Below are 288358 nucleotides of genomic sequence, written 5' to 3'. Positions count from 1 at the left end.
TCAGTAGTTGATCCGATGAAGCAAATTAGGTAATAGCCTTAGTTTAAAAGAAATATTTACATGCGTTAAATATTAAGGTTGGCAAATCAAAAATTACTCAAAAAGTAGATATCAGAATATCTACTTTTTGAGTAATTTTTGATAACGCGTATTTACTTGACTACTTTTTGGTGACCCTACGTTGTACCTATTACTTGGCGATGTAACTGAAGTCGGTTTCTTTTAGTTCGCGAGCAAACAAATTTTTTTTTTGTATTTTTTTTGAGAATATAGATAATTTTGAGACATTTGTTAAGTGTGCATGTCACCTTATGGCAAAATAAATATTTTCATTACATTTCATAAATAGACATTTTTAGATATAGCTCACAAAGTGCTTGTCAAATCTCAATTTAATATTAACGGAAAAACATGACAAGTATCACATTTCACATACAACTCAGATTCTTTGAAATCGGTCCACCCAGTAAAAAGTATGAGGTATCGCACATACGTCAAATTGAGATCGTACTTTTTTGAAATCGGTTAAAAATAAATTCAACTGGCGGTAGATCTTTTTTAGTATAAGACTACAAATTGATACTTTTTCAGATATTGTATCAAATGGAACGTAATGAATTCCTCATTTTTATCTATCTATTAATAGACGTCGAGTTGCGGAAAATAGCCCGTGTACAACAACAACAACAACATATATTATATACGATCTACGTAAGATTGCCGGTATAGGCTGGACGAGGACTGCGGAAAACCGGGATATCTGGCACGAACTTAATAAAGCCTATGTCCAGCAATGGACTACGATATAGGCTCAAGTAGTAATGCTTTGCCCACTAACTACTGAAGTTTAAATTAATATTAGCTATATTTGTTTTTCGTCTAGTGGTTAAGTGACGACATAACCTATAAAAAATATCACGATAGAACAAAATGCTTGCTCAAACAACAATAGGAAGTAGTGGGAAAACAAATATATATAAGAGGAATGCTAACTTCAGACTTTTAGTCACCGTCTGAAATAAGCTACTTTACATAGATCTTATGAGTGATTATTATATTGTATCTCTGAACTGGCATTCTTAAACGAAAGACGCAATTATATACTACAAAAATATAAGGAAAAACTGTTCGAAGCTTGTCATAAAACGGTGCACGTAAGTGGCTCATTATTTATACTACGAGAATTTTATATACCTATAAGATTTTTCTTTGAATTTTTTTTAATCAATCACAATAAAATATAGCTTATGTCACTCCTGAATAGTGTAGCTTTCTGTTAGTGAAAATATTTTCATGATCGGATCAGTATTTGCGAATATTACCCCCTACAAACAAACAAAGTTAGAAACTGTACCTCTTTATAATATTAGTATTAGTATTAGTATAGATTGTATCAATAACATGAAATAATTATTAACCTTGCACTCCTTGAGCTATTTAAAAAATAAATGGTTATGTAAAATGTGCATGATAAATTTACCACGTTACGCTTGTAACATAATTTGGTAACAATGTTTTCTTCTTCTTTTAAATAACAAAATAACTAAAATTGGGTGTTTGAGTACGCGCGCGCCTGATGATCGCGTGGGGCGCGCGCGACGCAAGGGGCGGGGAGTAACGGCGACGATGCGAGCGCAGCGCCGACGAATTAAATTGTCATCCGCGACGCCGAGCCGTCAACACAATATTTTCTTTATCCGCGACGCCAAGCCGTCCATAGTTTTATATATTTTTATATTTTAAACTACAATATACGATACGAAAAAATACAGTCCACTTTCATTAACCAGCATCGGGTACCAGTTTTCCCTAACCATTACGGCACAGGGCACTGGCCCCAACATTGGGCTAAATTTGAATATATGACCCAGCAAAATTCCACGAATCCCACTGACAATAAAATACTTTATACTAAATAAATACTCGTTATCAAAGATTACTCAAAAAAAAAAAAACTCATCAAATCTAGATCAAATTTAAATGGGACCGCGTACATGGCAGTATTCAGCTTTCGATAAAAACAAAAAATATCAAAATCGGTACACTCAGTAAGAAGTTATGCGGTATACTCCTAATACAACGTAGGTCGACGAAAAAATAGCCAAGTACTCAAAAAATACTTATTAGATCTCAATTAAATTTAAATGGGACCACATGACACGCACCATGTTTCGATTAAAGAAAAACCATCATAATCGGTCCACTCAGTCAAAATTTCAGTGTTAACATTAAAAAAAGCATATTCGAATTGAGAAGCTCCCCCTTTTAGAAAGTCGGCTGAAAAGTTATTTTAAGTCACGCTACTCTTTATGGCGCGGCGGTGGAGGAGCGTCATCACCGCGATGCTTGGCGACGACGAGTCCTGAAAGGCGATGGTCTCCTTCTGCGAGACAGTGATGTCAAAAAAGGAGGAGGTGAGAGAGGAGGCCGCCAACGAGGCCTCCTTCCGGAAGTGATGAACGGGGGTACGTAGGAGGCGCTATTTAAAGCGCATCCTGTAACGCCCCTGTACCCGTGTCGGGCCGGGATGGGAACCCGGTCCTGCTAGACACGACGTCGTCGGGATTGTTCAGAGGTGAGCCGGACAGTCCCCATGGAGGAGAAGTCTAGCCTTTTCGCCGAGGCCAGCCTGTCGCTGGAGGGATCCTGTTGCTGGAGGGATCCTGTTGTCTGTAGATCCGGGACCCTTCAATTAAAGCGGCTGAAGTTTCCGCAGGGGTCTGGTCGGTATTGTACCCCCAAGTGCTGAGGCCGACATACCGTCTAGGACTGCCTACCCGGGCGTCCTTGATATAACTCGTAAACGGTACACGTAACTTACGAAGAACCCACCCTGCACGGATAATTACATCGTTTGTTTGTTTTCCTGTTAACATTTTAAATTTATTTGTCACGTTGTCATAAATACGATAATGCGTATGTATGTAAGCGTATAGGTATTTATTGTTGACCATATTTGCCACCTTCGAAATGTTTAGTATTCAATGTCATCTATCGAAAGGTTGTCTGGAAGAGATCGTTCGTTTAGCGATAAGCAACTTTGTGTTTTTTTTCCTTATTTTTATGTTTTTTTTTTTCATTCTACGAACTATTTTATTTGCAAAATAACCATTATTCAGGACTTTTTAGCAATTATGTAAGTTTGTGTGTACCTAGTCCTATGGTCATATCTACGTATGTTTTTGTTTTAATATAAGTTATTTAAAATATAATTAGGCTATAGGCAGTGGCGTAGCATACCCTGTATCAAAATTAGTTCGGAGGCCCAAATGAAGATTAAAGATTTCTCACAAAAGAAACAAAAATGCTTGCATTCAATTAAAATAAATATTTATTGATTACTAACTGCCCGGATAGACTTTGTTCTTTCAAAAGTTAATACATTTTTATTTATATAGATTTTTTTTTTTAATTTTTTTTAGTATTAAGACCTTCCGTAGGCCTTAAGAAACATACAAAAAAAAAAAAATAGCCGAATTGGTCGAGTCGTTCTCGGGTTATGCGCTTAGCAACATTCATTTTTATTTATATAGATAAGTTATTACTTCCTCCTAGAATAGAAAATAGTGAAAAGTCTGCTGTAGCTGTTCCTGTTCCATCGAAGTTCTTAGGTAATTTTTTATCAGTTTTAGTTTTGAAAAATTTCTTTCAGCGGTTGCGGTTGTAACTGAAAGGGTCAAGAAAAGAATGCGAGCTCTTATTATCTCTGAAAATGATGCTCTCCGGAAGGATGCAAGGCTAGTGACTTTTATGAGCAATAGTTCCATGAGTTTCCTTATGGAATGAATTTTTTGGATTTCGGATTTTAAGCTAATTTAAAGAGCTTTTAGCTCCAAGCTGGAGAGTTATCATACTTGAGCTGCAGCAATAAATGCGGGGGATCCTTCGCTTCAGCCTTTAAGGCTAATAATAGAAGCGGGAGACTCACAGGCGCATAACCTGAAAAAGAGGTTCAACGCTGCCTCCAGGTCTAAGAGGAAGCAAATTGCTAGGGCAAATTTCAAAAACTTTACCAGAATTGGCGAAAGACTATTGGGCTTTCCAAATGGAACCCGTACCTTTTGGTTTCTTGCCAAATCTGTCGAAGGTGATTTCTTTCAGTCTTCACTTCCATCATTGCGCGAACCTGAAGGCTCTCTGGCACTTTCTGGGAAAGATAAAGCGAACATTCTTTGCACTCTTTTTGCGTCGAATTCAACTGTTGACGATGAGGGGACAGCACCATCGAGCATTCCATGGTGCGAGCATGCGATGCGTATTATGCGCTTTTAGCAAAATGCCATCGTCGTGTTCTGCATTCCCTCGACGTCAAGAAGTCTAGTGGTCCTGATGGTATCCACACCACTTGGATACATAGTTTGCAACAGAGGAATGACCTTCCTCAATGAAGTTTTCCCTGAGCGCTATAATTTAGGGGGTTTTCAAGCGTCAAGTGTATACATCTTTTCTCTAAAGGCAATGGGCGACGATAGCCGTTAAACATCAAACGGCTTCGTCTGCTCGTTTGCCTCGATAGTTATAAAAAAAGATTAATTAATAGTTTATAATGATTAACAGAATTCCGCAATAAACGATGCAGGATGTCATCAACTTTTGGGCGCATACTTAACTCGGAAAAAAGGGGACTGCTTTTTTGGTTTTTTTCATTTCTGAAGTGAAAACTCTTTATACGCACGTATGACAGTTTTTTTTTAATATTTTTCCCCAGGAAGTACGAGATTAAGTGACATCGTGGATAACATTTTACTAATTTTTGGTTACACACGTTAGCCCATGTAAATAGGGTCCCCCGCATCATTGGTACTACTGATACGGCGGTAGCTGCACCCCTGACTGCAGGATTAGAACTTTGTACTCAATTGTCGAATGATTTAAAAATGCACTAAATTAAATAAAAAATACTATTTAATAATAACAACAAAAATAAATTTCAAATGTTACTACGCAATATTGCTTGGATTTATATTCTGCATTATTATTTTGGATGCATTATTTTTTATGTATTCCGCATGTATAATTAAATTAGCTGACCCGGCGAACTTCGTACCGCCATTTTTTCGTGGTTGTATTGATTTATTTAAATTTTGTTTTATATAAACCTTGTCTTGTCAATAACGGGCACAAAAACAAAATTTTTATGCAATTTGATGCAGTCGTTCGCAAGTTTCACACAAAGGTACATATATACATTTGGTGTTCAGTTTTATTTATAGGATTATTTTAATAGCAATATTTATGTACATGCAACAACCGCTCTGACGCAGTGGGGCGGGTAGTCGCCTAAAACACCGACGGTTTGCGGGTTCAATTCCCGCTCGGGATGAATTTTTGTATTTTTACAAGTATCCTTCCGGTTTGGATTTCTTTCCTTGTGGATCGCCCTACCGAGCCTCATAGAGTAAGTTATGGCGTTTGTCCCGGCTGTTATCATAAATAACTGATAGCGATCGTTACTCGTAGTAGGGAAAATTCTCAGGTGCTCTAATCCTTCTAATTATAATCGCTAATCCTTCTAATTATAATCGCTAATCCTTCTCCTATATGAAAAAGAGGCCATATGCCAGCGGGATGTTACAGGCTAAGCCGTACATCTATAAACTGATCGATTGAGTGTTATAGTTTTTGTTTGAAGGCTCTATCCACAGGAGCTGCTTAGTCCGATTTGATTTCTCTGTGAGACTTTTTTTTTGGGTAAGCTTAAAACAATACTAAGAAGAACACAAAGAGTGCATTATGGTATGCAATTCGAGTGTCGATGTAGAGTTTCGATCGATGTATCGGATTAAAAATAAATTATTAATTAGTACGTAGCAAAAAACGGCGGGAAATTTCAAGGCGCGCGGTTGTCTTTTTTTTGTGTTCTTCATTTATTAATTTTTTTTTCTATTTTATTCATTCAGAACAGTTTTATATAGTATTTTTTTATTAATTTAGTTTGTATATATTACAATTAGTTAGCAGTCTTTGTTGGTAAGTTTTTTTTTATTATCTTAAAATGAATGATCCACCCGATCCCGGGGGAACATACAAAGTTCCCGAAGTAGGTAGTTATATCACCGTAGAATACGATGATTCTAGCATGGACACTGACCAGTCATCGAAAAAACAGTGTTTAAAACGTGGTCGCTTACATAAAATATGCAAAAATTGCAATAAAAAGAAAAGAAAAAATGTAGGTAACCAAAAAGATATTGGATGTCGCTGTATAGAGTCCGATAAATCTGATGAGGGTAAAGACATAACAAATACTTCAATGACAAAGCAGCCTATTTTACAATCTAATAATCCAGTAGTTGTTGATTCGCACAGTAAAACAAATTCTACTGTTAGTCGAAATCTTTATAATGAATTAGATGCGCCTCCCTACATTATACATATTCAGAAAATTCAATCCTCCGATAATGATGGAACTATATTGCACCCAATTACCTTTGGAAATTTTCTTTTAAAAAATAAAATCTATAATGTAGTTAATGGTAGTGTTAAAAGAATTGGTCGAAACCGTATGTCTGTCTCTTTTACAAATTACCTTGATGCCAACTCCTTTATAAACAATAGTATTATAACAGAAAATAATTATAAAGCATATGTCCCTTCATTTAACGTTTTAAGAATAGGTGTTATTAGAGGAGTTCCAACAGATTGGTCTCCTGAGGAAATAATGTCTAATATCTCAACCCCTGTTGGCTGTGGCAAAATTGTTAAAATTAGACGATTAAATTATAAAACTATTGTTAATGGGTCTCCAACGTGGAAACCCACCCAGTCGGTAGTAGTGTATTTTGATGGTCAGGTACTACCAAAAAGAATATTTATCTGTTATAACTCCCTGCCCGTGGACCTATATGTTTTTCCCACTATTCAATGTTATCATTGTTGTCGTTATGGACATACGAAGTTGCAATGTCGTTCCAAACCTAGATGTCTAAAGTGTGGTCAAGATCATGTTAGCGACTCATGTAATATTGTAGATGATTATTACTGTTGTCAATGTTCTGGCCAGCACATGGCAAACAGTAAATCTTGTCCAGAACTTAAGAGACAGAAAGAAATTAAGCTTTATATGTCCCAAAATTGCGTTTCTTATCAAGAAGCAAGTAAAATTTTCCCTACACTTCATAAATCATTTGCTGAAGTCTTGTCCAGTCCTCAAAGAAAATTATCGTTCCAAAACGTTAATACTACAACTTCATATTCGCCACAAAAATCTTACAAGAAAACAGTAATATCTAAATCTTCCCGTCCTATAAAAGTTGGAAAAGGTTATGACAAAACTGCACATGACAACATCATAAAAGAATTTTGCTTTAATCAAATAGATAGAAATTATAGTCCAATTACAAATGATACTCCCTCAACACAAGAACCAACAAAAATATCAGATATTATATCTTTATTACAAACCTTTGCCCAGACCAATAATAATATACCGTCCATCGTTGCCCCCTTAATGGAGTTACTTGTAAATTTACTTAAAATAAATAATGGCCAACAAAATCATACAATGGAACGCTAGAAGTATAGTTAATAAGAAAAGTGATCTAATTTACTTATTAAATAAATATAAACCATTCTTGTTTTCATTATGTGAAACTTGGCTTAGACCAGGTTTTACATTAAATATTAAAAATTATAATACTGTCAGAGAAGACAGATTAGATGGATATGGTGGTGTAGCTCTTCTCATTAAGAAAGACTATCCTTTTAATATAGTATCCATTCCTGTACATAGTCCAGAAATTTCTATTTTAGCTGTTACTGTAAATAAAATTTGTTTTGTTTCTGTATATATTTCACATACTTCTATTAATATATTAAATGAAGTTGGGGATATATTTTTATCTCTTCCTAAACCATTAATCATAACTGGTGACTTTAATTGTCATCACCAGTCTTGGGGCTGCTCCGTGACAACCTGTTATGGTAATAAACTTTTAGACATATTAGACAGAAACAACTTATGTGTTATTAACAATGGAAATCCCACTAGACGTACAAACCTATCCGAAGGTAATAGTGTAGTTGATCTAACTATTTGCACACCCCAATTTACATCTCAGCTGTCAAGTACTGTTTTATCATCAACATTCGGAAGTGACCACTATCCCATTGTAACCTCATTTCCTCTTGGTAAACTAATTAAAAACTGTAAAAAACTACCTCCTAGATTCAATATATCTAAAGCCAGTTCTGATACTTGGATTCAATTCAGTAATAATGTGGACTTAAAACTTAATCAGAAAATATCAGAAAATATTAGTGATTCTTGTTATGCACAAATTTTTTTGGATGCATTAACTGAGAGTGCTAATGAAGTATTTAATAAAAATCATGGGGGCTCATATATTCCAAGTCCTCCATGGTGGGATGTCGAATGTAAAGAATTTTTAAATAAAAGAAAAAATGCCGAAAAAATATTTAATAATAATATGACCATAGAGAACCTCTTATCACTAAAGGAGATTACTAACAAAACAAAATTACTTTTTAAAAGAAAAAAAAGAGACAGTTGGCAAAAATTTTGTGCATCTCTATCTCCCAATACTCCCCCATCCGCTGTTTGGAATAACATTAGAAGATTTAGATCAGCTTATAATACCTCCTCATCTCCAACTTTTCCATCTTTTCTAATAGACGATTTTCTTGATAGAATTTCTCCCCCAACTGTTAATTTCTGTGAAGATAACTTAAACGATTATGGTGCCTTTTATAACGAATCATCTGAATTAAACTCTCCCTTTTCAATGTCAGAATTAAAGAACGTTTTAGAACATACATCAGATTCTGCACCTGGACTAGATGGAATTTATTATTCATTCATTACTCATTTAAATGACATAAGCTTGACATTTTATTTAAATTTGATAAATTCTATTTTTCAATCTGGTCACATTCCTTCAAACTGGAAATCACAAATCATAATTCCAATATTAAAACCTGATAAAGACCCCTCTTCTGCTTTGTCCTATCGTCCTATTGCCCTTTCATCTGTTCTCCTAAAAATCTGCGAACAATTAATTAAGAATCGTCTCGAATGGTACGTCGAAAGCAACGGTTTGCTCTCAGCATCTCAATTTGGTTTTCGACGAAACAGAAGCACCATAGATAATATTAGTTTACTTACAACTGATATCAGGCTAGCATTTTCTGTTAATAATTTTGTCATTGCAGCATTTTTGGATTTATCTAATGCATATGACAATGTGGTGATCCCAATTCTCAAACAAAAACTTATACACCTACAGATCCCCAAAAAAATTATTTGTTTTATTATAAATATGCTTAATGATAGATCGATTTTTCTTATTGACGGCGATCAAAAATATTCTAGAGTTCTTTCTAAAGGTCTTCCACAAGGATCCGTTTTGAGCCCCATATTGTATAATTTATACACATATGATCTAGACTTAAATATCGATAGAAAGATTGAGGTTTTGCAATATGCTGATGATTTATTATTATATGTAAAAAGTAAAAACATTGAATTAGCATGTACAGAGTTAACGACATCTCTTCAATATTTAAAAAAATGGCTTGATGATCATGGTCTAATTTTGTCCCCATCTAAAAGTTCAGTAGTTTTATTCTCCCGTATGCGATCAACCACTCCAGTTCACGTTTTTTACGATGAGACCATTATACCACAAAAACAAGATTTTAAATTTTTAGGCGTTATTTTAGACAATAAGCTTACAGGCATCTCTCATTGCAATTTTATCGCAAGTAAGTGTGAAAAAATAATTAACATCATAAGGTGTTTAGCAGGAATTTGGTGGGGTGCCCATCCTTTTTATTTGAAAATTGTGTATAATGCTCTCATACGGAGTGTCATGGAATATGGTTCATTCTTATTAGAACCGGGTCTTCTTTCTGGATTTAAAATGTTGAACAAAATTCAAAATAAATGCTTAAGAATAATTTGTGGAGCAATGAAGTCTAGCCCAATTAACGCTTTACAAATCGAGTGCTGCGATCCCCCGTTACAATTACGACGTCAGTATTTGTCTGATAAATTTCTTTTTCGCCGTCTACAACTTACCAATCATCCCCTTATTGAAAAACTTCATCTTTTAGCTTCCTTTGTGTCGAATTCACCGTACTGGACTCATAAATCCAATCCATATTTAGTCAACAGCTATTATAAGTTCAAATCTCTTTCTGCACCTTTACATCAATCTAACATGCTACCTTTGTTTTCTTGTCCTTACGAATCTCTCATTCTATCGCCACAAATATTGAATATGGGTATATCTAAGTCGGACTTTTTAATAGCTAACGAAAAATTTAATACAATTATTAACAAAAAATTTAAAAACTTCCACCTGATATTTACTGATGCTTCAAAACATGATGCTAACGGTACTGTAGGTGTAGGAATCATTCACTGTCAGTATAATATTGTACAGAAGGTAAAATTCCCACCAGAATCTTCTGTTTTTTCTGGAGAGTGCTTTGGTATCTTCAAAGCCTTAGAATATATATTATTAGCTAAGCTCAATAACTCAATAATTTTTAGTGATTCACTTAGTTCTTTACAAGCATTAGAAAAGAACCCGTTTAAAATTAAGCAGCACAATCCTATAGTATTCGATATAAGAAAACTTCTATCTATATGCTTATCAAAAAATTATAATATTAAATTTTCTTGGATTCCTGGTCATTCTGGAATCCAAGGAAATGTTATTGCAGACGCTCTTGCTAATGAAGCGATTTCTTGTGGTGACCTTGTTCCGTATAAGATTTACTGCTCAGATTTGTTATCAATACCTAAACTCGATCTTGACACATCTTGGAAAACGTTATGGGAAAAAAGTAGTAAAGAAAAGGGTAATTATTATTACTCTCTTCAGCCTGATATTCCATCAAAACCATGGTTCTTCTCAATGAATTTTAATAGGAGGTGCTCTAGTATCATTTCAAGATTGAGACTTGGCCATACTTGTACACCTGCTCATCTTGCTAAGCTTAAAATTACTAACGACTCTTCTTGTTTGTGTGGTTGTGAAACAGGCGATGCTAATCATTTTTTCTTTTCTTGTCCTCTTTATAATCGTATCGATTTCCTGAAATCCTTACTAGCATATCATATCCCTTTTCCAACCTCAATTTCTTGTCTTTTATTTATAAAAAAATATTACATATATAAAATAATTTCAGATTATATAATTATTAATAATATAGAAATTTAAATATTTATCACATTAAATATGTATCTGGAATTATCTGGTTTAGTTTTTATATTATGTATGTCATACATACATAATATAGGTAATATATTTGAATGTATATTTTATTATTTTATATATTTATTATCTATATGTCACAAATATCCTATATCTATTCCTGTCCTGAATGATTCCTAAATTTAGCTCCTCCCGTTCATGTCCCGTTCCTTTAAAATACATGTAAAAATTTCTCCCGTTTGATAATGGCAAATATACTATGTACGAAAATTGCCAATTGAAAAAAAAAAAAAAAAAAAAAAAAAAAAATTAGTACGTAGGTATATAACTGAGGTAGGGCACAGCATGAAATTTCCTGCACAAAATATGGAGCAGCCCGGCTGTGGTAGTACCTCGACCTTACAGAAGATCACAGCTAAATAATACTGTTTTCAAACAGTGTTTTGTTCCTGTTGGTGAATAAGGTGACCAGAGCTCCCGAATCTGCTGAATCGCAAACATAATTGTTCTTCTGAAGGTGTTAAAGATTGGAATTTGAATAGTTGGCGCCGTTTCCGCGCTTCCGTGCTGTAGTGACCAGTGTTAAACCAATCAATCAACAAAAAGTATCGATACTTTGTGGTATCGAGTACATTGCTATTCGATACCGATACACTTTTTATTCGATACCGTGTCCCTACCCGGGTGACCGGGGGTAATTATTTATGACAATGTTACCTATTGAAGGGTTGACACATTGTGTATTAAATAAATCTAGAATAAATAGAGGCAGGTATTACTCAGATTGATCTATAAGACTTAGTTTAATTTTAGTTTTGAATAAAATCAATAGCAAACATGGAGCAAAGATTTAAATCTTTGCCATGGAGTACAAAATAATAGCTATTCATCAACCTAATAAGTAACAAACTGACAAATATCGGAAACCGACGTTAGATTTGCCTTTGCAATTTTTATTTGTCAAGGTTTATCATATTTATCGCGTCAATAATTCAATATGCGCCAGACATCTGACGCCATTGTGTAAGGTGTATCTACAATAATGTGTTATGCAGCTCAAAGTCACCTTAAACTGAATAAGTCCATAGTAACTAAAAATCCAAGGAGGTACATAATTCATAAGTCCTTTATAAATATTTAATAGTAATAAATTTATAAGTAACAAAGGGTCGCTTTTAGTAATTTCACAAATACTTTTCATCAAATTATTAATCTAATCAACATATTATTTCAAATTTCTTCAAATAACTTAATTTTTTTTTTCATTTTGATGTCATTTTTACCGAATCTGTTTACAATAGTTTCCGTTTGGCAACACTGATATTTTATGTGTGACGTTTTCACGCGAATTTATTTATCTAATATCTACCGGAGGCCGAAGAGAATTTATTTTAAAACATTGATTTTTTATTCTGTATTAGTGCTACATTTATATCGACCTAGTTGAATTAGGACACAAAATAAATAATAATCTTTCTCATTCTAATAAAAAATGTCATATGTTCCTTTTAGAACTGCCCAATGGTCGTATCGCGCGAGTGTCAATAGTCAGTGTTTGGCCGTGTGGGATTAAATCGAAATGTTTCTGTTCAGGAGTGTGATTATGGACAGTTTGCATTGGAGGAAGTTACTTCATCTGTTGATATTGTTCGTCTTCTTGAGATCTAACATTGTCAACGGTGAGTTTCATGTTATACATTGTGCGAGCACTAATCTAACACATTATTTATAAGTTTCCTCTTGTTATTCCATACATAGATTTTTGTTGATCGTAATCTCGTAGCAAGCGACGTTTGATAGAGAGCAGTCGGTCTATTACGTTTACCTGATATGAAGTTATTGTTAAATGTTAATCAAGAACAAAATTTCGTTTTCCATAATACTATGGTATGATATATTTGAAAATAACAATACGATATATTAACTAATTATGTTGTTTACATCATGTTTTGCTTAATAAACAAGTTCTGATATATAATGAGGTGTTTGTAGACATAACAGATAAAATTACTGCGCCTTGCAAATAATGTAGTATTGATGAATAGGGAATTCTATATTTTTTTTTTTATATAGGGCTGAAGTGTTACTGCAACAGTGACAGTCCTAGTTGCCCCAACTCAACTTGTGAAACAGACGGGTATTGCTATGCATCAACTGCACTAGACAATGGAGAAATGAAACACACTTACCAGTAAGTAAAATGAATTATTGCACTATACATAATTTATTAAATCATTTAATAACGATCATATATTGTTATCAAAATTGTCAGGGGTTTCATTTCATCAAAATTACCGACTGTACCGTCTACCAACTTCTCTAGAGCTGGGTTAAACGTTAATTTAATTAATTCTTGTATTAAATGTCTTATAATATTGTTAAAGTATTGGTAAAATTGTCAATAATGTTTGTATAAAGCACAGTGCAGTTGTGAAAATCGAGCACAGTTGAGAGGTACATGTTTGTACATATTCGAGGTACATTATTTGGTTAAATGTTTTAAGTATCTGAATTGGCAAGACATCAACACAAATCTCCATTAGCTGTAATGGCACTGAGGTACAATTTTTTAATCAATTTATATCAAACCGTTGACTTGTGTAGAGAGGTGGCCTTAAGCTGTATGCAAAGAAATGTAGCCTTCCCACCAGACTATCCAATCAAATGCAGAAAGCTGAGAGCCTATTGCTGTAGTACAGATTTCTGCAATTCTGATGAGGTTTACCGAGAGAAATTCTTAAAAGTGCTGCATGCCTCATCTACGGGTAAGATTTCTGCGCACTTGTGGGCGTGTGATACCAACTTGACAATGCAAATTATGAGTTTGTTTGATGTACTCCTAAAATATGCCATTTATGTTTGCCTTGCCATCTATGACTATAAGTTTTGTGTTGAAATGCCAATACTCTAACCATTACGCTTCTGAGTTGATTTGAAAACGTACGTACTAAGCGAGGGCATTTCTCTCCAGCCGGCCTCGTACCCAGTATGTTGAATGATGTGCCTTTATCTTAACAAATACTATTTTCCGAGTGTGCATTGGTTTTGCTTTAACAAACTAAACGTGATGTATGGTGGTTCCACTTGCGGCGCAGCTGTATCGAGCTGAAAGCACTGATACCCATCGAGCACCCCTTCAGTTGCTCCACGACGAGAACTAGAAATGAGTCGGTGGTGATACAATGTTGTAACTCTCGTGACATGTGCAATCGAGACCTGCGCTTGGAGTTGCACACGAAGCCGCCAGGTAGGAGCCGACCCCCGCTCGCGTCGGCTTGCTATGGCTCACGCTGCATGGCTACTTGACTTTTTTTGTTCTAATCGTACTAAATTTTCTTTTCCTATCTAGTAGTACACCGGCATCGATCACGAAGTAGGGCGCGTTAGATTTTACCTCGAACTAATACGACGATTTATGGTGTAGATGTTGGGACCGAGAAACAATATTTCCCCCCGGGGACAGACCGATTTGGTGCCGTGAAGCGGAGGTCCCCGGTATTTTTTGCTGCGCCACGGACTTCTGTAACCGTGACTTCCTTTCAGGTACGGAAAATGTGAGGAATGTGTCGTCCGGGCGTCATATGGGTAGCTTTGTATTGTGATGTCCGACCCTGATGAGCGACTTATTGCATTATATACGTTCATCTTCGAATTAAATTGTTACGATTGTAATGATGTAAATGCATGGATGTCTTAAATAAATAATAATAATGGGTACCTTTGCACTAAGTAATTGATATCGTACAAATTGTGATGCGTCCATAGCATTAATACACGATTATCATTGATCTGTCATCATGTTGGATGTGTATTTTTAAATTTATAGAGAATGTGATCGAAGTTTCGGAGGAGACAATCATTACGGGGCACGTTCTTATGTATTAAACCGGTATAATTTTAAATTATAATAAGCCCAGACAGCGGCGCTAACGACGGCAGTGATCTACGCCGGTATTTTCTTGATTTCAGCATGACCTTATTTTGTACTAATCGCATGTTAATAACCGTCGACACGCTCCAGTACTTTGCAGTTAAACTTTTGGTTGTCGGGATAAAATTTTCTATTTTCTTACAAACAAGTTGAATGTTTTATAACATCCGCTGGGGATGATACGATATTTATTAATTTTCTCACAAGTAATTCACGCACAATAGAGCTAAAGCGACACGGGAATGATTACTAAAATTTTGAGTCATTTTCTGGTGTGGTCTGAGCTACAAAAGCTACTAATGTTTGTTGTTTTTTTTTTGTTCGCTTTTTGCACAATTGCTCAGTGGCGATTTGAGTGTTATTTTTGTTTTAATTGCTTTTTGTATTTTAAATTTATGTTTTTAATTATATTGTCTTTAAATGTTTAAGTTTAAAAAGTATCCTACCAATTAAGTAATCGTTCAATCGAGCGTTTCGCTAATCTCGAAGCAACATTCCGAGTAAGCGGAAACGTTCGTCTTGCGCGACCATTTAATTTGAAAATAGCTCGCCCCGAGTCGGACGATTACCATTCGCGGCTCACAATGTATGCAACCGTATCAAGGGCGCCGGTAGCGGGCGGGATATAGAATGATCTTGAATATAGAACCTCGGCTCGGCCGCCGGTATATATGTATACGAAATGTTTACTAATTCGCACAAGCTCACGGCCTCACGCTCACGTCGCACTCCGCACGACTCGAGGGCGAGATATATTTTAAAATCACAATAAAAAACATGACTCCTCAAGTCGAAAAGCGGGAATGATGTGTGTGTTAAGATAAAGAGACGAGTTCAGAGACGGCGGCGGCATGGCAGTTTTTGCCGTGGGTTATGGGGTTGATGCTGTTGAGCGCGTGCGCCGCTATAAGTTTCTGGTGGGCCCATCGCTATCCCAAGACGATAAAGCGCGAGTCGAGATCTCTTTTCGCGCCCGAAGATTCACTCTGCGAGACCCGACACCCCATGATGACGGCCACCATACGAGATATGATCGAGCTCACCACCTCCGGCTCGGGATCAGGTGAGGCTACGTTTCATGGCTTTCTGTTAAAATAATTTTGTTCTCTAAAAATATATTTGTTATAATTTGTCTGGTCGTTGGCTATAAAACATCGTTCTCATCGTAGCAGCAGAGGGCAAACAAAATTGTACAAGCCCTCAAGTACTATGCTTGTCATAGGTAAAACAGCATGGATCCTCCACTCAACCGATAAACTTTTTCCATAAAACTCAGACCAGATATAAGAATGATACAGTAACGCTCTTTTATTATTCGTTGTAACAGGTCTACCACTACTGGTCCAGCGTTCGATCGCTCGCCAGATCCAGTTAGTGGACATCATCGGTAAGGGGCGTTTCGGTGAGGTGTGGCGGGGTCGGTGGCGCGGTGAGAATGTCGCGGTCAAGATATTCTCGTCTCGCGAGGAGTGCTCCTGGTTCCGGGAGGCGGAGATCTACCAGACCGTGATGCTGCGGCACGAGAACATACTTGGTTTCATCGCTGCTGATAATAAAGGTAGGTTAGTAGTAAGTAGGTAGGACCATCTAGGTGTCTCTAAGCATAGAGACTACAGTTAAATAAATAAATAAAACAACATTTATTTGTATCAGTAGATTTAGTCGATAAAACTTATGTTAATAATAACTTAGTGTATGAAAATTACAAGAAATTATTTGTTAATATTTATTGACCATTTAAAAAATAAATCAATATAAAAACCTTAAAATTTAATCGCAAACTTTAATTCCAAAAATTACTCAAGAAGCTAATTTTTATAATTATTTAATATTGTCTTACAAATGGGGGGGCCTCATTTGCCCCTCGGTCCATTACAAAGGCTGAACTGTCGGGACATGAGACATTGTAGCGGTTCGTAAATATGTATGATCTCTCTGACGGTCGGTATAATGGGTGCCTTTGTCACTGAAGTTGTAATATTTTGTACTGTTTACTTAACTTTCAAATTTTTATTCGCTCACGTTGCATTCGACTGTGTAGGGTAATTTGTAAGTTAATATGACTGTATCTACCGCTCGACTGACGGTATTTGTGATTCAGTATAAATTTTGAAGATAAACAATAAATATTTGAACGAAGTTTCTTACGGCAGGCTTGCCATTTGGCTGGGAGACCGAACTGAAAAAAACGTGATACTAAAACCGCAAGAAAAATATATAACGGAAGTGACGTAATATCAGTCACACGACTGTATGATATGACGTTTGTAAAACTAAAATATTACTAGTAAACTTTTTTTTTAAATTATTTATGTAATTTTAGTGTCGACAAAAATAAATAAAGAACCGGTTTTTTTTTACTTAATAGTCCGAATTATTATTATTATTTTGTTTGATTTATTTTATTTTACGGTATTTGTTATTTTCTAAAATACTAAATTTCCTAAATACTTTTATGTACTTAATTAAAAACCAATCAACAAAATAAAAAAAAATCAAGAACTAGAAAATATATGAAAAATTTAACTTTTTTTTCAAATTGTGTTGCTTCTATACTATCCGAAGGACCTTCGTTCCTACCTGGTGTCTCATGACACCACATAATTTTTTTTTAATATTGTTTGATGCCAGGATATAATTTAAAAAAAAAATTTGGAGTTTAAATTTAAAATATTAATTTTTTAAATTTTTTAATTAATTATTAATAGCAATATAATTTTAATTTTGTTCATATTTTATTAAGTATTCTATAACAATCGATACTATTTTCAAATATCTTAGGTGATAATTAGGTTTAAAAATAATCCCCCGATATCAGTTTTAAAATTTATTTACTTGTTAACATTATCTTTTACTGTAACTTTTCTACCTTCGTACTAATAGACCTTCATCAAAAGCTATCTAAATAATACTGGTAAATTTTTAATTACAAAAACGAGTGTACTTTAGTTCACACGACTGAAGTAAAACTTACAAAACGTAACTCTCTCTCTTTCTATCTTCACTAACTTATATCTCCCTCTCAACTTCCGTTCGCCTCGCCCAATCACACTTTTCGCAACGCTCTCGTCACGCATTCACCAGCTTACTCCCCAAGTCAAGTGGGCGTAGAGAAGTTTTACTTAAAAATTTTGACGATAATGCATCTGTTAGGCGTTGTTAAGGAAAACACTGTAAAAACTTAATTTCACGTTTATGACATGTATCATGTGGAAGTTGTAAATTTAGCGCCAATCCTTTTTGTTAATAAAAGATTTCCATCTATTGAACTTTGTTACCTTTAGTCGTACCTTCTTTATCCAACTACTGGGATAGTTAATGAGGATAAAGTAATTACAGTACTGTTACGCACAAGACATTTCGTATGTACAATTGTACATACATATATTATGTCAGTTGTAAATTATTATTACATTTTGGGTTACTTTTTACTTCGAAATTCAGACGGTTTGGGATCTAGAGGGTAAAACAAGACAGCTAATGTGCTATTCTTGTAATTTGGAATAAAAATATTCGTATTAAATCATGAATTGCTTTATACGCAAAAATTCCGTCTGTATGAAACATAAAACGGGCGAAACATCGAGGTATAGCTAGAATTTTCCACTGATTACCTCTTACCCCAAAAATTCCGTCAGTGTGATATTTAAAGCGTCGAAAACGGGAAGATTTAGCTATCATATGTTCCACAGACAACGGTACATGGACGCAGTTGTGGCTGATAACGGACTACCACGAGAACGGGTCTCTATTCGATTTTCTGACAGCGAAGACCATAGATGCGAACACTCTGATCAAGATGGCGCTCTCCATTGCAACCGGCCTCGCCCACCTTCACATGGACATCGTGGGCACGAAGGGTGAATATTACCTTATTTTCTTAATTACTTTTGATTGGCCCGATAGCGCACTGTGCAATGACTCTGCTTTCTGCTTGCCTTGAGTCTGGGTGTATTATATGTGTTTATAAGTAAGATTATCGCAGATATAAATAAATACAGCTGTTACTTACAACACAAGCATTAAGTTGCTTACCACAGCAACAGACGACCGCGTTTGTACGTCAAATATGAAAATGGTTCTGATACAATTTCAGAGTAACCTACGGAGGTCAGTCTCCCTAAGATAGTGTATATAAAAAAATGAAAAAGAAAAAGATTGTAAATAAAAACATCATGCCCAAAACCCACTCATTTTCCCAGGTGTTCATAAAATAAGCAATAGTATTATTATAGTAGGTTAGATGGAAACCGACCCAGTGTGTGAATGTGGAAAGTAAGAAAGAAATTAGTATGCAGAATGAAAGTGCGAGAAAAATAAATGCGAGAACTGGTATGGATGAGCAGTTTAAGCACAGACTCCGACCCCATGTCGGAGGTATAAAAAAAAAGTCTCCCTAAGAGTCGGTTGTCGGTTCTGCTGACAGTGATAAATCGATCGGATTTATCTGTAATTTCAGACTACCCTCAAATATAACTTATACCAAATATTCCATACTTATTAATGCATAATTTGTGTTGTTAGCAATAAATATTTGATTATCACTGCGTTTTTATATAAATGTATATTAAAAAATAAATAAATAAAATTACTAATACCTAACTCACTAGCGTCCTCACCAAAACGTACTGTTTGCAAAGTGTGATTCTGATTCTCATGTAAATAATCAGAATATTTCTGGTATTGGTTATATATTCAATTTTTTTTTAATATTATTTAGTTACATATATAGGGAAAATTTTACTTTCTACTTTTAAGTACAACGAGTACTACGATTCCTGATAGTATAAGATCCTGTGTCACCGGTTGTGGATGAAGTTTATCCTGCAAATAAGTTACGATTGGACTTTAACAGCAGAAGCATAGGCCATTACGATCTGTTTCACCTCAATAAATAAAATATAGCCTCTAGATTCCTTTTTGCGAATGGAAATATCTCAAATACAGTGGAATTCGATGGTGAAAAAAAATAATACACCAAATATTTAATCTGTTGGATATCGTCATCCGTCAAATAGCGCTATCCACAACTGATGAAACAGGGCCTTAGCGTATTAAATATTTATTTATTTATTTAATATTTGGGAAACAAACAGATATACATAATAAAAACTATTAATACAAATTAATTTTACAAAATCCAGCAAAGTTTCCACCAATTATATTATTGATATAATAGCTCTTACTCCGGTCATTTTGATTCTGTTCATGGAAATACATGCAAACAAAAATATAAAACGAATTTTTTTGAAATTGTCATTCGCATAAGTCATGTTTTCACATTACCATTAATTACCTTAACTTCACAAGCCTTTTTATAATGCAAACATTGTCCAAAAGACATACATAACTAAAAATATATAGTACATAACAAAAGTCTCCTTTGATTGTTGTGCTGGATTTTATACCAGTCTGGTTTCTAAGCGCTGATCTAGGTGACGTTAAGTTCTTTTTTATAAATCTCTAGATTTTTCCTTCTAAATTATGATTCTGTTCTATTGTCTGACTTCCATGGTTTCTAAGCAGACCGATTACCATCTAACCTCTACGACACATGGAAATTAGCTTATGATTTTTACACTTTAATATTTGTACAAGAGCCATACCTATTGATGATATAATCGGATGAATATCAATTGACTTGTCTAGACTTTGTTCAAAAGTCCTTTGAAAAAAAATTTTTTCATTGTTTGTTTGTTGTAACTTTTTACAATGCTCGATAAATAGTTTCAAATCTATGCACTAAATTGTATAATTGAATTTTTATGTAAACTTTTTGAAATATCCAAACATATGTATGGATATCTCAAAAACTAATAACTACTAAATATTTTTTTTATACAGATAAAAAGAATTTTTTATTATGATTCTAAATTAAAAATGATTAAATGTTTTATTACTGATAGAGATCGTATCTTAAATATAATACTTTTTATGTAAGTATATGTATAAATATGTATATATTTTTAAGTATGACTGTAATTTTGTTTTTTTTTTGTTTACATTTTTAAGAAGCTTTACTTAGCGAATTGCAACTTTTAGGTTTTTTTTTTTTAAATAGTCTGGCGTCGAATTAAATAATACCTTTTCAAATTTTAATGCGAATTGTATACATTGTCTGATAACTAAGCAATCGATTTTAATTTTGAGACAATTAAAATCGACTAACGTTGTATAGACCGAACAGATGTTTGTCGCGTTCTGGGCGTTTGTGCTTGTGTTTTGTGTGTTTTCCTAACCCCCTACACAAAATTTTCATCTTACTTGGGGCCGTTCATTATCAGACATTTTTAAAATTTATTTATTACAAATCATACCTTTATATTTTGACAATCTGAATATAAAAAAGGAATAATTTTGTTTTTACATTAAAAAAATATATTTTTTAAAGTAAATTGTCAAATTGTCAAAATATAATCAAGCGTAGTCGACTGTATAAACTACTTTTAAAACTAAGACACTTAAATATTTAAATGTAACAAATTAGTTACTAAGCTCTGCGCTTACAACTGCGCGATACCACGCGCTTATCAATGTTATTAGTTACAGGAAACATTTATTAAATAATCCTTAATTTTTTATGTAACTTCCTGTTTTTTTTTAAATAAATTTATATATTCTTTTTATTATTAATCACGTAGTTGGTTATTTTGAGATCTTAAAATATATTTTATTACGTAATTTATTTTATAACTGTTTTATCATAGAAATCTATTTCAAAAAATGTGCTTCAGCGAACTGATATTAAGATTTTATTTTCTCATGTAAACACTTAATGCGCAAAAATAATCTTTACTTACGCAAGACGTGAATCGATAACATGTTATTTAGTTGAATACTTTCATCATATGGATTTAAATGTTTTTTCTAAAAATAACTTTGTTTTTTAAAAGCGGGGTAATATGTTATGTGTCTCTCAAAGTTTGTGCCCTAAAAGAATATTTTTCTCCAAAAAGTTGTGTTTATTAAATATTTCCTTCAATATTGTATAATTTAAAAGAATAGAATTGCTTGTATGAATAATTTTACTCACAGGCCAAGTTACGGGTAACAGTTAGTAATAATTTGGTTTTTATTATACAAGTCTATGTTTTCACTGGAACGTCATCGATCAATCATTTTGAAATACAAACTTTATGAGTGGTATGAACATTTATCAACGCTGCGATAACTACACAAAATAATTAATGATATATCGAACCTTACCTAAATTATTATAAAGGTTATGTGTTTGTTTGATAGATCACTACGTCACTTTCAATATTGTTTTTTTTTGGGTATACTTGAATATTTTTGGGTAACCAGTAGATAAGTTTGAGAAGCACCAGTTTTGTTTTTAAAATATAAGGTATATAGAAATACAAAACGATATGTTATCGATGAAATAATTTTCAATATACAATCAGCGATCGCATTTATGTCTATACAACATTCGGTGACGTCTGATAAACATCTCTTTGATAAGTAAGAGAGATTGGAGTGTTACTTTATTATTTATTATTACTTTTTTATTTAGTTTTTTAGTTAATTATAAGCTTCGTTATATTAGTTTATTTTGGGTTTACCTGTAGTTGAGTACGATAGCTATGTACATAAACACATGTGCGCAAAACGATTTTTTACCGACTTAAAAAAAGAATAAGGTTAACAATTCGGTTGTACTTTTTATGTGTGTTACCGTATAACTTGTTACTAGGTGTACCGTTTTTGATGATTCGTTTTTAACCGACAGCTAATGCTTGTCGTGTACTTTTTGAGTAATCTCTAATACTACTATCTACCTATATTGTATTACTAGTCTATGTAAATGAATTTGGTTTTTTTTTTTCGTTAACAATCAAACGCAACATAGTACACATTCAGAAGTTCTTGATATCTTACTCACAACAGGAACACAACACCACTTGTCAGCTGCCTTATTTAGCTGTGGTCTGTCAGGATAAGATTTGCATAGTTGCGATTAAAAGCTAGGCTTACAAATACTTAGATTTAAAGATGGCTAAGCGAATTTTATCATACAAGCTTATCATTATCGGTATTACAAGTAATGCATTGCTAATGTTATCCAATGTTTGGCTATTTTTAACGCAGCGGCGAATTCTTGTAATCTTAAAATCTCAATAGTTCTCAGAATGATAAACGCTAACATTTTGATGGCTATGTATATTATTATTATATGTACTTATATTCGCTTTGCTGAAGCCGAAGTCAAAACTATTTGCGTCAAAATGAATTAATAAATCAATTAATAATATAAAACACAGAGAAAAATTATATGTATGACCAAAATGGCTTGAAATTAAATTAATAACCTTACCGTGGCCCAATAGGTATAGTAACAATGGCTTACATGCAGGAAATGTGACTGAATTTATAATTATTACATTTTAACCGTAAATAATTAATAAATAATTATAATTGAAAAGATGAAAATTCAGGAGTGCCAACTTGAATCAAGAATTTTAAATTTTTACTTCTTTAACAGCCAATTTGTGACTGCTATATAATATTACGTTTGTGACGTAAACAAGCTAATACAGAATAATTTAATGATTATAATTATTTTTTTACCCAGCCAGCCAGTACTGCAGTCACCAACCTGCCTGCCCAGCGTGGTGACTATGGGCAAAGCACATGAGCTCACGTTATTTTTGGCGTAAACTTATGGAGGCCTATGTCCAGTAGTGGACTGTATAGGCTGTAATGATGATGATGATGATGATGAATTCTTTATTTTATCTAAATAAGAATTACAATTGTGTTTATTCGTTGTAGATACAGATCAATTTCATTGTTATTTTATCTAGATGCCTCTGTTCACGTACCTAGGAATATATATATATATATATATATATATACAGCACACCTGTGCTACGGTATACAGCGCCAAGAATAAAAAGTTGAAATTACTCTGTAAAGTGACAATTCAGAAGTGATTTTAAATCCACTTCTTCCTTTTTTAACAACCTATTTTTTATTTATACAATATGTCTTAGATAAATTAATATATAATGTGAATCTTATATTTTTCATTGTGATTTCCAGGCAAGCCGGCTATCGCTCACAGGGACCTCAAATCGAAGAACATCCTGGTGAAACTGAACCTGACCTGCGTTATCGGAGACCTGGGACTTGCAGTGAGACACAACGTGGCCAGTGACTCTGTGGACGTGCCCTCAACCAACCGCGTCGGTACCAAGAGATACATGGCCCCAGAGGTATACCTTTATATATACATTAGATAGGGTACAGGAAATACCCTGCTCTGGAGCAGTTCGACTGGGGTTAGTACCTCGACCTTATAGAAGATCACAGCTATATAATACTGCTTTCAAGGACTGTTGTGTTCTTGTGGTGATTAAGGTGACCAGAACTCCTGGGGGGATTGGGAGTAGGATCGGCGAGGCGCTTACAATGTTTCTGGTATTGCAGGCATCTGTTGGCTACGGTAATCGCTTACCATCTCAGGTAAGCCGTACGTCTGTATACCGAAGTAGTGACATTTATTTAATTACTATCATTATAAAGACGGTTTTAGATGGAGGCGTACTATTTATACTACCATCTAGATGATGCCTGACTTCGCTGACCATTGTTCGAACTGTATCAGTTGAATAGAATAGTGTTTGTTTGAATCTTGTGACCGATGGAAGATTATTCAAAAGAAACGGAATAAAATTCCTATTGACTTGTAAAATATAATAATATCAAAGAATGATACTTATTGATCTTATATACATGACCTAATAAACCTGTTACATAATTATAAAAATATTATGATTAGAGTTATGGATATGGTGACCGATGTAATTATTTTTAAAAAACAACTTTTTTTTAAATTTTATATACTTATTAATTCAAAATATAAAATGTAATTACAGTATTAATTTTTCGACAAGAAGATTGATACAACACTGATTTAAAAATATAATAATTTAATTGAAAAACAATCAAATTGATGAATCAATGATTCAATAATTTTCGCATTCTTCCATTGTAAGCTGAACTCTTGCGCTATGCCGTGGTAACTCTAGCAATTTGTTTATTGAAGTATTACTTCTTGGGGCATGTTTGACTTCGGAGTGAGTTTGTGAATGCGTGACGAGAGTTACGAAAAGTGTGATCGGGCGAGGCGAACGGGAGTTAAGAGGGAGATATAAGTTAAATGAAGCTAAAGAGGTTTAACTTCAGTCATGTAGCCTGAAGCACACTCGTTTTTTTTATTTTTGACAAGTTACTACTTGTCAAGTTATTCAAGACATAGATCTCCTTATATACTTTGTATAAACAGAGCGCAAAATAAAACAAATCACATGGAAAAATATAATGTACAAATAAATAAATAAACATTCAGGGTTCAATAGAGCCTAATAATATGAAATCTATTTGATACAAATAACGTCTATAGAATGTAATCATTATTTGTATATAGAAATGTTTATCATTGGCGAAGCTCTTATCCATGATGCTAAGCTACAGTTAGCTACAATATTCCCGGGGGTGGTCATAGCAACCGCCATCCAGATATTTTAATTCATTAGTCAAATAAGCTTATTTTTCGCAAATGTTTATTGCTTTATGATATAAGAGGTTTATAAATAAAAAATAAAATAGAAAGCTAAAAGATGGTAACATATTATGTAGGTGGGCCGACGTGTGGCTAAATTAGCCATTTCTTTCAGACAACCTAAAAAATGTCGTTTGTCAGTCTTATCAGTCTTTGTCACGAAACTGCCTGATTTTCATGAAATTTTTTGGTATATTTGGTAGTTCAGTTCTACTACTTGGAACTTAAAAAGCCGACCGATGGCGGGATAACCATCCAACTGCTGGCTTTGAAATACACAGGCCGAAGACGGGCAGCGTCTTCGGTGCGACAAAGCCAGCACTGCGGTCACCAACCCGCCTGCCCAGCGTGGTGATTATGGGCGACATGAGTTCACGCCGTTTGTGGCGCGAACTAGTGGAGGCTTATGTCCAGCAGGGGCAGTCCCCTGCTGGACATAAGGCTGAAGTGATATTCAGTAGATCTGAGAATAGGTAATAATGGTGACCTCACACGTCGAAACGTTTGCCAGGTTAGTTTGTATACCTGTAAAATATTTAAGACGTAGACGCTTTCTTCAATCAAAACATTATTAGTGTTATTTTCCAAGTCCTAATATTGGTTATATAATATTGTAAATGTGACTCCCGCGCTCAGTTGGACTACGCGTGGGATTATATTTATTGGAATATTTCCTATCGAGATCTTTCTTATTGACGACACCTAATTGACGTGTTTACATCTAAAGTAAATAATTTATTTACAGTTACTTTTTTTTGAGGTAGTGTCTTGAAATGATTTACATCTGGTAGTTATATTATTTCTATTTTTATATATTGTTTAGAGCTTACATTTGAAAGACGAAACGTGTCGTTTCCATTTTCCTTTGTTTAAAATGTTCTTCTGTTGTATGTTGAATTTATTTTCCTTTTTTCACGTCACTGTCATTATCAAGTCTTCGAATATGGTGATAATGGGTTACGTATGCTTTTGTGATGTATTATTTATCCTAAATTTTCTCACTGTTCAATATCCTATGATACACCAGGTCGTTAAGTGCTTCCAATGGAGTATATTTGTTAGTTTGAGTTCATTTATACTATTAGGTCAGCAAACAAGCTTACAGCTCACAGCTCACCTGATGGTAAACTGTTACCGTAGGTTATAGACGCCTGTTGCCAGAAGCATTGCAAAAGCGTTGCCAACCCTATCCCCCAATCTCCACAGCTCTGGTCACCTTATTCACCACAGGAACATATCACTGATCCAGATTGTGCGCAGGACATATCTTGCTGTACCTCAGTTAAAGTTAACTCAAATAAATTTTCAGTCGTTTTATGTTAATCCTAAAGAATATGATATGCCGTATTATGACGTATCTCATTAAACTCGCTAACTATCATGTACTCGTGCCAATGCAGGTGCTGGACGAGAGCATGGACTCGCGCCAGTTCGACCCGTACAAGCGTTCGGACGTGTACTCCCTCGGGCTGGTGCTGTGGGAGATGGCGCGCCGGTGCGGAACCGCCTGCGATGACTACCAGCCGCCCTACTACGACTGCGTGCCGCCCGACCCCGCCCTCGACGACATGCGCCGCGCCGTGTGCATCGAGCGCCGCCGCCCCGTGCTGCCCAACCGCTGGCACTCCGACCCGGTGAGTTACACCCACTACGACATCTACACCACCTGCGACATCTACACCACCTAAGACATCTACACCACCTACGACATCTACACTACCTACGACATCTACACCACCTACGACATCTACACCCACTACGACATCTACACCACCTACGACATCTACACCCACTACGACATCTACACCACCTACGACATCTACACCGCCTACAACATCTACACCACCTGCGATATCTACACCACCTACGACATCTACACCACCTACGACATCTACACCACCTACGACATCTACACCACCTGCGACATCTACACCACCTGCGACATCTACAGCATCTACAACACTTAAATAAGCTATATCACTTATATAAGCTACGACTCTTACATTACCTAAAATATTTGCACCACCCGAGTCACTCACATTAGCTGCAACTTTCACCGCTCACAATCCTCACAACAGCCACAACTGAGACACCATCTCAACACTTGTCTCGATGAAGAACCTGTACGCTCAATAACTTAATTGATCTAATTGGTTTGATCGCTTTGTTAGCTACAAAGCAACACCAAAATGGATTTAGCACACCCATTGGTTCAGCGTTAAGTTATAATCGTCAACACAAAATTACGAATCATTAAAATTTAAATATTTTTTCATTATATGACAGACGGCTATTAAATTAGTGGCAGTTTCTTTTGATTGGTGATGATAGTGAATTATAAATCATATTAATACGTGAAGCAAAAACTTTGTACCCCTTTTTACGAAAATTGAGGGGTAGTGTGAGTTTCAGTGTTTTTTTTGAAATAGAGGAGGAGTATAAAATTTGGCATACTTATAGTTTATACAGAAGAGTGCAGAATACTCATATTTTTTAAAACTTATGCATTAAAAATACAAAAAAATCAATAAAAGAACATTACACATATCACCATGTATTTTACACACACACGCATATATACTCTTTTATATAATTAGGGTCGAATTTTGAGCAATGGGTGACCACTAATATGTCATTAATATATCAGTCAGACAACGTATAACATAAATTGCTTACACATACACAACAATAATAACGCAAGTATCTGCAAAAAATCATTTCTTTTTAACAATTTTCTTGCCAATCATACGACTCATTATATCGTTTAGTCTAGACGTAGTTTTTCGACGACGCTACCGTCCTCAAAGCACGTGTATTTCTTGTTGGCCTATTTATAACCACCAACATATGTAATAGATACAGCAGATATTGTCAGTGATTGAAGGTGCTACGGTCATTTTAAATATCGCAAATATTCATATATATATAGTCTGTATAAATTTTTGGTCTTAATTTATTTTGTAGAATTAAAAATGGCAGTCTATAATTTTTTACTTTATATATTAAAGAAATTATGTTTGAATTTTTCGTAAGAGCTAATCGGATCATTCCTCAATTTTTTAATTATATAAATAAGCGTAACCAGCTAATTATGTTGTACTAAAAATGTAGATAGGTTTTATTTAACAATATTTTATATAAATAAGTACATAATAATATACGTATTAAAGGTATTATGTATTATTATATAATCTCCTGCATGGAGAAAGAAGCCTATGCCCATTAGTGGGATATGATATTAAGGGCTAAAACAATTCGAAAATCAATCATTATTTTATAAGTGCCGTCTATCATTATTTATATTTGGATCTATTTGCTCTTAATTACCTATTCTATTTCTTCAAGTTAATTCATTGTGTCAAACTTTTTTTTTTATGTCACTAGGTAGGCAAACAAGCGTACGGCTCACCTGATGGTAAGCGATTACCGTAGCTTATAGACGCCTGCAACACCAGAAGCATCGCAAGCGCGTTGCCGACCCAATCCCCCCCCCCCCCAGGAGCTCTGGTCACCTTACTCACCAACAGGAACACAATACTGCTTGAAAACAGTATTATTTATCTGTGATCTTCTGTAAGGTCGAGGTACTACCCCGGTCGGGCTGCTCCATATTTTGAGCGGGATATTCCTGCTGTGCCCTAACTCAGTTATACTACAATACCTTCACAAATAATAAACAAATATCAATGAAATTTTGAAATTATAGCCTAGTAGTTTATTCCTAATTTGGGCTATGAGACATCACGCTATGTTCATAAACTAGAGCAATGCTGTGGGTCAGTTGATATAATCAGAATAATTATTACACGCCTCCAAAGAGGCGAGATGTATTTTATTCTCCATTTATTCCTCTATATTTTTATGACAATGCATTTGTATGCTATAAAGTACACACTTTTATACAGACTACACGTCAAACTATAGAATAAATCATATGAATCCTTTTTAATACTATTGTAGTTAAAAGCACCAATTAAATAAATATTATGTTGGATGTTAACTTTTTGAATGTGCGGATGATTACAAAATAATGCAAGATCAACTTAACAAAATAAGCTGTTTTTTTTTCATTTTGTCTGAAAACTATAAAATCAAAATCCTATTGAATAAACGCTCAAAACACAATCAACAGGAAATTTTTCATTATCTGTTTTACGAAATTGTATTTTTGTGAGTAGTAAACTCAATAATTAATTAACGTGGGTGTACTTTTGGATTTTCTAAATTTTATTTAAAGAGATTATAACGCGGCTGTATTTCTTCAGGTGCTGTCAGCGATATCGAAGGTGATGAAGGAGTGTTGGTACCAGAATCCGGCAGCGAGACTGACAGCTTTACGTATCAAGAAAACACTCGCCAACATCGCGACCACCGATAACTACAAGCTGTAGAACCAGTTGAGTCACTCGAGCTTTTGAGTCGAGCCGAACGATTGTTGACTCATTGGATCGCCTCATTAGTGTTGTTGAGTCTAATTGAATATACCGTCTCATGTGATGAGTCGATCTAATTTTTGAGTTGATTTTAACTGAATCGACTCATTTGTTACCAATTGAGTTGTTGAGTCGGATCGAATTTAACCATAGGTTGTTGTATATTACAACGATTTCAAATATACACAAGAAGAGTATAAAGTTGATTGGATTTAAAAGTTATGTTTAGCTAGTGACTTTGATTAAAAAGCTCGAGTTACTTGATATATTCTTGAGTGTGACCATCACACGACACTATCGTCTTCGACTGTTCTACTTAGTCGTTAAATATAAATATATATATATTTTTATCATAGTTTTTAGTTGTGTGAAAGTGATTATTTTATATACTGTTGTGTTTGAATAGACTACGGTGCATATTAATTTGGTGGGGTCTATTATTGATGAGTTTGTGAGCATGTTTTTATTGTATATATAAACCGATTTTAAATATATTCATACATAATTAAAATATATAAGTACATAAAAAATATCACATTCCGATGAATGTTCGCATATAATTAGTTTTAATTATCTCTGCTTACCATGTGTTTTAGATGTATTGTAATCAATTTGTTTGTCAGATTTTATTTAATTTTTATTTGTCACGTGTTTGTTTCGCGAGTACAGTCGAAGGCGGTTTTCGAACCTCGGACCGAGCGCGGACGTTACTTCCCACAACTCGACCGAAACGACCTCGAACATCGGTTGGTCACAGGGTGTTACTTGTTATGAAAAAAAAAATTGTAATTGTTGTATATGTAAAGAAGGTATCCATCTTAAAATTTAGATATATAAAAGAAATTTTATTAAAAATGTCTCTATATGTTTGAACGAGTCCCGGCTGGATTTTTTTTTCAATTTGAAATTGTACATAGGTGACGGTCGGGATTGGTTTAAAAAAAATGAAATTTATGTCGGGTTTTAGGTTTGAGGCGTTTCGTGTTGAACTTATGGCCGTGTTATGGATAAAAATTATAGGGGAAGAGCAGCACGTTCGTTCCGGGGAATCCCCGATCCTACCTCTTAGATTATATTCATTGAATATCAGACGAGCATTTATTATAGTAGTGTTAGAGACATGAGGTTGTAGTGATATTTTTTCGTTACCAACTACGTAGCTGTTATTGGTTTTTTTTTGTTAAGGTACGATATCGTTTATTAATATTATTTCGCATAATCTATAGTGACAAACGTGACACTTTTTTTTGTATTTTTATTGTAATTATTTTTTGATTGTTTTCTGTGATACGATCAAATCGCAGCTACTATTGTAAGTTGTGTTCGGTATACGCGCCTTGTTTGTTTTTTATTTCTTATTCGTCGTAATTTTTAGGATTCTTGCGGGAATCGTTAATTATAGTTATTAGTAATATTGCGTCGGTAAGATTTTGGTGGTTAATTTTTATATTTTATTAAATATATAACATACCGCCGCGACGCGCCCCGGGACACCCGTCCATAAAGTAAATTTAATCATTTTTTTTTATTGAATAACGTAATGTAAGGAATATTTTTTGCTATTTTTACATTTATAAAACAGTTTCTCTTCTAAGTAGTTCTAAGATTCATTTTATATGAAATTTTGTATTTTATACACCGTTGTATGAAGTTAAAGTTTTAAGTGATTTCCGCTCTGCCTCTTTTGCCCGTAAATATAACACGTTAGGAGTAAAAGATATGGAGTGTGGGTAATTTAAACAGGTTTAATGGAACTCCGACGGGACGGGGAACGCGGGTTCGATTCCCGGGCCCCGGCGCGTCGCGGACTTTTTAGGCGGAGCTGACTTAGAGTTATATTGAGAGAGTGAATTTTTTTTTACATATTAGTTGACGAGTCGACATATTTTCTTAATTGTTCAGTTTTTTCAGAAAATTTTAGGATATTTTCAATTTGTAAATATAAACGAGTTAGTCGTACGGTCTACTAAGTAAGGTTTTTTATAATCGCGTAGATTTCGTACGTTGCAATGTTCTTATTTTTACAGAGAGTAGGGATAGGGTTATATTTTATTTTTCGTATTTTTTTTTTTTTTGTAATATTAACTTTGCGAGCGATTGTCTCGATGCTAGAGTAGCTGCTTCAGATCAAAGGCGATAACAAATGCGGTCCCTCGAAAAGTCGGATGTAGTGAAAATGTATTGTAATGGGTCGTCCAATGATTACTGAAATTTCGGCAACATTTTAACCCCCTCTTGGTGATATGTAGTGTGGTTTTAAACTACCCACTCAAAAATAACACGTTTATTCTTTTTTTTTTTCGTGAAAAGAAATTTCTAGAATAATACCTTTAAATACAGGTATAATCTAATTAAATTGTGGAAAATTAGGCTCCGTGATACAAATTTCTAGACAGACATAATCGCAGGGTGCTTGTTGGCTGTTTTTTATGTCTAGAAATCGCGCGTCAAACGAAAAATAAATACACGTGGTATGTCATGACAGTTTGAGCATCTCGTTATTTTTGGACGACACTTTACCGGAGTTTTTACCTGAGAGAACGTTCTAGAACTTTCTAGGTTTTAGTTCGCACCGCGGCTTCACCCGACAACGACGTCTAAAGCCAACGACTACCTCAACCTGTATACGATTAGGTTCTGACACTCCGCAAATAATTTACCGCACTTAGATTAGAACGGAATAAACTACGGAAATAACTACCACTACATAACGGGACTACAGGAAACGGCGGGACGGTGTGCATTAGCGATCGACGATTTAGTTTTAGGGTCAAGTGCAAAGTCTACGTTTAGATGGTTCTCTGTCACGAATTTTTAATCATACTTTTTGTTAGGGTCAACGAATCTTGTTTTTAGAACCCTTTGAATTTTTCATTTTGTTTTATATTAGTTATTTTCCATATCGCGGTTGTGATGGTACATTGATACACGGTAAAAAATACATAGGCTAATTCTACCGCGTACCAAGTATTTCGGAGTTTAAGGTTTCCGTTGGCATTCATCTTTGGCAGTGGAAATCTATATCAGCCAGTCTTTAGATGCTAAAAGAGTAATCTAATATATAAAATTCTCGTGTCATGGTGTTAAACATTGAACCCCCCCGAAACGGCTCGACCGATTTTAATAAAATTTTTTGGGCATATCGGGTAGGTCTGAGAATCGGCCAACATCTATTTTTCATACCCCTAAGTTATAGGAGGGGGGGATTAAGTGGGTTAGTAAGATATATGGCAAAGCAACGTTTGCGGGGTCAGCTAGTTATTTTTACAATTTATGTCTGTGTGTTGATTTCCATCACTCGTGATCTGTTTCACAAAATTGCATTAGTTTTTCAAAGTTTGCGTTGGCGTAACGCGATTCGTCGATCGTTAATCCATCGTCCCGCTGTCGCTAGCCGTCAGTCGAGGCGACCGCGTATCGTTTGCCGACAATGTACTTACGAGAGTATACGCGTACTTTAATATCGTGTCCATCCAACTTTATATTGCTTTTTTTTTTTGTTTTTTTTTACGTTCACACATTGAACCGACCATCTCTCAGCTACTCCATTAAAAATATTTTTTACGAAAAATAAGTTAAATGTTTGATAAAACTTTGATATATTTAAAAAGAAATAGTTTTGTCTACGGAGATTTTTAAAACTAGTTTTCGATTTGATATATATAAGAAAATAATAGCAATAGTACGGTTGATCGGATACAGAGTCTTCCAGATATGAAATACGTTCGTAATCGACGGTAAATATAAATCTAAAATAAAATAAAGTAAAAATAGTACGGTAACATTTTCGCAGGCGCGATGTAGCGTGTAAGGTAGTCGGTACACTTTATTACTTGTAAAGACTTAGGCAGCTATTCATTAATTTTATTATTAATTCTGTAACGTATGTTAGAAACGGTTACCTGATGTCAACAGCTAAGCAATACACGAAGTGATAGGCCCTGGTGCGTAGTTCACTACTTCCGTTTACAGTTTGCAATCGTCTGCGTACTATATTCTTGTATAATTAATTAACATAATACTTATTTAAGTTTTTTAATACCTTAAGAATGTTTTGTTCGCTTTATGCCTTAATAATTAAGTGCTACGTAATTAGTTTTTTTAACGAGTTCATTAGCCGAACATTGACATAGGAAACTGTTATATTTTAACTGTACATGTTACTAGATACCGCTGTTTTGTTTCAGGATAAGTTAGTTAGTGGCGCCACCTCCACCGACTCGCTCGTCACGTGAAGGGACGTGACCTGACGTGAAATACTGACGTGACTTGACGTGACGTGCTGACGTGACGTGACGTGACGTGACGATCTGACGTACGTACGGGGCCGGTAGCGTGCGAGGTGGCGCCATGTTATTGATAGATGATCATTGTTAAAAAATATTATAAATATTTGAAAATGTTAAAGTACACGTAATGCATCGGGAAAATTTAAATTGAATCGTTACTTTTTATATGCTTCCGTGGGTACATAAAAAACGGACCCCGCGATAAGCGTGACGTTCATATCATGTTAGCGGTCACGCGGTGTCTCTATATATATATATATATATATTTATGTGCGCCACAGAGCGCTTCGGACTTAAGATTCGAAGATACAGTACCAAGTAATTCTCAGTGTAGCGAGGCCGGCGAGCCCTGTGTATATATAATTTCGTTGTTTACGTGTGGTTGTATGTTTGAAATCGTCACTTATAGTTTAGTTTGGGCACGCTCGTGTGAACGTGACAGTCGTTCACGTTACGTTTTAAATGGGATGGATGAATCTATTGAATTAGATTTAAGTGTGTGTAAACATTAGTATTTCGCGATTAAGATATAGATGCCCTATGTTCCAGCGTCCGATAGCTCATACAGCACGTTTTATTAGTCCGGTTAGACATAACCGTGCGACGCTAGTTCGACACGCTTAGACAAACATAAGTACTATAGATTTCATTGTAATTCATTTTTATTCGTTATTGTAATATTAAAAGCTAAATTAGTTTAGACGTAGGTGGAGTCGAGTGTCGACTGTTCACGCGTCAGATTGTTTGAAAGATTTAGTGATTACCAACAAGCAATATGATGAGTACAAGATGTTAGGGTCGTTTGACAGCAATAAGAAAGCGAGGCGCGGGCGTCTGTGCGTCGAACAAAAACTAAAATAAAATTAACGGAATATAATTTCTACATTTATAGCAGATGAAACGTTAACGTGTAAAGTAGATTTTTGATCACATATGCACGTTTTTATCTATATTGTTTTTTATTGAAATCTTATAGGATTCATTAGGATCTTTTTATATTATATTTTATATTATCTTTACGTATTTAATATTTTTAGTCATCAAGAACTTAGTCTTGCGCCTCGAAACGCGAAGGGGAATGTCATATAAAAATGTCATTTCGTGAGGGTATGATTTGAATATAACTAATTTTTATGTACCTACCTATAATTATTTAATTATCGCATTACATAAGATTTATAAATTGTTTATGGAGTGGTATAATTAATTTAATAAAATAAAACAAGTGTTTTTATATTTTGTTGTTTTAATGATTACCTTTTTAATTAATAAATATGTAATAGCTATTTAACACTTTGTAAAACTTCTAAATAATTACAAAAAAAAGTGGAATAATATAAAAGAATGCTTAGTATATTTTAATATTAATATCATATTTTTCGACCTATTGAGTCAATGCCGAATAATAGCTTTTTTCAAAAAATATAGCGGTAAAATATCAATGAACATTTGAACAGTTGATTTATATACATAAAGCACAAATCAATTTCATTAACAACTACACTGTCTAATTTTGTTTGTAATTCTGCAGAACTTTGTGAAAGTTTAGTGTCTGCAACAATTATCATGACTACAATTATTTTGTAACATTACTGCTTTCTTAGTTTTTGGGATGTGTTCAAATTTTAATTTATTAAAGTTGTTTTCTTAATTAATAGATAGAAAAAAAAAAAAACATTACTAATAATTACCCATTGTATGTGTATCTGATACATAATTTATATATTATTATATTTTAAAAGTAAGTCTTCCAATAAAATTGTTAAAATTGTGAATATTTGTGCTATTTCTACACTAAAACCAGCTAAATCTTAACATCTAGTCTAAATCTTAAACACTAAGTGTACAATCTAAAAATAAAAATCAGACAAAAATGGACGGAGCAGTTTCCAAACAGAACTAGAACTTTTTATGATGTAAATTATTAGGCGTAGGAGACTTTCTGCTCGTAAGCTTCATCCTCGTTCCAATATTCCTGGTCTGAGAATGTGTTGTGCCTCAGTTTGCACCACTGAGATCCAAACCTCAGTATTAAAATAATAACCATCAGGACGAACATGGTTAGGATAGCGATGGCAGGGTACATCATTAGGAAAGCCATTTTTATATATCACTCTCCCTCTTATGGAGTTCGAGGTATTCTTGAGAGGATGTCAGTGGTTGCCTAGACACGGACGGAGGTAGTTCTGATCCTGGTCTATGAACTTCCTGGTACTCCTCACTTTGGTACGGATGAACGTATTGCACTTGTACGTACTGGCTTTCTAGTTCTGTGAAGTCCAGTGGGGGCTGCTTATGTGGTGTGGCTGACCAAATTGATGCGATCCAGCGATTTCCTGTGTATAAAAAGGAAATAAATTAAAGTAAAATACTGTGATTTTTAACCGACTTCAAAAAAGGAGGAGATTACTCAATTTGACCATATATATATATATATATATATATATTTTTTTTTTTAATGTATGTTCGGGGATAACTTTGTCGTTTATGAACCGATTTTGATAATTTTTGTTTTGTTGGAAACGAGATATTCTGTGTGGTATCATGATAAGGAAACCGGGATCTGACGATGGAATCCCAGAGAAATCGAGGGAAACCCTCGAAAATCCGCATAACTTTTTACTTGGTGTACGATGTTGATGATTTTTAATTTGATGGAAAGCCGATGCTATCTGATGATGGAGCTTATCCTGTGGTCACATTTAAATTTTATCAAGATCTGATTACAACTTTTGGAGTGATTTTCGTATTTTCTTGACTGTTTTTTCGTCTACCTACATTGTATAACTTGTCGAGGTAATTGAATTAAGATTAAGAACTGTCATTTTGAAGTTAGATTAGGGTTATTTATTTATTATTTTGTACCGAAATTATGTTGATAAACGGTCTAATTTGGAAGTTAGCTGGGTTTAATTAATTAAATTTAGAGCTTAGATAATTCGACGGTTCTTAATCTAAAGCCTTACTGTCGTTTTTTTTTTTGTTTTGCAGCAAACACAATTAGATTTCCAAGTAAGAATAAAGAGAAGTTTCAACTATCAAAATGCAGAAATATTTTAATATTGAAACAATAATTTTCAAATAATTTTTTAATCACCTGTGTGTCGGTCTAGCCAGTAGTCAGAATATCTGGAGCAGCAGCAAACGACGTTGAGAATGATGAGGGCGCCGAGTACAACCGCTGAGATCGCTATGACAATGTAAAAGGGCGTGAAGTCACCAACTTTAGAAAGAATCAGATTTAAGGGTTTGTATGTGTCATTCCCTGTAAAGTAAGCGTGATGAGATTCATATGCCGACATTTTCGTATTACGACCTGCCGAAGAAAAAAAATGCTTCAGGGTGCTTTTACTCACATATATACTCGACAGAATAAACCTAAACCCCAGTAATTCATTTTAAAAAGAATCGGAACCACTATTGGCACTCCTATTTAGGGCGTGGTAAACAATAACGTTTGACACGAATTCAAAAATTACCACAGGCAATTGGTATAACAAAATTTAATCAACAGTTTTTATATAGACGTAATAATATCTTACCTTTTAATTAGTGAAAATAATAATCTATGTTTATGAATTTGTGATAAAGAAACGGTTGTTATTTTTATATAATTTAAATATAAATTGACAAATGACGCGAAGCCGACAGCATTTGACGCAGCTCTGTGTTCTATTCTAGCCAGTGTGACCAGATTGCATTTAACGAATCTATTGCTTGTGGAGGTTAAAAACTACTAAATTCTACCAAAAGAGAATGAGAAATTACTAAAAATCTATTACATTTTTCGCTGTTCTGTTACAACGAAGAAGCATAATTGTTCTCGTAATTATAACGATAAAACAATACAATGAACAAAGAAAATACCAAAGATTAGATAAATCAATGTTTATTACTTAAAATTAAAATCTACAGAAATATAGGTATTTTTAAATTGACTTAAATTTTGTTATAAATACATAAAACATTATAAAACATTGTCATAAAGCTGTTTTGAGTCCATTAATTTGATTTAAAAGCCCTATTTCTTAGAATCTTTAACCTATTCTACTTTTTATTAATTTTGTGTTTCACTCGTAATGGGCTATTTGACAATGTGAAAAATAAAGTGTAAATTACTGTTATCAGTATATATTATGAGTTTAAAAATGGTTATTCAATAATGTAAGTTGAAAAAATAATACATTAATTTAAAAATCAATAAATAAAAATTCATTTTTTAAGCGTATGTCACGTGACACAGAACGTTCCTGATTGGTCGGGTTTATAATGACGTCACTTGTTTGTACCCGCATTTTTCTGAATGTTGTGTTTATATGCTTTCGAATTTGTTTTAAAAGATTATCCTATATTATCCATTGTTTTTGTGTGATTTATTTGCAATATTTTACAAATTCTGTCAAATTTATCATGGACAACGATTTTGTAAAAGCAGACAGCAGATACCTGCCCAAGTCGATGCAATCATGGTCGGATTATTTTTTAAAAATAATTCCGATTTCTTTGCTTCGGAACGAAGTAATTGTGTTTGCTCGCAAACGCGCACTGCGCATCGAAAAATTGTAGAAGAAGTGCGTCGTACAACGTAAGTAGAAAAAAAGTCACTAGTCGTCACTATGATTTTCGAGGGTTTCCCTCGATTTCTCTGGGATTCCATCATCAGATCCTGTTTCCTTATCATGGTACCACACTTTGGATATCTCCTTTCCAACAAACCAACAAAAAAATAATTATCAAAAACGGTTATCGGTTATCACAACAGCAAACTAAGTTTGCATACTTTTTGTACAAGTTTCGACTGCAGTAGCAGTAGGCTCATCATTGTTTATTTTAGGTTGTTGAATATTTTCACTTTATTTAACAAGTTCCTTTCTTTGCCGTTCACAAATGCAGATATGGAAGTACCAGCATCATGCATTCTTTTAGTGCGATGTTTACAGAATATTATGCTTGCTATAGTTGCTATTGTAGATTGCAAGTTTTTAGTTCATTTAATACATAAACACAACCACATACCACATGAACATATATTAATATGCTTGAAAAAATTAAATTAAATAGTACTTTTTCTGAACATGAAGATAATTTTGGATTGTTTGTTTTAATTAATCTATATTCGCGAGTTTTAAATAAAACTATTCCGTTCGGTGAATAAACTTCGAAAAACGTTTTTTTTTGTTCCTGACAACAAAGAAAAGTCATACAAAATTGTATAAAAATATTCTATCATCATTTATAATATAATCTATAAAAGTTATTGCTAGCGGTGAAATTCATCATTATTTTACTTTTTTATGATATAATGTAAGTTACCGCTGAACTGTTATTATACTTACTTTGCTTTTTTGATAACCAATAACCGTTTTTGATAATTCTTTTATTGTGAAAGGATGTGCATATCACGGCGAAGGTGGATAGGGAGCCACTTAAGTTTAGTACAAAAGTGGGAGATACGATCATATTTGCGTAAACCAATAATAAAGCGTATAGCAAGATTCTGTAGACGCTCCAATTTACCAAGTAGCTCCTGTGTCACATCTAAATAGCACACATCTGCATAGTCGAGAATGGGTAAGAGAAGGGATTGCGCAAGCAAAATTTTGGTTTTAAATGGTAAAAAGAATTGGAGACGCTTCAGAGAGTGAAAGGTATGGTGCATTTTTCTGCTGACCTCGCTGGCATGAGCTATCCAAGATAAGTTGTTGTCTATAACCAAGCCCAAGTTCCTAACTTTGTCATAGTAAGGAATAGCTGTGCCACGGTACAAACGGGAGGAATAGCACTCCAATCGATTCAGTTTCTTAAGCGATGGCTACCGACAATTATTGCCTGTGATTTAGATGGATTAATAAGAAGACCGCACGATTTAGCCCATAGGTTAATAGCTGAAAGGTCTTCGTTTTAAGAAGAAATAAAATAATATATTTTATGATGAAACGGAAAAAAAACATATATGGGATGTAATATTTCATATCTATATTATTAAGAAATATATAATCCAATACAATTATATATATATATAAATATTATATATATATATATATATATATATATATATATATATATATATATATATATATATATATATATATATATATATATAATATTTATTTCGTTTAAAATAGTAGTATGTCGCGCGTTAAAAAAATATGTAATAAATATATGTAAATGTAATTAAATTAAAAGGAAGACCCGCGCTTATATAGTGCTGAGCCTAATCTACATCGCGAACCGTACCAACGACTGCTTACGCAGCCCTACGTCACACGAAAGACGCTAATGGCGAAACGCCTAGCAATGAAGAATAATAATTCTTCGAAACGAAACAATTGTTAAGAGAATGACCGCAGAATAAAAATATACGTTACAATACCCCCCCTCCCCTCAGAGAAGAATTTTGCGTCTCTAGCAAAATTCTAAAGAAGCTAATGCACGAAGACTGGTACAGCTCACGACAGAAATTATAAAATCCCAATTTCACACACAGTTTCAAGGCACCAAAAAGAAAATATTAAGATAAGAAAAAGATCTTGTTAACTGAATCATAGCAGATCCTAAGGTACAACGAAACTCAAAATATATATAAATTTGGATTCACTGCTATGCTGCGCGACGAGATGAGGCCAGCGTTCCCTAACATACGTCACTAACATTCGTCATCATAAAAAAAAATCTCACATACAAATTGCGTTGACTGACCCATGCAAGAAACTCCCTGACACACAGAGTGATGGTCTACTAATGGACTCCACTCAGCAGCTACATAGTAACGAAAATAAAACAAAGTTTAACATTATAATAAAGTATTCCCGATCTAGGCTTTAACATGTGCATATACCATTTAAATCGATAATAGTCGATAGAATAAAATAAATATATGGAATCGCCACCCGTTCCAGAGTTAAGTTATATTAGAGCATATAACTTATGGCGTAGGCTTGGGAAAATAAAATGTAATAGTACAAAAGAGATGTATTTAAGTTATTGCTCAGTGGAATAACTTAAAAAAGTACTATCAAAATACATAATTAGTACATCAGATATGTACCAATACACACAACAATCACTGTCATGTACTCGTATATGCACATAATAAAAAGAGATCATCACTCGTCTCAAAATGGAATACATAATATAAATTTGGAAAAATGAACTTAATATTTCTATTTTAATTGCCTACTGAAGCTACCCGTTAACTTCAGTGTTTTAATATGCCAAATTAAAATAATTTAATTTAATACCGCCTAAATTCACTAAATAAAATTCATCGAACTGACCAAATTCTCGTCTGACGGTAACATTTCTGATAACTGTACTTACTATCTGGCTGTAAAAGCTAAAACCGTTGATGGTGGTTCCTCATTCCTAATAATCACTTCATATTCTAATTCAGCCTTAGGCAAGGATACGAATTTAATGATGTGAGTCATTGTATAATAAACGAAGCAAAAAGAGAACAAAAAAATTACGATTTAAATTAATGTTAAAATATAACAAAGAATTACAAGTACTTAATAATATTTTATATGAGGGTACACAAAAACTAAGTTACTGCGAGATAAAAGTACAAGAAATATTTATCACAACAAAAGTGGGTAGACTGAAAAATTTAATAAACAATTTAAAAACCGCGACTACGCTCGTAAGATATTTAAATTTAAAATAAAAAAGAACTTTAAAATATCATGTTGTAAAGTAACCTAACTACCTAATAAATCACTATCAATTTTGATTAAATAATTGTGTTTGCAGGCAAACGAAGAAAAACCGACTTCAATTATATCGACAAATAACTCAACGTAGGTTGACGAAAAAATTGGCACGTAAATACGCATTATCAAAGATTACTCCAAAAGTTGTAATCAGATCTCGATGAAATTTAAATATGACCACACAATAAACATCGGCTTTCGTTTCGGCTTTAATTTTGGTAAAATCATTTTTAAAGTTAATACTATCTATTGGAGTTGATTTTTTTTTAAATTCATTGAATGAAAATTATTTTATTATATTTTCATGAGCTATTTTGTCCTAACATATATTAGGCTTAATAGGATCCCGAGGTCTAGATATAAATGCTTTATTGGGATTTTGGCTAATATTTACTTCTTTACTAACTTTTGAATAAGATTTATATGACGTTGGTATCTCTTTATTGGCCTCAGCATATGATACATGCTGTTCAGCCATATGTAATTTAATAGATTTTTGCCTATTGAATTGAGGGCACGCTTTACTATTTGCCACATGGTTGCCGGAACATAAACAGCAAAAATAATTATTTTTATTGGCATTTCATGATTCTGATGTGTGTTCCTGATCACACTTTAAGCACCTTGGATTAGACCTGCATTGCAATTTTGTGTGTCCATAACGACAAAATTTCCTGTCCTAATAAAGTTCCGCCAGTTTTCCTGAGTCGATGTGCTTCGGTTTTGGAACCGAACCACATCCTTTTGCAACTTATTTACAATCGGTCTATTAGTGATGGGAGGTTCCCTGTTGAGTGAAAAAGAGCTAGAATAGTCCCTGTTCATAAAATACATTCATGACGTGAAAAACTACCGCCCTATTTCCATCCTCTCGTGTACACACGAGAGTTTAGATACATCTAAACTTTTTGAACAACTAATACGTCCGGTTTTGACATCTTTGTTCGTCCATATATTTATTTCTACGTATCAGCATGGATTTATTTGGGGTCGATCGACTATGACTAATCTGGTTAAGTTTGTTGCCGATGTGATGACCGGAGTTGACAGGGGTCACCAAATAGATGCCATTTATACTGATTTCAGTAGTGATTTTGACAGGGTCAGTCATAGCTTGCTGCTAGCTAGAACGAATTGGTACAAATGGATCTCTTCTGCATTGGTTTTCTTCTTATTTGACTGATCGGTCACTACTAGTTAATATTAAAGGTTACTCATCTAAATGTTACACCGCAAGATCAGGGGTCCCACAAGGTCCAATTTTGTGTCCCATTCTTTTTACAATATTTGTCAATGATATAACAAACGAAATTAAGAATTCAAATTATTTCTTGTATGCAGATGATCTAAAATTCTATAAAACTGTAGATTCTTTTGACGATGCAGCGCTTTTACAGAGTGACTTAAATGGCATTAAACGCTGGTGTGACGCTAATGACATGGTACTAAATGTACATAAATGCGTTCATATTAAATTGACTAAAAAAGGAGTCCCCATTGCTAGCACTTATTATATTGAACATGCTTTACTGCTTGAGGTGTCACAGGTGCGAGATCTCGGCGTCGTCATTGATAGCAAGCTCACATCACATGTGGACAGTGTAACTTGTAAAGCTACTAGGATGTTGGGTTTTGTCAAGAGAAATGCTGGAGATTTTCGACTCCCATCCACAAAGATACTTTTATTCAATTGTCTGGTTCGTAGTCACCTCGAGTATGGTAGTGTTGTGTGGAGCCCGTCGTATGTTGTGCATTCGCAGAGGCTAGAGGGTATCCAGAGAGCTTTCACTAGATACCTGGCTTTCACGTCTCCAGGAATTTCTCATAGAAGTTCCTATGATCAGCGCTTGGATCACTTTGGCTTGATTACGTTAAGAGACACGTAAACTGCTCGACCTTCTGTTCCTGTATAAAATAATCAATGGATGCATGGACTCTGCTAGTATTCTATCTCGGAGGAATCTATGTGTCTTTTATAATATTTCTCGCAAGCCTCTCTCACATTTTTGACTGTTCTCGTAATAGGACCAATCTAGGACGCCATTCCCCCGTTAACAGAATTTGAGTGGAATATGGTGAGCTGTGCAGCCGGGCGCCAGATGTTGACATTTTTAGCGATTCTTTGCGTAAATTTAAATATCAAATACTGAAATCAATAGCGGGCTGTAATTAGATATATTTTTTTTCCTCTTTTTTCCTCTTTGTTCTAATGAACCCATTTAATAATCAATTTGTTTTCTTTCTTTTTTAACCGACTTCCAAAAAAGGAGGAGGTTCTCAATTCGACTGTATTTTTTTTTATTTTTATGTATGTTACATCAGAACTTTTGACTGGGTAGACAGATTTCGATAAATTTTGTTTTAATCGAAAGGTGGTGTGTGTCAATTGGTCTCATTTAAATTTATTTGAGATCAAACAACTACTTTTCGAGTTATATCTAATAATGCGTTTTTACTTGACGCTTTTTTCGTCGACCTACGTTGTATTATACCGCATAACTTTCTACTGGATGTACCAATTTTGATAATTCTTTTTTTGTTGGAAAGGGGATATCCCTAGTTTGGTACCATAATAAGGAAACCAGGATCTGATGATGGAATCCCAGAGAAATCGAGGGAAACTCTCGAAAATCCGCAATAACTTTTTACTGGGTGAACCGATTTTGATAATTTTTAATTTAATCGAAAGCTGATGTTTATCATGTAGTCATATATAAATTTTATCGAGATCTGATAACTACTTTTTGAGTAATCTTTGATAACGCGTAGTTGCATGACTATTTTTTCGTCGATCTACGTTGTATTACTTGTCGATGTAATTGAAGTCGGTTTTTTTTTCGTTTGCGAGCAAACACAATTATTTTGACATGATAGACAATTTGTGTATTTTTAATTTGACAATGATATTACAATGACATTTTATTTCCTTTTGATTTATTAAATAATTACAATAAGCAATTATTGTATTTTTACATGTTGATATAATTATTTAAATTTAGACTTTTTTTATATAAATTTGATTAATGATTTTTTAAAATGAATTTTATTGTTAATAAGTACCTACGATTTTTACTTTTACTTTTAAACATTTTATGTGATGTAATCTTAATTATACTTGCTTCATGACATGAATATATGGTGGAATGTTGTGTACTCCGTAATGGGATACATATTAGATAATAATGTAATAATGATTCATATATAATGTTTTGTATGTATTCTGTGGATGTTCCTATAAAATAAATAAATAAATAAATTAATTAATTTATAGCACTGAATTGTGGGAAAGGAATTGTAGCATATAAAATTCTTTTTGGGGCGACCTGTCAACAAAATAAATCACTACTGATTGTGTGGGTTTCCACACAGTAGCGCCTTCAACAACAGTTTTGTAATTGAAACGTCTTACCTTTACAACTTTATCACAACCAATAGGTGTAGAATTTTTTTTTAATTTATTCTGGGATCCACTCTATTGGCACACCCCTAACGATACCGATTCTAATAACGTTAAAAGATGGCATAAAAGCGTGATAGCTATTTTCAAGAAGCAGGCTATAATTTAAAAATGAGTTCGCATTTTAAAATTATTAAATGCTACAGAAATTCTGTTTCATCCTATCTTTTTCAAACTGCCATTAATAATATTATATATCTTATTTTCTATGAGGAAATCTCCAAATGTGATTGGATGTAAGATTACTCCATCGTTATCACCTTTTGTAATTTTTTGAACATGAACTAAATATGGAGACACGTCATTTTCATTATATATATTTCTGCCTATGGTATTTTTAGAGACAGTGTTATTAGGTTGCAGCTGTGATTGTGGTACCGAAATGGGGAAATCTTTATTATTTTCATTTTTATTAGTCTCATCTGATTTCTCAGACTCCGAACAAGGACTAACAACTTTTTGGTTTCCCGCGTTTTTTCTAACTTTCTTATTACAATGTTTGCAAATTTTATGAAGACGAGATCTCTTAAGTGGCTTTTTAGTCATACAGTGGTCAGTTTCCATACTCGATTCATCGTAATCTATCGTAATGAAATTGCTAGGTTGCGGAATACAATGTTAATTAAAATCATTCCCGCCCCCTCCATTCTATAAAGTAAAGATGTAAATCTTACTACACTTACCACAAATAGATGAAAACAAACTAAATACAAAACTAAAACTAAATAACTAAATACACTTTACCCCTGCTCTGAATTATATTTAAAGTAATTTTAATAGTAGCAAGAAAAAACACAACCGTGCGTGTTCAAGTTTCCCGCTCATCCCAATGGAAGGATTCGACTCTATGTTCTATTTTATGGACTAAGGTCGGGATTCAACCAGTGTTACCAACCCTACTGTTTTGACAGTAGATTTGCTGTTTTTACATTGATGAATTTTTACTGGTTTTCAATTAGTGTTCAGCGTTATCTATTACAACTATGTAATATCAGTAATATGTTTTGATGACCATTAATAATAATACACAACGATACTAGATGGAAGTATTTAATCTTGTCGGGAGTCGAGGGAATTCCCCGACCAGTCTTATGTGATTGGCAATCATAATATTTTATACACGTTGAAATCATGTACAAACTTTGTATAAAATTAACCACGTACAAAATTCTCCAAAACATATTTTTCGGATATTTTAAAACATTTCAAGCATTCACAAATGTTAAACCTATGTGTAAATTGTGTGAATTGCTGAAGAAAATTTTGTGCTTACTTGCAGCGCCACCGTGTAAAGACTATTTTCTGCTATACATATTATGAAAACTTAATTACGCATCAAAATATCGACCAAAGAAGGTCATATACATAAAATCTTCAAATGCAAACGGTAAAATCCGAAATAATTGATTGCTACTCATTTGAAGGCACAAAAAGGCACATAAAGAAATTTAACAAGATTTTAAGAAGGAAAGTGAGTCTGAAAATAATAAAAATGAGGCAATTGAGGATGAAAGGGGAAAATAATGTTTCTTTAACAATAATAAAAGTATGAAATCTGCCTTTTTTTACTTTACCTACTGTTTTCTCCTGTTTTTTTATTGGTGAGCTGATGTTTTTTAGTTTCTTGGGTTTGGCAAAACAGGATTCAACAGATAATGTAACTATCCATTCGTTCTTTCAAATAGGCTTATAGGGAAAGCTATCTATAAAACTGTTTTACATTCTTCTCAGTTAATGTATAGTTAACAAATAATATTCTTTGCATTACAATATTCAACATTATATTTGTCAAAGATTGAATATGATTCTGTATCATTATTTTGATTCCGTAATTTGAGAAAAACTATTAACTAAGCGTGCACGTTCTATTACAAGTGATCCTGTATTTGGTGGCTAAGTTTAGTAAACACGATATTTTCATAGGGATCGTGTAGAGGGTGAATGAAATAAAATAACGTATTTATCATTTATTGTTATTTACACATATATTTACATTGAAAATAAATACATATAGGAATAATTAGAACACAACATACCGATATCTTAACACAGTTGAGAGTAAGTCTTTATATTTAAATCAAATTAGCTTACATAATAACAAATACATACAAATCGAGAGCATCTGACCATTTCAAAACGCATTTCATATATTTTTTAATACAACGAGCATTACAAGCACGTTGCTCACCCTACCCCCAATCACCTTACTCACCACAGGAACACAACACTGCTTGAAAGCAGTATTATTTCGATGTGATCTTCTGTAAGGTCGATGTACTTCCCCAGTCGGGCTGCTCCAGGTTTCGATGTGACCTACTTATTTACTAAAATACATACACATTTTCAAACAGTCCATTCATAAAATACATAAGTCATTTTTTTACACATGTTTTGTCAATTTAATTTGTCATTAGTTGTAATAAAATTATATCTATTAATTATTTTATAATAATTAATTGAATTAATATTTGGACCAGCCTATATATTAATTTACACCCAGATCAGTACAGATCACTACAACAGTTAATTATGTTTTTTTTTATATATTTAAAAGTATATAACGAACCAATTATATAATTGCGAAATTAGAAAACATTTTTACGAGTAAATGAAAGTCAATCCATCGAACTTGGAAAATAGATTCTGCAAAACTATTTGATATTCTAGTTTGTTATACATATATTATACGCAGGTCGTGAAACTACAGCGATGGGGGTACGACGGCTTGACGGTTTATAGCCGCCAGAGGCGTGACGATCGATGGTCTTCACACGTGACGCATTTATATTTTAAAATATAACCAATTACAATGAAACATCACCACCGCACCACGTGAATCATTGATTTAGTTGGATTTGGCTTAGTTGGATGACCTGTATATAAGAGCGTCGTGGACGTGAGATATGGTCGACGTCAGATATGGTGGACGCCAGATATGGTGGATGTCAGACATGGAGGTTTCTATCAAATTATATTAATTATCTTAATCAGTGAATTTAAACTACAGCTTATTATTACACCAATATGGAGGGGAGGTTTTGCCCAGTAGTGAGATATTTTCAAGGTATTTTATAATTGGCTAGTATTATAGTGTTTTTTGGGGGGTCAGGTTGTACACATACAAGTATCAAATGCTAGTGATGTGTTACTCCTAGAATGTTTATATTTTTTTTAGAGTACGACCATACACGCAACATTAAATATATAAATAATTGTGTTTGCACATTAACGAAAAAATATTTAAGCAAATATGCATTAATAGAGATAACTCAAAAATACTTGCCACGTCTCAATTAAATTTAGATGACACCACATGGCTCGCATTACCTTTCGATAAAAAAAAATCATCGAAATCGATCCACCCAGTCAAAAGTTCTGAGGTAACACAAAAAAATACATTCAAAATGAGAACCTCCTCCTTTTTTTTGAAATAGGTTAGAGAAGTAAATTTTTATTAGCTGTGAATTTTTTAGAAAACAAAGTGGTCTCTTTGAGTAGTTATAAACATGTTTATAAGTTTATTTAGACGATATTAAAATTCTTTTAAAACTTGAAAATTAATTTAAGAATATTGTAAGTGAAAATAGATGGGACAGCTCTTACTGTAAAGTTATTGCGTGTATGGCATATTTGGTAAATAGGAAGTTCAGTATATTTGACTTTTACAACTCAAACAGTTACATTAAACAGAATCTCCTCGTACATTTATTCTTTTGTAACATTTTTTGTCTACAATAATCAATCTTTGTTGCCATTATGAAGATGTATATTGAAATAAAATAATTAATTACATTAGTTACATTAAAATAATAATTACATCAATTTAGTCGGGGATAGGATACGTGTTTGAGATTCGAGTTACAATTGAAAACTTTAAAATTAATATTAAATGTAAATTGACTATCTTTGTTGAATCTCTGCCGGCGACCTGGAATAAAAAAAAAATATAACATTTTTTTCTACTTCCCAAAAAGTGCTCTGACCACACGACTAAAGTAAAACTTCTTTAGCAATAGGCCTGCACTGTGTCTTAGATATACTCAACATAGCATCTCTCTCTTGCTTCGTTCGCTTCGCCTAAACACACTTTTCGTAACGCTCTAGTCACGCATTCATCAGCTTACTACCCAAGTCGAGAGTGTAAGAAGTTTTACTTAAAAAAAAAACCCTCAATTTATTTTAATATACAGATTATATATATTATTTATAATTATATTAAAAATATTACATTGAAGATAAATAATTTAAAAAACTGTTTCGTGATTAAACTAATCTTTTTCTCTCTCGGCTATTCCTGTATGTTGTTCAATATTGGCGTATTTAAGGGTTGATTAAGTAAAGCCTTAAAGCTGTCCTTGTGGGTCTCCCCACCATGCCTCGGAGAGCACGTTAAGTCGTCGATCCCGGTTGTTATCATGTATAGGTACACCTGTTGTTACTCACAGTAGGGAATATATCCACCAACCCGCATTGGAGCAGCGCGGTGGATGAAGCTCTGATCTTCTCCTACATGGGGAAATACACGGGGAAAGAGGCCTATGCCCAGCAGTAGGATATTAAAGGCTAAAGCGTAAGTGAAGCCGTCGTTTGCAGTTTTTATCATAATAATAAATAAATAATTCGCTTTACATTTAACGGCTTCGAGCATTTTCTCCTGTGTCGGTCCGAAAACACACACAATACACAAGCACAAACTTCCAAACCATGAAAAACATGTCTATGACCAATTCAAACGTATGCCATGAGCGGGGATCGAACCCGCGACCACTAGCGCAACTGTTAGTGCTTTATTCTTATATGATTTGATTGAGATCGCTAGTCTTAGTTGACCAATTACCCGCTTAGGAACAAAATGTAAGATTGAACAACAACCTACCAATATGGAGGGGAGGTTTTGCCAAATGTGAGACATTTTCAAGGTATTTTATTATTTTCAGTACTTAACTAGCTGTGCGTATATATATTATAAAAATATAGGACATTCCTCGGTAAATAGAAGATATATACAAAAAAAAAAAAAATTAAATTCGAAGCAGTAGTTTCTGAGATTAGCACGTTTAAACAAACAAACTTTTCAGGTTTTTTTATATTAGTATTACTCACCCGGTCGTCTGCTTGCCGGGCCACGACTGGTGTCCATCCAGAGTCCTGTTTACTGGAAATCGATCATTACGATTACTGACGCATGTCGCTTAGCAACTATAGGCTATATTACATCAGCATAGAAAAATTATCAAAGCGAAATTTATTTTGAACTGAGTATCTTCTTATTTTAGGGGGGGGGGGGGTTAGAGATTTAGGCTGAAACATAATGTTATGGAGGAAACAAATAAGAGTAGACATTATATCAAGCTATAGAAAATTGTAATAGTGACCTGTAAATAGGTGTCATGGCTTTAGGGGGACCGAATTTCAACATCTTTATTTTTCTAGCTTTATCTCTATTTCTTATATAAGTTTCATAAAACAAAATGCCAACACCATACATCCATCTATTTACTATTGTATTAATAATGTAATAATAATAAAAATAATATACAACCAAACGCGCAGAGCGATAACCAATATAATATATATGCAAAGGCATTCGCAAGCATTTCTAATGATTAAGTTTTTAAATATTCGTGTAATTATGAAGAGCTGTCGTTTGTAAGGAGTTCGAATTTTATTTTGGAGTCTTACTCCTTAATAATCGATTTCATACAAGGCTCCCGGTATGAAAAAATATGAAGAGTACAATCAACTGAACGAATCACCTCGAATGTTTATTTACCATTTGATATGGTAGTAATATTTTTCTTAGACTAGTGAGCCATTTTGTTACTATTTAGACAGTCGATCTGAAGGAGTAAACTCTAGTCGTACGTCACAGCTGACACACTTTTTTAAAATCTTTAATCTAAGTTGAAATCCATTCATAATTAATTTTTTTTTATAATTTAAGAAGTATAAAAAAACAAGTCTACAATACAAATTTTATGTTTAAAGGTTATAGGGCCCTTTATACCCTAAATGGATAGTGCAAAATCGATTTTTTTTTAGTTCGCTAATCGAAATTAACAATAATAAATAAATAATAAATATATTATAACATTATAGCTACATATTTTTTGTCGATAAATACAAATAACACACCAAGACTCGAGGCGGGAATCGTATCCACAACCCTCGAAGCAGAAACTCGGGTGAATACAAACTGCGCTAAGTTGTTAGTCAATCATATCAATCAATAGAGAAGAATTGAAGAAGTGTATATGAATAAAATAATAAGTACTGGTCGCCCAGTGGTCGAAATTCAACCATAATTAATTTTAATTATAAGAGAGTGTGTCAAATACATCGTAGTGTGTGTAATGTTTATTTTTATTCATTGAACTTATTTTTTATGCATATTTAAAAAAAAATAGTATTCTAGGAAGGAGTGCCTTCTCTATATAAACTATAAGTGTGCGAAATTTCATACTCCTCCGTCCGTCCGTGCAATTTTCGTAAAAAAAGGGGTACAAAGTTTTTGCTTCACGATATTCATTAATCTATAGCCGTTTTTGTCAATTATTTCCTGTGTGTTTTTCTGATCTTTTGGTGGCGGGTTAACTAGTGTAAGTGATAATAATTGTAATTGACAATAAATAAATAAGAAATATAAATAAATTGTGATCTATAAGTCTGGTTTATTTGTCTAGTTTAGGATTAATTTGGTGGAGACGGGATAGACTAAGATGGTGCGAAGGTATGGAGCAGTGTACCAGTGTCCTGTAGCGTATTTATCTAGTGTTTGAGTGAGGTGTTGGGCCATTCATTAAATAAGTAAGGGTCCCGAGGGGGGGGGGGGGGGGGAGATTTGAAAAATCTATAGATACCCTACTTTGTAGGGGGAAGGGGTACGTAATATTTCCAAGTCGATATTTTATATTAGAAATCGAATCGGAAAGGAAGACGAAGATCGAATAGACGTCGCGGACGAAATTCCATCTACCTGGCAACGGACGGATTACCAATTGTTTCTGAGTGTACAACATGGGTCACTAACCCATTCTGTCCAGACGATTGATGATCTGAATTGTTGTTTCAACTGTTTAATTTACTTTCTTTGAAATTAATAACAAACTAGTTAATCATTATTTAAAGTGTTATTTATTTATGATAAATGGTGATAAATGGTGTTCCAAAGTCTAGATCATTTTTTCTAACATTTTATTGTTTTGAAAAAACGGAATGGAATCTAACGTGGGAATAGGCGGACGGGTTTTAAGAATCGGGGGTGTGGGACATCAAAATTGCCAACCTTACGTAATTAATGAATGACCCCTCGGTACTTGAGCGATCTGGTGGTACGAGTTAGTACATGCCAGGAAAAAATGGTGACACAGTGTACACGTCTAGTGTCTTGTGGTGTGGTTGTCTGGTGTTAAGTGATCTGATGGTGTCGTAGATGAATCTTATTTGGTATTACGAAGATCTAGTGGTGCAGTCGGTGTCACCTGATGGTGCTTTTCGAAGATGTTGGTGCTTGTTTGAATTGGTGGTATGAAGATCTGGTACAATTTAACAATCTAGTGTCTTGTGTAATACTGTGTAATACTCACAGCTCTTTCGGTCCGCGAGTCGATTCTTGCGTCGGTCCCTTGCGAGAGGTCTCCTCTTAGAGGTAGCAGAGCGAACCAGGCTTTCGATGATCTCGTCCTCAGTGGACACCTCGCCGCTGAGGAGTTATTTCATTATTTTTTACGTTTATTTGAAAACATACGTTAAAAACGAATTTAAATGACACACATTGACCATTTAGGTCTTCACGTAAGTATGTTGTAACATTTTATATGTACTTTGTACTTTCCTATTTGTGGTATGGTTCCTATTAACCGACTTCATAAAAAAGACTTTCTCAACTCTAACCGGTTTTTATTGGGTGCACCGATTTTGACGAATCTACTTTTAATCGATAGCTGGCGCTTGTCACGTGGGCCCGTTTAAATTTGAACGAAATCTGACGAGTTCTTTTTGGGCTATCCCTAATGACGTGTATTTACTTATTTTTTCTTTAACTTACGTATTACTTGTCGATGCGATTGAAGTCCTTTTTTTTCGTTTGTTATAAACAAAACTATTTTTTAAAATAGATACACTCACTTGCGGGGACGCATGGCTGGTTTCCTCCTAGAATCCATCAGGTCTCTGTCAGCATCACTCTTCAACAGTTCCTTTAGCGCACTATCGGCTGTGTGTTCACCTTTACTGGCGTAGTTGCCCACCTGAGAACATAATCAATAAATAAATAAATATCTTTTTGGAAAAAATATATATAGAAATATTTTATATACTAGCCGTGCCCGCGATTTCATCCGCGTGGAATTTAACAAAATAGTTAGTAAAAAAAACTACGATAAAAGTAGCCTAAGTTACTCTCATTACATCAACTATCTGCCAATGAAAGTCCCGTCAAAATCGGTTCAGCCGTTTTAGAGATTACCCAGAACAAATAAACAGATAGACAGACAGATAAAAATTGTAAAAAATTTTATTTTGTATATGTACCGTGTATACCATCCATATGAATTTAGTAAAAAGCGGTTATATTAATATTACAGACAGACACTTCAATTTTATTTATTTGTAGAGATAAATATATAAATACCAATATCACACCCAGACTCGGACAGAATCACTACAAACTGCGCAAAGTTTGTGTATCGTTTGTGTTTAGTGTTACTTATTGTAGAGGTTACTCAAGAGGCAAAAGGTGTGCTTTAGATTAGACTACACGACTGAAGTAAGACTTCTTTTTATCTATATGTATGAATATATTAATAATTCAAATTATAAGTCACCGCGGTAGTAAATGTCTTCATTTTACAGTGTGCTATTCATGAAAATAGAATAGAAGTATGCGACAAACTTATGATATGCACCTTTGACACGGACAACTATATTTTATATGGAAACGAACATATGAACGTACGACCGCTTTATGCATTATATAACTTTTATATTTTTATAACAAATACTAGCTGACTCGGCAAACGTTGTCTTGCCGCTAAACGCATTTTAATAATAAGGGTTAGTGGTAGAAGGGTGAAAATTTAGCGTTATATGTATTTTTCAACGCCAAATCATTATAAAATAAAAAAAAATAAATATTTTTTTCTAAAAATAAAAAAAAATAGGGGTGGACTACCCTTAACATTTAGGGGGGTGAAAAATAGATGTTGATCGATCCTCAGACCTACCCGATATGCACACAAAATTTCATGAGAATCGGTCAAGCCGTTTCGGAGGAGTTTAACTACAAACACCGCGACACGAGAATTTTGTATATTAGATAGATGTATAACTAATTGGTAATATCTGCTCTTATTCTTTTTGTAATTTAACATTTTAAATTTCTACTAATGCGGTTATCATAGCGGCTCCTTAAAATACCCCCCCCACCCCATCTAAAAGAACATGATAAATTAGTTCGAGGATTGTGTGTGGTCTACTCATATAACACTCACATCAATAATCATTTTCCCTCTGGTCTTATTCCTCTCGCGATGGTTAGCTCTTTTCTCCAACTGCTGAAGAACCCTTTCTCTCGTCGTTCGGTACTCCAGCGCAAACTCCGCTATCACCTTCAGCAGTTCTGAAGGTCTGGTCTTAGGGATGTCACTCAAGGGCACCCCGAGATACAGCAGGAATTTGTTGTATCTGCAATAGCATATTGTTCTTGGTTCATAGTTATTGTCCAGGGTTTGTTGGGTTTGTTTGTGAAAATTTGGGATTTTATTGGATATGTATGAAAGTCGCAAGAGCCACGCTATGGATATTAAATCAGTTCGCAATAGCAAATGTAACAGAATTCGCTAAGAACAATATATGGATAAATATCAAATAAAAATTAGCTTAAGTCTAAAAATTAAGAAAATACAGGTCGCTTTGTGGTTTTAATATTAGCTATCGTGTTCCTTATGTTCTAAGAAAAGATAAACAGAATTATTGTGTCAAATATTGTCCCCTTGAATTCCTATCAATGCAGATCTCCTGTCATTACACATTATAAACAGAATTTTAAAGTAAAATTTAACAACACAATCATTATTAATCTTATCTCTTTTATTCTCTTTTTCTTATATCTTTTTGACCAGAACTACTTAAATCTTCTGTTGTTTGTTGCTGCCTCACAGTTTTCGCTGATGTCATGAATACTCACCATGACATTATCTACCGCTTAAACCATCACCTACCTGCTCATCACCCGCTTCTTGATGATGCTGAGAAGGATGATACGCTCCGCAGCATCAGTAAGAAACTCATTGATCTTCGTCTTGAATATCTGCGAGCCATCGTGTTTGGCGATGCGTTTCATGTGATCCCATGAAGCCTTGCAATCAGTTTCAAGTTTCTGGAGATTTGCGTTCAGTACTTCGAAGTCTACTTTGGATGCTCGGATCACGGGACCGACCTGATGAGATAAGAAATAATTGTGGTTGCTCTTCAAAAACAAAAAACGAGTGTGCTTTAGACCACATGACTGAAGTGAAACTTCTGCACAATAGGCCTGCACTGTGTCTTAGATATACGAAACGTAACTGGCTATGAGAGAAAGAGCCGCCGAGTTCGCCCCACCCGATCACACTTTTCGTAACGCTCTCGTCACGCATTCATCAGCTTACTCCCAAGTCAAGCGTGAGTAAAGAAGTTTTACTTCAAAAATACTTTAATATACATCAACAATAAAAGTATATAACCGTAGTCGCAAGTCAATTAAATACACAATTGTTAGAGATATCTGTAAGACTGCTTTTAAGATCTCGCCAAAATTTAAATGGGACCCCATGATAAGTGCCCCTTCATGACGTAACGCACATAAAAAAACAGCTGGAATGAAAACCACGTCTTTTTCAAAGTCCATTAAAATACCAACTTTGTCAAATTTGTTGAAGAATTTTAACTATATAATCATATCATATTGTAGATTTACAAAAATATCTGCGATTAAAAATAGGTTTAGCTGGGTTGTTATGTTAGTCAGCTTTTGATAAATTACCTCACTAAAGAAGTCTGTAGTGTCTGGAAACTTCTCGATGATCATCTCACAGATGTGGTACAGCAAGGGATGCTTGTGTACCGTATCTTTCACCTCCATCACCTTTGAGAGGTATTCTAACCGGAAACCCTTTACTTGATTTCCGTTTAGAAAACTACCCACCGATCGTAGTGTTGACAGAATCACTTTGAATGTTTTGTTTGCTTTCAATAGTTCTATACCCTGCTTTAGGTCCATTAGTGGTTCTGCTATTTCTTTCTGTAATAATGCATAAATAATTTGTTATTTTGGAGAACAGCATTATGTCAAATGTAACTTATCTAAAATTTATAAAGTAGTTACTTTCAACGATGGCCACTATTATTGTATTATGGTCCAATACTTACTTCCAAATTATCAAAATCAAGCTTGAAGACCCAAAGTTTAAGTCTGGACGACAACTCGTTGATGGAGGCGAGTGTGAGTAGAAATTGTTCAGCGCTACCCAGTGGTAGGTCGGGGTTTGCAAACTGGAATATTTATCAAAATATAATAAACATATCTAGTGACGGTTATTAAATATGGTTGATAGTTTTATCATCGGTAATAAGTAAATAAATCTTCAATTCAAGACAAATACTGATAGTATGACGCTTAATCCGAATAAAATCTGTTACATTTTTTAACGTTAATCTTTGACGACATTCGTTTTTAGGTTATGGTCAAATTTTAGATGTTTTAATCTTAAGGTGACCAAAATATTTTCTAATGGAGTTGGAGCCTGCATGCTCAGGCAAAAATGTTCCATTAGTTCATCTTCTTTTGAAGCTACCCAAGTTATTGGAATGCAATCTTTATTTTTCCTAGATGTAATTTATCCTACTTATTTTATAGCTACATACCTGTGCCTCCTGGATTTTGACCTTTTCCTCGTGTGTGGGTAGCATCGTCAATAACTTCTCTATACCCTCTCTACCAATAACGGTCGCATCCATCTTCATAATCGCCACTTTTATCGTCTGAGGCGTTGGCAGTTTTTTCATTGCAATGCTTATAGCATTCGAACGCTTTGTATCCAATATCAGGTTCCTCTTTGGTTCCATTAGTTTCTATTTTAATGTGTTTTTAATTAATAATAACATTTAAATCTTTTTTCTTTACGCAAATTTGGTCATTGATAACAACATAAAAAGGATTTTTTTATAGTACATCATAAAGTCTTATAAGTCCAGAGTAAACATTTGGACAATTTTTGACTTCTATACTAAATCTTTCTTGATTAAATTGAATAGAACGTTAAGAACTAAGTAACTATGTACATATGTGAATCAAAATGATTTAGCACGCTATTTACAGCGTTGTTTGAGTAATATTACTTGGAAACTTTTTACACTTAATTAAATATATTAATTTAAAAAGTATACTTACTTCCTGTGTTATTGATGCGTGAGATTACATGAAAAAAGAAAACGCGTACATTATACAAACAAATTGTAATTATAAATAATAGTAATTTTAATAATTAATATTGCAAGTCAAATATGTGTGTATTAGTTTAAGATGTGTTTTGGAAGTTAAAATATTAAGTTTACCTTGATTATGAGATCGTTGGTTCGGGATTCGAAGAGATGTTCTAACATCGCAGTATCCAAACTGACCTCTGGGAGGTCATCCCAAATAAAACCACCGATTTTAGTTCTCGATGGAGGCGGTACTGGGTTTTCTTGTATCTCTCTCCAGAACAATTTCACCGTCTTTTTATTCTTCTTCAAAGTAGAGTTACCGGAATCGTTTGAGACATCAGATTGGGGCATCGTACTGGGTAAGTTTTTTGGTAAGCTGAAGAAATTGTTTGGGGGTGGTGGGGGTAAGCCTACTGGGGGTAACATATTTGGTGGGGGTGGAGGTAAAAGATTTGGCGGAGGGGGTGGGATGGCGTTAGATGTTGGTGACTCCATCTCTTCATCTGAGTCGTATCTTAGGTCGGAGAAATCTAGATCGCACAAGTGGAATTCCTTATTGATGCAACCTTTTCTTAATTCCTCCCAGTGTAAGTCGTTCTCTGAGACTTTGATTTCGTGTAACTTTGGGGTTTTCTCAATCGTCGGACTTTTTATCATTTCTATGAAACAGAAATAGTGCTATGAATAATTTGCTTATCATGGAACATTAACTTTTTGATAAACGACTTTGCAATGTTAGGAAATCAGAAAATATAAAGAAAAGGGACTATAAATAAATAGAACACCTTGTTATTATTTTAAAATAGGTAAGTTTACCTTTAGATTTGGATTTGGCAAGTTCCTCTTTGGCTTTAGATACTATTCCTGCCATTTCGGAGACCCTTATAGGTTTTTCCTCCGTGGTAGGGCTTAAGGGACTCGTTAATCTCTGAGCCAGATCTTTGATACTGTGCTCCCGGTTCAACAGGATACCTCTATCATCTTTTGGTTCTGGACTAAAGTCTAATTGTCTAACTACGTCAGACGCATTGACACTGTGACCTAGTGTCCCATTTTGCAACCTCTGCTTTAGTCCAGTTGTATATCTTTGGTTTCCTGAATAGAAAAACATAAACGTCAGGTAAGAATTGGGAATTACAAATAAGAAAAAAAAACGAGCGAAAATAGTTAAGGAAAATCGGAAATAAATAAAGCGAAACAAAAAAAAAAAAACATGACAAGCGCAAAATTAGCGGGTTGCGAATTATGCAACAAACCATTCATGAGAACATCCGATATGTAAGGTTTGCTTCGATTCGAGTAAGTCTTGTCCTCTTCTTGTCCGTTCATTTCATTTGAATTGTATATAACGGTGCCATTGCTTCCATTCATGGGATATTTTCCAGAATTAGTGAAGCTTCCATTTGTATTTGTATAAGAACCGTTCATGTTGTAATTACGGTTGGTCCACTGGTCGGTCTTCTCGAAGAGTCCATTGTAGATTCCATTGGAGTTGTTGTATAGTTCCTGCTGTTGGATGATGTGATGGGCTTGCCTCGCGTACCTATCCCTCCGCCTCTTAAGAGCTGAACTAAGTTCCTTATTTTCCTTGGTGATAAGTGTTGGAAGATATTGTGGTCGAGGTGTGCTTATTTTGTTCTCTGTCTCCACGTGAACTGGATTTGCTGTTGGTTGTTAGTGAAATACGACGTTTAAGGCTTAGTTTAAAGCGAATGTTAAAATAAGATAACGATTAACTTAGGAAGTTAAGAGTCATGAAATGGATAAATGAAAAATCACTCAACAGATTGAGCATGCAAGGGCACACGTAAAGTAAAACGATGCTATGTATATTTAAAATCTTATACCTCTCTCTTTGACCTCTTGTTTTTTGGATTTTCTCCTCTCGGACGATTTTAGGTTTAAGTTCCTCCGCCTTACTGATGATAGAACAGATTCATCCAACTGCCTAGGAAATTATTTAACAATTTGTTAAAATGATATTTTTTATTATTGTAAGACAAAAAATTTAGATCCATTATTATATCTTTTTTTTTTGTATTTAACCTTTCGTTATATGAGTTAAAATATATTAAATACGTTTTGATTGTATTTCAAGAACTTACTTGAGCGCGGTTGTTTCGTCACCGTCTTCGTAAAGTAGAACAGCTTCAAATATTTGAAGTTGCCTCAAGAGATCCAAATCCGTTCCCTGTTTGGACATATATAACTGTATGATGTCGTCGATACCTTGGTCTTGAAGAGAGTCCACTTGATCATAGTACCTATTTCTATCTGGAACGTTGTTTAGACACCTATTGATGAGAGTAGTTGCGTATATGAGCAGTTCAGTGTCGGAAGCGTCGACGTCCTGAAGGATTTTCATCACGTTGAACCAAGGTTGCCGACCGTTGGAGCTATCCACGACATTGATGGCGTCGATTAGGATAAGACAGTTCTTCTCTGTGTATTCCACGAAGACTAGAAGAAGTTTGAGAGCTGTTTTGACGACATGCCTGAACTTGCTGGAGATGAGTGAGTAAAGCCATTGGATGCACCGCTTGTGGTTCATAACGCCGTGCATTCCATCCACATATAGCAAAATCTGTAAATGGTTACAGAATTAAGCATGCCTGATGTAAAAGTTAAAGGTGTACAAATTATTAATCTTCTATTCATTCCTCAAAACTATTTAACCGACTTTAAAAACGGAGGAGGTCCTCGATCAGATTGTATTTTTATGTGTGTTACGGTAATATCATTACTTTTTACTGAGTGTATCGATTGTGATGATCCTTTTTATAATCTAAAGGTGGTGCTAGTCATGTGGTCCCAATAAATTTAATCCACACCTCACTAGTACTTTTTGAAGCAATCTCTATTAATGCGTATTTACTTGACTATTTTTTGTCTACCTTCGTTGTATTACCTGTCGATGCAATTGAAGTCGGTTTTTTTCGTTTACAGCCAAATACAATAATGTACTCACCTGACCGAGAGCTCTGAGTATATAGTCAAGGTAGTTATGATCCGCCATATTCGCGACCTGCATCAAACAGTCGAGTCCTTTGTTGGCGACGAACTCGTGCACCAGATCCTTGTCTGACTGTAGGATCTGTTTGAGCGTGAACAACGCCATACGCAGCTCCCGACCCTGGGAGTGCAGAAGCCTCTCTACCGGAGAATTTATAAGCATAAGCATAGTACATAGTATTGATTATTTTGGGTATTTATTTTAAGTAACAATGTTACACTGGGAGTTACAATAGGACATCCTGACACAGGAACTTACTTAAAAGGATGTCCCAACAACGGTATCATGTTATGTAAACGTTTTTCTAAATAAATATTGTTATTCTTTATTTTTTTTTTGCACTTTATAGTTTGAAAGTAAAGTTGTCATAAATTTTTCCTATATATATATTTATTAGTATCAATAGAAAATCTATTGTGTTGTCTCCGGTTCCTATATTCAGCAAACGATTTGTTCTGTAAATAAAACTTTTTAAATTGCAAATTAATCGTATTGAAAGTTTCGAAATTTAAACGAATAGTTTTTTGCATATAGGAATCCGGCATTATTCATAAATAAATTTGGCTGACATATCATACAGACAATCAGGTGGCGTGAATGAAGCGTGCGCAGTATAACGAACAGCACAATTGTTTCAAATATATCATACTTCAAGACACTAGACTTTTTCTAGGCATTTGAAAGCGCGTGTAGGTGCAAAGATCAATAGATCGAAGCGATATCACAAGTAAAATGAATGTAACGTGTAACGTAGAAGAATAAAACGAAACTTAGAAGTCTTTGTCAGTTTGGTTATCTTTGATTATGACGCTGATATCGAGAATTAAGATTTAATTGATATATTTATAAAAGTATAGTATTTGCACTACTACTTACCGATAATCGCGTGAACGCGTACTGAGAGTTGTGTGCGTAGAACCAATGCATTTTTGCGACTAGAAAAAAAATATAATTGCACTTATAATCAAGGTAGTTTCATCAGAACTAAGTCGCCAGGATTAACATTAATTTAAGATAAAGGTGAAACAATTTAGGCTGTAACATCCCACATTTGAGGATTTGAGCTGAATCCACCACGCACATGACAAACATTTGTATTGGCCATACAGGTGTTTGCCGTGGTCTGGGTGTTTGTGCAGTCCTTGTGGGTCTCCCCACCGTGCCTCCGAGAGCACGTTACGCCGTCGGTCCCGGTTGTTATCATGTACACCTGATAGCGATCGTTACTCATAGTAGGGAATATATCCGCCAACCCGCATTGGAGCAGCGTGGTGGATTAAGCTCTGATCCTTCTCCTACATGGGGAAACAAGACTATGCCCAGTAGTGGGATATTACAGGCTGAAGCGAGCACCACGCTGACGCTGCTTCACTGCGTGTTGCCGGATATGTTCCCTACCTGCGAGTAGCGATCGTCATCAGGTATATAATGATAGCAACTGGGACCGATAGCTTAACGTGTTCTACGAGGGACGGTGGGGAGACACACAACGATAGATATCAAAATCGGAAAGATATATTTGTACAAATACAAATTTCCATCCGGCGGGAACGATAAACATTTTAATTACAACTATAGTATATATACTGTTGATTAACGTTCTCCGTACGTAGTTATGGCCATCTTACCTAGTACACACACACGCACACATGACGTTACATGAGATATTAGGCTGTGATCTTCTATGGGATGGACTTACTTCCCCAGTTGAATTGACCCTGAGTCAATATGTATATATATTACAATATATTATTTTAACGTGATTACCATTACGATATTTCAATAATATTCTTCTATAATATTCTTAATTCAATAATATTCTTAATTGTTTTAAATAACAATTTTATATTTCTATATTAATATTATAAAGAGGAAAGATTTGATTGTTTGTTTTCATTGAATAGGCTCAAGAACTACTGAACCGATTTGAAAAATTCTTTAATTGTTGGGAAGCTACACTGTCCGCGGATGACATAGGCTATGTTATATTAAAAAAAAAACAAATAGTTAAATATGGAAATAAATAAAAATTGAAATTTTCGTTAAATACTCGTACGAAGCCGGGGCGGAACGCTAGTTTATAATAAAGCTGAAGAGTTTGTTTGAACGCGCTAATTTCAGCAAGTACTGGCTTTGGTTTGAAAAATTATTTATGTGTCGGGTAGCTCGTTTATCAAGGAAGGCTATAAGGCTAATATTTTTGTGCGTGTATTACGTTTAGTACGTTAAAACTCATTTTTTTAAAAGTAAAAATTGCCGTATCATCAACTATAATTAATTTGTCAAAAACGGTTTCAACTCAATAATTGTCAAATTTTTCTTTGTCAAATTTGTATTTAGGTATAATACTCTTAGTTTTATTATTGTGTTGTGCTGTGTACAAAGATGACAAATCTTTGCACACAGCACAACACAATCTCCACAGATTAGTTGCATTTATGTTCCGCCAACCCACATTGGAGCAGCGTGGTGGATTAAGCTCTGATCATTCTCCTACATGGGGAAAGAGGCCTATGCCCAGTAGTGGTATATTACAGGCTGAAGCGTATGTTTTCGCTATCTGAACGCAAAGTCTGATTATGTAACAATAAACGATTTTTGGGGAAGACACTGTGGCTTGTAACATGGCTTTTTTTAAGCTAGCACGAGCCACAGGGCTTTTAGATAATTGAAACTTTGAGTAAAATAAAAACTATTTTATTATTATTAATTTATATTCGTAAAATGACGAGTCAAAAATACTTTTAAGGCCTAGACTATTTTATTGACTAGGTTATTGAATAAAGTTATTTTTGATTTTGATATTGATTTTATAAAATGATTAGAAGTTGCCCGCGGTTTCGCTCACTTAGAAATTAATAATATTTACGTATAAGGGCTGAAGTAGCGTGTAATCATTATATTACAACAATTCACGATCTCTTTATACCGCATTTATGGGTCACCTTTCGTGCGTTAGAACTACCAGACTGCTCGCAAACTTCGCTCTCAATCACGCTTCATGAAACAGTCTTCCCTTAGGTTTCTCAAGCCATTTTTAGGTAATTTCAGTAATCTATATATTAATAAGTGAAGTTAAAAACTTTGTGACCCCCTTGACGCAAGAGTTTTTACTAATGTTTTTTTAATTATGCATAAAAATACATTAAATCAATAAAAAAAAAATTACACACACTACCATATATTTGACACACGTCCGAATAAGACGTCCTTTTACACGAAACGTCAATGATAATGATATGAGTGATTAATTTTCTTTCAATTTCACTTTTCAAAAAACACCGATCAAACGTCTATAGAAAAAGTTTAAAGTTTCTTACTCAAGAAATAACGGACTTCCATACAAATTTTAATCCTTTAAGTTTACAATTTTCACTAAAATTGAAAAACTTTTAATTAGTAGTTCAGAACTAAAATTTGATGATTTTAGCTTTAAAAATTACGAATTTTTAATTAAAACTTTCAATCCCTATTTCATCCCTTTAAGTAGTAAGAGTAAATTGTCCACTAATGCTGAAATGCATATTTACTATAGTTTAAAAAAAAAATGACGGAAAAATAAAGATTTTCAAAGCCTATTTAAAGGTTTATTTTTTTAAATTGTTTTCTTATTGGACGTCTATTGCAATTAATTTGTAGTAATTGTAAACCGAAAAATAAAAGACGAATCAAACAAACTTGTTCGAGTCCTTAAGACCTTAATCCAGTCCTGTCCCTAAATCCGTTCTTAGCGAACGTTAACTAATCATTAATTTCCCTGCCAAATTTCAAGCTTGAACACAAAAAATTAAGGGCAAATATTTATCAAGCCCTTAGAGTACATTGATCCAGTCCTATCACAAAATTCATTCTTAGCTGTCTATTACTAACACCAAAGTACATCTGAGTCAATTCAAACTTGTAGTACAAAAAATTATGGCCTTTCATACATACCTGTGAGAGCTCTTAGACTCCTTAAGTCCGATCCTATCCAAAAATTCGTTCTTAGCGGCCGTGTAATAACTACAAACTATCTCCCTGCCAAATTTCATCTTTATACGTCTTGCGGTTATTGAGATTTCGTGATGAATAAATGGCATAACGATTTTATGTATACGATACATATAGATAACGATATATTTATTATACATTGCTTGCGTTTACAGTAAAATTAGTTGTTGTTTTCATTTATACGAGGTAATGTAATCATGGAATAGACTCACTCATCGTAATCGCACGCGTCCTTGAAGTCCTCCTCAGAGACATCTTCTTCGTCAGAATCAAGGATTGAAAAACACGTATCGCCCAAGTTGTCTGCGAACCCCGAGTCGACCGAGGCCTGTCTGATAATGTCAATATCACACCCCGAACAATCGAAGAAGCTCGAATCAAATAAGCTGTTTACGCACGACTCCATCCCAGATTACAGGCTCCTATGTTGGTATAATATCAAATGAGGAGATGATTTTCATAAATGGTCATTTTAAAATTTCATAAAATAATTTAGCAATACCAAAAAAAAAAAAAAAAAATTCTCAAACAAAGTCAGAGTATGAAATATTTCAAAAAAGTTTACTATCACATAATGTGGGATTCGGTAAAAATCGAGATGACTTGTTTTCTTTACCTCCCTGAGATATATTTCTCTAGCGGGCTTGCGTCCGCGGTCGTCGTGCACTGAGAACTAAGCGCTCACGCTGATCCGTCACTCGATTTCAGTTCGAAAAGGGGACATTGATTTTATTATCATGTAACCGAGCGAACAATTGATTTTTTTACTATGTTAAATTCGATATTAGAGCACACATCGCTACTATCCGAATCGATATACATTTCAAAATATCTTTATAATAGATTTTTTTACTTTATGAAACACATAACTTATGGTAATTTTAAATAATTCGGTAATTATATTGTCACAATCTCTTCAGCTAAATGATTCAACATATAAGACACAATTATGTGACCTGCTTCTTTTGTTTTATTTTATTTTTTTAATATTTTTTTGTCATTTCATGCTTTTTCATTGATTCGAAATACTCACCACTTTTATGATTGCCCTTTATACATTATAAAGATAAATCTACAAAATTGTTCGCGATTAATATTTATAACGAAACAAATATTGAGCTTGAGACGCTGTGAGCTCTGTGTGAAATAATACGGCCTGTATTGAACTCTCATAGTGCAAGTTCATTGTTATGTTGTTTTTGCCCGTTCGTGTACATCGCGCTCGATCGAAAAACTACGTATTGAAGCACTCACGATTTCGCTGCAAGTGATTTCTAAGCTTTCTACGTACAATTAAACGTTTTATTAATAAAAATTATGTATTGGTATTTTTCAATTTAATATAAATAAGCTACGATGGTCACTGACATACACACCAGATCGATAAAAAAATTTGCAGCAATTCATTAGAAGTTATTAAGTCATTAGAGTAACTGATTTATAATAATACTAGTTGTCACCCAGTGTTCGAAATTCGACCATAATTATTTGAAAATTGAACAAAATAGTATATATGTGTGTTGTGTGTCAAATACATAGGAGTGTGTGTGTGATGTTTTTTTTTTTAATGATTTAATGTAATAATTATGCATAATTAAAAAAATATTAGCATTCTGCACTCTTTCTGTATATCAATTATAAATGTGCCAAATTTCATACTCCACCGTCCGCGCAATTTTCGTAAAAAAGTGGTACAAATTTTTTTGCATCACGTATTAATGTAAGATGATTACAAAAGTTATTCAAAGTTTTAGATAACTCGATGAAAATCTGATATGCATGGTGTTACCCGGTCAGTTTGTGTCACGGTAACCTAAATAACGTACATGTGTCGAATCCGCCCGAACTATTTCTGTCTAAATAGATGGTACGATGACCTTAAAATTTTAGCTGGGATTTTGAGAAACAGTATATTCTATGGGTTTAACTGTTATTGAATGAATGGAATAACGTATTCTTTGGAAAATGGTATCGATTTACTTTTGACTTAATATTGTCACATTGCAAAGCACACAAGCGATAGGTCCTAGCAACTAGCAAGGGTATCTTTTGTAACAAAATGTATTTATTTTATAAATTCGCCTATTTTTTTAAAACTTTTTACATTTTGTAGATGATTAAAAATATTAAGAAAATCGCCGTGAAAATTGGAAAAAGTCTTAAAGCTCACGCGTTATACAGTTTGCAAGACTGGACGACGTCGGTTGGTTCGGCTAGTTGAATAATAAATCTTAGTTAGGATGTGACATAAACGAAAAAAGAAAATAACAAAACAAATGCTTTTATCCAACCTTATTAATTATACAATAATAACCATTATTTCTCTGTATTTTTCGGTGACCTTAGTTCAGCGTATTTTTTTCGAGAGACCGTTGACTTTTTTCTTCTTGCCCTGATAACAACGCATACACTAAAAACGAATTATCCAATTGGATTCAGCCGTTCAAAAGATACGTGCGTACATGTACATATCAACTATTAATATACAAAATATGAACAAAATTTAGTGATTTACAAAATAATGAAAATCTCGTTGCGACTACTTCACACCGATACGTCTAAAATTGCATCCTATCGAGTGAACAATTTGTCAATCTTCATGAGCATAACCGACCGCCTGCCCCCTGCATTTCCTCCTTTTTAACCGACATCCAAAAAATGAGGAGGTTCTTAATTCGATTGGTTTTTTTAAATGACAAGTTGATTTTTTAAATGTATAAAAAATAAATTAAATAACTTTTGACTGGGTGGATCGATTTTTTTTCAATCGAAAGGTGGTGCGTATCATGTGGTTCTATTTAAATTTAATATATGACGAGTAATTTTCAAGTTATATCTAATAATGCGTATTTACTTGATTATTTTTTCGTCGATCTACGTTGCATTACTTGTCGGTGTAATTGAAGTCGGTGTTTTCATTTGTGAGCAAACATAGATATTGTTACAAATATATGTATGTACTAGATCGTTCAATAAGTCCCGAGACTAACCTGGAAATGGCGCATATATTAAAAACTCTTTTGATTTTTAAAAAGTACTGGCTATCAATACAAGAATATGTGTCAAATTTTTAAAAATGGATCAATTAAATTACTGATTTTGAAACATTTAAGTGACGCTACGGTTGTAATTTCGATACAATGGAAAAAAAAACGAGTTTCGCGTGTTGATAAAACATTGTTTTTTAATGGGAAAAAATACCGTTGAAGCACAGCAATGGCTTATAAAATGTTATGCAGGATCAGCTCCCTCTAAAGCAACCATTTGTCGGTGGTATGCCGACTTCAAACGCGGTCGCATGGACACCAATGATGGGGAACGCTCAGGTCGTCCAAATGAAGCAGTGACTCAACAAAATATTAACCAAGTCCTCAAAATCGTATTGGAAGATCGGAAGGTAAAAGTGCGAGAGATAGCCGAGATAGTGAAGATTTCAGCTGGTAGTATTTTCACTATTTTACATAAAAATTTGGCCATGAAAAAGCTTTTTTCTAAGTGGGTGCCGCGTTTGCTTACAAGTAATCAAAAGGAACAACGTATCAATGATTCAGAGCGATGTTTGGCGCTGATGAATCATAATAAAAAGGATTTTTTACGTCGGTATGTAACAATGGATGAAACCTGGATATACCATTTCACTCCGGAATCCAATCGGCAGGCAGCGGAGTGGAGAGCGGCTGGTGAAAGCCGCCCGAAGCGTCCAAAGACTAAGAAATCGGCCGGTAAGGTTATGGCGTCTATATTTTGGGATGCGCATGGAATACTTTTCATCGACTACCTTGAAAAGGGGCAAAATATAAATAGTGACTTACATGTGCTTATTGGAGCGATTGAAGTACGAAATTGCGGATAAACGGCCTCACATGAACAAAAAGAAAGTGGTGTTTCACCAGGACAACGCGCCTTGTCACAAGTCCGTGAGAACGATGGCCAAAATTAACGAATTGGCCTTCGAATTGCTTCCTCATCCCCCTTATTCGCCAGACTTGGCCCCCAGCGATTACTGGCTGTTTGCAGACCTCAAAAAAATGCTTCAGGGTAAGAAATTTGACCCAAATAGTGAAGTTATCGCAGCAACGGAGGCTTATTTTGAAGCCAAAGACAAATCGTTCTACACACATGGGATAGAAAAGTTAGAAAAGCGTTGGAGGGACTGTATCGCTCTTGGAGGAGACTATGTTGATGAATAAAAATTAATTTTATAAAAAAGACCTTTTTTTAGTACTTAGTCTCGGGACTTATTGAACCACGTGTTATGGTAAAACGATGATGACTGTGTATTTGTCAATTAAATTTTATAGCTTTATGTTACTAGATAAATATTTGTTTTTTTTCTTAATTTTGTTTTGTACTGTAAAGCGCAACTGACAACACACTGTAACACTTATTTCTTACTTCAATTTATAGTTATTTATTCACAATACACACTTTTAACCACTTTGAATCAGTTATCACACTAATCACTTATACGCCACTTATAGAGCAGTTAGCCGGACAATAATTAAACAATAACTGCCTCTCACTAACAATTTGTCATATTTATAGGACAATACTACAAATAGATTACAAAGATATCTAATGACTAATCAGAAAATTAGTATTAACTATTAGTAAGAACACTACAATCTTATAAAATTACAAACAGTACAATCTCATAAAATTACTAGCTGTGCCCGCGACTTCGTCCGCGTGGAATTTAACAAAACAGTGATTTTTTCAGTTCGCGCTTCGCAGAGTTATAAAATAAATAAATTTTTAAAATAAAAGTAGTCTAAGTTACTACTTATTACATCAACTACCTACCAGCGAAAGTCCCGTGAAAATCGGTCGATCCATTTCAGAGATTAGCCGGAACAAACAGACAGACAGACAGAAAAAATTGTAAAAAAATGTTATTTTGCTATATGTACTATGTACATTTACACGTTTATTTTGTACATCCATATGCATAGTACATTAGTAAAAAGCGGTTATTTCAATATAACAAACAGACATTTCAATTTTATTTATTTGTATAGATTTTGTTTTTGACAAGTTACTTTATTTACTATATTTTTTATTATTATGTCGGTAAAATCGAATAATATTATTCATATTTTATCAATATTTAATTCGTATTTAAAATTGTGCTGTGTGGCTACGGCACTAAAGAATTTAGCCACCCCCTCTCTTCCTGTGGGTGTCGTAAGAGGCGACTAAGGGATAACAAGGTTCCACAACCACCTTGGAACTTAAGAAGCCGACCGATGGCGGGATAACCATCCAACTGCTGGCTTTGAAATACACAGGCCGAAGACGGGCAGCAGCGTCTTCGGTGCGACAAAGCCAGTACTGCGGTCACCAACCCGCCTGCCCAGCGTGGTGACTATGGGCAAAACACATGAGTTCACGTTATTTTTGGCGTAGACTTGTGGAGGCCTATGTCCAGCAGTGGACTGTATAGGCTGTAATAATAATAAAAAAATAAAAAAAAAAAAAATTAAAATTGATTTCCAAAAAACATGATTTATTAAAAATATCGAGCTTAGCTTGGTCACCCAGTTACTAATAATATTAATACAGATATCATATTTGACATTCGTGTACTATTTATGTATTATTTATACATATAATAAAATGGTAGGAAAGTCAAAACTGTAAATTGAATATTTTTCTAAAAGAATACATGAATACATTTTAACTGAGGTAGGGCACAGCAGGAATGTCCTGCTCAAAATATGGAGCAGCTCGACTGGGGTGGTACCTCGACCTTACAGAAGATCACAGCAAAATAATACTGTTTTCAAGCAGTATTGTGTTCCTGTTGGTGAGTAAGGTGACCAGAGCTCCTGGGGGGATTGGGGATTGGGTCGGTAACGCGCTTGCGATGCTTCTGGTGTTGCAGGCGTCTATAAGCTAAGGCAATCGCTTACCATCAGGTGAGCCGTACGCTTGTTTGCCGACCTAGTGTCATAAAAAGAAAAGAAAAGAACATGGGGTGTGATCTACACCCCAATCGATACCGATGCCAAAAATATAGTTTTTAGAATTTTCGTCTGTTTGTCTGTATGTATGTCCGGGATAAACTCAAAAAGTACTGCATGGATTTACTTCAAATTTGGCACGAATATTATTAAGAAGTCGGGTCAACATATAGGCTACAAAATATCACCTATAGGGAACGAGCAGTGAACCTTTATTTCTTCAACGCATTCTGTAACAACGTGTAATCTAACGACGCATATTTGAATGTTGTTATTATGTTAATAACCATACTATAAGCTAGTTTCACACTATAAATATAGACATTCTGTAGTATATTTAGTATCAGCATTGCACACGTGCGATGCCGGGGCGGGTCGCTAGTTTTTGATATAACTCTAAAATGTTTCCATAATAGTTTAACTAAACTAATACCCACTACATCTATTGCGGGATTACTTTAGATATGTAATTATTTCGGAGATTTTTCCACCTACCCACATAACACTACCGTGGGAGATTAATCTCCAGCTCCAACTCTTATCTCATATAAAAAAGAAGCGTTAACAAAGTTAGATATTCATAAATCGTTCATATTAGAACCTACGGGATTCGTAAAAAAATATTATCTATACAAAGTAGTTCAATTTTCATTATATAACTTAAAATTTATAGTATAGAAAATTTATCATCGGGATTACAACACGTAGCTGGGCTATATTTGTATGAAAAAATTGAGGAAGTGAATCTTCGTCACAGAGAGAGGGGACACGGGAAATGTCCGTGGGGAAGCAGTGAGGATCAATTGTATTTATTTATAAACATAATTTGTTTCGACCCTGTATTACTTGATGTACGACCATATTTAGCTAAATTGTTACGTGGACTCATACCACTTAGGGCCTGTTTTTGATATTAAAGCTATGACGTATATATGAGGGTATCCAACAGATTCCAATTTATTTATAGGATATTTCTATACGCAATTGTAAACATCGTTGTGTTACCACTTATGTATACCTATGATCTTTTTATATTATGGCAATATCAGACCTCATTTTGTATTTATATTCAATAAAAATATTTTGATAAATCAGTCGACAGTCTTCAATTAATCATCGTAGCCGCCAGCCCAAGAGCACAGATGACAGTTCGCGCAAAATATTAGCATTGTTTATACATACAAATTGGTAGTATTATTTGATATTATATCATAATTATTATAAACTAGCTGACCTGGCGAACTTCGTATCGCCTAACACAAACTTTATCGTATGGTATTAAAGTTCAAATTGACTTTTAAGTATTATCACAAATCTTTTGTGTGGGAGTATAGAAAAGTGTTGTTTTTAGACTTTTTCAGGATTTTTTTTTTTTTTAGAATTTTTCTCTCCGTAAGAACCATCCTCGTACTTCAAGGAATGTTTTAAAAAAAGAATTAGCGAAATCGGTCCAACCGTTCTCGAGTTTTGCGCTTAGCAACACATTCAGCGACTCATTTTATATTATAGATTTAATTTATCATAAAATTAATAATTTAAAACATTGTTTATAGCAGGTTATTGTTCTATTTCTGCTCCAAAATCACTATTTTTCACAATATTCTATTATCTGTTTATGTATAAAGCACTTAATATTTTTATCATTCAGTGACGCTGTGTCAGTTTTTCAGCCAGGGTTAAGAAATGTTTTACAAAACCCGTTTGTAAAGCGAATGTGGTCGAAAACGATAAGATTCTATTATTATAATTATGTTCCATTAATTGTAATGATTGTTTTCATCCGTAGCTTCGTAAAAAATAATAAAAATAAAATAAGAAAATAAATGCATACACCTCCAACACTCAAGGGCCGCCAATAAGATTAATTCCTGTTTCGGAAACACACAATACGCAAGCAAAAACACTCAGACCACAGCAAAATTCTGGCCAATACCATGTGCGGGGATCGAACCCACGACCGTCAGCGCAAAAGCCGCAGTCCAGTAAAGTAAGCAAGTACCCTACTAATCAAATAATAATAGCTTTAAGATGAGTTTCGATAAACTGCGTATCTCCGTTTTTGGTTTCTATACTTTTTGTTAGAAATCTAATAAAGATTATTGAAACTGACCCTTAATTTGCGTTAAAGAAAATTATGAAAACCGTGTACCATGTCGGTGCCTAGACAACGGCGTTTCGTTTCGGAGAGAATAAATCTACAAATATTTATTATCAGTCTGGATGTCTGTCCTTGTGGGTTTCCCTATCGTAGCTTGGAAACGTACAGCTGTCGGTCCCAGTTAATGTGATATATACCTGATAGTGATTACTCATAGTAGGGAATATATCCACCAAACCGCAATGGAGCATCGTGGTGGATTAAGCTGATTCTTCTACATGTAAAAAGAGGCCTATACCCAGCAGTGGGATGTTATAAACCTGAACCAATCAAAGAAATATATGGCCAGACTTTTTTAACTTTTTTTACTAATTTATAATTATTTAATGTTTAATTCTATCTTAAGTTCCTCGAAAAGTATTAATTGCATAATTATTATTTTGACAATTAAAGTATACTTATCCCACCGAGACTTATCCTATTTATTGATATTATGATTAAAAATATCAATGTCGCGTATGCTTCAAAAGCGTTGAAACTCCTCCAATAATATCCAGAGTTCTAACTTTTTTAGTGTTTAAAAAAATAGGTAAACGTATACCGTCAGATGGACTGCGCGGGTATAGGAAGGTTAAAGGTGACCTATAAAAAACTTTATCACTATTTTAAGCATTTAAATTTTTTAAAGTTACATCATAAATATATTTAAAAAATACACAGCTTCTGAACGATGTCAATAAATATCATTATTTTTAAATTCTTTCTCAAATAAAACTAAATTATTGTACGATTTGACAACATAGTTACTTGTTAAAGTCTCCCAAGTCCTTGTTCGAGGACACTGACCCATCGCTACCTCGAACACGAACCTTTATATCTACTCATAACTTTTGTTTTTTTGCAACTATGTATTGTTTATAGACCCACCTGTCTTGTAAACCTTCCAGTTCTTCATCCTGTTCCCCAAGAGTGGAATCCAGGTCTAAATAAGGTCCGTAGTCGCCGTCCTTGAACACCTGTAGCGTTGCATCGTCCAGCTGCAACAATTAACGTTAAAATGTAAATAAAATATTAATCATTAGTACAGCGTCATCTGTTCGTGACTCTTGAAACTATACTGTCACAAAGAGTCTATTGTGGTAGTGTGCTAAAATAATAAAATATATCATAGATGGCGCTACGTTTTAAATTATTTAATATCAAAAAAACTTGATTGACAGTTTATCATGTTAATGGGCATTAAATTTAATTTATTGACTACCAAAAAGCTACCTTGTTTTAAAAAGCTGTACAAGCTGCATTAGCATTTTTTTGTTTTAACTTATATGTATACTCGTATACTATGTTAGTTGTTTGACGTTTATCTAATTATTTCTAAAACATTCTAATTAAGGCGCCTCCCTGACCAAAACGCCGCGCTAGCCGTTTTTTGTGCACTTTTTTGGAGCTATCTACTTGTTAATGGAAAGAAGAATCAAACTAATAAAAACACAGTTAAATTCTGCATAATTTTAATTATACAATGGTAGATTTTTTTTTTTTTTTGAAGGAATAGATGTTAAATAATCTCCTTACAACGATACCACAAAAATGAGAAATAGTGATTGATAATATGCATCTCCTCGTAAAGTAAACATTATTTTATTTTGCAACCGACACCAATGGATTGACAATTTAATACTGAACAATACGTAAGAATTTTTTTTTTCAAAAGACCCAAATTTGAATTTTTATAGATTTTTTTCTAAAATCTGGGCGTATTCACTACTGTAACTCAAGCACTGGGTATCGGAATTCAGTCTGCCGCAAGGTTTGGAGGGAGAAGCTTGTGTTGTTTGTCACCGTGTCGGCTAGCGCACGCTCAATTAACAATAATAAATTTATTAGCATCTTATTAGCATCTTGAAGCTTATAAAATAAAATTTACTTTGTTATAAATAAAAAAAAAGTTGTTTGTTAAAAATAAAGTATTTTTCTACTTACACTGTCTGAACAATAAAGATAGATTGCTTTTTAACCGACTTCCAAAAAAGGAGGAGATTCCCAATTCGATTGTATTTTGTTTTAACCGACTTCCAAAAAAGGAGGAGGTTCTCAATTCGACTGTATTTTTTATGTATGTGGACATCAGAACTTTTAACTGGGTGGACCGATTTCGACAAAAAAAAATTTAGTCGAAAAGTGGTGTGTGTCATTTGGTCCCATTTAAATTTATTTGAGATCTAACAACTACTTTTCGAGTTAGATCTAATAATGCGTTTTTACTTGACGCTTTTTTCGTCGACCTACGTTATATTATAACGCATAACTTTCTACTGGATGTACTGATTTTGATTATTCTTTTTTTGTTGAAAAGGAGATATCCCTAGTTTTGTACCATGATAAGGAAACCAGGATTTGATGATGGGATCCCAGATAAATCGAGGGAAACTCTCGAAAATCCGCATAACTTTTTACTGGGTGTACCGATTTTGATAATTTTTTATTTAATCGAAAGCTGATGTTTATCATGACATTTAATATCATCATATTTAAATTTTATCGAGATCTAATAACTACTTTTTGAGTAATCTTTGATAACGCGTAGTTACTTGTCTATTTTTTCGTCGATCTACGTTGTATTACTTGTTGATGTAATTGAATTTTCGTTTGCGAGCAAATACAATTATTAGCAATAATATCGCCTGGTTGAACAATTTATTACTATAATTGCTTATTATGTAAATTTTTAACCGACTTCCAAAAAAGGAGGAGGTTCTCAATTCGACTGTATTTTTTTTTTTTTTTTTTTTATTTATGTTACATCAGAACTTTTGACCGGGTAGACCGATTTCGACAAATTTTGTTTTAATCGAAAGGTGGTGTGTGCCAATTGGTCCCATTTTAATTTATTTGAGATCTAACAACTACTTTTCGAGTTATATCTAATAATGCGTTTTTACTTGACGCTTTTTTCGTCGACCTACGTTGTATTATACCGCATAACTTTGTACTGGATATACCGATTTTGATAATTCTTTTTTTGTTGGAAAGGGGATATCCCCAGTTTAGTACCGTGATAAGGAAACCAGGATCTGATGATGGGATCTTAGAGAAATCGAGGGAAACTCTCGAAAATCCGTAATAACTTTTTACTGGGTGTACCGATTTTGATAATTTTTAATTTAATCGAAAGCTGATGTTTATCATGTGGTCACATATAAATTTTATCGAGATCTGATAACTACTTTTTGAGTAATCTTTAATAACGCGTAGTTGCTTGACTATTTTTTCGTCGATCTACGTTGTATTACTTGTCGATGTAATTGAAGTCGGTTTTTTTTTCGTTTGCGAGCAAACACAATTATGTTCTTTATTTACATGTGCAATAAAGTATATTATTATTATTATTATTATAGATAACTCGCCTTCAATCCAAAAAGTCAACACCAAACGAGTATCATGAATACTTATACTTCACTACATAGTATAAAACAAAGTCGCTTTCCGCAGTCTGTATGCTAAGATCTTTAAACCTACGCAACGGTAATATAATAATGTACTAATATATAATATATACATTATAATGTAATACAATATATTTTTTATATATTAGTATCTTTTCATCTATATATATTTTATATTTAGTATCAGCATTGCACCCGTGCGACGCCGGGGCGAGTCGCTAGTATTAGAATAAAAGTTGTAAGTATTCATTATGAACGTAAGTGTAGTGACTGAATTCATTACCAAAATTATTTATGCACCAATTAAATAAAATTAATTTACTTTTTATTGTACACAGCAAATATATTATATATTATATTAATATTAAATAAAATATATTTGTAGTACATATATATATATTTATTTATTTATATATTTATTTATTTATTTATTTATTAACGTAGGTGTTGTCACTGAATTCATTACCAAAATTAATTTACTCACCAATTAACATTTCTTTCTTTCTTTAAAAAAAAATTTTTTTAATGAATGCCATGTCTACGGACTCCATGATCTATATTTTTTACGCGTATTCGTAAGTTGTTTACCAAATAGCGCTAGTAGTGTTTTACGAAGTATTGTAGAGGTGGGGTGCGGCAAAGAGGGAACGAATGCTCAAGGTTATTTGGTCGGGGTAGCGCCTTAATTTAATCTGTAAATTTGGCGTGTGTTGCGTATACATGGCGTGTGTGTGTGTGTGTGTGTGTGTGCGTGTGTGCAAGTGTATGTATAAAAAGTATAAATATAGACGACATACCGGTCACTTGTATAGCTATTAGTTCCAGTGACTTAGGGCTGTCCCAAAAACAAAATGAGTCAACAAAATAAATTTAGATATTTGTGAAGGTGTAAACGCATCTTGTTCGCTATCTATCGCGCGGCAGCTGGCGGTTGGCCAACGTTTAGATAAAAATAATTACTCGGATTTTATTAATTTCACTTATATATTATTATGAATAAATGGTTAGTGAAAATTTCGTAATTTGTACCAGGGCTGTGTCTCTAAATAATACTTTACAATAATTTATAATAATAAATACAGAATCTAAAGGTCGGCCTAACGACTCAGATCCTTACGTCTGAAAATTATTCACTTCTCTTTTGCCTAAAAGTAAAAAAAAATCTGAACCTACCAGACGAATTGATAGCCGGTAGAAGATAGAAAACGTTCGTAAATCAATTGTGAATCTCCTATTTTTCACCGACTTTAAAAAAGGAGGAGGTTACTCAATTCGATCGTATATATATATATATATATATTATATTTAATGGGGATAACTCCGTCGTTTATGAACCGATTTTGATAATTCTTTTTTTGTTGGAAAGGAGATATCCCTAATTTGGTACCATGACCAAACCAGGTTCTCATGATGGGATCCCAGAGAAATCGAGGGAAACTCTCGAAAATCCGCATAACTTTTTACTGGGTGTACCGATTTTAATGATTTTTGATTTAATCGAAAGCCGCTGTTTATCATGTGGTCACATTTAAATTTCATCGAGATCTGATTACAACTTTTGGAGTAATCTTTGATAATGCGTATTTACTTGACTATTTTTTCGCCTACCTACGTTGTATTACTTATCGATATAATTGAAGTCGGTTTTTTTTTCGTTTGCTTGCAAACACAACTATTATAAATAGATATTATATTCAAATTTTATGTAAAAATCTGCGCATAAATACGTCGTCGATGTGAGTGGAAATACAATTTATTAGTGCTGATGTCATTCCAATGGCTTCCAAGCTCCAGTTGAGATACATCTTTATCCCTTTACAAGTTAAATCTACACGTTACCGTTTTTAGATCTCGTCTGTACGTAGTTTGTTTTCTTATCGACGAAACTAGAGTAAGGGTATCAAGGCTTGTTTGTAATTATCGGAAAAATCAGGTTTGTTTGGATTTGCGGTTCTACTTTTATTTTTTATATGTAAAAAAAAGGAGACCGCCTTACAACGTTGGCATTTTGCTAATGTAGTTTTCTCTCTCTCTAATAGAAAACCTATAGGTAGACCAAGATGGACACTTAGTACAAGATAGAGAGATAGCGAGATTAAGTGTCAAAGGACATGCACCAGTACCAAGTAACTGATGATGTTGTCGAGGATAGTAGCGTCGAAGATATAGGAGAAAAAATAAGTAAAGCTGATCCCTACAATCATTGGAAGAGGGAGATGTAGTTTACTAGTATACATATGTTAAGATGTGCTCATTTTTTAGTCAAAGTGGCCGTGAAACATTTAAATAGTTCATACAAATATCTATTTTAATATGATTTGGTTTTACGTTCATTTCAATGGAGTTCTATCTTTGGTTTTGTCTGTATGTCCTTTATAGAATCATAAACTATGACATGGTATACTATATTATTTTTCACCTCATGATTTTCAGCGAAGTGTTCTGCATGAGCCCACAAAGGTATCTGAGTTGGTACGACCAAAGAAAAGACAATAAATATTACGATACGATTGTGGAGATCAGCAATGATAATGAAGTGTTTGTGTCGATAACCGAATAAAACAGGAGCATACATTTATTGCGTAATATTTTATAATAAATATGTATATTTAACTGACTTCAAAAAAAAAAGGATGAGGTTCTCGATTCGGCTGTATTTGAGTTAATTCATAACTATTTACTCGATGTCTCGATTTGTATGATTCCTTCTTTTTTTAAAGGCTTGTGCTTGTCATGTGGTACATTTGAGCGAGTTGCGAGATGTGACGAATATTTTTTGAGTTATACCTAATAACGCGTTTTTAATTGATTATTTTCTCGACTACTCACATTGTATTTGGTACTTGTGGTTATAAATTGAAGGAAATTTTTCGTTAGCGAGCAAATACAATATCAATATCAAGTTATTTGATTTTTAAAATTAACTTAAAAATCGCGACATTATTTGCGCTTAGACATTTTGACATTCATACCCTCCTCCAAGAGACCAACGCTGAATTTATCTTAGACTAGCTGACCCGGCAAACGTTGTCTTGCCGCTAAACGCTATTAAAAAATAAAGGTTGAAAATTTAGGGTTGTACTCAACAACACGTGGTAATTATGCTGTTAAAATGTAGCTTATATGACACGTTCGTAGATTTACCATAGCAGCGCCATCTATTGATTACTTACTCAACCCAGTCGAAAGGTATCGACATCTGTTAGAATCATTTGGAGTTAACAGATAATTGTGACTGTCAAATAATAACAGACAAAAGTTAGCAATAAATTAAAATTGCGACTATAATTTGAGATTTAAACTATCCTATCTCTCAAGTTGGATCGAACTGCACATGGTGTGCGAATTTTATTATAATCGGTTAAGTGATTTAGGAGTCCATTGAGGACAAACATTGTTACACGAGATTTATATATATTAAGATTATCTTTAAAGTACACAAGTCAAAATGATTTTTACAACTGCGAACTAAGAGTACAATGGCCACAGAATATCAAAAGCATTCATAGCATTGTATGCTATACAAAAACACTACTTTTCATTCAATTACAATGTAATTGAGTTATGCGTTTATCTTGTGGCTTAGTTGGCATATTGCTTAAAACATTAACAAGTTAACAATTGCGGTGTCAATAAATATTTTAATGTCATTTGTTTTATGAAACCGAAAGTGTATTTTTTTTGACGGAAGTTATATTGTAAAAAAGATTATTCTTCGAACACTAGTTAGTTTTCATTGTACATGAAAATTTATTACATTTATGGTAAGAATAAAAAAACCGTATTTTTGTTTTTTTTTTTTTTTTATATTTTTTCATAAATCGAATAATTGTGTTTGGTCGCGAACGAAAAAAAAAAACCCGACTTCAATACTACATCGACAAGTCACACAACAGTAGACGAAAAATTTATCAAGTAAATACGGGCTATCAAAGATTACTCAAAAAGTAGTTCCCGGATCTCGATCAAATTTAAGTGGGACTACAAGACAAGCATCAGCCTTCGATTAAAGCAAGAATCATCAAAATCGGTATACTCAGTGAAAAGTTATGCGGTAGGTATATATACAAGATAGGTCGATGAAAAAATAGTCAAGCAAATATGCATTATTTTGTTAGATATTACTTGTCGACGTAATTGATGATATACAATTATAGATCTTTATTTAACAGATTAAAATTACATTTATTTTATTTTATCTAAAATTATAGTTAGAGTGAAACAAACAACTGATTCGGAATGTAGATTCTGCAGAAAAACGGGCGAGAAACTCCGCAGTTAATCTTTAAAAAAAAAGACCAACATTTTCCAATAACATCGAGTAATTCAAGGATAACCGACAAGTTGCGTCTTGTTCATGAAGTATAAAAAGTCTCGTCATAACGGTTCGGACTGGCCGGCGACAGGTTGAGACATACATAATAACTTGTCTGTGCATTGTCTCGACTTCGTTCGGACAGGTTACGCGGTCATTGTTTTAGATGTTATGTTTACAGAGATTAGGTACGTTTAACAATTAATTCACATTCTTTGTTTGAATGAGTTTTGGGAAATTTTTATTGTATTAAAAAGAAATTGATAGCTAAAGTTTATTATTTGTGCAGGATAATATTAATGACTAGCTGTGTCCACGACTTCGTCCGCGTGGAATAATGACTTTCCAGTTTGGGCAGCATTTTTGGGATATACCTATCTTTTGTTTATTTTGGATTATAAACACCGTCGTTTGGGCATTTACATGTTCAAGACGATTGTTATAATTGGCAAAACTTTTTTACTTATGAACCGTTTGATATGAAACAAACACTAGGTAAATACGGCAATATGCAAGTGAAAACAACATTTAAATCGGATAAGCCGTTTCTGATAGATTTCTGATTAGCGTGCACGAATGCACAGCCAAACAGACTAAATTCTAACAATCATTGTTTTGGTGCTATTTGCGTTGATAAAGGTCCCAATAATATTTTTCTTATTTATGTTACATCTACAGACAGCAATCGAGTAAGCTAGTGAATGCGTGACGAGAGCGTTACGAAAAGTGTTATCGGACGATGCGTACGGAGCAAGAGCACCTCTCTTCTCTTCAAGCACAATAACATAACTTCTCACACTCTTTGCCTGCAAACATAATTATTTGAAGTGTTTATTGAATTTATAAATCATAGTTATCATTATATTTTATAGTTATGTTATGTGTGAGAAGAAACAAGACGGTGAATTTGTTTGTTTGAAGTTGTTTATTGTATTCATTTCAGCAACTACTGTTTATACTGGAATGTGTTTTATATTATTTTATGTGTGCTGTGTATTCCATTTTTAAAAAAGTTATATCTATATATTATACTTAAATTGCATGAACGTAATTTCAAGGTCTTACATTAAGGCGCTACCCTGACCAAATAACCTTGAGCATTCGTTCCCTCTTTGCCGCACCCCACCTCTACAATACTTCGTAAAACACTACTAGCGCCATTTGGTAAACAACTTACGAATATGCGTAAAAAATATAGATCTTGGAATCCGTAGACATGGCATTCATTAAAAAAATTTTTTTAATATATATATATATATATATATATTTTATTTAATATTAGTATAATATATAATACATTTGCTGTGTACAATAAAAAGTAAATTAAATTCATTTTTTTGGTACGTAAATAATTTTGGTAATGAATTCAGTCACTACACTTACGTTCATAATGAATACTTTTAACTTTTTAACCGACTTCCAAAAAAGGAGGAGGTTCTCAATTCGACTGTATTATTTTTAACCGACTTCAAAAAAGGAGGAGGTTCTCAATTCGACTGTATTTTTTTTTTATGTATGTTACATCAGAACTTTTGGCCGGGTAGACCGATTTCGACAAATTTTATTTTAATCGAAAGGTAGTGTGTGCCAATTGGTCCCATTTAAATTTATTTGAGATCTAACAACTACTTTTCGAGTTATATCTAATATTGCGTTTTTACTTGACGCTTTTTTCGTTGACCTACGTTGTATTATACCGCATAACTTTCTACTGGATGTACCGATTTTGATAATTCTTTTTTTGTTGGAAAGGGGATATCCCTAGTTTGGTACCGTGATACCAGGATCCAGGGAAACTAGGATCTGATGATGGAATCACAGAGAAATCGAGGGAAACTCTCGAAAATCCGTAATAACTTTTTACTGGGTGTACCGATTTTGATAATTTTTAATTTAATCGAAAGCTGATGTTTATCATGTGGTCACATATAAATTTTATCGAGATCTGATAACTACTTTTTGAGTGATCGTTGATAACGCGTAGTTGCTTGACTATTTTGTCGTCGATCTACGTTGTATTACTTGTTGATGTACCTAATTGAATTTTCGTTTGCGAGCAAAGACAATTATTAGCAATAAGATCGCCTGGTTGAACAATTTGTTACTATAATTGCTTGTTATGTAAATTTTGTTCTTTATTTACATGTGCAATAAAGTATATTATTATTATTATTATTATTATTATTATAGATAGCTTTCGATTAAATAAAAAATTATCAAAATCGGTACACTCAGTAAAAAGTTATGCGGATTTTCGAGAGTTCCCCTTAATTAACTGGGATCCCATCATCAAATCCTGGTTTCCTTATCATGGTACAAAACAAGGGATATCTCCTTTCCAAAAAAAAGAATTATCAAAATCGGTACATCCAGTAAAAAGTTATGTGGTATAATACAACGTAGGTCAACGAAAAAAGCGTCAAGTAAAAACGCATTATTATCATCATTACAGCCTATACAGTCCACTGCTGGACATAGGCCTCCACAAGTTTATGTCAAAAATAACGTGAACTCATGTGTTTTGCCCATAGTCACCACGCTGGGCAGGCGGGTTGGTGACCGCAGTACTGGCTTTGTCGCACCGAAGACGCTGCTGCCCGTCTTCGACCTGTGTATTTTAAAGCCAGCAGTTGGATGGTTATCCCGCCATCGGTCGGCTTCTTAAGTTTCAAGGTGGTTGTGGAACCTTGTTATCCCTTAGTGCCGTAGCCACACAGCACACGCATTATTAGATATAACTCGAAAAGTAATTGTTAGATCTCAAATAAATTTAAATGGGACCAAATGACACACACCTCTTTTCGATTAAATTTTTTTTATCGAAATCGGTCCACCCAGTTAAAAGTTCTGATATCCACATACATAAAAAATACAGTCGAATTGAGAACCTCCTCCTTTTTTGGAAGTCGGTTAAAACAAAATACAGTCGAATTGTGAACCTCCTCCTTTTTTGGAAGTCGGTTAAAACAAAATACAGTCGAATTGAGAACCTCCTCCTTTTTTAGAAGTCGGTTAAAAAGCAATCTATCTTTATTATTCAGACAGTGTAAGTAGAGAAATAAAATAAAAACAAAGTAAATTTTATTATCATAGATAATCATCAAAATATCATAGATAAAAACTAATCAAAATAAACTTCAACAATAAATGCTAACAAGATGCTAATAAATTTATTATTGTTAATTGATATTGTGAATTGAGCGTGCGCTACTCGACACGGTGACAAACAACACAAGCTTCTCCCTCCAAACCTTGCGGCAGACTGAATTCCGATACCCTGTGCTTGAGTTACAGTAGTGAATACGCCCAGATTTTAGAAAAAAATCTATAAAAATTCAAATTTGGGTCTTTTGAAAAAAAAAATTCTTACGTATTGTTCAGTATTCAATTGTCAATCAATTGGTGTCGGTTGCAAAATAAAATAATGTTTACTTTACGAGGAGATGCATATTATCAATCACTATTTCTCATTTTTGTGGTATCGTTGTAAGGAGATTCTTTAACATCTATTCCTTCAAAAAAAAAAAAAAAAATCTACCATTGTATAATTAAAATTATGCAGAATTTAACTGTGTTTTTATTAGTTTGATTCTTTTTTCCATTAACAAGTAGATAGCTCCAAAAAAGTGCACAAAAAACGGCTAGCGCGGCGTTTTGGTCAGGGAGGCGCCTTAACCGTATGATCTTTACACTAAACGTAGTCTGGAAATAGGAACTCTTTCACCCGTACGATACGATATAAATTCGATTAGTACACAATTTATGTCGTGAGGTTTAAACGTGAAGAATTAAGGCAGTGGATGACGTTTCGACTTATCCGTAGAACAGAGTCCGATGTGATCATAAAGCAAAAACGAGTTAAATGGCTAGACGAGATAAGCAATTCGAACTCTACAGACGTACGTTTTTAAAATTTTCGTATTTTATTTAGTTTCGAAAATATAGAATCGAATAACGTTCTATCTGAAATTTGCTCCGCGTAATAACGCACGAAGTGATCAAGCGACGGCGCGCGGGTAGCGGGAGCGGCGCGGGCGCCCCGTCCATTCGTCACTCCGGCCGCTGTTTGTTGGAGAACGGGTGTTTTTGTGGCATGCGCTTAGCTTTATTTCGCTTTGATATAAAAGTATATTTTATGAGTGTTTTGCATGAAAAAACATATTCTTAAAGATGTCACGATCTCGGAAAATGTTAGATATGCTTAAAAATGATGCAGAAGAGCTTGATGTTAATTCAACATTTACAAAAAATGATGCTGTTTATACGAAGAACAGCGTAAATACTGGTAAGCTGACGATTTTTTATTGCATTATGTCGTGATATAACATTAAGATCTTAAATTAGTAAATATTATTTATATATATTTTTTTTATTGCAATTGCTAGTTGTGGGCGATCGATTTTTATATAAGACGTTTTTTGACGGACAGGTAGTGAAATAGCATTTTGAGTACGAAAATACGTTTGTAGTAATACATTTTCACTTAATATTCATTCTTTATGTAATAATAAACGGTAAAAAGTAGAAGTCCTATGTAATATTAGGCCAATTTTGTACAAATAAAATTGAACTTTGAAGCGTCATATGTGACTATCAGACGTTTTTCTACGGAGTCTGTGATACGCGATATTAAGATGGGACGTTGTTACAGGGAAAATCAAATCAGTTAGGACGTTGTTCGTTTTAAAATATTGTTATTTATAAATATTTTTAATTTAAAAATTGTTTAATTAATTGCTATATACACTGTCTTAATATATACATATTATATTAATAATATATTATGAATACCTACATAAAAATATTTTTTTTCTTTTAATTTTAGTTGTGTATGATAATGAAACCACCATGACAAATCAAACGTCACCATTGCCTCCTGGTGCGAAAGAAATTGGTCAGCAACTAGCTGATGTATGGGAAGAAATTCTACATGAAGATGATGGAACCAAAGAAATTACCTGCGAGAGCTCAATACCGAATTCTACACCTGATCCGTCTACCGAGAGAGTCTACAGTAATCAACCTAGTACATTTTCTTTGGAAGCCCCTTCTAGTTTCGAAAATTCACCAATAATACCGCTTGAAGACTTAGAAGTTTTTGACGATAGATCGACTCCGGTAAATTTGGAACTATCAATTCCAACTCCCATGCCGTCTCCTACTAATGTCCATAAGTTCTGTGATAACATATTCTGCACTAATCACGTAGACTCTGTGATTTCTTCGTCCTCATTCAGCGCTACAAATACGCCTGCTGTTTCGCACTCAAGCGATTACACCCCATCTATTAAAACGACTAGAAAACGGCAGAGGCACCCAAGAGAATGGACTGACTTCCAACGTAAATGTCTTAAAAACTTAGGTAAAAAATACGTCACAAAAAAGGGTAAAGCCGTAGACGAAAAAACAATGGGGCCATCATGTAAATGCCGTTACAAATGCTCTAATAAAATATCTCACCAACAGCGGCTGGACTGTTTTACAAAATTTTGGCAATTGGGTGATCGAGCTTTGCAGTGGCATTTCATTATTAAATATTCCGATAAAATAAAGAAAAAAAGATGCTTAAACAATGACACTCCTAATAATAGGAAACATACTTTTAAGTATTATCTCCCGCTGATTACAGGTTCCCATGCATCTCACTGCGAAAAAATCGAAGTATGTCAAATTATGTTCATTCATACTCTTGCAGTTTCGACTCGCATCTTAAAGACTGCGTGGAAAAAGTACGATGGAAGCGCTATATTAGAAGAGGACAGACGGGGTCGCCACGAAAAGCATAACATTGTTATAAATGATGCAATGAAACAAAGTGTCTGTGACCATGTTCGGGCCTTTGTACCCATTGAATCGCATTATATCCGTAAAAACAGCCAAAAACTTTATCTACAAGGGGACTTAAGTATTGCGAAAATGTTCAAATTATATCTTCAATGGTTCGACTCAGAGAAATACACATCTAAGGCTATAAAAGAACGCCAGTATCGTGACATTGTCAACTCAAACTTCAATCTAGCTTTCCATATTCCCAAAAAGGATCAGTGTAATGAATGTCACGTTTTCCGTTTGAAAAAGAATCCAACTGACCAAGAAAAAGAATCTTTTGAAAAACACCATACTAATAAGCAGGTTGCAAGGCATTTAAAAAGCCAAGATAAAAAAGACGCTGAGGAATCAAATGGAAACATGGTTGCTGCTGTGTTTGATTTTGAAAAAGTACTGCAGTGTCCTCATGGCAATATAAACATATTTTACTATAAAAGAAAGCTATCTTCTTATAACTTTACGGTATTTGATATGGCTAAAAGAAAGGCTGTTTGTTATATGTGGGACGAAACGGTGGCAAAACGTGGGGCAAATGAGGTTAGCAGCTGCCTCTTGGACTTTATCCAGGCTAATGTTGAGCAAGGGGCCAAAGAGTTTCGCTTTTGGTCAGATAATTGTGCTGGTCAAAATCGTAATCGCTATGTATATTCATTATACATTTATGCAGCAAAAAAGTTCAACATACGTATAACACACCGATTTTTTCAAAAGGGACACACCCAAAATGAGGGTGACAGCGTTCACTCGGTCATCGAACGAGCTTCCCAAACCAAAACTATTTATACACCTCATGAATGGCGTTTATTAGTAAGATGGGCCAAAAATGAAGGAGAGCCCTATGTTGTTCGTAACGTAACTCAGAATAACGTGTTTGACTTTAAATGTCTTGTTAATAATAAAGTTTGGTTGAAAGATATTGAGGGCAAGAAGATTAACTGGAATAACATTCGAGAAGTTTATGCAGACGGTAGTGATTCTAACAAATTGTTTTTCAAATATGACCTGACTCAATCTGATTATAATATTCTAGTCATTCGCGGTAATACGAGAAACTCAGTACAAAGTGAACTAAAACCTGCATATTCCAAACCTTTCATGATTCCTGCTGTTAAATATAAGGACTTAATGGATATGTGCCGCTCAGAGGTCATTCCCTCAGAGTATCATCTATACTTTAACTCTTTGCCACATCACATTACTGTTGATGGTTCCGAAGAATCGGATGATGACCTATCGGAATGAGATATGTTTTATAATTTTTCGTTCTTTTTTTTAATACTTATTTTTAGACCTAATTTCTTTTTACTAAAACAATGTTAATTACAACCACACAAGCACTCACCAGAATAATTTATTGTTTATCGACGTAATATTTCCTTGGTATAACGTATGTGTAACCTACCTACACACGTCTAGGTCACGATGTAAGAGTGATTGATAAATTAATGAGGCTGAATATTTTGGTGATTTATTTTGAATTCAGTCACTAGCGAAATATTTAAAAGTACTTTTTATCAGTTGTTATAATAAATACTTACGTACCTTAATAAGTTTAAGACTGCTATTTAAGTCCGTGCTGTAATTCCTGTAAGCTACCTATTTATTAGTTACCATACAATAGATAATGTGATACGATATGCCATTTAATTACTATTTTAAGTTTTAAATGTTACGCCACCAATTTATAGTATATAATTATATATAGTTTAATTGTAAAGTTATATACTACCTCGCCTAGGTGTTTCTAATTGTAAAATGATAAAGGCTGAATGTTATTTGTAAAAATATGTTACTGTTGATTTTATAATTATAGCATTTATTTTGTTTTATCAGGAGCATAGATCTCTAACTTCTAACCTAATCAAACTGTGATGTAATTGCTATTCAAAGTGATGCCTCTAATGGTTTTGTTACTAATTTTGAGATTTTTTTTTAATTAAAAAACTAGCAAAATTATATTTTCGTCTTTTATTTAGTTACATCATAGTGTATATATAATTAGGCTAAAATTATGTTTTATATTTCAATGTTATTATTCACAATGGACTCTTAAAGTTATGGGTAATTCCAACAAAAAACGAACCATTTTAATATGGGACGTCACTTATTTTAGACAGTTCCGTAAAACAATGTACAATATACACTACGGACCCAAGTTATTCCACAGTAAAACGTCATATGGTAACATAGAACTCACTATCTCGTGTAATAAAAGGTAAAAAAATATACGCTACAAAGCATTTTACTAGACAGGTGCGATGTAACAACATACCAAAAAATCAAAATTTCAAGTCTCACCGTTTAAGAGTTACATAAGTCAACAACTTCTTTAGCCTCTACTGAAAACTATCGAATCTACAGATCGGACTTTATTCTACGGATGAGTCGGTTTGATAATCTGGCTTGTTGTGTTTGGGTTGTATGTCTTTAGAAACCTGACAAAGTTATTCTTTTGTGCTATAGGTGCCATAAAAATCTGGTGTCTAAATAATTTGTAAAATCATACATTTTGAAAGGATAAGTCGTGTCATGTGATTTCCTACTTCCTTCTTACTATACTCAATACTTTTGTTTGCGACTTGGTATACTTAATTACGTAATATAAATCAAATATAATCAAGTTTCTGGAAAATTGCCTAGAGTATTATTAATAATAAAAATATAAATGTGATAATTATTTAATGTTTGTTATATCACTAATTAGTAAATAGCGATAACAATGGAAGCAATAAGAACTTCTTTGTACATCTTTGTTCCAAACAATTATTGTTTTTTTACTAATGGTTTACAATAAAAAGAATTATTATTACACATTTTGTAACAATGTATGAAGAATTAATATTTGATTGTAAATATATATATAATATCCTGTTTTGGTGAAACGTAAACAAGTGATGTATGATGATATCTTTAAGCGCAACAATCGTCAATCAATGTATAGTACAATAATTACACAATAAAATTATTTCTTTGGGCAACACTTATAAAAATTATTTTAACACATTAAAATAACTGGAATAAACAATAATAACTTTACATGTTCAACATTATTCTTTAAATTGGCAGAACTTTGATTTATAAACCGTTTGACATGAAACAAATACTAAACGTTAAGCTAATCTTGCCACAGTATATGAATTAAAAAAAAAAAAAAAACACATTTAAATCGGATAAGTCGTTTCTGAGATTATTTTGCACAAACGCACAGACAAACAGACAAAAATTCTGAAATGACGTTGATAAAGGCCTCGATAATATTATTTCTCATATGTCTTAAATGTACAGACAGCGACCCGTTACATTTTAATTATATGTATTGATTATAATCGTGTCGTGTGCGAGTAAAGAATCTTACGATCTAACATACTTAATAAAGTACCGCGTTTTATAATCGTTGGAACGTGGGATGTTTCATTAAACGGGTGATTTGCACGCCTTCTGTTCTTTATATTATAACACTTTTACATATTAAACTATCGGAGGTTATGTTAAACTAACTGTGTGTAATTAATACGGTATATTGGTCAAGGTTTTAAGCACTCAATCTTTTTAAATCGATATTGGTAATTGGTGTCAAATTTATATATTAATTGGCCGGTTGACGGTGTTGGTAGACACTTTTCTCGGGTTTCTGTTTTCTAGGGTTGCGTTATCTGGTTGTTTTTTGTATATCAGTTGGCTTTTACCGTAAATATATACGTCAAATCTTAGGAATCTATCTACTTTATGAAAAATGACGGTGTATACCTACGAACAAATATAGTTATTTATTTATTCACTTTGAAATTTTAAATTGATATTAAATAATAATGTTAATTGTAAAATCCACACGTTTTAAATACAATTCTGATTTTCTGATCGATGTACAAATATAATTATGTACACGTAGTATAATAAAAAAAAAATATTTTGCGTCTGAGCATAAACTTCGCACTTGACCGAATTTTTAAATAAAAATATAATTAAAACATTATTACTTAATTATAATGAACTTGATTGCACATAAATATGTGTAATTTTTTGATTAATAGTAAAAATGTAACAATAACGTGAGTCACAAAGGTTATTGTTGAGTCCGAGCGGGCGTGGGCGAGCGAACGTTTCGTGTCGATACTAGTCGAAACCTGTGACTTCGTTTACTTTGATTTCTCTGTAATTTCATATTGGAAAAAAATATCTCGTCATGTTTTTTTATCAAATTCCTCCGAAATTTCTTAACCGATTTTAATTGATTTTTTTTTTGTGTATATATTTGATAGGGTATCGGCATACGTCGTAGACTATTTTTAGATGATAATGGTGTCTCTATCTCTATGGCAGATAAATCGTTTGCAGTTCCCGAAATGTAGGCCTAAGCTTCCGAACACGATAATACTTTTTTTAACCGACTTCCAAAAAAGGAGGAGGTTCTCAATTCGACTGTATTTTTTTTTTATGTATGGTTACATCAGAACTTTTGACCGGGTGGACCGATTTCGACAATTTTTTTTTAATCGAAAGGTGGTGTGTGTCAATTGGTCCCGTAGATTTAACAACTACTTTTCGAGTTATATCTAATAATGCGTTTTTACTTGACGCTTTTTTCGTCAACCTACGTTGTATTATATATACCACATAACTTTTTACAAAATGTACCGATTTTGATAATTCTTTTTTTGTTGGAAAGGAGATATCCCTAGTTTTGTACCATGATAAGGAAACCAGGATTTGATGATGGGATCCCAGAGAAATCGAGGGAAACTCTTGAAAATCCGCAATAACTTTTTACTGGGTATACCGATTTTGATAATTTTTAATTTAATCAAAAGCTGATGTTTATCATGTGGTCACATTTAAATTTTATCGAGATCTGATTACTACTTTTTGAGTAATCTTTGATAACGCGTACCTAGTTACTTGATTATTTTTTCGTCGATCTACGTTGTATTACGTGTCGATGTAATTGAAGTCGGTTTTTTTTCGTTTGCCTGCAAAAACAATTATTGTTATATCAGTTATTGTCAGAACCTTTTATGTAAAAAAAAAATTAAATAAAACGATAATTTCATCAAAAATAAATAAATCTCGGTACACACTTTACCGGTAATAGTTATAACCCGCAATTAGTTTTGTTTATAGCTATAATTCCATTTCTAGATTATCAAGATTGATCCTACATCAAATTTTAAGTTAATTTTCTAGGATTACCTAAAACTATGAAGACTGCACCCGATTTCCTGCTGATAATTTTGTCTGAGCGTTTCTTTATACTTATATAAAGACAAACATTCTAAAAAAACAATTGTTTCAAGTTGTATTACTCTTGGAAACCCCCATACAATTAATCCTTTCTAAATGTCTCTTGCCAACCCGCAGTGGAGAAGCGTGGTGGATTAGGCTCCGATCCTTCTCCTATATGGAAAGAGGCCTATGCGCAGCTGTGGGATGTCATATTATGTGATCGCGCAATGTCTATTACGTATAGACATCCAATAACAATTTTAACACACGCACCTAAAGATAATCGTTGCTAAAATTACTGCAATATAATATCACTCACCTGGTCTCTTGCAAATATTCAGAACGGTTAATTTTAGACAAATACCGCGATGAACTCACAAATGTTAAGTGCGCCCGTTCATGCTCCGGTTCATATTAAAACACAACTAATTACACAAAACTACATCTCGTATACAATTTCTATTGTTATGTAATGTTTTCAAATTAGCATGGTAATAATTCGGGTGAGATATTGCTATAGACCATACCAGGCGACTCGCAGTGGAGCACAGTGGTGGATTAAGCTCTGATACTTTTTCCTACGTGGAGACAGGCCGATGTCCAGCAATGGGGTGTTACAGGCTGAATTGTGATCGTATTACAATAGATTCATGTATCATGTGTGTACTTTACTTATGTTAACGACTTATTATTACGAGTATACATTTAATACTTGTGTTTGCTCGCAAACGAATATAAAACCACTTTGATTACATCGACAAGTGGTAAAACGTAGGTATTCGGTCTATTAAATACACATCATTAGGGATTACGGGGATAACTCAAAAAGTACTAACTATAATGTAAGATCTGGATTAAATTTAAATGGGACCACATGACAAACCAGCTTTCGATTACAAGGTTCAACAAAGTCGTACTGACTCAGTAAAAAGCTATGAGGTAAGGTGTACAGCGCACAAAATAATGGTCGAATTGAGAACTTGCTCCTTTTTTTTAAATCGGTTAAAGTCACAACTATATAATATCTATGTAGGTAATTTATATGTAGATCTGTTATATTGATTGCGATAAGATGCTACTCGTATTTATAAATATTTAATAAGTACGAAAAAAATAATTGTATTTGTTATATGATTACAGTTGGATCAGTTAATTACTTACCCGATGTGGCGCTTGAAGCAACCGATGCACAGCAGCTATTTGGTACGATAAAGGGATGGTGGTGTTGAACGTGTGGTACAGGGGCCTGGGAGGCTCCCTCACATTGTACTCCATAAACGGATCCAAATCGTTCAAATACTGAACCCTGCACACGAACGAATCCTCCCCGAGCTCCCTCATTGTCCCGTTCACTCTGTTCTCATTCACTTTCACTAATTCGATCATTATTATAAAAACTATCACTGAACACAAATCACAGCATTACATCGCTTACGTTACCTACTAAAGAGATAAAAGTTATTAAAATTCTTGCATCATAAAATGGTAATATTTAAAATTCGAACGCACGACGGTAACGTGCGAAGCCGTTGTTTTTTAAATTTAAACGAATGTATTCGTCTCGTCGGCCAATGTTCGAGCGCCGACTGAAGACTCGTGTTGCGGGAAACACGTGCGTCTGCCCGCCGCTTAAGACATACTTGTGTCGCGATGTTATATGATTAGGTCAGTTTTGTTGAGAGTTCGCTCCGAGTAAATACATTTTGCTATTTGTATAGAAATTAATTACACAGATAATGATGTATACATAATTTTATCCTTTAAACCTATAACGGCAACCCCCACGTTAATATAAAATTATATAAGGTAATAAATCGTAGATAATATTGACGTATTTTATTCGTTATAACGATTAAAATGAAACATCAATTAGATGTTAACGGTTACATGTCGTCATGCTTAGATGATCTAATGTTGTTAATTCTCATATTGATATACTCAAGTAAATAATTTTACTACGGGTAACGCGTTATGTTTAGTTAACGAAACGTTAAAAATGTTATTAGACCTATATTGAGAAACGTGAGTTTTACGTAAAATAACAAATTAAAAAAGGTTGTCTGTGGTGTTTGCTTTTTTAATATCGTCTAATGTATACTGCCTTACGGTTAATTGTATAAATGTTGCATTGAAGCTTCAGTAAGTACTCTGGGTCTCAGACGATCCGGTTTCTTGACCCACAACTCTCCATCTCCCTCACACCATTCGAGTGCGAGTAAAAAAATCGAAAAGCAAATCTTTCTATTGTTGTTTAAATCCTAACGCTTCGAACAATGCAAAATATAATTTCATTAGTAATTACTGTTTATTATTTATTGTAAACACATTTGACGAGGCTAAACGGACTACGACCTTTGTCGTTTATTTTCGTGAGTAAAAATATTTATGGTTTGCTAAATGTCATCAAAAATATATTTTTTTAAATAATAAACCAGATGCTAACTAATAAATATTAATATATGGCTTATCTTAAATAATATTTATAACATTGTAAATACATAAATTAGAATTAAACTTATTTGCAGACGAATTTCGTTGGCGAATATTTAATTAGTGTTTCCATATGGAAAATACTGCACGGCTTCACGTAGTTAATCCGTCAAATCCTCGGTATTGTTATTTATAGATATAACAGATTTAGACGTTTCTAATGTTTGTAACAAATACGATAAATGGATAGGTGTTTAATAGTGGTGTTAAAATATATACTAGCGACATGACCCGACTTTTCACGACTATTTACTGTACTATAAAAAAGAATATATAATTCTACCTTTCTGTATTTATTTTCGTAGTTGTTTATATATTTGATATAATTAAATATAAAAATCTGTTGGTTCTACTAAGAAATACAAATAAAATAAATTAAAAAAAAGGATGTGGTGACGTTTCAGGTAGCCATTTTGATTTGATATAATTTGTAAGTATTTTTAAAATGTAATATTTTATGCCATATAAAGAGCAATTTTAAACTATAATAAACACAAAAAGTAAATATATTTAATGGACGAATAGTAATATGTAAATATTTCTTGTTTGCTTAAACATAATTAAGATTTACATTATTAAATGATGTTTTGATAACTATGGTTGATTTTGTAGGGTGAAGTCATTTAGCGTGTCTTATCGACGTATATTCTTGGCAGCTCCATCGCTCCATCCATTTTAATTCATTTTCGTTTTTGTCATATAAACTTCCTTGATGGAATTCAGCTGCTAGCACATTAGCCAGTTGCAGTGACCAATTTCACGTCATCTCACGTCACCTCATGTCATGTCATGTTATGTCATCAAGGCAACTGACGTCACTAATAGACCACGACAGTGGGGTTTTTATGTATTAAATGTTTAACTCTAATAATTCCTATTTATTAATTACCCAACAATTGTTTCTAGTCAATTAGGACATGTGATTGAATTCCGTGTAGAGTTTATTGGACGAATGTTTACAAGTGACGATTGTTTGTTATAAGTAAATTGATATTGAATACGACCTCGTCCGCGCCTCGCGATAGATTTAACAAAGCCTAACCCATTGCTGAATGAGTAATATTTTCTATTTATAAATAGAACGAATAAACGATTTACAGTAATTAAATTTACAGTAATTATAATTTGTATAAATATTTGCATGATTTTGTGTGGTGTACCGTGTTAATTACCACACATACTTAAACAAGCACACAAACACACACATGCGCATATAAATTTTTCTTTGATATCTCTAAATCATACAATAACTAATCTAACCAATATTTACGAACAAACAATACGTCATATATAAGTTAACATTAGGTACACACTGTAGAAATACGTAGTCGAGTTGAGAAATGATATTTCGAAATAATTTCTAGACTTTACAGTTAAATCATGATTTGCACAAATTAGACAACATATCGCGTAGATATCATTTGACCAGGGTTGTCATTGGATGATAAATTACACATAAGTTATTATAATTATAATCTTTATTAAAAAAAAAAAAAAAAACGAAATGTTACTATATATTTTTGGTTTTGGTGTTGTCAGGACAAGATTTTTGTAAAAGAAAATTAAAAAAAAAAGATACATTATAAATATGGCGGTACGAAGCAAGTTAAACTAATCATTTCGCATGTGTTATTTGTAACATAACAATACAGTTTATTGTACACCAAAACAGAAATAATACATATTATGGACTTAAACAGAGTATCATCAGGTACAAAGGGCGGCCTTATCGCTGAAAAGCGATCTCTTCCAGGCAACCTTGGGGCAGAGGAGATGGTATTGTGTCAGTAATGTAGTCAGTCAGTTTGTTGTAATCTTAATAACATAAAAATTAAACATAATATAGGTATTTACGATCTCGTGAGATCTCATATAAAACTTGTACGCGATTCTATCTCACGATTACATTCTAGTTATCATTGGGAAGAACAGTGTGCCGTTTTAGATTCGTTTTAATAGTAACGTTTTTTCCCGTTAAAAGAAGTTGATAATGAAACGCAACAGTTATAATAATTTTTACACATTCGTTTGTAGATTTTTATTACGAAAGCTATTTTTCAAAATTTATGAGATATTACAATAAATGTTAATTTGTTATTAATTGATTTTATAGACTGTCAATTGACTCCTTTTTTTGTATATAGTGCGTTATTTGACTTTTATCATAGAGTCCGCTGGCTAGCTTTATCAATTATCAGCCTTGTTGGTCTATTAGTCTCTCATGAAGTACCTACTTTTCAGTTTATTAATTTTTCTTTTGCAAAGCGAATATCCTTTTTTAATAGACTTCAAGAATAGAATGAAGGTTCTCAATTCTTCTGTATTTCTTTGTACGAGAATACCGCATAACTATTTACCGGGTGATTTTGATGATTATTAACCAACTTCAAAAAGGAGGAGGATACCTTCGTCGTTTATGACCCGATTTTGATAATTCTTTTTTTTTTATTCAAAAGGAGATATCCCAAGTGTGGTACCATGATAAAGAAACCAGGATCTGATGATGGAATCCCAGAGTAATCGAGGGAAACCCTCGAAAATCGTAGTGACGACTGGTGCGTGTGTTAATTTTGTTCGTCTACTTACTTTATATTACTTGTCGATGTAATTGAAATCGGTTTTTTCATTTGCGAGCAAACACAATAGTTTTTCTTTTACTTCAAACTTATGTCTCATTTAAATTTGATCGAGAATAAATGAGTACTTAGGAATAATCCTAATAATCAATATTTAACTTTTTTGTAACTTTTCAATGTAATTGGTTGATGTCGGTTTTTTATCGTTTTCGAGCAACAACAATCATTGTTTACCCTTAAACTTGTAATAATAAAATAAAAAATATTACGAAAATATAAAGATTATTATGATGGAAATGCGATCGTTGCATTCCCGGCGCGGTCGATGGCCTCTACGACCTCTTTCTCGATCCGTCACTTCGATTAGGGAGTACTTAAAATACGCTTTGGGACAGTTTCAATGCTTATCAAATAGCAACGGACGAGATTTTTAACATTTTAAATAAATAAAGAAAAAAAATTATGAATTTATTAATGTTTTAATTGCTAAAACGGATTAATTGCTTATATTATTGCGTAGTTAATAGCGTTGAGTTTATATTGTTTTTACAATAAATTTATTAAGTGAATATTAGCTTTATATTGAAGAATTTTACATGCCTAAGTATAAATTTATCTTAATTTTAAAATAACAACATAAATACTATATAATTAGAATCTTAAGTTTATTGGAAAAGAGGTCAATGTATATTCTACTGTTCAAAGATTTAAAAGTACAAAATTAAATTATTTTTAGGTTATATTTATAGGTCTACATACTATTTAACGAGTACGCTACAGCCAGTGATCTTTTTCATTTAAGTCAATTCATCAATATCGAAATGCGATACGTGTTAATGAAGCCAAAAAAAAAATAACAATAAAAAAAAGTATAAACATAGACAAGTCTATTATATATTTTTTTTTTATTATATAGCGTAACACTTGATTCTATGCAACAGTGTGTAACCCGTGAGCACGGCCGTCTGGGTGCCGAAATATCGGGAAATTAAATATTACAGTCGCGGTAACTCGCGTATAAAAAAAGTTTGCATGGTGATCGTAAAAGTTTAAAAACTTAAAATCAAATATTTGATGTAATAACTATTAATTTTAATGATTATAATTTTCGAGATGTAGGTAGGTCAATAAACCCAAATAAAATTATATATAAAAAAATAATTAGACTGTTTTAACAGCTGTCAAATTATAACAAAGATGTGACCAGTATATTTATTTTTATCTTTGTATAGCTAAGTATAGTTTATTGGGTTACAGTAAAATTATGAAAGTTTGATAGAAAATCGTCGACGGTAGTAATTTAGAAAAAATGTAGTACGTAAGTTAGTGGGACATGAGCTTTCTATTACTGGAAAATGAGTCGCGGGCGCCATATTTCAAATCTAGGTTCGATATGCAGCTCCGTTCGCGATCGCAGGCTTTGTAATTATTTATTTATACTTATATACAATAATATACACTGTTTGTACATCCGAAATATTTAGGGAAAATAATTTAAGACTAGTTTAACTCTATGAGGCTTAGAATTTCTGTTTGTCCGTCTTTGTTTTTTGTTACGACATCACGACACTCGAAATAACGAAATTAGGTGCGATATCGATCACGATTCGACCTGTAACATCCCACAGCTGGGCAGATGCCTCTTTCTCATGTAGGAGAAGGATTGCAGCTTAAACCACCGCGCTGCTCCACTGCGGGTTGGGGGATATTTCCCTACTATGACTAACGATCACTGTCAGGTATTTATAATAACAACCGGGACCGACCTTCAGAATTACGAGTGTGTATGCCGCACTTAAATTCTTATTGTATTAAATTTGTATTTAGAAATATTTTTTTCCTGTTTTGATGTCTGTCCATGTGAGCCTCCGCACCGTGCCTCGGAACGCACGTCGAGCAAGCTGTCGGTCCCAGTTGTTATCATAAATACCTGATATTGATCGTTACTCGTAGTTGGGTTCATATCCGAAACTTTAAAGCTTATAATATCACTATTTACTTTGTTCAACAACGCGCACTTCGCGCTTTTGTAATTACTCTGGTCAAATTTTCTTTTATCTGTATTATAATCTTCGTGGTTTTTTTTTACGTTATTATTACAATTGATATTATTTGCTTAAGTAGGCTTTTATTTATTTAAGTAGGAATTCATTATAGTTAAAAATGAAGCTAACACCGATTCGAAATATAGATTCAGCAGAGAAGAATCGACAAAGAATTGTCTTGTAACGTTTTGCATCAATCACTAACGTAGACAAACTACCAGTATAGCTTTACGATCGTTTAAATGTGGTAATGCATTTTCATTTAATAAAGTCTATGTGATTATAAAAAAAAAGATCTTAACCCCCTTTCTTAACACTTTAATCGGATAACCCAGTACGTTCTAGAAGTTTTTAATTGGCTTTTAATGATCGACACGACGGCGTTCTCGTGTTGGATTCGTGTCATTTGTAAAACAATTTATTATGTTATAGTTATTGGAAGATTGGAGGTCCTTTGTTAGGTAGCTGTTATTCCAGGGAAACATGGCAAATTTAACCAACATGTGATCCTCAATGTTTATCTATCGCGGATCACTTTTTGAAGTTATACTTCTTTTGGCGTGATAGGGAAAAATGATGACAGTAAATTTATACGATACGCACACACTGTCTCAAAAAAAAAACCGATACCCCGAAATTAGCTAGTCAACGAAGAAGTTAGCAACGTGAAGTTAGCTAGCCAATGAAATATAACTTCTTACGTGTGTGTAAACAAATTTTTTTTTTTTTAATTAGAACACATATATAGTCGAAATTTACTAAATGCGAGTCTTTTAAAAATTACGACAATTGACGAACCGTATTTCATGCAAAGACTACAACAATTACAATTAAAATTGTTAATTAGATCGCTGAAGATCCCTTTGTTCCGATATTCCCATGGAACCAGACAACGCGGATGAGACTGAGATGAAACTAGTGGATTATAAGTTGATTTTTTTTTTACTTATATAATTATTATAATAACGTTCAATCAAAAGTTATAAATGTATTGAAATGTCAAATTTGCAGTGCCCTTGCAGGGTTTCTTTTTTGATCTTAAACGTTGTAATGTTATGTATAAAGAACCTTTGTATACAACAAGATTTGAAATAAATTTTCACTATTTATTTATTAAGACTTTATTACATATACATAATAAGAACTGTACAAAAGCCAGGCTTAATGCTAAAAGCATTCTCTACCAGCCAACCTTAGAACGTACAAGAGCAGACGTTTGTAGGTGTGCAGAATTGGGTATTAGCAAAATTCACATTTAGAAAAAGAAAAGGGAGGAAATGTAAGGTAATGTTTTTGGAAATCGTTATATTATATACACGAGCAAATAATTCATATACATACATAAACAGATACACAATACTTAATAAGCTGATGACAATAATCAAAACACAATTACAGGGTGTTTATTGAGTTCACCAAATTAGGTTAAATTTTGGTAGGTTTTTGTTGGTTTGGTTTATTGGTTGGGTTTTATTATGTACGTGCTTTAAATGGTTTATGTATTGCCTTTATATCAATTTTAGATTTATTTATTTAATTAAACATCATTATTCGTTGGTTTTAAAATCGAAATTCATTAAAAAAAAATGTTTCGTAAAAATTATTTAAAAATAAATATATAAGATTTAATCACTATTATTATGAACTTACATAAACAGGAAGTAGATAAGCCAATGCTGAACAATGTCAAAGTCGTCATAAGGCGTCACGATGTCTTTCTTCGTGATCGTCGACGGGACTGAACTCCGCGACCTCCGCTCACGACCGTCCACGCGACCGATACACGCCGAGAGTTTATAATGCCGCTTTTTAATATTTTACATATTTATTTTTAACATGAGTATATTCGTTTTAATCATAGTAACATTTAGTAAATAATAGCTTTTTTACTTTATTCATTTACTTATATTAGATGTTTAATTCAGCCTGTAACATCCCGCTGCTGGGCATAGGGCCTTTTCTCAATGTAGGAGAAGTGTCGGAGAAGAGAGGATAATTTTGACAGATGGAGGTGTCTTACGAACTGTCAAATGAATGACGTTGAAATAATTGTTACGTGTATTTTTTCAAATTGATATATTTTTTTGGATTATTTTACGCAGATTCTCAATTTATCCTATTGTATGAACCTTCTATCTTGAGTTGTATTAGTTGAGTTGATCTGCCTTTCTCGAATTTTAAATTATTTATATAGATAAAATATAAAGATATAGACTTTTCCAGAAAAGAATAGTAAATATAGCATTTATGTTTCTTACTTTTATTGTGTTTTTTTTTCTCCTCACAATTAATAATACAAGCAATACAGACGAAGTTACGGTTATCAGGTTGATATTTACAAAATGGTGATCTTATGTAATGTTTGACCTATCAATTAATTATCCAATTGAACTACGAAGTCACGAGGACTTTAACTAACGAATAAATACAACAAAAATAGCATTAGTGATATCATCCTTAGTATTTATATTTAAGCGTTTGTAGCACGAAGGACAACTATTTAAAAACTACACTAATTTAATACCAAAAAAGTTGAATTGAAATGATAAAAATAAATAAAATATTAAAAATGTTTATTAAACTTTGTTTGATTACGCAAATACATAAATAAAAAAATATGTAAATGAAAAAATAAGTTTTTGTAAATATAAGCTATGATGTCGTTCTGAGAAGGTTAAAAAAAACGCGTGTCATGAGATAAAAATAGCAATAAGTATATGGCAATATGTTTAAATAAGAATTGTTTAAATGATAGTTATAGTGATAGGTTTCATATTTGTGTTTTGACACTAGCTGTGCCCTGCGGACTTATACGCGTTAAGGAATAAATTAGCCTATAGTCTTCCTCGGTAAATGGACTATCCAACACAAAAAATATTTTTAAATCGGACTAATATTTACTGAAATTAACGCGTTTAAACAAACAAACAAACTTTTCAACTTTATAATATTAGTAGTAGTAAGTATAGATAGAGTTTAAGATTATTAAATAAGGTATTAATAATTTTGATAAATTAAGTCTCAAAGTATTCTTTCCGATTCTTCTCAAGAGAGTCTTTTATTACGAAATAGCGTTAATTACATAATTATGAACACTAGCTGACCCCGCAAACGTTGTTTTGCCATATATGTTATTAACCCGCTTAAGCCCCCCCCCCTCTCCTTATAACTTAGGGGTATGAAAAATAGATGTTGGCCGATTCTCAGACCTACCCGATATGTCCACAAAATTTTATTAAAATCGGTCGAGCCGTTTAGGAGGAGTTCAATGTTTTACACCATGACACGAGAATTTTATATATTAGATTATTGTTGTTACTAGCTCGTTGGCGCGGTTTGTAGTCGCCCTGATTTCTGCTCCGCGGGTTGCGAGTTTGATTCCCGCTTGTGTCTGGGTGTAATATTTGTATTTATATATTTATATATGTAGCGTTTCTATATATATTTATATAAAAAATTGCTATATCAGTTACTCGGTTGTTATTATAACACAAGCATTAAGTTGGTTACCGGAGGAGGAGGAGGAACAGACGACCGTGTGTGTGTGATAAGAGACGATAAGATATGTGAAACTTTTCAATTTACAATATTTGTGTTAGAATAGTTTGCGCTCAGAATACATTAGAAATACCTATAGCAATTTATATCGGTTTATACTGTAGGGAAGTTACTTGTATGCAAGGAAATAACTTCTGAACGGCTTCTACATTAACTTTACAACATTTGTGTTTATTAATTTTTATACAGTGTAACTTCTAAAGCTTGTACTATAATCAGATAATTGTTGAGATTTAATTTTGTTCTTGGGGCCAAACTATTATAGAATCATGTCGTAAGATAAGGCAGCGGAGAATATTGTGTTGTGACAAGAACGGACTGGGTTCGACGGTTCAAGAATAGAAATATTCTGGTTCACGGTTGCGCAACCAGACGCTGGTTGGGCAACACGTGAGGACGTTAATAACAGCCGACTACCAGTGGCACGTGGATCTCACAGAAAGGTCGGAGTTCAAATTAGGGTTGGACTTGCTATTTTCAAGTTGGTTAAGTTTCGCCTTGGGCTCAGAGTTCACGGAAAATGTTTACAAACTGCACATTTTTTTTTTTATTAATTGGGAGGCAAACAGCGTACAATAATATAAAAATTTGATAAATACTCGTTTTACACAAGCCAAAAATGTTTCCACTTCCATAGGTATATATTAAAGCGTGGAGTTAACTTAGTAAACGATAGGAATTTATAAAAGACAAAACAAAACAGAGCAAAAAAAAAATAAAAATGAGTCATGAGAAATTTGGTGTGATATAGTTCGATACCAACAATTTATACTACGCCAACTCGAATTTTCGATAAATAAATAAATATTTAATTTTAGAATTTAATTGTGAAATTGCAATAAATAAATTAACTATTAAAGATACCAAATTAATATAAAAGCTATCATGTTTTTTCCTTTTTAAGCCTCTATTGTAAAGTTCACTTTTATGAGTTAGCTTAGTATAAATTGCCGGTGTCGAGTTGTCATTTTTAAAGGAAGAAGGTTACAGCGGTATTACAGCATCTCACGGCGACTAATAAGAACTTCGAATCAACTAAACTCTTTTTTTGTACTAATGTTTCATTCCGTGCAGTACTTACTCGATATGTAAAATAATTGTGTTTGCTTGCAAACGAAAAAAAAACCGACTTCAATTACATCGACGAGTAGTACAACGTAGATCGACGAAAAAATAGTCAAGTAACTGCGCGTTATCAAAGATTACTCAAAAAGTAGTTATCAGATCTCAATAAAATTTATATGTGACATGACAAACATCAGCTTTCGATTAAATTAAAAATTATTAAAATCGGTACACCCAGTAAAAAATTATTGCGGATTTTCAAAAGTTTCCCTCAATTTCTCTGGGATCCCATCATCAGATCCTGGTTTTCTTATCATGGTACTAAACTAGGGATATCTTCTTTCCAACAAAAAAAGAATTAGCAAAATCGGTACATCCAGTAAATAGTTATTGCGGATTTTCAAGAGTTTCCCTCGATTTCTCTGGGATCCCATCATCAGATCCTGGTTTCCTTATCATGGTACTAAACTTGGGATATCTCTTTTCCAACAAAAAAAGAATTATCAAAATCGGTACATCCAGTAGAAAGTTATGTGGTATAATACAACGTAGGTCGACGAAAAAAGCGTCAAGTAAAAACGCATTATTAGATATAGCTCGAAAAGTAGTTGTTAGATCTCAAATAAATTTAAATGGGACCAATTGGCACACACCACCTTTCGATTAAAAGAAAATTTGTCGAAATCGCTCCACCCAGTCAAAAGTTCTGATGTAACATACATAAAAAAAAAAATACAGTCGAATTGAGAACCTCCTCCTTTTTTGGAAGTCGGTTAATAAGTTTATAACTGAACGGATAATCCTTCATTCGAAAAACGCCATTTAACTGAAAGCCTACTTCTGAATCTAGATTTATTTAGATTCAGCGACTAACATTTTTTAAAAAGCATAACAGTCACTGACTATTTTTAGTTCGAATTTTTTTCCTGTACTCGTTAGTTTAGATGCAATATATATATATTAATCACTAGCCCAAGACTTCGTTCGCGTTGAATAGTTACTTGAAAAAAAACCCGATTTTGAAACATTAGTCATTAGTGCTCCGCTCCCATTGATCTTGGCGTGATGATATATATGTGTGATGGGCTATCTAACACTGAAAGAATTTTTTAAGTCGGACCAGTAGTTCCTGAGATTAGCGCGTTCAAACAAACAAACAAACTCTTCAGCTTTATAATATTAGTATAGATAAGAATACTTTTTTTGTGATACAGATAATTATTGATTATTTAAAGCTTCTGTTTCATTATTTTGTCGTAAAATAGCTTTGGTTTTAGGTATATTTTTATATTTAAAAAAAAGTATTTGCTAATATGAAAATGTAGCTTTTTATTACACTTTATTTCTAAAACTATAAAATGGACTGAAGTAATTAATTTACTTTTAGAATGTTACATCATCCAGGAGGATCGTAGGCTAAATAGCAACACGCTATGACTCATTCCCACGTGAGAGTGCTGGCAAATATTTTTAATTTCCTCGTAATAACTACGCGGGGAGTACATTTATGAATAATACTGTAAAATAAGATCTTAGTCAATTTCCACTTTGCCAGACAACCCAATTTGAGCGGGACGTTGCAATCTTGAACTGTGCTGTGGTTGTATTTCATATAAAAATAATAGTGTTTGCTCGCAAACGAAAAGAACCGACTTCAATTACTTATTCTAGGGTGCCATGTAAGAACCTTATTACACCGGCATTTACATCAGCATTTCTTCTTTAATGTTTAATATCCAACTCATCATCATTACAGCATATATTTTGCCCATAGTCACCACGCTGGGCAGGCGGGTTGGTGACCGCAGGGGTGGCTTTGTCGCACCGAAGACGCTGCTGCCCGTCATCGGCCTGTGTATTTCAAAGCCAGCAGTTGGATGATTATCCCGCCACCGGTCGGCTTTTTAAGTTCCAAGGTGGTAGCGGAACTGTGTTATCCCTTAGTCGCCTCTTACGACACCCACGGGAAGAGAGAGGGTGGCTATATTTTTTAGTAACGTAGCCACATAGTACAACTTATTCCACTACTAAAATGAAATAATAAAAAAAATAATTTAATATTAATTTGAATGTCAGTGTCTGACGATTTTCTAGCGATCTGAAGTAAAAAACGAACGCCAATAAGAATGAAATATTTTATGTAGTACGAAATGCATGGGCAACTTTATTAATAAGAAGAAGGAATGAAAATTCAGAAAAACTAGTGTGTTTTAGACTACACGACTGAAGTAAAACTTACGAAACGTAACTCTCTCTTTCTATCTTCATTAACTTATAACTCCCTCTCAGCTCCAGTTCGCCTCGACAGATCACACTTTTCGTATCGTTGCCGTCACGCATTCACCAGCTTACTCCGAGTCAAGCGTGCGTAATGAAGTGTAACATAATGCTAAGCTATTACAGTTGTAACGTTATATTGATAAATTTACAGAATTATGTATCAACGATAACGTTACAAACTGGTTTATACTAGTACCTAATAGTATAGGATTTAATGTATGTAAATCTAATTCAATGCCTATGGCTGCAATTATCTTTAACGATGAGCTAATGTTCATGGAAGTACAGAATTAGTCTTTGTAGAACAATTCGTATTGATTTTTCAGAGTACTGTCAAGGTACATGAAGTGGATTGAAACGAGATTATGACGCAGTAAAAGTTTAGACGGTAACGGTAGTAATAGATGCAAAGATGTTAGTGTGGATGTAAAAGTGGTGGTACTGACTGTAGAAGTGGTAGTAGTAATACATTTATTTTTTAATAACATTAATATTGCAATATAGACTCGAATGAAGAAGAATGTTAGTGTAATTTTGATATTTGAATGTATTTACTAATAAATGGAGCCGGTTTTTTTCTTCGATTGTACTGCTCCTGAACCTTTCGGAATAATACTTATACCACAAGATGTAGCGTGTTTCGGAGAAGGTTAAAACCTTTATATTAGTTTATGATATGTTGCTGATTACTCATCGTGTAAGAAAATGTGGACGGACAGAGGTCGATAGTATGATCTATTAGGAGTAATATCAAGATTTTGTTAATATTAAAAAATTTCATTAAGTGCATTTAAAAATTAAGTTCAATTTTTTTTTTATTTTTATAAATATGAAATTCTAAGCTAATCTTAATTCGAAGAAATTAATTTGCGTAACTCTTTTATATATGAATACGGTAAACTTAAATGTTTTGTATTATTTCACGCCTGAGAGCTTAAAAATAAACTTTTAATCTCATCTAATTATTATAAGCATTTTATTTTGAATTTCGTGATGTCTAGAAAGTTATTAAAGCTAAATATATTCTTGACTGCGATGTGACAGATGATAGATTTTTAGGCTTAATTTTAGGTACAGAAAAGGTAGGCAAATAAGGCGATAGTTCCACACTGTGTCAAGTGTATATCACTGCTATGGACATCCGAATCATCAGTACGCGTTTGTCTGCTAGTCTTTAGTTAAATACTGTAAATTCGACATTTGAAAGCTCCTATATTATGACAAAATTCAGGATTACTTTAAGAAATTAACACTTTCAAAAATGTACGAGTATTATTATTTGCTAAATCCTTTATCTGGTTACGTTTGCGTCAAGTTATCGTTTAATATATTTCTTTTTTATATTATGAATATTCAGTTCAGTCATACTATTTCGGTCTCATGTGCAAAGTGTATTTCTATGGAAAAAGTCTCATAAGCGTCATAAAATTATGGACAAATCAAACCTAAGTCTAAAGTAAGTCTAAGACCAAACTCTCATAGATATCATAGCCTTTTATAATTCTGTGTGAATATTTGGTCTGCATTTGTCCATATTAGATTTAAGGTTATGAAAACAGAAATCTTAATCAGGCGCGCCAAATATTGCTAGGTATAATTTTAACTTTATAATGTAATATAATGGATGACCCCACGTAAAAGACAGTATATCAGCTGGGAGTATTCACTTCATCTTCTTCTTCACTTCAGTCTATGGCAGTCGACTGCTGGATATAGGCCTCCCAAAGTTCGCTCAAAGCATCCCGGTTTTACGCAATCCTCATCCAGCCACCACCGGCAATCTTACGTAGATTAGTGAGAGTACTACGTAATATTAATTAGCAAAATCTTGTCAGCGGATATTGAACTTGCGTTCGTTGGTACAAGCGCCAAGCAGTGACTGCCTGATCGAATGAAAGTAAATTTTAACATAGATTTACGTGACAATTAGCGATGTCAGTAAAAGAATCGTTAAGATGCTGACACGCAACACCGCGTACATAATTAAGTGATTGTAGTGTGAGCCTTCAACGACTTGATCTGCATCACAATTGGTACGTAGAAACTTGACTTGCCTGTTTAAAATAGAATGCACGGAATTTTTCTTTCGGTTGCTAAATTTACAATGAACATATGTAGATACTAGCTGACTCCGCAAACGTTTCTTTGCCATATATGTTATTAACCCGCTTAACCCCCCCCCCCCCTTATAACTTAGGGGTATGAAAAATAGATATGCCCACAAAATTTTATTAAAATCGGTCGAGCCGTTTCGGAGGAGTTCAATGTTTAACACCATGACACGAGAATATTATATATTAGATAATGCAGAACCTATAAACATATTATTTAATGATATTTGTGATTGTTCTCATGGAATGATTATAGGAATCTAGTTTTGCTTATTAGCGATAGATTTTTGACACCATTTGGAAAGAGCTTACATCAAAATGATATCTCTAGTAAGCAAACTAAGAGATCGGCTTAATAAGTTCCAAGGATAGATAGAATATTGAATCTGACCGTAAGGATATTCAGGGTAGTTCTATATAGAAGTAAGAGAAATAAGTAAGAAAAAAGGGGGTTCTTAATATCCATCATTCATTCACCATAAAAAGCGTATACTACCAAAGGCAAGAAATTCATTTATCTACGATTAGTAATCAAGTATCCGCAGTTAATAAAACAATTTAATCAGATCTACAGACTAAAAAATTAGTCTGATGACGTAACTTATTTTCCGTATCAGAAGTTCAAGGACGGGTGTCAGGTGTCAATAACCCTGACCAGTGTCAACCCTGCTTCGGAAAATTTCAAAACACACTTGGGACGTTCAAAACACTATTATGTACATAGAATAAAGATTTACGTTCAAAACAAATGCTCGAAGCATATCTATAATAATATTATATAGGTTAAAAGATTATTATACCTAGGAGGGAGGATTATACCTAGGAACGCTATAGGTTATATACTATTTTAGTATGGTTTTTCCTATATAAGCAATCCTATGGTGTTTTAAATTTAATGCAATTTTGTTTATAATTTGTTTGTTTCGTGTGAAAAAAAAATTGGAATCTATATAGTATATAAGTGGACAATTCGTTGTCGCCTCCATCTTTCTGGGGTTTCATTGTGTCATATTTTACGACTAAATTATACTATATGAGACTTTAAAAAGAGATGTTTTAAATCGTCTAAGAAATATATTCCTCTTAAAACTACCAAAATAGCGTATAAAAAATCAACATAAATTAAAAAAAAATAGAATTTTATTGAAACGTAATTTACAAATCATGTAATTCTATTGAAAAGAGATCATTGTTAGGACCTAAAAATAAACTTTGGAATCTTTCATCATCACTTCCGGCTAATACAGTCCACTGCTAGACATAGGTCTCCACAAGTTCGAGCCCAAAATGGAATGGACTCGTGTGTTTTGCCCATAGTCACCACGCTGGGGCGGGTTGGTGACCGCAGGGCTGGCTCTGTCGCACCGAAGACGCTGCCCGTCTTCGGTCTGTGTATTCCAAATCAAAATATATTCGAATCTTTGTTTTACTTAATTCCAATTAAATTGCTAAATAGAGGTGTATTTGTATATAAATATATCAACGATGACATAGATAGTTAACTAGTTTTATTAACAAGTAGACGCTCCCATGACATAAGCGACGTTGCACAATTAAGACGTAATCAGTTGGAAAAAATCGTGCCATTGTCGGCGCACACGCATCTCGTAGGGCTGTCACTGTATACACAAGAAATTTAGTAAAAATGAAATGTTTATATTAATTGTTATTAATATCGATCACAGATTGTTTCGAATTCTATGCGTTTTTTTTTTTCACAAAAATCTTATAATTATTAGGCCACTAGGAGTCTGGGGTGTTCCAAAAACAAATTATTAAACTATATAAGAAGGAGAATTAGAAATTTAATCTGATGAGAAAGGGAAATGTGTATCTGCTATCATTTTTTGCCACAGTTCCGCTTCGACATAATTTGTTAACTAATTATCCGTGAATAACTGCCGTGATAATCCGCCTTTCACTTTTATTAATTAGAAAATAATAATTTGTTACGACGTAATTGTTTTTAATATAAAACAAATTGAAAAATTCCGATATGCGACATCCCTAGTAATTAATAAGCACGCTATCTTAAATTCGTTCTCGAAATTAAGTACTGTAATTTAGTCTTTTTAATCATCTATCTTTTTGCTAAAAAATATTGCTATAAATAAGTCTCTTTTTATGGCTTTATACCAGCACCAACACACAGTGCGTTCAACTTGACTAAAAATAACATATTTTCAAAGCCAGAACTCTGCAGTAATTTAAAATTCAAACTAAAATGCGTAGTATTCATTCATAGCATAAAAGAATTGACAGTATAATGCGAGTGTCTAGGTGGTTAGGCGGAGCTAGTGAATATTGTAGTACCTAAATCGTGCGGGCGTACTGTTTTTTATTTTGTCAACGGTCCAAGTGTCAGTGTTTAGCGATTAAATTAAAAATATTATTTTGATAATATTTCATCTTTTAATTTCCATAGTTGATTGTAGCCGTGCGTATCGTTATTTTAATTTATTTAGAAATTTACAAGAAACCAATGAACCAATAGTAAGTAGCAACCGACTCATTCATTGACTACTGAAAAACTATAGCAACCCGTCTGAGACGTACCTCAACCTTACAGACGATCATAGCTAAATAATACTCATAAGTAGTGTGGTGTTCCTGTAGGTAGCCAGAGCTTCTGGGAAGAGTCGGCGGTAACGCGCTTGCGATGCTTCTCGTGTAGCAGGCGTCTATAGGCTTCGATAATCGCTTACTATCAGGTGGGCTGTGCTCCGGTTTGCAGCCCTAATTGTAGAAAAAATTATAATGTACAAAAAAAAATAAATAAATATTAATAATATTATCAATCTACAGAATAGGACCGTGTCAATTTTATTACCAGTATAATAATTTATACTACCGTTATGATAACCTAACGTAATTGAACACGATCGTTTTATGTATGAACATTGATAATGTGACCAAATAAAATATCTCTTCGTATATGGACTGATTATATGGAAAGGCTGTAATACGCAGAAGATCACAATATAACTCTCTTTGCTAAGAGTTAATCGTATTTGATAAAGTGATATAGTATAAGCATTGCTTAGCGATAGTGGCACTTTTTGGCAACGTCGAATTCTTCTAATATTATTCCATATATCGATGGCTCCTAAGTATACTGAGTCAACTAACAACTTTTGACTATTTCATTTTTTAAAGATATTAATAACATTTACTTCATTTCCTATCTACCTATGTAACAAAAAAATAAAGTTATTAGAAGTAGAGTTGACTCAGTATACTTAGGAGCCATCGATATAATCTCAATATTAAGTACGGCAATAAAATAATGTCAAAGGTTTTTCTTAGTGTTTAGTTGAACCTTAGCATTGCCACAACGCTGTCTGTAGGTTCCGTGTAATGACAGCTTTGATAATCTTTTTAAATTGGATTGTCATTACAATCAATCATAACATACTTAGCGTCATTGCCAGTCATTGTCAATAGTTGATAACTTATAATGACACTCATTTACGTAATTGTAGTTTTTGTTTACAGACACATTAATTCAGCTTTACATTGACTTATTTTGATTACTTAAGCTTTAAGGTGGTGATAGACGTACGAACTTAAAATACGCGTTTTTAAAATCGCGAACTTACTCGGCTCGACGGCGGTGACACTCGTGAAGCTTACTCATTCTGTATTGCGATGTCATCGACAGAAGAAGCTTTGTATTACTTAGGAATTGTATCGTATTACATTTTTAAAACCAAAAAAAGACGAAGTTTTGAAATAATTCATTTTGAGTAATTTCTTAATCAAAAGTAATAAAAATTACAAATACCTACACTACAAGCGTTGGGCGTCCACAGACTAGCGAAACATAATTGTGTTTAAAAAAAACCGACTTCAATTACATCGACAAGTAACACATCGTAGTTAGACGAAAAAACAGTCAAGTAAATACGCATTATTAGATATAACCGAAAAACTTATTATATCGCAATCAAATTTAAATGAGACCACATGACACACACCACCTTTTGATTAAAATAAAAATCGGTCTACCCAGTCAAAAGTTCTAAGGTTCTGAATCGAATTGAGAACCTCCTCATTTTTTCAAAGTCGGTTAAAAATGGCGGCTCGCGGCTCGTAGTGCTGCCACGCGCACGAGCGGAGACGGGTTACGAGTAAAATTTCAAACTTGTCGGATCGCCAACGAACTTACTCGGCGGTTTTAAAGTACGCGTACTTAGGGTGACACACGGGCGAAAAAGGTCGTCGAGCCACAAGTTCGCGAACTTACTCGCACGTCTATCACCCCCTTTATTAGTTTTATTTTAATGCAAGTTTTCTGACCTTTAATCGTTGGAGAGTAATTTCTCTAGCAAGAATAACAATATTTATTAAATGCTTAGCATAATACTGAGACTGATATATGTTATTTTTGAGGCACGGTGGACGCACCAGGACTGTCACATAGGGATCTTGTATCAAACCTGCCAACGTCAGCCAATGACAACAGATCCCGGACAATAATCGGTATCGATTAAATATTAAAAAAATATCTTATGTGTATGAACTAAATATTATACACAACACAGGAATTAAAAATAATAAACGTATAAATTTATACGATCAGTATCCGCTCGTAACTTGGACACTATTAATTAATTAATTTATTTATTAAATAGACACAACATCGATACACCATAAAAACATTGCAAGTAGAAATACAAAGATTCTCAAACTCTATTTCCAGGAAGGTAGTTCGCACTCGATTCGCGACTTTACTGCTGTTGCGCGCGCTTTTAACTCAAACTTACGCTATTTGATGATCTACACGAACACTAGCTATGATATGCTGTTTTGCCCACAAAATTGAAGTATTGAAATATTTTGAAGACAAAATCAGGTTTGGTATATTTTTATACAGTAGATTATCAAGGCTATCAAGCAAGTACACAGTGTACCTGATGTTAAGTGGTTATCATAGCCTGTTGACGCGTAAATTATCAGCAGTCAACACAGCACATCCCCAGAGAATCTGGATACATTACTCATCAGAGGAACACGTTACTTCTTGATGGAAGTATTACTTTACTGTGTTTCTGTAACTTTGAGACAGTAATAGTAAGGTTCCTCTGTCACACTTATCCAGGTTTGGATCATTAACTCAGAAAGAAAATATCCTGCACAAAATCTAGAGCAGAATGACTGGGGAAGTACCTAGACCTTATAGAAATGGTGAATAATGCTTTCAAACAGTGTTATGTATCTGCGATGAGTACGGTGACCAGATCTCCTGGGAGATTGGGGGTAGGGTCGTCAACGCACTTGCGATGCTTCTGGTGTTGCAGGCGTCTATAAGCTACGGTAATCTCTTACCATCAGGTGAGCCGTACGCTTGTTTGCCTACCTAGTGATATAAAAACAAAACTTGCAATGTTTTTGGTTTTTTTTTTTAAATACATAATATAAAAATCAATGGGCTCTTAAGTGCCCAAGCCTATTTTATTTACATTTTCAAAAACCTAATTTTAGGATTTTTTATCGTGGAGCCAATGTTGTTAGTATGCGTGTTAGGTTAGGTTAGTAGTTTCTGGTGTTGCAGGCGGTTAGAAGCTATGTACGGTAATCACATACTATCATGTGAGGTGCTTGTTTGCTTACCGAGTTGTGTATATATATATGTGTGTGTGAATGAAGTTAATAAAGTCAAGTCATCATCTTTCAGGTTTCAATTATAAGTCAACCAGTTAACCTACTGTCTCGTACTAAAATAGACACAAGGTCATACCAAATATGGCCGCCTGAGTCCTGAGTCACTGTATCAGTAGGTAAACTTCACTAAATCTTATCTAAAACACGTTTCGACTGACAAAACAATTAGTTTAAAAGGTTTTTTAGGTTACAATAGGAATTTTATGTTATTTATTCTTAGAATATATTGTTATGTTCTGCATTTAAAGCGAGAACAATAAATAGATCTTAGGAATATTTAATAGCTAGCTGACTTAAACTTGTGTCCAAGTCTTGTCGAGAACTGTTGAGCGCGTAAAGTTGAAAAGGACGTCGCATGTTCTGAAATGTTACTTATTTAAACAAAAGACTGTGTGTCTACTTATGTACGCACGTAATAAGTTATAGTTTATTGGTTAGCTAACTTCACGTTGCTAACTTCGTTGACTAGCTAACTTCAGGGTGTCGGTAGTTTGTGACGGTGCGCGCGCGTCGTAAAAATTTACTCTCATCTTTTTCCTTAACGTGCCAAAAGAAGTATAACTTCAAAAGCTTCACAAATTATATTCAATCAATTATTACCCCGACGTTCCCCGGAAACGTATGTAAAGCAAATGAAACTGCGGTTCGCGGCTAGTATAGCACATACAATAAGTATCATCTGAGCAGGCGCTTTCCGTGAGAATAGATAAAAATTATGTGGTGTCATGGGACACCAGGTAGGGACGAAGTTTCTTCGGATAGTATAGAAGCAACACAATTTGAAAAAAAGGTTGAATTTTTCATATATTTTCTAGTTCTTGATTTTTTAATGTTGTTAATTGGTTTTTAATTAAGTACATAAAAGTATTTAGGAAATTTAGTATTTTAGAAAATAACAAATACCGTAAAATGATTTAAATCAAACAAAATAATAATAATAATATTTTAGTTTTACAAACCTCATGTTATACAGTCGTGTGACTGATATTACGTCACTTCCGTTATATATTTTTCTTACGGTTTTAGTCTCACATTTTTTTTTAGTTCAGTCGTCCAGCCAAATGTCAAGCCTGCCGTAAGGAACTTCGATCCAATTACGCAGTGATTAAGGATCGAAACGAATGGGTTTCGGTTTATATGACAATGTTTTAGTGTAGTGGTGCGTGTGCCGACTGCTGTGTATGCGTATGTGTGTGGATATTTGTATTTGTGTAAATATATCTTTGCAGTCTGCGTATTTGTCCTTGTGGGTTTCCCCACTTTGGCTCGGACAGCACTGTCGACCCCGGTTGCTATCTTACACACCTGAAGGCGACCGTAACTCGTAGTAAGGAATATATCCTCCAACCCGTAATGGAGCAAGCAGCGTGGTGAATTAAGCTCCGAACCTTCTCCTATAGAGAGAAGGCGGTTATGTCCAGCAGTGGGATGTTGTACAGGTTATCGAATGGGTATCAGTTACGAGTGAACAAATGGTTTGCGGTGCAGGATTGAGAAGGATCGTGTGTCTGTCACTGAGGGATATCTGTATTTGTTACATCTGCGGTCACGATGCTATGGGAAAATGAAAAGTACACCCTACCTTACCGGATTCCTTGACAATGTATGTAGGAAAAAATAACTGCAATTATTTTTTATTTGATGTAAAATGTAAATACTTTTTTTGCGCCCTACCCCACCTGCCCAAAGGATGCCTGGAAGAGATCGCTTAGCGATAAGGTCGCCTGTTGCAACTGACGTAAGTTATATTTAAACGGTTTTATTTAGCTCACCCCGTTTGTTTTATTTATTTTTTATTATTTATTCTTGGGTCAAATTTAGTAATTCAAATTTCACCCTCTTCCTGTCAACCGATTAATCTGAAATTTTGTATACACTTTGGATTTTGGTGACAATACAATTATGTTTATTCATTATCATTATAAATTCAAGATGGCCGCCGCTACAAAATGGCGGATAATTTATGTTTTATTAATCCCATCAATATGGGTATCAAATGAAAGGGCTCAACAAGCAGAATACAATATACTATAAAAAATTGAAATCCAAGATGGCGGCCGCTACAAAATGGCGGATAACGTAGGTTTTATCAATCCCATCAATATGGGTATCAAATGAAAGGGCTCAACAAGCAGAATACAATATACTATAAAAAATTGAAATACAAAATGGCGGCCGCTACAAAATAGCGGATAACGTAGGTTTTATCGATTCCATCAATATGGGTATCAAATGAAAGTGCTCAACCAGTATAATCAATGTACTATATAAAATTAAAATCCAAGATGGCGGCCTCTACAAAATGGCGGATAACTTAGGTTTTATCAATCCCATCAACATGGGTATCAAATGAAAGGTCTCAACAAGTAGAATACAATTTACTATGCAAAATTGAAATCTAAGCTGGCCGCCGCTACCAAATGTCTGATAACAATTTTTTATCAATCCCACCCATATTGATGGGTATCAAATAAAAGGGCTTGACAAGAAGAATACAGTGCACTATACAACCTCAATATTTAAGATGGGCCTTGCAATAATGAAGCACTAAATGAATTAAACAGAATACGAAATAAAAACTAAAAACTAGAAAATAAAAATAGGTAAAAAAACTTTTTAAGTTAAACGGTTTTATGTTAAACATACATTGCAATGTTTAAGATAAATGTACTAAAAACCAAAAAATAATAAAATAGATACAGTCGTGGGAATTATAAACATATGCATAGACTAGACTAAAATAAAACCGTGGGGCACGTCAATTGTCTACAAATTATCGACTTAATGTGCGATAGAAGAATCGTTTAATTCGTCGTTAAAATAGGCAGTTGGCCCGCAGACGGTGAGGAAATTACTTACTATTTTCTTGCTCATGGAAATTCCAATAGTTACATACACTCCATGTAAATAAAAGAGATGTTTCAACTAGTTTATCGTTGGACATTCACACTGCTGGCTGGCGAGGAATCGTTTCACTGCTCGTAGTTTGTCTTTAATCGACAAAACATATGATAAAAGTACTACTCGCTCACCACTATGAAACCCTAAAACTCGCTTATAATCGAGCTTGCTAGCTTGTTTCCACATTCTAACCCTACTTATCACACGTCCATCTTTGTCGGTTGAACAACTGCATAATTATAGTGTAACATTACAAAACAAACATTTTAATCAACGATTGTAGACAATTGACGTGCCCCACGGTTTTATTTTAGTCTAGTCTATGCATATGTTTATAATTCCCACCACTGTATCTATTTTATTATTTTTTGGTTTTTAGTACATTTATCTTAAACATTGCAATGTATGTTTAACATAAAACCGTTTATCTTAAAAAGTTTTTTTACCTATTTTTTTCATATATCATTTGTAATACTTTTAAAACCTCGTATTGGTGTGCGAAAGTGTAAATAAATAAATAAAATAAATAAAACTGCGTGTAATATTTACGTCAATACTCTATTGGATGAGAAGTGTATATTAAAACATTATTACGTCACGCGGCTTACAAGATGGCGTTGCTCGCTAACGAGATTGGCCGTGAACGAGTTGACTACAAGTAAACGAATTATTTAAAAAAAAAACATTGTTTTAAATCTATAAACTATGTATTATTGTCTATAATAGTGGTTCTTAACATTTTATCGTTGAGGGAACATATGTCAAAATTTATGTTTTGCCATGGACCGCCTGTTTATGTAACTGTTGTCTCGTTTACTCTGCTCGTCTCTTTAACAAGACCACTTCGGTTGCTTCCGATAATAACCACTAATGATCCGAAGATCACTTGTTAAGAAACACTGGTATATGTAAATAAAAATTAATCGTAAAAATGTACGTAAGCATAGTTTTTGAACGACTGTTATTATTTTGTTTTTATTTTCGTTATTGTCACGTACGTAAGAAGTTACACTTCGTTTGTTAGCTAGCTTCACGTTGCTAACTTGTTCTTCATTGACTAACTAACTTCATGGTGTCGGTTTTATGTGACGGTGTGCGCGCATAGTAAAAATTTACTTTCATCATTTTTCCGAAACGAAACCAAAAGTAGTATAACTTCAATAATAAAAATCGACACATTAAAAACAATATGGCGTACGTATTTCGCGAAATTCACCGGTTAACTACAAACTGTAGATCTAGTACTGTATCCAGCTAATATTTTACAAATATTTTTCCACTCATGCCAGGTTACTATTTTGAACGCACTTATCACAAAGCAATATCGAACAGAAATAAAATACATGATTTTGAGTACATATTAAAAGCTAGACCACTGGGTGATTTTTATGTCAAATTTGGAGACGGTTTTCTTAGATGAAGGAATGAGAGCCAAAATGAGTAAATTAAAAAATAAACGGTCATCGATGTAGTTCATTAATAATTGTGTTTGCTCGCAAACGTAAAAGAAACCGATTTAAATTACACCGACAGGTAAAACGGTCACTTAAAACACGCATTATTAGCGCTAACTCAAAAAGCACTCGTCAGATCTCGATTAAATTTAAAAAGGCCACATTAACCACATTACGAAAATCATCTTTCGATTAAAAAGGAATGTTCAAAGTCGGTACACACAGTAAAAAGTTATAGGTAACACACATAAAAAATACATATAGTCGAATTGATAAACTATTCTGTCGTGACCTTGGTTGCTGTAAAGTATTCGAAATGTCATTATATCTAAAAAACTTAATAAACCGCGATTAATTCCGAAAATGTTTTTTCATTATAATTGATAAACTATTATAAAAATTATCATTAAAAACCGTTAAAGTAATTGATTGAATGAGTGAAGTTTATTGAAAATTATTTACAGTTTTAATTTAATGTATTCGATATTTTTCGAAAAGAAATTTTAATGTAACACACTCGTACAAATAAAGGCTCTTATCACTTAACTGTATTAGTGAAAGCCATATCAATTTGGTTGAAGTCTAATTATTATAACAATAATATTAAATTGGTAATTGAAAAAGTATAATTTATTGTAAACTTTCATTTACGTTCGCGCCAAATTCGATGATAAATTAATTATTTTTAATCTGTGGGTTTAAATCGATTTATTTATAAGAGTTTTTAGTATGTAACTTACTTTTTTTTAATTAATTGGATATCATATTATTAATTTGAGTTTTAAGCTATATTTATCTGTATTTTTTTTATTTTTTGTAAATATTGATAATAATAAAATAAAGCTTATTAAGTTTATTTGTATGTTATTAAACTTATTTTAATTTTACACTAGATCTAAACTATACTTATCTAGCTGATGAATGCTGCTTCCGTTGAGTTGTTGTTATTTCATAGCATTACAATTAGATTTTTCTAATTAGAACCTTTGATGCATCTAATTTAGTGCAGATTTTGCGAGAAGCCAAAACAAACACGCTGGCTATAATTTTAAAAATAATTATTTTGACTCCTATTATTAACATAAAAAAGATTATAATTCGATTTTACTTTATTTATTGATGTGCTATATTTTTTATGTGTATACGCTATGCTGGGTCCCGTATCTTGGCACGTTTTACATGAGCCATGATTATTCTTTGATTTCTCGGAATAGGTGAAGCTATGGGGTTTCAAACGGGCTATGGGAAACCGTGACAATGGAATTGTATAAATGCCCCGTATCCAATATCTGTTTGAAACAAGCAACTGCGTATTGATACTATAATACCCGCTCGATTTCACTTGTGTCTTATAGTCTAGTAACTTTTACAGAATTTCTTATAATAAAAATGAATATAATCAATGTAATGCTTTAAAACGCATAAGATTGTTTCTAAACTGACTTCCAAAAAAGAAAGAGGTTCTTAATTCCATTGCATTTTGTTATATTTGTTTACCTCTTAACTTTTGACTGCGTGGACCGATTTTTATTTATTTTTTAACCGGAAGGTGGTGCGTGTGATACAATTTAAATTTAATTAAGATCTGACAACGTATTTTTTTTTCGAGTTATATTTAATATACTAATGTATCAACATGCCTATAATATATGCAGTCGTGAGTATTAAAACGTAATAAATAGAAACAAAAACATCATCGAAAATGATGTGAAAATTACAAAATATGTGACGTCATACTAGATATTGGGTCTCATGAAAAGTTGTGGCAAGAACGGGGGAGGGGTCAAAAAATCGTGAACTTCGTGTGACGTAAGTTATGGATGGCCTTACCTAAACACGGCAGTATACTCGTATATGTATGTAATAATAATAATAATAAGATTTATTTATTTTCTCACCACAATATTGCTAACAGGACATTAGATAGGTAGGTAGGTGTATATTTGTTATGGACCGAGAGTAAGTGCTTACGTTGCGTTATTTAATTTGATTGTTATTGTTTTAATTTTGATTTGTTAACTACGTACGCGCCTAAGTTATTTTATTACTGTTATGTGTAAGGCTTCCGTTTTTAGCTTCGCCTAAAACTTGGTTCTAACGCCGCTTGCCTGATAGTTTTATACCATTACAATAAATCATAAATGTAAGAAAAAACTGACTTGAAATTTGCATAGACAAGTAAACGACATATGGTTGTTAGGTATAACTCAAAAAATATTCGTTAAATTTTGATCAAATTTCAATAAGTCCACAAGGCCACAAGACAAATACTAACTTTCAAATACAAAAAGAATCATCAAAATCGGTGCATCAAAATTCAGTCGAGAACCTCCTGTTTTAAAAGTTGATTACATATTCTTTGCCTCGACACGCTGGTAATATGCATCTAGCTAAGGCATTATTGTAAAAAGCACGCAGTTATTCTAACTGGTATGAAATTGATGTACCTACCAGATTGTTAATTGAATGGACCGTAGCATTGCTCAAAATGCTTTGATGGGACATAGTAACGTTATGTAATATGCTTACTTGCAATATTTTATCTACAAATACATATGAATAGGAACATTAATAGTATAGTCGATACTAAAGCAAATTATTGTGTGTGGTCGCAAACGAAAGACAAACTGACTTTGATTATAGCGATAAGTTAATTTCCTGCTCAAAATATGGAGCTGTCTGACTGGGGTAGTATTTTGACCTTACAGAAGATCACAGCTAAATAACACTGTTTTCAAGCAGTGTTGTGTTCCCGTTGGTGAGTAAAGTGACTAGAAATCCTGTGGAGAACTGGTGATGGGGTCGGCAACGCGCTTTCGATGCTTTTGGTGTTGAAGAGGTCTATAAGCTACGCTAGGTGAGCCGTATGCTTGTTTGCCGACCTAGTTGTATAAAAATGGCTTCAAAAACACCTTCGAATGGTCATCTTACAAACTAAAATTTTAATTATTGTTAAAAATAAAGCTACCTCGGAATGTATTATAATATATCCCACAGGAGAAAACTCCGCAGATAATCTTTAAAAAAAAATGAACTGTGTTTTAATACGAAAGAAATCGGTCGTCACTAAATCAAATAAATAAATAGTAACCACCGTAACAAATATTAGAGTATTTAGTGATACTGCAAATTGTATTTAACTAACAAAACCAACACATACCACGGCCATACATACCACAAATAAATTACTGAACAATAAATAAAAAGCACATTAACATTTCATAATTCAGTTACCGCACAATGTATATTTTAAGATAAGTAAAGCAAGGAAGGAAGGTTGCTCAATTTAGTTTAACACACGCTATTTAATAATCTTCAAGGATTTTAATTTAAATCGTAATTATTAATCTTAGAAAGGCTGGATTGTGTAATTTACGCGAAGGTGATAATTTTCGAATTTAACATTAGAATGAAGAGAAGTACCCTAAGTTTACTGGAGGTTGAAAGAAGATCACAGCTAAATAACACCGCTCTCAAATTCAAGTTGCGTTGGACACACACAGGAACAGAACATCGTACGCTTGTTTGCGACTTTTGTATTAAAAGAATTGTATTTGCTCGCAAACGAAAAAAAAAACCGACTTCAGTTATATCGACATCGGCGTTATCAAAGATTACTCAAAAAGTTGTTATCAGATCTCGATGAAATTTAAATGTCACCACATGATAAACATCAGCTTTCGATTAAATTAAAAATCATCAAAATCGGTACACCGAGTAAAAAGTTATGCGGTATAATACAGCGTAGGACGACGAAAAAAAAGTAAAAACGCATTATTAGATATAACTCGAAAAGTAGTTGTTAGATCTCAAATAAATTTTAATGAGACCAAGTGACACGCACCACCTTTCGATTAAAAAAAAAATTGTAGAAATTGGTTCACCCAGTCAAAAGTTCTGAAGTAACATACATAAAAAAAATACAGTCGAATTGAGAACCTCCTCCTTTTTTGGAAATCGGTTAAAAACCTGTATGATATAGAGTTGTCCAATAGGTGATGATTTTCGATAGCACGTGTCACTTCCTGCGTCACCGTTTGTCTAGGAGTAATTATCTCATCGGTGAGATTTTCACAAGTTCTAATCGATGTTTGTGGTTCGATAACATTATCGTTGTGTGTTATCAATCGTAAATTTAAAATGTGTTTGTTTTTGTGTGTAATATGTCCTTGAAATTATTTAATTTTTACATAAATATATATTTTTTTGAAATTTTAAGTCGGTAAACAAGCGTACGGCTCACCTGGTGGTAAGAGATTACCGTAGCTTATAGACGCCTGCAACACTTCTGGCGTGGTGGCATTGCAAGCGCGTTGCCGACCTCACCCCTAATCCCCCACATGAGCTCTGGTCACCATACTCACCACAGGAACATACCACTGCTTGAAAGCAGTATTATTTAGCTGTGATCTTCTGTAAGGTTACTCAGTTACTTGGTTTGGTGATAAATTTTATCTTACATTGTTACTGAAAGGTTTTATCAGGACGATGTTAACGCTCTTAGGGTCTATTACACCTTAACTAACGAGCTATGTTACTACAAGCTTCAGTTTAACAGTTTGCGAAAGAAATAAATATATTTGCCAATCCGCATTGGAGCGGCGTGGTGGATTAAGCTCTGATCCTTCTCCTACATGGGGAAAGAGGCCTTTGCCCAGCAGTGGGATGTTACAGGCTGAAGCGAATAGAAATACAATAATTATAATGACAAAAATATAATTTAAATTTGTAAAATGACTGATGAATGATGAAATGAACAAACTATTTTTTTTTTTAATTTTGATATCACGCGAACAAAGCTGCGGTCAGAAGGTAAGCGGCTGTTCAACGATGATTTCGCGATGTTTTAATAACCATAAAGATATTACATATTCACGGTCGCTGAGCAGTCGATTCTTATCATCGTTTCGCCGTTTGTTACGAAAACTCTGTCATGCTGCACTTGTTCCATCCTTCGATGTCTATTGCCTAAATATTACCAATCGACATGATAGCGAAAATATAATAATCGACTATTACGTCTACGCAGCCATTTTAGATTAAACCGAAAAATTTATTGTTTTAAGTGTAAATACTTAGTTATTATGATATCTAACGTATAACGGTATCCAACAGATAAAAGTTAACGAAATTTTTTAATCATTACATTTCATTTTACACGTCAGATATTTTTAGTTGTAGCATGAGAATTCAAATTCTTGTTATGACTGTTTCATCTACTGTCTCAATTTTATCACTTGCTAGCTGTATGTACCCTGCGCGCGTTGCTACGCTTTCTTTTTGGTCGTACCAACTCAGAATCCTTTGTGGGCTCATGCATACTTTGTTAAAGATCTATAAAGGACATACAGACAAACATTAATAAATATATATATATTGAAGATTAATGTGCGAGATATACTACTTCAGAAATCATTAAAAATAGGCCCTAATCTTATCGTTTTATAATAAAAAATAAAAAAAAAAAAACATTAAAATGACCGGTGTTTCATTGCGAATACGATGACATGGGGTTGCCTCCTAAAAGTCTGGTATAAAAAAAAGTATTTTATTCGTAACAAATAAAGGTACAATTCACACTTTGAACTTTTCTCAATACAGATAGCTCAGCTACCTAGCTAGGAGAAGTAGAGATCATAATAGTAATTACTTTCAAATTACACCTAGAAACTGATTGTTCCTTTATTGTTACTTGTTACTTGTATATGTTGTGTAATTACGGAAATAAACACTTTGGTTTGAATGGCGATTGCCGAATATAATAAAGCCTGCCAGGAATTTTCCAGCAAATTTTTTTGCGATTAATCATTAACATACTATTATAAATAAGATCATTATTAAATTTTTATCCATTAAGCAGATGGATGAAGATCACGATCAGTTCGTAGACTATTCTGTTCGTTAAAATGTTTTTGTTTTTTAAATTTAACCTTCTTTTGGTATTGCGTGATACTGTTGTTTGATAATATTGAAATGATATATCTATATACATACAAATAAATAAAATTAGAGTGACTGGTTGTAATATTAAAAATGCTGCTTTAAATTAAATTCATGTCTATATCAAAATAACGTTTTTTTTTAATATAATTTTTGTTTGTCTGTCTGACTGTTTGTTTCGGCTAATCTTTGAAACGGCCGATTTTGATGGGACTTTCTCTCGCAGATAGTTGATGTAATAAGGAGTAAAGTAAAACTTTTATTTTGAAATCTATTTAATAGCTCTGCGATCTCAACAATAACTTTTTTGTTAGATTTCACGCGAACGCAGTCGCGGGCACAGCTAGAATTATAATATAATTGAGTTTATTGTATATTGTATTTATAGGTACTTATTATAAAAAAAAAATGTGTAAATACTCTTAAACAATATATATTTGACTCAAACACACATGAATACTCGTACACACGTATGTGTGAGAATAACACTGTCTACAACAATATTGTTATTTTTATTTAATTTAAATAAATTATAAAAATATGTAAATGCAAACGCTTCGTATATGTTAATATTTGATATAGATCCGAAACTTATTTAAATTTTTGCATAATTGATTAAGCTTTCAACTTTAAAGAGAAATAAAATGGATAGACGGATTAATTTTTTTTTATGTATTGGATAACTACATCTTATAGCATATTAAATTCTAATAACTGTGTGTGCTCGCATACGAAATAAAACCTACATTAATTACATCGACCAAGTAATACATCGTAAGTAGTAGAAAAAATAGTTAGGACAATACGCGTTATTAGCGATAAGTCAAAAAGTACTTTCAGAAATGGGACCACATGATGAGGACCACCTTTCAATTAAAAAAAGAATAATCGAAAACGGTCTACCCAGTAAACGTTAGAATTGAGAACCTCCTCCTTTTTTGAAGTCGATTAATAATACAAAAATAATATTTATATTGGTATACAAAACACGAAATACAGTCGTTCCAAATTGGTGATATCTTGTATGAAATACAGCGTCACTAAATCGACACATCTTTATCATTTATCCTGCACCAAATAATGCAAAGCATGTTCAATAACAAATAACCCAAGTAAAGCCGTATACTTTGTGTAGTCTATAAACGTCTTACAAGCAGGAGTGGTCAGCGTGACAGATAGTGACTCATGGCTTTATAAAGACTGGACAAGAATGGGGTACGTTTAACACCATTACAGTAACCATTTCCCATGACCGTCTTGTATTGTTTGAAAGAAAATAACCATGGTACGAGAAGCCCTTATACTTTGCTGTGTAAAGTTCTTAACAGCAATCGATTTTATATCTTATAACTATAGAATTAAAGTTTAGTTTTAAATATTTGATTTTTGATTTGTTAGTGTAAGCTGTAATCACGCAGAATGTATAGCACTCCGTTGAGACGGTAATACCATAACATAGGACTTGAAATAAGGACTATTAACTTGCTTTTGTTAGCGACTTTCTGCGTGTGAATGTTGAAATTAATCTATATCACAATTCACAGTACACGCCTTTTCAAGATTGTGTATGAAGTTAAAATAATTGTATTTGCTCGCAAACGAAGAAAACAGACTTCAATTAACTGACGAGCTTGTACTTGTCATGTCTGATCTGACGAATACTTTCTGGGTTATCTATAAAAATAAATAAGATTGGAGTGTCTGTTTGTAACAATAAAATAACCGCATTTTACTAAATGCGTATACATGGTACATATAACAAAATAACATTTTTTTACAATTTTTGTCTATCTATCTATCTATCTGTCTGCCTGTCTGTCTGTTTGTTCCGGCTAATCTCTGAAACGGCTGGACCGATTTTGTCGGGACTTTAGCTGGAAGATAGCTGATGTAGCAAGGAGTAACTTTTATTATCGAAATTTATTTATTTTGCGTATTTACTTGTTTTTTTTTCGTTACATACGGTGTATTACTTTTAATCAATTCAAGTAATTGCAGTCAAGTGTTCTTTTCTTTGCAAACAAACACAATTCTGTGTTATTGTTTTGTAGAACAAATAATAATGTATAGATTAAACAACATAAAAAATTGAACGATAATCACCTTATTGATGGTACTTGACTCATAAATACAACTTACAGTCTGGAGAGTCTGTGAGAGGCAGCTTATTACTTCATAAGTAAAATAAAGTTTTCAAAAGATAACCCTATAGAGCTGAAAAGTTTGTTTAAGCGCATTGTCTCAGGAACTATTGGTTCGAATTGAAAACTTTCTTTTTGTGTTGTATAGCTCATTTACCGAGTAAGGCTACAGGATATCTTCCTCAAATTAAGGCATGTGAAAGCGCGGGGTTTATTTAGTACGTATATAATTCCACGTGAAGCCACAACGGTTAGTAGTTATAGCACATATTAGCATTTATTTCGCAATATGATGCCATCGGTACGACCATAGTTGATTTATATGTGAAAGTGTTTGTGAAACTTTTGTGTATACAACTAGGTCGGTAAACAAGCGTACGGCTCACTTGATTGTAAGCGATTACCGTAGCTTACACACGCTTGCAACACTAAAAGCATCGCAAGCGCGTTACTGCCCCTACCCCCAAAACCCCTACGGGCTCTGGTCACGTTACTCGCCACGGGAATACTTGCTTGAAAGCAGTATTATAGCCGTGATCTTCTGTAAGACCGAGGTACTACCCCAGTCGAGCTGCTCTCGATTTTGAGTGGAATATTTTCTGCTTTGTCCTGCTTCAGTTACTTAATCGTGATCTTCTGTAAGTTCGAGTTACTTTACGAGTCGGGTTGCTCCGGATTTTGAGTGGAATATTTCCTGCTTTGTCCTGCTTCAGTTACTTAATTAAACGGGAAAACCAGGGCAGGTCCAAAAACACGTGTAAAATCTTTGTGCAAAATATATTGAAATTTTCAGAATTAATTAAGTTTTCAGACAGCTAAGTTGCAGTGTTTCTTGGTTTATAAATCGCGCGTACAACGAAAAATAATCATACGTGACATTTCATTATACCCCCTCCAGCCTTGTGGTGTTACAGGATTGGTTCCGAACCCCCTCCCTCCTCTCGAGCCTACGTGATTGATAGACGACCCCTAAATAGATTGTTTACATTATTTTAGTTTAAAGGCTTCTCTAACACCCTAGCCTAATACCTATTTTATGAAACTCAAATATTATAACAGAGCTGAACATTCTGATCTGACAATACTAATGTAAACAGCAAAGATTTTGTCACGTCGTTTGTCACTAATAGTTTAAACGAGTCAAATGTGTATGACAAATGAAGTGTTCGTGACGGAAAGTGACAGATAAAAAAGTGTGTGTGCAATTCACACACGGTAGAAGTGACATTTTTGAAAAGTCAAATTCAATCAATTGAAATTTTTTACGCATTTTCGTTTCATAAAGTTTTTAAATCACAACGATTTGGTTAAATCAATATACTTATTAAAAAACCTGTTACGTTTTTGGCGCGGCTGATATTAACTGTTACTTTTTTTTAACTAACCAGTGTTCCCGATGGTATATTTAACGGGAATCATTACGAAAAGGTAAAATAAAATAACTTCGATGTATAACCTCCTTTGGTTGTTAATTTAATATTTATTTAGTGTTCACGTGTTAGTACACAGTTAAATTCCTTAAGAAAAACTTCAAAATGATTAATTTATTTGTATTTATAAATTATACAAACTGTGTTTTATCTGTCAGCAGTTAGAATATTTTAAATAGATTATGAATTATAAATTCTAGCTTATAGGTTGTAAATTTCTGATTATTCTTGCTTTTTGGAGTACTTATGAAAATGCGTACAACTTCATTCCCAGTATTAGTATTTCAACCAATATTTATTCCATAAACAGGTCTCGTAAAACATATTCGGATGCGCCCACGCATTCCCCCGAACTATTTTCTCACGTGCACAATATGCCTGTCTTTTTCATTGCCTTATAGTTAGAAAAGGACATAATAATATCTTATCTACACCGCTAACCAAGCGACCTCTTTGTGTATTCCGGTACTCGCTCTGGGACTCACTTCGCATTTTAGTTATGAATGACTTTTTAAACACCTCCGCGTCGATACGTAATGTGATACTATGTTGTTCTATGTTGTTTGGTTAGACGTCAGAGTTCGTGGAAAATTCTTGAGTTGTTTTAAAATTTATCCCCAATAGGGAAAGGCAAAGGACTATAATCCATACAGCCGGAAAATTCTTGAATTTATATTATGAGCAATTAAAAAAGTTATTTTTTTTTTAATTTTAACAGATAATGTCAGAGGTGATATTTTTTAAAATTAGGTTTATTAGTCTATCAAACGTCATGTTACGTATAATAAAAATAAATCTTGATTTATAAACATTAAAGAGTATCAAATAAATAACAATTTGTAAACCCAACCTCACTCGTGCCTTATATATTTATTTAAATAGTGGTTGGTAACAGAGCATACAGTAAAAATTATACAATATACATGCGAAAAAAATCTTAAAACTTGGTTGAAAGCACAAGATAACGCCCGCTGCGCTGACTTGCGGACTATTTTAGAATTGAATTCAGTATTTATACAAATTTAAGTTCGTCGAAGAATACGGACAGTATTAGCAAATAATAGGACGGCTTGTACGTTTATACTGAATACTGCATTTTATGAATGACATATGCTCTGCTGCTACTGGAGTGGAAAAATGGTCGCCTGCTCACTGATCTAGGTCGCGGGTATTCGATTTTCTTGAAGTAGAACGATGTTCAATTGTTTATCTGTATATTAATTAATATACGTGAAGCAAAAACTTTGTACCCCTTTTCACGAAAATTGCGCGGACGAAGAAGAAGTATACAGAGAAGGAGTGTAGAATGATAGTTTTTTTTTTAATTCTGCTTAAAAATACATTAACTCAATAAAAAAAAAAAAAAAACCAAACACACACTGACATGTATTTGTCACACACGCATACATACTCTTTTGTTTATTATTATAGAAGCATAGTCGTCGTCAGCAGAACTTTAATAATGTTCAAACTTATAATTAAAGCTAATTAAGGTCGAATTTTGATTAAGGCGACCACTAGTATTAATGAATAGATATGGGAGGTACAAGTTTAGTGTTCTTTGAAATCCAATTTTTTTTATTAGATGGTATTTTAAAGCTGTCTCTGCACGCATATTAAGTTGCATAGAATTTGATAATAGTTTTTGAGTTAGATCAATGAACCTATGTCATAATCATAAGTAAGTATTACATAGGCCTCCGCAAGTTTGTGCCAAACATCTCGGTTTTCCGCAATCCCCATCCAGCCTCCACGGGCAATCTTACGTAGATCGTCCCGCACAGAGATTGCTATTGATGTATAAATACATGTAAAATTTACACCCAGACTCAAGACAGTAATCGAATCCACAACCCACGGAGCAGAAAGCAGAGTTACTTACAAACTGCGCCAACGGGCTAGTCTAGGAGTCAACTAGTCTAAATTATTATATTTAACAGAATACGTTGTTGTAGTGCTTTTTACTAATTATAATAATTAAAACTTTTTGACGAAACTCAACCATGAAAAAAAAAAAGATCACGTCTTTCTCAAAAATAGGTACTTTAGATTCTCTCAACAAATTAAAAAAATAAAATAATAATAAGCTAAATGAAAAACAAAAATAGACGAACAGTTAAGTAAGTAATAGTAATGTTTTAAATATATTTCAATGTGGATGCGAAGTTAAATTTCACGTGTTTGTGAACAATTAATATGCTTACAGCGTAAGGTGATATCATGCACATTAAATATAGCAAGCACGCTTGAGTCGAATTGCGATTCAGAAAGATTGCGATTTAGAAAAAGAAATGTATTATCCGATTTATTGATACAGATACAATATCATAAATATCAATAAAACATTTTTTTAATCTGTACTAACATTACGACATGTTCCTCTAATCAACACGTGTTAAGTTTTGGCATGTTGAATACCAAATTTTAGTTACTACACACTGTGAACACTAAATAAAAGTATGTTAAATATCTTAAAAATTTAACAGAAATTAATACTTTTATTTTTAAATACCTACTTTAGAAGATATGAGTTTCAAAATGACGCGTTAACTAAAATTAATTTATATCTAAGTGAGTGGGTTGGTACGCCTGCGCATAGCGAGTAAGGTGTTACCATTAAGAAAAATTATGTATAATTATGTATTTACATACGCAGTCTCAGAAAAATGATATTCTTTAACTAAAGGCAACAATTTTATACAAAACTAGCTGTGCCCGCGACTTCGCCCACGTGGAATTTAACAAAATAGCTATTGTTGTAGTTCGCAGAGGTATAAAATAAAATAAAAAAAAAAAAAACGAAAAAAGCCTTACCTTACTCATTACATCAACTATTTGCCAGTGAAAGTCCCGTCAAAGTCCCGTCAAAATACATATGAATTTAGTAAAAAGCGGCTATGTTAATATTACAAACAGACACTCTAATTTTATTCATTTTCATAGATATATAGATTAGTGGTTTCACATGCGTTCATTTGAGTTAAAAACTTTCCTCGATAAATGGGTAACACAAAAAAAAAACTATTCAATTTGAACCAGTTGTTCTTGAGCATTAAAACAAACTTTTATGATTTTATAATATTTGTATAGATACAAATAACATTTTATTATAATTTAATAAATAATATGATTAATAAAAATGCATTTTAAAATCTAATCATTTTAATTCAACAATCCACACTAACAAACATTTACATACACAGACAGCTTATAAATAATTCTAAACGTACCATAATTACACCCTAAAATTTGTGTTAAAACTTGCGTGATCTTTAATTCAACCATTAGCTACCAATTGGTCTTTTTCGATGTTATTCAAATTGTAATTGTTTTAATTTTTTCAAACTTTAATTCATTTATCGATGCTTGAATCTAACTAAAATTATGGATCTAGTTTTTCTGCGTTTGTTTTGGAAATGTCGTCGAAATTAGTCGACACTAACGTACAGAGAATGAAGCCACATGACTTGATTTGTTCTGCTATTAATTAGACCAATGGCTACAAAAATCATCAGAAAGGTACCAGGGTCGTGTTGGCAGAAACGACTAAACTTCGCAACAACAAAAACAGTAAACGTCCTTAGGCGTTCAGTAGCGTACTTTAAGCTATAAGCAAAAAAAGGACAGATAAAAAAAGATATAGCAATAGAAAAATAGCGTCAGCGTTTAAACACGTCCTAGCATTACTAAACAGTCACAAGACTGTCGATCTTACTCTTAAGAAAATGGCGTTTTAGAGCCGGTTAACTAGAAAAGGAAAACTGATATTTGCACGCATATATGCAATATCCAAATAAACAACTACTGTCCATTAACACAGTCATTCTCTTACTCTTCAATTATACATTGCTAAGATTCTGCAGTAGTTACTAGATAGCATTAGATAACAAATTACAAGAAATACCCAAAGTTTAGACACTAAAATAACACAGTAGATGATGAATTATATTCGTTAGAATTAAATCTTATACTATTAAACGAGCAATTCTTGTATATATATATATAATCTGAATCTCGGAAACGGCTCCAACGATTTCCATAAAATTTAGTATATAGGAGGTTTCGGGGGAGATAAATCCATCTAACTAGGATTCATTTTTAGAAAATGACGTTTTATCCCTGTTTTTAGGGAGTGAAAAAATAGCTACAATATCGTTAGAATACGAAGGTAAATTTCGCAACTGTCATTAATGTTGTAATAGCTCGGTGGGAAATCGGCCGGTCGGGATCAACCGAGGAGATCCTGGTTCAAATCCCAATGTCCCTGATCAATTATTTTTTTCCTTTTTTTTAATTGCACTCGTTATTTAAAAAAAAAATTATTCATATTTTATAAATATGTAATTCGAATTAAATATGAATTCCAAAAAACACGATTTACTAAAAATACCGAGCTAGGCTCGGTCACCCAGGTACTAAATTTTATTGCCCGAACAAACCGATACCTGATTTAGAGAATGTATCCAGGAATACAAATAAAAAAGTAATAAAAATAATTCTAGAAAATGATATAAAGACGGGGATAAGATTCTCATCATATTCCAAACACCGAGCCATTTATAATGCGACATTTCTGACTTGACTCTTTGACACGTTTTCGTTAGTATCAAGGAAATACCAAAAGGTGAATATATTCAATTTTCTTAATATAGTCAACAATGCGGAATCACGTTTGATTAATTGTATGAATCTTAAATTTTTAAAGGCGACTTGTTAGTATTTGCAAATTAAAATTTATGACAATAATTTTAAATGGTTTTATCAAAGATATAGGTTTTTTTGCTCTTAATTGTTGTAAGCTAACTAACCTTTAGGCGACAAATAATCCCAATACTGGGCAAAGAACGAACAGTTGGAGTATAAGGTTCCACGCTATTTAACTTTAGGTTAACTATTATCGTACATATGTCCAATACAAAACTTATTTTGAAACATCCTGAAAGACTTTTCCCAATTACCCGAGCTTGAATTGAAACACGTGTTTGTTAATAATTCAAGTCTTTTCCAGAGTTTCTAGTCTCGTTTCTTAGAACAACTCCAATAAAATTAAAAGACATACAAACAAGAACCTTCATAATGACCACAATTGCAAATAACCCTTTTAATAATTACTTAAACACAAAAAAAAAACTCACTTCACGTCTTATATGGTACAAAAAATTGAAGTACAATTTTCTCAAGAAACGTCCCTGTTTTTATTGAACGCCGAAAGTCTCCGATTACGTTTTTATTAGCATTTTAAGGAGCAGATGTTTTAGTTAGTTCAGAGTTTGTAAGGCTGCTCGAAACTTCTAAGAAATTGATAAAAAAGCGAAGCCTTGCGTCGCGCCGTGCGTGCCTTAGGTCGATAATCCACTCCGCGGAGATCTTTCTGTTTTGGTGCACTCCACGAAGAGAGATACAAAATGACTTTGGTGTTAAGAGAAAAGGATGCAAGGTGCTCTGCATTGCGCCACGTCTCGCTGTCTGGTAGAGGTCAACGCCTCGTCTCGAGACCATTTCTATACTCGCATTCGTTACAAATTGATCACGAAACATTTTTAGTTACGTACGAAAATTGATTAATAACATGTGATTCTTAAAATGTAGAGAATCGAATAAATTTTTGGGTGTTCCATGTTCAAGGCTACGCAGATGCTGTCTAGCGAAAATAAAGCGATAACTTTTTGCTTGAACGCGCTCAACTTATATCATCTGTAGATCCAATTTAAAAAGCACATTTAACGCTTATAAAGCATTTACCTTGTAAAATGGTTGGCTATAATAACAGATCACTACTAAAAATAACACTAGTTCGTCACTGCTTTTTAGTTTACAGCCTATAATCTATCTGAAAATATAAATAAACGAATACATGAAACAAACAGCTTTGAATGAAGGACACATAAGGATCTTATACACAATTAAACGAATGACAACATTTAAATTAAATCCACAGTAATTGAATGAAATGAAAATATTTATTTCGCCATAAGGTGATAATACACAAAAAGTTAGCAAAAGCATCAATCAATTAAACAACATGACATAACATAACAATACACCCTATTGTACACCAAAACAGAAATAATAAAAATCAGATTGAATCAGATGATCAGTATCATAAGGTATAAAGGGCAGCCTTTTAATCTCCAGGCAACCTAGGGGCAACAATTTCAACATACAAGGTACAACATATTAGGTACATTACAAACTTAGGCCATGAACTTAGTGTTATGCAGCAACATTGACTTAGTCACAATATTTCAGGAACACTAAATCCTTATTTTTGAAAATTATTTACGACTTTGTCTGATTCCTAAACTAACTAAAATTCTCAATAGCCCGACATAGATTCCTATCCGAATAGTCACAGAAATTATCCTTTACTACAATTCTGTAGGTAGACTGACAACGCGTAACTAAACTGAATTTTGGCCAAGGTCAGTCGAGCTAATCTAGGAGATACGAATTATCTGTTGACACCTAAATCTAGACTTTATTTAGATCGTAGGATAGGTAATTAGATTTAGTTAAATAGGGATTATGTGACTGAAGCTTCGATTGAAAAATGACTATCAAATATACACAAATATACACATACAAGCTTTGTATACGCGTTCAACTTTTATTAATCGAATTACGATTATCGACGCATATATTACCTATAAGATATCAGATACTCTATCAGCATATAGAAAAATAAACTTTTAAGGTCTATTTCAGTTCAATTGATGAAAAATAATCACCGGTTTATCATAATTGATAAATAGCCAAATACGAGTTACTGCTCCCATTGGGAGTCACGGTATACAAATTTTGTGTTAGAATTACAATCAGGACACAAGAAAAACTGTTGAACTGAAATATGAAAGAAGCGTTATACATGTGGAGTATGCGAGTGTGTAGGTATGTCTTTGGTTCCATATATGTGTGTGTATAAACATATGTTAAAATAAGCCAATTTCGATTATCCTTCGGCTTTCCTTCGGTGATATCTCTCATTAACAAGCTTTCTATTCTTTTTAACCGACTTCCAAAAAAGGAGGAGGTTCTCAATTCGACTGTATTTTTTTTTTTTTTTTTTTTTTTTTTTATGTATGTTACATCAGAACTTTTGACCGGGTAGACCGATTTCGACAAATTTTGTTTTAATCGAAAGGTGGTGTGTGCCAATTGGTCCCATTTAAATTTATTTGAGATCTAACAACTACTTTTCGAGTTATATCTAATAATGCGTTTTTACTTGACGCTTTTTTCGCCGACCTACGTTGTATTATACCGCATAACTTTCTACTGGATGTACCGATTTTGATAATTCTTTTTGTGTTGGAAAGGGGATATCCCTAGTTTGGTACCGTGATAAGGAAACCAGGATCTGATGATGGGATCCTAGAGAAATCGAGGGAAACTCTCGAAAATCCGTAATAACTTTTTACTGGGTGTACCGATTTTGATAATTTTTAATTTAATCGAAAGCTGATGTTTATCATATGCTCACATATAAATTTTATCGAGATCTGATAACTACTTTTTGAGTAATCTTTGATAACGCGTAGTTGCTTGACTATTTTTTCGTCGAGCTACGTTGTATTACTTGTCGATGTAATTGAAGTCGGTTTCTTTTTTCGTTTGCGAGCAAACACAATTATGTTAATTCATTACAAAACCCACGAGCAACCGTAATTGTAAAACAGTTTGCGCTGCACTTCAACAAGTATGTATGTACCCCACTGTTTTGCAAAAATTTTGACTTCGATTTACCACAGCCGATTGGCACACATTCGTTAAAAGTATTGAACTTTTAAAAAAAATAATGTTTAAAATACATATAATAAAAATGTAACGGGTCGCTGTCTGTACATTTAAGATATATGAGAAAAAAATATTATTGGGACCATTAACAACGCAAATAGAACCCAAAGCAATGATTGTCAGGATTTTTGTCTGTTTGTCTGTGCGTTTGTACACGCTAATCTCAGAAACGGCTTATCCGATTTATATGTGGTTTTTACTAATATATTATGACAAACTTAGCGTAACATTTATCGTTTGTTTCTTGTCAATTGATTAAAGAATCACGTTGAGCATGTAGTCACTATTCCACGCGGGCGAAGTCGCGACCACAGATTGTTTAAAGCAATAAGACTGCCTTTGCATGCTGTCATTGTACTTTTTGTTTAATTTTATTTCCGTACTGCGGTTTTTTTTTCCTTTTTTTACTACGTAAAAGTCTTTGATTATATTTATGCAAGAAGTAATAAATAAATAAATAAATTAATTAATAAATTAAATAAATAAATAAATAAATAAATAAATAAATAAATAAATAAATAAATAAATAAATAAATAAATAAATAAACGAATAGATACAATTTTATATCAACAGAAGTCTAGGAAAGAGTTATACGAGTATTTTAATCTGTAATATGAAGATTCGAAGGTGCTTTTGAAGACTATTTGAATATATTATAATTATTTATGACTTTAATTTTGCTTCAGTATCTACATAACCCAAAAAACTGTAGTCTGTTCCGTGAATGCGAAGATCTCAAAATTGTACGTCCTCGTTTCAGATGACAGCGACGTGTGATCGAGCGCAGTTACCACTGGACCAGTTAAACTCGCTTTAATTATATTTACTTTTTACGAACGACGTGGAGACCTTGATACAACATCGCCTAATTATAAATTTTATTTTGTATTTATTGGCTTATTTGATACAACATATTTCTCTTTTACTGATAAATGGCACACAACTACAAAAAACAATTCTGTTATATATGTATTTGTTATAAATAGTTTATTTATGCTTCAATATTGTTTTTGAGCGTTCATTCAGTCATTCAATGAAACTGCGTTGTCTGTTATATTATAGCATATGCTTGTGAGAGTTAATGATATAAGTGAGTAGTTTAATGAATTGATAATTTATTATAATTGAATAGTTTAGGTTTTTACTCTCATTTTTGTGATAATAAGTATTGACCGTCGCTGGACTGCTTGTGAAGAAAAATGCTGACTTGTAACGACTGTTGCAGACACTCAAACAACTATTTTGGAGGGGCGCGTCACGTTATCACAGCCGAGTTACACTACAGTATAAATCAAAAGAAATAATGAACTAAACAGACATTAATGTTAATTATTTAAAATAAGCGTTCTTAAATATTCTAAATTTAAATTTAGAATTTATAAATATTGGTAAATTTTTTATTTATATATTTTATTAATCTACATCTACAATTTTTTTTAATTCCTTCTTTAATTTAGTCAAAAATATACTGTAATTAAAAAATAGGCAGTCATAGCGTTCGATTCGAATATCCATCGAAAGTTATTGAATGAAAATGTATAGCAGCGCTAAATATCCGAATAGGTTATCGTTCTGTTAGGATGCCGACCCTGTTTGTCTTTTTAAAAAAAAACTATACTACACCGCTAACTGCTTTATTTAAAAAGATTGGACACAATGTTGGAAAACTGACTTCCGAACTTTAAATTGATGTCCGATCTACTCGGGGCTCTGAGTCTAACTGACTGTTTTTTAATAAAAATAATATTAACGAAGAAACAATATAATTCAATTGCTGAGTAATGATAAAACTATAGGAAAAATACAGTGTATAATATTAATGCTTATGAAGCTTTTACTGCGTTGTAAAATGGGATATAACAGCCCCCCCCTTTTGACTGAGCTTTTTCTAAATTAAGATGAAGCGAAGTTTCGAAATAGAAAAATCATTAGAGTTCAGAAGTCATTACAAAATGTAGAAATAGAAAATAAAAATTATAGTAAAATATTGCAAAATAATTTTGTAACAGTATAAAAATTCGAACAGTTTTACAATTAAATCGTATAAAAGAAACAGAGTAAAATTTAACAAACAATTAGTAGTAGTTGTACAATTGAATAATAAAATTGTATAAAAATTAAACAAAATTGTACAAAAGAGAAATAGTAAATTTTAAAGTTACTTTTTTTAATTTATTTATGAAATAGTAAAATTAGAAATTAAACTAAAATAATATAAAACACGTATTAAACAAAAATAATGAATTTAGCAAATAACATAGTATGCTTAGCGAAATAGTAAAATTTAGCAATTACATTTATTTTAGCTTATTATAACATTTGTTAAATAAGTAAAACAAGTCGTTTTACAAAAGATTTAGGATTTAGTAAATCACATTGATAAAATAATATAGTAGAAATAGTAAAATAGCATGACATAGAAATTAAAATTTTATAGTAATTAATTCATTTTTAGTACTAACAAAGTACAACTTGAAAAATAAAATAAGACATGAATTAGTTATTAAGATTTCGTGCAGAGGAATAGTGAACCTTGCTAACACTTTTATAGGGTTCATAATTGTTACAATTTGGTAATGATTTTACCGATTTATTATCTTCTTCAGAAGTTGATATATCCGTCATCTCAATTGAATTTGTAATTTTAGAACTATGTTTCGATGACTTTTTATTATGACACTGGTTAAATATTTGTATACAATATCTATCTTTACCTTGACGATTTCTTAAACATTTAAATAGTTTATATGTTAAGAATAAAAATAGGAATACAATTAAAATATACGTGAATGCGGAATAGTATGAGCCATATTTAATAAAGTGTGATTCATTTTGAAGATTATTTAATTCTAATTCTAAATTATTCAGCTGATGATTCGCGTATTTCAAAGAATCTAAATTAATTTTACTTAAAGAAATTGGCGTTAAATATGGTAAACTTTTATTAAATATGCTCTTTTTACAACAATCGTCTTTTGTTATATCAAAACTTATATCTATAGCTGATTTAACAGAAAATTGATAAGTAATTGTTGGCACTAGTTGAATAGTTTTAGAATAACCAATACAATTTTCAATTAATTTGACAATGCCTATGCCAATAATAGAATGATCAGTGATATCATCATTACATTTTATTATTAATTTATTAATATCGGATTGTACATAAATCCATCTGTTATTTTTTAATTTATGCCATATATCGATTTGGCCGAATAATAACTTGGCGTTACATTCAGAAGGTAAAGAAAGAGTTACTTCTGTTAATAATTTCGATTCACAATTAGGATTAGTTATGCTAGACAACATAGTAATTTGTTCACAAATAGAATAGTTATTATTAATAAATTTACAATCATTTAAATTATTAAGCATAGCATAATGTATTCTATCGTCACTTAAAGCGGTATAAGAATCAGAAGGTTGGATAAGCGCAAAAGTTTGTACATGTGAGTCATCGTGAGGAGTCGGTAATGGGATATTTTTATAAACAGTGAACTTATCTGGTGTTATTAACGGAATTTGCAAACTGAAAACAATCTTATTGTTATAATAATATGAACTAAGTTTCGAAACATCAATCAATGAATGAATATTATGTATATTTAATTGAACTGGAAAGTCTAAGTGTTTGTTTATTTGATTAATATGCTTAGTTAATTCATTATAAAGACTTAAAGGGCTTATTACACTAGGGTGCAAAATATTTAATTTTGAGAATAAAATAGCGTTTAAAGTTGTATCTAGCAAGTTAGAAATAGAAAGTAAGGAACTTTCAATTATATTTAGCAAATTATTTATTCTAGAAATATGAAGAAGCAAATTATTAGTTTTTGTAACTTGCGAAAATATTTCATTCATGTAATTAATTTGGTTATTTAATCTTAACTCATTTTGGTTTAATTTATAAATCGTGGCGTTAAAATTATTTATTGTTGATTTAATTATGTGAATATTATCTCGAAACAAATTGAATAATTCTGATTCACTTTTCCGACAGGATTCTATCGCGGCGTCATATTTTCTCGCGTCATCTGCGTCTAGAGTACCAAAGAAAAATTTAAGGATTTCCCCTCCAAATTCTAGAGATCTTTTAACTTTATTTGACGATTGATTATTAATTATTATATGCTCTAAAGATTGCAGTTTAATGTAATTGTATTTTATTAAAATTTCAACGGGATTTGAAAAATCTTTACATTGAGAAAATTCGTCAGTATTTATTTTTGAACAAAGGTTTAAGATATCGTATAATAAATTTTCAATTTTATTGAGATACGGATTTAAAGATATAAGGTCTATATATGTTATGACTTTCCAATAATCGTTATAAAAATTAATATTCGTAATAGGTTCAAAATAAATTCCAGGACTATGAGATATAGGAATGATACTTGATTCAGCGTGGCTTCGGCTTCCATAGCATAAAGCTCTGAAAAATTAAAAATGAATAATTTTAAGGTGCGGAAATAGCAGGCTTAATCTCGTTTGTGTGATATTTAATATGTTTACGACCTATTTGTATGGTTACATTATGTTTATTGTGTACTTTTATGATTTTGTATGGACCTTTCCATATCGGTGATAGAGCCTTACGGAGTCGGTGATGGTATTTTACATATACTGAGTCACCAGTTTTATATGAAATTTCGCGTGAACTATAATCATAATATTGTTTAGACTTTTCTTTGCTATTAATTATATTTTGAATAGCTTTTTCCCTACTAACACGCATTCGATATTGCAAAGATCGAATATATTCATTGTAAGTTGTATTGTTATTGGTTTCATATAGAGAATTAGGAATGTTAGGTTTATGACCATATAATAATTCATAAGGGGTGAAATTAGTAGTGCAATGAGGGGTAGTATTAATAGCTAGTATTGCGGTAAATAAATAGCAATGCCAATCGTTTTGGTTTTCGTTTACGAATGATTTTAAATATTCTTTTAATGTAGCATGTGAGCGTTCTAGAGCTCCGTTTGTTTGTGGATGATAGGGTGTAGTAAATAGAGCTTTAACTTTTAGGATTTGAGTTAATTCTTTGAATAATTCAGACGTAAAACAAGTACCTAAATCCGTTAAAATTGTTTTAGGGAAACCGAAAAGAGACATAAAATGTACAAGATTTCTGGCTATTTCTTCACTGGTAGCCGTGACCATGGGATAGGCACTAGAAAATTTCGTTAAGTCATCTTGTAGTGTAAGGATAAATTTAAATTTTTGATAACCTGCTTCAGGTAAGGGACCAACGATGTCGAGAGCTAAACGTTCAAATGGTTTAGTGGAAGTAGAAGTTATCTCCATTGGAGCCTTATTGGACATTCTCAATGGTTTATTAATTTGACATAATTGACATTTCTTTACATAATCTACGATATCAGAGCGCATACCTTTCCAGTAATAGGCAGCTTTAATTCGATTATACATACGATTTGACCCTGGGTGACCTGCAATAGGTGAGTCATGATTTTCTTTTAAAATTTTAGGGATTTCCACGGGAGTAGGATAAATTAGTTGGTTTTTATATATATGGATTTTGATATTAGTATTATGGAAAATATAAGCAATCATGTTATATATTTTAATATAAGCTAGTTTAGAAAATGGATCTGAAAAATCCGATAAAGCGAGATCTGTAATATCAGGATTTTCAATTACAATTTTATTTCTAAGTTTTATTAGTAAATTGTAAATATCTTTAAATTTAGTTTCTTCATAATGATGAACTTTAGTAAACAGAAAATAGTAAGATTTATTCTTATCATTTACGCATTGAATTGTAAAAGGTTCGCGTTCAGAATTTAATAAGTCCTCGGGCTTTTCTAACTGCGCTAATATTTCTTCACAGTGAGGTATCGATGAGTCGAAATCTAAAGAGACGGGACACACAATGATTTTTTGTTTAGATAAATGTAATCCTTCTGTGCATTCCAAAATTATAGTATTCGAAGTAGAAAGTTTATTAGTAAATTGATCCTTAAAATATTTTTCATAACTAGAATTATTTAAAGTATTAATATTTATAACATTGACGGGACAGCGAGATAACGCATCGGCGTTAGAGTTAAGTCGACCTTGTTTATAAACGATTTCGTAATCATACTCTTCGAGTTTTAGGCGCCAACGAATGAGTCTACTACCGGGATCTTTAACGTTAAATAACCATACTAGTGGTCTATGATCGGTGACAATTTTAAATTTGTTACCATAAAGATAGGGACGGAACGTCTTGACTGCGAATAAAATTGCTAAAAGTTCTTTTTCAGTGGTCGAATAATTACCTTCAGGACGATTTAAAGTACGTGACGCGTAAGCTATCGGCTTATCTTTACCTATAGGACCTTGGGATAAAACTGCACCTACGGCGTAATTACTTGCGTCCGTGGTTACTATAAACGGTTGAGAAAAATCTGGGTATTGAAGCAGCGGGGCATTAATTAATTTTCCTTTCAAAACATCGAAAGCAATCTGTTGTTCCTGAGACCAGTGAAATGTGGCGTCTTTTTTTAATAAAGAAGTAAGTGGTTTAGTTAATTTGGAGAAATTTTCGATAAATCGGCGATAATAGCCTACTAGACCTAAGAAAGACTTAATTTCTTTAGGATTTTTAGGAACTGGGAATTGTGAAACGGCCTTTACTTTATCAGGATTTGGGGAAACACCTTTGTCGGTGATTATATGGCCAAGGTAAGTGACTTCGTGTCTTAGAAACTCGCATTTGTCTGGCTGAAGCTTTAAGTTAAATTGCCGAAATTTGTCGAATACAAGTTTTAATTTAATCATGTGATCTTGTAAATTTTGACTGTATATTATACAATCGTCTAAATAAATATAACAATGTAAGCCTTGTAAACCTGATAATACGGTGTTCATTAGCCTTTGAAACGTGGCTGGGGCATTTTTTAACCCAAAAGGCATTCTAGTAAACTCGTAGTGTCCAGACATGCTTGAATTTGTGCTTATTGTGAATCCTGTTTTTGGAGCATCTTTGGGACATGTCTTTAACTGATGAAAGCCACTGGTAAGATCCAGAGTACTAAAATACTTGCAATGACCTAGTTGGTCAAGAATGTCGGTGATAAGAGGTAGTGGATAAGTTTCGGAAACGGTGACGTCATTAAGGCGACGGTAATCAATTACTATTCTCCACTTTTGTTTGCCAGAAGCATCCATCTTTTTCGGAACTACCCATACCGGGGCGCTCCACGGCGAAATAGAAGGTCGGATAATATCTTGGTCCAACATCTTTCGAATTTGGGAATCGACTTCCTCTTTATGGCACTCGGGAAACCGATAAGATTTGACATGAATAGGAGGTGCATCACCTGTATTAATAGTGTGTTCAATAGCATTCGTGAAGGTTAAGGGTTCACCGTCTATATGAAAAATATCTGTATATAAAGAACAACACTCTAAGAGAGCTTTTCGCTCTTCATCATTTAGATGTGAACAGCGTATAAGACTTAAAACCTTATTTGCACGATCAAATTTATTAGTCGAAATAGAATTAATATTAAAACAAGATTCCGAATCGAAACAATCACGTTCAATTGGCGTTAACGTTACATGATAATTCTTTACTTCAATATCGTTTTCAGTTGTATTTAAAATAGAAAGATTTATTTTCTTATTTGGTTTTACCTTTACTATACAATTAGCGACATAAACACCTTCACTTAAGGTGTGATTTAATACGAGAGCTTCATCGTTATGATATAAGTCGGGCGAGTAATTTGATACAGTGCACTCGATAACGGCTTCAGCACGAGCCGGAATGATATAAGTTGGCTGTGTATAGATAATCGGAATAGAATGATTCATTATTGTCATAAATTTAGAATAATAATTAATATTTGATTTAAAATAATTGCAAAAATCACTACCGATAATTCCATCATAATTATTTAAATTAATATTATCTTCTGTTACATGAAATTTATATTTAAATATTTCGTTAGATATATTAAATTCCATTTGAAAAGTACCTAATGTTTCCACAGGATTTTCAGAACTGTTAATTCCTTTTAATTTGACAATTTCATTTGATAAATTTGGTATTTGTAATAGACAGGAACTTTTTATAATACTGATAGATGATCCTGTATCGACAAGGAAACACAACTTATTCGAGGCAAGTTTCGAATTTAAATAAATATGAGGTAAAGATACCTTTTTGCTATAATTATTAATTTCATAAATAAGTTTGGATTTGCAATTAGTATTTAAGTCACATGTATGTAACATAGTTTTAATATTAGAGTTAGTATTTTGGCAATTAATTTTACCACTAGAAATAGTAGAATTAAGTTCGTTTGATCGAGACATACATTTAGAGTTATTTAAGTTAGATTTGAATGATATATTCTTAGAGTTAGTAACATTTTGAGACTTATGATGATTAGTTTTGCCCTTAAAAATAGTAGGACTCGGCTCTTTTGGCTGAGATATAGATTTAGTAAAGTTAGTAGGATTCAACATTTTTAGTTGAAATTTAGATTTAATAGAGCTAGTAGGACTCAACGTTTTTGGTTGAGATTTAGATTTAGTAGAGTAAGTATGACTCAACACTTTTGGTTGAGATTTGGATTTAGTAGAGTTAGTAGGATTCAACATTTTTTGTTGAAATTTAGATTTAGTAGAATTAGTATGACTCAACACTTTTGGTTGAGATTTGGATTTAGTAGAGTTAGTAGGATTCAACATTTTTTGTTGAAATTTAGATTTAGTAGATTTAGTATGACTCAACACTTTTGGTTGAGATTTGGATTTAGTAGAGTTACTCGTAATAGGATTCAACATTTTGTGTTGAAATTTAGATTTAGTAAAATTAGTAGAAAAGTTAGAATATGGCGTGTCCTTATGACCTTGAATGGATTTTGGCAGACACGGAACCAAAATCCTTTTTAATTTAAATCTTCATGACGATTAATCGATTGAGAATCATTTATATAATTATGTGATTCGTTTTCACATGTATGTGCACCGGCAATATTAGAATTAGCATTTGACGTGTCATGTTGCACGTTGCTTGTATTCACACGGCGTTTCATATTAAATTGACGCTTGCGACATTCCAAGATCGTATGACCGACGTGTTTACAATAATTACACGTTTTATTATAAAATATATTAGAGTTTGTATTTAAATTATTTTTTGGATTTATGTGAAATAGTTTTCGCGAATATTTAGGCTCTTTATTTTTATAGCAATCTGAGGAACTATGTCCCATCTTATTACATAGTGAACACTGTTTCTGAGGTCTTGAATTAATTTTGTATAAATTAAATAATTTTTCCTCGTCAGTTGCGTATTGTATCGCATCACTGAGAGTTAGAGGGTTTTTACACCTGACGATATAAGAAATTGAAGGGTTAAGCCCTAATAAAAATGAATTTAAAGCAAGGTCTTCCATGGCAGCAATACGGCCTGGGAGCTCGCTCTCGTCTTTACAGCTATAATGGATATCTGAATGTATTCGCGTTAAAATTTGCTCTATCCTTAATGAATATTTTGTTACGTCTTCATTTGGCAATTGTTTAGAATGTTGTAAATCGGACAATAAATGAGTCGCATGTTTCTTTTCTCCGAATGTAGACCTTAGAAATGTTTTTAAGTCTGTCCAATTTGAAAAATGTTTTAAACTGCATGCAACCTGAGCTTTACCTTCTAATTGCGATAATATGAATTTACATAAAATTTGTTGTTGGTCTGAATTAGCCAGTGACATCGCATTCTCACAATTGGTGAGAAATGCAGGGAGTGATTCTCTATCCCCACTATATGATTTGATAAATTTTGTTAAAAAGGATAATGTTATTTTTTCTGACATTTCGGTTCTTTTCAATGATTCCGCTTTAAGAGACATTAGCTTAAAATACTATTATGTATGCTGAGCTTATAATAGGACAAAAAAAAATACAATAAGTACAATATGAATATATGAAATGCTTAAATCTTAAATTAAGTAGATTTAGAGTTTATACGATTTAGAACACTGATTTAGAACACTGATTTAGAAAACTTTACTAATTTCAGCACTTTTAGCTGTTAAATTTTCGATTTGATACTTTAAAAATATCACAAAACACTTACAAGAAAACGGCAATACACACTCGCATGTCGTCGCGTGGGAACCGGTGTCGCGTTGCTGTGACGTCTCTCGTAACTGGAGCGGATGAAATTTTCTTGGTGTGGTGAGCTAGACCTGGAGACCCGGAGACTTGGAGCGGGCTCAGACGATATGCTGAGGCTGACCGTCGTCCTGGATGCAGTAGCTGGAGCGGGCTCACGCTTAAGAGCGGAGGCTGATCGTCGTCCTTTGAGCGGCTGGAGCGGGCTCACGCTGGAGAGCGGAGGCTTATCGTCGTCCTTTGTAGTTGACGCAGGCTTAACCTTTGGTCAAGGCTTACTGTCGGTCAAAAATTAAGGGTGGCTCTGTTCGGATACCAGCGTCTGTTGTTTGACTCTATGTCGTCAGACTTCTCTGGTATCCCACTTCTGACACCAATTTGTTAGGATGCCGACCCTGTTTGTCTTTTTAAAAAAAAACTATACTACACCGCTAACTGCTTTATTTAAAAAGATTGGACACAATGTTGGAAAACTGACTTCCGAACTTTAAATTGATGTCCGATCTACTCGGGGCTCTGAGTCTAACTGACTGTTTTTTAATAAAAATAATATTAACGAAGAAACAATATAATTCAATTGCTGAGTAATGATAAAACTATAGGAAAAATACAGTGTATAATATTAATGCTTATGAAGCTTTTACTGCGTTGTAAAATGGGATATAACAGTTCATTCGACAAGTCCAATTTATTTCGACCGGTTTTTAACGAATAAAAAATACTGTCACTCGGTCTGCCGTACTGACGAACTTGTCCCCGAGACATTGGACAAGATGGACCTGATACCAGACACTGACATTAAGAACTTGGTATTAATTGAGAGAAAAAAATTGTTAAATTAATTCACACTGTCCATACTAACATTACAGTTTTAAAATCTGGAAAATCTTTTAAGGACAGGAAATTCCAGTTTTCACCACAATGTAATAAAAATATAAACCGGTTAAATTTTGATTTAAAAAATAATAATTTTTTAGTCAAATCGTAGGATGTAAATCGTGATGCGCATTGTGCTTACCAATAAACAGTTATTATTCTACATAAAAAAAACCTAAGCTTTAATTAAATGGGCTTAATTATACAAATGTTGGTAACCTTAACTAATGGTAGGTGAACTATATTTATAGTTCTTAATCTATTGATAACAATAGATTAACAGATGATAGATGATAACAGATGGCGTATGTCGCGGTGTTTGTAGTTAAACTCCTCCGAAACGGCTTGACTGATTCTCATGAAGTTTTGTGTGCATATTGGGTAGGTCTGAGAATCGAACAACATCTATTTTTCATCTCCTTAAACGTTAAGGGTAGTCCACCCCAATTTTTTTTCTTAATTTTTAGATAAATTATTTATTTTTTATTTTATTATGATTTGGCGTTCAAAAATACATACAACCCTAAATTTTCACCCTTCTATCACCAACCCCTATTTATAAATAGCGTTTAGCGGCAAGACAAAGTTTGCTGAGTCAGCTAGTTTTTATACATATTTGGTTTATATGTTTCTGTCTTCTAATTTAATCCATCATTTGGCAAAGGTTGATGACACCATGAATCTACCTACCGGGATGTATGTGACGGTGTTGACAAGACACAAAAAGTTAATCCAATGTTACATGCTTGAGACAATTTCGAACACTAATTATTTAGGATGGCTAGACGTCCAGCGTGGTTTCACCTGCGTAATCTTTTTGTTATTCCGTGTCGTAACATTTTATATTATAGTATTATAATATAAAATGAATATGAAGGATATATAATATATATTACATTTTATATGCAATGCCTTTAATCTCTTGCGAATATCTTTTTAATAAACGAACGGATTTTTTAATTTTATTATTTATAAAAAAATATAGTTTACCATAACCTTATAGATGTATATTAGATACGAAATAGAAGAGTGATATCTGTAGTTTCTCTAGCATCCTAACGTCAAAGGCTATTAATCTTAGTTCAACCTTAAAATCTTTTTAACAGTTATTCACCAATAACTAATGTAAGCTACCAGTCTTAAGTGAAATCTAGGCGATCGTGTTTCTCAATTAAGCTTTCATATTAATTGTTTTTATTTCCTTGATCTTCTGTAACCTACATTTGTTATGGAGAACATTACGGCTCGGAACATTTATATGCAGTGAGTTCATTAAATGTTTTTTTTTTTATCTTTCTGTAAATGCGAAAGTTGGAATGGATGTAAGTTTGTTCAGTTATTCCAGGATTTATAAATGGAACTGGATGAAGTTTAGGATATTGGTAGGGAATTACGAAACAAACCAAGGATACTTTTATCCTGAAAAAGTGGTAGGTTCCCGTAGGCTATACGCAGGCCACCGCTCATTTTTATTAAAAAAATAATGATTACCGTAAACGATTTTTTTTAATCACTCGTGTGAGATACTTTATCATACAATTGTAAAAAGCGTTCGGTTATTGATAATATTTGATCGAAAGTCGATAATTTTTTTTATTTAATTGATTTTTTATGTATTTTTAATCTGTATCACGAATAAAATTCAAATTAAATTACTTTTAATGACTGTCATACTTATTTATGACTAATTCATATAAATTACGTCGTAGAAAATTGAGCATGATTTTGAAATAACTTAATAATGAAAAAAAGAAAGAGAAGAAAAAAAAAAGAAAAACAGAAATAGTACATAGCAAAGAAAGAAATTTATTAAAATATATTCATTAGGTACAAAGGGCGGACTTATCGCTAAAAAGCGATTTCTTCCAGGCAACCTTAGGGCAACGAAATACTATAAGTATAATGTTATGTTAATTACTATATTATAAAACATCCACTTTAAAATGCAATTAATTATTAAATAGTTTTCTTTATAAAATAAGAAAAATTTGGGGTAAGAAAGTAATAATTTCAAAAAGTTTTGTAGTCAAATTGGATGACAGAATGGAATCCTATATAAGCAAATTCGACTCCAATTTGCTAGTTAATCATATCTTCTGAAGTCTGACGTTTTAGTATTTTTATGAAATGTTAGTATTAAAGAAGTAAATGATTGAACATTTACTTAATTCGTTGTATTAAACCTAAACATGTAAAAATATTGTTATAACATTCCTAAGAAAATAATAGTAATGTTATTGGTAATATTAATCTATACTAATATTAAGGAGGAAAGATTTGATTGTTGGTTTGTTTGCATTGAATAGGCTCCAAAACTAGTGAACCGATTTGTATTCTTTCACTGTTGGGAAGTTACACTATTCGCGGGTGATATTGGGCTATATTATTTAAAAAAATATATTTTGAAATTTTTGTTAAATACCCGTGCGAAGTCGGGGCGGGATGCTAGTGTACAAGCCAATAATGCTAACAATAATAAAGTTTCTTTACTTAACTAGTTTAAACATTTACATTTATAGAATATACGTACCTATACCCATATCAATGTATAAAAAGTCTTAAAGGATATCCGGAGAAGAACGAAAAAAAATGCTTTGTGCACTTCAGAAAGTTTCGGTGAACGGATGAGTACCTACAGGTGGTAAAATTATTGACATGGAAAAATTTATCTTATTCCTTACATCATTAAAACTAATATCGTATAAAACATTAAGCGATAATTAATCTTTTATTTAGACTTGTGTTAACAATGTTCCTGCGATCATGTATTATAAATTTTCAACTAATTTACAAAAGATGGTAAATCTTTATGCTCATTTAAATGTATAAATTTCGTCCAAAAATTCACACGTATAGATAAAAAAAGTATATATTGTGTTCGGTTTTAATAGCGGAAACATTAGTTTAGAAAAAAAGAAGTGTAATGACTTTTATCTTACAATTTATATTTAAGGAAACACGTTTAGTAGCGACGGTAACTCTTGTCTTTAAATACTTCTATATATATTCTGTGGTAAATAAAAATTAGTTGATGCGGTTATTGCTTACGGATATTGAAATTATGATATTAGATTGAAAGTAAAAACGTAATGTTACGTTTTTACTACACTTTATTTATAAATTATTAACGTTTTTTCAAATGTTTTTTTTTTTTTTTATAATTAACCTTTTTAATTTATTTATAAATCAACTTATATGTTACTGTATTAGGAATTATATTATAATGTTTTTATCATCTATTACAAGAAAGATTATAAGGATAATTATTATTAATACAGAAAACAATTACAAAGTAATACACAACAGACGATCTTTACTTCGAAAACTAAAAAAGTCATAAAAAAAAACTAAGAAACCGGCTTCGCTTTAACGTTACTCATGGGACGTTATCAACTTATCAAATGTAAACTTATGAATAATAAACACTACCTTCTTGAGATCAGGGCAGTCTTAAATCACAAAATCACTGCATTATTTGTTTAAAACTTTTTTGTGTGACGGATAACATGACGCACTACGACGATACACCGACACCGTCTAAGGCTTATTTGATACTGAAGGTTGCTTTAAGACGACTCAGGTACAATTTTCACATCGCTATAAACCGACCGTATTCGAAAGCCTTTATCTGTGTACGAAGCGTACGTAATAGTGTACTATTCCGTTTAGCGTGGTTCGTTCGAGAATTACATTGTATCAGAACATCCAGTGCGGAAGAAAGAGATGAAAACAGAATGACTACAAGCCTTCTTATAAAGCAATGATTCCCAAAGTGGTCTATATCGACACCCAGGGGTCTATGACAATCTGCAAGGTGTCTACGTCAGCGAAAAAAATTTGTTTCTCCATGAAATAAAAATGGGGGTCTACGATAATGGATCTCTTCATACTGTCTTATAATATATATATATTTCTAAAATTGTGTAAGTTGTAGGATGTAGGTATCAGCTTTGAATTCGAACAAGAAATTGACGCCAAATGTTGATATTTTATTATTAAAGCATCAGGTTCATCCTTCTCACTAAAAATATTTACTTATTGCTTAGTTTATTTTATGTTACGTATATTTTCTATAACAGATACAAAAATTTATTTTTAGTTGTTTTAATTTAAATTAAATTAATAAATGTATAAAACTTAAGATGTATTGTTACTTTAAGTTTCTAACACTGAACTTCACTACAGTGAAATTTACAAAAAAATTAATATCAGGTGAGGTCAGGTTTACCCAAAACCGAAAAACATGACAAGGGGTCTACGACACAGAAAAGTTTGGGAGCCTCTGTTATAGAGTAACTACTAACTATGTACGTGAGTAGATGATGATTTAGGTATATTTATTATTAAATTAAGGTACAGATTAAAAATATTTTAAGTAGTAAAGTAATATATGTATAAATATCAAAATATTTGTAACTTTAATTTTATCAATGAGTATTGACTCTTAAATTTAAAATCTCAACACGTGATCCAGTTTTAGATATATTTGGCGTTACTTCGTCTGTCGTTTTTCTCTGATGACTTTTATAAGTACTGTAATATTATTATGAGTCGGAACTGGATGTTTTATAGCCTGTGTTATTATGTCTAGGCAATAGCATGTATCAATCAATAATTATTAAATCGATTTGAACAAACATAAATTTATTTCTCTTTATATATTTTTTATATTAAATGTTTAAAAACCTGACACAATATCTTGTAGCTTTATTTTATTATTTACATTAATATTATAAAGCTGAAGAGTTTGTTTGTTTGTTTGGACTACTCGTTCTACTGGTGGATAAGGCTAAAGGATATACATATAATATTTTAGTATGTTATTTCGTTAAATTAGCGCGACTGAAACCTAATAGTATAGCTAGTATGAATTTAAAAATCAAGGACATTCTTTTAGTTATTGTAATTTACAAAGTTGTAAATGACAATTCACAATAATATTTGTTGGTCATGACGTTAGCGTCATAAAATGCGAGTACCGAACATCGTACGAAAACCAACCCGTCTCACTCCGTCTCGCCGTTCCCATAGGGACGGATTCAAGGATAACAGTGCATGCCTCCGTTCACTGCTCTCATCCACGGAAGCCTTAAGGCTCTGTGTGAATATTAGGCACCCGTACAGCCTGTTATTGCACATCTACTACTGTGTTATTGTAACCAGTCTCACACCATCTGCTTTCGTAAAAAATCGACTAGTTTAAGTTTTTCTGTCTCGAACGCTTCATTCTTTAGTGGGTAATTATTGTAGTCGTCTTTCCTGTATTGGAAAGATCAATTCGAATGTCTGTGTGACACAGTAGAGATGTATTTTTATAATTAAAATATATCTTTTTTTTGTTTTGTCAATAATTTATAAACATAATGTCGAGACTTTATTGTCAGTAAATATCTAAATAATTATTAACTTATTTTGAGAACTTCGATATTGTTATTTTGACTTCAATTGTGTGTTATCTTGAAGAACATAATGTAACCTAGTTCTTCGTAAGGTACAACGCTGAAGACTTGTAAGATGTTAGAAATAATAATAAGTTAGGTTGTTAAAGTAAAATATATTTGTTAAAATGATACATTCAACTAAAATATTGGACCTCAACTAAAATTGAACTTACCTGGTCTTCTTCCCGGTACTCAATTATTTCGCTTCTGAAAATAAACAAAGACGCGATCGTTTAAAATTATTACTACTGTACACGACTTATTTTCTTGTTTTGTTTGTATAAGCTTCAAGGTCGAATTTTTCGACAAATAACTTTAACTAAACCGTTTTAAATTCATTTAAATATTTTTATAAACTTTTTCATATAAATGTTGAAAGTAAAGAACTGTTTTTCGAAATGATATAAACTAAAAATTATACATCAGTCTAGACGCAAATAGAAAAAATTGTTACTTTTTTCGTTTCATATATTTGAATTAAAAACAAAGTTCCAACATAAATAATACCGCGATCTGTTACTAGGCTAATGCAAGTCAAGGTACTTATTAATCATGCAGCAATTCCTTTAATACGAATGGACTCTCCCAATTAAAAACAATATGCGGCGTATTAAATTACCTGCAACGGAGTTTCTTGATAACGGGCATCTGGGCCGTACTGTCATGGATCCTTACTTGGGTGGGATCTATCTCTTCACATTCGTCATCGTCAAAAGGTATCTGACCGGTCCTACGCGCTAATATGGAGTCCATGAATGGGCTGTAAATCTGACCCGAAGTGCCCAATATGTCGTCGATATCCGTATAACGTGATATGTATTTTTCAGCGCCTTTGTGATACGGTAAATTAGTAGCGTTCCTTCTATATTGATGGTTATTTTCGTAAGGTGATCTACGTCCTAAACCGTAATCCTCATTTGGAGTTTCTAGCCCTTCTGGACTTCTTCTGTCACCAAGAGGTTCGTCATCAGGTAGGTGTAGTGGGAACGGAGGTATCTGGCTGGGTGGTACGTAAACCTCGACCTCCTCAGAGTCAGACGAGTCGCTTTCTTCCTGTGAAGGAGGAGTTGGTAATTTTTCAATGCCTTCTGGAATGTTTTTGTCACTTGATAGCCACCAAGGACGTTCGCCAGATTCGATGTGACGAATTCTTCGAAGCGAAAAACTCTTTTGATCAGATCCTGACTTACTTAAGCTTAAACTATTTTGTGATCCTTGTTTACTAAGTACGTTTTCATTGCTAGACATTCGCCAATCTTTTCTATCACCTGACTCATTATGTCGCACTTTAAAAAAGTTGAATTTTTCGCTTTTGTCGCTATCGCTTGATGATTTCCTCGGTGGAGTTAATCTCTCGATTCCTTCTGGAATATTTGCGCTGCTATCTAGCCACCAAGGCTTTTCATCATCAGCGAAGCTATTCAGTTTTACGGGTCGCTTTATGTCTGTCGTTCCCGATGTATTGCACTGCATTGATGATTCATTTTCAACTTTATGTTCATTAGACGATTCTTGGCACTGTTCTTGTTTCTTGTCAGAATCTGATTCTAACCACCAAGCTCGCTCTCCAGACTCAATATGTCTGATTGCTTTCAATTTCACCACATTATCATCATTGGAAGCTATTATGTTACTGGTATTCCTTGTTTTTGAAGATCCGTTTTCATTTATAATATTTGGAGTATCTTTGTTAGTCGATTCTGAATTAGAGTTTTCGAGCAGGCGTACTGTATCGCTATTATCTTGGTGTCTAAGTTTAAAAAGATTTGTGACTGGAGCCAGTGCTCGAATCAGAAATGATTTAGCTTCTTCTGCACCATCACTTTTATGTGATGATTGTTTGACAGCCTGTTCCAACGACAAAGAACTTTCATTGTTTACTTTTGTACCATCTTTTGCTTTTAAATTCAACGCTATTTCATCTTCACTTATAGATGATTGAGTCGAGAGTGTGATACTTGACTCCGGGCTATTGCTTTCTCTAGATTTAGAACATTTCAACTTAGTAGAACCGTTTGGTAAGTTTGTCGTAGAAGGTGTTTTACTTACAGTTTTGGATGAAACTTTGCTAGTATCTTTTTTTTTCTTAGTTTTATCGCTACTTTGTTCGGAATCAGTAGAGCTTACGGATTTACTTCTTTTCTTAACTACTTTTTTTGACGATGTCGAATCAGACGAAGAGTCTGTACTAGACTTTCGTATTTTAATTTTTTTAATTTTACTAGTACTTTCTGATTTAGGAGGTTGCGGTGGTAGCTGGTGATTATTAGTTATAGTTATTTCTGAAGACACCTCGGCAGCGGAAACCGTAGGTTGAGGACTTTTGCATTTTTGTAACTTAAGATTTACATTAATTATAATTTCAGTTTCGTCTTTATTTTGTTCTTCGTTCAGGCCTTCGTTACTATCTAGATGATTGTTTTGTGACACTATTTCTGTCTCTTTGTCATCAGAACCCATGTTGACGTTTGTGTTTTCAATGGGTTCTTTACTTCGACTTCGACTACTTCTATCGTTATTGTAATTCAAATTATCTCGTAAATTTGAGTATTGTGTTGAATATCTTCCTGCGTACCCAGTATAGCTGTTGACATTGGGTGAATAATATGTCCAATTAGTCATGCTGGTTCTACTTGTACCGGCGAACCTGCTTGTTCGAGTTGGGTCATCGAGCCTATCAGATTGAATTTCTTTATCTACCATTTCAGGACGTTTTTTAGGTCGAGTTGTAATTTTTTCAATTGTTTTTGCCATGTCTGCCCTTCTCATTCTTACGTAAGCTGACGATCCCGGTGGAGTTGGTGAAGTGTGTCGAGTAATAACCGAAATAGTTTCGATTGCGTCGTTGTCATCGACAGCCACTTCAGTTCCATTTTGAAGACATTCTTTATTGCAGTCTTTTTTATTTTCAACATTCTCCTCGTTAATACTAGACGGCATCAGAGGTTTTTCATTTTCGATTTTATTTATTGTAAGTTGATTTACAGGAGACAGTGAAGGCCTTTTTACAGGAGTTGGACTCCTTAAATAACTTGAAGATGATAAGCGATTAGCTATAGCATATCGGTTCACTGTGACCTCTGGCTTACTCTCTATCCGTGTAGTCGGTCTCGTGTAACTCGGCGTACGTGTATACAATTTATAATTCGATAGACTACTGTAATTGGTAGTCTTATCAGTCTTATTTGGAATGTCTTTGTCGCGATCAATAGGACTCACATTTCGACTTTTCTCTTTGAAGCTTTTAGTCGTTTTTCTCTCAGGACTCGTATGTCGTGAGGTGCGGCTGATACTATACTTGGAGGCTGTTGATACAGGACTAACATCTCTGCTTCTGTTCACACTTACTGATGGTACTGAGAGTTTCGTATAGTCTTTCTTTTCGTATTTCGAAGACGATTTATCAGCTGCTGCAGTCTTACCGTAGCTCGCGTAACGACTGGCGATCGCTGATATTGGTGTTTCATCGCGAGATGATCGATCATTGAGGACGGGGATACTAGATGACTTGTACGATGGTGTCGTTGTGTATTTGGCTGTGACCGTTGCTGGTCTGTCAGTGGACACGCTGGCAGTTCTTGCTGAATCTCGATTCCTGCTATACGAAGATGACGAATCATACTGAAAACAAGAAAAATAGCAACATCAAGTTATGCATAAGTTTATTTACTTTATTTTCAAATCTATTTATTACCATCGTCTTGCTAGTGCAAGCGCATAACGAAGACGTCGTCGGGTGATATTTTGAAATCCATAATACTCATTCAACACTATCAGACGTAAAATTGTTCCTTTTACCGTTTTATTAATAGCAAGAGGAATGCGCGCGGAGATAACATAGATGGGTTTTATTGAGCCCTACGCTCTAACAGACTGATTAATAGTCAGCAGAAAGAAGTGATTTTACAGCTACATTTATATAAATATTTTTCTTTTTATACGTGGAAGGGGGTTAAAAAGGTATTAGATATAAGGAAAAAAAAAATTAACGGAAAAAAGGCAAAAAAGAAAGGACAAAAATAAAGTGTATGAAAAGTCACCTTCTTTTATGCTTTAGTTTGTCTGCTGAGACTGTTATAGGCTACAAAATATCACGCTATGACAAATTGTCAGACGCAATAGTAAATACTCACATAATTTCTGAATGACATTTTTGAACGTTGTCACCGCGTTTCCATAGGCTTTAATATGTGAATCCAATGTATCCTGAAAGTGAAATACAAAACACGTTAAAAAGTTGTAAGACCGTTAATTATACGTGCAATGTTTTTAAAGGAGCCACTTAAAATTCTTCATGTTTCTCGAATGTTAACGAAAAACATCGCTGTTTCGCTATCGACCTGTTTGGTTGCGATCATCACGATCTGAGACCAGTCCTCGTCTAGACCAAAGCGACCAGAAGATGCTATTTATATGAAAAATTACTTGTTTTTTATTACTATGCCAGTGATGTTTCTTTATAGTTTTAAAATAGACATCGATTGGACGGTTCCGCAGTGACCTATATCGATAGACTCGAATAGTGATGGATAGCCAAATTTTCAACAAGCGCCAGACGCTATGCAATTAATGCAGTTATGTAATAATTACTTTTTATCCATACCAATATTTTAAACCGATGAGTTTGTTTGTTTGAATGCGCTAAATTTAGGAACTGTTGGTTCGTATTGAAAAATAAAAGTTTTGTATTGGATTTTCTTTTGACTGAGGAAGGCTGCAGGGCTATATAATATTCTAGTAGGTTATTTTTTCTTAAATTAACGCAGGTGAAACGGACCATAGCTGGTATACTATTCAATAGTATTCTACGTTATTCGTAAGCATATGGCTCCCATGTTTGTTATTAGTATTTATATAAAACCCTGATCCGGCGAATTACGTACCGCCTTATTTTGAGGAGGAGGTCTCAATTCGACTGTATTTTTATGTGTGTTTTCATAGAAGGTTTTACTAGATATACCGTCATCTATCATGTGGCGAGTATTTTTCGAGCTATCTTTAATAATGCGTACTTACTTGACTATTTTTTCTACCTAAGTCGTGTTACTTGTCTTCCGTCATATTACTTTTTTTTCGGTTATTCTTTTCTAAATCGAAATTTAGTACTTGTTATGCGGTCCAATTTAAATTTAATACATCTAACATAGGTTTAATTGAGATGTGATGAGTACTTTTAGAATTGTCTCTAATACTGCGTATTTTGTTAACTATTTTTTCGCCTACCTGTGTTGTATTAGGTCGATGTTCAAGCGAACACAGCTTATGACTCTGAACTCATTAAATTTCCATACGCTTACATAGTTATATACATATATATTTTAAAATATATTTATAGTGTCCATCTGTAATAATGTACATATATTAACAAATTAGAGATTTTTTTATATTTAATCATACACATGTAAATACACTTTGTATAGTAAATCGAATAGATTGGAGATGGCAAACTGCATAATAAATTGACGTATTCTAAAAATAAAGTTAATATTTAAGCAATATTAATAGAGACAGCAAGCAGCAGAGCAAAATAATACTGTTTTCAAGCAGTATTGTGTTCCTGTTGGTGAGTAAGGTGACCAGAGCTCCTGGGGGGATTGCGGATTGGGTCGGCAACGGGCTTGCGATGCTTCTGGTGTTGCAGGCGTCTATAAGCTACGGTAATCGCTTACCATCAGGTGAGCCGTACGCTTGTTTGCAAACTTGGTGACATAAAAAAAAATGGAAAAATTTTGTTTATTTTATTATATATTAATTTAATGTTTTGGTACATGTACCGTATCAATATCCATATGCATTTAGTAAAAAGCTTTTTTTTTTTTATATTACAAACAGACACTCCAATTTTATTTATTTGTGTCTAAACAATAGGAATAATTCTATTTAGCTAAATATAATTTTTACTTTGATTTTTAAGCGCAACAATTAATAATATCCCTTGGATCTCCCCAGCACAAACAACATTCCTAACCAGTATTACCTTCAGTAGATTGTAGATAAATTAATTTATAAATTGATATTCCAAAGTGCTTAAAGAAGCGTTGTTAAATAATGTATGTTTTTAATTTCAATTTGAATATTTTAGATGGAAAAAGATTGAGGTTATCCACCTCTTTATATGACCGCACTAGCACCGCGGTTTTATTTCATTTCAATTTTTTCATTTTTGATTTAAAGAACCTATTTCTCATAAAAAATATAAAATTAACGTACAATGAGATACAATCAATATACTGTTGTAGGATGTTACAATTTTCACCTCTGAACCCTTAATCGAAATATTTACAATTACATAGTACATAAGTACACATATATACGTGTTCTTTTAATTTAATTTACGCTAGGGCTATCACACAGCACAGGACAGAGAGATATGGGCATCATTGGAGGAGGCCTTTACACAAACAGGAGACCTTATTTAACCTAAGTAATTTAGTATAAGTAAAAGTAAATATAAGCAACTAGTAAAACTTTATATGCATGATCAAATAAAGGCTTTTTTTTAATTTAGAAATGGTCTATCCAACAAAACAACATCAGTTGATTGAGGAAAGCTATCGATTTTTCTTTTTTTTTTTTCAAATTAACGCGTGGCACAGTCAATTTTTTTTTTTTATGTCACTAGGTCGGCAAACAAGCGTACGGCTCACCTGATGGTAAGCGATTACCGTAGCTTATAGACGCCTGCAACACCAGAAGCATCGCAAGCGCGTTGCCGACCCAATCCCCAATCCCCCCAGGAGCTCTGGTCACCTTACTCACCAACAGGAACACAATACTGCTTGAAAACAGTATTATTTAGCTGTGGTCTTCTGTAAGGTTGAGGTACTACCCCAGTCGGGCTGCTCCATATTTTGAGCAGGAAATTCCTGCTGTGCCCTACCTCAGTTCAATGTATAAAACACACGAAATCACGCGTAACAGCACGTGTAACATCCGCGCTACTTTGACACTATTAAAAGCCAACTGAGTGAATGTATGATGAATGAAATGACTTCAGTTAAATACGACTGGCTTGGTGTAGCGAACTGATTTTGTGACAATTTTGGAATTGTAAGCTTTAATTTTCCTGACTATAAATAGCAAATATATCACTCTATTGTAGTACGGGAACCGTGAGGGCGCTCACACACCGGCGATTACAGGTTAGATTTCCGCTTGGGATAGATATTTGTATAATTAGGTGCAAATAGTGCTTTTCAGTCTTGTAGTCTGTATTTATGGGTCCAACGTCCTCGGAGAGCACGTTAAGCAGTGGATCCCGGTTATTATCATACCGTGGGAACGGACGACCGCGTGTGTGTATGTGAAAAATATTCAATTATGTATTATTTCACGATTCCGCATGTAACATCCCACTGCTGGGCATAGGTCTCTTTAACCGTGTATTGTTATAAGAATGTGTACTGTAAAATAAGACGCAATGACTTTGTTATTATATTATATTTCAATATGACGGTGGTTTTTCATGGATTGTAAAACCAGTCTAAAGTCCACATATAACCAGTCTAAATATAAAGTATTAAATATCATCGATTGAAACTGTTCAAACGTTTTGGCGGATTTTGTTTTCATTTTAGTATTTATTTTAAATAATAATTTGCATTATAATTACGTTAGGTAAATTATAAGTCCGTGAAAGTTGAAAAATATCCCATACTTTTTTTAATGATTTTGTGAAAAAAGCTCAAAAAGTAGCATTATATAAAATTTTTGCTAAGTTAGTTTTTATCATTTTTATTGTCAAATAAATCCCTACAAAACTAAATTTTATTAAATGGAAATTCTGCAGTGATTTTTAACGAGATTTTCATTTTAGTTTGTTATTAATGTATTTCAATAATTGTGTTTGCTACGTAACGAAAAAAAAGCAATCGACTTCAAATACATCGACAAGTAATACGACGTAGGTAGTTGATAAAACAATGAAATAACCACGCATCATTATAGATATATCGAAATCTCGATTAAATTTAAATGGGACCACATGACACGCACCACCTTTCGATTGAACACAGAGTACTGAGGTAAGATAAAAAAAAAAAAATAAAAAAAAACAAAAAATAAATAAAAAAATAACAGTCGAATTCGACCCTGATCCTTTTTCGGAAGTCGATTGACCACGTTTTCTCTATTACCTAAATGTGATGTTTCAATCACACGTGCGCGATCGCGTTCCAGTTAACCACAACTTAACTTTAGCGCCGACACTACACCGAGCTCGAAACAAACAACTGATTAGTTAATATCTATACTAATATTATATAGCTGCAGAGTTTTTTTTTTTTTTTGACTCACACCAATTTCAGGAACTAATGGTTCGAACTGAAACGCGTAGAGTATGTATAATATTTTTAAAGTGGGTTAAACCGCGGGGAGAAGCTTGTTATAATATAAAAGCCCCCATATATTTGTTAGTCTGGGATTATATAACAATAGCTTTTATCCTTAATACTGCAACAAGGTTTGCTTCAGCCTGTAATATCCCACTACTGGGCATAGGCCTCTTTCCCCATGTAGAAGGATCAGAGCTTAATCCACCACGCTGCTCCCATGCGGATCGGCGGATATATTCCCTACTATGAGTAACGATCGGTATACATGATAACAACCGGGACAGACGGCTTAACGTGCTCTCCTAGGCACGGTGGGGAGACCCACAAGGACCCAAAAGATCGAAAACGCTGATCTTTGAGCGTAACATATACACTTAAAATACACATATGACAGTTGTAACGGGGTTGCTGTAGCATCAAATTGCGTTCCCGTTATAGGGGTTGATAGAATAGGGGATAAAAATTCCCTGAATCCCTCTTTAATTTAATTACCTGTTTTGTCCTCTTGAGTTATATTATACATTGTAGACATTTTTTTTCGTCCCAATAAATGTTTTCATCTAAAGGTGACAATAAATTTGACAAATAGAAAATATCAAAAAAAAATTAGAAACAGTAAAATATATATAGTATTAAACATGCAGTTGAATTATTAAAAAAAAAAATGTTACATAGAAATCTTTAAACGTCCCAAATGAATTGAGAAAATTTAATTTTACTATATTAAATTTATACCAAGCTGACCGTCGACGTTCGTACTGCAGTACTTTTGTTTCCTTTTCCCTCAAAATATCAATTTAACTTTGTTTTATGCCAACTTGGAGCTGCAACAAACAGCAAATGAAAGATATATCCAATTCGCAATACTTTTTACACAACACTGTGTCCCGCGATTTTCGTCGTACCTAAATATTATATAGCCTATACCCTTCCGCACTAAATGGACTATCCAATATAAAAATAATTTAGTATTACCTGACAAGAGCGTGTTCAAATAAACAAACAAAAAAACCTCTTACACACTTTTTACAACTTAAGTCATTCATTGTTACTAGCGACCTCTGTCTGTCCATATTTTTACGCGATAAGTAATCACCAACATATCATATACTAAAACCTTCTCGGAAATACGCTGCATCTTATGGTATAAGTATTATTGCGATCGGTTCAGCGGTTATCGAAGAATAACCGAAAAAAAAACCGGCTCTCCATTTATTAGTATAGATAGATATACTTGTAGCAATGACAAGGCTTGCTATAAGCTGTACTAGAAATCATACGGTACGCTTTGTTCGATGGTTACAACGTGCTGATTCGTCATGAAGCCCGTAAGGCTTACCTCTGGGCTCTTTTCTCCTCACTCCGACTTTCCAAAGCGCCCTGTTTCGAACTATACCTAAGTGTTGATAAAAATTAACGAAACTGATTATTTTTAACAGACTTCAAAGAGGTTCTCAAATCGTCTGAATTTTTTTTGTGTGTTACCTCTTTTTACTTGATGGACCGATTTTGATGAATCTTTTTTCAATTGAAAGCTGGTGCTTATCGTGTGAGATCTGACAACTATTTCCAGGGTAATAATATAAAACGGTCTTTGTATCAGCTCTGACGCGCGACTGAAGTGTAGTCCATAAGAACAATTACCAATATTTTTTAAAATATATTTATTTCCTTCTATGAAGAGATACAGTTTCAAATAATTTCACTCCTCATATTTTTTATCCTACGGCTCTATCGTTTCGTAAGGAGTTAACTCTAAAGAAAAAAAAAACGAGTGTGCTTTATACCACACGACTGAAGTATAACTTCTTTAGTTGTCCTTACAGTAATATGAAAAACCTATGTCTCTTTCTATCTTCACTAACTTATCTCTCCCTCTCAAATTCCGTTCCGTTTAACGCTCCCGTCACACATTCACCAGCTTCCTTTTTTTTATATCACTAGGTCGGCAAACAAGCGTACGGCTCACCTGATGGTAAGCGATTACCGTAGCTTATAGACGCCTGCAACACCAGAAGCATCGCAAGCGCGTTGCCGACCCAATCCCCAATCCCCCCAGGAGCTCTGGTCACCTTACTCACCAACAGAAACACAATACTGCTTGAAAACAGTATTATTTAGCTGTGGTCTTCTGTAAGGTCGAGGTACTATCCCAGTCGGGCTGCTCCATATTTTGAGCAGGAAATTCAAGCCAAGCCAAGTCAAGCGTACGTAACGAAGTTTTAATTCAATAATTCGCATATAAAATACATGTCAAAAATACATTTAACGATATAGATATTGTCGGTTATTCTCGGCGGTAGTTAGGTAGTTTGTTATTTGGCAACTCCTGCGTAACCAGTGAACGACCGCTACGCACCTGAGCATCGTCTTGTCTATGAATCATAATCGTTCAGTTGGCTCGAATGGAACGATTGGAATCCGTTCGTTCATTCTTCCATTAAAACTAAATCGGTTATCGTTTTATTTCTATTTACATTTTGGTTGAGTGAAAGATGTAGTATATTTTTTAGACGAGGAAGGTACAAGAGTGCTTTATTTATGTATTAGAAAGAAAATAATAGCTAAAACTTATTTATAAGGATGTGTGGATTTAGTGACGCTGTATGTCATGCAAGATGTTACCAATTTTGTATTAAAACACGATTAAAAAAAAAAGAGTAACTGCGGAGTTTCATGCCGATTCTTCTTTGCAGAATCTACATTCATTCATATAGCTGCTCGACTCCAGGTTGGCGGATATATTCCCTACTTTGAGTAACTATCGCTATCAGGTGATATTATAACAACCGGGACCGACTGCTTAACTCTCCGAATCACTGTGGACGTCATGTTGTCATGACCGGGAAGAATTATTTGCACAAATACTATCCATCAGGAGTAGGAATCGAAACCGCAATCCCCAGTGCATGCCCCCCACACGGTGCATGCACCGCCGTACCAGAGCAATGTCTAAAAGTACCCACTAACCTAACCTTTATTAAAGACGGAAATACGTAATAATCTGAAATATCTTAGTATATAATAAATTAGTCAGAAAGTCAATTCAGCCTATTGTAGTCCACTGCTGGAGGCCTTCGCAAGTTCGCCCCTGACAATCCAGTTTTCCGCAATCAAGACAAACAAATAATATTGGTAAAATAAGTCACTTATCTGCGAAATATGAAATATTGTGAGTGACTTATTTTTTTAGACTATTACCAATAATGATATAGATTTTAACAAGCGCTACTTATTAATTTTAAGAACTTTTTCATAATAATAGTTGAGACCTGGAAATGAATTCTCACTTTATTTTCAAAGGGATATTACCAGCAATAAAGCTACCTTTTGACCCTCTGCCCTTTGCCCTGAAACCACGACTAGCATCGTTTAAGAGAAACGAGAGATGTAACCGATACAAAACATAGAAACGGTATGATTTATTTTCGTCGAAAGTACAACACGAAAATAAATGGCCTACTCTCAGTAAGTGTCAAAGACTCGGGGTTCATAGCGTCGGGTTCTCGATTCTCGAAATGAGGTCGGTTCGCTTCCCGCGTCGCGTCGGACTGTTGCCAGCGATATTGTAACGCAATCTCTGATAGTATTGACGTTTGATATGAGCCGGTGACTCAGTGGATGAACCAAAGGACATCGAGAGCTTAAGATATAGCAGTTAAGTATCTAATACTATTAAATGAGCAATTCTTGTATATATATAATTTGAATCTTGGAAATGGTTCTAACGATTTTCATGAAAATTTAGTATGCAGGGGATTTCGGAGGCGATAAATCAATATAGGTAGGATTCATTCTTAGAAAATGTCGTTTTATCCCTGTTTTTAGACAATGAAAAAATGGCTACAATATCGTTACAGTACAAAGGTAAATTTCGCAATTGTCAATAAAGTTGCAATAGCTCAGATGGAAAATCGGCCGATCGGAATCGTCCGAGAAGACCGCCGTTCTAATCCTCATGTCTCCAGAACGATCATTTTTTTTCTTTTTTTTTCTCCTTTTTTTCTATTTGCACTCATGATTTTTTATTTAAATAGCCAGTTCATACTTTATTATTATTATGTCGGTAAAGTCGGAAAATATTATTCATATTTTATCAATATTTAATTCGTATTTAAATATGATTTCGAAAAAACATGATTTATTAAAAATACCGAGCTAAGCTCGGTCACCCAGGTAATGTATTATTTATAAGTAAGTTTATTGAATAAAAATACATTTATATCGGTCGGCTGTTACCTATAACACAAGCATTAAGTTGCTTACCTTAGGAACAGGCGACCGTGTGTATGTTATTATATATTTGTTTATTTTATTTATTTTTGATATTTTTTCTATTATTACAGTTAGGGCAAGGTTTGTATCCGGGGTGAGGTGGCAAATGCTAGCGCGACCCCATCTCGCCCCACCCAGACGGACGACTGCTCACACGTGGTGGTTTTTTTGTCAGTAGGAGTCTGTCATAACCCTCTGGCGCCCCCGAGCTGGATCCATGATAAATTTTGCCCACGTAAAAAAAGAGTTTTGTATAAATAATACGATCAAAATCAATAATAAATGTGTTTGCTGGCCAACGAAAAAAAGACCGAATTCAATTACATCGACAAGTAATACAACATAACACGACGAAAAAATAGTCAAGTAAATACGCATTATAAAATATAATGAAAGTTCTTGTCTAATCTCAATTGAATTCGATCGAAATCGATCCACACAGTCCAATGTTTCGAGGTAATATACATAAAAAAAATCAATTGAATTGAAAATCTCCTCCTTTATTGGAAGTCGTTAAAAAAATATGACTACGAGACTCGCCAGGTCACCTATTATATAAATTAGATAATATTTATTTAAAATACACAACCTCAGATTGTTAAGTTGGTTTCAATTGAATCTCGGTATTAATACCAAACAATCCTGTTATCGATGCACTCGAGATCGAGTGCCGCTTCAGCGAGGAATTCACGAACATACATCACAGCAATGATGCTTTATATTAATGTCATGATTTCTTCGCTGCACTGACTTGTAGCTTCCACTCACATATGTATGTATAAGTAAAGCGTATATTGATTACTATTTTAGTTTTCTGCTATAGAAATTATAAAAATTATAATGTACTTTATTGTTTCAATGCTGCTAGGGTGATACCAAGCTTATGGCCCGTCTGATGGTTTGCCTGTAAGAGGAGAATTAGAAGCAAGTTGCCGATTCTACCCCAATCCCTTCCCAGGAGCTCTCTACCTCTGTCACCATAGCAACACAACACTGCTTGAAAACAGTATTATTTAGCTGTGATCTTCTGTAAGGTCGAGGTACTTCCCCAGTCGGGCTGCTCCAGATTTGGAGCAGAATATTTTCTGCCGAGCCTTACCCCAGTCACTAATTTCATACTCTAAACAAATAATAATATATAATAACTAGCTGTGACCGCGGCTTCGCCCGCGTTAAAATCAGTGTGTCACAAAGTTTTCCCGGCAAACTTCCAGTGAAACTCTCATCAAAACCTTCCTCTTGAAACCCTCTCTCCATTGGTGAAACCGCATGAAAATCCGTTCAGTAGATTTTGAGGGAATCGATCACATACACTTTTGGAGACTTTGTTTTATAGTACACTAACTGTTGCCCGCGATTACGTCCGCGTGGTTATGCAGATATGCATTACTGTTAAGATGTTTAACGCAAAATATTTTTTTATTTCAGTCTCTTGAAATGCTTGCACAATTTAGTATAATTTAATAGTTACTTTTATAAAACCTCTGTATACACAACATTTTTAGTTTTATTTTCAGGCTGCATATGTTTCATACAAACTATCAATCCCAATCAAACCCCCCTAGAGGTGGAATATCATAAAATCCGTTCTTAGCGGACGTCTGCTAACTATAATCTACCTCCCTGCCAAATTTTATCTTTGTCCAACCTGGATAGATAGACCATCCAGCGGTTTTTGAGTTCTCGTGATGAGTGAGTTAGTGACCTTTCTCTTTATATATATATATATATATATATATATATATATATATATATATATATATATATATATAGATTACGATTCATTATTTGGATACCTCAATTTCAAGTCTTTTACTTCAAAAACATAAGACTTTCATACAAACTTCCGACCCCCGCTTTATCCCCTTACGGGTCGATTTTCGTAAAATCAGTTCTTAGTGGATGTTTAAGCCCTATAAGGAACCTACCTGCTAAATTTCAAGTTTGTAGCTGTTATAGTTTCGGAGGTTTCGTGATGAGTGAGTCAACCTACCATCCCCCGTTTTAACTCCAAAAGAGAGTTGATTTCTAAAGATACATTATTTGGTCACCTTTCTACAATCTATAGAGCATACATTTTAAATTTCAAGTCTTTTACTTCAAAAATATAGGACTTTCATACAAACTTCCAACCCCTGTTTTATCCTCTTTAGGGTCGAGTTTCGTAAAATCAGCTCTTAGCGGATGTCTACGCCCTATAAGAAACCTACCTGCCAAATTTCAAGTTTGTAACTGTTATAGTTTCGGAGATTTCGTGATGAGTGACCTTTCGCGTTTATATATATTATAGATAAATATCTACACAATCCACATACGGTCGTCTGTTCTTAAAGTAAGCAACTTAATGCTTGTGTTATAGGTAACAGCTGACTGGTATAGCTACATATTTTTTTGATAAACATACTTATAAATATTACATATATGAATATATAAATAAATATGTATATTACACCCAGAATCGGGGTGGGAATCGAACCTACAACCCTCGGAACAGAAAGCAGGGTCACTACAAACTGCGCCAACGGGCTAGTCAATATTCGGAAATACTAATGAATCAATAGTCAAAAATACTAATGAGTTTCATGTTATGCGAAGACCTTGGTCCGTTATTGAGTTACCAGTACGTTTGTTGTACCGTCTCATTAACCAAAGCATTACAAGAGGGAAATGTTTATGGTTATAAGTATAAATAAAACTTTTAACGTTAAAACAAAATATTATGTTCGTTCGACAAATAAATTCGTTATTTAAGACTATTCGAAGAATGACCCCGTTGGCACAATGTTCTCTATACATCTGCCAAAACGCCTCTGGGTTCGGTTCCCTTGTTTAGTTTTTCTAAAAGGTCATCCCGGTTCAACCGGTAGTCTCTGATAAGTTCTGAATCATATTTTTAGTTCGGTGTATATTTATACATTTTTTTTTGTATTACATATATATGTTTGAACAGGTCTAAATTAGGGTACCTAATTGTCATTTAGCCTAATTTGGCAGTGTGCCTGAATTCAGCGAGCCCGCGGTTCTACACGCGGTAATTTGAAAAAAATATAGTCTATAGTTTTCCCCGGAAAATGGACTTTATTAATCTATCTCAAAAACAATTTTTCAATTTGAACCGGTAGTAGTAGTAGATTATAACTTAGCTGTATGAAAAATAGATGTTGGTCAATTCTCAGACCTACCCGATATGCACACAAAATTCTTCACGTCTACTTTACACCAACAAATACATTCGAAAAAGTTTAAAAAACGAAAAATATAAATAGCATACGTTACTCTGAAAGTCCTAAGAAATCTCTTCGTACAGCAAATTACAAGTTTAAACCAACACACTAAACATTTATATACACGAGTGCCCCAATAGTCTGTTCAAATGACGCTCAAATAAGACAGAATAGCCCGCGTTTATTGATATTCAATTCGATGTTCTATGAATGCAGCATAAAATGAGTTCTGGACGAAGATGGTAGCTGCAAAAATACAATGCGGGCATAAATAAGTTGGACGTCGCATCCTCTGTAACATCGCCTGACAGAGATGACGGGGTGCGTACGCGCAGCGAACGATATTAATAATTATTATCATTTTTGTGTGCGTTAAGACGACATCTAGAGCTCGTCTGTGTGTGTATCGTTTAAAAATAGCGAATGCAGCCACCGATGGGATATCCTGGCTGATATATTTTTACATATCCACATTCTCGACATCCAACGAACGCTGATATTTAGTTACCATTTTAATTTCATTAAAAACAAACGTTGTTTACCGCAGGACTAAGTTTTCTCGTAATCAAAAACTTTGTATGAAAACTATTTGTAAAGTATTACATCTGAGTTTGTTGTCATTTCTTATAGGAATTTATGTTTCAAGACAGTTGATACTTTGCTTTGAGCTGTGTATTTACTTTTGTAATGTTTACGCGATTTTCACTCATTACAATGAAACAACTTTTTTGTGAGAGTTGAGAGATGGCCGACGTTTCGGACACTAAAATCCAAAAAATTGTTTAATTGTAATGTGTATTTACTGTTATTCTTACATCTATCCATATACATAATTATAAATGTGTAATCATTATAACGTGACGACGAAATTAATACAATACCTAAATAAATAAAATTAAATGGAATCTTTAAGCATACACTTGTAAAAAGTTACAATTAGGTACTATGCTACTATGAGTTTGAGAATATTAGTAAAGGGATACAAGAAATTACTTATTTTCAAACATAAAATATGTAGCCCTAGCCAATTTCGCAGCTAATAAACAACGAACAATAACAGTTAATTTAAACTTCAAAACAAATAAATAATCGTGTTTCTTACGCGTTTTGAGTGAAATAGTTACTAGCCGTAAATAAACCGCTTGTGTTATCGCATTTGGTTCCTGTTACCTTCTAAATAAGAGCTATGTAACAGACATGGAACATAGAACTGGCCGCGGAAATGTTTAACGCAACGTATAATGATATTGTCTTTGTTTTTTGGATTTCGTGTTAATGTTTCTGTCAAAATATCTTGTAATTATTTTAGTTTAATATTTATTTGCACTGTTGTTAGAATTATACTTGTTGTTGTTAGAATTATATTACAGAAGATCACAGCAAAATAATACTGTTTTCAAGCAGTATTGTGTTCCTGTTGGTGAGTAAGGTGACCAGAGCTCCTGGGGGGATTAGGGAGTGGGTCGGCAACGCGCTTGCGATGCTTCTGGTATTGCAAGTGTCTATAGGCTGCGGTAGTCGCTTACCATCAGGTGAGCCGTACGCTTGTTTGCCGACCTAGTGACATAAAAAAAAAAAAAATTATATGTAACTAGCTTTACCTCGCGGTTCACCCGTGTGATTTTAATCTGAACAAGTTTTAGGTATATGCCACTGAATCGTTAACATAGTCACGTAGTTTTCTCGCAAACGAATTAAAAAAACCGACTTCAACTACATAGACAAGTAATACAACGTAGGTAGACGAAAAATAGTCAAGTAAATACGTGTTATCAAAGATTACTCAAAAAGTAGTCATCAGATCTGACATTACGAACTTTTGATTCATAAAAGAAAAATCAAAATCAAGTAAGCCCAGTATTAAGTTATGCGGTATAATACAACGTAGGTCGACGAAAAAATAATCAAGTAAATACACATACATACACATTATTAGATATAACTCGAAAAGTAATTAAAATTTAAATGACACGTAAAATATTTCCATCGCTTCAGCCTGTAATATCCCACTACTGGGCATAGGCCTCTTTCCCCGTGTAGTAACATCTTTCCATTAAAAATTAATCATCGAAATCGGTTCGGTCTGTACAAAATTTCTGAGGTAACATACATAAAAAATACAATCGAATTGAGATTCTTTTTTGGAAGTTGGTTAAGATTTAAAATATAAATGTTTGGCACATTGTTATACATACGCATAAACATATAAAGGTGATAGGAAAATGTATTGACACACTGGCATATATTTCAACTTGAGCCTAATTTTTGAGCAATACGACACATACAGGTGCGAATGTGTGTAAATGTGTCGCTTTTATTAGTCACGCGAGACGCAGCCAAAACGTCGTCAGGGATAGACAAAATGAATATTTTTTTTTTGGAATATTACTGAACATGTTTACGAAACTCTTGAACTTATAATTAGTAGAATGAAGAGGCGATCTTGTTATTTATAAATTTGTTCCATACCTTTTTTTTACAAGTAGGTCGGCAATAGTGATGTGCCGGATCATCAAAAATGTATATCCGCGGATACGGATATTTATTGTCAAGATCCGCGGATACGGATACGGATATGGATCTTGATTTACTCGCTCAATCGGTGTCGGCGCGTGATCTGAAAACCATAGTTGACGTCACGCCCGCTGTAAAGACGGGTAGGACAGGTTTCAACTTGCATTGCGCGCGTATTTTTTTTGTTAACCGATTTCCAAAAAAGGAAGATATTCTCAATTCGTCTGTATTTTTTTTATGTATGCTACCTCATAACTTGTTACTGAATGAACCGATTTCGATGATTCTTTTTTTAATCGAAAGGTTGTACGCGTCATGTGGCCCCATTAACATTTAATTGAGATTTAACAAGTACTTTTCCAGTTATATCTTATAATAGGTATTTACTGCACTATTTTTTCGTCGATCTACGTTTGTATTATACCGCATAGCTTTTCACTGGGTTCACCGATTTTAAATAATTCTTGTTTTAATCGAAGGCTGGTGCTTGTCTTGTAGTATAATTTAAATTTGATCGAGATATAACCTTTGATGACGCGTATTTATATAACAGTGCGTACGCGTCGTTGTCGTCACTTATTTTCTCTTTAACGTTATTTGAGGTTTGAACGTTACGTTTCGGTTTGAACTATCGTATAACGTACTGATCTATGTTATCCATTAGATGGCAGTGGCAGTTTATTGTTATAAATAATTTTTATGATTCTTGTTTTCATCGAAAGCTGGCTTGTCTTGTGGTCCCATTTAAATTTGGTCGAGGTCTGATAACTACTTTTATAATTGGTCGGTTTTTTTCGTATGCGAGAAAGAATTATTAAGCAACCAGGTCCAGGAACTGCGATAAAATCCGAAAAAGTTGTTTCAATGAAAAAGTTATTTGTTTTTCATTTTCTTATATTTATGAAAATAAAGTCATAACTTGCTATGAGTAATAGTGATCTTATAAGATAGTTGATTTAGTATCTTTGAATTCTATACTAATGTATGGTAACTTACTAGAATATATGTTTGGTATTAGGTGCCAAATATTTGATTTTAAGAAAGAAAAAAATTACAATTAATACATTGAATGGGATTTTTTTAATTATAGTACTTAATCACATAATCTAAGTTATTATGCAGCATTTTATTCTGTCAACTGAATTTAAAAATTAATAAAAGATCCGTAAAAGAGCCGCTAGAAAAGTGACGGATACGGATACGGATCTCATTTTTCCCGCGGATATCCGCGGATACGGATACGAATACGGATACGGATACCCGGAATATCATTAGTCGGCAAACAAGCGTACGGCTCACCTGATGGTAAGCGATTACTGTAGCTAATAGATGCCTGCAACAAGCGCTTGGCGACGCTACCCCCAATCACCCCAGGAGCTCTGGTCACCTTACTCAACAAAAGAATACAAGATCGGTTGAAAGCAGTATTATTAAGCGGGTGATCTTCTTTTAGGTCGAGGTACTCTCCAGGCGGGCTGGTCCAAATTATGGGCAGGACATTTGTCCTCAGTATAACTGCGGTTACCAAGTCGTTTCCTGCGGTTTTTTGGCCGCCGAGTTACATTTGAATCAGATTAGTGCCGGCCAGAAACTCCACTATTATTATTTTTTAAAAACCGTGAATCTTTTTTAAATTTAGTTAGGTCTTGTATGAAGTAGATACAACGCCATTAAACGTCTATATCATTGATGTGGTTGGATTATCTGTGGCTTTTGAAAATTAAGTAACTGGTCAAAAATTAATTATTTGAAAATAGAATATTTTAAATTTGACAAGAGTCCACTAACAATATTCGTCTGTTGTTATAACATATGTATAACTCTTATGGTCTTTCTCGCGTATAGACGTCAACTCTAATAAAGAAATATCTATATAGAAACTTAATTTGCAGTATTATTTATCCCAACCTTCTAGAGGTATAATCTTGAACCGTAGCAAAAGGACGATGCCATTGTGCTGTTAAAGCAAACATAAGTAAAGTCATTTTTGATTTGATTTAAATTAAGGTATAGAATCCGATGTGTTAGTATTTAAATGAAAATATTTTGTAGGCGACAACATGATACAAATTATTTGATTACTTATACAACTGGTATAATGTGTTTTAAATGAACAAAACTATTGGAAAACCAAATTAATAGTAAAAGTTGATTCTTAATATAACACACTTCGATTGTCTGATAATTCTATAATACTCTGAAATTCTTCTGGAATATCTCCGTTTCCAAATTTTCCTACATTCCCAACTCAATAATGTATGCATTTGCAAATTAAGTTAAACCCATCTATATAAATAAAAATGAATGTTGCTAAGCGCATAACTTGAAAATAGCTCGACCGATTCGGCTAATTTATTTTTTTGTATGTTCCTTAACAAAAAAAAAGAATAATAATAATAAAAGATTTTTTTTCACTATCAACTTTTGACAGAACGAAGTCTGCCCGAGCAGCTAGTGCATCAATATTTACGAGACGTTAAAAATCAACTAAAAACAAGTAAAAACACAAACGAACGTTGAACGCAACAGTTTATTGTGAACTTGACATAGATCGCCGGTACGTTCCCTGCCAACTCGCTTTATTTATGAATTTCGAATACAAAAGATCTCGAGATAAAATCGTTGAGTTTAATTCGAATCCCGTATTAATAACTCGGATCGGATCTTGTTTTAAGGAACATGCGCGCGCGTGTGCATGTTTGATATGACACACTGGATCGTACATGACAATCACTCATATTGTGTATTACATTAATTGCAGTTAAAGTTATAGAATATTCTTTTCAATGTTATTTTATTTTGTATTTAATAAATAATATGTGACGAGGCGTTGACGCAACGGTCACAGAAGTGGTTTGTGGCTGTTGCGCTGGCGGTTGCGGGTTCGATCCCCGCACATGACAATGATGACTAGCCCGTTGGCGCAGTATGTAGTGACTGACTGTGTAATATAAATATTTATTTATGTATTTATATATGTATAATTTATAAATATGTTTATCGTAAAAAAAAAATATGTAGCTATATACCAGTCGGCTGTTACCTATAACACAAGCATTAAGTTGCTTCCTTTAGGAACAGACGACCGTGTGTGTATTGTGTAGATATTTATTATTTATTTATTTATTTATGTATTGGCTATACAAATGTTTGCCGTGATCTGGGTGTTTGTGTAGTCCTTGTGAGTCCAGCTACTTCCCGAGTCGAAATACTGCTGACTTTGAGACAGATATTTGCTGTTCATGTAACATGCGGCTTTTTGTTCATTATTTTCTTAAATTGATTTTTTTTGCTCCACGAATTGCTATCATTAAGAATTTTCTTTGCAATTATTAAAACGTTTTAGAACGTGAAAATTTAGGTTGCTAGGACCCAATCATCTAAATCGTCACTGAGGTAGGGAACAGGAAATATCCTGCTCAAAATTTGGAGCAGCCCGACTGGGGAAGTACCTCGACCTTACAGAAGATCAAAGCTAAATAATACTGCTTTAAGCCAATCTAGTCTTCCCTTGCTGAGTAAGGTGACCTGAGCTCCTGGGGTGATTGGGAGTAGCGTCGCCATGCGCTTGCAATAATTCTGATGTTGCAGGCGTATATTAGCTACAGTAATCGCTTACCATCAGGTGAGCCGTACGCTTGTTTGCCGACCTAGTTGCATTAAAACAAAAATAACCTTATCTTTATACCTTATAGTGTAATTTGAGAGCCATATTCAATTCTAAGAATTTTTTCGTTAATTAATCATAGCGTCTGGAAGTTTAAACAAATGCCAACAAGCGGAATTTGCGTGATTTAAATACACACAAATAAACGCGTTTCTTAGAAAGATAATTAAATAACTATGTACAATGCTTTTTTCGCATTGAGTTAAATGGACACTGTCTACTAACATGGCTAATATTTTGTTATTTATTTGTTTATTAAAACGATATTGTCATGAAATTGAAAAATAATATGCTAATAATAGACCAGAATATAAGAAATGCAGAATATAGAATGCTAGAATAAAGAATGCTCATCGAGTCTTAGTAGAATCGTGGATCTTGTGAAAGTCCGGTGATACAATCAATAAATACACAAGCACTAACGTACGGTTTTACTTTGACGCCTTTAGGGATAATGCCATAATGATTTTTTCAGTATATTCCACTTTGTCTCGCTTTTTTTTAAGGTGGGACAATGGAGAAAAATGTTCATTAGTATGGAACCGAGAGACTGTTTTTTTATACTAGGATAGTGGCAAACCTATTGGTAAGTGGATGCCGTAGCCTCTGGACATTTACAACACAAGAAGCATTGCACGAGATTTCATTTTCATGAAATGTCGAAAAGTCGAATAGTCGACAAAGACGACTATAATTCAAAGATTTAAGCATTTTTTTAAAATTAAATAATTGATTTTTCAACGTTATTGAGATTCTGGTACATTGTAGATTTACACAATAATTGTTTATGTTTGTGGACAATGTTAGATTCGATTGATTAAACAAAAGGAATGTACTACTTTTGAATTCAGACTGTAACATCCCTGGTGCTGGGCATAGGCCTAAGAAGATACTTTTATTCCGAGATAATAATGAAATTATTTTAGAAGACATTTTAGAAGTAGGAGCATATCGTATTAACGTAAATCAGTTAAGGACGTCTTAATGGCAGTAGCTTAAATTAGAATCCTTATATTTTGTAACTAAAGTAACAGCATCTTTGAAATTTAAGTTTTGATGTTAGCTTCTAAGTTGGACACGCCAAAACCACTAATCTAACTAACTAAATATTTGCTCTAAACAAAAAAAAAAAACCGATTCCAATTTATTCAAAAACTGCTAATCAAATCTCTTTGATAATTTAAAAAGGTCCACAAAACAAGCACCAGCTTTGAGTAAAAAAAAAGAAGTATCAAAATCGGTACACCCATTAAAAAGTTTTAAGGTAGGGTTGTCAGATTCAAGCATGTCATTTCTGGGACAATTCGAGGATTACGAATTCGATCGGTTGAAAAATATACGAAAAATGATAATTTTTGTAAATCGCTAGAAAACTAGTAGTATTCGTAATCCGGGACAATCAACTATAATTCCTGGAAACGGGACAATACACGTAATTCCGGGACAATCCCGGATTTCCCGGCCATCTGGCAACCCTAGGTAACACACTGAAACAAAAAATACATTCGAATCGAAAATGTTATTCGCTTTTGAAGAGAACTGATTAAAGAAATTAAGGCCAAACTAATTTAGGTTGGATATTAAGAGTAAGCAATGTAGTTGTAAATAATTTGAAATTTCTGGTACATTTTTGTCTTAAGAAGCTTTTGAAGCCTTTTGCTCGTTTACGGTAAAGAGGGTAGTGTTTATTTTCATTTCGTCGTTTCACTGAATGTATTAAGTGATTGTTATAATAATAGGTTCATAAAAATACTACAAGTAATATGACAAGAATTTTGAGATATTGGACACGGCTAACTTTTCAAATATAATTGTGTTTCATAACTTCAATTACATCGACAAGTACTACAACGTAAGTAGACGAAAAAAATTAACAAACGCACTAGTCGTCACTACGATTTTTGAAGGTTCCCCTCGATTTCTCTGGGACGCCATTATCAGATCCTGGTTTCCTTATCATGGTACCACCCTTAAGATATCTCCTTTCCAACAAAAAAAGAATTATTAAAATCGGTTCATAAACGACGAAGTTATCCCGGATCATACATAAAAAAATATATGTATACGGTCGAATTGAGAAATCTCCTGCTTTTTTGAAGTCTGTACTAAACAAGAAGAATTGATAGTTTGGATTGTGATCTTGACGAGGAATGAAAAAAAATCATTGTCAAACCATATGTACCGAACATTGGTCCGGAGTATACTTTACAAGTCAGTGAGATAGACACATTTAAGATGAATAAAAGAGGGATGAACTTTATTCACAGCCATAATTTTAATTTCGCCAAGGTCGTAGTGAATGGTGAAGATATGAATGGGGTCAAAGTTGGATGTCACCTGTAACACAAGCATGTCTTAGGAATAGACGACCGTGTGTATGTTATATGATATTTATTGATTGGTGCACTTGAAATCGAGACAATGTCACATTTTTTTTTCACTTCATATCATTTGCCTATTAATTAGCACAAACTTCAAATCAATTTACGTAATTGATGTTCGTGTATTAATGAAACCGCGGGTCCATAGCTTATAATAAATTATTTTCCATATTTTTAGATCATTGAACATAGCTTTAAACGTCTTTTTAAATAGTTCGGTTAGTTTGTTTTTGTTGCGTATTTAAATCTATACATATTATATAATGGTAGGAAAGTCAAAACTGTACATAGAATATTTTTTTTTAAAGAATATATCGGGTATGATCTATAATCGATACCGAAGCCAAAAATATGGTTTTTAGAATTTTTGTCTGTTTATCTGTATGTATGTCCGGGATAAACTCAAAAAGTACTGCATGGATTTACTTCAAATTTGGCACGAATATTATTAAGAAGTCGGGTCAACATATAGGCTACATATTATCACACTATCACCTACGGGGAACGAGCAGTGAACCTCTTACCATCACATGAGCCGTACGCTTGTTTATTGATGTAGTTATATAAAAAAAAAAAAAAAAATTCTCAATAGCTATTCGCTTCTCTATTGTGTTATTTTGGATTTCAAAAACAACGAAATTTAGATCAAAATATTAAATCTATATTGGCATAATTTAATGACTCCTATTTTTTAAATATATAATGACGAAATTCAGTTACTCAATTTTTATTTAAGTGACTTCTTTAGAATCATTGTGATTTAAAACTCGATAAAACGAAAATACGTCACGATAAAGAATAAAGAAACAAACACTAGTAAACTATACTATGGTATTCTATCTCATTCTATACTGTGTATTTTATAATTATTCTCTGTGAAAAAGTCTCTCGTAGGCTACGTTTCAGAAGTTTCACTTCTGCCGTGTGTGAATTGCACACTTTTATATTTTATAGACCCAACATATATGGCAAACGTTTCTTTGCCATATATGTTATTGACCCGCTTAATCCCCCCCCCCCCTTGTAACTTAGGGGTATGAAAAATAGATGTTGGCCGATTCTCAGACCTACCCGATATGCCCACAAAATTTTATTAAAATTGGTCGAGCCGTTTCGGAGGAGTTCAATCTTTAACACCATGACACGAGAATTTTATATATTAGAATACGAGAATTTTATATATTAGATTTCTAGTCACGTTAACCTAACACGTGTTTTGACGGAGTATTTACGTAAAGTAATTGTTTATTTTATACCGTCACTTAACATCATCAAGTATTAATCTTATGAAGAGAAATGTAGTTAATTTTCTAATGTTCTTAGTATTGAACATATTAATGAAATAATACAAACAAACATCACCGAATATATGAATTTTTGACAAGAGTTAAAATTAACTTTGAAGTGAATATTTTTTTTTAATTATGTCATAGATAATATTAAAGATATAATTAAATCGATAGTATATTTGTTATCAAATGTATATTTTTAAGAAACATTTTAGAACAACGAAGGCAAACACAAAATACCGTTTTGGTTAATTAAACATCCACAGAGCGGGCGACATGCACCCGACGTAGTCCAATCCGAAAATAAACACAATGATCAGAAACACTCGAAACACATTTCATTTAATTTACTTTGTTTTTGTGTTTGTTAATTTTCTGTGTAAATATATTAGGAAACGTGTAAAAATGTATGATAATCACTGACCTGGGTGTAAAATTGATGCGCGTGCGATGCAGGGCGGGCGGCCGGCGACTGGGCGGGCGGAGCACGAGAACTCGTGGCGAGACACTAGGAACATTTATAGCACGTGAGATGGAAACGATACGATATTGATATGCTTATTTATTTTGTTGTGGGATGTAAATTTTTGAGAATCCTTTTTCTCTAAGGTTTTTTTTTTTTTAAATTATTTTAATATTAATAAATAATATAAAATGTTTATTTTTTATTTTAGTACAGATGTGTAAATTTTAGGTCATTTAGCTATAGTATTGTAAATACGCCCCCCCCCCCGCCCCTAAAAAAACATCAAAATCCAAAGTAAAATCTATACATAATTACCTACAAGTCAATTATCAAACGCTTGCAAATTCAAAGTAGGTATTAACATAACGGCTAATTCATATATATTTTAATAAATAAAACGTATTTTTTTTAGATGAAAATGGAATTTGATTCAACATCGATATAAAAGTATAATAAATGATAAAAACAATTTATTTTCGCTAAAAATATTTATTAAGTGGTAACACTTTTAATTAAAACCTCTTTCAAAAGAAAAATCATTTTATATTTCGTAATAGGGGTAATAAAATTTAATATCTGTCTCTGTCGCACATATGATAACGAACGCGTGTAAAAGAGACAAAGTTATTTTTAACCGACTTCCAAGAAAGGAGGAGGTTCTCAATTCGATTGTATTTTTTTATGTATGTTACTTCAGAACTTTCGACTGTGGGGACCGATTTCGATAAAAAAATCGAAAGGTGGTATGTGTCATTTTGTCACATTTAAATTTATTTGAGATCTAACAACTACTTTTCGAGCTATATCTAATAATGCGTTTTTACTTGATTATTTTTTCGTCAACCTACGTTTTATTATATCGCATAACATTTTACTGGGTGTACCGATTTTGATGATTTTTAATTTAATCGAAAGCTGGTGTTTATTATGTGGTCACATTTAAATTTCATCGAGATCTGATCACAATTTTTTGAGTGATCTTTGATAACGCGTATTTACTTGACTATTTTTTCGTTTACTTACGTTTTATTAATTATCGATGTAATTGAAGTCGGTTTTTTTCGTTTGCGAGCAAACACAATTATCCACGTTGCATGTGGATCGCTACGTTACGTCTTGTGTTTACGTACGTCTTCAGTGTGTGTGTTCAGCGTAATAACCGGCGTTGAATTGATTAACTGAGTCTGTTTCAACGGTTGTGGTTAGTGATTATCTTGCAAATAAGTTTCGAATAGAATTTAACAGCAGGAAGTAGAATAATCCATTAGAACCTGTTTCAGAATTAATAAACTAGCCTTTAGTTTCATTTTTGTGAATAGAAATATCTTATAGAGAAAAAGAATACGTCGTTATCTGTCAAATACCGTTCTCCACAATTGATGTGTCAAATGTGTCATGACATCACTTCTATTTATGCCAAGACAACAAGATAAGATATTTGCTCCTGTACCAAAATTATCTCAATAACATTATAATAGAAAGGAAAGACTTATGAAGCAAATCAATTCTGAAGTATTTCAAAATATCTTCAAATCATTCTTTAGAGACAACTACATTCCGGTTTGTAGCGCCTAATACAAAAACGATTGCAATATTTGTTCATGCGCTTGTATTGTAACTTTATAAAAGAGTGGTCTCGGATATCACTTAATCGGTTAAATTGTAATTAAAAACAATGTCGTTAAGGTAGTGTTTACAAACAATTTGCTCGTGAATCAACTGCCTATAGGTCTACGACGATATGGCCTATATGTCACTGGATGCTTATCATTATAGTCATTTCAAAAATATTTGTCAACTTAAATTTAGTATTCGACATTTCTGTTCATCACACACTTTAGGTCACATATTTAGCATATCCATAGTAATCGGTTCCTTACGTTTTGCAAATTCATCTGCAGTCATTTTTTATTCTGATAAAGTTATGTTATAAATACTAACTTATGTAATCTTATGATCTATAGTTTCAGATAATTTAACAACACGTGCTATAATTTTATCTTTATCAAAATGTTTATGCATTGCTCTAGTTTCTGGCTGTTGCGCTGGCAGTTGCGGCTTCGATCCTAGCACATGGCAAATATTTGTATTGGCCATACAGATGTTTGCCGTGGTCTGGGTGTTTGTGCAGTCCTCGTGGGTCTTCCCACCGTGCCTCGAAGAGCACGTTAAGCCGTCGGTCCCGGTTGTTATCATGTACGCCTGATACTGATCGTTACTCATAGTAAGGAATATATCCGCCAACCCACATTGGAGCAGCGTGGTGGATTAAGCTCTGATCCTTCTCCTACATGGGGAAAGAGTCCTATACCCAGCTATGGGATATTACAGGCTGAAGCGTAATGTAATAATAATAAGCCTTTATTTCTTCAAACGTTAGTACATAACATTAACACATATTACATCAGTTATATTTAGTCACAAAAAGAATAGTATGTCTCTGGTCCCCACACTAGGATTCCCTGTGTTGTGGGGTTCAGTCCCTTCCATTAGTTTAATACGATTCCGTTAGTTTAAACAAAAACAATGCATTGAAAGTTTATAATTTAAAAAAATAAAAAATACAAGAACTAAGGCAACAAATGGTGAGTGTGTGTGTTTGAGTGCGCGCGCGTGTGTGTGTGTGCGTGCGTGCGCGCGTGTGTGTGTGTGTGTGTGTGTGTGTGTATGTGTGTATGTATGTGTGTGTGTGTGTGTGTGTATGTGTGTGTGTGTACGTGTCTACATCAGGCTCATTGTATATGAATAATAAATAATATATTTATACACCGTATTTTATTCCTCGACGCCTAAAGTAGTAGTGTTCATATTATTGTTTTTTTCTTCTTGTACTAAGTTAACACACATATTTCTGTAGTTCTTATACTTTTTTTGTAAATCTACATTGTTCGGGTTTGTAATATATTCATTACTATTCTGGAAACATAAAATACCGGAAATAAATAAGTATCCAGTAAAATAAACCATCAACGCTATCCGATTAGGAGTCATCACAATATAAGGTTAATTTAGAATAAGTTTTAAGTGCACTTACTGTCGGTAGTTCCGTGAGTGACTGTCCAATATGAACATCCGTAACTAACAAATCATCTGGGATTACATATTGTAACATATATAATGTTAATAATTTATTTTGGCGCGTATTTGCTCTTTTTTTTTTTGCTAGGCGTTGTCGTTTATTTGCATGGTCCTTGTGACATGTGTTTTTGCGTATGGGACCCACCAATAAGTGGGGATCAGATGAGTAGGGTTTAGCTCATGAGTATATAAGCGCTTGCGGCGAGTGGCTCCTTCTTTTCCTTCACCTCCAGCCACGACCAGGTTCAGGGTGTGATTTTTTGGTGTCCTTGGCGAGGCGGTCACGAGCGGTGTCGGATGCCTCTGGTCTGACCACGTGGCGAGATATTTTGCCCAACGTTCCCGATTTTGATGTCGACCCTATGGCAGTCGGCGACGCTTATTTACGTCGCCAGAAATCGTGGGGAGCTGCGTGAGCCTAACCACGTGATGCATGGTGATGCTACGGGCGGTGCCACGTGGTGCTTTGGAACATGATTCGGCTAAGTTACCTTTTATAACCTCCAACCATGTGCCAGGAATATGTCGAACCTTAGATAGCTACGGCACTAAAGAATTTAGCCATCCCCTCTCTTCCCGTGGGTGTCGTAAGAGGCGACTAAGGGATAACAAGGTTCCACAACCACCTTGGAACTTAAGAAGCCGACCGATGGCGGGATAACCATCCAACTACTGACTTTGAAATAACCAGGCCGAAGACGGGCAGCAGCGTCTTCGGTGCGACAAAGCCAGTACTGCGGTCACCAACCCGCCTGCCCAGCGTGGTGACTATGGGCAAAACACATGAGTTCACGTTATTTTTGGCGTAAACTTGTGGAGGCCTATGTCCAGCAGTGGACTGTATAGGCTGTAATGATAGATAGCTAGTGCTATAGTTTTTTTTTTATTACGAGTTTGTGTGTTCATAATTTTAATTTTAATATTAAAAATTTGTCATCTTTTATTAAACTACATGAGTGTGTTATATTGAAGTATAATGTACTATGGTGTGTTATACTTTACGCTTCAGCCTGTAATATCCCACTACTGGGCATAGGCCTCTTTCCCCATGTAGGAGAAGGATCAGAGCTTAATCCACCACGCTGCTCCAATGCGGGTCGGCGGATATATTCCCTACTATGAGTAACGATCCCTATCAGGTGTACATGATAACAACCGGGACCGACGGCTTAACGTGCTCTCCGAGGCACGGTGGGGAGACCCACTAGGACTGCACAAACACCCAGACCACGGCAAACACCTGTAAGGCCAATACAAATGTTTATCATGTGCGGGGATCGAACCCGCAACCGCCAGCGCAACAGGTACAATCTATGGCTGTAACCGTTGCGCCAACGCGGTGTTATACTTTACAATAAATTAATTTCATTCTCATATTTTTGATTTTATCATTCTTTTATTGAATTATAGTTAGTTTTTTATTTGTTTTAGTTCATCATGTCAAAAATTTAATTTAACGCTCGACAATTTTTTTTCCCACTAGGTCGACAAACAAGCGTACGGCTCACCTGATGGTAAGAGATTACCGTAGCTTATAGACGCTTGCAACACCAGAAGCATCGCAAGCGCGTTGCCGACCCAATCCCCAATCCCCCCAGGAGCTCTGGTCACCCTACTCACCAACAGGAACACAAAACTGCTTGAAAACAGTATTATTTAGCTGTGATCTTCTATAAGGTTGAGGTACTACCCCAGTCGGGCTGCTCCATATTTTGAGCAGGAAATTCCTGCTGTGCCCTACCTCAGTTAGAAGAAAATAGAAATATAGAAAGGAATAAGATTCCCTTGAATTTTAATAGAAAGTATGGTATACCTCTTTTAGGAGTAGTGATATGTATTGTTTATGAAAAGATTTTGACAACATTTGTAAGTAACTAATAAAAGTAAATTATACAAGAAATATTTTATTTAAAAGAAACGGTTTTATATATACATATATGGTTTATATTTTATTTTTTGTATCACAAAATAAAAAAGAAAAAAAATGTAAAATAAAAACTTTATGCTTTTATACTAAAATTAGTTTAGCGAGTGGGCGCTAGTTGGTGCGGCGGTGGTCGCACGACATGGCGGCCAGCAGGCTTTCGAAGTCGGGGGTGGCGCGCTCGGCAACGTGCAGCAGCGCTAGGCTGCCGCGCGACCCTGCAGCTCGGCCGCCGCTACGTTCGCCTGTTGCTGGTCACACAGCTCGGCGACGAAGGCGTCCGGTTGTTCCGCCAGCTGGGCGTGCAGCTCGGCAGCGGAGGCTTCTAGCTGTGCCGCCGGCTGGGTGCACAACTCGGCGACGGAAGCGTCCGGCTGCGCCGCCGGCTGGGCGCACAGCTCGGTGACTGAGGCGTCCAACTGCGCCGCCGGCTGGGCGCACAGCTCGGTGACTGAGGCGTCCGGCTGCGCCGCCAGCTGGGCGTGCAGCTCGGCAGCAAAGGCGTCCGGCTGATCGTACAGCTCGGCGATGGTGGAGTCTAGCTGCGCTGCCGGCTGAGCGTATAGCTCAGTGACGGACGCGTCCGGCTGCGCTTCTAACTGGGCATGCAGCTCAGCAGCAAAGGCGTCCGGCTGGGCGTACAGCTCCGCAACGGAGGCGTCCGGCTGCCCCGCAAGCTGGGCGTACAGCTCGGTGACGGAGGCGTCCGGCGGCGCCACCAGCTGGGCGTGCAGCTCGGCAGCAAAGGCGTCCGGCTGCGCCGCAAGCTGGGCGTACAGCTTGGTGACGGAGGAGTCTGGCTGCGCCGCCAGCTCGGCGTGCAGCTCGGCAGCTAAGGCATCTGGCTGCGCCGCCGGTTGGGCGTACAGCTCGGCGACGGAGGCGTCCGGCTGCGCCGTCAGCTGGGCGTGCAGCTCGGCGACGGAGGCGTCCAGCTGCGCCGCCAGCTGGGCGCACAGCTCGGTAGCGGAGGCGTCCGGTTGCACCGCCAGCTGGGCGTACAGCTCGGCAGCGGAGGCGTCTAGCTGCGCCGCCAGCTGGGCATGCAGCTCGGCAGCAGAGGCGTCCAGCTGCGCCGTCAGCTGGGCATGCAGCTCGGCAGCGGAGGCGTCCAGCTGCGCCGCCAGCTGGAAGTGCAGTGCGGCAGCGGAGGCGCCCAGCTGCGCCGCCAGCTGGACATGCAGCTCCATAGCAGAGGCGTCTATCTGCGCCGTCAGGTGGGCGTGCAGATCGGCAGCAGAGGCGTTCAACTGCGCCACCAGCTGGGCGTACAGCTAGAAAATTATTTAAAAATTATTTTTGTTTGGATAATCCATTTACCGACGAAGCCACAAAAAGAAATAAAAAATAAAGAACAAAAATAAAAGAACTAACAATAATTTCGCATAGCTCTGTAATCGAGAACTATATAGATATTATAGTAACAAATATATTTTAAGACTTTATTGAAATTGGAATTTTAAATTTCGCGCCATTACTACACATGCTGCAATTGCTCGCAGCGCCTTTCGAAATGCAACCCAAATAATCGTTGTTCTGAATGAAGTTCAAGTACTCGACACAACAGATGGCGCCACCACACATAATTTCCAAGTTGAAGGGTAGGAAAAGCCCTTAAATAATCTTAATCTTTAAAAACACGCTCTTTAATAACTACATATATGATTAATTCTTATACTAGTAAAATCAGTTATATATTTACCGCTGTAGGCGGAGTAGTCGAGGCATAGTCCTCTGGAGTCTTGCTTTCCTTGTTCTGTTTTGTATACATAGCTTCTGCTTTGGTTATTACAGACTCCTGGTATACAGATAACTTCGATGTGAGCGTTTGGACCACTCTGGCTGTTATTGGGCTGTTTTAAATAAACAAATTAATTAATTTTAAAAATATTATAAAACTCGATTTAAATTCTATTATTTAAATTATCATTATTATTTTTTCGTTTTTCTTTTAATATTGTTGTTTTGATACATTTTCAATAATTAAACTTTTTCCATGTAGCAGAACGATCGGAGCCTAATCCACCACGTTGCTCAACTGCGGGTTGGCAGATAAATCACAAATCTAGTTATTTATTAACTGACACGTACTACCTCCTACGTTATGGTACTTTTTTTGGTCTCAGCCAGTTTTCAATAAATACTCACGTCGTAGGTATAGGTATAGAAACCACAGATGCATTGACCGTCGCCACTGAACTAATGACGCCACCCGACTCCGACTTGTTATATTATTTAATGTGTTCTTTTTTTGATGTGCAATCAAGTATGTTATTATTATCATTATTAATAATCATGACGATAATAATTTTAACTAATGATAATAAATTAATAATTATTATAATAATAATGATAAGGATAACTCGCTAGTGACTATTAATATCGTCGGAACTGCATAATTGCATTTTTTTGTTTATTTCATAAAACGTTCCCAAATAACCAAGTCTATCATCAGCTGAAGAGAATTTTTTTATTTTATGCATATATTATTCAGTTGTGGTACTTCTGACAAATCGGTACCTATTAGTCTTAATCTGTTAAAAATGTAACAAGTGACTTTTCTAATATTTACACATTAAATACCGGCTAGTAATAATATTAAACATAAATAGCCTGTACAGCATTACTTTAAAATTTCATGATCCTGCTTAAAATAAGTGAAAAGCTACACGCAATTTACACTTTGAATCGCTCTCCTGTAAAGTTGCTGTTTTTCACATCCGACGTTTTTAATAGTCATGAGCGAACTATAAATAATGATAATAAATTAATAATTAAATGTGTTGTACAACAAAGCGGTCTTATTGCTAAAAAACAATATCTCCCAGATACCCGTATAATGTAACATAATTATTAACAAAATATACAATTTTTTTAAAAGAAATATACATGAAATAATCGGTTTTTGTTATATGAGAAACTAGAATGTATTTAGAAACAAATTTGATAGACTGAAAAATATTTCAACAATACTTGTTCTAAATATTCAAAATTAACGTTTTATACAACAGACATTTGCTAGCCAGCGGAGCCTTGTTACAGTAAAAGTAAAAAACATTACATTTTCAATAGAACATTTTCGTCAAATAGTCCATTGGCAATTTAATTTAGCGGATAATCAAACGATTACATTTAAAATGGTTCACCTTTAGTCTGATCCTGGGCTTGGGCTTGAGCCTGGGAATCGGTAGAGTGTTGTGGAGAGGGCGCTGGTGTACTGTTCTTACTACCACTATCACCTTCACCCGTAGACGATCAACGTCGAGTGGGAAATTTCTGTACAACTAGGTCCCCCCCTACCGAACACCTGATATGAATTTAAAAAAAAAGGAAATGAAATTAAAAAAAAAATTAAATGAATTCATGCTTCTAAATTTTAGTTATTGAAATAATTGTGTTTGCTCGCAAACGAAAACAACGGACTTCGATTACATAGACCAGTTAATACAATGTAAATTGACGAAAAAAATTAATAATGATTCATGATTGCTATGATGATTTATATGTCCTTACTCATCTGTATAAAAAAATGGACTAAAGAGGGTAGAAATAAACTAAAAAAAAATATATGCACCAATAGTATAGATGTTAAAGCAAAAAAAAGCGGCTGCGGTAACTACTTAACATCAATCTTCATCAAATTATTCTAAAAATTATAAAAAAAGCGTAGTAAAGCGCGCCGGGTATAGCTAGTACAACAATAAAAATAAAACGAATTTGCAATTTTTTTTTAACACGTTGAGGACATTTTGTGTGGGCACTGTAACATTTTGTTCACATCCTACTGATGGGCAAGGAGTTATTCTTATGAAGTAGGGATGAAACCTAATCCGCCACGCTGCTTAATTGGTCGGAAAAATCTATCAGATACCTTACTGAACTTCAGCGCCTAGAAAAATGTGAATGTTTAATAAAGATGAATATTGCAGACTAAAATAATTGAACACTGTAAGACTTAGTGATGCTCGTCAAAATTCTAATCAAATTCTGCTTGCTACGAATGTTTTTCATTTATTCTACAGCGCAAAGAAGGTAATTCGCATAATGAACATACCGGAAACAACGTTGAAAAACTCGCAGCATTGCACAGAAATTATAAACACCAAAATAAATACATTTATTACTTTAGTAGATAAAAAAAGGTTAAATTTAAATTAAATATACATCAGAATATGCGAAATAAAGTAGAATATTAAAAATATCCGCCACTATGGCCGAGGCAAACGAGCTCCTACCGTCATTTACAGATTTTTTTCGAAAATTTTATGTTTTTTTTAAATTACCCACAAATAGAACTAAGTGACAGGTCAACTCAATAAGACTATCACCGATCGGGATTTAAAAATGAATTACGATGTTTAAATGAATCTAAAAGAGAAAGAGGGTAAGAATGGGAAAGAGAGCGAGTTATTGTCTTTTCTATTTTTTTCTCAGTCAACGTTACGATTCAAAAAAGTATAATTCTTTTATAAATTTGCACTGATGACTAATTATAGTAACTGATATTCGCGACTGCGTCAACGTCGTGGCATTAAAATTCTTAACAAAATTTTCACTTAGATCTACAAGATCATAAATATATAAAACCGTATTCATTTTCAAACATACCGACATAAAAATATATTTTACCTTATTCTATTCATATAAATTTAGTCCCCTTAAATTATCGTTCGAACACAGTCAAAGATTAACTACGATTTCTTAATTTATAAAATCTAACTACAATCTAATACGATTGCAAATATCATTGAAGCTTAACAAATTCTCAGAAATATCCTTTTTAATACGAATAATATAAATTAATATACAAACACATTTTTTTTTCTATCTACCTCCCTTGCCTAAAATGCATTTAGTCTTTAAAAGCACTTTCGAATTGTCTTTTGAAACTTTACAAAACGTATACTAAATATAATATATATAATAATTTTTTGTTTATTATATAAAGTTGACATACATCCACAAATCAAAAATTAATTATAAAAATATTGATATATATATATACCGTGTGAACCAACAAAAAAAAAATTTAACAATTACAAATCTAGGCCATACGACATCAATAAGTAAATTAAAAAAAAGTTATTTCCCTTACCTTCTACACTTTATTCGCAAAACCACCTTTTCCTTAGATATCCGGTATCGAAATGAACGATCGCTTTCATAGTTCATCCTTTTATTAATCACCTACCCTCAGATTTGGTTATATCAAAGTCTTAATTCATTTAAGTTTGCTTGGTTTCGTAAAGAGCCCTGTACACGGTCAAATTTGACTGTCAATTTTGTTTGTCAAACTTCATGTTTACATCAAACAAAAGCGCATACGATCAAACCAATGCATGAAATAAACTGATGATTAATAATAATAAGTATTTTTATGTTTCAGATACTCAAAACACCAAAAAGTTAGAAAATATTGACACGACAATTTAGAAATACGTGGAACTTTGATAACTGCATTGGAGCTGTAGATGGAAAGCATATCTCTTTACAAATACCGGAGCATTCCGGTTACTATTATTATAATTATAAAGAAACACACAGCCATTGCAGTCGTCTTCTCCATGGTTTCAAAGCGATAACTAAGATTTTATTTGACAAACACAGTCGCATACTATCAAACAGGTTTTGAAAGTCATTAAACCAATCAATCAATCAATCAATCAAACAGGTTTGTTAAACACACCGTAAATTTAAAATTTCCATCAAACACGTCAAACATTTTCATTATTTGACAAAAACGCTAAACAAGCTTACACACTTTCAAAAAAATTGACAAACACGTTTGTCAAACAAAAATTTGACAAACAGTTTGATCGTTTACGGGGCCCTTAAGGTGCATCAACGTCACGTACTTTTTATGTGTCAATCATTGGAAACTGTTCTGGTGATGATATTCGAAATATGTGCAATGTATAAAAATTATTATGCACTATTTGTTTCCATAAATAAATAAATGTACATTTGATAATAAATTAATTTCGGAAATATTATTAAATACCCGCGACGTGTAAGAAAATTTTATGATAATAAAATTTAAAATTGAAATATTTTTTGAAAACGTATTCGAATTATTTATAACTAATTTTTAATAAAAAATTTCACCGTACACCTGATTAATAAATAAGATTAATTAATTACCTGGCAATACCTACACAGAGAATTATTTGACGTGCAACAAAATAGATAGAGATAAATAGCCACACTGTGTTGCAACTACCGATGATAATTATTATTTAAAAATAATAATAAAATCACAATGAGTCGTCTCACTGCGATACAAGTGAGATAATCGCTATGATATTGTGATATGCTTAGAACAAGTCCTCACGTTTAACTCTAAAGCATATATATACTTTTTACACGCAACATCGTACTCGTCCAATTTATTACAATTTCAGCACAAGTTATAACTCCATTTCCATGGTGTATCATAAATCATGTTTTAATTGAAGCCTTCACAGCTCATAAGACGTAACACAATCGTAAATAATTATGTAGTCGATTTTTCGTGATACAGAACAAAATATATCAAAAGGTCAAAAAAAATTGATTTCTCTTGCTTCCATAAAGACAAATTTCGTTTTTCCTGAATAACTATACTTCGTATATAGACAGCTGATTATAATTTTGTTATATTCAAAAATAAATATATGGTTACATTTTTGAATATCATATCAAAAATTGACCGCTCTAGCGGGGTTCGAACCCGCGTCTCCGACTGACCGTGTCGGCGCTCTAACCAATTAAGCTATGGAACGATGTACCCAATGAAGCGAAATTTTTGATATAATGATTTTTATTTTCGGTTTAAGCGAACCGTGGCGCCGTCTATAGTGAGTTCTTTACAGAGACCCGTAACTATTCAAAGTTTCATATTACAATGAAAATCTTTGACAGGAGACGACACCATGCTATTTTTAATATGTACGATTTTTATTTTTGTGTTACCCACACATTAGGAATTCTAAACATTTTTGAATATCATATCAAAAATTGACCGCTCCAGCGGGGTTCGAACCCCATATGTTTATGGTTACATTATTAATTGTATATGGTTACATTATTAATTAAACACAAAGAAGATATTTAAATGTTACAACATCACCTCACTTTTATTAATCTTATTTATTTTATAAGCCATACATCAAGTGATTAAGTCGACCTTATTTTATTTTCTCACTCTAATTTTCGAAGATTTATCTTATCTTATCTAAAAAAACCTCGACAAAACATAAATCTCATCCACCCTACACCAGCAATCTTATTGAAGATCGTCGTAGTGTGGAGTATGATTATTAATACTAAGCGTAAAAATTTTAGTTAATAAAAAATCCTGTGAAAATGGGAACGATTTTTTTACAAGACGTACTGTTAAATTTCTTTTTTTTTTGTTGCTTGGTGATTTTATGCATATAAATATTTAATGTAGGTATGTGTTGTTTAGTAAGTGTAAAGTAGACCATACAGTGTTTGTTTTCACCTGAGTTCATGGTTTATTTTAAACATAAAAAAAACACTTTATTAAATTCCAGTGATAAATATGTGATCCTAACTTTGATCCAAAAGTAAAAGGTTTTATAAAAATCTTTAAGTTGAAGTTATTTCTTAAATAAAAATCCATTATGTTTTTGAATTTTTATTGCCTTTTTTGTTTTCTTTAACTCTGTAACATAAATAGCATTTATTTTTATAATTATAAGTTACAGTTACAAACGTACAGTACGCGATTCACATATAATAAATAATATTATAAAATAATTCTTTACTTTAAACTACTGCACCTAAGTTACGGTACGTAAAGTAAACGTCAAACGCTGGTAACCTTAAATTAGAAAATAATTTAAAATAAAAAGATTACTGAGTTTTTGGTTCCTTTATTGATTTGATTTGGTATTACAATAGAAAAAATCTCAGGGGACGCTAGGTCGGCGGCCAGCCATAGTACTGTGGAGACACGGCAACGTTAGGGCGAGCCTAGCCGCTGAGCGAGCGTCCCCGTTCGCAATTCCGGCATCGTCTAGATGGCGCTACTGTGCTCGCACGCTCACTAGCGCTATCTATCGGAATTCAAACATCACTTAACGAACGACTAGGTTTATACCCGACCGGAATTGCGCCCCTTTATCGAGTGGTGAAAAAAATGCTGGTGGGGCGGGGCGGAAGACTGGCTTTTCACTCTGTGCTGAGAGCGCGGGACTCCTGGACCAGGTAGACCTGGGAGCCGGGCACCGTGGAGGTGGTGACGAAGGTGCGGTGCTTGGCACGGATGAGTGAGAGATTGCTCTCAGCGACGTCAGCGCGGTCTTCGGCGGCTTCCAGTTCGCGCTGGAATCGGCGTACCCGTGTTACGCTCTGTTGAGAAACGCCCTCCTGTTGACGTAAGACAACAATGTTAGATACTGTAGGACTAGTCTTAAATTGTCTATTATTTTGTCTAATCTTACCTGTTCCGTCAACTGCCTCTTGTAGATGTTAACTTTCTGAGTACATTTCTCCAGTGAGTCCTGGAGGAGAGAGATGTTCTTCTGATCTTCCTCGCATTGGATTATGACTTCCTTGAGTTGACGCTCCTTCTTGCGGAGGATCTTGATGGTTTCAGCGTGCCTCCTCTTCTCCTCGTCCATCTCCAGTTCCATATCCTTGATGCGGGCCTCGAGTTTGCTGATGATGCGCCTGCCACCAACTATGGCATTTGCTTCAACTTCCTCCAGACGTACAGAGAGATTCTGATAAAAAATGATAATTTTGTATGTTATTATAGTTTATGTACCTAAACTATGTAGGTATCAATATATATACTGCAGTAATACAATACCTTGACTTCGATTTCGAGAGACTTCTTAACAGCTTCGACCTTAACAATCCTTTCTTGTTCCTCGTGTAAGTGTTCAACGGTATGTTTTAGTTCAGTCTGCAATGAAACGCAAAATAATTAAATACTTCCTTAGCAACTAAGGAATAAAATAAACAAATTAATTATTAACAATAGCTACCTGAACGCGCTGGTATCTTTCGTCAGCTACGCGCAGCTCCTTGGTGATCTCGTCGTAGTCAGCGGCAACCACAGCCAGCTCCTGCTCAATCTTGGCCTTGCTGCTGGACAGATTGACGTTGATGACTGTGAGCTCGTTAATACGGGTTTGCGCCTCTTCGAAGGACTGTTCAACAGTGCGCTTGGCACGGAGGGCCTGGAAGAAATATATAATATATACTATATATCTATTTTAAAAAGTAGTGATGACAATATAAATTTTAATTTCAGCGTCCCTAACCTGTTCGTAATTGCCACGGATTTCTTCAACCTCGCCAGTGAGAGACTGAATTCTGCGTTGAGCGACACCATACTGGTCAAGAGTTACTTGCAATTGCCTCTGGACCTCATCGTAGTGACTTTGGATCTCAGTGAGCTAAAAAAATAACTATGCATTAAAAATCGCTCATTATTGTACGGTTAGTTACAATAACATGAAACAAAATATTTTTATTATGAAAAAAGCAAGTATTATTACAGCTTGTTAACCTGCTGTGTGGTTACGGCAGTAAAGAATATAGCCAACCCCTTTCTTCCCACGGATGTCATAAGAGGCGACTAAGGGATAAAACAGTTCCACTACCACCTTGGAACTTAAAAATCCAACCGATAGCGGGATAAACATCCAACTGCTGACTTTTAAATACACAGACCGAAGACAGGTAGCAGCGTCTTCGGTGTGACAAAGCCATCCCTGCGGTTACCAACTCGCCTGCCCAGCGTGGTTACTATGAGTAAAACACATGAGTTCACGCCATTTTTGGCGCGATCATGAGGAGGCCTATGTTCAGCAGTGGACTGCGATAAGCTGATGAGTGTGTGTGTGTGTGTTTACCTGCAGAGATTGTTTCTTAATGGTCTTCTGAAGATCAATGTTGGTCTTGTTAGCGACATCAAGGGACAGCTCGAGTTCTGTGATCTGGATCTGGAGCTTCTTCTTGATGCGGGTCACCTCGGTCTTGAGTTTAGTCTCAGCCTCAACAACACGAGCATTCAACTGCTCAATTTCAATACTGGTCTGTTTGCTATTGTAAAAAAAAACAGACATTAAATAATAAATAAAATAATATATACTTTACTATGAAATCTATGTAACCGAATATGATGAGCTTCGATTATTTCTAGTACTTTGAAACTATACCTTTGATCAACGAACAGAGACGTATTTAATTGCTCAAACTGATTTATGGTTTGCTTTAGTTCGTTTATTTTTTGTACATATTCAGTATTTATAGAAGGTATATCAGTTTCGATTTGTACGACACAAACTTTAGGTGTTTTCTTGGCAATGGCAGCGATTTCTTGTAACTTTTCATCGAATTCGTCATTTAATTTAGTTTTAGAAAATACAGAAACGCTTTTCGATAGCTTTTCGGTAACTGGATCTAAGTCGAAGTTCTTCGTTTTAATGTCCACTTTTTTAATTTTTCCATCAGCTGCATTTTGTCTTGTTTCTTCGAGAAGAGTTTGAGCTATAGCTTTCGCTGATTTGCCACGATATATTTGAGCTTTACCTCTCAACTCAGTTCCTACGTTTAATTGTGCATTATACAGATCGAGAGTTTTATTTAAATCGTCGATCTTACTACGTCGTTCGATTTTAAAGTTTTCCTTCTCAACCCTTTTCTTTTTACTTTTCACAGAAACACTTTTAACACCAACGTGCTTTGTGATATTAGTTGCAGCAGCGGTAGCGATAACCGAAAAAGGAGTTCTCCTACCAACACTATACGTATCGAGATGGTTTTTCGCTTTTTCAGCAACTTCTTGCGACAATTTTACAACGTCACCTTCAGAGTAAGTCTTCACTGGTTTGTCGAATCTGTATTTTTCCAATCCCCTTTCATTGTTCCACGGTAAGTGTGGAGGTTTGACATTTTCTCCTTGATTTTTAGCAGTAATATAATCAATCATGGGCTGGTAATAGTTGATTCCATAGCCATAATTGTTTTCGTAAATGGCTGTAGGAGGTTTCGTCCATTTGGGAGTCTCGGGGACTTTAACTGGTGGCATGTTGCAACTTTAGGAAGGTTTCTTTTGTTGTGTTCAATAAAATACTAAATGTTCACCATTTATTCGTATATAACGAGCGCGCGCCGCGTGTGGGTGAGAAACACTGACGTCTGTACAATTTCAAATCACCGCAGTGCCAAAGTTTGTATTTGATAATTACTGATATGCACCAATAGAAGATCGAGATATATTTAAATAAAACGCTTGCCAATAATTGGAGATAAATAAGGAACGGACGCAACTGAGTCTTGTCGGAAATACTAACATTGTCGTAAGACAAGCATTTACGTCTTCGAAAGTTGACAGTTAATGTGATATTTCGTTACTTGGATCTAAGTTTAAAAATAGAACTTGTTGCCGTTGAAATTACAAACGAAGATTGACACGTAAAATTAATTAGAACTATACTTTTGAGAAAACTTTGTAATTTTTTATAAAGAAAAATTGAAGTATTTTATATCTGCTTTAGAAAGTTCGAAAGTTACAACTTACCGGATGGATTCAATTTCTTCTTCCTTCTCCTGAAGGCGACGTTCAGCCTCATGGCGGAACTGGCCGAATTCAGCGGTCAGCCTCTGAGAACGTTGCTCTTCGGCTTTGCGACCCTAGAAAGATTAGAAAAAGAATATAAAACAAAAAGAAGTGTTAAATGTTCATTCAACGTCTGTGTTTAATTTTTTTTGTATTGACGACATTAGATCACGATAATAAGATTATTCCTACTTGAAATTTTTAATCAAATATGTATTATATCGAAAGGGAAAGATTTTGGGCTAATTAAATTTTATGGCCCTATTATGATATTATTATGATGCTCATGGTCTACTAATTGCTATGGTTATCCACATTTAAGATTGTATTTTTTTCTATATGATAAACTGATTTATCAGTTAATTATACCTATTTTAACCAGTTTTTCATTTAATTATAATCTATTGACTCATGATGGCGAAGGCGTTACTGATTTTTATTACAATGATTTACTTGACCTTTGACTATACCCATGCATGTCTATTTCTTTGAAAATGTACTACAATTTTAACACTGAGCAGGCAACGCAAATCAGTGAGTTTATCATTGATATAGTCATTTGTTAATCATTTGGCAAAACTACGCATATCTCAAACTTGATTGCATGTCATTTTTTTTGGCAAAACTGTCTGGCAAAGTCATAGTCAACAATCAGCACTCAGCTTAATAGGAAATCCGTGTAACATAGAACCAGAGTTTGATTACACGCCAGAAAATGACAATTAGTGGAACAAAGAATTTTCTTTATTGTTATGTAAGTGTTCTAGCGTACTCATAGTTTATTTGAACGTATTGTGATAAACATATTGTTATTTAGTGTACTAAAAAGAAAAGGTACAGAATATCTTGTCGGATACATTAAACAAAGATAATAATGTGTGCAAAATCAAAACCAGTAGAATCGCAATTACGAAATTTTGTCAAACTTTTTAATTATAAGATGGATATATTATCGGATGGGATATATATTAGCTTTTACAGAATTCCTGAATTTGGTATTTGACCAAGTCCAAATCGTATGTGTGATTTCCATCCCTGTTTTCTTATATTGGTGTTAAATTCAGTGACTGTGTAGACTTACGGCTTCAGCTTCCTTGTAGGCAGCGGTGAGTTCTTCTCGCTCGTTCTCAAGACGGCGCAGCTCGATCTCGAGCTCGTGAAGACGGCGGGTCAACTCCGTGATGTTGGCGCGGGCATCGTGCAACTCATCTATTCGGTAAAATTTCGTGCTTTTTATTCTGCTATGCTTAAGATCTGACTAAGCCTACTAATATTAAGTAACCGTTAAATTTTGAAATCTAACAAACTCACCACTTCTCACCATCTAAAATGGTCAAAGGAATGATAATTAATCACTATTTATCTTTCTTATTCTTCGTTTTCCTTTTTTTGTGCGACGATAGTTCTCAAAGCTATTAATTTATTATTTAATATTGTATGTATTAATAATTTAAGGCTTAGTGAAATATTCTTACACTTTGTAATTGGTAAAAAACCCCATAATTCTGGCAGTTTTGTATTGTTAGTGTTGCTAACATTATTATGTTACATTTTTATGTTGTTATGTTGTTGGGTACAAAACGACATAACTATTTTTAGATGACATAACTAAAACGAATTAAAAAAAATTACTAAAAAAGGTGAACAATATATTTAGTATGTATGCCTTGTTTTGGTGTTGTATTCGTTAAAAAAATGTTCTGTGTTTGTTGTGTGTATAATATTTAAATAGCGAAAATTACTCACCACCCAGTTTCTTGTTTTCGCGACCGAGGGCATCCTTCTGTTCACGAGTCTTGTCGAGCTCATGAGAAATGCGTTGGATTTCGGTTTGCTTGTTACGTAAGTCACGCTGGCTCTGTTCGTAAAGCTGCACCGTTTCTTCCAGGCGAGACTTGATCTCGATGTTGACACGTTCCAGCTGTTCCGTCCTCTTTTGGAGCTCCCGGGCCGTTCCGTTGGCCTTCTCCAGGTCGATGATGAGCACTTCAACCTAATGGTAGTTAAAATTAATATTTATACTTATTATATACTCGACTAATTTTCTATTCCAAGAAAGGTAGCATTAATAAAACCTCACCTCAGACTGAAGACGGGACTTCTGCTTCTCAACGTTGCTGATCTTGGCGATGAGGGTCTCGATTTGTTCTTCTTGTTCCTGGATGCGGATGGAGTACTTGCGGCGGATCTCCTCGATTTCTTCAGCTCTTGCCGCAGCCTCAGCTTCGTACTTGGACCTCCAGTGCTGAACTTCGCCATTGGATTTGACTAATTGGCGCTCAAGGTCCAAACGCGCCTCAGACTCTTCTTCTAATTGCACGCGAACCGATTCCAAATCGATTTCAACCTAGTCAAACAAGTTTGTGTTACGTATGTGTAATAGATTAGCTAAAATATAGATGTAAAAAAAATATTTTATGCGTGTCAGACATGTTTGTTTTATTAATAAAAATAATGGAGCGAACACACAAATGTAAAGCAAGGTCAAGGTTTTTGTAATACCTGGTGTAGGTTGGCCTCGAGCAGAGAGCGCCTCCTCTCATCGTCTTCGAGCCTACGACGCGCGTCCTCGAGCTGGCTTGCCAACTGGCTCCTAAGGTACACGACGTTCTCAATGTTCACCTGAAAACACATCACAGAAATATTATAATCAAGTTTGCTTTCTAACTATAGAAAACGGAAACGTATGTGATTTTAAGCGCACCTTAAGGTCCTGAACTTCCTTGATGAGCTCAACATTCTCCTGGGACAGGCGCTGCTTGTGAGATGTGATATCAACAATAGTACGGTTCAGTTCTTCGATCTTAACGTGGAGTTCACTGATAGTGATTTCGAGTTTTTCACAAGTCTTGGAGATTGAGATTTTCTCCTTTGTTACGTTCTCCACTTGGGCCAACAGCTCGTAAACTTCGGCTTGGAATTTAGCCTTTTCTTTCTCGACTCTGAAGACAAAGGAAATGGCAATGCAATCACAAATTTCAACAAAACGTTTTCGTCGTAGATCATCAGAAAGATATAATATGAAAGTATTTAATTGACGCACAGCATTTCGCAAAAACGCACAGCACTTACAACTAACGTATATACACGTATTATTAGTTTTAAGTGGTCACAATGTTAGTAGGTATGCCTCACCTGCTTTTGCTGTGGGTGAGTTTATCGATTTGGTCCTGGAAGTCAACCACAATCTCTTGGTGCTTCTTCTTGAGGAGGTGAGCGGTTTCTTCTGACTCCAGGTGGACATCTTCCAGAAGCTTGCGGAGTTTGGTCAGCTCGGTATCACGTTTTCTGTTGATCTCGAACTGAAAAATGCAGATTTGATTCAAATTGTGTTCCCAGAATATATTCATTGGGGAACATATTTGACTTTTACTGTAGCATACATCTGAAGATTGAAAACAGCTTAGTTAATCAGTAATTCAGTACTTATGTAATTTAATTGTGGTAATATAACTATTTTTTTAAATTAATTATTTTTATTAAATGTTACAAATATTTAAGTTTCTTTCAAATATAAAAGTACCTGAAATAAAACAAATAACAAAATCTATTCAGATATCGCATAGCAAAATATTTCGCAGAAGCAATAAAAATTATTAATTTTTCGCATGGCAACACATACTATATAATAAAAATAATGTTTGATTTTATCCAAGTTTCAAGTCTCAATAAATTATTATTGTAATGTTGAGTGCGTTTGGTGATCCATTTTTTTTCTTCAACTCCCGGAGTATCTAATTTATTTTGGAAATTCTTAAAATTTTTGGTCAATTTTCTGGCTTCAGTCTTTTTTCTCATTTTACAGATATTTTACAAATTTGGTCTTTCTGTAGTCCGATATATTCTTCTTACTTACTGAACGACAAACGACAGTTCTGTAGGGTGTTTGCTATTGTGATATTAGTAAAGTAAGAGGGCGTATTAAGTACGGTTTGTTTACCTGGCTTTCAGCTCCGCCCTCAGCTTCCTCCAGCCTCTCCGAGAGCTGGATTACTTGCACGCTCAAATCTGCCTTCTCCCTTTCGATCTGGAATATCAATGCATTGTTAAATATTGATACTAATTCATTTTTTACTTTGTTACTGATTGTTAATTGAAGACGTTACTTGTGTGCTTGTATTTCTTTATTAAGTATTTGTGGTGTAGTATGATCTGTTGTAGTTTAAATATGGTAGGATTTTAAAAGTTTTTAATAAATGTTTGATTTGATATTAATGAGACTCGATAATTGTAATTGTATCAAATAATCGAATTATCTTTACATAACGCGTAGTTGTGTAACAACATCTTTAATCGAAAATACGTCCTTCGCATATTTCAGTATTATGTCCATCTAAAATTAGCATCCGACCGCGTCTCACGGCAGTGACTAAGTCGGATATTTTCGCTACTTTACCACGGTCTATTATTATATTTAAATATTGTAGCATTCTCAGCAGGAACGAGCATCGTTTGGCCCAGTTTCAAAAGTGCGACCGAAGAGACGTCGAGGTTTCACAGAATGCTTTGCTGCGTGTCTAAATATATCGCGTGCGTGGAGGAAGGCGGTGGCGGTCCGTGGACGCGGCCACTTGCGCGCGCTCGCCCGCTCTGTTCACCGGTGCAATTGACTAAAATAGACCATGCGAATATCGGTGACGAGAACGAACCCGACCTCAAGTAACGATAGGAATCGATTGTTAAATGATAGTTAAATTTTTAATTAAGATTTCCTTTCTATCGCTTAGAAAAGCTTTGTATTCTGTCAAGCAATGGAAAATTTACGGACTGATAAGTACCTTACAGGGTACAATATTTTTTTGTTTTATTTAATTACTTACGAACTTTAAGTTTGAAATGATGATTGTAAGAAAATATCTGTTATTGCTAATGTCCTTACTACGAGCTGATAATTTACACGATAGTTACTAATTATTATCAATTATATCGATTTTTTATTCGAAAATATAATGATATTTTATTTTTACAGCAAATTATATAAATTTGCGGTTTAAATGATTTTTTTTTTTGATACAAGTGTATATAATAATGTGAAAACATAAAATTAATTTCACAATATAACATAATAATTATGTGTTAGGTACTAATGTGTAGTATTATATTGTAAGGCCCTTAGTAAAGTTTTTTAACAAAAGCAGATTTTTGTTAGTACATACAGAGAAAAATTACTAAAATGAATTTAGTTACATAAATGTTTTACGAAACGTTATAGTTAAATAATGATTTCCATAAGGGTGCGAAAGGGCAAAAAATAAAATGGAGGGCGGCGGTATTAATAGAGGCGTGTGAGCGGCGCCCACCCCGCCCACACCTGCGCCAGCGCGCCCGCTATGGCCGTGGCGCCCGCACATATCACATTTCGCGCGTTCGAAGGCTTACCCTCTGACGTAGCTCCCTTTCGGATTCCAGATCATCTTGGAGGAGACGAATCTTGTCCTGAAAAATACAACATATTCTATCATGTGTCCGCAAACACTTCACAAACACTGCACTGATTTCAAGGCCGCTACCTCCAGCCTGGAGAGAGCACTCAGGTCGGCGCTGTACTCGATGTTAACGTCGGTGGTGCCACCGCCGCTGCTGCGGTAGGTGTACTTGGAAGTCTTCGCCATGGCGGACATTGTCGCTGGTTCGTCTCTCGATCGGCAGTCGGCGCTACGTTACCGGTCGGGCACCGTTCGACTAGTGAGAGCGGGAGCGGGCGTCGCAGGCGCTCGAGCTGCTCCGTCCTCCCCCCGCGCCGCCCCCTCCGCCCTCCACCGCACTGCCTCACGCGCTGCTCCAGGGCGGCCGGCCGGCTGGAGCTCGCGGATCGTGTTACCACCCCCGCGCACCCCCCTCTCGGCCTTTTATAGACACGCCCGCCTTAACGCCGCTGTCGCGGTTCTCTTTTATTTGTTTTGCCCAAAAATTTGGCAAATCCATTCACATGTTATGTCGGGGCGCCGTGCTTGAGCCGTAATGCAGCGGGAGGTATGCGTCGGAGCGGCGCAGCGGCGCGTGTGCGGCAAGCGTTCCCTGATAGATTTCTGCAGTCGCTGGCAGTAGGCCGCTGCACACCGCGTACAATGCTGAACTTAACAATGAACTCCTTCTATTCTTTTCATTAGCGATTGTCCGTATGTTTACAAACACTAAAAAGTTTAAATATACCTGGTTGATTAGGTACTGTGTTCTATAATCAATTTATATGAGTACAGTACTCTCTCATTACATTGCTGCACATTTAGTAGCTCTTTAAAGAAGGCTTGTTTACTGGACACATAACAGGTATAGAGGTAGATTTTAAAACGTCAGTCGTCATGAACAGCTACGAAGTGTATCCTGAAACTCCGAACTGACTCATATATCATGCGATTTATATCAACAAATTTACTGCTACTTTAGTAAAATTGCTGTCAGTAATAAATATATTATAATCCCGTTTAACGAGGGTAATAAATGCTGTACATAGTTAATCACTTTTACAGATATTAAAATTTCTATACTGTTTGTTTGTAGATGAGAAGTCCTCACATAAATATCGTGTTTAAGAAAATCATGAACGCCTATAACGATTTGAGTTGTTTGACTTGGCTCAATTACTTCAGAGTGTGTAAACGATTGCAAATTGAAAGCTGCCAATAGTACTTCTTGCCAGTACAATTGACAGGTTTTTCATCGTTGCATACTGAAGGTTGTATACATTCCACTGCAAACACTGCAGCTAAATTTTAATCTACTACCGTATTGTTTCACCTTGAAGAAGACAGGCAAAGCTAGTTAATTTATCAATATAAGTACTTATTTATCATAGCTACAAGGATCATGTTAGATCTATTAGGTTCTATATAATTGCACTAGCGAACTGCCTCGGCTTCGCTCGGGTGCAATGCTGATAATAAATATACTTATTACCAGTTATAAGTTGTATCTACGAAAATATTACGCTTCAGCCCGTAATATCCCACTACTGGGCATAGGCCTCTTTCCCCACGTAGGAGAAGGATCAGAGCTTAATCCACCACGCTGCTCCAATGCGGGTTGGCGGATATATTCCCTACTATGAGTAACGATCGCTATCAAGTGTACATGATAATAACCGGGACCGACGGCGTAACGTGCTCTCCAAGGCACGGTGGGAGGCCCACAAAAAAAATCGAAAATATTTAGTAGTCATATTTCTCGTAAAAAGTAAAGGATAAAAAAAGTTTATTGTAGACCTAAAACATAGACATATACCGTTGTAGACTTTTTTGCAGACCTTTTTAAGGTGTACAATACTGTAGTACATTATTTTAATCTATCTCGTAGGGTTTAGCCAGCGTTTGCAATGTAAGCTCAAAAAAATGTGTTTAATTACGTCATCACATTAGAAACCTCTAAAACTATCAGTGCTCCTCTACTATATTATGCATGTATTATAAATATATTATACATATATACCTTCCTCTGGAATCACTCTATTTACGAAAGAAAACCGCATCAAAATGCATTGCTTAATTTTCAAGATCTAAGCATACAGACAGCGGGAAGCGACTTTGTTTTGTAGTATGTAGTGATGATAATCAACTGTTTTGATAGACATAAACCATTATGAGACTTAGGTCATAAAAAAGCTCTTAAATTCCAAACGTCAAATAAATTCACCCAAAACTACACAAAAAATAAAAAATAAATTATCTGGTACCTAAGTATATTATAAGTAACTAGCTTCGCGCGCGACTTCGTCCGCGTGGAACAGAGGCGCGCACAATACTTGATCATTATTTTGCTGCGATGTTATTTTAAAACTGCGATATCTCCTGAGATACTCATTGAAATCGAATTATGTAAAAGGCTATTTTGTTTTAAATTAAATACTTGTGATGAATAACGAATTTATTTAGATAAGGATTAATATCATGTTTATAAGAACATCTTCGCAAATAATAGATTATTTTAGAACAAACTTGGTTAGCATAAAAAAGGTTATAGTGAGCCAACCTTAAAAGATAGATATATGTTGTCGCGGAGTTTTTTTTTTTTTAGAAATTTTGAAGAGGATCAATTCTGTCATACATGATTTTTAAGAAACTTTAACCGTTTTCACAGCGCACGCAGCGGAAGCTCTCAAAAGGAAAAAAGAACCCCCGACTTTGAAACATTCTTCATCGGTGCTCCGCTCCTTTTGGTCTTTGCGTGATGATATATAGCCTATAAACTTTGTCGATAAATGGGCTATCTAATATATAATTTTTCAAATCGGACCAGTAGTTTCTGATATTAGCGCGATCAAACAAACAAACTCTTCAGCTTTATAGGACACGAAACGCAATATATAATTACTTATTATATATTTCGTTTCGTGTCCTGTACCAAAAATATATAACTAAGATAACGCTTAGCTTTTAGGATCATTTTTTATGATTATATCTGTCTATTGTCAGTGTCTATCTTGTTAGTGTTAAATAAATAAATAAATAAAAGTTGTTTGGAAGAGATCGCTCTTTCAGCGATAACACCGCCTTTGTACATCTTTCATTTTATGTTATTATTTTGTTGTTTCTTTTAATCGTGTACAATAAAGAGTATAAACGTGTTGAAAGAAAATCAAACTCATTAGAAACTATAACACCGAAAACACGAACACCCAGATTCCGATAAACTCACGTTAATATATACAATTTTTTTCCAATAGCAGAGAAATGCCTATAACTGTAAGTCGTAATTAAACTCGTATAAAGTCAGATAGATCAACAAGTTACATAACTCTAGACCAACGAGTACGGTTTAAAATGTATTGAAATAGCGCTGTACTTCCGTGTAACATACTTTTTTTTTACTAACGTGCTAAGTGCCAAATTTTTGAGGAACTGACAAATAGAATACTTATATTTGTTCCGTGATAGTAATTTTTAAATGTGTTCTTACAACACTCGTCTCTAGAGATATTGTTTATGAAAATTTTATTTACTAAAACTAATCTAAACTACGGAAGAATATTAACCATACAAAATTGCTTTCAAATCAGTGTTGTGTTGGTGTGTAAGTAAGGTGACAACTTACGATCCTTCTGATGTTGCAGACATCTATAAGCCACGGTAATCGCTAACCATCAGGTGAGCCATACGCTCGTTTACAAACCTAGTTGTGTATTTAAAAAAAGTATTAATAATGTTAAAAACGTAAATGACGCAATGAGTAAATATTAGAACATGTTTTATGGCAAAAAGTTTTATTAGTAATAATGAATATAAAATAAAAAAGACATGATTCCGGCCAGGATCGAACTGGCGACCTCCTGCGCGTAACGCAGATGTGATACCAACTACACCACGGAATCATGTCAATGTACATCCTAATTTTCTAAACACAATCGGAAATATTGAAAGGGAATGAAAGTGACTAAGTGGAACTATATTCAAGGAGTTACTATTTAAATATGAAAATGATCTAATATATAAAATGCTTGTGTCGCGGTGTTCGTAGTTAAACTCCTCCAAAACGGCTTGACCGATTCTCATGAAATTTTGTGTGTATATCGAGTAAGTCTGAGGATCGACAACATCTATTATTCATCCCCCTAAATATTGAGGGTAGTCCACCCCTAATTTCTTTTTAATTTTTAGATAAATTATTTATTCTTTATTTTATTATGATTTGGCGTTGAAAAATAAATACAACCCTAAATTTTCTGGTTAATATCTTTCGGTCGGCAACGTGCTTGCGATACTTCTGGGGTTGCAGACATCTATAAGCCACGGTAATCGCTAACCATCAGGTGAGCCGTACGCTTCTTTACAAACCTAGTTGTGTATTGAAAAAGTATTAATAATGTTAAAAACGTAACTGACGCAATAAGTAAATATTAGAACATATTTTATAGCATAAAGTTTTATTAGTAATAATGAATATAAAATAAAAACGACATGATTCCGGCCAGGATCGAACTGGCGACCTCCTGCGCGTAACGCAGACGTGATAACCACTACACCACGGGATCATGTCAATGTTCATCCTAATTTTCTAAACAGAATGGGAAATATTGAAAGGGAATGAAAGTGACTAAGTGGAACTATATTCAAGGAGTTACTATATAGCTCTCTCTCTTTCTATCTTCACTTATATCTCCCTCTCAACTTCCGTTCGCCTCGATATTCGTTTATATGAAAACATAAAATTAAATTTACAACAAAAATTGTATAGCGATGTGCGGCGAAACAAAGGAACAATCGCAAAACACACAGAAAATAATATTTTTTGAAGAGGGTATCTGTGAATACTTTGTACTGTTGTTGATAACTAGTTTTATAGATAGTTATAATTACGACTCGTCCATCCGCTCTAGATTAGGTAGAACATAGGATACGTTACAATGTATAAGATTCATAGAAATAAGCAAGAGACGCAAACTCAGCGTCTGGTCGGCCCCCCCTGACATCCGCTGGGCCCAAGACTGTAGTAGTTAAGCAGAGACATTAAAGCCTCCAAATCGGTTACATGTCTTTCATTTTATTTTTAATTAAATTAAGTTAGTTAGTAGTAATTAGTATAAATTGTTTCCAAACGCTCCGAAACCAAAAGTGGCGCAGCCGGTGAGGATTCTCTTATAGACTCCGTAGTTTTCGTGTTTTTCGACGTCGAAATTCGTCTACAAAAATTACGCGAATATTCTACGTGAACAGAGATCCTTCGAACCAAATAAAAATTCTTTTGTGTCTCGAGAAGCAGAGAAGACAGAATATGGGAGTAGCGGTCATTTGGTGAGTCAATCTTTTCGCCAATCCTTGTTCCCGTAATCCTCCTGTATTTTTCATATAAGTTATTAAGTTATTGTTATTCTTGAGATCAAACCTTGCTCATTATAACGTTGTGAAATTGATATCTCCGTATGAAATTATTCGGTCTTATCTTTCTTAGAATAGGAACATAGAGTAGTAAGGAACAAAATCTTTACGTTTTTAATGCTTACGAGTAGACTAAGAGATGATGCAGTTGCGCTTTTATCGGAACGAGAGGACATTGTAACACGGTCCACTTTAATAACCCTGTTAATTCAACATTATAATTATTTTAAGATTATTCATTACCAATTTTTCATGAACCACAAAACAAATCTGTAACCATTATTCCCAAATATCCTTACCTTTTGGCGAAAAGAATAAAGTACTTACCGCTTGTAAAACCGTGCTGTTCATTGTCGACCAGCGACCAATTCCTATGCATCAACGAGCTCTAATAGAATCAAATGTCGCTAAGAAGATCCCAATTAAAAATGCATATGACTCTATCTAGGGCAAGTGTACTCAACATGAAAGGAATAAGTTTAGATGAAGTGAAATATATGGCCTTTTCGTTGAAACATAGTGCAGTGATTAAAAGTGTTTTAAATGATAAGAAATACAATAACTTCAGTGAAATTTTAGGATATGTTACATTAGTTCTAGTAATTTTAAGTCTTTTGTTTTTTTTTTTTTTATTTTATATAATATGGCTAAAATCGCCAAAATGTTTATTATTTAAGCAAAATCATCGGAATGAATCTCAAATCGATCCTTCCGATAATTTTCCTCTTAGGGATGGAGGAGTTATAATTACGACTCGTCCATCCGCTCTAGATTAGGTAGAACATAGGATACGTTACAATGTATAAGATTCATAGAAATAAGCAAGAGACGCAAACTCAGCGTCTGGTCGGCCCCCCCTGACATCCGCTGGGCCCAAGACTGTAGTAGTTAAGCAGAGACATTAAAGCCTCCAAATCGGTTACATGTCTTTCATTTTATTTTTAATTAAATTAAGTTAGTTAGTAGTAATTAGTATAAATTGTTTCCAAACGCTCCGAAACCAAAAGTAGATTGATTAGAATTAGAAGTGGTATGAGGTAGTAGAAATTGTATACATTTGTTTGTTTTTTTATTTATTTTAATGATTAGTCGAAAATCATTTTCCGTTACTATACTATTCTTATTATTACAATTTTTATTATTTTGTGTTACTTTTTGTTGTTTTGTGTTATTTTTCACATATGTGTATTTTTAATAGCCTTTTAAACTGATTTATACTGTTTGCTTCTTTGGTAAATTATTGTATTAGTTTGTATTAGTTTTAGTTCCTTCAAATATAATACTCTTATTTCCGCATTTTTTTGTTCGAGGTTTTGGTATTTCTATGTCATTATCGTTTCTTAATTTTATTCTTCGTGCTTGATGTTTTTTTATAATTTTATTTTATTTATAATATTTTTTATAATTATATTTAATATTTTTGTTTAATATTTTTGGAACTAATATACAAGTTAAGTATTTGTAAGTTTGAGTAACATTCATAATCCTCGAGTCTTTATAATTTTTTCGAGTAGATGTTTGGAAGTCATCATTAAAAAGATTTTTAATCAATATGTTCCGTTTGACTTGAAGTTGAGCTGTGTTTGTTTGGGTCGCTGAACCCTAGATTTCTATTAAATAGTCTAAGTTTAATTTAATTATAGATAATATATTTTACTTGACGTGGAAGACATTTTGCAACATTTGTCGATTTTAAGATCCTCCTCCTTTTTTGGAAGTCGGTTAAAAATGGGCAAAAACTAAATAAGAAAAATTAGATGAATTAAGGATTGGTCCTTTTAAAATAAATAAAAAAATATCAGATTTAATATATGAGGTTAATACAGGTCCTAGAAAATTGGAGTCAATTTTATTTCACATTACCAAACTTATTCCTGTCCCTGCTGAAGAAGACAGTGGCGAAATGTCGGAGGAAATTTTCTAACCTAGAGGGGGAGATATAATGGAATATATTCATTTGAGTTTGTATATTTGTATAGTACCTTTTTTATAGCAGTATTAATATGTATTGTTTTAAAAAGAGATTTTTGACACTCCATTAATAATAGTCACATATAAAAGAAATATTTAATTTTAATTTTATGTATAGGAATTGGTAAATAACTTTAAATGTCGTTTCTTTGTTTTTTCAGGTAGGTTAAGGGTTTTTATAATTTCTTTTTTTATCATAATATATAAAGAAAAATTGTATAATAAAAACTTTGTTTTTCAGAGCAACACATTGTATAATTTTCCGATTCCATATTATATGTATATATATATATATATATATATCTTTTTTACAGAATACGTCACTAAAATGATAAAAACTTAACAATAGCAGATATTTAACTGATAAACATAAATAATTAATACAGGAATAGTCAGCTATAGAAACGCAATTAACAATGATTTATATCCTAAGACTCACATTCCTTTTTTTTAAAATATCATCTTTTTTATAATATATCATCGTCAATAGCAGAAAGTAGCAGCTGATTTTTATATATCAGTCAGTCAGTCAGTTCAGCCTATTGCAGTCCACCGCTGGACATAGACCTCCACAAGTTCGCGCCAGACATCCCGGATTACCGCAGTCCTCATCCAGCCTATACCGGCAATCTTACGTAGCTCGTCGGTCCAACGGGCCGGAGTACGTCCCACACTGCGTTTGCCAAGACGCGTTCTCAACTGCAGGACACGTCTGCTCCAACGGTCATCGGTCCTGCGACACAGATGACCAGCCCACTGCCACTTCAACTTGCTAATTCTGTGGACTATGTCGGTTACTTTCGTTCTCTCGCGGATAGTCTCATTTCTAATTCTATCTTTGAGAGAAACCCCAAGCATTTGTATATATATTTCAGACGAATACTTACCCTACGAAAAAAGCAAGTTTAAAGCAAATGCAAACAACGGAACGTACTAAAAGCTTCGACGAGGATCAAATATACTATTTAACGGACTTCCAAAAAAGGAGGAGGTTCTCAATTCGACTGTATTTTTTTTAATGTATGTTACTTCAGAACTTTTGACTGGGTGGACTGATTTCGACATTTTTTTAATCGAAAGGTGTTGTGTGTCATTTCGTCACATTTAAATTTATTTAAGATCTAACAACTACTTTTCGAGTTATATCCAATAACACGTTTTTACTTGAATATTTTTTTTGTCGACCTACGTTTTATTATACCGCATAACTTTTTACTGGGTCTATCGATTTTGATGATTTTTAATTTAATCGAAAGCTGGTGTTTATCACGTGGTCACATTTAAATTTCATCGAGATATCAACCTTTTGAGTAATTTTTGTAAACGCGAATTTACTTGACTATTTTTTCGTCTACCTACGTTGTATTTACTTGTCGATGTAATTGAATTCGTTTTTTTTTTCGTTTGCGAGCAAATACAATTATGTTAGTAGATATTTTTTTTGTTTAAGTGTTAAACACAATATTCTTTCCAATATTCGATAGACAAGCTTTTAAAAAATAACAAATAGTCAATACTTTTTACGCGAAGTTTTAAAACAAATTAACTTTAAAAATTGTAATTGACAATCTGACCCAATCGCAAGAACGTTTAACTTTGCGGCATGAAAACAATTACTTGCACAAAGTGCAATACAAATTACGCTACAGAACATTAAAGTATGACTTTCGAACTATTAAATAAAATAGAATAATACCCTATTTTCATAAGTGCGAGAATGGTTTTGATATGCGTTTGTTCAACTACATTCCACTGTGCGCGGTGCGCCAGACGAAGAAAGCGCTCGCTGGTTAGACAGCAAATATATTTGTGATACACTTGGTACAGTCGCGCGGGAGATACTGTGGTTTCTTATATATCGTGAAAAAAAATCATATAGCTAGCTGTGCCCGCGACTTCGTCCGCGTGAAATACATAGGTTTTAGAATTTGAAACTTTCGCAGAAATACACTTATTGTTATCATTTTCCTTATTCATTCCTTATCCATACTACAAGGGGTTGAATATTAATAGCGAGCATGAAACCACCGATGTCTGGGGTAGGGCAGAGCAGGAAGTGTCCTGCACAAAATCTGGAGAAGTGCGACTGGGGAAGTACATCGAACTTACAGAATATCACAGCTTAATAATACTGCTGTCAAGCAATGTTGTGTCCTGTGGTGAGTAAGGTGACCAGAGCTCCTGGGGATAGTTAGAGGTAGGGTCGGCGAAGCGTTTGCGATGCTTCTGGTGTTACAGGCGTCTATAAGTTACGGTAATCGCTTACCATCAGGTGAGCCGTACGCTAGTTTACCGACCTAGTTGTATAAAAGAAAGTATCTATAAGGCTGTATCAGTTAACTTAAAAGGTAATTAACATAATAAATATGTTATTATTCGTACCGGCATATTTTCTTTCGTGAACATATCATATATTCATTTTCGTTTATACAAAATTTGTTCCTACACAAAGAACGCAAAAAGATGGCGCTTATGATGTGTCTAGATTAATTTTAATCGCAATGGATTACAATCTTGATCGCTACAAAAAAAATGAAAAAGAATACCATACTAAAATTGAGGAGAAATTTTATTATTCAATTTTATTACGTTTAATCAAATCATAAACCATATTACAAGCAGCGCAATTTATTTTACAATCATACAATTCATTAAATAAAAGTGTTACATAATACAATATATATATAAAACCCACCCAGGCGTTGCAGTGCTTCAGTAATTATAATTTATTAATATATACGTAATTTAAAAACTAATGTTTGAGATTTAAAACTACCCTATGTCCCATGTTGGACCAAATTACAGATACTTACAAAATTTGATAAAAATTGGTTTGGTTACAAAATTTGATAAAAAGTAGTTTCGGAGTTTATCGCTAACATACATCGTGACACGAAATTTTTATATACCTCTATAATTTTTATTCATATAGATTTTAAACACTTTTCTCAGCGAGTATTGACTGTCAGATTTTCTCGCGCAGGTGGGATAATATTCGTTTATATCTGTACCTGCGAAGTGGGCCGAGCGCTTTCTATGTAAACCCCCCCCTCCATTTCCCCCATCCGTGACTCAGTCGAAGCTCGAATTATATCAGCCCCACTTACTAGTTAGAAGTTTCTTCGACCATTCCATAATATTCTTAACTCATATTTACAAAAATCTTCATGTAGTTTCATAGCTAAAATATAGCCGATAGTGACTAGATTGGCCAAAATGTAGTTAAATTTTAATTTCTATTTTCGGCGTTAGTGGCGTGTTGTGTGGCGTAACTTCATTTTGTACGTAAATTTGACAGACAAAGAGTTCTATACAAACGTTCCTTTATTTCAATATTTTTTGTCCCAAAAGTAATCTAATACTATTAAACGAGCAATTCTTGTATATAATATACCTATATGAATCTCGGAAACGGCTCCAACGATTTTCATGAAATTTATTATGCAGGGAATTTCGGGGGAAATAAATAAATCTAGCTACTCGTAGGATTTATTTTTAGAAAATGTCGTTTTATCCCAGTTTTTAGACAATAAAAAAATGGCTACAATATCATTAGAATACGAAGGTAAATTTCGCACTTGTCAATAAAGTTGTAGTAGCTCAGCTGGGAAATTCGCCGGTCGCGATCATCCGAAATAATGCCCTGGTTCAAATACTCAAATTTTCAGATCGATTATATTTTCCCTTTTTGTTTTCTTTCTAATTGCACTCGTTATTTTCTATTTAAATAGCCAGTTCTTATTTTTTATTATTATGTCGGTAAAATCGAAAAATATTAATTCATACTAGCTGACTCGGCAAACGTTGTCTTGCCCGCTCAACGCTATTTAAAAATAGGGGTTGGTGGTAGAAGGGTGAAAATTTAGGGTTGTATTTATTTTTCACGCCAAATCATAATAAAATAAAGAATAAATAATTTATCTAAAAATTAAAAAGAAATTAGGGGTGGACTACCCTCAATATTTAGGGGGATGAAAAATTGATGTTGTTCGATCCTCAGACCTACCCGATATGCACACAAATTTTCATGAGAATCGGTCAAGCCGTTTCGGAGGAGTTTAACTACAAACACCGCGACATGAGCATTTTATATATTAGATCATTTTCATATTTAAATAGTAACTCCTTGAATATAGTTCCACTTGTCACTTTCATTCCCTTTCAATATTTCCGATTCTGTTTAGAAAATTAGGATGTACATCGACATGATTCCGTGGTGTAGTTGGTATCACATCTGCGTTACGCGCAGGAGGTCGCCAGTTCGATCCTGGCCGGAATCATGTCTTTTTTATTTTATATTCATTATTACTAATAAAACTTTATGCCATAAAACATGTTCTAATATTTACTCATTGCGTCATTTACGTTTTTAACATTATTAATACTTTTTTAAATACACAACTAGGTTTGTATACGAGCGTACGGCTCACCTGATGGTTAGCGATTACCGTGGCTTATAGATGTCCGCAACACCAGAAGTATCGCAAGCGCGTTGCCGACCGAAAGATATTAATCAAAAAGTTATTTGAAAATTTATTTTTCAGTTCACGTAGTAATAAAATAAATAGAATTCTAAAATAAAAGTAGCCTAATTTACTCCTTATTACATCAGCTATCTGCTAGGGAAAGTCCCGTCAAAATCGATCCAGTCGTTTCAGAGATTAGCTGGAAGAAACAGACAGACAGACAGACAGACAAAAATTGTAAAAAATGTTATGTTGGTGTATGTACCGTGTATACATCTATACGCATTTAGTAAAAAGCGGTTATTTTAATATTACAAACAGACACTCCAATTTTATTTATTTATATAGATTACTCTTATCTGTTTATTTCCTAGGTGAACTGAACTATTTCTCATTTTATTTTTTATCTGTTGCAGTAGGTTGCGGTAGGTTTGTAGGTGTAATGCTCTTATCTTTATTTTTACATTCACCCATTCTTACAATTTTATTATTAACCTATCCTCACATCTTCCCCCCTTAAATTAAGAAAATAAATAAAATTACATCTAATACAGTAGTAGGTGTAGGTAGATAGGTAGGTAAATAAGTAGGTAGACTACTCTTTTAATTTTTTTAAAAGTTATAACCCTTTTTAATTATTATTGTATGACTTCCATATTTTTCAACACAACGTTTTAACAATCATTTGATTCACACAACTTATGTATCCTAATACAAAATTAATAAAATATTGCTTGCTACCAGTTATAGTGGCGGCTACAATTAAATTATTTTTTTAATTTATTATTTTGTATAATTTTTTATTAATTATTCTTCGACATTGCTAATTAGCAGATAATAGCAGTAGGAATGTAATATTAAAACAATTATAAGTTAAACAATAATAAGTTTTGGTTGTCTGTCTTTATGGGTCTCCCCACCGTGCCTCGGAAAGCACGTTAAGCTTTCGTTCTCTATTGTTTCCCAAGACACCTGATAGTGGTCGTTACTCATAGGAGGGAACATATCCGCCAATCTTCAGTGGAGCAGATGGATATAGCTCCGACCCTTCTCCTGGATGACGAAAGAGGCCTACGAACAGCAGTGACATGTCACTGGCTAAATCGTAATCAACTAAAATTTGTGTCACCATAAATTCGTAGCTTCCTACTTGCAGCAGTGTGTAACGTGTGTGCATGTTTGTCGATATTTTTAAATCACACGAATAACTGAGATCGTTGGCAGCGCGCTCTGCCGGTGACTCCTTTATGACTGTATCGGGCGTAATGATTAAAATAAATTTTATCCACAGCGATGGCGCGGAGGACCATAATATGATTCGTACGATTATATCGGAACATCTCGTTACTATTAGCTTTAGAGCCACGATGCGTTGGCACGGTTTTATGATTCGTAAAGGAATTTGAGAGATACAGGTTATAATTTTTATTTTTATTACACTGTTTTTATGTTTTTTGTTTATATCACAAATATGTTAAAAAACACATATTTCAATTGTCGTGTCCAGCGACGTGTGATTTTATTGGCCTTTACGTTTTAGTAAAAATATTCTAAAAAAATATATTTTTTTAAATAACGTTAGGATGTGAATTAAATGAACTGTAATGTGTGTCACCTACATGAGTGAAATGTAATCTGTTTATTTGAAATCTCTAAGCGAATTTAGTGATAATAACCGCTTGTATCGTATATTACGTTATAAACTATTCATGTTAATATTTCAATTGTATTATTTCTTCAGTAATATGTGACCTCGGGAAGTTCTATTTATTTGCTTATATCGCTTCAGCCTGTAAAACCCACTGCTGGGCATAGGCCTCTTTCCTCCCATGTAGGAGAAGGATCAGAGCTTAATCTACCACGCTGCTCCAATGCGGGTTGGCGGATATATTCACATGGCACCCATATATCGAGCTTTTATTATTTTCTTTTAAAACTGTTTAAAAAAATTACTATCATGTTTACTATCATTGTTTCAAAAATTTATTTTATAATTGTTTTATGGTCAATTCTTAGATCTTCAGCTATACGGTAACTTCTCAAATGTCCACCAGAGTAGTGCGAATGTGAAATGCGATGTGACCGGAGCGAAATGCATTTTTGACATCAAAATTTCCTTACTGAAAACACTTAAACCAATTTCGTGCTACTCTTATTTTATTCATAATCCCCTCCCCTTAAAATTTATTTTATTTTTTTTTTTTTATGACAAATAGGCAGGCATTTGACCACAATCTCACCTGATGTTAAGTGACGATGCGGTCGAAGGTGGAGCATGCCTGCCTAATAAAAGCCTATTCACTCTGGCCTTGAAGGCACCCAGATTGTATCGTTCGGGAAACACAGACGCGGGCAACGAGTTCCATTCCTTAGCTGTGCGCATCAGAAAAGTAGAGCCAAAGCGTTTTGTGCGCGTAGGTGGCATATCGACGACATAAGGATGGAACGATCGACCGCGCCTAGTGTCCCGATGGCGGAAGGTTGTTGGGGGAATTAGATCGTGTAATTCCTTCGCACACTCACCGAAATATATTTTGTAGAACATCGACAGACGAGCTACCCTACGCCGATGATCGAGACTCTGCAACTTGGTGTCTGTCAGAGTAGGGTCACCTATGAGTCTCTTAGCTCGTTTTTCCACCGAGTCCAAAGTTGCCAGTTGGTATTTGGCGGATCCATCCCAAAGATGGCAGCAATACTCCATACAAGACCGAACTTGTGCTTGGTATAGTTGAAGCAGCTGTTCTGGAGTGAGTGGAGTATTAACCCCCTTACCTCCCCCCGTCCCCCTTTAAATTAAGATTATGAAAAATAGATGTTGGCCGATCCTCATATCGGGTAGATGCACAGAAAATTTCATAAAAATCTGTCCACCCGTTTCGGTTTAACTACAAACACCGCGACACGAGCATTTTATATATTAGATCATTTTCATATTTAAATAGTAACTCCTTGAATATAGTTCCACTTGTCACTTTCATTCCCTTTCAATATTTCCGATTCTGTTTAGAAAATTAGGATGTACATTGACATGATTCCGTGGTGTAGTTGGTATCACATCTGCGTTACGCGCAGGAGGTCGCCAGTTCGATCCTGGCCGGAATCATGTCTTTTTTATTTTATATTCATTATTACTAATTTGAGTCGCCTTTTTTAAAAATAAACTATGCACCGAATTCCTACGTTGGATTCACCCATTTTATTTATTTATTGACACTATTGTACACCACAGTAACATTTTTAACATTAAACATATTTTCAGACAGTTACAGATTGTGAAATACAGTCGGCAGACTTATTGCTATTTAGCCATTACTTCAAGACAACCTAAGTAAGTCTTCGGTGTGACAAAGTCAGCCCTGCGGTCTCCAACCCGCCTGCCCAGCGTGGTGACTATGGGCAACACACATGAGTTCACGCCATTTTTGGCGCGAACTTGTGGAGGCCTATGTCCAGATTGGACTGCGATAGGCTTAAGTGATGATGATGACGACGAAGTAAAGAAAGACTAAATAAAGGAAGAAATTTATGTATAGCTCGAAACACTTGAGATTTACTGTAAAGGAAAGTTTCAACTGTGACCTTGAAATCTTTAACAGCCTATTGTACTGTGACACATACACCTAACTGTAATCCTTGTGTGCATTGCAATACGTCGCGAGCCAGTTAATTTATTGTTACGACAATCATCTATAAACACTACAAGATAGCGACTTGAAGTAATTAAACTAAATTATACGTCTTGTTCTAGTGAAGTGGATAGATATGCGTTACTTATATCGAGCAGTCAAAGTAGTTCATGTAATAATTGACAGGGGGATGTGTGAGCGCAAGTGTTGGTTTCGTGTCACAGTATGCGTGACAGCGGTGCGAGTGTCACGTTGTTATCATCTTTATTATTTCAGAATAATGTATACGTTTTATTAATATTTTCATTTCACGATTCAGACAGTAACTTGCCACTGCTGGCAATGGTCTCTTTCTCCCAGAATGTTTAGATCTTAATTCACAACGCTGCTTCTCTGCGGAGTGGCGAATATTATAGTCCTTACTATGAGTAGCGATCGCTATTAGATGTATGATAACAACCGAGGCCGATAGCTTAACGTGCTTTCAAAGGCACAGTGGTGAGACCCACAAGGATGAACGTCCAAACCTGAAACAAATATTTATACAAATACAAGAAGCGGGAATCGAAGTTGGGAAGTTGTTTAGTAATATAAATTAGTACCTATGTTGTGGTCGGGTAAGTACCCAATTTAATATCCTTATTCTGATCGGAATCATGACTTATTCCGATATTACGTCAGTTAATTACCCGTTACAATTTACAATAAAATTCTACGTATAAGCGTTGTAAAATTTGAAATGAAGTTTCACAATTGCATTCAGTTGAGCCAAAGTTTATTTTCGTTTTATTTTGAAAAAAATTCCTCACCGCGAGCGGAGTATCGTGAAAAATTCGTTTGTCTTCGGATTGTTTTTTTCCTTTTAACTTTTTTAACTATAAACATATCTCAATTTTAATTTACTGGACTCAGACATCGTTTTGCTTTGACGATGTTTTTAACGACATCACTGGTACCAGAATAATTTGTTAAAAGCTGACACCCTGATTCTTGTTTATGTATTTATTAATAATATATATCTAATCAATCACTTTAGCCTATCGCAGTCTACTGCTGGACATAGGCCTCCCCAAACTCGCGTCAGACATCCTGGTTTTTCGCAATCCTCATCCAGCCTACACCGGGAATCTTTCGTAGATCGTCGGTCCAGCGGGCCGGAGGACGTCCCACACTGCATTTGCCAAGACACGGTCTCCACCCCATGACACGTCTGCTTCAGCGGTCTTGCACACAGGTGACATGAAAAAATAATTAAAACATTTAGTTGAACTGTTGTCGAGATTGCGATATTATTAATTTTTTTTTTACATACTAAGTTAACATTTAAAATAATAAATAACAAGCTTTTTAATACATCTATGTTGGCAAACAAGCGTACGGCACACCTCATGGTAAGCGATTACCGTAGCTTATAGAAGCCTACAACACCAAAAGTATTCTTAGCGCGTTGCCAACCCTCCAACTTCCCCCCCCCCCCCGCCCCGGTTTTGCTGGTTGCTTGCTTTTCACCTCTTTTTGAAATAAAGTAGACAATCAAAGAAATAATTAGATTGGAAGTGATACTTCTTTGCACTCTTTCGTTATATCGAATGATGACATATGATTGCCGTAATAATTTTAATTAAAAATATATTCCAGTTTCACGCAGATTTCTGTTATTAATGCGAGACTTACAATTTGGCAGCGGCTATTTCTCGCGCGAACTAAAACACGTGCTCTGACATTTTGATTAACAAATCATATTATTTGTATTCATACAAGCACTGTAAAATACTTACGGTCTTAACTATACGTTTCTTACGGTTTTGTCCGCACTATGACTCATAGCTTATTTATTTTGTTTACGTATTTCATCAACATACACTTATAAAATCATTACAGTTTACACTATCGCGATGCTACAAGTGAGACAAACTTCTTGGTATTCCATGGATTCACCGTAGGGGTGCCGGGTTCGTCGTGTGGCAGAGGGAGAAACTCAGAGCAGTTCCCAGGACTTGCGACCTAGGTGTAGGTTTAAGGAGGGCCCTTTGAGATGCGCATTAACGCTCACCTTTACTGCTCGAGTTGCCCGTCCTGCGATAATATTTTTAACGTTACTTAAAGAGAACTCTCAATTGCCCTCTGAGCAACATCCGTGATTTTGCGATATACTGTTCGAAAAAGAAAGCGTACTGTGTGGGTCTCCCCACCGTGCCTAGGAGAGCACGTAAAGCCGTCGGTCCCGATTGTTATCATGTATACCTTATAGCGATCGTTACTCATAGTAGCGAATATATCTGATGTAGTAGTGGTTTGTATGTATGAAAACATTTATTTGCGGTCTGGGTGACCTTTTTTTGAATCTCTCCAGCGTGGCTTAGAGAGCACATTAGGCTGGGCACATAGGTTAGATTAGGTTATCGAAAAACGATCCCAGGCCTTTGGAGCCTAGGCCTCAGACTTAGGTCTGGAACCTAGGCCCCAAGGGGAGGAGTTGCTGGACTTCTACCTGGGCGCGTCCCCCGTTTGGCGGATAGGGGAATGCCGCCTGCGGTTTAACGACTGCGGGTGGTAGGGGTCTTCGGACCTCCGCGGACCAAAGCCAGACGATGCACTCCGGGTACCGTTCTGGTCATCAGAGTAGCCCGTGAGCGCAGGTGTGTTGGCACGGAGGTGCGGAGGTGTGTGTGCCGCTGAGACGGCGCGGTGACGTGGGGGTCGGTTCTTCCTTCCCCCACGCGTAGGACGGGGTGGGTGGGTTTGCTCGCCCCCCCTAAGGCGTGCGAAAGCGCGCACTCGCGCCAAGGCCGCGGTCAGCCCGTGTGTGGGGGCCGTGGCCACCCTGGCCTTTCTCGACTCCGGTTGGCACTGTCCGCTCCGAGCTAGGCCTGGTGCGCCTGGGTTAGGCCTGGGGTGCCGGGGCGGCGCGAGGAGGTGGCGTCCTTGGGGTGCGTTGACGTAGGGCACGGTGGGCGGGCGGGGGGTTTTCTCCTCGCCCGCAGGGACCAAGCGGGCGATGGGTCGGGGGATTCTCATTGCTCGGTCCCAAGTCGGGGCGGGCGCGCTTCGTGTTCGAGTGCGCCTTCCGAGGTGCTTTGCACCGCGGTGGGCCCGCAAGGGCAAGCGCCGGTGGGGTTTACGGAAGCATGCTACAGCGTCCCCGCGACCCCGCCACATAGGCGCCTAGGCGAACACACGTGGCGGTTTTTATTCAATAAGAGCCTGAATCCCCCGCGCCGGAGGGTGTCCATGAGGATTTTTCTCACGCTAAAAAAAGTTATCGAAAAACGATACGTAGAGAGCTGTTAAAAATAGAATTAAAATTCCTTTTTTTTTAAATTACGATTTTACATAAGAATTAAGTATCCACTTAATATATATTGCACTCACACTATGGCACCATCTTCATGTTTTATTTTAAAGACTAATCAAGTAAAGAAACGGGTGACAGCTAGTGTATACATTGTACACTTGAATACAATTTAAAAGTTTTGAGGAACGTTTGTAGTAATTTTTTTTAACTAACCATCGAGATTTGAAATAAGTGATAACATTAATGGGTTATAAAAAGAGTTAGTTGACTGTAGTAAGTACTGAATTGTTCCACATTTCATTTCCATAGATCTTACAGCAAAATTTTCATTGAAGCGAAACCTCTTTAGGCGTATGAGCGTACAATTTTTACGGATGAAACGGCAACATTTATGTCGATGGCGCTGGAACGGAAATCTAAAGCTTTAGATTTGTATAAATGAACGAGACTTAAAAGTTAGTTTAGAAGATTTTAGAAGTTTCACTTCTGACATTTGTACGTTGTACGCACGCAGTTTTTTCATTTTTAAAGGTTAGCCAGTTTGTTTAGACATACTTAAAATGCATGTTGTATACACACAACAGTGAGATATACGCGACAAAGAAATATATAATTCAAAAGTAGAACCCACAAACATACAAACATTTTAAACAATTTAATTGATATAGTGGCTGTAGGAATTGAAAACGCGGTCGTTTCGTTTTCAGTTTTCTAAATAAGACGGTAGTTACAGGTGCGCGCCGCCTACGGACGACTATTTCTGCGCTGGAATGCGTCTACACCTCGTTTAATGTACTCGCATTGATATTCGCGTCCCTTTGGTGTTTTAACACAAAAAAAAAATAACTATTAATATTTTACAATAGGTTAGAAATCATTGTGATAATATACTTTATGGCGCCGTGTTAAGTTCATGTATTGTATCTTGTTTTTTATGTGCTTTGAAAATGTGCAATCAAGTTTTATTATAAAAATGTTATTGTTTGTATTTCTATTTTGTTAAATCGGTTGAGGGTTTTTTGGATACAGCTAAATTTTGTTATCATTTTTGAAACGGAAATTAAGGATTTTTTTAATGCGTTATAGCGATTAATGCAGTGAAGATATTCCGTAAATAACCGAACAGATTATTAATTTATCGAATATTTACTTAATAAACGTTCTGAAAATATTTTAATACAATCCTCGACCTGATCAAAATAGGAACGACACAGAAAATCGTCTAAATTCTTATGAGAATATTTATTAATCTATAGAAATAAATAAAATTGGAGCGTCCGTTTGTAATATTAAAGTAACCGCTTTTTACTAAATTCATACATACACGGTATATATACCACAATAACATTTTTAAAATTTGTGTCTGTCTGTCTGTTTTTTCCGGCTAATCTCTGAAAAGGCTAGGCCTATTTTGACGGTACTTTCACTGGCTGATAGCTGATGTAATAAGGAGTACCTTAGGCTATTTTTATTTTAGAACATTTATTTTATAAATCTGCGAAATGAACAATAACTCTTTTGTTAAATTCCACGCGGACGAAGTCGCGCTCACAGCTAGTTATGATATAAAATGCTTTTAATAAAATTCAAAGATGTCTTTATTTTTAATGTATTTATAACTATTAAGAACAACTTTAAATGTTAAAATGTTTTTATTCGTTCTTTTAATCGTTATACTACTAAAATAATAAATATTGTTACGAAAAAGTGAACTTAAAATCATAAGATAACCTAAACAAAATATAAAAAATGAAATGCAAATCTTTTGAATACAATTACAATAGATCAATTAAATTACAATGGAATATTGTAGTTGAAATACAATAGGTATTCAATAATACTTATAAATTAATTTAGTTAATTTAATATTCAAAAGTATATTACTTTTTACTTGCATCAAAATAATAAATGAGTACATTTAATTATATTTATTTTTATTTGTAAATTATTAAAAATTAAAATAAGGCGAAAAAGAGAAATTGAATTTTTTATACTATATTATTTTATGATATTAAATCATTTTCAAAACATTTTTTACTCACAACGGCGATTACTGATCTCGAACGGTTTTCTCGACTTCCACATTATTTCGGTTGAAACGACGCAGCCGTCATGACTCATCTTGTTTATAGCAACCGATTTTGAAACGCGCGAGAAAAATTTATTCGAATTGTACGTCGATCCACACAATATATAAAATGAAATAGTTGAATATTACACTATAGTTTATCGCCGTGTTGTCACTTGCGTTCATCATTGCGTGATATTTTGAATCAATTATCAGAAAGGAAAAGGCTAAATTAGTCTATACGACTTTTTCAAGTACTTAAAAAAAGAAACGGTTATAAATTTTATTTTCGAAGTGAATACGTCTTTTTGCGCACCGCACACACATTTATTTGTAGGTAGTAAGGCTGATCCTAAAAAAGAAAATTTGTATTAAAGAAAATTAAAAATGATATCTTCACAAAACGAAATTGCCGTACTAAATGATATCATCAGATCAGTTTATATAGATTAAAAATATGTACGATATTCATTTAAATCTTCGATTTCTCGCCGCATAAAAGTCTTTACCCAATAGTGCTAGCTGTATACAAGTCTAATAATTTGTATGACATAGGTACGCTTAAAATAAAAGAACGAAAGTAACCGACATAGTCCACAGAATTAGCAAGTTGAAGTGGCAGTGGGCCGGTCACCCGTGTCGCAAGCCATTGGCCGTTGGAGGAGACGTGTCCTGGAGTGGTAAAAATCGCGTGTTGGTAAACGCAGTGTGGGATGTCCTGCGGCCCGTTGGACCGACGATCTACGATTGCCGGTGTGGGCTGGATGAGGGTTGCGGAAAACCGGGATGTCTGGCGCGAACTCGGGGAGGCCCATGTCCAGCAGTGGACTGCAATAGGCAGAACTGACTGACTGACGCTCAAAATGCTAGTATCAACATAAGTATATGTAATATTATCTCAATGTATATACTTAATTCAACACAATAACCGCTTCTCAATACTTGCTTAAAATAAATGTAAAACAAAATGAATGTCGTTTTTTGCATATGTATGTGTCTAACGTAGAAATATATATTGTATTTGGCAAGTCTTATACTTATGCGTATTGAAAAATTTCAAGTACATAAATAAGCGAATGAGTCATTCAAAACATGCGTTTATTGTAAGATCTAGATTTGTCTACGTTTAGATATTCGCAGAGCGACTACGTCACTTTCTAAGTACGACACGTTACACCGGGTGTGGACAACGACATTTGACGGATGACGGTATCCAACAGATTAAAGTTTTTTTTTTCATGTAGGTAATATTCTTTTTTTTCTTATAAAGCGATAGTCGCACTTATACTGCAATGTGTATGTGTATATTCTATTATTTCTTTTAATGAATTTATTATTTATAGTTGTAGAGATGAGATGATTCATGAATGCGATGAGTGGGTAACGTGTTTATAATTTAAATACATTTTCGCGAATTTAAATCTAGGTTGGCAGCGCTCGTGAAGTCTTACTGGCGGAGGGGATTATATTTAATTTTTCATAACAATTTATTATATTAATAAATGATATATAAATATTAATATATTTATATAAAATTTTTATAATCCGATTTATTTAGAGCAGTCAATTGTACAGAAATTTTTATTTATTTTCATTTATTTACGACAGTCGACAGTTAAATATTTGACGACGTGATGGCGCAGCGGTCACAGCACTGGTTATTGAGCTTGTGATCACGGATGCGATCCCCGCTCACGACAGACATTTGTCTTGGCTGTATAGATGTTTCTCGTGATCTGAGCGTTTGTGATTGTTTGTGTGTCTGGACCGCCGACACAGAAAAAAATACCTACTGGGGGCCGTTGAGTGTCAAACGTTTATTATTATTTATGTATTATATACCCAATTGAAAAATCCGATAAATTTCATAAAAGCATGGTTAAATATAGACCAAACTCTTATACAGATTTATGAGGCTAATTCCGATTTATATTTCCATATTTTAATGTCACTTTTTATTAATAATAATAAAAAAGAAAACCCTTAAAAATCTTCAATAAATGTAACTAACACTAAGCAAGATTTAATATATGATAAAATTATACTATATTATTTGAATGATTAATTTTATTTACTTTTTTGAATATTACCAACGTGTCAATGTACGCTCGACGCTTTTCCCGTGTTAGTACGTAAAAGAGAAGCTCCATAATTAAATTGTTTTTTCTCGTGGTTAAAAGCGCATAAAATCATACAAGTAGTATCGAAATCATTATACCTAGTTAGCTCTAAAGAACAGTGGTGTGTTCAATATTGTAAGTATTGAACTGTATTAATGTAGGTACATCTAAAGTTCAAATATTTTAATTATTTATGATTATTTGTGCTTTTAATCATTGTAGTGACAATGCATGTGACATGCATGTCAGATACTTTTTAACCGACTTCCAAAAAAGGAGGAGGTTCTCAATTCGACTGTACTTTTTTTTTTTTTTTTTTTATGTATGTTACATCAGAACTTTTGACTGGGTCGACCGATTTCGACAAATTTTGTTTTAATCGAAAGGTGGTGTGTGCCAATTGGTCCCATTTAAATTTGTTTGAGATCTAACAACTACTTTTCGAGTTATATCTAATAATGCGTTTTTACTTGACGCTTTTTTCGTCGACCTACGTTTTATTATACCGCATAACTTTTTACTGGATGTACCGATTTTGATAATTCTTTTTTTGTTGGAAAGGGGATATCCCTAGTTTTGTACCATGATAAGGAAACCAGGATCTGATGATGGAATCTCAGAAGAAATCGAGGGAAACTCTCGAAAATCCGCAATAACTTTTTACTGGGTGTACCGATTTTGATAATTTTTAATTTAATCAAAAGCTGATGTTTATCATGTGGTTACATATAAATTTTATTGAGATCTGATAACTACTTTTTGAGTAATCTTTGATAACGCGTAGTTACTTGATTATTTTTTCGTCGATCTACGTTGTATTACTCTTCGATGTAATTGAAGTCGGTTTTTTTTTCGTTTGCGAGCAAACACAATTATTTATTATATATTGTTTAATTTTAATTTTTTTATATTGTAATTTTAATGTTTTTTATATGCGTGTGCTTTTGAAATAAATAAATAAATAAAAAAAACGTGTCACTAATTATATCAATTTCTAGAGTAGTGCAACTAATTTATTGTATTCTCGCACAAGTCTATTCATGGGTGAATTTGAACCTAGGTTAGTATAGCTGCGTCTCAATGCAAAAGGCTTGTATTTACCAGGTCTGGGCATTCGAGTGGTTACATTAATGCCTAATTTATTGAGAAGTTGAGGGCAATAAGTATTCCGTTTATTTACTGTACCTATTGAAGAAATGCCACGTCCGTATACATACCACCTAAACTATTAACACAGTAATGAAAACGATTAACAGCTGATACTAACATTATTTATGGAGCTGCTTTTAGAAAGGTGTGTTATATGTATTATACTCCTAATTCTACTTCCTTAAACAAACAAAAAAATATCTAATATAATTATATTAATAAAATCTTCAAGAAACTAAGAACAATTAATGATATCCCATCGAATATAGCTTGAAAAAAAAATATATGTATGTAGTCATGTTTGGATAAAGATTTTAAAGAGCAAAGGCTTAAGACGTTGACTGCTATTGATTTTGTATTGAAAAGTGTCTGAGAACCGTTCTGGAATATCCCATCAAGTGTAACTCCTCCCACTTCGAATCCTCGACAAGTATTTTGTGTATAAACATCATAAACAATCACATTTCCGAAACGAATTCTGATTCAGAGTAAATTTATATTTAGATCTTGATTCAATTGGGAAATGCTGAAATAGTGTTTATTATTCGTCTTTTTCTAGAATATCAACTCTTTAAGCGTAAGAAACTTTTTGTTCTTTGATTCGTCGATTATTTTTCATAAAGTGTATTTTGTACACATTTTCATTTAATTTGTTATCTCTACCCAAATTTGTCCAATATTGATGGCCACTTTTTATATTTAACTAAAGCACGGTACAGCAGAAAATAGCCTAATCAAAATCTGGTGCAGCCCTGCTGGGGAAGTACCATTTTCAAGCAGAGTTGTGTTCCAATGGTGAGTATGGTGACCTCATGAGAGCTCATGGGATGATTGGAGGTAAGATCGGCAACGCGATTGCGATCCTTCTATGTGACGTCGAAGGCGTCTATAAGCTACGGTAATCGTTTATCATCAGAACCTATTTGTATAAAATAAAAAAATATCACATTTACAATTTTAAAATTACTGTATTCAATATAATTTCATGTATTTCATGTCAACATTATTTTTTATTTAGTAAAGCCATTACATTTGGACTAGTCGGTCCCGGTTGTTATCATGTACACCTGATAGCGATCGTTACTCATAGAAGGGAATATATCCGCCAACCCGCATTAAATTAGAGCAGCGTGGTGGATTAAGCTCTGATTCTTCTCCTTCATAGGGAAAAATGCCTAGTAGTGGGATATTACAGGCTGAAGCGACATTTGGACTAACACATGTTTAACTCAAAAAAATAAAAAAAATCCACTCAGTAATAGTACAACTTGTTTGATTAGGCTTCTATCTTTTTCCTTAATCAGAAGATGAATTTAGCCAACATTGGACTATGACTCTATACTGATTTATGATTTGCATGTCCTTTTTCAAAGGGTTTTCTGGAGGAGATGACTTGCTTTTTGTTTTTTTCACATTTCTATTTTACGTGTATTATTTCTTGTTGAACTTGTATTTGTAAAGACCAAGCTTTTAACAACGAAATTTCATAGCTTTTTAATACTTCAAGCTGTATATTTCTGTACGATTGTTATATATACGCCAGGTAATGGGAAACAGGGAATATCGCACGAGACTCGCATTATATTTAGAGCGTGCTACATCTGAGGGGTTTCGAAACGTAAGCGTGGGCGCAAGACGCCTTGCATAGATCATCTAACGCAGAATCTACTCAACACTGGTGATTCATAAGCGCAGTGGCTAGTGGTTTTCAGGAGCTTGTGATGACTGTTTGATGATGTGATAATTTTGGAACATGTATCAATGATTATTGTTACAGTTTAAAATGTTATCAAAATAGAATTTAGTTTTTTTTAAACCGCGTTTAAAAATAGAGGAGATTATCAATCTGATTGTGTTTTTAAAACGTGTTATTCTATTACTTTTTTATGTAGATGAGGGCAAATCGACAGTTGGCAAGCCTGGTGGTAGGTGAAAGCAACATACATAGACACCCGCTACATCAGAGGATTAGCAGGCGCGTTTGCCGACTGCGTACAGTTTTGACTTTCCTACCATTATTATTATTATTAATTTAAATAATTTATTGTTCATTTAGTTAATTAATTCTTAACAGCCAATTGTTATAGCTAAATATATATATATTTCAATAAATACACATATTACACCCAGACTCGGGCGAGAACCGAACCCGCAACCCGCAGAGCTTAAAGAACACTACAGACTGCAAAAACGGGTAATATGCTGGAATAGATATAAAATTATTATTATCGATTAAATGGGCGCAGGGGGTTTCTAGCTCCGATCTTAGACTGTATCGAGTTATCGACATGTGTAATTTGAATATAATATCAAACAGTAATTAGCAGTTTGGATTTTATGTTACTTCTAGATTTTTTTTATCTTTGACCGTAAAGTTCTCGTAACAACTGTCAGGTAGCGGTGTTGCGGAGATGCGGTATAAACACTGCCAATATTTATAGATAACATTAGTACTGCGAATTTCGACATAAATGGAATATCGACTTTATTTTGTATGAAATGAGGTTGTTATTCCACTGTCATTGACCGGAGTTCACGTTGTGACGGTGGTCAAACTGTCTTGTATGATGTTTCTGTGAACATACGTATTTTACTTAAACTATATTTTTTTTTTGCATTTTTAAATTTTTATACATAATTTAATAAATGTGAAGTATCTAAGATTTTTATTTTTGTGTTACCCACATTAGGAATTCTAAACATTTTTGAATATCATATTAAAAATTGACCGCTCCAGCGGGGTTCGAACCCGCGACTCCGACTTGCCGTGTCAACACGAAAATAAACATATTACGAAAATGACTGTAAAATAATATAATGATAATTTCTGTAAACAAATGTATAATTTAATTTTCTTTTCTCACACTATCAATACAAATAGGCATTTCAATCTGTTTGTCTTGTTATTTGTTAATTAATATGTTTGTCGGTGTCGATGTCATTAAATGCTTTTTTATTCATATCGTAAATATTAGATTCACTCGTAAACTGAAAAAACTAAATAAATTTAAAAAAAATTGTTTCATAAAATTGATTTTTTATTTTTATTTTATTGACTGACTAATTTGTTGTTATATAATATACTTGAAAATTTTAACAAATTAATTATGTAAAAGACATTTTATACCATAGTTATTAATTTTTATTTACATTAGAAAATGATCAAGATGGTCTTTTGGTTGTCACACTATATTTACTAGCACAAAGATCGCGCGGCTCGAACGATTCGCGCGATGCGACCAAATTTACCTAAACTTGCAGAGCGTAAAATTGTGAAATGGCTCTTAAGCTACTAGCAGGATACAACAAGTGTATCGTGCCAAGCCAGAGCCAAGACTGCCTTAGCGGCGGTTGCACCGGTCATTTCGTACACGTCAGAATAACTCGAGTAATATAATAAATGAGGGTAGATGACTATCGAACGATGTGCTAGGTGGCGCGATCGTTGCATCTGTTGTTTATAAATTCCTTTCTAATTGCGTATGACAGCGCTAGTGTTGACAAATGAATTAATTTGTATCAAAACAATTATAATATTATTATTATTTCTTTGAAATGTGCAAATAAATGTATCAAAAAAATTGTTCGTAGCTTTGAATTTTAGCCAAGCCAAGTGTTAGAAAAACTTAAAAGAGGGCCCCGAATGTAAACAATTTTAATAACTCAAATAGTTTATTTACTCAACATAATAAAAGAATCATTAAGCAGCAATAATAAAATAAGAATCATTTACCAGCTTCGTGTTAGAAAATATGCTTTAAACAGTATTACTACGCTATAAATTGAGTTTTAAAAATAAAATATTAAAATAAACATTAATTGTAGGAAAAGTTTACACGACTGTGCTGCCAACACAAGAACTCATTTCGTTGATTTACTTCAATGAATGTTGATATTATTAGAATTTTCAAGTTTTATTCAAAAATTGAATCGCTTAGATTATGATTCAATACTTATAAATGATGATGTTAGTGGCCCGAGTTCCTGGAAAGGGTGGGAGGTAGGGTCGACGATGCGATTGTGATGCTTTTGGAGTTGCAGGCATAAGCTACGGTAAACCGCTTACCATAAAGTGGGCCGTACGCTCGTTTGCAACCTTGAAAGTAACAAAAAATTCATTAACTAGCTAATAAACTAACTGAATGTTGAATGAATGCTTTGAACTGAAAAACACTGTCTTTTTCAGTGATTACCATTTTGTTGGTACAAATGAAATACACTGTTTACATTTTTTATTATTATTTTATGTATTGTGATTTTTCTATTTTTGAACCTAAAAATAGTGCTTGTTCAATTGTTTCGTGTTTTTAATTGCTAAGAGGTTTGAATCAACGCCCTCTGTTATATTTAATACAACTTATGTTAATTGTAAAGTATACTAGAGCAATCCTTACAAGCTTTCGGGTTATTTTAATAGATGGCGGTGTTAACACTACATTGAATCCGAGACATTGAGTTAATTCCTCCCAAATTAAAAATATAAATTATACCTAATTATTTGTAATGTTTTATAAGTATTTATATTATTTATAAAAATATTTGTTTGGAAATTGTTGAGATAGGAATATAGTAATAATAGTAAATGTGTTTGATAGTTTTTGTCAAGTACAATTATTTACAAACCTAGTTGTGTATTTAAAAAAAGTATTAATAATGTTAAAAACGTAAATGACGCAATGAGTAAATATTAGAACATATTTTATAGCATAAAATTTTATTAGTAATAATGAATACAAAACAAAAACGACATGATTCCGGCCAGGATCGAACTGGCGACCTCCTGCGCATAACGCAGATGTGATACCAACTACACCACGGAATCATGTCGATGTACACCCTAATTTTCTAAACACAATGGGAAATATTGAAAGGGAATGAAAGTGACTAAGTGGAACTATATTCAAGGAGCTGTACACTGCCATCTTTACGTCCTTCTTACAAAATACAAAGTATTCCAATGAAAAAACAAATTAGGGTTCATGTATAAGTATATTTAAAATATGAAATTAATTAGTTCAAGTTATGTTTAATAGATGGCGATAGCAATGGCGCAGCGTTAACCTTTTATTTCTTAAATTCTACAATAAATAATTAGTACTTGGTATGCTTCAAATCATATTTCAATCTGTTATTATGTTTACATTAGCTTTGCGTATATATATAGCATTACTAGCTGTGCCCGCGACTTCGCCCGCGTTGAAATCAGTATTTCAAAAAGTTTTCCCGGCAAACTTCCAGTGAAACTCTTATCAAAATCGGATTAGTCGTTCCGTAAACTTTCCTCTTGAAGTCCTTTCTCCATTGGTGAAATCGCATGAAAATCCGTTCAGTAGAGTTTGAGGGAATCGATTACACATATATATAAAATAATTATATCGTGTCTATAGAAGCCTTTATGAACATTATTTAGATATCGTGCGCTAGGCAGACTAGGCATGGGCGTCATGGCGAATACTTATAAATAAGGGGTCCCATGGCGCCCCACTAGGACGACGAGGGCACCGCTGGTTTTTAGTGAGTAGTCCGGCATTGCACTTCCCGCCGGGAGTCTCAGACTCCCGTCGCCTTTGGGTGACGGGAGTGCGTAAATGCATTTTCCAGCGTAAAAAAAAGGAAGACTTGGCATGACATGCTTCAGGTCAAAGATAATTATTGTCATAAGAATTAACAATTCACTTATATGAGAAATACATTAGAAATAATACATTTTTAAATAGCTAAAAGTTTATAATTATTCTAGTCGAGCGTGTCGGTAATATACAATAGTCCATTTACGATATCGTCACAAAAAGCAAAAAAGTGAGGGTAGAAACGCATTACATCGATGGTAAGACCGGTCGCTATACAGAAAAAAAAAGTAACAAAACGATAAGCGACGAAACAAATAAATACAGATCTTAAAATGTTGCAGCCAGACGAATAGAAAGAAGTAATTTTAAAATTATATAATTAAGTTTTTTATTTATTAATTGCTTTATTTTTTTATTCAGATTTTGTAGCCTATTTCCTAGTTATTTTAACGTTACTACTTTGATTTATTATTTTAAGTGAGAATCTTTTAAATATATGTTTGTATATAATATTGGTCATGGGATACTCATCCCAACTTACCTGTCCGGTAGTTGTGGTATGGTATACGGGTATGCGACCCCGGCTTCCCTAGCTATTACTGTCCTATCCCTTGCACTCCTGGGTGGTAATATCCTACATTTCCTATTTTTCCCACTCTAACTTACCAATCTTCCTTGTTCACACCACCTATCCTTTCCCTTTCCCTATTCCTACCCTCCCCGCCAATCCAACGTCTGCCGCGCGGATGGATGCATGGCTAGGGGCAAGCCTAGTCGTAAGCGTGCCATATTGCCCTGGGACCGGGCGACCCAGAATAAGGCCAGCCTTACCCTGGCATGCGGGGCTCTGCCAGGGTGGACAAACTTTTCCCTAGCTACTCGTGGGAACGCAATGGATAACCGAAAAAATTTTATTCACAAAAATGGCGGCGGTGTGGTTCGCCACCCATCACGTCTCGTTTCTCGCGGGGGCGAAAAGCGGCCCATGGAGAGCCGCTTTGCTACGTTGAATGTAAGAGGAGGAATGGATGGTAAGGTAGATGAAGTATGTCAGATGATGGATGAAAGATTCATAGATATTTTGTGCGTGAATGAAACCAAGAGGAAAGGGTGTGACACCACGGTACATGGACCCTACACGGCATACTGGTCGGGAGTCCCCCAAACCAGCCGAGCCTGTCAGGGAGTTGGTGTGATCCTTTCCTCTCGAATGGTTGAATGTGTGATGGAGCATGAATGTGTAAGCCCAAGACTCCTCTGGATTAGGTTGAAAGTCGGACTCACTCGCTTGTTTATCCTTGGGGTCTATGCACCGACGGATCTGCGCGGAGGTGGGTCATTAAAAGACCAACAAGAGAGAGAGGAATTTTGGGATAGCATGAGAGAGGTCTTGAATAAATGCGGAGAAAATGAACGGATCGTAATGTTAGGGGACTTTAATGGGTGGGTTGGAGTAAAGCGTGATGGGTATGAAAGAGTTCTGGGTACGTTTGGGGACGAAAGAGTGAATGACAATGGGAGAAGTCTGCTTGAAGTATGCTTGGAATGGAATCTTTGCGTGGTCAACACAATGTTTGAACACAAAAAGATCCATTTGTATACAAGAGATGAGGGTGAGTCTAGAAGTATGATTGATTTTGTAATTGTGGATGAAAGACTGAGAAAGAAAGTGCTTGACACTCGGGCATACCGCGATGTTGGTCTCGACACAGACCACTTCCTGGTCATAGCCCGAATACGTGGCCTCTTTAAACGATGGCGCCACCGAGGGGCCGAGCCTACGAGTGTTTTAGCCAGAATAAAAGTGGAAAATCTACAAGGAAAAGAAAAGAAAGATGAGTATGTAGAGAAACTGAAAGAAAGTTTTAAAGGCATAGAAGAGATAGGTGTGATTGAGAATTTGTGGGAGACTTTTAAGAAAGGGGTCGTGAATAGTGCTATTGAGGTGTGCGGGGTAGCTAAAAGAAGGAAAGGAAGAAAGAACTATAATGTGTGGATGGATAAAGATGTACAAAAGGCTGTGCAAGAAAAGAAGAAAGCGTGGTTGGATTGGTTAGCAACAAAAGCTAACCAAAAGGTTCAAAAGGCAACGGATGACGAGGTAAAGGAAGCAAGAACGAAGTATAAAAGATTGAAATCAGTAGCGAAAGAAGTTGTGTCTAGAAAGAAAGAAGAACGAAAGGATGATTTTGATAGGAGGCTCACTGAAGATTTCCAGTCAAACATTAAGTTTTTCTGGAAATCCATCAAAACAGCCAGAGGAAAAATTTCTCCCTCGGAGCTGAGCACAATCAGGAGTCAAGATGGGAGCGTTATAAATGGAGAAGAATGTGCGTTAAAGAGATGGAAAGAGTATTTTGAAAGTGTGTTTGAAAGAGAGGAAGTGCAGGTACAACATCCGGCACCTTCCATTGAGAGTAGTATAAATGTCGATGAAAGTGAGATAAGCATGGATGAAATAGTTAAAGCGCTGAAAAGTATGAGATTAGGTAAGGCTGCAGGGTATGACAGGATCACCGTCGAGATGCTGAGGGCTGGACAGGGTATAGTGGCTAGCCAGCTGTACTGCCTTTTCAATTTGTGCTGGCGAAATGGGCAAGTACCGGAAGACTGGTGCAAAGCCGTAATCGTGCCGTTGTATAAGGGAAAAGGGTCACGGCAGGACTGCATAAATTACCGCGGTATAAGCCTTCTTAGCGTCGTCGGTAAATTGTATGCGAAAGTGTTGATTGAAAGGGTTGTGAATGAAACAGATGAAAAAGTATGGGATGCACAAGCGGGATTTAGAAAGGGAATGGGATGTACGGATCAGGTCTTTTCCTTGCGGTGCATAGCCGAAAAGTTTTTAGCAAAAAACAAAAAGGTCTATTGCGCGTTCGTGGATCTGGAAAAGGCCTATGATAGAGTGGTGAGGAATGAATTGTGGTCAGCATTGTCCGCGTACGGTGTGAGCGGCGCACTCATGCGAGCACTACAATCTCTTTATAGGGATTCTAGTGCTTGTTTGAGGATAAACGGGGCATACACTGAATGGTTTAATATCGAAAAAGGTGTTAGACAGGGATGTGTAGCGTCACCGTGGCTGTTTAACTTGTTCATGGACAATTGCTTGACAGAGTTAAAAGAGAATGAAAGTGGGTTGAGAATGGGTGAGTTACTCGTCAAATGTCTTCTCTATGCTGATGACCAAGTACTACTTGCGTCCTCGGCCGAGGAGTTGCAGGAGATGGTAACTGCTATGAGTGGAGCTTTTGTTAGAAAGGGAATGAAGATGAATGTAAAGAAGACGAAAGTGATGGTGTTTGAAAGAGATGAGGTAGTGACAGACTGTAATATCGTGATTGGAGATGAACAAATTGAACAGGTGAATGAGTTTGTGTATCTGGGTTCGAAGTTTACAAGAGATGGAAAGTGTGAGAGTGATATTGAAAGAAGAGTGAATGCAGGAAACATGGTGAACGGAGCTTTGAACTCCTTTATGAGCAGTCGGAAGGTGTCTAAAAAGGCTCGTTTGGCTGTGCATGAGGGGGTGTTGCTTCCGACACTCATGTACGGAAGTGAAAGTTGGGTATGGCAGAAGAGACATGAAAGCAGAATAAATGCAGTTGAGATGAGAGCGTTAAGAAGTATGATAGGAGTTAAACTGAGTGACAGGATGAGAAATAGTGAGATAAAGAAACGGTGTGGTCTGAAAGAAGATGTAGTGACAAAAATTGAGAAAGGTATGCTGAGATGGTTTGGTCATGTCGAGAGAATGAATGAAGAACGACTGACGAAAAAAGTGTATAAGGCGAGTGTGAGTGGAAGTGTTGGAAGGGGTAGACCTAGGCGGACATTTCAAGACCAAATCGGGGACGTCTTGAAAAAAGGCCAGGTCAAGAGTTTCCTAAACCGACGAGCATGTATGAAGGGAATAATGAAAGTGGATGAAGCGAAACAAGTATGTAAGGATCGTAGCAAGTGGAAAGAAGTGGTCTCTGCCTACCCCTACGAGAAAGAGGCGTGATTATATGTATGTATGTATGTATATAATATTAAATTGACGTGTTTATATGTATATTGAAGAGTAAGAATTTTATTTTGATATTTTGTAGATATATTTTTTGAATGTGTAATAAATAACGTTATTACTTTGAATTATTATTTTAGATGAGAATATTTAAGTATGTTTATAAATAATATTAGAATTTAATTAACAGTCGTAGTTGTGTTTGCTCGCAAAAGAAAAAAAACCCGACTTCAATTACATCAACAAGTAATACAACGTAAGTAGACGAAAATAATTAACAAACGCATTAGTCGTCATTACGATTTTTGGGGGTTTCCCTCGATTTCTCTGGGACCTCATCACCAGATCTTGGTTTCCTTATCATGGTACCAAACTAGGGATATCCCCTTTCCAACAAAAAAAGAATTATCAAAATCGGTATATCCAGTAGAAAGTTATGCGGTATAATACAACGTAGGTCGACGAAAAAAGCGTCAAGTAAAAACGCATTATTAGATATAATTTGAAAAATTGTTGTTAGATCTCAAAGAAATTTAAATGGGACCAATCGACACACACCACCTTTCGATTAAAAAAAAATGTCGAAATCGCTTTCTCATCGGCTCATCTGATGGTTAGCGATTACCGTGGCTTATAGATGTCTGCAATCCCAGAAGTATCGCAAGCGCGTTGCCGACCGAAAGATATTAATTAGAAAATTTAGGGTTGTATTTATTTTTCAACGCCAAAACACAATAAAATAAAGAATAAATAATTTATCTAAAAATTAAAAAGAAATTAGGGGTGGACTATCCTCAACATTTAGGGGGATGAAAAATAGATGTTGTTCGATCCTCAGACCTACCCGATATATTATTGTATTAGGAAGTCACTGAGTGAAGAACTATTCCCTTTCAATATTTCCCATTGTGTTTAGAAAATTAGGATGTACATCGACATGATTCCGTGGTGTAGTTGGTATCACATCTGCGTTACGCGCAGGAGGTCGCCAGTTCGATCCTGGCCGGAATCATGTCGTTTTTGTTTTGTATTCATTATTACTAATAAAACTTTATGCTATAAAATATGTTCTAATATTTACTCATTGCGTCATTTACGTTTTTAACATTATTAATACTTTTTTAAATACATAACTAGGTTTATAATATTTTGAGATTTTGTAAATAATTTTTATAGTAATTTTTAAACTTCAGGATGCTTTTAGCATCTTTAATAATTTATACACTTTTAAATCTTTAATTAGTAATGCTTTAACTTAAAAAAAAACAGTTTTTAGTGAAACAGTCATAGCTACATGTTTTATTTAATTCTTAGAAATAGTAACAGTAGTTGACAAAAAAGATTTCAGCTTTCAAAAAAGAATAAGGGAGAAAAAGGGTACGAACTGAGAGGCATGCTTAGTGAGATTGTGCTTTATTTTTATGAATCTCGAGTCGACTCTTTCCTATTGTTATATTATTATTTTATAAAAAAATTATTAAATTCAAATTTTTAATATGCGGTTTTCGTGACAGATCACGTCAAATATTAGTAGTTCGTATGGAAGAAACAAGAAAATAATAGACTAAACATCTAGGAATTTGATTTTTTTTCGTGCTTACGTATAGGTACTATTTTTATTATTCATTTCGATCCGTAGTCTCTAAGTGCCATAATTGTGTTTGCAGGCAAACGAAAAAAAACCGACTTCAATTATATCGACAAGTGTTATACGGATTTTCGAGGATTTCCTCCGATGTCTCTGGAATCCCATCATCAGATCCTGGTTTCCTTATCATGGTATCACACTTGGGATATCTCCTTTCCAACAAAAAAATAATTATCTAAATCGGTTTATAAACGACGAAGTTATCCCCGAACATACATAATATATGTATATATATATTACATTGACATAATGGAGTAACCTCCTTTTTTTGAAGTCGGTTAAAAGTAATTTATACCGTGGCGCCAGAAAATATTGTTATATAAAATAACTAGGATTTATAAATACTTAAAATTAAATATTATAACGATTTTTACACGAATTTTTTAATAAGGATAATATTCACATATAAAAATTAATATTAAAATATAGATTTATTCTAATACACTTTTATAAGTGGTTTAAAATATTTAATAGGAAATTTAATTCTCTTAAGAATGTAACACCGGCATCCTTTTCAAAAGATCCGGCAGTTATATATTATATTATATATTATATAGTTATACGTGCATTGTAACAAAAATCTAATACACAATAAGGTAAATAAAAAATAAATTTTAGGTATATAATTATGTATCCTTTGAGAGATTTATAGTAAACATTATACATAATATGTAAAGCTTCTCTTTGATCTCATACCTATTTGACTCAAGACGGTATCGACGATATAAAAGTTTTGGATCTATTATTCTTTTTACCGTAAAATATTTATGAGATATTTGTATTTGATAATAAACATGAATCTAAGAGTAGTTTAATAATAGATTAGAAACAGGTCCTAATAGTCTTCTACTTCTTGCTGTTGAAGTCTATCCGTAACTTTGCAGGATAAACTTATCCACTACCGGCGTAACCGGACCTTAAAAAAATTAAAATAATTCTGCAAATGCCGCTTTCGGACGCTCGCAAAAACCACTATAGGAACTAATTTTGACGACTGAAGGTACCTTATCCCTATTTATATAAATCATTAAGCGTACATTAAATTATAAACTTAATATATTCTTTTTAATTAATATATGAGCATTAATTAATATTAAAATAATTATGAAACAATTTAATTTATATGAAGTAAAAAATTATTGATGTACCATTGACTGTTCATATAAGCTAACATAATAATTATTTATTATAATGATATAAATAAATTATACGAATATATCATATACAAAAATATAGTGGCTTTCAAATTGTTTTATTCGTGCTGGTAGATACGTAAAAAGCTACAATATAATATTATTTTCAAATAAGGCGAGTAGCTCCGTATCCCGTTTAAGTCACTACCAGCAGCGCGTATGCACCACCTACCGCGTGCGGTAGCATGTCTTTTCTGTATTATTTTGTATTGGCAATGCTGTCAAACAGAATTAGTAAAGTTTTGACGTTTCAGCTAAATTAAAATTGAACCCTGATTCGCAATAACGTAATAATTTGCTACAGTTTCATGTTTGAGATAGAAATATTGGCTTTCGGTTGAATAGCTTGTTGTAAAAGCTACATGACAGAATTGTGTTTGCTAGCAAACGAAAAAACCAACTTCAATTACATCGATAAGTAATACAATGTAAGTAGACGAAAAAAATTAACAAACACACTAGTCGCCACTACCATTTTCGAAGGTTCCTCTAGATTTCTCTGGGATGCCATCATCAGATCCTGATTTTCTTATCACGGTATCACCCTTGGGATATCTTCTTTCTAACAAAAAAAGAATCGTCAAAATCGGTTCATAAACGATGAAGTTATCCGCAAACACACATAAAAAAGATATATACGGCCGAATTGAGAAACCTCCTCCTTTTTTGAGTCGATTAATAATACGATATTGACGTATTTTATGCGACAAATACTAATGTGATATTAGTTCATTTGTTTGCAAGTTTACATGAGCCAGTTTGGGAAAACAATTCTCATGGCGCTGCCTCGTGTGCCATGTGATTTTTTTTAGCAGTTTTCTGACCCCCAATCCGGGGAGGCTTGCTCCCAAAATGTGTTTAAGGTGAGATTTTCGACTACCTAAAAATCACGTGTATTTTTTTTTTGTGGAAAATAAATTAATAAGTAGAAGTGGCAGTGGGCCACCTGTGTCGCAGGACCGATGGCCGTTCGAGCAGACCGCGCCTTACCAAATGCAGTGTGGAATCAATCTTATCTTGTCAGATCTCAATAAAATTTAAATAGGACTAGTTGAAAAGGGCTACCTTTCGATTAAAAGTCACTTTTTATTATTCAAAGACTTACGCCCAATTAAAAAACTCTCTAAGGCTTAAATTTATTGATTAAGGTTACAAATTACGAGCTTAGCGAAAACATTATAGTTTACTGCAAGGCAATTCTAGTTCCGAGGCTATAAGAACTTTTGCGCAAAACGAAAACTTCAAAGTGACGTCGAAACACTAGCAAATATACCTCCATTTAGTGCCTTTTAAAAAGGCTTTCATTAAATCACTAGGAAAGTTTGAAAGAATTTTATTGATGACTTAAGTAACAAAGATGTCGTATGCAATTTGGTTCCTTTAGAAATAGGAACAAGAAGCGACGTTTAGTCGTATCTAATGCTGGACAATGTTATTGATGGTACAATGCCGTACGCACTTAAAGCGAGATATATTCTAACATAGTTTTATAAGATCATTGTTACTAACACTTTTTATGGACAACTTTTGTCTGAAAGTAATGAATATTATCTATATATTAATACGTGAAGAAAAAACTTTATACCCCTTTTTACGAAAATTGCGCGGACGGAGAGGTATGATATTTCGCACACTTATAGTTTATATAGAGAAGGAGTGCAGAATGCTAATTTTTTTTTAAATTATGCATAAAATACATATTATCAATTAAAAACGTATTTTGACACTGCATTTATATTCTTTTGTTTATTGTCCAAGTCTGTATTATGTCTCCTGCTTCCTCGTCAATAGATGTCACTGTGCACTTTTAAATCGCGCTGACGACTTGTTCACGTACTGACGACTTGTATATATACTGAAAATATTCTGATGAACTCATACTTTCCTACGTAACCTGTTATTCAACCATGTCATAGAATTATTAAAAATGGGTCGATTAAAGAAGTCGTCTCATGTCAGTCTTAAATATAATTAATATTAAAATAAAATTACAAACTCATAGTTTATTATAATCCCGGTGGACGTCTACTAATGATAAAGTAGGTACATCAATTTTCATGTTTCACGTTTGTAGTATAAAGCACTAAGGAAGGTTGATTTGATTGATAATAATAAAAAAAAAAAACAATAAACAACAAGAATATATATTTAAAATCTCAGAATCAACTATATAATAAATAAAACCATTCTTTATTTCAGTGGAGTTGCACAGTGTATTTAAAAAAAGTATTAATTAATGTATGTTAAAAACGTAAATGACGCAATGAGTAAATATTAGAACATATTTTATAGCATAAAGTTTTATTAGTAATAATGAATACAAAATAAAAACGACATGATTCCGGCCAGGATCGAACTGGCGACCTCCTGCGCGAAACGCAGTTGTGATACCAACTACACCACGGAATCATGTCAATGAACATCCTAATTTTGTATACAGAATGGGAAATATTGAAAGGGAATGAAAGTGACTAAGTGGAACTATATTCAAGCCTTCAAGGAGTTACTATATAACTCTCTCTCTTTCTATCTTCACTTATATCTCCCTCTCAACTTCCGTTCGCCTCGATCACACTTTTCTTCTCACTCTCGTCACGCATTCACCAACTTACTACCTTAGTCAAGCACGCGTAAAGAACTTTTGATAACCTCCTCCTTTTTTTGAAGTCGGGAAATAAACTTCCAGAAAATTAACACTGATTTTGGTATAACCTTAATACCGAATGATAATATTTTGAGAACAATTTTAAATGTGGAATAATATATCTAATATATAAATTCTCGTGTCGCGGTGTTTGTAGTTAAACTCCTCCGAAACGGCTTGACCGATTCTCATGAAATTTTGTGTGCATATCGGGTAGGTCTGAGGATCGAACAACATCTATTTTTCATCCCCCTAAATATTAAGGGTAGTCCACCCCTAATTTCTTTTTAATTTTTAGATAAATTATATATTCTTTATTTTATTATGATTTGGCGTTGAAAAATAAATACAACCCTTAATTTTCTGATTAATATCTTTCGGTCGGCAACGCGCTTGCGATACTTCTGGGGTTGCAGACATCTATAAGCCACGGTAATCGCTAACCATCAGGTGAGCCGTACGCTTGTCCGACTTCCAAAAAAGGAGGAGGTTCTCAATTCGACTGTTTTTTTTTTTATGTATGTTACATCAGAACTTTTGACCGGGTGGACCGATTTCGACAAATTTTTTTTTCATCGAAAGGTGGTGTGTGTCAATTGGTCCCATTTAAATTTATTTGAGATCTAACAACTACTTTGCTACTACTACTTACTACTACTCCCGATCAGTGGAAAGAGGCGACCGTAATAGGAATCCCCAAACCTGGAATATCCAGGAACCTCCCTTCGAGCTATCGACCCATTAGTCTTCTCAATACCCTCGGTAAGGTGTATGAGAAAATTATTCACACCCGCCTCAAGGCTGCCACGCAACAAATGCGTTCTCCGCTCATTGACGAGCAATTCGGGTTTCCAGCTCATCACTCCTCGGTTCACCAGGTGCACCGCTTAACGGAGCACATCCTAAAAGGTTTCGCCACATCCCGTACTCACACCACGGGGGCTCTATTCTTCGATGTCGCTAAGGCATTCGACAAAGTCTGGCATAACGGCTTGATATACAAGCTCTATCAACTAGAACTGCCAGATAATCTCGTGCGCATCATACGAGTCTTCTTGTCTAATCGCACCTTTCGATATCGGGTCAACGGCACTCTGTCTTCGCCCCGTCCTATCCGCGCCGGAGTCCCTCAGGGCTCGGTGCTCTCGCCACTTCTATATTCGTTGTACACGAATGACATCCCAATTCCAAAGAACAAAGCCACCAAGCTGGCCCTATTCGCCGATGATACGGCCATTTACACGACCGGTACCTCTGTCGAGGCTATAACTTCTCGACTCCAATCCGCGGCCACCGTCCTCGACGAATGGTTTAGGAAATGGAGAATCGAAGTAAATCCCGAAAAGAGTGCAGCAGTGCACTTTGTTAAGCACACCAGGCGCGTCTTCTGGACGAAAGGTCGACCCGGGACCATTACCCTAGAAACAAAGTACCTAGGCGTCATTCTCGACAGTAAACTTTCGTTCAAAGCCCATATCAACCGGGTCCGAAACAGTGCAGCGTTCATACTAGGTCGATTGCACACGCTGCTATGCGGGAGGAGTAGAATGTCTCTTAGAAATAAGACGACATTATACAAGGCCTGCGTACGACCTATTATGACCTACGCGTGCCCTGTCTTCGCTCATGTGGAGCCAACCCTCATCCATAGGCTCCAAATCATTCAGAACAAGTTTCTACGCACTGCCACGTACTCGCCGTGGTACGTGCGTAATGTCGACTTACATCGCGACCTTAAGATCGATTCAATCGCGAAGCACCTCAAAATAGTCGCTACAGCGTATTTTGAGAGAGCGCGCAATCACCCAAATCCTCTCGTAGCAGAGGCTTGCAAATACGTAGGTAGAGGAAACTTACAGACCGTACAAAGACGTCCCATGCACGTCTTAACCGACCCTGACGATAGGATCACGGCGCTTAACGCCATATACACCACCACACACAAGACACACAACACCGCCTCCGCCGGCGAGGGCGAGGTCCCCGCGTTCGCGTCGTTCGCGTGACATACATATTACAAAAATCACATAGTTGTCAACAAGTATACTTGTCTACAAAATAATTATATTTTTGTTAGTAATCACATGTTTGTTAATTTCAACTTTCCGATCATCGGCGCCGTGGCTTAGTTGGTTAAAGCGCCTGTCTAGTAAACAGGAGATCACGAGTTCGAATCTCGTCGGGGCCTTATCTGATACTATTTTTATTTTCTTTTTATATATAAATAAATACATTTTTTATTCTATTAGCAATTATTTCAATTATAAAATTAAAGTAAATGAAATTAAATTTATATATTGATTACTATTTTTATTTCGTAATTTTGTATAATAAAATATATTTATGTCGTGTATTCTCGTATTATTAATTCAACATTTTATAGTAAGTATTGGTTTTTAGAAAATATAATATTTTTGCTAACAATATTTTGCAATAAATATAAGTGAGTATATGCAAATACACGTGAGACTGCTTTTATATAATTGTGTTTGCAGGCAAAAGAAAAAAAAACCGACTTCAATTACATCGACAAGTAATACGACATAGGTAGACGAAAAAATAGTAACAAGTTTTTTTGTTAAAATAGGAACAGCAAAATGTTTTGCCGATTCGTATCTGCGTAATCCGCTTTTCGAATTGGCGGTAGTTGCACATTAAATATAAATAATTTATTAATAACAAATGTAAGTTTTAATTTCCATAGTGACAATTCGAAAGCGATTCTGAAGCCAACTTAGATGAAGTTATATTTTCGATTTGCTTTTGGTCCTATAGGAAAAGGCCTATGCTCAGGCGTTTATAGGTTACAAGCAGTTGCCTGCGGCTTCACTCGTGTATAAATTGATAATATTTACAAAGAGGGGTTAAACTAATTTATAATTATTATATTTCAACAATCTATGACCCAAACTACAGTCACTCTCGATCACGCTTCATGGAAAATTCGTGCGAAAAATGTCCAAAAACAAAACTTGAGGCCTTTTAAATAATATGCTTTTATTATTATTATCTTCAAAAATATCTTGCTTTAAATTATCCTAGAACGCTTAACACTTTGACCGATATCGGCTAAATTTCAGTTAATTTAGCCTCTTGAAGTCCACTGCTGGACATAGGCCTCCCCAAGTTTGCACCTGACATCCCGTTTTTCCGCAATCCTCACCCAGTCTACACCGGTAATCTTACGTAGATCATCAGTCCAACGGGCCGGAGGACGTCCCACACTGCATTTGTCAAGACGCGGTCTCCACTCCAGGACCCGTCTGCTCCAACGGCCATCGGTCTTGCGACACAGATGACCAGACCGCTGCCACTTAAACTTGCTAGTTCGACTAAATTTGGTAAGGTTTTATTATATCTACTAGCGACATCTGCCCATCCATATTTTTTTTTACACGATACGTAATCATCAACATATCACATACTAAAACCTTCTCCGAAAATATAATATATTTGTAATATCTTATTTTCATAGTATCTAGAAATTAACGAGGACACAGACGCAATTTAAACATTTCTACACAGGTTCGTTCAAAACCAGAACGGAAAATAGCTAGCCATTACAATTATTACCATCAACTTCCGCAGTTTACGTGAGAGGTAGTTATGGTAATTAAATAATTTTTGCACTTAATGCTTGACCGGTTATTTCTCTGAAAATAACCTACAGACAGTAGCGTTTTTTAATATTCAGCGCCCCGTACCAATAAAATATGAAGCCCCCAAAATTTTCGAGACAATTTTTTAGGCCGCCCAATAACATACATTGAAAATATTTTTAGATAACTTTCTTACATCCCTAGTACGTTTATTCGTCATGGCTCTTAGGGTAAATACGCTCATGTCTACATCAACATTTCAATATCCAACCTACAAGATAATGTCGTAAGTTTAATAATTAGGTCATAAAGAGCATCACAACACAACCAAGGTCTTACTTAGAAGCCCATTTAAAACATAGATACCTATACAAAATACACAAATTAAACAATTCAGCCTGTAACATCCCACGGCTGGGCATAGGCCTCTTTCTCCATGTAGGAGAAGGATCGGAGCTTAATCCACCACGCTGCTCCACTGCAGGTTGGCGGATATATTCCCTAGCACCAGTAACGATCACTATCACGTGTCTGTTATAACAACCGGGACCGACAGCATAACGTGCTTTCCGAGGCACGGTGGGGAGACAAGGAAAGGCAACAAAATATATAACAATAATATGCATGTCAATTACAAGTGTACATAATATTTATATACTAATAGAAAGAAAAATCATATTTAATTAAAATCACATCACAAGATAAATTGGTGTCCTCTGTTCGTATCGGTACAGTAATTATTTATCGTACTGTCTGTTGTTTTACAGGATTTCACACCAATATTGTTCATAATACGGACGTTATACCGTACCATATTATATAATGTTACTAATTTATTTTGGTGCGTAATTACTCTTTTTTTTTTGCTAGGCGTTGTCGTTTATTAGCGCGGTCCTTGTGACGTGTGTTTTGCGTGGGGGCCATTGGTGGGGATTAGGTGAGTAGGGTTTAACTCATGAGTATATAAGCGCTTGTGGCGAGTGGCTCCTTCTTTATCTTCGTCTCCAGCAACGGCCAAGTTCAGGGTGAGATTTGTTGGGGTCCTTGGCGAGGCGATCACGAGCGGTGTCGGATGCTTCTGGTGTGACCACGTGGCGAGACATTTTGCCCAACGTTCCCGGTTCTAATGTTGTCGACCCTGCGGCAGCCGAAGACGCTTGATTCACGTCGCCAGGAATCGTGGGGAGCTGCGTGAGCTTAACCACGAGGTGCAAGGTGCTGCGGGCGGTGCCACGTGGTGCTTCGGAGAATGATCGGCTATGTGACCTACTATAACCTCCGACCATGTGCTAGGAATAATTCGAACCTTTATTAAACTAGTTTGTGTGTTCATAATTTTTAATTTTAATATTAAAAAATTGTCATAGTCTTTTATCTTGTCATCTTTATTTAAACTACAAGAGTGTTACATCAAAGTATAATGTACTATGGTGTTTTACACTTTGTAATAAATTAATTTGAATCTGTTATTTTTGATTTCATCATCCTTGTATTGAATTGTAGTCAGTTTTTTTTATATTTTTAGTTCGTCGTGTTAAAAATTTAATTTCTCTCGACTAATTTTTTAACCGACTTCCAAAAAAGGAGGAGGTTCTCAATTCGACTGTATTTTTTTTTATGTATGTTACATCAGAACTTTTGACCGGGTAAACCGATTTCGACAAATTTTGTTTTAATCGAAAGGTGGTGTGTGCCAATTGGTCCCATTTAAATGTATTTGAGATCTAACAACTACTTTTCGAGTTATATCTAATAATGCGTTTTTACTTGACGCTTTTTTCGTCGACCTACGTTGTATTATAGCGCATAACTTTCTACTCGATGTACCGATTTTGATAATTCTTTTTTTGTTGGAAAGAGGATATCCCTAGTTTGGTACCATGATAAGGAAACCAGGATCTGATGATGGGATCCCAGAGGAATCGAGGGAATCTCTCGAAAATCCGCAATAACTTTTTACTGGGTGAACCGATTTTGATAATTTTTAATTTAATCGAAAGCTGGTGTTTATCATGTAGTCACGTATAAATTTTATCGAGATCTGATAACTACTTTTTGAGTAATCTTTGGTAACGCGTAGTTACTTGACTATTTTTTCGTCGTTCTGCGTTGTATTACTTGTCGATGTAATTGAAGTCGGTTTTTTTTTCGTTTGCGAGCAAACACAATTATTTAACGCACGACACCGTTTCCTAAAGAGTAAGCTACAATATAGAAAAGAACGTAACAGGCTTTTACAAAGTTAAAAATAATTTATTCGTAACTTAAAGATTTCGAAATATACCATATTATTGTTATTATTTTCTTATTTAATAAAAAACAAATAGGTACAGAAACCTTTACGAAACATTCGAATGTTGATATAAGCAATTAAACTTTAAAACTTAATGCATAATTAACGTGAATCTATATTTAAGTCGTTAACAGTCGAGTAAAAATATGTTGCGATTTTCATAATAATCTTATATCCGCACGTAGATTAAAACAAGTAAAAATAATGAAGGCTAGCGGAGCTCGCTTCGTATACCACGCAACTATGTGAATAAAATATTTCGTAATAACTTATACCACAAAATGGTATACTAATGGAAACTTATTGGAAAGAAGCAGAGCAGAAGAAGAAGAGAACAGAAATATACGAAGGACAAAAATTCTAACATATGTATTTTTTTTATTTATATAAACAAGTACTTACTAATTATTGCTGATTCCTTTAGAACTAATAAAGAACTACAAAGGGGAAAATAAAATAAAAATATTATTCTGAAATATCCTTAATATAGTACTTATATAATTCGAACAAATTCTTCCAATTTTTATATTATTATTTTCCCATGACTGACAGTCCTTTGTTCTAGGTATTGTATTGTATTCCATGCTTATTGAAACCACATCAAACGATCCGGTTAATACTTTATTTTGATTAGCTAATAGTTTTATTTCGAAATGTGCTAAATATTTACAGATAGTTATGGTACAAATCATGTCCCCGTGGAATCGTGTCAAGAATGCTGGCAGCGTTTCACCGTTTAATCGCTATACCGATTCTCTGAGCAAAAAACCTATCAGCCCTCTTGTCACCAGTGGTGGCAATGAGACGAGGAGTTGTCTTTATTATTTTTTTTTAGCACAGCTACTCCAAGAACCAAGTGTTTCGACTGAAAATGGCACAAAGATGTAATTTAAATTAGCGTAAGCAAAATCGAGGCGTGATGTAGACACAAAAAGATTTTCGTTTGTACCTCGTTATCAAAACAACTCTCTTCTGAATCTACGCAGAAAAAAATTAACACTTTATATAATTACATGCTGAAGACGGGCAGCAACGTCTTCGGTGCAGCAAACCCAGCCCTGCAGCCAACCCGCCTGCCCAGCGTGGTGACTGTGGGCAACACACACGAGTTCGCGCTATTTTTGGCGCGAACTTGTGTAGGCCTAAGTATGCCCAGAAGTGGACTGCGATTTGCTGTGTGGTTACGGCAGTAAGAATATAGTCACCCCCTCTCTTCCCGTGGTTGTCGTAAGTATTATATCTATGTAAAGTTAAATTAATCTTTAATAATCTAACTATAGTTGGAGCTACCACAGATTCGGAATGCAGATTCCAATGACAAAAATCGGTAAGTTTCTCTACTAAAACCAATATATTATTCAAAAATAATATGTTTAGCTTTATAACAGCGCAACCAACCATCCAAACCATCATTTTTGTCACTTACATAATCATTTAACATTAATTACATAAACAGCATTGAGAGTGGCTTAAAAATATATTTCTACCATAAGGAATTTAAAATGGAAATCTATAAAAATAAATAAAATTGGAGTGTCTGTTTGTAATATTAAAATAACCACTTTTTACTAAATGCATATGGATGCAGATGGACGTTACTTATACCAAAATAACATTTTTTACGATTTTTGTCTGTCTGTCTGTCTGTTTCTCGCAGATAGCTGTAGTAACGAGTAACTTAGGGTACTTTTAATTTAAAATAAACTTAGAAGAACACACAACAGTGAAACCACAAGAACAGTGCAGCACCATTTTATTAAAATAATATAAAAATCGCAAATAAAATACAGCACGGTAAAATAATAATAATTAATAACCTAAAATATATTAAAACCTCATTCAACATTTGGTTCAATCATAAAAAACATTCCTCCCATATTTTCCACTAACTAAATCTGCTTAAAATTAATCGCATTTCAAAACTAATACTTGCTTTTGAACGTTCGTACATCTGCAACGTTAATCCAGCTCCGATAAGATCTCGTTATTATGTGCGTTTATCATTGTACATCTCCAGATCGTTACTGATACGTAATCCTGTAAACTCAAAGGGAACTGAACAGTTCGACAATCGAATTAATTAAGCCTCTGATACATGCAAATATACATTCGAATGATTTATACATGCGTTCAAACAAGCGGATACGACTATAGACGAGGCTTAAGCAACTGCCATTAAAGCGAAGGCCCTAAAATGAAGAAACGTCAAAAAACACTTTGCTGGAAGGACGGGTAAAGTAGTATCAAATTCGGAAGGAAAATTCGAAGCTGCTGAACTAAAAATTCCATTGTTTGTATCACTCGTCAGTAAAGAAACAACCAACATCGAGATATTTTGTGAATATATAAAAATGAAATCAAACGTAGAAGTTTTAATTTTTTTTTATATTACTAGGTCGGCAAATAAGCGTACGGTTCACCTGATGGTAAGAGATTACCGTAGCCTATAGACGCCTGCAACACCAGAGGCATCGCAAGCGCGTTGACGACTCAATCACCAATCTCCCAGGAACTCTGGTTACCTTACTCACCAACAGGAACACAATACTGCTTGAAAACAGTAGATATTATTTAGCTGTGGTTTTCTGTAAGGTCGAGGTACTACCCCAGTCGGGCTGCTCCAGATTTTGAGCAAGAAATTCCTGCTGTGCCCTACCAAGTTATTCTGGAGCAAATAAACATGAGAAAAGAAAGACCATACTCGTATAATGCGTTTAAAGTATACTTTCCAAAAAAAAACTGCTTTTTTGGATGACAAGTTGTGGGCAGACCTTCCGAGGGTTCATTAATTTTAAAAATAGCAGAGACGCCCGATTGGTGAATGAAAACAATTAGAAATATGAAAACGTCTAGAAATATGAAATTTACACCGTTCGATTGTAAAAGTATCACTAGATCAGCTAACTGCGTGCGAGATCTGTGCGATGATTGCGATATTATGACTTCACAGGTGACTTGGCTTCTTCGTTACGATGTGGCGTACATAGGGAGCTTGTCTCTGGCAAGTCCGCCGTAGACACTAATACTGGTTGTCCAATTGGAAGACCTTATGGTGTCATTGTTGTGGTGAAAGTCGATATTTCAAATGGTTACCGTAGTGCCGTGTAATAGTGATCGTTTGGTTGCAGTAAAAATCGATCATGCGGGCTGTTCATTTTGAAGGTATCCATCAAACTTGGATTTTACATAATAAACCTAGGACTGGTTATATATCTGATAACATGTGAGAGTTACGAAATATCTTTAAAAGTAAATTAAAATGTTGTCAAGACAACAACGTAAAGATTTAAAGTCATTTTGGAAGTTAACAAAGAAACTTAATCCGGGGTCGAGCCGTCCTGTGAGTGTAGCGGTTGTACGACCCTGTTGACATAGCCAACTTGTTTCAACAACTTTTTAAAGTAGACTCACCCCTAAGGTGATCTGTCCGGATGCCCAGTGTTAGGTCTTGGGTGACATTTACCGAAAAAGAGGTTGTCACGGTTATATCACGTATGATGAGGGGTAAGGCACCCAGCCATGATGGCTTCAGCATTGAACATTTGCACCACGCAGTTGTACACCTGCCTCGAATTTTAGATATGTTTTTCAACCGTTGTATAAGTCACTGCTATTTACTTAAAGATCCAATGTATACTGTGGTAGTACCTTACAGTGACCTCCGCATACAATACAATAATGCGTTCAGTCGTCTCATACTGTTGGGGCTACCGTGGCGTCGTAGTTTCTAAGTTATGTCCGCGGAAAGGCGCGTTGATGACTTTAGCGTTATCATGCGCAAGAGGTGCGCGTCATTACTTTGGCGTTTCCACGGCAGCCACTAATAGTATTCGTGTTCAAACGAGTCGAGAGTAAAACTCAATATGATAAGACAATATTTTAAATATAAAAATGTTACTATTTTAAATTTATTATTGTACTATAGTTTGTACAAAAACATTGTTACTAACACTATCACAGCACAATCCATAGTTGTGACCGTTGCGCCAACGCGGCAACACTATATGGGCTAGTCGTGAATTTTTTATTTTATTATATTAAACATTATACATATTTACAATTCATTAATTTGTTTTAAAATAAATTAATGAATTGTTATTATAATATTATTATAAGTCTACAGATATTGGATTGGAAACAGATTGCTCTACAGCGTAATACTAATCAGTGCAAAGTCAAAGCCAACGTCAAAGTTTCGATGACCTGTCTCCGGCACACTAGCATATCTAGTACTTACATACGTACACATTGGAGCTTGTTGTGTACTGCTTTCTAACTTGTAAACTAACATAACGTTTTTTAGTGTTTTCGTTGCTAAAGAGGTTTGTTTTAATCGTTCCCAAAAATTTTAATGTGTATCATGTGTTTAATCTTAATTAAAGAGCTTAAATCAAGTCTTTTTTTTTCTTTTTTTTTTAGAACAGTCTAGAAGAGACAATAAATGTTATTATAATTCACATACAAAATTAAAGAAGGTAGTTTTTAAGTTTATATAAAACCAGCGTTAAAATGACGAATTAGAAAGAGGGAGAAGAGGAGAAATCCATAGGAGGAATGGAGTAACTACCAGAGCTTAAGTCGTCACAAGCCTATAGTGGAACTTGACAGCTATTTGTCAAATATAAAATAACGATGGTCAATCTTCCGAGAATGCCAACCCCATCCATATTTAGGTCACATAGGTGACAATGGACAGTGAAAAGGGCCACCAGTGGCCAGTAGCGGTGACCAGGTGAACTGATTAACATATACGTTTAGGAGGAAGTGTCTGCTTTCTGGTGGTAAAAACGATTAACATCAATGAACAAAGAAAAGGCATATTTATTAGTGGTTTTAAGTTGAGCGTTCGAAAACATAAAACAAAAATTGATCATAGTTTTATTGATCAGCGGTTCTCCGATCACTATCGATCGAGCATGTATGCTATAACCAGTACGCGATTAATCTTTTGGCTTCGCAGAAAAAAATTATTTGTATGAAAAAGCTGTCTTTAGACTACACTGTTACTGAATATTCACGATATACAAAATTGCGCCTGTTTGATCAATCAGTTGCGACGGCTTTTATGCGTTAAGAGGCTCAACACACTAAACGCGTTTTGACAACATGCTTAGTGACTAAGTGAATATTACCATAATTTACTACCACTACCACTGAAAATAGTACGTCACAAGAGTTAATCAATTCCTACTTATTCCTAAGGAGAAGAATATTGTTATTCTCTTACTCACTCACTCACTTCCGCCTATCGCAGTTCACTCTTTGAGGCCTCACCACACAGTATACTGTTATTCTGAGATATAGTTTTAAGGTAATGAGATAATTGAAGTGAAATTTCTTTAGGCGCATGAGGGTAAAATTTTTACAAATGAAATACGCATCTTTGATAAAACGGTAACGTTTTTGTCGAACAACAGAGCCATCTTGCGTGTACTATAGAAACTCAAAGGTTGTTACATTAATATCGATAGTATTACATTGTAAACTAACTAGATGGCGCTGAAACGGAAATCTAAAGTTTTAGATTTGTATAAATATAAACGATACTTAAAAATTAGTTTCCCAAAAAGTTTCACTTCTGACATGTGTACTTTGTACGCACGCACTTTTTTATATATACGGCTATTTCTATGGTATCGCATATTAGTAATATTACTACCTATATATAATAGTGTTAAAATTTTACCACCAGTATTTGCCAATCAATAAAAAAAAAATAATGTTCAGATCCCAGAGTTACAAAATAAACATATTTCTAAAATAAAAGTTGCCTATCCTGTGCAGCTATTTGTGAAAGTCCCGTTAAAATTGGTCGCGCCATTTCAGAGATTAGCCGAAACAAACAGACAGACAGACGGACAGACAGACAGATATACAGACAGACAGACAGACAGACAAAAATTGTAAAAAATGTCATTTTGGTATATGTACCATATGCATTTAGTAAAAAGCGGTTATTTTAATACTACAAACAGACATTCCAATTTTATTAATTTTAAAGAGCGTAGATAACTGAATTTCGCTTTAGTTTAAATATCTAATAATTATTACTCTAAAAAAATTACTCTAGAAAAAGCTTATATATCGCGTCACGATACTTAATAATCTGTCAAAATTCGCTGTTGCGCTACAGTCGTTGAACGCGAGAGGCTTATAAATCACTTATAAAGTAGTCTGTATAAATTTAAAAAGCGTGATGGAACCGTAATCCGATTAAATGTAGCCGTCCCGTATGAACGTTTACTAATTATAACTTAAAAGCATTTGCATATAGCTTTTAGCGAGGCTTAAAATAAATTAAAAAAAAAACGCTTCACACCCAAACGGCCACCAGTAGGATTTTCTCTTGTGTCGGGAGTCCGGAAAAACACAATACACAAGTACAAACGCCCAAATTACAACAAACAACTATATGATCAATACAAACGTTTTTTCATGTGCGGAGATCGAACCCACGACTGGAAGCGGAACTGCTAGTGCTGTGACAATGATATGGTAGTGGTATCGTTTGGTCCACCTGATGGTCCCCTGAACGCCTGCAACATTACGAGACCACCTCACCTCCGCTGTAAATTCAGCGAAACACTACTTATTGGAACAGTATTATTTGTCTGCGATCTCCTGGGAGATTAAACTTCCCCCGTTAAAGAGTTCCAGCTGTTGAGCAAATTTTTCCTGCTCTAGCCTAAGTGCTGGGCCTCTTAAAACCGTCAGTTTCTTTTAAGTTGTATTTTTCATGTTTGTGGTTATTCTAGGCATTTGTTTTTGTTCTGTGGTTTTTCGAACCCTAAAACATACCATTAAGTGTTATGTTTATTTTTTAGTTCTGTTATTCGATCAAAGATAATATTTTTCTAGCTAGCCGCGCCACACGCGCGTAAGCTCCGATCTGTTACTTGTTTTTCTAGATATACAGCTATCTAGGTACCAAGTAGGTTTAGGTCGACAAAACAAGCGTACGGAACACACGGTGGGAAACGATTACTGTAGCTTATACACGCCTGCAACACCAGAAGTATTACATGCGCGTTGGCGGTCCTACCCCCAATCCACCGTCGCTTTACTCACCACAGGAACACAACACTGCTTGTTCACAGCATTATTATTATTATTCTTGGGCTTAATGGCTTTCAGTTGTGCCAGGGAGCACTGTCGATTTCGCCAATGTCCACAGTATTATTGCTATGATCTTCTGTAAGATCAAGGTACTTCCCCAGTTGGGTTACTCCAAGTTTTGAGTTATGCATTACTTCAGTAAATATGTTTGCTAGATATAATAAGCCATGTTTTACAACAAGTTTGCACAGTTTTTATTCGATAATCTGCGATAATGATGATAAAAGACAATGCTAAAAAAAAACCCAGGCCCGGCGCAAAAGAAAAGTAACTCAAATTATAGGTAATAATAAGTAATGAAATACTGCATAGGAGGCATCATCGAAATCAATGGCTATATGTATGAAATTGCCATTTGAATTTTTACAGCGGTAACATGAGCAGCTGGGACTTATAGTTTAATTAAAGTGCTATCTGAAAAAACAAACAAGTAACCAAGTAACCATCGGTGGTCCGTCGAAAGCGCGACTTCTCAAGTCAAGACATGTAAAGAACGATTGACCGCTTTCATAAGAAATTATTGTGAAATTGTTTCGCAACTTTGAAATTATTGCGCAATTTTAAAATGATTATGCAACTTTAAAATTATTAGGCAATCGATGACTTTTAAGCGTAATTATTAAAATGACAAGTACATTCATATCATGTTTTTAGTTCTATCATCCTATTATCTTGTAAAAGTAGTTGGGATAGTAGAGAAGTTGCCATAAAAATGTCATTATATACACTCTTAAACTACAACTGTATCTGTTTACTGTTCCTTTTACTAATACATTATGTTACCTCTAAAATCTCGAGTAGCAATGTGGCGCAGATGATAAAATTCGAATAGCAATTTCACACATAATATAGCCACTGATTTCGATGATGCCCCCTATGTAATATTTAATTACTTATTTTTACCTATATTTTGAGTTGAAGAAAACTTTCAACTCTCATTTTAATCCAATATGATTCTGAAATAAGGCATAACGGCTTTCATTTTCTTCTTCTTCTTCTTAAAATGGCTTTCAATAGTGCCAAATGAGCACAGATGATTTCGCCAATGTCACGTAGAATGGAGAATACACGAAGGAGATTGATCGGTGCGTTCGAGATTACAGCCTTCGTTAATATATTTGAAAAGTATATAGGAAATAGTAGTAATTAGTATGAAATAAAATATCACTTCACCTAGAACAACACAAACATTAAAGTTAGTAATACATATTACATTATACAACTATGTTATTCTAGGACAATAACAAATATACATTTGCACATACCTAATGAGTATTTACAATTTAATTTTATTACATTTGATATATTTACATAAAAATTTACAAAAAGGACTGAACACAAGCATCAATAAACATTCAATATTTACAGGGCGGGAGATTTTGCGAGGAAGGACCTCATATAGGGGATAAAGGAGATTAGGACAGTTAAAAAGTATATGGGATGGTGACCCATCGTCGAGGCCACATTCACACAGAGAATGGTCTCGTACCCTGATTTTTGTCAGATGAACCGGAGTGCTCGCATGACCAAGACGTAAACGAAATATCGTGGACGAAACCCAACGATCAATATATTTAAGTAGAAAAAACCAAGGGCGTCTTGGTATTTCAGGTTATATGGAAGCATAAAACTTTCCCTTTACCGATTTTGACTCAACCCAAAACGAATTCCAGGACTTGTCAAGGTTTGTTCTCGCCAGAGCGCGCACGTCATTTGAAGAGTTATAAAAATGTTCTAAAGAGCCAGTATGTACAGCCATTTTTGCACAAAAATCAGCAGTCTCGTTACCCGGGATGCCTGAGTGACCGGGAATCCATACCAAAATAACTTGCAATGCTTTTTGATGACATAAAAACATAGCCTCTCTAATCTTTAAAATAATGGAAATCCTTAGTTTACTACGAAAAGGGTTAGCTTTTATAGCTAACAGGCAGCTGAGAGAGTCGGTGCAGATTACAGTTTGTCTGAAGTTGTGAGAGATAGCGTAAAAGACAGCTTCTAAAATGGCAACAGCTTCACCAGTAAAAACTGACGTTTGGGGAGGGCATTTAAATTGTAAAACTATTCTGTATTTTGGGATCCAACAGGCAGCACCCACATAGCTATCGGGGGAAAGTTTAGATGCATCAGTATAAATAAAAAGGTGTTCTGACCAATTTTGATGAACGATATTTTGGAAAATGAAACTTGTGTCTGATGCACCTTTTACTAGACCAAGATCTGTGATAATAGGTGGATTATATACAAGAGCTTGAAACGGGGTAGTAAAAAGAGGATTAGAGGGGAAGGATTTCAGAGGATGAGGTAGTCTGGTAAATTCAAGAAAGCTGTCTAGCAGGCAAGATGAGGATCTGACATTGGAACAGAGATGGGATAGTTCGTTAAGACGGGATATGAGGGGATGGGATGACAATTGCAGTATTTTGGCGATAAAACGATCGCATAAATATCTTCTTCGGAATTATAAAGGGGCCTCAACACACTCTACCTGTAAGGCATTTGTAGGTGTAGATTTCATGGCACCTAGGATTATTCTCAGGCACTTGTACTGAATTTTGTTCAATTTTTCGGAAATAGTTTTGTTAAGGGGCTCAAAAATAAACATGGCGTAGTCTAGGTGACTACGGACTATCGCATTATAAACAAGTTTTAACGTGTAAGGATGTGCTCCCCACGAAACACCTGAGACCGCTCTAAGGGCGTTGATATTTTTTTCACATTTTTTAATAACATGATCTGTATGATAAAATCCATTCAGTTTGTGATCGAGTACTACACCTAGAAATTTGGCCTTAGTCGCGAGGTGAATGTGTTGATCCCCCAATCACAAGTCCAAAGAAGGGATGTTTCTTTTCCTAGTGAACACCACCGCTTGACTCTTAGGGATCGATAAGGACAAGCCATGATCCGAAAGCCATTGGTCCAAATAATTCAAAGCAGAATTAAGTCGAAAAGTTAAATCATCCACGGAATTTGACATTTGATATAACACAATATCATCCGCATATTGCAGAGTATTACAGAAACTATTCACAGACAGTTCGAGATCATGAGTATATATACTGTAAAATAGAGGACTGAGTACTGAGCCCCGAGGGAGACCTTTCCAGACAAGTCTGGGGGGAAGAGGAAGATGCTGATGTTTAACCAATATGGATGTGTTAATTAGCAGATTGCAGATGAAATGGACTATCCTCGGCGGAATACTCAGCTGTAGGATTTTCTGCCTGAGTACCGGAAGAAGAACATTGTCATAAGCAGAAGTGATATCTAGAAAAACACCAACAAGGTACTCACCCTCAGCAAAGGCAGTTCGAATGTCTGTGGAAAGAGTACTAAGGCTATCAATTGTGCTCAACCCCTTCCGAAAGCCAAACTGGAAGGGCGAGAGAATATTTCTGATGAGATGTTCAGCAATTTTGGCTAAAGTAGAAGATAAAGCTATAGGTCTGTAAGAGTTTGAATCTGACGGATTCTTACCTGGTTTCAAAATTGGTATAATGAGTTGCGACTTCCAAGATTGTGGGACGATTCCTTTTTTGAAACCAGTGTTAATAATGTTTAACCAGTGTTATTAATGTTTTTCTTTGCTTTATCACTTAAGTTTACAATGAACGAATAGGGAACACCATCCTCTCCAGGACACGAAGGCTTTCATTTTATCTGAAATATAAAATCTGCCTTTCATAAACGTCAAGTAAAGTAACATCAGACGTCAGGCGTCAGTTTGCGTCACTAAAGTAACGTCAGAAGTCAGGCGTCAGTTTGGGTCACATGTGCTTAATTGACAAGGGCGCCCATTAGCTAGTGAATGCTCTCGTCTATGTTAAGAAAGTTTTTATTTTAACAAAGGGACGATAGTATTTATTTTTCATTCGATTTAATTTTTCGTATTTATTAACTTTTACAAATGGATGGATAAATCAGTAAATATTTTTTTTTTTGAGAAATTGATTAACGATCTTTATCAGGTGTCACTGATAACAACCGAAGCTGATGGTTTTACGTGTTCCCCAAAGCATGGTAAAACTTACACCAACATGAGTAGGAATCGAAGCTTACTCAAAAAATATTTAATTACTAATTATCAAAATGTTTTCCCACTATATCTATATGTTTGTAAGCTATAAACTTTCCTTAAACTTCATATTATTTTAATTGTATTGCCATGTCTTAACTTAGGTCGCTGGCAGCTGCATACATGTATATACGTACAGTTAGCGGAACATTTTGCTACAGATGGCACAGCTTAGGAACTCACTGCATTATATAAAAATATTTCATTTGATGTACTATTTAAAGTTAGACGCGGCTTAGCTGTGGGTGCGACCACTTTTTAACCGACTCATAAAAACGAGGAGGTTATTAATTTGACTATTTTTTTTTCAATGTGAGCTACCTCATAACTTTTCTCTCTTACTGAGTGGACCGATTTAAATTTGATTAAAATCTGACGAGTACTCTTTGAGCTATCTCTAATAATGGTTATTTACTTGACAGTTTTTTCGTCTACCTTCGTTGTTTTACTTGTCGATTTAATTGTAGTCGGTTAGTTTTTTTCGTTTGCGGGTGAACGCACTTATTTATATAACGTCTTACATTATTACCTATCTACATTGATATTACAGTAAGTATAGTATCTAGGTTTTATTGTTTCTTTTATCTTGATGAATTAGACTATAGTGTATATGACAGATTTCAATAGATTTGCAATAGATATATAAACTTTGGTTCGATATATAACTAGTCGTGTAACAAATCTTATAGTAAAATAAGATTGATATTATTAAGTAATGCATTCGTCACTAGATGGCGCTAACTTTAGTTACATAATGCTTTCAAAGTTATACGGAGAATAAATATACTTTTCTGGCTATCAAATCTCAAGTTTTCCAAGCCCGTTTCAGTGCTCCGCACAGCGCTTCCTTCACATCGACTTCGTCCTAAGCCGAGGTGCATTCTCGCTAGGAGACACCCTTAGGACGAGCGTTCTCCCCGCACCCTCCAAAAGGGCTTCCATCTTCTTTCGCGGCCGGAGTCTTTAGTGCCCGGCCCCTGTCACCGGTGACGCTGTAAAGGCCAGTAGGGCAATAGCACTCAACATTTCGAAAAAAAAAAGTCAAAATGTATCGTTCTTAAAATTAATATAATAAAGTATATAAAGTCTATGGTATAATAGAAATGTGTAAATCAAATGACATTGACGCATAGTGACGCCGGCGTTTAGTGACGAACGTCATTGGCTGTAGAACATCGAGTTACCGATTTTCAACTTAACACCTAAGTCGATAACTAGTCGAGGGAGAAATTTAAATTTAATTTTAAGGCTAGGAGAAATAGGTCAACGCTTTAGACAAATTAACTTAGTATAAAATCGGTTTTTCCCGGTAACACGTACAGCCTGTGGCCTCTTAGTGTTTATAAATCTGAATTCGTTCAAAGACCGGCGATTTTGATCCATATTTCAACATATTGGACTAACTTTTCTGCTTGCTGTATAATAATTAGTCATGATTGATGTAGAACACTTATTCTATTAGCTGATGTCTACTGCAATATTTATTAGCAAAATCAAAATCAAAAACACTTCAGAGCTCTTTCGAATCGTCATTTTACAATTTTTATTTTTTATTTTTATATCACTAGGTCGGCAAACAAGCGTACGGCTCACCTGATGGTAAGCGATTACCGTAGCTTATAGACGCCTGCAACAACAGAAGCATCGCAAGCGCGTTACCGACCCAATTCCCAACCCCCTCCCCCCCAGGAGCTATAATTAAAACATAAAAATAAATTATTATTTTTGTAAAAGTAAAGCTACCATCGATCCTGAATGTAGATTCTGCAGAGAGGAATCGGCAAGAAACTCCGCAGTTAGTCTTTTGAAAAATAATATATAAAGTTTGTTTTAGTACAAAATTAGTAACATGTTGCATAAAATACAGCGTCACTAAGTCCACACATCTGTATCAACTATGTAATAATAATAAAGTAATAGCGTAAAATATAAGAACATACATTAAGATTGAACAGTATGTAAACATTAAATTAAGGGTAGAAAACAAGTGTACGGACGTCCTATAGATTTATGTAAAACGAGGAGTATAACAAACGTGTTACTAACCGTACCTACGCTGTGAAAACAACATATCCTATTTTACTCAACTCAGGGACACGACGTTATTGCTTCAACGCTTCCTGCTTGGATTTTCTATCCAAATTAAACATTTCAGTATATAGACATATCGGTGAAATATTTTACAGGTACAGGTTTATTGCGATCTCATCATAAGTGAGTTAATAATAAGATCGAATTTGAAACTTCAAACTTTTTGTTCCTGTAAATCCTGTTTACTAAGCCATTGTACTTTTTTAAATCTATATAGACTGCATTAACCTGTAAGCCTTATATGAGCTAACGGATTATCGCCCCATTATCATTATCAAGCTTAAAATAACAATAAAAACAAACAACGGCTTTACAACTTACTTTGTCTTCTTAAATACACTAAAAAAATCACTCGGTACGGTAATTTTATTTAAAGTAAAAATCAAGTGAACTTCATTGGCAATAGCAATCAAGCAATAACGCAGTAAGTCCCGAGTTCACCCGATCGAGCCTTTCACTTCAGAGTGTGACGGATCAGCTTAATCATCATCATAGGCCTCTACGTCTATTCCAGACGATTTAAGCGGTGTCTGAAGAGCATTTCTTCTGATGGCTGTACAAGCCGATACGGGAGCGGCAGATTCTACCACACACCGAACAAGGAAAAGATGTGCTAGTGTCACTGATGTCGCTGTTCTGGTGTTTTTTGTTTCTCCTGTCCGATAAGAGTCCAAACCAGGCTTCATCGTGATGTTGTTGACCATCCTTCACGCTCTTACGCCATTGGTCTCTGTTCTCGGCTAACTTTTCCCAGCTGTTGTGATTTATGTTAAAAGCGACCATATCGCGCTTGGCGCAGTCTTTAAAACGGAGCAAAGGCCTCCCAACATCCCTCCTTGCGTTCGCAACTGCGCCAAGCATGATCTGCCGCGGAAGTCGAGAGGGGTCCATCCGGTGTACATGCCCCAACCAACGCAGCCGACGCTGTTTTAGCATGGCAGTTAGACTGGGCATCCGCGCAATTTGTAGGACCCTCTCGTTGGTCGCTCTGTCTTTCCAACTTATACCCAGGATGTTCCGTAGGCAGCGCATATAAAAAGTGTTAATCTGACGTTCTTGCTTCGCATAGGACGTCCACGCCTCCGCTCCGTACAAGAGCGTGCTCAAAACACAGGCCTGAAATACTATCATCTTGGTCCTGTTGGTAAGATGTTTGTTGTTCCACACTCTTGTACTGAGCCGCCCGAACGTAGTCGCCGCTTTTCCGATGCGAGTATTGATCTCTGCTTCTAGAGAGAGATTGTTCGAGACAGTCGATCCCAGGTAGCAGAACCTATCAACCACTTGTAAAGCAGTGCTATCCAGCATTATTGCAGGTATTTCTGCACTGCCTTGCGCTAGAACCACAGTTTTTTGGGGGTTTATGGACATGGAAAACAAAGTGCATGCTTTGGAAAATTTGTCCATGATTGTTTGAAGCTCGAGAACTGAGTTTGCCACAAAAGCTGCATCATCGGCAAATAACAAAGAGTCAACGAAAAGATCATGACGCTTTCGTTTAGCTTGAAGCAGTGAGATGTTGAATAGCTTTCCGTCTACTCTTGTATGAAGGTGGATACCCTGTTGGCTGTCGCCGAAAGCAGTTCTTAGGATAATCGAAAAGAATATACCAAACAGGGTAGGAGCCAACACGCAGCCCTGACGGACACCCCTACGCATTTCGAACTGATCAGACGTTTGGCCATCAAAAACTACAGCGCCCTTCATATCTTCGTGAAAGGATTGAACAAGGCTCAAGAGTTTCGGTGGACACCCAATGCATTTCAGTGCAGTATAAAGACCCTCCCTGCTGACGGTATCGAAGGCCTTATTTAAGTCAACAAACGCCACGTACAATGGCGTTTTCTGCTCTCTGCACTTCTCCTGTAATTGGCGAAGGGAGAAAATCATATCGACTGTGGAACGCCGGGGGCGAAAACCACACTGTGCCTCAGGATATACGCGATTTGCAAGTTTTTGGAGCTTTCCTAATATTACACGTCCAAATATCTTGCCGACTGAGCTCAAAAGGGAAATACCACGGTAGGAGTTGCAATCGCCGCGATCCCCTTTCCCTTTGTATAGTGTGATGATGTTGGCATCACGCATATCCCGAGGCACGCACCCCGCCTCCCAGCACTTACACAGCAGACTGTGCAGAATAGGTGACACGCACTTAAGTTTAAGTATTTCTGCTTGGGTTCCATCACTACCAGGACTCTTACCGCGCTTAAGCTGCTTTACAGCAATGTGGTATTCCCTTATAGTAGGTAGGTCGTCTAATTGACTCCAAGTATCCAGTTTAGGCATGCTCTGAATAGCCTCCGGTTCGATGCTGACTGGAGTTGCATAGAGAGTGGTGAAGTGTTCTACCCAACGTTCCATTTGACGATGACGATCTGTTATAACAGAGCCATCAGCTTCTTTAAGGGGAGCTGTCTTTTTGGAAACTGGGCCGATGGCCTGTTTTATACCAGAGTACACACCGCTGAAGTTTCCTGAGTCTGCACACGCTTGGATGTTGTGGCAAATATTGGTCCAATAGACATTCGCAAAGTGGCGTGTGCTGCGTTGAAGAGCTGCTTTAGAAATTGTAAGCTCTTCGCGCGTCTTTGGATTAGGATTCAGACGGTGAGCAAGAGCAGCGTCGCGTTTAGAGTCAAGCAAGGGTGAAAGTTGCTCTATATTTTCAGTGAACCAGTCTTGAGATTTAGCTCTCTGATAGCCGAAAGCTTTGGCAGCTGTTTCCGTGAGAAGAGCTCTGACATTACTCCATTCGTCTTCGACGGTCGCATTTACATCCCAAGTTTCAGTCTCCTTACGTACCAAATCCTCAAAATCACGAATCAAATCGTCATGCCTAGTTTTAGGAAGGTCTAATTTCTTCTTACCAGGTGGTTTGGACGAATGAATCTTTTTGTGGATCAGGGCTACACGTGTTACTACTAGGGAATGATCAGTGTCACATTCCGCGCTGTGGAATGTACGCGTGTGAATGGTTTCGCGGAGGTCTTTTCTTCTGGTGAGGACTAGGTCTAGCTGGTGACAGTGACCAGAGCGAGGGTGCTTCCAGGACACCCTACGCATAGGCTTACCCTTGAAGAAAGTATTGGTCACACACAGCAATTGGCTCGAGCAGAACTCAAGTAAACGTTGTCCGTTCTCGTTGAGTTTTCCAATGCCGTGGGGGCCCACACAATCGGGCCAAGCAGAGCTGTCCTGGCCGACCCGGGCGTTAAAGTCACCCAAGATGTAAAGTCTGTCACTAGAACTTACGCCACGTACCGTCTCAGTGAGTTGGTCGTAAAATTGGTCTTTGGCTTCGTCAGGTGAAACTAGTGTTGGGGCATATGCGGAAATAATAGTAACAAAGCCGCAGTTGCTTCGCATCCTCAACACCATAATGCGCTCCGAAATTCCTCGAGGAGTTTCGATTGCGGAAAGGAGATCATTGCGGATTGCGAAACCAACGCCATGCTCACGTGCGGCAGTAGAGTCCTTTCCCTTCCAGAAAAATGTATATGAGGCCTCGCGTATTGAGCCTTCGTCCGGTAATCTGGTCTCTTGCAGTGCGGAAACCGCTATGTTAAGTCTTTTGAGCTCGACATCGATTAAGGCAGTTTTGCGCAGGTCGTCAGCGCCATTTGAGCTTCCATTGGTGTCTGGGAAGCCTGTCCTCATCGTACGGACATTCCATGTCGATAAACGCATGAAAAGTGGGTTTTTGGTGTGTATTTTTAATTGCTGCTTAGATCCAGGTGTGGTTTGTAACGACGTGAACTTTCTAGATTTACTAGTGCTTCCTACACCCTAAAGAAGCAAATCCACGACGAGGCGGATTGGTACCTAATTGGCCGGGGGCTGCCCGGTTTAAGCGGGCGGTAACCGATCAATGGGTCTTCGATGAACCCTCCCACTGACGAGAGTGACCCCTGGCGCCCGCACTTGACGCCTATTATATGCGGACTTATAACCGGTCACTGCCACTCCCCGTGTTGTTTTCCACGCAGCAGCACTGTCGTGGGCAGAGTGACCTCTCCGCAGACACTGCGTCGCCTGGGACACAGATTAAGGAAAACGCAGGGTTGCCCAAGACCCACGCCCACCCTCTCGACCTAGCTGACTTAATCCGCAGGAACGGCAAGCCGATACGTGCGGAGCCAGTTCGGTTGCAGGAATCAGCTGCGAGAACGCCTAACGGAGACTCCTTCCGGGTTTAATAACGGAATTTTCCATTTCCTGGATGGTGAATAACTACGCAAACTAGAAGGTCTAGTTTGAGTTCCCTTAGTCGCCTTTTACGACTCCCTGGGAAGAAATGGGGTGGTACGATTCTTTTGAGCCGGAAACCACACGGCCAGATCAGCTTAAATTACCTACGAAAAAAGGTGTGTACGGTGCGCAACAAGAAGTTTTCACTTCAGAAAAAAAGTTACTGCTTTGCAACCTACAGGTGTATTAAATATATACCAGTATCTTTTGTGAACAGGAAAATACTCCGCGATCACGCACCACTAAATCAAAAGATTCTCGATTTGCAATTATGATTTTCTCTAAATCATTAAATCCATTTGAAACTTTGTACGATTGTTTTGTCTTGAATTCACGCTAATTTGCGAATAAGGAATCTGATCCACAAACAAACAGGGCCTTGTTTATTGTAGTCTCAAAACGCTGAACAGATGTCGATATTGTATAAAACATGGATTCTCGCTCAGTTTTATGAAGACTTAGACGCGGAAGAAAATGATTTTTTCAAGTAAAACTTCTCTATGCATGCTTGACTTGGGGGAGTAAGCTGCTGAATGCGTGACCAGAGCGTTACGAAAGGTGTGATCGAGCGAGGCGAAGGAAGCGAGAGAGAGAAGTGCGAGCACATATTTTCTTTCTCTCTTTCTCTCATAGCCTGTTACGTCCCGTATATCTAATAAAATAAATAATTAGTATGGAGCTTACGTTAAAATAGTAGAATAATGAAAATGGCCGTAAATTGCAAGATTCATACACAAAATAAATATATCATACATCTCTTAACACCTAAAGTTGATAAAGTCATTTTTTTGTAGCGGAAACTTTATATAACACAATTTTATTGTTAATTTTAACTGTGCTTTTTCCATGCGAAGTCCATAAAGTTTCGTCAACTCTCTTTGAGTACGGAATTCTAATTAAATGAAATAGTTGCTTTATAACGCTAAACTAAGACTATTCCAATCTTTTATCAGATTTATATTGATCTTACTCTAAAATACTACAGACACCCCACTACTGTTTCCAGTGGCGTGTATAGTTTTTAGACAGGGTAGGCAGTAAAAAAACATTTGAACAACCATACTGCACTTACTGTCTCGCAATTTTTTCCTAATTTATTTTGATTTTGCTGGGACTAGAGGCTTTTAGATAATTTCAAGAACAGACAAGTAAATTATTGGACACGTAAAGTGTATTTATACTAATAATGCAGGCATACAAATACACGTACAGCAACCGACTGATCCTACCAAACAAATCAGTTACTGGATAGACATAGTGACCTCATAAGGCCGGCACTCTGATAATTTCGTTTGTAAATCATTGATAACACTATTAATTAGTTACGAAATTGTATTCTTAATGAAAGTACTTGTTTATTTATTAATAAATGAAAAATTATAACGTCATCGTTATTTATGTGTTAAATCGATACGCCTGAACAATTTTTAATTTATCTGGAAAATCGAACGTGTTGAATTTCGATGCACTATTTACTTTCATCAAACACACGTCTCCTTTACATATTTCACTAGTAAACTTATTCATCACTAATATATAAATATTTTCACTAATAACAAGAACGCACAAACGAATTTAAAGTGAATTGTCATAATATTACTCTGTGGAATGTTGCGATAACGCGACCGTGTCAAAAATCATAATTATTAGTACAAATGGCATCGAATTCAAGACAATATTTAATTTGACAGGTTATTCTAAGGCAGTGCCTAATTTCGTTGTTAAGCCGACCAATGTTAAAAACACAATACTTTGTTCGTATTCCATATGACGCGCGCGACATTATAAAATTGTAGGATTATATAATGTCTTACTGTCATTGCGAACATTAGTTATGCGATTATAGGCAGAAGTTTCATAAAAGGCCCGTCGTCGATGTGCACGAAACGCTAATATCGCATATATATGACGGCGGGTTTTTTTGAAACGGATTTAAATTGCATTATGATTTATGTTTTTTTCAAAAATATGTATTCAAAAATAATTGTAATGTTCATGTTTTATATATCATTTTTAATAACATGTCAGGGTAAGCGTGCCTTTCTGCCTATATGAAATGCACGCTACGGGCTATTTCCCACTGTTTGTCTTTCTCTAACAGATATTAGTTGCCAAAGTAAATAAGGAAAAAGAGAAGTTAAAAGTTATTTTATACCTTCATTTCTATTTCTAAAAAAATTTCAATTTTTTCAGTTATTACTCGTAGTATCTTGGTTTTGTATAATTAACTCGTATACATATTATAGCATAACCTAATTACTATTAGTAATAGTCGCCTCTGCGGCGTAAGCCTCTCCTAAACAATTCCATTTATCCGTTAAGAAGGAAAAGGTGGAGAGACTTCTTCAACTAGAGATGTGGACCATTATGGATACGGAAAGCACGGGAAAGGACATATATCCGGCTCAAAATCTGGAGCAGCCCGACTGGAGAAGTACCTCAACCTTACAGATCACAGCTAAATAAAACTGCTTTCAAGCAGTGCTGTGTTCCTGTGGTGAGTAAGGTACAGAGGCCCTGGACAGGGTCGAGGGTAGGGTCACTTATGAAGCTTCTAGTGTTCCAGACGTCTATAAGCTACGGAAATCGCTCATCATCAAACGGGTCGTCCCCTTGTTTGCCGACCTAATCTTACTCGTATATATCAAATTCTTGTGTCACAGTGCTAGTTACAGCACTCCTCTGAAAACGGCTGGACCGATTTTTATGAAATTATGTGTGCATATCTGGTAGGTCTGAGAATCGGCCAACATCTATTTTTCATACCCCTAAGTTATGGGGGGGGGGGGTTCAGAGGGTTAATTATGGTATATGGCAAAACAACGTTTACGGGGTCAGCTAGTTGTATTTAAAAAAGGAATAATATTTATATATGTAAGTCTAATTTCTCAATCCGATGTTTTACAATAATATTTCATCATCACTTCAGCCTATCGCAGTCCACTGCTGGACATAGGCCTCCACAAGTTCGCGCCAAAAATAGCGCGAACTCATGTGTTTTGCCTATAGACACCATGCTGGGTAGGAAGGGATGGTGACCGAATAATATTTAAGGACATCATTTATTTGACTAAATCTGTCTTCTTGAATTGTGATGATCTGTTGAATATTTTGAAAAATAAATGAATTATGAAAATGAATATACGACTATATTAGAGTAATATACCTATTTATTTTGTGTTCGATCAACTGTTAAACTGCTGTACTGATTGAAGGTTACAAATGATGTGTTAACATTAATATTCATTTAGTAAGAATATTTCGATGACGCACGTAGTCCGTGGCAGACAAAAACAAAATCTAATTTCAGCGTATATTGGACTTCCGCGGTTTCAGCTGTGATAAAGTCTAAATGGACATTTTAAGCTACTTATTTCTATTTGAGGAATTTTGTGCAACGGGCTTAGTATCTAGTTATCTAGCTGACGTACTAATTTGATTTGATTTTTGTTTTGTTACTTCGACTAACCCGTTGACGCAGTTTGTAGTGCTTATTACGCGGGTTGTGGGTTCCCGCCTGAGTCAGGCTATAATATGTGTGTATATATGTATTTTTTTATATATCTAACACCTTTAAACGAGCAATTAGCAGGTCTTATTATATACATCTAATATATAAAATTCTCGTGTCGCGGTGTTTGTAATTAAACTCCTCCGAAACTGCTTGACCGATTCTCATGAAATTTTGGGTGCATATCGGGAAGGTCTGATAATCGAACAACATCTATATTTCATACTCCTAAGTTATAGGCGGGGGTTCAGAGGGTTAATAAAATATTATGAAATTTTGTGTGCTTATCGGATAGGTCTGCGAATCGGCCAATATCTAATTTTCATTACCCTAAGTTATAAGGGGGTTGGATTGAGAAGGTTAATAAAATATATAGCAAAACAACGTTTGCAGGGTTAGCTAATATATATTTATATAACCTGAATCTTGGAAACGGCTCCAACGATTTTCATGAAATTTAGTATGCAGGGGATTTTGGTGGCGATAAATCGATGTAGCTAGGATTCATTTAAAAAAAGTCGTTTTATCACTGAAGCAATGAACAGATGCCTACAATATCATTAGAATACGAAGGTAAATTTTGAAACGGTATATATAGTTGTTATAGCTCAGGTGGGAAATCAGCAGAATAAGAGTCGAGTAGACCCAGGGTCAAATCCTCGTGTCTACAGATCGTTCGGTTACTTTTTCCCTTTTTTTCTAATTGCACTCGTTATTTTTTATTTAAATAGCCCGTTAATATTTTTATTATGATGTAATTATATTATTATCGAAAAATATTATTCTTATTTTATCAATATGTAATTCGTATTTGAAATATGATTTCCAAAAAACACGATTTACTAAAAATATCGAGCTAAGCTCGGTCGTCCAGGCACTGTATACTTATATATAAAACAAAATAGCTATAACAGTCGGCCGCTACCTGTAATACAAGCATTAGGCTGCTTACTGTAAAAATAGTCAGGTATACCCTATCGAAAATAATCTCGTAAAACTCATGAAAAAGTGTACAAACGCAGACCAGATTCTCACACAGAATTATGAGAGGCTATGAGATCTATGATGAGAATTTGGTCAGCATTTATCTATGTTATTAAAAGTTTATTTCCATATGGTAGATATAATAATAATAATAATAAGATTTATTTATTTTCTCACCACAATATTGCTAACAGGACATTAGATAGGTACATAATAACATGAGCACTAATAGAGATAAAAACGAGATAATACCCATAAGAACACAAGTCATTCTAAGAATAAAGAATACGTATTTATGTAATACTATATCGTTTAGTATGTTATCAAGATAATGTTGGGTCCGCTGTTAAAGCTTCGGAAGCTTTTTTCGTATTTTCTAGTAAAAAGTTTAAATAATATCGTTCTGTTTGTATCGTGTAACTGGACGGTTTTGATAGCACGAAAATGTGACATCTTAAACAGTTTTCCGCCACTTTTCACTAGTATACGTTTACTTTAAATAATTGTGTTTGCTCGCAAACGAAAAAAAAAACCGACTTCAACTACATAGACGAGTAAAACAACGTAAGTAGACGAAAAATGAGTCAAGTAAATGCGCGTTATCAAAGATTACTCAAATAATTGTGTTTGCTCGCAAACGAAAAAAAAACCGACTTCAATTACATCGACGTGTAATACAACGTAGATCGACGAAAAAATAGTCAAGTAACTACGCGTTATCAAAGATTACTCAAAAAGTAGTTATTAGATCTCGATAAAATTTATATGTGACCACATGATAAACATCAGCTTTCGATTAAATCAAAAATTATCAAAATCGGTATACCCAATAAAAAGTTATTGCGGATTTTCGAGAGTTTCCCTCGTTTGCTCTGGGATCCCATCATCAGATCCTTTCCTTATCATGGTACCAAACTAGGGATATTCTCTTTCCAACAAAAAAAGAATTATTAAAATCGGTACATCTAGTAGAAAGTTATGCGGTATAATACAACGTAGGTCGACGAAAAAAGCGTCAAGTAAAAACGCATTATTAGATATAACTCGAAAAGTAGTTGTTAGATCTCAAATAAATTTAAATGGGACCAATTGACACACACCACCTTTCGATTAAAACAAAATTTGTCGAAATCGGTCCACCCGGTCAAGAGTTCTGATGTACCATACATTAAAAAAAAATACAGTCGAATTGAGAACCTCCTCCTTTTTTGGAAGTCGGTTAAAAAGTTATTGTCAAATGTCGATCAAATTTATATGGGACTACAAAGAAGCATTCATCACTTCACTGCAGCCTGATACAGTCTACTGCTGGACATAGGCCTCCACAAGTTCTTTGTTGCGATAAAGCCAGCCAGCCCTGCGGTCACCAAAATCCTGCCCAGCGTGGTGACAATGGACAACATATATGAGTTCACGCGATTTTTTGGCGTGAACTTGTGGAGGCCAATGTTCAACAGTGGACTGCGTTAGGCTGAAGTGAAGTGATAATACTATTAAAAGTTATAATTCAGAGGTTCGAAACTTTAAAAAGAAAACATGAATAGTACAAATCACATATATTGGTACATACGTATATTATTAGCAATTATTACTGAATACATCGTATTTTTTAATTACTACGCTAACGAAACATTCATGTTCCATCGGACACAGCGTAGAACGAACACATCTTTAGATTTTTTTTTTTTATAGAATTCTAAATATCACGTGTAGGGACTTTGTCCCTAGATCTATTGTGTAGATCGAAAAGGCAGCGTGAATGAATGTCTCCTTTCATCCCGGCTCCGGCGCAAGTGCAACCCCCTCCCCGCCCCTCCGCACCGCCCAGGCCGCACCCCCGGCGAAGGCTTACCTGCGCAAGCGACGGTGCAGCCTCAGAAACCGCTACTGTCTCGTCAATGATTATAAATTAAGAATGTTCGTTGTTATTACAGTTTTATACCTATTTAGAACAGGAAAGTAATATTTTTAGAATATTTATGTGATCATGATTTACATAAATAATAATTTATTCATAAATATTTTTAAGTTATAATAATTTAAATTTAAATGTTTTTTTAAATGTAAAGGTAATTTTATTTATTTATTTTTAATAATATTTCAAAATTATTTTTTCGGTATGTAGGCAATACATCATTTACAAAAATTTTATTATGTTACTACAAAGTAAAATTAAAATGGTTCAAAATTTATTAATTACCTATTGTAAAATTATCAACATTTCAATTAGCCCTTTACGACATCTCAATAAATATGCCAAGTAAAAGAGAAAAAAAAAGTCAAAAAAATACTCGTATAATAACTGCGCACAAACAAACATAGTTCCTTATCTATATAATACTATAAATGCTAAGAAGATACTGTATATCAAAAGTCAACCTGGATATTATGTTCACTGTGGTAAATATGTCTAAATAAATTCTAATCTAATTTAGGCAGACATGTTTATTATCTATAAAAGGGCTCGTGCAAGTAAACAGCGCTCAAATTTACATGTGCGACCGTGTAACAGTGCTTAAGACTTATCTCTCTAACAATAATTATTTTTTATATAAAATCAACAATAACTAATTATTCTACAAAATAAAAAAAAATAACAAAGCTATTTCATTATTGTATTACTTAATTAACACAAAAATCGATATCGTTAAAACTTAAAATTAACTTCATTTTCTTCAGTTCAGCAATTCATTTCTGTAGTCTCGACATTACTTTTGTAGGGACGGTAATAAAAATAGCACGTTAAGTACCTTAAATCAATGTTAAGTATTCTGTAATACATTTGTATGTTTCACAATATTACGCAATATATTTTAGTAACGTCGAGTTAAGTTCATTACTTCTATCAGCCGAGCCGAGTTCGAATGCATCAGGGAAGCTGAGCGCAGTGTTCTAAGTGCAACCCGACAGGGAGGAAGCGCGCCCGAGCCTAGGATTTATCACGTTCGTTGCAGTTTTGTAATAGTTTCTCAGCTACAAATAATGTTTTAACAACGGTTTTAATTATCAATGCGTCGTATTTTAGATTAGATGGTCTTTATTTAAAATTATCGCGCTATATTTCAACGGCTACTTTTTTTAATGAATTTAAAAGTTTATTGTAAATTGATTTTGGTGTTTTTTATCGAGCGTACTTTAAATGTGTTTTAATAATGTTTAGTTAATAGATTTTTCATGAAAATATTCGATAAAATATTTTTTCTATAAAAAAAATATGACATTAAAATTTCGCAGTTAATATAAAATTAGCATTCGTAATAATTCAATTATTTAAACACATCGCGATTTTTGTTAATTATTTTTATATGACATTTGCATTCAAGCGATTTCTATAACTACAACTTATTTCTCACCTAGGAGTCACGTCTGGTAAGTATTATTAATCTTTGAACGAGCGAAGCACTGCGTAAGCGCCGTAGCCGCGCTCTCTGTACGAGTTGTGCTTACGGACGAGACTGACGTGTTTGTTGGGGATTACGCTTTAAGACAAGTGCGACCTGTGGACTCTGATGTGTTCAAACTGTGCTGCTAGCATGTGTTAAGTGCTGTGGACAATGTTTCTCGTGCTATTGCTGCTGGCCTCGGCCGCCGGCGCCGAGATCCAGGAAAGAGGTAAGTTCTTCGCTTCTTACCTGGCGTTTCGCTGTAGCGTCTAACTTTGTATTTGTGATGTTTTTGTTAATCTACACTTAATTTTATCGCGGTATTACTTAAGTTGTTCGGTAGTTTGATACGAACGCGCGAGTAATTACTAATTAGTTTCCATATTTCGATAAGATGTGAGTATGTCTTAATTTCATGCAAAAATTCTAAATATGTTGTCTTTCTTAACGCACTAAACCAGTAATTCTAGTTTTGGAATATTCATTCATATCTCAAATAATAACTGAAGGTATTATTATTCCATCGTTTTTATGGAGCCAGTGTGAAATTTCATTGACTTTACTTTAAAAGAACTTACTTTTAAAGAATGTTAATATTAGGGGTGCGTTATAGAAATGTTTACGAAGAGCCTGATTGAGGTAATCCTAGATCTGTTAGCACTTTTAGCGTAGTCTAGATTTAGAAGTTAAAATAGTTATTCGGCATAACATGAAGGTTTAATAAAGTGCGAGCGAGTTTCTTTTCGTGTGTATATTCGTACGATTGTGTCGGAATATTCTTTATGAGCCTGTTTCACCGGTTATAGATAGGGTTTATCCGGCAAATAAGTTACGGTTAAACTATAGCAGTAAGAGGTATTACAGGGTATTAAGCGCTGTTTCACCTCCATCAATGAACTACAGGTTTTACATCAAAAAGTTTTATCTGTTAGATATCGTTATCAGTCAAATAACGTTATCCACAACTGGCGAAGCAGGCCGTATGTGTGCAATTGTTCGTCGCGGTAACGTCACGACGACGAGGCTTCTTATTGTTTTCATTGTTTTACGAAAGAATCCAACTTACAAGATTACTTTCTATGCAACGGTTTCTTCCTACTCGTAGTAACTCTTAAACGCTTTTTATTATATTTCCTTCGCCTTAACGGGAGGAATAATGGGATTTTTCTAGTAAGTGAAATCATGGGAATACTTATAAAAATAAAAATATATATGTTTGGCAAGTTTAAATATTAGTATTTCTATTTTAAATCCAAATCGTTTTTGAATATGCTTGAATTCATACTGTCACATGTACGGTATTTTTAACCGACTTCCAAAAAAGGAGGATGTTCCCAATTCGACTGTATTTTTTTATGTATGTTACTTTAGAACTTTTGACTGGGTGGGACCGATTTCGACGAAATTTTTTTTAATCGAACGGTGGTTTGTGTCATTTGGTCCCACTTAAATTTATTTGAGATCTAACAACTACTTTTCGAATTATATCTAATAATGCGTTTTTACTTGACTATTTTTTCGTCGACCTACGTTGTATTATACCGCGTAACTTTTTACTGGGTGTACCGATTTTGATGATTTTTAATTTAATCGAAAGCTAATATTTATCATGTTGTCACATTGAAATTTCATCGAGATCTGATAACAACTTTTTGAGTAATCTTTAATAACGCGTATTTACTTGACTATTTTTTCGTTTACCTACGTTGTATTACTTTTCGGTGTAATTGAAGTCGGCTTTTTTTTCGTTTGCGAGCAAACACAATAAACAATTATTAATTTAAACAAGCCGAACTGTCGTGTGAATGTTTTGACGATATTTTTTTGATATCATCATCATCGTCATTTCAGCCTATTGCAGTCCACTGCTGGAAAGCACCACTGCCAAAAATGGCGTTAACTCATGCGTGTTGCCTATATAGTCACCACGCTGGGCAGGCGGGTTGGAGACCGCAGGGCTGGCTTTGTCGCACCGAAGACGCTGCTGCCCGTCTTCGGCCTGTGTATTTCAAAGCCAGCAGTTTGATGTTTATCCCACCATCCAAGGTTGTAGTGGAACGACACCAACGAGAAGAGAGGGGGTGGCTATATTCTTTAATGCCGTAGCTACACAGCATTGTTTGATATAGTGCAATCTAAATTATTTTCCTTATGTGTGAAAATATCAATTGAAAATAAATGCAAATTTTTTAGAAAATTTCATAATTTTTTATATTTTGTTATCGCTCCAAGATAAAATCTTTTTGACACGTGTCATCGACACGCAGAGCTTATTTTTTTTACGGAAATCCCATTCAAATATTTAAATTAATAACTCTCATTTTTCACTGTTGCATAAATATTACAAAGGGAATTGGAATAAAATACATAAAAATATATATAAGCTTTCCAGGCTTCGAGTAATAAAATTGTGCACGCAGTGAGTTAACAACTTTTACATCAAAAGGACCTTTCAGGCTATTTAAGTTATTTGTCTGTTTAAAAAAAAATCATATTTTATACCGGAAATTGAATTACGCGGTAATTGCCATTGGCTTCCTTAAACATGTTCAGTGTTTAAATTTTTTAATAATTTAATTTTTATATAAGGTACATATGTCTATATAGGTACGACACAGTTCTGCGATCCAATAATAAAAAGCAAAATATGCATATACACCTGTATTTGATTCTGTTAAATTTTTTCATCCAATTTGTTCCTCGACAAGGTGCAAACAGGATTTTTGCGAAAACATCCGGAACAGTCCTGGAACATTTGGAAATCGAAATGGAATTTATGTACGGATACGAAATTCTAAAATTTGATATAATAAAAAAACGCGCTATATCTTTGACAGTTACGAGGTTATACCTTACGTCAGCGAGTACGACAGACAAACAAAATACAAACTGTACCTAACACAAATAGAATATGAAACATTTTACTCGGAGTATTTATGTTTCGTGTTGCTAAGCGTATTTCTCAGTTTGATAATAAAATAACAATTCTTAACTAGACAGGGTATGACGGCTGGAATCTCTTTGGATATTGAATAAATGTACCTAAAGTAACCCACAGGACATATATTATTTTAAACAGCTTGAAACCCTATTTTTCGTAAAATAGGACGTGTATGATTCTATATTTAGCGAAAAAAAAAAAAATAGCGTATTTTTATTGATATTCAAAATCGTGATGCTTCAGCGCAGTGGTCAAAGTAACTGATACACAGGTCTTTACTAGTCCCCCTCCCCCCGACATATGACAAATATTGAGACTGGGCGTATGTTAAATAAGTAGTATGCTTCAGAGCTTGAGAGACAAGATTCACATCCTAGTGGAGATCGTTAAGAATGAGGTGTTTCTTAATTGTTTATTATCAAGCTGCCACTGCTGCAATGACGACGCGTTGGCGCAGTGGTCATAGCACTGGCTGTTGCGCCAGCGGTCGCGGGTTCGATTCCCGCTCACGACAGACATTTGTATCGACCATATAGATGTTAGTCGTGGTCTGGGCGTTGTGTTTGTGTATTGTATGTGTTTCCGAACCCCCAGTACAGGAGAAAATCCTACTGGGGGATCCGTTGAGTGTGTAGTGTTTATTATTTTTATTTTTTATTAATTCCTTTCAAAACTGTAGGATATTGACAAAACGTGACAAAGAAATGTCGTTAATTGATTATAATGGAATGCTTATATTTAGATGCTTAGACTAGACAGACGTCTCCGAGATTACGTCCACATCGAAAACATCGTCACCTAAAGGGATAATTAGCGACATTATTTATAACTTCTTTTATTTTACATAAAATAAAATAATTTTTATTCAATTAGGCTTCGAAAGTTAATTTGTAACCTTGGAACTTAAAAAGCCGACCGGTGGCGGGATAACCATCCAACTGCTGGCTTTGAAATACACAGGCCGAAGATGGGCAGCAGCGTCTTCGGTGCGACAAAGCCAGCCCTGCGGTCACCAACCCGCCTGCCCATCGTGGTGATTATGGGCAAAACACATGAGTTCACGTTATTTTTGGCGCGAACTTGTGGAGGCCTATGTCCAGCAGTGAACTGTATAGGCTGTTATGATGAAGTATTAGAAATTTTATCCCTCTTCTTTGACAATTTTTCTTTTATATCATATACTTAACTTGATGGCGCTGTTTCTCTTTTAATACAAATAACGCACGCCTATATTAGGCTGGCGCAAATTATCAAGTTAGTTTTCTAGTCGACACTGGATCTTACGAATAGTAGGACGGAAGTGAAAACTAGAAGAAAATGCGATTATTTTTTTTACATTTTATCATCTTGAAGATAAGTAGGGTAGAAATTACGACGACACGACTCGATGTCGTCTACGACAATTAAATTATCGTCACAAATACGGGTTGACTATGAATGTTTTAACTGTTTAAGTTTGAAGAGACAATTTCAGGTTTAATGTTTAGGTAGGTAATATTTGAACCATAAGTAAACATAAAAGTTTCATATAAATGTGTATCTACACTTCAAAGCGAAAAACTACTGAAACAATTTGTTATTAAAACTAACATAGCTTCATAAAGTTACGTATTTCCATTATTTACACACGGATGTTGAAGCTGTACCGTACTCGTCAATATAGGAATAAAAAAATATTGTAGTGCTTGCAGGCTTCCCGTTGAATCAATAAAACGGAAGTTAGCTTGTAAAAAAAAATGTTTTAAAAGACAACCCCGTTGCGACGGGCGTGCACAAGTGTTCGGTTTTTGCTGGTTCGATTCCCAGGACGGGCAGGCGGAAGCGACCGCTCTCAGCGATTATATAGTATCTCAAATTAATCTATTGCGTTGTTAAATTTGAATAGATATTTGATTTATACGAAAATGTTGTAACACGTTTAAGGTATTCGTTTGAAGGCGCATCTCTACGTGAATGATGTAATTATTTCTGTATTAAACTAGATGGCAGACGTTATCAAACGGTAAAATTCAAGTTACACATATTTGGTATTTATTTAATCTACTGCTATAATTAGTATAAAATTTTACTTACGTATTAAATTTGATAACCTTAAAAATAGAAGCCAAGTTAGTTAATTTTAATGTGCATGCCTTTATTTTTTAAGTTACTAAAATTTTATCGTATTTAAAAAGACTAACGAACGAACGATTCCTAAGATTTATCAGTGACATCAACTTTTCATTTTTTTTTAATATGTACAACAATACAACATACACTCCACCTCTCTTTCTCTTGTTCCGTTCGCCTCGCCCGATTTTACTTTTCGTAACGCTCTCGTCACGCATTCACCAGCTTACTCCTCAAGTCAAGCGTGCGTATAGAAGTTTTACTTCAAAAATGGCGGTGCAAAGTTCACCACCGTTTTATAATATTAATGTAAAATTTTAAATTGATATAGTTTTATACAATTCAATAAATGATAATACCCTCTAGAAGTCTAAATATTCATGATATTTCATTTACTCTGCTGTTAAAACCTTGTATTAGTGTGCGAAAGTGTAAATAAATAAATAAATATTTGTAGAACAGAACAGTTCTATGGATTATTCTAAGGATCAAAGATAGAAAATATTTAATAGTAAAACTGGACTCGGCGGAATCTATTTTATTATGAAAGCCGGATCAAAATTCATCCAGCACGTTTCATGATTAGCGGATCGAGAGGCACTGAGATGAATCATTATGTCTATATTAACAATTTTAGTCAATTGTCATTTGTAAATACCTAGTACTATGTCTTTTATTCGCTTCGCTTCAGCCTGTAATACTCCACTGCTGGGCATAGGCCTCTACCCATGTAGGAGAAGGACCAGAGCTTAATCCACAACGCTGCTCTAATGCGGATTGGCGGATAATATATATTTTAGTAACTCACTTTAACTTTTATTATAAAAAAAGTGTGAAGTGACCAATTCAACTGAATTTTTTATGTTACCTTATAAATTTTTACTGGGTGTACCGATATTGATATATTACTCGTTTTCACTCTTTTTTTGTTTGTTGGTTTGTTTTAAACGCGCTAATCTCAGGATTTACCGGTTCGAATTGTATTAATTTTTGTGGTGGATAGGCCCATTTACCGAGGCTATAGTATATATTTTTTTCCTTAAACTAACGCGTGGGGAATCGCTGTTTACAATTTATAAAATTTGAGATCGTTAACGGTATCAAACTAGCATCTGTTCGGAATGATCCTCATGTGGCGTTAAAAAAATCTACGCATTGTTAGATTCTACCAAGCGTTACCCATGTCTTTGTTCCTCAATAAGGGTTAAATTATAATACCGGAGTGGAGATTCAGGGCTTGTACCGCTGGTTGGTAATATTTATTCTGCTCACAAGCCACAAATAGCCTTAATCCCAGGAAGTACAATAGATCATTAGGGCTTTAAGTAATTACATACAGGTATTAGGACGCCGCGTTGGCGCAACGGTTACAGCCATGGATTGTACCTGTAGCGCTGGCGGTTGCGGGTTCGATCCCCGCACATGACAAACATTTGTATCGGCCATACAGGTGTTTGCCGTGGTCTGGGTGTTTGTGCAGTCCTAGTGGGTCTCCCCACCGTGCCTCGGAGAGCACGTTAAGCCGTCGGTCCCGGTTGTTATCATGTACACCTGATAGCGATCGTTACTCATAGTAGGGAATATATCCGCCAACCCGCATTGGAGCAGCGTGGTGGATTAAGCTCTGATCCTTCTCCTACGTGGAGAAAGAGGCCTATGCTCAGTAGTGGAATATTACAGGCTGAGGCGTTATACAGGGATTAACAATATATACACAATTGCAAAAATAAAGTTGAAAATCCCCAAAAATACAAAAAAAAATCTTTTATCGGTCGGATACCGTCGAACCTCAGATAGGTTTGACGGCAACTGGTAATACAGGCCTGTAGAATATTTTTTATATAACAAGCATACGGCTTACCTGATGATAAGCGATTACAGCCTGCAACACACCGAGCTCTGGTCACCGTACTCACCACAGGAACATTGCTTGAAAGCAGTATTATTTATCTGTGATGTGTGCAGTATTATTTAGCTGTGATCTTCTGTAAGGTCGAGGTACTTAAACAGTCGGGGTGCTCCAGATTTTGAGCAGCATATTTCCTGTGCCCTAGCTTAGTTATGTACACTTATGTTGATAACGATCGCAGACAATAGGTATGATAAGTGAAAATGCGGTCTAAGATAAAGCACGCTTACCGAGAAGTAACCTGTTCGCTCGCGACTTAAAGATCCCCAGGTTATAGTTTTTTTTTTTACTGACTACAACGGACTGACTCAGTCAGTCCGTTGCAGTCCACTGCTGGACATAGGCCTCCCCAAGTTCGCGCCAGACATCCCGATTTCGATTCCGACATTCGATTTCCGCTCGGGATGTATATTTGTAGTTACAAATATGTTTTCCGGTTTTGATGTATGTGTTGTGGGTCTCCCCACCGTGCCTCAGAGAACGTTAAGCTGTTGGTCCCGGTTGTTATCATAAATACCTGATAGCGATCTTTACTCATAGTAGGGAATGTACCCACCCAGATCTTAAAGTATTTTTTTAAATAAAGATCTTGTACTAGCAATTGGGATAATTCTTTTAATGAAATCTAAAACTTACATGCCGTTAACTTTTTAAACATATGCATAAACATCATTGCCTTTTTGGCCTTGGACGCTCATGAGAGAATAATTACAAACGCGAACGAAATACAGAGACATCGCTTTGAAATTACGTTCTTAACGCAATTTCCAGCTAAATCATAATCCCGAACCTTGCATATGATTTAGATTCAATATTACATTTCGATTTACAACAATACTTTGTCATACTAACAGAGTAAGACGCCGCGTCGGCGAAACGGTCACAACACTACTTTGTGGCTGTTGCGCTGGCGGTTGCGGACTCGATCCCCGCACATGATAAACATTTGTGTTGGCCACACAGATGTTTTCTGTAGTCTGGGTGTTTGTGCATTCCTTGTGGGTCTCCCCGCCGTGTCTCGGAGAGCACGTAAAGACGTCGGTCCCGGTTGTTATCATGTACACCTATATAAAGCGATCGTTACTCGTAGTTGGGAATATGTCCGCCAACTCGCATTGGAGAAGCGTGATGGATTAAGCTCTGATCCTTCTTCTCCTACATGGGGAAAGAGCTCTATGCCCAGCAGTGGGATATTACAGGCTGAAGCGTAATACTAACGGAGTTTTCGAGCGTTCGAATAAGAACCTAAAAATTATATTAAAAACAATTTAAAAACATCAATCAAATAGTTTCTGAAACGGTTATAAAAAGATTATGCTTCATATTTTTTTTTCGTCTTGAAACAAACTTGATTCTTTTGTTTCCTGCATTAATATACGTTTTGTCCTTAAAGAGTTACGACAAAAACTCAACAGTAGCACGTTTTTATCTATATAAATTAAATGTTAAAATTTCGTTTGACGCGCTTAAAAATATATATGTAGGTGATTTCAAATAATTATTCTTAGTTTTATTTATAACACACATGGCTATCTAAAAAAACATAACAATATGTTAGTCCATACTAATACTGTAAAAAAGAAACAATTGATATTTTGTTTGTTTGTAATGAATAAACTTTAAAACTTCTAGAAATATTTTAAATATTCTTTCATCGAAAGACTGCAACGACGCTGAGTGACATAGGCTATATTATAACGAGAGAAAACAGAACAGTCAAAATCGTGTAGCCCGCAAGACTATAGCTGAGGAGTTACTTCAAAATAAAGTTTTAAGAAACAATGATTTTTAGAAGTGTTTTTCGTTTTTCTGGGTGTCGATTTTTTTACCCATTGACGTCTCCATTTTTTTTTTTTTTTTTGTTTATGCCTTCAGTACTTTGTAACTATTATAAGCAACGCCGACGAAGACGCGATTATCAGCTAGTCTCAATATTGATACAAAGCGACACGCTCGCAGAGAACTATGATTATTTTAGCAAAATAATTTCAAATGAATCTTAATGCGTTGAATATAAGGTACATATTTCCGACTTCGATGACTTCATTACATTACGATAGTGACTAATTCCTGATGATTTCACTAGTTGAAGTTGAAGTCGGTACATCGCTTATCGTTGTTTTAAATGAGCCTATCCGACGCCGCGCCGGTCAATGTTAAACTAATCTTCGTTTATTGCATTAATTAAAAATAAAACAATTTTTTTTCTTATTGTACAATATAAGAAGCATTTAAAACAAGTTTACGGTACGTTGTACTGACCGTGATATTTTGAATTTGGATTATTTCGTTGTTTTTATTTTGTTCATTGGTAAACGTACTTATTTGTGTACTTATATATATATATACTAACTGAGGTAGGGCACAACAGGAATTTCCTGCTCAAAATATGGAGCAGCCCGACTGGGGTAGTACCTCGACCTTACAGAGGATCACAGCTAAATAAATAATACTGTTTTAGAGCTCCTGGGGGGTATTGGGGATTGGGTCGGCAACGCGCTTGCGATGCTTTTGGTGTTGTAGGCCTCTATAAGCTACGGTAATCTCTTACCATCAGGTGAGCCGTACGCTTGTTTGCCGACCTAGTGATAAAAAAAAAACTTAGTACCTGGATGACTGAGCTTAGCTCGGTATTTTTATGATCGGTGTTTTTTTGGATCTTCTTCTTATCCGTGCCTCTCCGATTAGCGAAGGTTGGCAGTCAGCTTCGCATACTCCGGTTTATTCTTCGCGAGGCGAAGGAGTTCGGCGACGCTCGCGATGTCTGTTCACTCGCGGATGTTGCGTAGCCGGGACTTTTTTCTGCGACTTACGCCTCGTTTTCCAGCTACTTTTCCCATCATGATGAGTTGTAATCGTTTTCTTTTACTTTTCTCATCTTGACCGTCAGCAAAAGTTCGCGTTTCTGATTGACGCGTCGCAGAAGCAGCGTCAAGTTTTTTAGATATATTTAAATACGAATTACATATTGATAAAATATAAATAATATTTTCCAATTTAATTTCATGAAAATCGTTGGAGCCGTTTCCGAGATTCAAATTATATATATACACAACATTGCTCGTTTAATGGTATTAGATAAATATAACAGTTTAAACCTCTTTTTAACCGACTTCAAAAAAGGAGGAGGTTACTCAATTTGACTGTATATATATTTTTTATGTGTGTTCGGGGATAACTCCGCCGTTTATGAACCGATTTTGATAATTCTTTTTTTATTGGAAAGGAGATATCCCTAGTTTAATACAGTGATAAGGAAACCAAAATCTGATGATGGGATCTCAGATAAATCGAGGGAAACTCTCGAAAATCTGCATAACTTTTTACTGGGTATATCGATTTTGATGATTTTTAATTTAATCGAAAGCCGATGTTTATCATGTGGTCACATTTAAATTTCATCGATATTCGATTACAACTTTTTGAGTAATCTTTGACAACGCGTATTTACCTGACTATTTCTTCGTCTACCGACGTTGTATTACTTGTCGATATAATTGAAGTCGGTTTTTCTTCGTTTGCCTGCAAACACAATTATCACATACACAGACATGTACCGTTACAATTTAATGTTTATATTTTATAGTTTCTTTGCGACAAAGAAGGTGTAATTAACATTGAATTTTTGAAGTGAAACTTCCTTACGGTTCGGAAACGGTTCTACCGTTGTGATTTTAAACGCGATGAAACAAATAACTTATCACGTTAAAGAAACAACACGACAACAAAAAATGATATATAATACACTACTGCTTAAAACGCGTAAGCGACTTGCTTTGCATGGCGCTTACGCTCTTTTTCGCGAGATCGTGATCGTCGTTGGTAGAACCAATCTCATCGGCCTATCTTCCTACGACTTTTCAGAAGTTTCACTTCTACCGCCTGTAAATTGCACAAACACAAACTTTTTTCACGCTTTAAACCTGGTTCTTCTGGTTCTTAAATATTCCTCTAACATCTATAAAACATACAAACCACATTTGTCCTTATCATTATAAATAATGTAAATAAACATTTTAGTCGAATTTGGTTTAGTTTGTCAAAGAGAAGAATTATCTGTGATTTCGTGTTGTATGTCGCTATTTGATGTGTCATGTTGACAAAATAATCCAATGTTCGCGTTTGTTTCACTTTGAAATGGTAAACATGACAAAAAAGCACGATAAAAATGCACTGTAAAAAAAACTTTTTTTTGTCATTATATGATTAGGTAACTGATACTTTTTATTTTGTAATTATATTGTATTTGACTGTATAGATATATATATTTTTAATGTATGTTCGGGGATAACTTCGTCGTTTATGAACCGATTTTGATAATTCTTTTTTGTTCGAAAGGAGATATCCCAAGTGTGTCCATGATAAGGAAACCAGCATCAGATGATGGAATCCTAGAGAAATCGAGGGGAAACGCTCGAAAATGATACAGTCGACTAGTGCGTTTGTTATTTTTTTTTTTCATCTACTTACGTTGTATTACTTGTCGATGTAATTGAAGTCGGTTTTTTTATTTTGCGAGTAAACATAACTATAAAAATACAAAATACAAAATAGTTTATTGAAAGGCATAAGTGTTTTTAAGTCTAACTAAGTAAATACATGAATGATCGAATGTAAAGTCAACTGCTTGTCTATTTATCGATCGTGGAAAAAGTATCGGTTTTTTTTATAAAAGTTTAAAATGTATATTCTGTAATTCTGTTATAAAAAGCCATATTAAATACCTGCGGAGTAAACAACTTTCAAACCGGCAGGCTTTCAAAATAGAAAATCTATAAACAAATAATATTTTTATACTTTTATGAATAGGCACTTCAAATACGTATTTTTAAGGCTGAACGTCGTTGGACGTTTGTACATTTTTCTCCCATGTTTAAAAAAAATATTTAACTTTTTTTATTAATAAATGTACTGTAGCTACGGTACTAAAGAATATAGCCAACCCCTCTCTTCTCGTGGGTGTCGTAAGAGGCGACTTAGGTATTAACACAGTTCCGCTACCACCTTGGAACTTAAAAAGCCGACCGGTGGCGGGATAACCATCTAACTGCTGGCTTTGAAATACACAGGCCGAAGACGGGCAGCAGCGTCTTCGGTGCGACAAAGCCAATACTGCGGTCACCAACCCGCCTGCCCAGCGTGGTGACTATGGTCAAAACACATGAGTTCACGTTATTTTTGGCGTAAACTTGTGGAGGCCTATGTCCAGCAGTGGACTGTATAGGCTGTAATGATGATGAATGATGATTAATAAATGTAACACAATCTCTTCCTCGAGTCGAACTAAGTTTCTTTCATTGTCATATAAACAAAACTGTTTTAAATTGCGTTTGTTTTCTTATGAACCGCTTACATAACGTTAGATATGTTGTTTATTATAATAATGTTAAATAATCATTAAACGTACTTATACGTTTATAGCACAGTACTACTAAGTACTAGTGCGGCAGGAAATATCTTTTATACAACTTGATCGGCAAAAACCGTGCGACTCACCTGATGATAAGCGATTACGGTTGTTTATGCCTGCAACACCGGAAGCGTCGTAAGCACGTTTTGGACTCCTGGGAGGGACTCCTGCTCACGTTACTTACCACAGGAACAAAACTCTGCTTGAAAGCAGTATCGGTAAATGTTCTTTTTTACTTTTTTCAGAAGACAGACTTCAGAAGAAATATATTCTTTGTCTGTGTAAGCTTTAGTTCACATATCCGTGTATGTATGTTTATTTTGCAGATTTTATAACTACTGGCATATCCGGCCTGTTTGGCCAGCACTGCGAAATATGAGCTAATGCGAAGGCTTGCGTGTGTAGCATTTCAGCAGTGATAATCCGGAAACAACCAATGTTAAATGTATATTTCAGCAGTTCTGATAAAGTTATCTTACGTATAACAATATCCGACATAAATATGAATGATATATTTTTCTTTTCACTATCAAAGTGATTTAAATGCCAGATATTTTTATACGTAAGCTTGAAACGAAAGGTCTGATCGACGTGACACAGGTTTTAAGGGTCCGTTCTAATCATCTGTGGCCACAAATGTACCTTATTTTCGAGATAATCTCCATCAACTAGTGACAAACAGACTTTTAACACTAATTTCATGTGTACTTATTTCATATTTGTGCTATATTTTTTTTGAAATTTTGAATATATATTAAAAACCGGCCAAGTCGAGTCGGACTTGCACACAAAGGGTTCCGTACCATTGACTAGGTGAAATATTTAGACAAAAATTTTGGTCTAAATATTTTTTTTTTCATTTTTATTTTACAAGCCAGCAGATGGGTGGTTATGCCGCCATCAGTCGGCTTTTTAAGTTAAAAGGTAGTAGTGAACTGTAACTGTGTTATACCATAGTCGCCTCTTACGACCCCCACGGGAAGAGAGGGGGTGGCTGTATTCTTTAATGACATTGCCATTTAAATTATTTAACATCAATTATTCTCTCAAAGGGACAGTTTGTTAAATTTTTTTGTAATGTTTCAGATAATTAATATAATAATATGTATCTACACAGAGTCACGGATTTCATTTAGGTCGGCAAACAAGCGTACGGCTCACCTGATGGTAAGCGATTACCGTAGCTTATAGACGCCTGCAACACCAGAAGCATCGCAAGAGCGTTGCCGACCCAATCCCCAATCCTCCCAGGAGCTCTGGTCACCTTACTCACCAACAGGAACACAATACTGTTTGAAAACAGTATTATTTAGCTAGTGCCTAGTGCTTTACGCGTCTTATCATCAGGTAGGCTGTACGTTTCTCTCTCAACCTAGTCATATATAAAAATTATGTGTTTCCGAACTCCTGATACGAGACCTCGTCTAACTAAAGGCCGCGTCAGGCTTTTATTTATATCTTCCCATACACCGTCCACAAATAAACAGACGACGAAAGATCACTTCACACTGAACGCCGAGACGTTAACTGATTATTCCATGGGTTTAAAGACAAAGCATAGCCGATACATTATCCTAAGCAACTCAAAACACATTTACCTCGAAACGCACCGCGACGCGCTTAGTATGAAGATCCCGAAGCGAGTTTAATAGAAACGGTCAAGAGGTTTCCCATACTGATAGTATCGTTTTAATCGCTTATTAAGGCTTTTATTCAAGGGCGTAACACGCTAAGACAATGAGCTGTCATTCTAAACACAAACATAATTTTTAAACACTGTGTTATTAAAAACTCTACAAATATCGACTCAGTTGCAGACATAGACCTGAGAATAAAAGTATCTAATATCTCTAAAGACTTGTATACATTACTTAATTCTAAACGACACAGGATTTTTGATAAGCTACGTTATTATGACTAAATCTTGGATAAATTATAAAAAAATTGTCTTTTGTATAATCCTTAGAATTAAATTATTATTATTAATTATTATTATTTTACACACAAGTAATAAAATGAGAGGGTCATCAACGTAAACGAAGTCAATAAAATATGCAATACTAGTGATGGCTCAATAAACTACTCATCAGAACACAACTACTCAGAACAAACTGAAATGAAATCCACATTACAAATACCAGCTTTCGAATGGAAAAAGAATAATCGAAAATCAGTTTATTCAGTAAAAGCTACAAGGCTACTTTCTAACGTCGGTTAAAAATATCAAAACTTAAAAAAGGCATTTAATGAAATAATTATACTTACGCTATGCTATACTTTAGCCTGTGATATCCCACCGCTGGGCCACCACAACCAACAAATCACGTCTAAATTTTCAGCTTAGTTCAGTTGGACTGTAAATATGTGACGAATGTTTGGCAACTGTTTAGTATTCAATTCCCTGGACATTTGTCATTTTGCGGGAACACTTTTTGGTATCCTGCTAAATTTGGAGCTTTCTTTTCTAGCGAAATGTACTAGATAATAGCTAACTGGTTTATCGTTGCTTGGTTTTTAACAACTTGGCAAAAGGAGCACAGGCGATCCTCTACTCTGTGAACTAACGACCTGAAGAAGACAGCGGGAAGCCGTTGGATTCAGAGGGCGTAGCAACAGACTGAATGGCGAATATTAGGGCAGGCCTATTTCTAGCAATGGACTTTTAAAGATTGATAGATAAATATATAGAGAAATTTTCAGTATTTATCGTTGTTTATGTCCATTTGTTGTAGATTAATTAATGTTGTACAGCTTTCTTCAATGTTTGTACGTATTTTAGATGCCTGATGATAGTCCAATAAAGGATCGAAACGTCGCATGAATTTGCAATTAGTGGTTTGATTGGCACCTTATATCCACTTCCTGCGAACCGTCAAAGAATACATATAGAGAAATTTTTGATTTTACATTTTATAAACATACTGAGTTCGTTTACTTGTGTTTTCATATGTTTATTTTCAAAACTGTCTTATCAATAACAAAATGATGCATTCGCGGAAATATTTTTGACCTTGAATGATATAAAAGATAAGTAACACTGCAACCGTGAACACTACAATCTTAAAAATTCATGAAAATAAAAATTAATTTTAACTACAAGGTTTATTGAAGTATTTAGATTTTTAAAACGAACACACACACATACACTGTAAGATATTTACTATAACTGTAATCGTTAATACATACGTAAATACGCATATAAATATATATTTATGTAGATTCATATGTCTTTCTCCACATAGTATCGAAATTCACGCAAAGCCAAAGCTACAAACCGAAGCTAATTATTCCGTACATACCGCCTCGCGATTGTCGCAAGATCGTACAATGTAGGCATCTGTTACAGTCCGAGGAGCCTGGTACGAGACAACGAATACACATGTCAGTTAACCGACGCCATGGCCGCAACAATTAAATTGCCACTATTCTAATAACGTACACTACGCCAAACGTAAACATTTGTACGCTGACCTTGCAAGCGTTACGCGATTATTTAATAAATTAAATTATAGCATAAAAACCAGCGATGAGAATCATCACTATTGTTAAGGATATTATAATTTAATGTTATACCACCTATATACTGAGAGATAGATCGAGTTATGTATGCATCAGGACGTTGCAGGCGACTATGAATGCCAAAACTGGTCGGTGAACGACACGCAGAAACGAATTTAGTATTATATACCTAAGCTAGTATAAAATGTGGCTGTCGCGTTAATTCGTCAGCGACTTGAGCCGGCGCGGGCGCTGTGCGATTTTTTGCGCTAGCCGTTATCCCATCTTATACTTTGCTCGTGTTAACAGAAATGAAACAACACGATAATGAAATGGTAGACATATGGCTCGTACTACGCAAAATAATACTATATTTAAATAATATTCCAATCGAGAGACAATAATGTGAATAATTACGTTGCGTTGTTTACAACAATTTCCATTTTATTTTTGGTTATTTACTACGTAATTTTTCGTCGAGTTTGATGTAGTACGCATATTATTTTAACTTTGTTTCAGTCATGTCGTATGGTAGTCGAAATTGGTAATCGCGTTTTATAATATTTTGTTTACGATCGCATCGCATCGCTTCGTAACGATTCGTCGCTCACTTTGAACAATAGAATATCAACGATACGTACGAGTGTGTCCTTAACATTGTAATAAATGCATATATATTTTTTTTTTTGTTTCAAACGATGCATATTTTTCGTGTAACCTTGGCTTTGTTTATTTTCTTTAACCTCAAGCTACACGCAACGAGGCACTTTTTATATTTTTAAAATAAGTATAATTAATATTAATAATAGCTATGATTAAAATGCTACTGAAACCGTGCATACATTTTATGTCATTATTACTGATTTACCCAAAACTACTGAAGTAATGAAGGAACCAGGGTAATTACAAGCCTTCAAAAAAAAAAATAGGCTGTATTCTAACATAGCCTATTTTTATAAGGATTTGTTTTACAGACTAGGAACTTGCCATAGGGACTAAATAATTCTAAGGATGAAATTTTGAAACATATTATATATATTTTTTTAACTAAATAATCGATAACTGAATCAGTCGATTTTAAGTAAATATTTACAGCAGCTAAGGCATAAATGCGTTACTTACTAAGAGTACTAGGATATTAGGATTAAAGGGGATGTTGGCTAAAAGCAATTCTGTCAGTTTCATCGCTTGTGGATAACGTTTGCATATAAGTTAAATTTTCCGCGTGCGACTGATTACGATAAAATCTCATTTAGAAATAAAACAATTGGAATTATATTTGAAATCATAACTTTGTATGTACTAGACGATCTGTGTGACCGGATTTCATTTAACGAATCTACTGCTTGTGGAGGTTAAAACTACTAAATTCTACCAAAAGAGAACGAGAAAATACTAAAAATCTTTTTACATGTTTGTCGCTGTTGTATTACAACGAAAAAGCATAATATTGTTCTCTTGATTATAACTATAAAACAATAAGATGAACACAGAAAACACCATAAATAAGATAAATCAATGTCTTATAATCTACAGAGATATAGATATTTTTTAAATTGTGATCGAGTTATGGTTCTCTTCTTTATGTTGGGTAACATTGTCATAAAGCTGTTCAGAGTCCATTAATTTCCATATCTATTGTTCACCTTTTATATATACTATTTTCACGGAGGTACGGCTCAGCAAGAAATATCCTGCTCAAAATCCGGAGCAGCCCGACTAGGGAAGTGCCTCGACCTTACAGAAGATCACAGCTAAATAATACTGCTTTCAAGCAGTATTGTGTTCCTGTGGTGAGTAAGGTACAGAGGTCCTGGACAGGTTCGAGGCACAGATTACTAAATAGTTACTACGTAAGTTGGGGGTAGGTTCGGCAACGCGCTTGATATCTCTCTGGTGGTGGTATTAGCTACATTAATCGCATACCGTCAGGTGAGCCGCTTGTGTGCCAACTTAATTGTATAAAAAAATGAAAATAGGCTAATTTATTTCAAATATAGAAATAAACCATTTACTTACACAAGTTTGACATTTCGAAACCCCCGATGTTTCGGCGACACTGCAGACGCCATG

The 288358-nt window shown here is 34.5% G+C and overlaps 5 protein-coding genes, 1 long non-coding RNA gene and 8 other non-coding genes across 17 annotated transcripts; 6 read left to right on the top strand and 8 right to left on the bottom strand.

The window, feature by feature from the left end:
- Positions 1-12762: 12762 nt before the first annotated feature.
- Positions 12763-30072, top strand: LOC123668693 (TGF-beta receptor type-1). Its single transcript, XM_045602395.1, has 9 exons — positions 12763-12862; positions 13257-13374; positions 14279-14430; positions 15935-16177; positions 16442-16672; positions 18807-18974; positions 24160-24332; positions 27082-27315; positions 29947-30072. The coding sequence occupies exons 1-9, from the start codon at positions 12763-12765 to the stop codon at positions 30070-30072; spliced, it is 1545 nt and encodes a 514-aa protein (XP_045458351.1).
- A 6339-nt stretch (positions 30073-36411) lies between these two features.
- Positions 36412-37776, bottom strand: LOC123668644. The gene is made up of 2 exons (XM_045602357.1): positions 37501-37776; positions 36412-36739 (listed from the first exon to the last, which is right to left on the bottom strand). The coding sequence occupies exons 1-2, from the start codon at positions 37703-37705 to the stop codon at positions 36507-36509; spliced, it is 438 nt and encodes a 145-aa protein (XP_045458313.1). The 5' UTR covers positions 37706-37776; the 3' UTR covers positions 36412-36506.
- An 11450-nt stretch (positions 37777-49226) lies between these two features.
- Positions 49227-177972, bottom strand: LOC123668474. The gene is made up of 22 exons (XM_045602203.1): positions 177921-177972; positions 155947-156019; positions 152433-155434; positions 151987-152020; positions 74029-74138; positions 61927-61985; positions 61006-61190; positions 60143-60621; positions 59885-59985; positions 59294-59701; positions 58854-59132; positions 58167-58696; positions 58003-58005; positions 57477-57683; positions 56982-57104; positions 56596-56853; positions 55793-56010; positions 55064-55256; positions 53700-53821; positions 53159-53274; positions 50676-50727; positions 49227-49500 (listed from the first exon to the last, which is right to left on the bottom strand). Exons 2-22 carry the CDS (start codon positions 155962-155964, stop codon positions 49473-49475), a joined length of 6525 nt encoding a protein of 2174 aa, XP_045458159.1. The 5' UTR covers positions 155965-156019; positions 177921-177972; the 3' UTR covers positions 49227-49472.
- A 12853-nt stretch (positions 177973-190825) lies between these two features.
- On the bottom strand, positions 190826-200252 carry LOC123668388 (paramyosin, long form). The gene is made up of 16 exons (XM_045602120.1): positions 200053-200252; positions 199922-199978; positions 198483-198569; positions 197678-197844; positions 197247-197484; positions 197045-197164; positions 196623-196889; positions 196289-196535; positions 195624-195751; positions 194504-194616; positions 192834-193023; positions 192240-192374; positions 191961-192155; positions 191783-191878; positions 191412-191693; positions 190826-191337 (listed from the first exon to the last, which is right to left on the bottom strand). The coding sequence occupies exons 1-16, from the start codon at positions 200161-200163 to the stop codon at positions 191140-191142; spliced, it is 2631 nt and encodes an 876-aa protein (XP_045458076.1). The 5' UTR covers positions 200164-200252; the 3' UTR covers positions 190826-191139.
- LOC123668389 lies at positions 195119-199489 on the top strand. Of its 4 annotated transcripts, none has more exons than XR_006745577.1 (3): positions 195119-195376; positions 195643-195758; positions 196628-196971. It is a non-coding gene; the product is annotated as an uncharacterized LOC123668389 (long non-coding RNA). The 4 variants fall into 4 exon arrangements; XR_006745574.1 differs by lacking the exon at positions 196628-196971 and adding an exon at positions 198970-199489 and having other exon boundaries at positions 195120-195376; XR_006745575.1 differs by lacking the exon at positions 196628-196971 and adding an exon at positions 198979-199489 and having other exon boundaries at positions 195122-195376.
- A 3521-nt stretch (positions 200253-203773) lies between the features above and the next one.
- On the bottom strand, positions 203774-203846 carry Trnav-uac. Its single transcript has one exon. It is a non-coding gene; the product is annotated as a tRNA-Val (tRNA).
- Positions 203847-204433: 587 nt separating this feature from the next.
- Trnav-uac lies at positions 204434-204506 on the bottom strand. The gene has a single exon. It is a non-coding gene; the product is annotated as a tRNA-Val (tRNA).
- Positions 204507-211528: 7022 nt separating this feature from the next.
- Trnav-uac lies at positions 211529-211601 on the top strand. Its single transcript has one exon. It is a non-coding gene; the product is annotated as a tRNA-Val (tRNA).
- Positions 211602-214820: 3219 nt separating this feature from the next.
- Trnav-uac lies at positions 214821-214893 on the top strand. Its single transcript has one exon. It is a non-coding gene; the product is annotated as a tRNA-Val (tRNA).
- Positions 214894-228797: 13904 nt separating this feature from the next.
- Positions 228798-228870, bottom strand: Trnai-uau. Its single transcript has one exon. It is a non-coding gene; the product is annotated as a tRNA-Ile (tRNA).
- A 5696-nt stretch (positions 228871-234566) lies between these two features.
- On the top strand, positions 234567-234639 carry Trnav-uac. Its single transcript has one exon. It is a non-coding gene; the product is annotated as a tRNA-Val (tRNA).
- Positions 234640-238804: 4165 nt separating this feature from the next.
- Trnae-uuc lies at positions 238805-238877 on the bottom strand. The gene has a single exon. It is a non-coding gene; the product is annotated as a tRNA-Glu (tRNA).
- A 2349-nt stretch (positions 238878-241226) lies between these two features.
- Trnat-agu lies at positions 241227-241300 on the top strand. The gene has a single exon. It is a non-coding gene; the product is annotated as a tRNA-Thr (tRNA).
- A 17508-nt stretch (positions 241301-258808) lies between these two features.
- On the bottom strand, positions 258809-261949 carry LOC123668923. The gene has a single exon (XM_045602615.1). The coding sequence runs from the start codon at positions 261947-261949 to the stop codon at positions 258809-258811; it is 3141 nt and encodes a 1046-aa protein (XP_045458571.1).
- Between the last annotated feature and the right edge of the window lie 26409 nt (positions 261950-288358).

This window comes from Melitaea cinxia, chromosome Z, assembly GCF_905220565.1.
Source record: "Melitaea cinxia chromosome Z, ilMelCinx1.1, whole genome shotgun sequence".
Lineage (NCBI taxonomy): Eukaryota > Metazoa > Arthropoda > Insecta > Lepidoptera > Nymphalidae > Melitaea > Melitaea cinxia.
Note: the sequence above shows the minus strand (reverse complement) of the source record. Positions and strands in the feature narration are given on the sequence as shown.

Coding starts and splice junctions, on each gene's coding strand:
- LOC123668693 (XM_045602395.1), top strand. CDS start 12,763: ATGTTTCTGTTCAGGAGTGTGATTATGGACAGTTTGCATTGGAGGAAG. Junction 13,375..14,278: donor GAAATGAAACACACTTACCA/GTAAGTAAAATG, acceptor CTTGCGGCGCAG/CTGTATCGAGCTGAAAGCAC. Junction 16,673..18,806: donor CATCGCTGCTGATAATAAAG/GTAGGTTAGTAG, acceptor TATGTTCCACAG/ACAACGGTACATGGACGCAG.
- LOC123668644 (XM_045602357.1), bottom strand. CDS start 37,705: ATGTCGGCATATGAATCTCATCACGCTTACTTTACAGGGAATGACACA. Junction 36,740..37,500: donor CTGGCTAGACCGACACACAG/GTGATTAAAAAA, acceptor TTTTATACACAG/GAAATCGCTGGATCGCATCA.
- LOC123668474 (XM_045602203.1), bottom strand. Junction 61,986..74,028: donor CTGGAAGGTTTACAAGACAG/GTGGGTCTATAA, acceptor TTTTTTTTCTAG/TCGCAAAAATGCATTGGTTC. Junction 50,728..53,158: donor ACTCGCGGACCGAAAGAGCT/GTGAGTATTACA, acceptor ATCGATTTCCAG/TAAACAGGACTCTGGATGGA.
- LOC123668388 (XM_045602120.1), bottom strand. CDS start 200,163: ATGTCCGCCATGGCGAAGACTTCCAAGTACACCTACCGCAGCAGCGGC. Junction 196,890..197,044: donor TCGAGGCCAACCTACACCAG/GTATTACAAAAA, acceptor TTGTTTGACTAG/GTTGAAATCGATTTGGAATC. Junction 191,694..191,782: donor CTCTCGAAATCGAAGTCAAG/GTATTGTATTAC, acceptor ATTTTTTATCAG/AATCTCTCTGTACGTCTGGA.
- LOC123668923 (XM_045602615.1), bottom strand. CDS start 261,949: ATGAGGACAGGCTTCCCAGACACCAATGGAAGCTCAAATGGCGCTGAC.